The following is a 288,358-nucleotide window of genomic DNA, read 5'->3' as shown; positions in this document are numbered from 1 at the left end:
TTCTTAACGACGGCCGGTACCACTGAAGCCGAGAGCCTTGTCCCACTAACATGATGGTACTGAAACCGTTTCGGAAGGTCAAATAAACGCGTTTCTTTTGCCATATGTCATAGCGTCCAGTACTAACGTGGATTCATCCGCGAAGCTCTCGGCGTTCGTGTATTGGAAAGCAGAAGATGCAAATATGTTCATTTTGTTAATTGTTTGGGTGGGGACACTTGCAGCATAGAGTACTGGTTCCGATGCATGGACATTGACGGCGACGGGTACCTGTCGATGTACGAGCTGGAGTACTTCTACGAGGAGCAGCTCACACGCATGGAAGCTCTGGGCATCGAGACCCTACCTTTCAGCGACTGTCTCTGTCAGGTGAGGCTGTTATAGACTTACCCTTACTGGATACATGCCTCAGCTTTCAAAGTAACAACAGTTTAGCGCTGGCAAACAAGGACAGAAGGGAGCCGTAGACAGCACGAAGCGCATCGGGCTGTACACGTCTTCCCTCTGTTATAGTTGGTCAGCGCCAAAATGTTGGATCCAAGTTCTAATACCGACACAGGTCAGCATGCAGCAGTATTAAGAGGCAGCTTTAGCTCGGGCCCAACTCCGACGCGGCCTATTCAAATACATGTAAAACGCAAACACGTTTTTATGAGATAACTCCTGGACCGATTTTAATGAAATTTGTTGCATTTGAAAGAGAAAGTTAAATTCTAGTGTCTGTTGGAAGCGGAATTTCGATTTAGGGCTTGAATTATCTTAAAAGAATTTTCAAATATTTGACCGTTTCAAAAATATAGAAGCACGAAGTTTATAAATTCATAGCTCTGCGTCAAGAACTGATATCGCGGTTCTGTAAACGGCATCCATTAGATCATTCAATGCGTACAAATTCAATATGTTATTTTACATCTTACGTGAATTTGTTACGTTGGTTACAATGGTTTTGCAAAAGTTGTATTTCCCTATGATTGAATTTTTTTTTATATTCATGCGTAACATATCAATTTTGTCCGCTTTAGATGTACTATTAGATGCAATTCACAGAATTGTATTGTCATTTTTAGTAGTTGAGTTACAGAGTTGTAAACTTGATAGTTTCGTTTTTGAAAATGTTCGATTTTTGCCAATTTTTAATAAAAAGTTGACGACCTAACTCAAAAATTCGAAACCAACAGTCACCAGATTTTAGGTTTGTCTTTTAAATGCAACAAACCTCGTCAAATTTGGTGCAGTGGTTGCCGAGAAAAACGAATTCTCCTTTTACATGTATTTAGATAGGAGCACTCGAGCTAAAGCTTCCTCTTAAAGCGAATAGCTTTCTTCGCCTCTTTCGCCCGTTTTCTTGATTGGACGACGGTCTTATTCGGCAAGAGAAATGTTCGTTCGCTCGCTCGCCGCTCGTTCGTTTGTTCGCTCACTCGTTCGTTCGTTTGTTCGCTCACTCGTTCGTTCGTTCGTTCGTTCGTTCGTTCGTTCGTTCGTTCGTTCGTTCGTTCGTTCGTTCGTTCGTTCGTTCGTTCGTTCGTTCGTTCGTTCGTTCGTTCGTTCGTTCTATTCGCTTACATTGAGAGTCATCGCCAGGGTTATCTGCGCCATCTTTCGCTACGCACTGGCGATTACCTGTTTTGTTCCAGCGCGCCACCTTCATGCATAATATACTGTTATCATCACTGAAAAATTGTGAAAACTGTAGCCAGATACGTGGTCTCCGCATTGGACCTCCCCCCTCCTTCCCAATGACTGCACTGTCGCAGTGACGGAAACCAGTCGGACCAAGCAGAAATAAATGTGGAAATGAGTCTACTTTTGCGCCATGGCTTAAACAGCATCAGAAAGTGGTATTCAAGACTATAACCAAGAGTGGTATGTTTAATAGCAGCTGTCCGACCTCATAACATAGCGACAAAGTTCGGCGCGTGCTGCAATTTCGCGTGACCCCAGAGATCGCAACGTAATGTTTTTTGAGAGCACGGTACGCCATAATCTCGAAGGCCAGTCTTTTGGCGTAGTGCAACGTCATCGCTCATCTACAGACAAGTGTGACGCGTTGCGCAAGAAGCTGGAACGCTAGGAAACCGCGGAGTTCCTTAAATGAAGTGAAGTCGGAGCGCCAGAAGTGCAGATAGCCAAAACGCCCGTCGGTATCGGGATGACAAGGAACGAGACAAGGGGGGGGGGGGGGGGGGGAGGGGAGGGAGGGCTAGAAGCAATGGGAAACGATACATCCGGTATGCTTCGAACATTCCCTATTACCAATAATTGAGACGTTGTTCATTGCGGTGTTCGTGGTATGTCCGTGGTAGTGTTCAACAGATTGATCTGGCATTCTTGAATCTACTAGACTTTTTAAGGCATGTACGATCTCGTCTCACAACAACAATCGTCATCGTTCCTTCGAGTGCACCCTTTCTACGATGCTGAGCGCGCAGAGCTCTCGTGTTAAATTGATCATTGTGCTGAGCGGAAGAAGTTGTTGGAAAAAAAGAGACCAAATGAACAGGACAGACGCTCGTTAACAACTGAGTTTTTTTTTTCACTTCCCTGCGAGCAATAGATTCTTTTCTCTCAGCGCAATCATCAATATGCAACACCACAGCCCAACAATCTGCAGTCATCTCATGTCGGGAGCGCCGTGGACGCGCATAGCGTTGCTAACAGTGAAGCACACGGCACAAAACGTTAGAAATACGAAGGACTAAAAGAAAACAACAAAAAAGACCAACGTTTTTGTTATTGTAAGACAAAATCGCTCGTAGCAGAGTTTTTGGTAAGGTATGAGCTAGGTTATATTTTTGTCTATTCGAGTGCTGCAATACTGAGAAAATGTCTTGTGTACCAGTAATGGTCGTAATGGATGCCGGGAGAACGACTATATCTTTCACCCTTTAAAGTTTGAATAGCAGCGCAAGGACAGCGGAAGGGACAAAATAGAGAACAGAGCGCTGCGAACAGATCCGTTTTAGCGCTCTGTTCTCTCTTCTGTGTCCTCTGCTGTACCTGCGCTGTTATTCAAACATTAAAGCATGCTTAACCGACAAGCCCGATCCTACACCCTTCTTAATTACTTATCTTTCACTGTGGACGTGTTTCTTCCTGAATAACCTTGGAGCTTTTTCTTTCTTCTTTCTTTTTCTGTCCTTTTCCTTTTGTCTGATATGTTTGCTCATGCATCTACTCTTGCTGCTCCCAGATGCTGGACATGGTGCAGCCCAAGCAAAAGGGCAAGGTGTCGCTGGCCGACCTGAAGCGGTGCAAGATGACGCCCATCTTCTTCGACACTTTCTTCAACCTCGAGAAGTACCTAGACCACGAGCAGCGCGACCCCTTCGCCTCGCGGGTAAGCACATTCTTTTTTCTTTTCTTTTTCTTTTTGGCAAACGAGAATTTGTTTGGGTCTACACTGCGTATACTGTAGCAACAGAACATCAATCCTACGACTCTGTTTCGTCTGTGCTTCGGAGGTATACCTGCATACTAGGGACGTACGAAAAAAAATATCGAAACGAATAGAATACAAATATTTGAAAGCTCTGATCCTTCGAGAACACACGGACATAAAGACACGGCAAGAAATTTGGTCATTTTTCTTCAATAAATGCAAAGCTATTAATTGGAAGCCTGTCCCACTATAGTCGGCTTATGTAAAAAAAAAAGAAAGTGAAAGGTCATGGCATTTGCTAGTTCGCAGACAGGCACATTCGCGGTCCATATTCGATCAGATTCGAAATTGAGTACGAAATCCTCTAACCTATTTTTTTCTTAGAAGTAGGTGTACTCGATTTGTATTCCAAGGCCCCGCTAACGTAAACGTATTCCAATCTGCTTTTATTCCAAATTCCTCACGTCAAATTTACGTAACTGCAGACGCAAGCGTCGGGCGGTGACCCGGTGTGTTGTTTGAACAGATCTAACATACGCTCTACTCGTTTAGAGGAGGTAACTTTTGTTTGCCTTCAAAGCGAATAGTATTGCCTACCTCGACGGGCTCTTCTTATCTAATTGGCTGAAAAGAGACGAGAAACATGCAGATATGGAGAGGGTTTCGCTAGCCGAGCTAGCGCAATGAAAGTACGTAACCGGATGAGGAGGGTGTTGCCGGTGTCTGCGATTGGCCCGCTTCTCCTTGCTTAGCTTGCAGTGGCTGGTCAGAAATCGCGGCGGCGCGCAACGGAAGGATAAAAATGCCGCATTAACGGATTATACGGAAGAACAGTTGGCAGAGCAATGTCGTATACGTGTCGAAAGGGCACGATAACGTTATACTGTCACGCAAAATCTTTGATTATATGCAAATAAATCCATTCCCCGGCAGCTCTGAGTAGCCAGTGCCAGAGTGATCGACGGGCAGTCATATTTTATTCCTTTCGCATCGGGACAGTCTTCGGCTATTGCAAAAAAAAAGCTAAGTTTTCTTCGGCATAATAATGCATCTTTAATGTGTACATGTCGCTTTGACGTGGGGAGATTTCGCGGTTTTGTGACGTCGCGTGTCAGATAGGCGAAGTGGGCGCAGCCCAAAAGCTTTTGACCAGTAGCGGAGGGCTAAAGGCGAAAAAAGGCGCAGAATCGGAAATAATTATTTTGTTCTTTTCTTTAGTGTAATCAAGAATAATCAATGCGTACCCGTTACAGCAGATGGAGAGTTCTCGCGGTTTTGTTGACGCCGCGTGACACAGGCGAAGTGGGGTTGACCCGGAAAAATATTTTATGGATCGTGGAGGGCTGACTGCAGATATGGGATAGAAACATTTGGAATAGCTTTACGTTATAGCGCCCCAAATTTCGGATGTTCGCGCACCCCAAATGTGTAACTGAGAGGGTTCGCCGGAGCTGGCTTCTCCGCAGTAACTAATTGTGTGAGGGAAAGCCGGCTTCACTTTTTAATGCGTTAAGATTGAGGAGTGGACTAGTGGGAAGAATTGTGTATGCGTGTGAAGCGCGGGAAGCCGGTCACGTGGCATAGGTGGGAGATGGGATGAGAGAGGTTATAAAAGCGGGTATGTGTGTATAGGTATGCGGGGTGTTCATTTTTCAGGTTTGCGGAATTTTTAAATGTCGCCTGTTTCAGATAACATAATGCTAGTCCTTGAACGGTATTAGTCGCAGAGGCAGACATGCACGAGAAGTGAAAACACATATCCAGCTAATTAAACAATTCACGAATTAACTTTTTAATTAGTTACTTTACAGCACATATTGCAATTTAAGAATTGTAACCGGTGAGTTTGCAAGGCGTCTCCACTTGCAATGAATTTCCAGAATGACACCAGTTTGGAGGTATGCGCCATCAAAACTCGCCGTAAAAATGCATTGTTAGTCCACTTCCTTTATTCACAGAACGCTGTTTTATGCATTGAAGTAACTACAACGCCCTTGCATTTCGTCCCACACATTGGGTAATAATATCGCGAAACTGGTGTCCTCCTGGGAATTCATTTTAAGTGGATACGTCTCGCAAACGCACCGGCTACAAGTCCTAAATTGCAATACGTGCCGTCAAGTAATTAATAGGGAAGGTAATTGGTATTTTTTGCTAATTTGTTGAATATGTGATGCGATTTTTCGAGATAGTAATGTCCGCCTCTTCGAATAGTCCAGCTCAAAGACAAGAATTATGCCAGCAGCCGCAGGCGGTTTTTGAAAATTCCGGAAAAGTAAAAAAGAAAACAAGTTCAAGGCCATTTCGCCCTGCGAGGGTTTATGACAAGCGGTAAGGAAACTTGTGGTAAAGGCTTTATCGCATCACTCATTGTCACTTAGTAACGAAGGTCACAATGGCTTTGGGGTCGCTATCACGTATTGGCGTACTCGGAACTTCAAACACATTCTTTGATAATGTAAAATTGATGCACGTATGCCGCTGGGTGGTCGGTTGGGCCGGATCGATGTAGCATTGTTAGTGGTATGTCTGCAACACGAAACGCATAAACCACTCTCTTTTCAGTTCCAACACATCCACATTGAAATCAGTGACAACGACCACAGGGGTAGTGTCACCGCAACTAACCCACGCAAAGATAGTAACCATGAACCTTACTGGTTTCATTTTTTTTACTTACTTACGGAGTTTCCGGTTGCACTTGTTACGCTGCCGGAAACTCCGTAAGTAAGTGAAAATAAAGAGCCATCCTCGCACTTGACGTGAAAGGGGCTTTCAACAACGTGTCACACGAAGCCATACTGCAACACCTCAACGTATGTAACTGCGGCGAAAAAATATATAATTGCATCAAAGCTTTTCTGAAAAAATGGACAGCCACAGTGGGGATAGGCAACTTACGCTCTGGGAAATTTGACAAAGCGCGAAAAGGAACGCCACTAGGCTCCGTCATTTCGCCGATGCTATTCAATCTGGCGATGAGCTCGCCACCCAAGAAACTGAAGCAAATAGAAGGGATTGGTCACGCAATATATGCTGACGACCTCACCATCTGGACTACGGGAGGGTCGACAGGTAAACAGCAAGACGCTGCGCAAGAAGTGGTTGACACAACGGAAAAGCACCTAGAAGCATGTGGACTGACGTGCGCACCTGAAAAGTCGGAACTCTTGGTGCTAAGAAAGCGCACAAGAGGCCGACAACCGCAGCGGATACCAGACCCGGTAGTAAAGGTAGGAGGCATCATGATTCCGTAGGTTACGACGCTCCGCATCCCCGGACTCCTGATTCAAAAGGACGGGGCCGGGGAAGCAGAGTTGGAAAAAATTCAGAGAACAGTGCAACAAATAACCCACGTTATCAAAAAAGTGACGAGCAAAAGGCACGGACTGATACAAGCGCTGCTCACGAGCACCGTCACGTACGGGAGCCCGTACGTTGACATGAAGAACAGTCAACGAGACAAAGTAAACGCCCTCATCAGAAAATCCTACGAAATTGCCTTGGGCCCGTCCCCCTCCACGTCCACAGCGAAACTACTCAAAATGGGAGTCCGCAACACGTGGGAAGAGCTCGTGGAAGCGCACAACGTCAACCAACTGGAGAGACTAAAACTAAAAAAGACGGGGAGAGCCCTGCTCCAAGATCTGGGCTACCAAGTCCAGGATGAGAAGCGCCTACCTCAGCGTATCCCACATGAGATCAGAGACAAGCTACACCTAAGTACCATTCCCAGATACATGCATCCCAAGTACGACAAGGCGGTTGTACGACCGGCGACACCGAGACGTGCACTTCCCGCCTGGTTCTCTGGTGCTTCTATGGTCTCCGTCGCGTCAGGAAACAGGTCAGAATACAGGCGCTCAAGCACATACTCGAACGCACCAACAGCAAAGAATAAAATGTGAGATACACAGGGACGCAGCTGCGCACAGAACAAACGACCGATTTGCAATCAGCGTTGTCGACGAGAAGGGCGAACAACTTTCAGCCACATCCATACGTGCCAAGGACGCGAGCACAGCGGAAGAGCTGGGCATAGCCCTGGCCATCGCAACGTGCAAGAAGACCCGGGTTACCGTGGTGACAGACTCGCAAGAAGCTTGCAGAAGGTATATGAACGGAAGGATCGGAAAGGCGGCACTTCAGGTCTTGAACAACACCGCGATAGAAGCAGCACAAATCCTCTGGACGCCGGGACACGAGTCTCTCGCGGGGAACCAGGCGGCGCACGCCGCGGCTCGAGAACATGCACGCCGAGCCATCTCCGACACGCAGAGAACACGCACCAACGACCGTGACGAGGATAATGATCGGATATCCAAGAAGTACTCGGATATCTTGGCGCACTACAGGAAGCAGGGGCGTCGCTACCTACCCACGCATAAGACGATGAGTAGGGAACAAGTGCTAACCTGGAGAAGACTCCAGGCTGGAAGCTACCCGCATGGAACACTGCTGCACGCCACGTATCCGTGCACCTACGGGCGAGACTGCAAGTTCTGCCCGCTGGACACGCCCAACACCTTACGCCATAGGGTGCTGGGGTGCAGGAATAATTGAGAAGTATCACCGTCATCATCACCATTAGGAGATAACATGCAGAAAGAAGCAGATTCAGAGGAAGAATCGGAAGACCAGTGGGAGGCTCTACTGGTGACACAAGACCCTGACAACCAGCTACGGTTGGTGAACAGGGCTGGGCGGCGGCAGCGAGCCATGGCTACCTGGACTGAGGAGACCACCTACATTTGGGCTAAAGAAGCCTGGTCTAACAATATCTCTCTCTCTCTCTCTACTTACGGAGGCATGATCCATTGACGATGGTAGTTTTCGGCATGCTCTCTGTGATGTATGCGTTATTAGAGAGAATGTAAGCACTGTTCGCTTCACTTTGCTGAGTGATTGTAGCCTCTGCCTTGCGGAGCTGTGAGCCATTGCATTTTTTGCTTGCTTACGGGAGTATGAGTCATTGATTGTGATGGTCATTGTGCGTGGGGGGAGTGAGTGAGTGAAACAACTTTATTCGGTCCACAATAGACGCGAGTAAACTCAACGTCACCTGGCTAGGCCCACTCGGGGACCATCAGGTGGAACCTGTGCGGACACGAAAATTCTATGGTACCCTAGCCACATACAGTTCCGCTGTAAAACGATCACTCCGCATATACGACGTAGTATAGTCAGCTCCGGACCACCGCCAGTTGCACGTCGCTCCTCGATGAGGCAGAACGCGTGTCGAGTAAGCTCCCGAATAACACTTTGCAATGTGGTGAGCGCGGTTCAGATCGTCGGTGTGCGTCCTCAAAGAGGTGCGACGAAATTTACTTCGATGTGTGTTCGATCTGTATTCAAAATTTGAATATTTGAACACCCAAAATGGCTACGTAACCATGAGCGTACGCCAGAACCGACTTCTCTGCATTGAACATTCTTGTAGGGGAAAGCCTACTTCACAAATTTTCTCCCTGATAGAACACATACATGGAGGATTTACTCTGGGGTTGTCGCGGAGCAGTCTGCTTGCATACTGGCTATAGACATTGTCATTCTACTACAACGTCAGCTGTTCAGCACACTTCCAGCTGAAACCTCGGGACTAATCCAGTCCACTTCAACCACTTTTGTACAACGTTACACGCAGCGCCAGCTGGGTTGTTAAAGAGCTCATCCGCGTATGTGGAGTAGGATCATGGAAGTGGCCCTTAAGCGATTGCCACAAGTAGACGAGAACAAATATCTGGCGGGAACTTTGTGTGAGACCTCGTGTAGGTACTGGTAAGAACTCTAAATCCCGTGTCGTAAAATACTGGGATTCGTAATTAAGTCCAAGACAGCATAACTCTGACATACATAACGCGGCGTCGTGCGGGTGACTTTACCAGAGTTTTTAGCGGTGTTCATATTACGGCACTTTCGAACAGCCATAAGCAGACCATGTTAGAACGCACCTACTGAACAAGTGTAGCTTGTGGAACACACGGTTGCAATGCCGGTTGAGTTACGGAATTAATTATTTTGTTTACTTGCTGACTTTTGGCGGCACAACCCATAAATTAAAGCAAAATAAAACTTCGCCCTTTCCCCTTCTCCTCGAATGGTCAAGTTAAATGACGTCCGCTTCATTTCCCTGACGTTCGCGGCATCCGCGAGTTAATAAGTTTGTGGAAAATGCTTGCTTGGCCAGGTGAAGACACGGACGTTGTTATTTACAGGACCACGACGGAGACGGAATGGAGATTTCCGACTGGGACCGGTACGCCGCCGACGAGTACGAGCTTCTGGTGGCAGAAGAGGGGAACTTTGAGAATCACGAACTGTAAGTACCTTGGCAAGTTGGCCTGGCTGGGCTAGTTGGTGAATTCACATTGAGCGTGAACAGTGCAAAAGACAACGTCTACGAAGAACCGCTAGAACCGCAAAGAATACCGCCAGCAACCATTCTGTCACGCTTTCATTTTATCTCGCCTATACCTGTTGTCTCTTTCGTGTGAAAGAAAAAAAACGAGGTTTACGTTTCCGTTTGCGATGAGACGTATCAGGCTAGTTTTGCCAACAAGGGCATCCAACAGGCTTCCAGTACGTTTCAGAGCAGTTCCAGCAGTCGGAGCAGCCATCTTACAGACATTCCCGCACGTCGTATCATACGCGGCGTCGTATACCATGCGTCATCTTTGGTTAAACATTGCGAAGTGGTATCAAAACGGGGCGTCGTACTGGTGCTGCATTTTTCAACACGTTAGGAGGAAATGTCACAGGATAAATGATCACGAGACAGAGAAATCGCACATATCTTTTGCGCTATGTACTACGTACGTATAGATTGTGATCGTTCGCCTTTCGCCGTTGCTGTTCGCTTAGCGTGAAACAAAACAAGCCCAAGTCAAAACTGTTTTTGTCTGTCTTCTTGTGATCGTAATTACACTTTTTCCGTTGCACTTCAAGTGCATTGCACTAATTATCTGAGTCGCAGCCCCCCCCCCCCCCGCCTTTTTTTTTTTTTCAATCTGCCAAAACTGTTCTTGTCGCTCAAGTTCGGCGCTAACTTCGTTCCTCTCTTCCCGCACGCAGCCTGTACAGTGATTACGACCCGGACGATGACGAGCTGTCTCCAAACCTGGAGAAGCTGGCGGCCCCGCTGCGCTGTCGGACGGGCCGCCCTGGACGCCTGGACGACGACGAGTACGACTACGCAGAGTCGGACACCGACTACCACTACTGAGACTCCGACAACAAGGACGGAGTGGAACGGCGTCCGCGTGCAGCGCACGCGAGCTGCTCGCGTTTTTTTTTTTTTCGGCGAGAGATTCCCGCCGCGTGCTCAGACCAGCGTTCGACGTGCGCAGCAGTTGGAGGCTGCAGACTCTCGTGCGCCTCTTCCCGTATACACGTGCCCCGATGCGTCCACATTGGGAGCTGTTGTTCTCCGAAGCTACCGGAACTATGCATCAACTCGCTGTCTGTGATTGTCTCGCTGCAAGAAAGGTCGTGCTGGTGCGCGCACTGCGGAGACAACTTGAATGCCAAACGCGAATCATTTGACCACACGTAACGCGAAAGCACTTGTCGTACCGCCTGTCTTTGGACGTGAAGTCCAGCCTCCCTTGGTCGTCCTCTGTAGCTGCGTTCTGCTGGACGTCTTCCTTGTACGGCCTTCGATGCACTTTTCATACATCCGTCCAAATCATTTACTCGTTACGTGGAAGGCGCGCACTCTCGAGACTCAAAGTGAAACCGACAGAAGAGGACGCTCTTGCTTGTCGGGAGGCTGACTATTGCGAGATTGACCTGTTTGTCGCTTCGATGCGAGCAAAGAACAATACGCTGCCAAAGAATACTTTCCTTCGGTAAAGGAACCAGCCGAAATCACAGTCGTGCAATACTTTGCCAACTGTCGCCGGTGCCGTGCGCGCAGGGCGCCGAGAATGTCTCGCGCTTCTTGTGATGCCCTCGCGGGGGCCTCGATTTGGTTAACCTGTCGATGGAGGCCCGGCGACCTCCTCTATGAGACGCAGTTCTTCGTGCTCAAAGACACACTTTCTTTCTCGACATTTTACGTGAATCATTTTTTGCTTGTGTGCGAACGGACACCAGGCGAGTAGCCTCGAAGTTGATCTGTTTGTGATGCGTCTAGACCTGGCACCCGCGACACGACTGTGCCTCGTATCTGAATCGAGGTTTTGGTGCGTCATGGTGACTGTGTATGTCAATAGAAACAGCTCCGCAGTCCATCTGATCATGGTGCTTCAAGATCTGACGTTCACGGATGACTGTTGTGCGTGTGGTGCAACGAGGTTTCAGTGCTATATGTGGTGATTGCTTATACCTATAGAATTGCGTGCTGTTCTATATATGTCCTGGTAAAAGCTTAGAGTCAAGGCATCTGACAAGACTGAAGAGCAAGCTGGCAAGCAAAACAAGAGCTAACCGAGTACTATTATTTGCATCATATGTGGGACGAGCGTTCGGTTACATTTTGTCAGTGTAAGGGTATACTGATTAGTCTTGAGTTAAACTATACAGCCACGCAAGTGTTGTAGCGACGGGCGCCGAACGCTTGTTCACGCCTCACTCTTTGACGAGCGGCCTGGAACCGCAGTTGTACCAGAGCAGCTGTAGATAACGCGTGTCGTTTATTGATGCGTCACCTGTGTATAGAGCTTATGTGACGGCTCGTCGAGGAGTTGTTGGGGTCAGATGTCTTGCGAGCATGTCTGGCCGTCATATATATTGTCGAGAAGTCCGTTAGGTTTCCCTTGCTTTGTTTCTTGCCCTCTATCTTTCTCTTTTGTTGTGTGCAAATTCGCGCTATATTTGGGGGCGTGTAAACGGTCACTTATTTCTGGAAAGCTTATATTTGATATATGTCCTTTGTTTTGGGGACTGCGAGAGAGTAGACAAAAGGATTACACTGATAATCTGTTTCGACTATATTTATTGTTATTGTTGTGGTAAATATATAAAAGCTTGTGAAGATATATATACATATAGGGAGAACTAGAAAAATGGGTAATACATTTATTAAAGTAAGCCAGGAAAGAGATATAAATGAATAGTCTGACGCACTCTGATGAAGATGCCAGCTTTATATTTTATGTGGAGGAAAAGGCTCGAAGGCTCGTCACAGTAACATTCGCATTCTGTAAATACATATACGCTCAAGTGCCAAAAGTACGCACCAGTCCAAGCCACGAGCACAACTATTCTTCAAAATGGCGATTTGTCTGAGCCTTGGAAAACGCGACGAACGACGGATGCACTGTTTGTGAGAAGCGAACTTGGGCTCTGGCCTTTCTGAGCTTTATAAGCGTTCCCGCTGCTGGATAGGAGGTCTTGGGATATGAGACAATCGACGACATACTATAGTGCGTGTGCCGCTCGCTCCCAATTTTCGACTGACGAATCTCAAGGCCGACAGGAGCGTTTCGCGACGGTTGCATTAGCTAATCTTTGTGCAGTGCATCACCCACGCTTAACATTTTGCTAGACATCGTATAAGGAAGCACTCTTGTCGCGCATCCAGCGGACATTGCGAAGACGGCTCCCTGCCAAAGAAAGAATGTTGTCTACTTAGCGAATGCAGCACATCGTCGCTGGAAGTTATAATGCCTTGAGAGTATATATGGTTGCTAACTGACCCGAATTGGTGCAAGCGTGCCAGGAATATTTTTAAAGAGGTCTTCCGAGTCCTGAATTCACCCTCTTGCAACAACCACATACCTCTGCCGTAATCAGGCCTTGCGAAGCTCGGAGCTGGAGCTGCCCTCGCAGTGTTGTAAGCTTGCCACATGTTGCAACTGGCAACAAAGTGTGACTCGTAAGTTCTCGAACCTCCTCAGCCCTAGTATACTAATATTTTTCGGTACTTGCCAGAGCCTTTACAGCAACAAAAAGAGTCACAAAAGCCGTGCTGGCAGGCAGCGAAAATCGTTGTGAAACGCGTTACCAAGAGCGGAGAGAGGGGTGGGGATAACGTCAAGGAGGACTTTCGTCTAACGTTTGACTAATAACACAATTACATTGTAAAGAAGGGTCGTTTGTTGTGTAGTTACTCCAGGTATCGCCTGAATTGAAATCGAACCACCAAAGCCAAAAACAAACTAAAGTTATCGATTTCATTCTACCAGCAGTCCTCCTGCCGACCGAACCATTCGCCTCCTTCGCCTCAATTTTCGGAAGAGAGTTGCCAACTCTACGCAGGAGCTATTTAAAGGCGAAGTGTCCGCAGGGTTAGATACGATGGCACGACTTTACTATTGCTCGCATTTGACCGAGCCCGGTAAACGTGGTCTCACTGCCACTGTTTCGAATCGCGTGCTCACGGAGTATCACGTAGACGAGCTCGACGCTACCATCTGCCGCAAAAGTTCATAGGTCAAAACGCTCACTATGTGTACCAGATTGGATATACATCCGCATGGTGGCGCCGCAATGACTGCCGTTTGGGAGCATGCACAGACGTTTGTGGCTCTGTAGACTTGTGCGAGCAGAAAGTAGCTCAAGTTCGGCCTGACTTATGGACAGTCAGGGCGCGAGCGAGGTGGCCTGAGGACTTTTGCGGCGTGTAGCGCGCGTGTAACCGGTTGTTATGTGGAGGCCAAGAAAGTCCAGAGCATGCGTGTCGCAAGCCGTGATGTGCCCAGCTCGCCGTGCTGCATGTTATATTTCCTCTCTAGTCGCTTAGACCAAAGGTTTCGGCATCGGAGAATGCTTAAGCGAGTTCATGCAGACTCGTAATGTAATCGAAAACCGGCACCGTTAGTATAGTTGTGCTTCAGCAGGGAAATTAAGGGCTTTATGACCTCATCAGCATACGCGCGCTGGTTCGGCCCTTTTGTTTCGTTTGTCAATGACGGTCATTAAAGCAAATAACGTAATCCCCTGCTAAAATGACGCTCGATTACCCGGCTCTAGCCAAACTCAAAAGAAGGAAGAAAGGACACTGGGCAAGTGGCAAGTCACACTGAGATTTCCACCAATGGATCGACGCTATAAAGCACTCAGCGAATGGCTTCAACTTCAGCCAGCCAGGTGGTGCAACATCCAGAACTGCCATTTGCAGATCCTAGGAGTTCTTCAATCGTATGCGATTAATGATATCCAAAAACATCTATATCTAGACAGTTGAATATACTGCGTTACGCTCATAGCTTTTATCAGAACTTGTTCTGTCCATCCCATGCGTTCGTAAAAAAAAAAAAAACAGAGTAGAAAATTTGACCAACCATAATGGTATGCGCGCTTTGTAGCAAAATGTTCAGCTCAAGCAAAACATAAAGCAGCGTGGATAGCCGAACTTCACCGACATATTATTCGTGAACTATTATCAGCCGCAGCATGTTGGACGTATCACAGTTCTTGTTTGTCCGTTTTTATATTTCGTTTTGTTACTATAAATGTTTCTTGATTAACGTCTCGCAGCCCGACATGGAGCTTCGTTAACCCTTTCTGGTTCAATAATTCCTGCAGGAATTGCGGATGCGCGCCTCGAGGTACACGTCTAGCCGAGACAAAAAAGTCGAAGTGATAACTAATATGAGAAATCGCAATGCAAATGGCCTTCAAATAATTTGCGACCATAGTTCAGACATTGAGTAACGCGACTTTAGGAATCTGAAATGTTACCAGCCGTCTACAGTATGCAGAGCTCTCGAGAGGAAGTTTCGATATATTACAAAAAAAAAAAATACTGGAAATGTTGCGTTTGTGTGTGTGTGTTCTCCTTTTTTTTTCCTTTTTACACATAATATGCATGTGTGACACCAGAAACAAAAAAAAATCGAACCAGAAAGGGTTAACGATAGCAGAATGCGTTTTTTGTTTTTCCTATATTGTCGTTTATTTATTGTTCGTAGAGGACAAAAAACCTGCATAGCCAAGCAACATGTTACGAGAATAACAGTGCTGTTTCAGACGTCTCTGTCAGTAATCCGCATTTGTTACGAGCTGGCAGCACGCTTGGAATTGTACGCGCCACGCGACAAGCTCAGTGTGCGTGGCGTTTAATTGTACACACACCTCTCCCAAGCGTTCGAGACGCGCGCGCAACAAGTTATTACTATTTATTCGGCAGTTCACGTTTACATTTACAAAGCCCACAAACCGTCATTGTTATATGTGACCACATTGTATACGCGTTTCGACGACGATTTTCAAAGGCGACACACAAATGTGTTCATATACTGTAAATACGCGTTGCCTCTGTAGCGCGCAACAAAGTTTCCGATATAGAAGTCTGCTGGCCGCAATTCTTTCTTCTTCTGTCAATTACACGTCAGTTGTATGATCACAAAAATATTTTCATATATATATATAAAAAGAATCCCGCTCCACTCTTTCGTAGTATTTCTCGATTTCAACTGCTTCTTAGCTCGAGCCTTGATGCGCTCAAGATATATAGCGGTTGATTCGAGCGGGGAGCGTACTTGTTACATCAGCAGTGTGGCTGGGCTTTTTACACGAGTTATGTATACGCTCACTTAGTTAATAGAGTCGTTTACCTGTTGTTTTCCCGGTTCGTTTACTTGTTTTGTAAATAAAAACAAAGAAAGCGCATGTGTGCATACCGAGTGACGTTTATCCACGTATCGCTTGTTTTGTTTGGTTCTTTCTGTTCTTCTTCTTCTCAAGTGCACGTTAAAGCACGCATTTGAACTTGCTTCTGTGTTCCTGCTGCGCATGACGCCCACCGAGTGAGTGACTACCACTTATGTGCGCAACACACGTCGCTTTTGAAGAGCGCTTCTACCGTTACCACGATGATATACTGACCACGAGAGGCCACTTGAATCGGGGTGCGCAAAGCTTTCTATCCTGTGCCTGACTGTCGCGATATTAGTTTTTTTTTCTTTCCCCACACTTTTGGTTTGTCTCCTCTACTTGTTGTTCTGTTAGCGATGTGCGAAAAGAGTTTCTGAAGTGAAATAAATGAGAGAAGACTTCATAGGTGTTGCGAGTTCCGCCTCGTGTTTTTATCTCCCTTGTATTGCGATAGCAATTATATGGACACTCCAGGGTGGGGTATTCTGTAATAGTACACCTGACTGCCTATTTCGGCCGCTGCTGATTGGATGTAGTTGTGCGAGCGAGGAGGAGAGGAGTGGCCCCAGCCAATCAGCAGTGGTTGAAATGGACAGTCCACTAGGTGGACTCTTACAGAATACCCCCCCAGGCGGATTCCAGCCGTCGACGTCGCCGTCGGCGGCGCCTTGAGGTTCCGTATGAGTGAAAGCTTGTGAGGGTGAGTCGGCGAACGCGGTTCAATCTATCGTGCGCGAGCGAGGAACGCGGCCCGGATGCGTGCCCTCTCCTGTGGCGCGCGAGGCAGGTGGGTGAAGCAAGAAAGGAGGGGCGTTCTCCGGTGGCTGCTACGGTGCCTCGATGCCCTCATCTGAGAGACAGTTACTGCGCTGCACTTTACCCCATGTTCCTACTTCCCAAACAAGAATCTCTCTCTCTCTCTCTCTCGATGTCCTCCTCTCCCGCCGCTCCGTACAGAGTGGACACAACCGCGGCGTCTACTACGGCGTTGACACAAAGCCCGCGCGAATCGCGGACGCCGTAGTAGACGCCTTTAGCGGACGCTGTAAGGACGCGTTGCAGGCGCTCGCGTGTCTTGAAAGTGGTCTGTGACGTGGCTAAAGTGCGCGCCCGCGCGGGCCTCATCTGCAAAGTGCTCTGCGATGTTTGCAGAGTGACGCATAGTGCCGGTACCCACCGCGGTTGCTCAGTGGCTATGGTGTTGGGCGGCTGAGCACGAGGTCATGGTATCGAATCCCGGCCACGGCGGCCGAATTTCGATCTGGGCGAAAACACCCGTGTACTTTGATTTAGGTGCACGTTAAAGAACCCCAGGTGGTCGAAATTTCCGGAGTCCTCCACTACGGCGTGCCTCATAATCGGAAAGTTGTTTTGGCACGTAAAACCCCATAATTTATTTTTTATAGTGCCGGCAGCTTCGTATGCACTGTGCTTTCGACGTTTCGTATGCGTTGAAGCGACATATGCATGGTAGTTGTCTCGCGGCTGCTGCCATGATTCCTAACTTCAGCGTTTTCACGAACAGTTTCCGCTGTCATAGAGCGATGTGTGTTCATGTTTACCTTTGTGCACGTGACACCGTGCTGGTTAATTTTAAGCACGCTGACGGGCTAGTTGGTTTGAATCCATTATAGAATGTGTAGGCGCGACTGAACAAGGACGTAGAAAGAAGCAGATACACAATGACAGCGCTATCTCCGTGTGTCGATTTCTTTCTACGTCTTCGTTGAGTCACGCTTACGCATTCTATCACTGTTAATGTAGTTAGTAAGCTATGTTTACAAGTTTATGCGGCCGATAAAGCTACTGTTTTTACTTCATACAGCTTTACTTACTGTTTTACTTCATACACCGAACCACAGGTGTTCCGTCGCTGCGCATCGCTGCGCCTTTCCTTCACCGCCGTTTGGTATGACGTCACACCTAGTTCCTCGTCGTTGCGCTCGCCTCCGCTCGCTTCGCCAGCTGCGTTGAATGCCTGATGACATGTCGGAAAATTGAAAAGGAGAGCTCGCGTGCGCCGCAACCAAAGTTGAGGCGGCAGTATGGACGGCGACACTTCTGATAAGCAGGAGGAGGCCTGGAATAGACATCGGAACGAGATGAAGAGGAAACGAATCGCCCAGGAAACAGTCCAACAGCGCGCCGAACGACTGGCTAAACGCCGCAACATAGCTAGACAACCAGACTAACCTGGACTTGTAATCAAGATTAACCAAGCCTAACCATGCTATGCCTTAGCTTTCGCTACGCATATCCTGGCATAGCCGAGCTAAGCCACTGCCAATTTTTTCGTTAAGCGACCGCTTCCCCGCAGAAGGCGCATGATGCAATTCAGCCTACAGTAGTTTGGCACTGCGGGCGGCGCCCAGTATGGCAGCAGCGAAAGAAATATGAAACAGTGGACCAGTGACGTTGATCCCTCAATCCTCTCCATTGCGAGTGCACACCAACAGTAGTGCAAGCTTTCGCTGGCACGGAGTTCATCGCGGCCCTATCTCTTTTTTTTTTATGGTAACGCCAAGAATCGACGCGAAGCGTGCTCTGTACAGTGTCTAATCTTGTGGTTGAAGCTCGGATAATCACGTTTGTCCGTATAGCAGCAAATAAATACAAGGCTTTATTGATCAGAATGAAGAGAACTCGTAATTGCCATAGCATTGGCGCCCGCGCAGCCGGGAGGCAGGTCCATGGCGTTTTCCATTTTTCTAATATGGTGGGGAGATCAGCGTCGCTGACACACAATTTAATTTTCGTTTTCGTTCAAGGCTGCCCACAGCCAAAATACTACGCGCCATAGTACCTACGACGATTTTTGTGAAGTTGTTGTAGGGCAAGATATGAATTTCGGGCTTCAATTTTGCAAATGCAATATTGGCGCTAAAATTGGTAATTAAAATTTTATAAACATATTTTTTGCTACTTGTGACGTGAGCCAAATTTCCACGATGCCGCATTTGTATTGGCGGCCAAGCCTTGCAGTCTGACAGAAGATGCGCACATGCGCTTATCACAAGTTATCAGTGCAGCACCCTGTGTCATTTGGCGCAGAAAAAAACATTCTTTATAGCTGCTGCATTCGCGATCTCTAGGAAAGAAAGCGAAGGAGAGGGGGACCCGGGGGACGTGTGCGGTATCCAAGGCGGCTGTACTGGTGCTGAAACCTGGAAATTGTCGATATCCTCGCCTTCCTCGACTACATGCGGGGAGGGGGGGGGGGTGAAGACCTATGGGCCCGGGTGCCACACGACCTAGCTACGCCACTCGTTATGATAAATTGTTTGTTTTCTGATTTCGTTTTTCCCTCTGAAGTAGTTACTCATAACCGGTTTCTTTTCCACTGCCGCCAGCCAAAAGATTATCTCAGTCACTCTGACTTTCCGCTTGACGTTCTTTGTTGCCATGTTGCTCACCTTACCAGTCGCACACTTGCTGATAAGCTTCCCAGTTCTTTTCCTCCACTGTGAATCAATGTTCTTCCTGCATAAATATCTGAACACTCTCCCAGCCCATTTACTTTCTGTGAGTGAGTGAGTGAAAAACTTTATCAGCTCTAGATTCGCTGGTCTTCTGCGGTCTTCAGATGGAATCGTGCATCTTCTAGCACAACGGTTGGTTGCCCTTAGTCCAGGGCTCCGCTGGATGCTGCTGCCAGTTGTGCTCGCCGAATCAGACCTTCTTGGTCGACCTGGCGATCGCTGGAGAGCACTCGCTCCCATTGCTCCGCACTCGGGTTTGGTATAACGGGTACCACGTCTATCTTCTGGCATGCCCACGTTATGTGATACAGCGTGGGTGTTTCGTGGCACCAGGGGCATTTGTCATTGTATTGTGTGGGATAAATTTTGCTGAGTACGTTTAGGTTTTTGTCATTGTATTGTGTGGGATAAATTTTGCTGAGTGCGTTTAGGTTTGGGTACCTAAACGTACTCAGCAAAATTTATCCCACACAATACAATGACAAATGCCCCTGGTGCCACGAAAAAATAAAATACCCTGGTAAATGGATAAACGAAGGCCACAGATATATGGAAACACAGGAAAAACAATAACAGCAAAGGGGATGAGAAATGCGGCCATAATGAAACACAGAGCGCTATGGCGATACAATAGGTACGAGGTGCTCCGGGTATGTGGAAAGGTATAATGATTCCAGGGCTTAAATTTGGAAATGCGGTTGTTTGCTTGAAGTCAAGAGTACAACCAGGACTCGATGGCAACCAGAGGTCAGTGGGACGCCTCGTGTTGGGCGCTCACGGGAAGACTACAAATGAAGCTGTGCAGGGTGATATGGTCTGGACAAGTTTTGAACTGAGGGAAGCTCACAGTAAAATTGATTATGAATAAGGACTGAGGAATATTACAGAAAGAAAATTTTGCTGAGTACGTTTTATTTTCTGTAATATTCCTCAGTCCTTATTCATAATCAATTTTACTGTGAGCGTCCCTCAGTTCAAAACTTGTCCGGACCATATCCCCTTGCACAGCTTCATTTGTAGTCTTCCCGTGAGCGCCCAACACGAGGCGTCCCCCTGACCTTTGGTTGCCATCGAGTCCTGGTTGTACTCTTGACTTCAAGCAAACAACCGCATTTCCAAATTTAAGCCCTGGAATCATTATACCTTTCCACATACCCGGAGCACCTCGTACCTATTGTATCGCCATAGCGCTCTGTGTTTCATTATGGCCGCATTTCTCATCCCCTTTGCTGTTATTGTTTTTCCTGTGTTTCCATATATCTATGGCCTTCGTTTATCCATTTACCAAGGTATTTATATCCTTTTACCCGAGATGTTTCCTGGCCCTGTGTTGACATTGTGTGTTGACTGTTTTCATTGAATACCATGACACCTGATTTTTTAACGCTAAATTTCAGACCTAAATTGTCTTCTTCCTGTCCACAGATATTAGTCAGACGTCGCATTTCAATTTGCTTGTTAGCTAGCAATACAATGCCCTCCGCATAAAACAAACCTGGAAGCTGCTGCTCTACTACTGTACCCACCTGTTTGCATGAGAGATTAAACCCGATATTACTTCCCTCTAGCGCCCTTTCCATCCTTGCCATGTGCACATCATAAACGGCAATGGGGATAAATGGCACTCCTGCCTTATTCCCTTGTTGATATCAACTTACTCCTCGCTCCTCATCCCTTCCCACTCAACGCAAATGGCATTTCCTATGTAAATCTCTCTCAAAAGCTGTAGACAATCGTCACCTAAGCCTTCCCCTTCCAGAATATGCCTGCAAACTAACACATACCCACACTTGTCTCGTCTAAACGCAATCTACCCAGACAGTTATACGTCCCGAACATGTCCCTGGTGTTACGTTTCGCCTACGACGCGCGGTTTAGCCGGCGCGACTGCAACAAAGCGGCAGACATTTTGGCCCGTTCGGCGTCGCCGCTACGCTCCCCGCCAAGCGCGTCCAGGCATGTTCCGATGCCACGTGTCTTCATGTGCGTGTGTGAGTGTATGTGCCATTGTGCCCGACCGGAGGCGCTACGAGAGTAGAAGTCACCTTCTCCTCCCAGCCATTGTGCCCGACCGAAGGCGCTACGAGAGTAGAAGTCTCCTTCTCCTCCCAGCCATTGTGCCCGACCGAAGGCGCTACGAGAGTAGAAGTCTCCTTCTCCTCCCAGCCATTGTGCCCGACCGGCGGCGCTACGACAGTATGCGTCACCTTATCTCATTGTACAATCACGTGCTCGTCTATTGAGGTGTTCCTTCTTGCCCTCAACTGCGATAGTATAAAAACAGCTGCCCCCGGACGCCAAAAAGAGGGCTCCGATTTCTTCTGTTGAGTAAAGTGCACTCCCGTCTCTCTTCTTCGGTCAACCTGACCGCCTACTCTTTGCGATGTTAAAATAAACATGTTGTTTTGTTGTTACCAGTCGACTCATGCTTTGCCGGGACCTTCGGATGCTTCCAGTTGTACCCCAGGCCGCCAGGCCAACGCTACCCTTGGGGCTTGCGACCCAGGTACAACCAAGGGCGTCAGCGCCGAGTTCCCAACAGGTCGTACCATCGGTGCGACCACAACAACCGTTGCCATCGGTGGGATTCAAACACTGGTGTAGCAACCACACAGGGACACTCGCGCACATAACACACGAATGTACCGACCGTCCGGGCGACACAATTTCGCCACGAGTCACAACACACACACTCACTACGTGGTCTTGGGAGGCGAGACTCTCCGAACTGGACCTGGGAAGCCAACTGGCGACCCTCGACCAGGCCCGGCGAGCCGCGATCGCCAGTGGAGCCCTGTCAGAGGGAACCACCCAGGAATAAACCGCGCAACGGTTTCTGCAATAATAAAGTTTCTCCTCCTCCTCCTCCAGAATATGCCACAAAATGTTGCGGCCTACGTTGTCATACGCTCCTGTAATGTCTAAAAAACCACATATAACGGTCTTCGTTCTGCTCTGGATATTTCAATACACTGAATAAGAACAAATAAGTTATCATCCAGACGCCTACCGATTCTGAAGCCATTCTGAAATTCTTCCAAAATGCCATTATTCTCCGCCAATGCCTGCAGCTTTAAAATTTAATCGCATGCATTTGCTAACCTGTATATTACCGGTGTAATGGTCAACGATCTATACGAGTGACTTCTATCTTTTTACCCCTCACCTTAATAAATTAAGTTCATTCTACTTTGTCGGCAACTGTCTGCTATTCGTCTATCTTTTAAGGCTCTTTTCTACGGCTTTCAACAGAGCTTCCTGACTTTTTGGTCCTAGTTCATTAATAAGCCTAATGGAAAGCTTGTCTAACCCTGTGGCTATGCGCTTAGGAATTTTCTCCTCGGCTTTCTCCAGCTGAAATTTGCCAGCACCAGCTCCTTTTCCATCTGGTTTTCTTTCATGCTCTCTTTTCCCTCAAGTACAACCTCGTCATTGCCTTGGAAAAATTGAGCTGTTATTTGTCAGATGTAATTTATTGCTGCTTCCCCTTCCAGTTTGTTTCCATCTTCGTCTAAGATATGTTGTTGTATTGTTGTCGACTTCCTACGTACTGATATTATGTGGTTCCAAAATATTCTAGGTGCGGCCTTCGTTTTCTCATCTATTTCTGACAACCAACGTTCACTTCCAGCTTATATATTTGCTTGAACCAGTATTTAAACCATAATTCTTTTCTCCCGGCACATTTGCCATTTTCTGGCTGCTTCTTCCTGCGGCAACAGCGCCTTCTTTGCCTGCCTGTGCTCTCTAGATGCTTTCTGTCGTTCGGCGATGGCTTCTCGTATGTCCCTGTTCCACCAGCTTTTCGGTTTCTTTTTTCCTTTCCAACGAACATGTTGTTTCTCTTTCCGTGTTTCTGTCGTTATTGCACTTAGAAGCTCACTATATTCCCGCTCTTTACTTGGCCATTCGCCAAGTTCTTCCTCGACTCTTTCGACTATATTTGTTATTTCTTCAGCGTTCAAATTTGGACTGGCCATTTTGCACTCCTTGCTCTCTTTCCCAACTACATATCCCATTTTTGAAATGATGCGTTTATGGTCACTCCCTATGCTGCTATACCCTTCCTCGTCAATGACCATTTCTCTCAACTTCTCATAAATTCCTTCTGTCATCAGGGAGTAATGAATTGTCGATTGCCGGTTTCCCATGGGGTCTGCCCATCACACCCAGGCCTTGTATTCACCATAACTAGGTTATGTTGCTCACAAAGATCCAGCATTGACTTGCCGTTGTGGTCGGCATAGCCATCTAAATCCTATATGTGGACATTCATGTCACCTAACAGGATAATTTCGGCGTCATTCCCGAAACCTTCTATATAAGCACTTAGGCATTCCACTGACTCTTGGTTCTTCTCTCTGCAATTATTTCCGGTCCGCAAATACGTTACGCCTAGCCAAGTTTTCTTTCCAATCACTATGCATGGTAATCAAAGATGCCCTTGACATATTCAATTTACTAGTTTCGATTTGTCTCCCTGATGGATGAGCATTCCGACTCCCCCCACCCCTTTCTTTCTGACTTAGTTCTGTTGCTCCCTTCCCAAACATAATTCTCATTCACTGGCGGCTCTTCCGAGTCTCTAAGGTGCGTTTCCGTTAGCCCTCGGTTAACAGCCCCTTTCGTGGTAGTCGGGAGCACGCGCCGAATGACACTTTTTCGTTTTGCTTGGGAGCGCGGTGAAGGGGACGGCTGGAGCAAAACCAGCCGGTGTGCGCCAATCTCGGAGGCCATGGGGCAGCCAGCGCCTTGCGGATCAGGACTCCTCGCTGTCGCAGCGCGCTGGCTGCCGGCTACTGAGTGAAGTGTCGCACGCGCCCATCGTTCAAAAGAGTGGTTGCCGTTAGCGCAAATAACGAAACCGAGAAAGAAGAAGGCTGCGAGAGAAGACAAGAAGACAACAATCCATCACCGTATCCATCCCCAGCCGTAACGACGACACCGTTACGGCTTCACGGTGTCGTCGCTCTCAAACACTGTGCCATGACCAGGATTACGAGACCACTGTGAAACTTCTGAAAGGCTAATTTGATAACGAAGAGTATCTAACCTAAAGCACCACACATGAACGCATTGCTTAAATTAGAAATGGTCAAGACGTTAAAGGTCAACTACGGAGTTTTTTTTAACCATACTAGGATGTTGTCATATTCAAATGGTATTAACAGTCCTGCCCGGTAGGGGGGTTCAATTTGCTTAGAAATTCATCAATAATTTTAAATGGCCAATAAACGAGATACTGGAACTGAAACAGGTAGCTGCTTCGTGTGACGTCACGATGAGCCGATGACGTCATATCCTGCACTACCACAATGTAAAGACGGAGAACGCGCGCCAAACACCAAGTACATGTGGCGCTAACGCCAAAGAATCGAAGCTGATGATGTCTCCTGAATACACAGGGAGCATTTGCACATTTTTCCGAACTAGACAGCGGAGGTTTCAGCGACAGTGGCGGTGTAGTCTCGGACGTCACAAACACAGGGTGGCCAGTAGAAAGCCATGAGTCGGGAATGCAACCAATCTGTAAAATTCATTAAAAAAATTAATACAAACTAAATGACTTGCAGCCATAGTGTTTGGCACAGATAATCAGAGTGCAAAAGAGAACGTATATTCAAAATTTAAGATCAGTGGACATCGAAAAATCGACGGAGTTGCCTTTAAGAGGCTGAAGGAAATGCTGGAGCTTGGTGATGAAGGTGACGCTGAAGCTGAAGCTGATGTTGAAGCGTTAACCCGGTTTCTTGTTGCTATCTCTCGTTCGTTGTTATCTTCGATCGGCTGCTATTCCTACAGACTGACTAACTGCGCGTGTCGTTCCTGTCCCGAAAAAGGCGACACGACTCTAGTGCACATCATATTGACCGCTAATAATGACGACAGACAGGGGAAGAGAACACAAAACTACGACACGCGTGGTAACTTTGAATTGATTTATTCACGGAAACACGCAGCAATATACAGGCAGATATGACTTGCGCAGAACGCAGCAACATGACCACTCATCAGCCTAGTGGTACCAATCACTTATAAAAAAATCTATCGTCGTCATTATTAGCGGTCATTAGGGTATGCAGTAAACGCCAACTAGACCAAACTCAAGTTCTTACGACCCTAGCGACAAGTTATTGCCCAATATTGTTAACTTTATCACGTTGCAAGATAAATTGAAATAACCAAATTCTTTATTGTAACAAAATTAATGACAGCTATTCACAACTTTGCTTTGGCTATTGAAAGGTCAAGCCAAATTGACGTAATATGTCGAAAATCTGGAAACAATTAGCCTTCAGGCTTATAATACTAATTCATCATTAGCAGCAGCAGCCTGGTTACGCATACTGCAGGGCAAAGGCCTCTCCCATACTTCTCCAACTACCCCGGTCATGTACTAACTGTGGCCATGTTGTCCCTGCAAACTTCTTAATCTCATCCGCCCACCTAACTTTCTGCCGGCCCCTGCTATGCTTCCCTTCCCTTAGAATTCATTCCGTAACCCTTAATGACCATCGGTTATCTTCCCTCCTCATTACATGTCCTGCCCATGCCCCCTCCCCCTTTCTTTTTCTTGATTTCAAGTAAGATGTCATTAACTCGCGTTTGTTCCCTCACCCAATCTGCTCTTTTCTTATCCCTTAACGTTGCACCCATCATTCTTCTTTCCATAGCATGTTGCGTCGTCCTCAATTTAAGTAGAACCCTTCTCGTAAGCCTACAGGTTTCTGCCCCGTACGTGAGTACTGGTAAGACACAGCTGTTATACACTTTTCTTTTGAGAGATAATGGCAACCTGCTGTTCATGATCTGAGAATGCCTTCAAAACGCACCCTAGCCCATTCTTATTAACGCGATAGCGTTAAGGAGCTCGTGTCGCAGAAAAGCCGGTGTCGTCGGCGTCGGTGTCGGCGTCGGCGTCCGCGGCGTTGGCCGTGAGCGATAAATCACGGCAGGCACTTCATAAATAAAAAGCAACTTCCAAGATGGCTGGGTGGGAATCGAACCAGGGTCTCCGGAGTGTGAGACGGAGACGCTACCACTCAGCCACGAGTTCTTTTTTTTTTTTTTTTTCTTTATTTCCAGCTTGGCTACAAGCCTCAAAAGTGTTTGTGATCATAGATCACACTCGTTTTATATGTGTCAAAGTATCAAGCATTGACACCACAGCTTCATCACAGTCATTCATCTTGTACACGTCACGTACCTTCACAACCATTTCCACAAAATATTCATACACAGTTCGGCCGTTAACATCGCAATGTCTATATGCCAACAGACTACGCCATACTGCGTGCAGTCCAAGTAAAAAGATCACATCCATCTGTTCAAAATCGCGTTCAGGCGGTAAAAAACGAATGCCATGTGGATTGAGGGGTAGGTCTATCTTTAACGTTCTCTGTAATATATCCCAAAAGAATATGGCATTATTACAATCGATGAAAACATGTTCAATCGTTTCAGCTTTGTTACACAGAAAGCATCTGCTTCCCCATGGCACATAAATCCCTCTTTCCTCTAGCCACGTTTTAACAGGCAAGGTTCCCGTGTGAAGCTTGAAAAAGAATGTTTTAACGTTCGCCGGTATACACATATTTTTAACCCTTTTAAGTACGTCTTGCCCAGGCCCTTGTTGAAAAATTAACCGATATAATGGAACAGGGAACACACTTTCAATGAGATCCTTCATAAGACGCTTTCTTTTTACATTGGAGAGGTACTCAAGGGAAAATCTCGCCCTAAGGAAACGATAGGACGTTACAACTTCACGCAAGAACCTTGAAATTGTGTAATGAGGGCCAATGGCTGAAGAAACAAAAAAATCAGGCATAGAAACTGCTAACATGGTTTGAAAAAAACTGCACAAAAACGGGTCTCTTTCGTCCCTTAGCAATATGAAACGTGATACAACTTGCTGAAGAAACAAGTGGCACACCGACAGACCACCTTTCTTTACTCGACGAAACAAATTCGTCCTTGATGTTCGCTCCCACGTAGAACACCAGATAAACGTGGCAAATATTCGGTGAAATTTTTGAATATGCTTACGTGTACAATACAGTGCCTGCAGAAGATACATAATTTTCGCAACGAGAAAAACGTTACAAACAGTGGCACGTGCAAAAATCGACAACTCACGTCCACCCCATGCTTCGGCCATCGCACGCATTTCATCCGTTTTTTCGAGCCAAAGTGACTCGTTCTCACGATACCCATCCAAAGGTACCCCCAGGTAAGTGCTAGGTGTCGTGAGCCACCGAATATTTTCAAAAACACCGGGCGTGGCATTCCAATGGCCATGCCAGAGACCGATACTCTTTTGCTTATTGATTTCACTGCCACTTTTCTCGCAAAACCTTTCAGTAATTCTTAATAATGACCTAACACTCTCTCTATCTGCAGCAAATAGGGCAACGTCATCGGCATAAGCTAGAACACGTACTTCACAGGACTGTATCTTAAACCCCCTGATTTCTGTACTATTAACTATTTTTCTACAAAGCGGCTCCAAAAATAAAGCAAAAAGTAAAGGACTTAACGGACAACCCTGTCGAACGGAAGAGAGTACTTGTATGCGTTGTGATAGTTCACCATTAACAATTAAATTGGTACATGAGCTTTGATATGCCATTTTGATGCCTTTACACATGACGGAACCAAGCCCTACATAATCAATTAATAACAAGAGAACACTATGTGGTACCATATCAAAAGCCTTAGCTAGATCTATTTGCAGCATCGCTACCTTGAGGAGAGCGCTATCGCAATATTCTAAAATGCTTCTAGCTGTATGAATATTTGTAAATATTTTCCTACCTCTGATGCCGCATGTCTGGTGCGGCCCAACTAACTTCTGTATAACTCCCTGCAGCCTTGCTGCAAGAACTTTCATGAAAACCTTGTAGTCAACATTAGTCAACGTAATTGGCCTGTATCCCGTTACTTTACGTAGCATATATTTTTCTTTGCCTTTTGGGATTAGTACTGTGTGCGCCCGATTGAACGATGGTGGTAAAGTCCCCCGCTCGAGTGCCTCTGAAAATACTTCATGCAATGCTGTTGCCATGTCCGTCTTGAACGCCTTGTAAAATGCCGCGGTAATCCCATCCGGACCAGGAGATTTGCCCGAGCTCAGTTCCTCAATAGCCCTCTCAATCTCTTCCATACTAATATTCATTTCTAATAAATTCGTTTCCTCTTTGTCTAGCTTCGGCATTTCTGCCAGAAAGTCATCCTCGTAGCCCGGCGACTTTGGCTCACGACAAGCTAACAAATCTCTATAGTAACTTTCAAATGCTGTCATGATAATTTTCTGTTCTCTGAATATCCTACCATTATATTCTATTTCCAATATTTCATTTCCTCGAGCATACGCCTTCTCATCTGACAAAGCTCGCTTTGTAGGTACTTCCCCCGCGAGATATTTTTCGGCTCGTGCTCGTATAATTGCACCTCTGTATTTATCCTCTTCTAAGCTTTCTAGTTTTCTCTTAATGACTTGTAGTTCTTGCGTCACCAAACCCGGATTAGCTGTTTCGATTCGGACCAAGTCTTCGAGCTCCTGCCGCAGCATCTGTTCATGTTTTTGAGCCTGATACTTCATATGCCCACCTCTTTCTATTGCGTTCAATTTTACCCTTTGTTTAAATAACTCCCATTTCTCTGCGGCACTGCGTAGTGTGTCATTAAAAAAATGATGTATTTCTTTTTTTGTTTCATCTATGAACACGTCATCCTTGATAAGCTTGGCATTCAATTTCCATCTTTCCCATTCAAGCTTCCTTTTTTGCTTTTGGCCGATCTCGAAGGTCACTAAACAATGATCACTGAAAGAAACAGCATCAACATCGTAGTTCTGACACAAAGGCGCAATCTCCGAACACACATACACTCGATCTAGTCGTGCATGGCTGGTGCCTTGAAAATGTGTGAAATGCTGGCGACTTCCACCTCTTGCGAACTGTGCCACATCATTTAAAGAGAATTTGCTCACGCATTCTTTAAGATACGCAGCACTTTCTTCATTTACACAAGCAGTGGTTGAACGGTCTTCCTGATTAAGGACACAATTGTAGTCACCCAACACAATCAAACACCTCTCACAATCAAAATACATACTCAATTCGCGAAAGAACAAAAATCTTTCATGCGGCTTTGTAGGTGCATAGACACAAATAATTCTAAATTTCGTTTCCCCGTAAGAAAGATCGCACAAAACAAAGCGTCCTTGCAAGCAACTTGTAACCGTTTCAACGACAATGCCAATTGAATTTTTAACAAACAACATACACCCGGCTGATGTTCCCACCGCATGGCTCACGCATACATTGTACCTCAAAGAAAATTTTGCTACCAAGCCTTCGGTCGCCTCCTCTCTGCTAACCTTCGTCTCTTGGACCGCAAGCAAATCTAGGTCTCTTTCTTGCATTATGCGTTTAACTTGATATTGCTTGCGACTAGCCCCTAGACCCCGTACATTGAGCGTACCGACGCGTAATGGTGCAGGTATACTAATCATGGTGATTGTAAGCGCGAACCACCAGTACAACGCTAACCGTGGCTCTACCCTGCAGTGGGAATACCAGGGTATTACTTATCGCGTCCCTGACCCCGAACCGGCGACGATGACGCCGACCGGACTTCAGGGACATATTTTTTACCCTTGGCGCCAGCAACGCGGTGCCACTGACGCTCCAGGCGTTTAACCTTGCGTTCGGTGCTGTCCTCCGTCAACTTCGGAATGCCTGTTCTGGGACGCTTCCCGCGTCCCGCGGTCGCCCCTGCAGCGTCTGCTTGATATTCGGCCGTAGTGATCTCGGTGCTGTCGCTCATGTCTTCCTCTTCACTTGCTTGACTTAAGGGCAGTGACTCTTGCGTGCAGCCTATTTCGGCACGTTCCTCAGTTGCCTTCGTCAAGTCCCGACTGTCAGGTGTCGTCCTCCCAGTTTTCTCGGCGTCAGTCTCCCGGGCCTTGTCTTCGCATTCCTTGGTGTTGCTGTTCGGGGCAGACCTTTCGGCCTCCTCCGCGTCCATTATGTTCTCTTGTACTTCTTCTGTTGGGATAACGGTTTTAGTTACTCTGGCGTAACTCCTTGCACAGTCATTACTTTCGTGTCCGAACGCCCGGCACACACCACAACGTGGCGTCTGGCAGTCCCGTCGAATGTGTCCTTGCCTGCGGCACCTCAAACATAGCGGGGACCGGCCCGGGACCACAAGAAGGACGGTGCCACTTCCCAACTTGAAAAGATGAGGCAGGTCATCAAGCTCAACACCTTCCTTAAGTCTCATTCGCACGACTCTCGTCGTGGATGTCGCATGTTCAAAACCGGCGACGGACCAGTTGTCGTTCGACACGTCAAGGACGTCACCAAAGCTGCTCAACGCTTGCCGAAAGCTCTCACTTTGGACAGCAAAGTCGACCCAGTGCACTTTCACGGTGACGTCTTGTTGGACGGGGTCAATGACAGCGCAGAAGCCGCCCTTGACCTGAAGTCCACCCGTTTTCACCAGAGTGTCCTTGTCCGCCTTGCTGCGCAACTTGACTAGCCAGACGTGATTCATCTGGTAGGCTCCAATACCCGTGATGTTCTTGATGATACCAGCGTCCTCCAATGGCTCGCGAAAATCCTCCAGCCGATATGGTCTTCTTGCCAGGTCCCCGTGCAAAAAAACGCACTGCTGCATGCTCTCGCCTGAAGGCAATGTTGGCAGCAACATCCTATAATCCGAGGGTGCAGAAGAAAACCTGTCACCGCGGCCAAAGGCGGCCGCCAAAGAACCTCGCACGGAGCGAGCCATCACGCGTCCTTCCTCCTCGAAAGCCGAACGCGGAGTGCAGCCACGAGTTCGACACCTGAAAGCGGTACAAACGCGCTTCTAGTGAACGCGGTGTGGCCTTAAAAACGTGCCGTACAAAGTTATACTGCGGTGTATATCGGTAATTATGAGCATGTAACTTACAGAAGTCGTATTTACACGAGTAGCGAAGTAAGTTTCCGCTACATTTCTTCTGCGCTTACCGCACACGCAGAGCCATCTTGCGGCAAACACAGAAGACCCCCTCCTCTCAATGTACGGCGCTGCCCCGACAGGTGGCGCGCCATGCGCGCATTGGGGCTGTGCGCGGACCGGTGCCAGGCGCGTCGCGGCTCCGACTCCCTCTCCCCTGACGACGCTTCGCCGTGCTCCCACGCGGGTTGCAGAATCAAGCGCTGTTCCTTTCTTTAGATCACTATCTATCTATCTCTCTGCCCGTGCCGATCACGACGTTTGGCTGGCGTAGATCGTTTCCCCCTCCGAGACACCGAGTTCTTTGGTTCGTTCCGTTTGCTCAGGCGCACGTTTCGTTGCCGCGCCGAACGCTGCGTTGCTCGACGCTCTCCGTGTGATAGGTGGCCGCAAAGTTCGATGCGGGGCGCCTCGTAAGTGATCCCTGCGCCGTAGCGCATTGTCTTACACCCCTTGGCGGGTGGATGGGAACGCTGTCGCGTTCCACTCTTGAAGGCGAAGCTTAAGCGTCCTCCAATTTTTCTTCTGATTATTTCAGTCTCATGATCCGGATTAGCGGCCACTACCTGTCCTAAGTGGATGTATTCCCTTACCCCTTCCAGTGCCTCGCTACCTATCGTAAACTGCTGTTCTCTTCGAAGACCGTTAAGCATTACTTTAGTTTTCTGCAGATTAATTTTTAGACCTACCCTTCTGCTTTCCCTCTCCAGGTCAGTGAGCATGCATTGCAATTGGTCCCCTGAGCTACTAAGCAAGGCAATACCATCAGCGAATCGCAAGTTAGTAAGGTACTCTTCATTAACCCTTATCCCCAATTCTTCCCAATCAAGGTCTCTGAATGCCTCATGTAAACACGCTGTGAATAGCATTGGAGAGATCGTATCTCCCTGCCTTACGCTTTTCTTTATTGGGATTTTGTTGCTTTCTTTATGGAGGACAACGGTGGCAGTGGAGCCGCTATAGATATCTTTCAGTATTTTTACATACAGCTCGTCTACACCCTGATTTCGTAATGCTTCCATGACTGCTGAGGTTTCGACTGAATCAAACGCTTTCTCGTAATCAATGAAAGCTATATATAAGGGTTGGTTATATTCCACACATTTCTCTATCATCTGATTAATAGTGTGAATATGGTCAATTGTTGAGTAGCCTTTACGGAATCCTGCCTGGTTCTTTGGTTGACAGAAGTCTAAGGTGTTCCTGATTCTATTTGCGATTATCTTAGTAAATACTTTGTAGGCAACGAACAGTAAGCTGATCGGTCTATAATTTTTCAAGTCTTTGGCGTCCCCTTTCTTATGGATTAGGATTATGTTAGCGTCGTTCCAAGATTCCGGTAGGCTCGACGTCATGAGGCATTACGTATACAAGGTGGCCAGTTTTTATAGGACAATCTGCCCACCATCCTTCAACAAATTTGCTGTTACCTGATCCTCCCCAGCGGTCTTCCCCCTTTGCATAGCTCCCAAGGCTTTCTTTACTTTTTCCAGCGTTACTGGTGGGATTTCAAGTTCCTCTAGACTATTCTGTCTTCCATTATCCTCGTGGGTGCCACTGGTATTGTATAAATCTCTATAGAACTCCTCAGCCACTTGAACTATCTCATCCATATTAGTAATGATTTTGCCGGCTTTGTCTCTTAACGCATGCATCTGATTCTTGCCAATTCCTAGTTTCTTCTTCAGTGCTTTTAAGCTTACTCCGTTCCTGAGAGCATGTTCAATTCTATGCACATTATACTTCCTTGTGTCAGCTGTCTTACGCTTGTTAATTAACTTCGAAAGTTCTGCCAGTTCTATTCTAGCTGTAGGGTTAGAGGCTTTCATACATTGGCGTTTCTTGATCAGATCTTTCGTCTCTGGCGATAGCTTACTGGTATCCTGTCTAGCGGAGTTACCAACGACTTCTATTGCACACAATGATGTCCATAAGATTGTCACTCATTGTTTCAACACTAAGGTCCTCTTCCTGAGTTGAAGCCGAATACCTGTTCTGTAGCTTGATCCGGAATTCCTGTATTTTCCCTCTTACCGCTAACTCCTTTATTGGCTTCTTATGTGCCAGTTTCTTCCGTTGCCTCCTCAAGTCTAGGCTAATTCGAGCCTTTACCATCCTATGGTCACTGCAGCGCACCTTGCCGATCACGTCCCCATCTTGTATGATGCCAGGATTAGCGCAGAGTATAAAGTCTATTTCATTTCTAGTCTCGTCATTCGGGATCCTCCACGTCCACTTTCGGCTATCCCGCTTGCGGAAGAAGGTGTTCATTATCCGCATATTATTCTGCTCTGCAAAGTCTACTAATAACTCTCCCCTGCTATTCCTAGTGCCTATGCCATATTCCCCCACTGACTTGTCTCCAGCTTGCTTCTTGTCTACCTTGGCATTGAAGTCGCCCATCAGTATAGTGTATTTTGTTTTGACTTTACCCATCGTCGATTCCATGTATTCATAGAAACTTTCGGATTCCTGTTCATCATGAGTGGATGTAGCCGCGTAGACCTGTTCGACCTTCAATTTGTACCTCTTATTAAGTTTCACAACAATACCTGCCACCCAGACCTGCCACCCAGATTTTAGTAAGCAATCAACCTTATCGCGCCAAAACGCTGAACAAAAGTATAAAGAGCAATTTCCATAGTGCATCCTGGTACATAAATTCCATACTGTATCCTAATGCATGGGCATGGGCTATCATTTTCCTTATGTAAATTGGGTATTAATGCTTTGATAGAGTACAGCAAACACGCTATTTTGCGCAGCCGTTCACGAACGTTCACCAAATGATAGTCCCGTGACATGCTGGAATCAAAATGAACACGTATGGATATTTGACACTTGAAATGTATGAAATAGGAGAGCAGCGCAATTATTATTACACTGAGGAGAATGAAGAAACAAAGGTATTATGACAGTAATACGTTTGAGGGGATTGTGAGAGCATACGAGTTTAGTTTTATTTTGATTGATAGAAATTAAGTTATTACAATACGGATTCATGACATTTATAGCGTCAAATTGGGATTCGGCTACGGCTTGATCATAATTAGCATGACGAGATATTAGAAGCGTATCGTCAGCGTACTAAAAAACTCGGCGATGGAGAATTGAGTGAGATGGTTGACACATAAGCTAAATAAAAGGGATGCTAAAATCAATTTCTATTGAACTCCACTGGACAACTGTGTGGGCCTACTTTTAATATTTCCAATTACTACAACTTGAGATCGACCATGCAAATAATTCTCAAGGAAAGATAATAAAGGCCCTCGGAAGCTATAGCCATGAAGTTTACAAAGTATAAAATCATGGTTCACGGAATCAAAAGCTTTTGATACGTCTAAGAATAATGCACAAGCAAATTCACTGTTTTCAAGAGCATTATTAAGGAAATCAGTTCATCTAACGCTAACCTAGTACAACGTCCGGAGGTAAATCCATATTGGTTGGGCGATAGGAGATTATGTGCGTCAATGAAGCTTTGGATTACATGAAAAATATGATTTTCAAGTATCACAGCAATGCACGAAATTGTCGAAATAGGTCTGTAGTTTGTCACAGAATTAACCTTTCCGCTTTTGAAAAGCGCAACTACAAGAGCCTCCTTGAGGCCAGCTGGGTGGCATTATTTGTGTTTATGTCGTTTATGATTGCTAACAGAACACTCTTCAAGGCCTCAAAGTTTCTGCGAAGAACGTCCGCAGACACGCCATCTAATCCCACTGACTTGCACTGTTTGAAGTTGAAAAGGATGTAACGAATATCGTCTTCAGCGCACTCTGGCAGAAAGGCAGACTCAGCCACCGATAGCGGCACAACATGACTGGTCGTATTAACAGATCAGTTTGTTGCAGCAAACAAGAAAAAAATATTGAATTGATCCGCTAGAATAATAGACGGAGGTCCAAAATTTTATTAGTAGTTTCACACACACCTTTACAGGGACGACCCCTGAATTCGTTAACAACAGACCAAGCCTTAGTTGGAATATTCCTAGATTCAGAAAATTTATTTTGGAAATGTTTTCGTCTTCCAGCTCTAAGCACGGCAGTAGCCTTATTGCGAGCCATCTTATAAGCTTCACGAAGAAAGTTATTTTTAGGGGAAATACGATAACGCGCCCAGGTGGATTCTTTTTCTGCTGTCACGGATAAAACATTTCCATTAATCCATGGGCAACCCGGTTTTCGAATGACTGTAAGAAAACTAACATTAAATCTCTAGAGATGATACAGCGTAAAGCTGTCAGGTTTAGTTTTTATAAATATCGACTGAGTGGCTCTAATACTAGCCTGATGAATCAGCATGTTGACAGCGAAGAGAGCGCGAGAAGGAAAGCTGAGGAGGAGGGTATGGCGAAAGCGTGAGAAGAAAAGCGCAGTGCCGCGGAAGACGGGCTATGCGGTGACGATCGCTATGAGATAGCGCCAGAGTAGCGCGTGTCGTCTGTTCACCGATGACGCGACCGATACCATATATGGAAACAAAGCGCTGCATGAGTGTAGGTCTGTCTGCGGCGGCTACTGTGAATCGCGCCCACGCGTCACCCACGCGCTGCCTCTCGCGATCTCCCGATTGGCGAGGCAGTCGCGCCCCACTTCTCTCCGTTTGCAACGTGCCGCACGAGACAGAAAGTCCGCGCCAGCCAACATCTCGCGAAATGAAAACACGCACAGAGCTGCGCTCAAATTTCGCATTAGGGGGTATCGTAATCGTCGGTGAATTTTATTCGCGCCGTTCAACCTCAGTTCTAAATATGAACCAACTAGCTCTCATATAGATATTACTAAACAATAGAATGCTCAAGGACCACTTTAAATGATTCTAGCAGGAATATTCCTTTTCCACGCCTAAGACGTCCGCGTCCCTACTGTGGATGAGTTTTCTTTTTTCCACGTGAATTTTGTTTCATACATTCGATATTTTCTTTATTTGTTATTATTTTTTATATTCTGCAATGTTCGCTTGTTTACTCGCTTGAATGGCTACAAATGCTCGTTTGCACGTGTTGCCTACATTCTCGCTACCTTGAACTTCGTGTGCTATTGTTTTAATGTATGCAAACCTTTATTCCTTTGGTGTGTCTTCAAAGGATATCATTTAATCGCCTCTGACATTTTTTGCTGATCATTGTATATGTTGTATTGGTTTTGTATTTGTTTTATAAATATATTCATGGTAATTTGCCCCTCCTGGTTCGGGCTGTGATTTAGGTTTGCAGTATTGCATAAATAATAAAGAAATAATAAATTGGAGCTACACAGAAAGTTCAAGTGCGCAAGAGCATTGTATGCAGAATAGGAGTGAAGTTTTAGAGTAATATGCTACGCCAACTCTTAAGATATGCACTTCGCAAGAGTTGTTCATGGAATTCCAGTTTTACAGTATAAACAATGCATGTCACGCCTGAAACCATGACAGCAGAGCGAAGTCGCGAATAGTGACGACTCTATAAAGTCATTAACATAATGTGTGTATGAGCAAGCCAAGTATCGAGAATAGTTGACGCTAGAAGACGATGGAAAAAGCGAACAAAATTGTGAAGCCCCCCCCCCCCCAACTCCCCCTCCCCCAACTCCCCCATCCCCGTCACGCCGTCCCCCCGTCTCCGATTAAATTTCGTAAAGAAGATCAATCAATCAATCAATCAATTTTATTTACCAGAAACAAAAGGAACTGGAGGGACACCTGGGCAAAAAGCTGTCGCAGCAGCTTGATGGAGGCCAGGGTCCCTTACATGGCAGTTGCACTCACATGATATATACACTGAAGTCTTTGTACACAGCAAACATTACACATCGTACGTATGCATAAAAATGACATTTTACACTTGAATGCAATATACTAAAGTGTCACTATAAAGAAAGAAAGTAGTCACGCAAACGATTTTTATTTAGCGTAGCTGTGTGCTTATATTTGTTTAGTACAGTCGGTATATGATGTGTTAAAGACTGTAGGCTGTAATTGTTTCGAAACCATGGTATTTTCCACACCTCAGGGTTTCGTGTAGTATGTTTCGTGTGAGTGCAGAGTTCTAGATGAGCAAGGCATGTAAAATAATTCTTAACATATTCGGATGAGAAGTAAATCGTTTCTAGTAATCTGTGTTCGTATAATTTATCTACGCGGTTTAGTCTGTATTTGAGAAATATGTTATCTCTTGGTGAAAGCCGATTAACGTTCTCTATATACCGAACGATTTTCTTTTGAAGTATTACCAGCTTTTGCAAGTTAGATTTAGATGTTGTAGCCCACACAAGGTAAGAGTAATTTATATACGATAAGAAGAGACCATAGTATATTTGAAGTTTCGCTCTCGTAGGTAGAAATGTGCGGCAACGTGCCATAGCACCAGTAACCGCAGAGAGTTCGCAGCAGAGATGCTTGATAAGGGCATCCCAGCGTAAATTAGAAGAAAAGAGACATTTACATCTCAAAGTTTCATTTCCAAACGCTGTTGTCTTTGCAGTAAGTACAACCATATCGCTGAAGATCATAGAAAATTGATCACATACGACGAAGAGAACCAAAAATCGTTCGATTAAAGACAGTGTTCTGAGTGTACTAGACCAAATCACACTGCAAAATTTTGTAAAGCAAATAACGTATGCAAACGTTACAAGGGCAGACACGCTACATCAATGTGTAAGGCTACAATCGAAGAGTTTCAGAAAACGGTTGACAGATGAGACATCCAGGAGATAAACGCCAGAAAGACAGTGGCTGAAAGGTTCTGCAATCTACTCGCGGCGTATAGATATTAATGTGCATTCCTACAGACGGCTATTGCTTGAACAGAAGATGCCCGTATACAGAGGCAAATACGCACGAGTTTTACTGTACAGTGGGTTTGTCGAAGGATATCAGGTGAAAATTTGCCCGCAAAGAACGACTAACAATTGGAGAGACAAATAGAAAATTTGATGAACATGGCGGAAGTCAGAGCAAGAGAGGAGAGGAAAAGGCAGGGAGGTTAACCATAGGCGAGTTTCCGGTTTGATATCCTGCACTGGGGTGGGAGATATAAGGGCTGCAAAGACGACAAGTCCAAATTAAAGAAAAGCCAAGTGGAGAAGCATCAGTTATAGAAGCCCCATAGAAACGCACCTAATATCCATAGCAAGGCTACCTCGGGCGAATGAGAATTTGGAGTCATACAAGTTGTCGTAATCGCACCGCTGGTACGAGTTGTTGGGAACTCGGCGCTGACGCCCGTTGTTGCACCTGGGTCGCAAGCCCCAAGGGTAGCGTTGGCCTGGCGGCCTGGGGTACAACTGGAAGCATCCGAAGGTCCCGGCAAAGCATGAGTCGACTGGTAACAACAAAACAACTTGTTTATTCTAACATCGCAAAGAGTTGGCGGTCAGGTTGACCGAAGTAGAGAGACGGGAGTGCACTTTACTCAACAGAAGAAATCGGAGCCCTCCTTTGGCGTCCGGGGGCAGCTGCTTTTATACTCTCGCAGTTGAGGGCAAGAAGGAACCCCTCTATAGACGAGCACCTGACTGTGCCGCTCGGACACAATGGGATAAGGTGGCTCATACTGTCGTGTCGGCGCCGGTCGGGCACAATGGGGAGGAGAAGGTGGCTCACACTGTCGTGTCGGCGCCGGTCGGGCACAATGGGGAGGAGAAGGTGGCTCATACTGTCGTGTCGGCGCCTGTCAGACCCCCTCGTTCACAGTTGTTGGGAGCTCCTCTCCCCGGCTGCCGCGCTTCGACAAGCGTGGGCACCAATATGCGCATACACTCACACACGCACATGAAGACACGTGGCATCGGAACATGCCTGGACGCGCTTGGCGGGGAGGCGTAGCGGCGGCGCCGAACGGGCCAAAATGTCTGCCGCTTTGTTGCAGCCGCGCCGGCTAAACCGCGCGTCGTAGGCGAAACGTAACAGACCGCCCCGCCGGGGGAAGGAGATCCCGATGGTCAGGGGACTGCATCCGCTGTCCGGAGGGATGTCGCTCGATGATGCTCATAACCGAAGTCGGGCGGCCCTCGACGTTTCTTGAGCGCAGCGCACAGAGAAGGCCTCGTACTCTCGTTCAGGTTCGCACAGGACACTGCAAAGTGACTTCGGGAGAGTTCACATTTTTGTTCTCGTTCCCGGCAAGCGTTAGAACTACGCTGAAACTCAACCGCTCAGTCAGCAAGCACGGCACAACCCTCACTAAGCCCTGCCAGGCTCTTTCCCCTTCTATACCACTGCCTAGTTCCTTACAGTAGTCTAGCAGCACTTAGAACGCGTCCACAAATTGGAAAATTGCACTAGAAAGCATGTCATCACTTTGAAACACTAAACAAAAGCAATATATTAAAAAATCCTGCCTCAGGAAGAAAAACATCAGTAACAAACAATTTTGAGGCTGATTCATACGTTAGGGGCTTCGACTTAAGCCATCGGCGTTACCGTTGAGACTCCCCTTTTTGTAACGCACCTCAAAGGAATATTGTTGCAAAGCGAGGCTCCAGCGCAGGAGGCGGCCATTTTTGGGAGAGATGGTCTGCAGCCATTGGAGAGGGCAGTGATCCGTCTCAATGATAAACCTTGAGCCGGCTAGATAGCATGACAATTTCTGAACGGCCCGCACGAGACACGCACACTCTTTCTCGGTGGCGCTATACGCCTGCTCACGACTGGTCAGCTTACGACTAGCATACAGGACGGGGTGTTCTACTTCTCCATTTTCCCGTTGGCACAGTACAACGCCCATGCCTCGCTCACTAGCATCGCACTGAACAACGAACCCTTTTGTGTAGTCTGGCGATCGTAGCACAGGCTGGCTTGTTAGGGCACTCTTTAGGGCGCTAAAAGCTCTTTCCTTTGTCTCGTCCCAGACGACTGTTTGGGGCTCTGTTTTTCTTAGAGCATCCGTCAGGGGAGCCGCGATATCAGAGTACCTGGGGATGTACCTCTGATAGTAGCCGGCGACACCTAAGAACGACCGAATATCGGTCTTCGTGCGCGGTTGCGGGAAGTCTCGCACAGCGGCCACCTTTATTTCAGAGGGGCGGCGACGACCCTGACCAATCACGTGACCGAGGTAGACAACCTCGGCCTGTGCTAACTGGCACTTGGGAGCCTTGACTGTCAAGCCCGCTTCGCGCAGGCGGGTTAGCACTGCCCGCAAGTGTGCCATATGCTCAGACCAGGATGCGGAGAATATCGCTACGTCGTCTAAATACGGTAAAGCGAATTCTTGCTGTCCCCGCAACACTTTATCCATGAGGCTTGAAAAACAGTATGGCGCGTTCTTCAAACCAAAACTCAACACTTTAGGACGGAATGTTCCCATTGGTGAAATGAACGCCGCATACCTACTAGCCTCTTCTGTAAGTGGAACCTGCCAATAACCCCTGACAAGATCTAGGGTGGAAATAAACTGAGCGCTACTAACCTTCTCAAGGCGCTCCTCGATGTTAGGGATCGGATAAATTTGATCCTTAGTGATGGAATTAAGCCTGCGGTAGTCGACGCAAGGACGAGGTTCCTTGCCCGGTACCTCAACTAAAATCAAAGGGGAGGTATAATCACTCTCACCTGCCTCAATAACACCGAGCTGTAGCATTTTCTTTACCTCAGCCTCCATAATATCGTTCTGGCGGGGTGACACCCGATACGCCTTGGGTCGTACTGGCTCTGGGGAGGTAAGTTCTATATCATGAGTAAGTACAGAAGTCCTACCAGGCCTCTCAGAGAACAGACCTTGAAACTCTTGTAAGAGCTGGTGTAGTTCGGTTTTCTGCTCAGGCGACAGCGGTGATCCACTGACTAATTCACCAATGACTTGATCGGTGTCTTCCCTGTTCGTCACTGAGCCTAGTCCCGGAAGCTCGACCGCAAGCTCTTCAGGAACGTTTACCATCATGCACACTACTGCTTCCCTTTGTCTATAAGGTTTGAGCAGATTACAGTGGTAAACTTGCTGTGCTTTCCGCTTTCCTGGCAGACTCACCACGTAGTTAACGTCCGACAGTTTCTGAACAATTCGTGCTGGGCCCTCCCACTGCACGTCTAGTTTGTTGTTTAGCGATGTGCGCAATATCATGACCTCATCGCCCACCTCAAAACGACGGGCCCTGGCGGTCCGATCATAATAAACCTTGGCCCTCTGCTGGGCCTTTGCCATTGCTTCACCTGACAACTCCTGTGCCCTTCTTAAGCGTTCGAGGAGCTTAAGCACGTACTCCACCACGACTGGGTCGTCGCCCCTGCCTTCCCACGATTCTCGAAGCATGCGAAGCGGAGATCGCAGCGAGCGACCGTACACCAGCTCAGCTGGCGAAAACCCCGTAGCCGCATGCGGCGCGGTCCGTAATGCAAACATCACCCCAGGCAGACACAGCTCCCAGTCAGTTTGATGTTCAAAACACAATGCTCTCAACACGCGCTTCATGACGGAGTGGAGCTTCTCAACGGAATTCGACTGTGGGTGGTACACTGAGCTGTGTAACAGCTTTACCCCACACCTTTCGAGAAAAGTTGTCGTCAAAGCGCTAGTAAACACTGTGCCCTGATCTGATTGGATTTCCGCAGGAAAACCAACTCGCGCAAATATGGACAGTAGTGCATTGACTATCTCAACTGAGCTGAGTTCGTTAAGCGGCACTGCTTCAGGGAACTTTGTCGCTGGGCAGATCACAGTCAAAATGTGTCTGTACCCCGTGGCTGTTACCGGCAGAGGTCCCACTGTATCAATAACGAGCCGTCTAAAGGGCTCCGTAATGATAGGTACCAATCTCAACGGCGCCCTCGATTTGTCCCCTGGTTTGCCCACCCGCTGACAGGTGTCACATGACCTCACGAAGTGGTCTGCGTCCCGAAAACACCCTGGCCAATAGTGCTCTTGCAAGAGACGGTCCTTAGTTTTCTTAACTCCTAGGTGTCCGGACCACGAACCCCCGTGCGACAAGCGCAACAGATCCTGACGATAGCATTGAGGCACGATCAGCTGATCGAACTCCACTCCTCTGCGGTCTAGATACTTCCGGTACAGGACTCCACCTCTTTCCACAAAACGCGCATTTTTCCTGGCGATACCTTCCTTGACATTGCAGCGTATGTTTTCTAGGCTACCATCCTTCTTTTGCTCGGCTATCAAAGTCGACCGGCTGACTTTTAGCAACCTATCAAGTCCGTCTGACGTAGGCGCGATGAGCAAATCTGCAGATAGCTCTTCTAACTTTCCCGTGTCGGGCATTTCCTCTCCAGTATCTGGCGCCTTCAACGCTACAGGCTCAATTTTATTCAGTTCGGGCGTGCTCTGAATATCGGCTTGCTGCGCCTCTGACCCTGTTTCGTTGTTTGATAACGTCGGCCCCGCAACTACCGCCTTTGCAGCGAGCTCCCGAACCTTCGATCTGGTTAAGGCCTGAACACTAGCCTCACCAAACAAAAGCCCCTTCTCGCGCAGGAGGTGATCGGACCTGTTCGAAAATAGGTACGGGTACTGGGGAGGCAGCATAGATGACACTGCGGCCTTCGTCTCAAGCGCTCCGAAAGGTCCTTCAATAAGCACTTTTGCTACGGGCAGACACACGCTATGAGCTTCCACGGCTTGCTTGATCCATGCGCACTCGCCCGTGAACATATGGGGTTCTACGTAAGACGGGTGAACTACATCCATCGTAGCTGCGGAATCGCGAAGCACTCGGCACTCTTTCCCGTTCACGAGGAGGTCTCGCATGTAAGGCTCGAGAAGCTTCATGTTCTCGTCAGTGCTGCATATTGACAAAAACACAACTTTTGGTTTTGTTTCCGGACACTGCGCCGAAAAGTGACCCGGCTTCTGGCACGTATAACAAACGCGCGCTTGCCTCGTCTCGAGCCGCTTTCTGCGTTCGGCTTCGGCTGCCGCCGTTTCCCTACGTTCTGTCGGACTGCTTTCACTCGCATCCGCACTACGTGTGTCCCCTTTTAACGCGATAGCGTTAAGGAGCTCGTGTCGCAGAAAAGCCGGTGTCGTCGGCGTCGGTGTCGGTGTCGGCGTCGGCGTCCGCGGCGTTGGCCGTGAGCGATAAATCACGGCAGGCACTTAATAAATAAAGAGCAACTTCCAAGATGGGCTGGGTGGGAATCGAACCAGGGTCTCCGGAGTGTGAGACGGAGACGTTACCACTGAGCCACGAGTTCGATGCTTCAAAGCGGTACAAAAGCGCCTCTAGTGAACGCGGTGTTGCCTTAGAAACGAGCTGTTTCTATGGCTCAGGCGTGCGTCGCTTGCTCAGGCGCACATTTCGTTGTCGCGCCGAACGCTGTGTTGCTCGACGCTCACCGCGTCCGATGCGGGGCGCGTAGTCGCTGCGCCGTAGCCCATTGTCTTACACCCCTTGGCGGGTCGATGGGAACGCTGTCGCGTTCCACTCTTGAAGGCGAAGCTTAAGCATCCTCCAGTTTTGCTCTCATGGGTGTGAACTTTGGCCTCTCAAACTTGGAGCCAAATTCACCCTTTTGACCGTCCTTAGCTCCGCGAGCCCGACGCGTCACAAACTCCTCGGCTAGCTCGGCGGCTTTAGCCACTGTACTAACGTCTGGCCTATCCAAGACCCAGTACCGCACGTTCTCCGGTAACCGACTATAAAACTGTTCTAGCCCGAAACACTGCAGAACTTTATCGTGGTCACCGAACGCTTTCTCTTCTTTGAGCCACTCTTGCATGTTTGACATAAGCTTGTAGGCAAACTCTGTATATGACTCATTCTTGCCTTTCTCACTTTCCCGAAACTTCCGACGGAACGCCTCCGCTGACAGCCTGTACTTTTTTAGCAGACTCGATTTCACTTTGTCGAAATCCTCTGTCTCCTCTCTATCCAAGCGAGCGACTACGTCGGCCGCCTCGCCGGGTAACAAAGTGAGCAAGCGCTGTGGCCACGTTTCCCGAGAGAACCCCTGCTTCTCGCACGTCCGCTCAAAGTTAACCAGGAACAAACCAATGTCCTCTCCAAGCTTAAACGGCCGCATCAGGTCAGTCATTTTGAACAATACGCGTTCTCCTGCACCGTGTGCCTGACTTCCATTACGAGCGCGTTCCATCTCTACCTCGAGACGCTTCATTTCCAAAGCGTGTTTGCGCTCTTCTTTTTCTTTCTGCTCTTTAAGTTCGCGCTCCTGTCTCTCTTTTTGCTCTTTAAGTTCGCGCTCATGTCTTTTTGCCCTCTCCTCAATGGTCTCAAGGCATTCCGACAGCTCGTCATCCTCAGCCTCTAACTCAAGAATAGCCTATAGCAGTTCTGGTTTTCTGAGTTTGTCTGAGACATCCAGACCCAACTCTCTTGCAAGCTCCAGCAATTTCGGTTTGCGCAACGACTTCAAATCCATGGCTGCTCTGAATGCTGCTTTCTCTACTGCCTATTATTGTCTTGCCGCAAACTAACCCGGCAGCAACGACAACCACAATTACCAGCTCTGTTTCTGACACTAACAAAAGCCTGGCAAAGCTCAGAAGAAGAAAGTCCCGCACTCACCAAACCTCGCAGCCAAGAATTCAGCGCAGTCGTTCCGCTGCAGGCAACCAGTCATCACACAGGGCTCGTTGCACTGCTCCCGGATGGTCGTTGAGCTGCTCAGCATACAGTCAACTGCATCTCTTCGCTGCTGGCCTCCGTTGTCGCGATCTCACCGCTGGTACGAGTTGTTGGGAACTCGGCGCTGACGCCCGTTGTTGCACCTGGGTCGCAAGCCCCAAGGGTAGCGTTGGCCTGGCGGCCTGGGGTACAACTGGAAGCATCCGAAGGTCCCGGCAAAGCATGAGTCGACTGGTAACAACAAAACAACTTGTTTATTCTAACATCGCAAAGAGTTGGCGGTCAGGTTGACCGAAGTAGAGAGACGGGAGTGCACTTTACTCAACAGAAGAAATCGGAGCCCTCCTTTGGCGTCCGGGGGCAGCTGCTTTTATACTCTCGCAGTTGAGGGCAAGAAGGAACCCCTCTATAGACGAGCACGTGACTGTGCCGCTCGGACACAATGGGATAAGGTGGCTCATACTGTCGTGTCGGCGCCGGTCGGGCACAATGGGGAGGAGAAGGTGGCTCATACTGTCGTGTCGGCGCCTGTCAGACCCCCTCGCTTCACAGTTGTTGGGAGCTCCTCTCCCCGGCTGCCGCGCTTCGACAAGCGTGGGCACCAATATGCACATACACTCACACACGCACATGAAGACACGTGGCATCGGAACATGCCTGGACGCGCTTGGCGGGGAGGCGTAGCGGCGGCGCCGAACGGGCCAAAATGTCTGCCGCTTTGTTGCAGCCGCGCCGGCTAAACCGCGCGTCGTAGGCGAAACGTAACAAAGTGCAGGATAGGAATGAATATCGATCGCTGGTGAGAACGAAGGCAAGGACACCACTCTGGGTACATGTTTATTATTTCGTTCAGTTTTTTGTAGAGAAGCAGTGACTGGCGGCATTAAAAGGGTCAATAATCGAGGGATGCTAGTAGAGAGCATGCTCGGTTGGATTGTACAAACGCATACGAAGTGAAAATTCTGTCATGCTTCTTCACACTTCAGAAAGCACTGCAGACATAACAGACGCCATCAAGGGGCCCTGGGAATCGGATAACTTATGGCCTTCACCACAAGACGAGTTGGTACAGAACACAGAGGAACCCAGTCATGGCATGTTCATGAACTCGGAGAAAGATGCAAATAGGTACAAAGTGAAACTTCCTTGGAAAGGCATCGTCTTCCGGCCACAGCGGCCGAATTTCGATGGGAGTGAAATGCGAAAACATCCGTATACTTAGATTGAGGAGCACGTTAAAGCACCCCAGTTGGTCATAATTTCCGGAGTCCACCACTACGGCGTGCCTTATAATCAGATCGTTGTTTTGACACGTAGAATCCCATAATTTAATCAATTTTTATAAAGGCATCGCCAATTTATAGAGCAACAAAGACGTAGCCGTCAAGAGACTAATGAAGGATTGTTTACCTTCTGCACTGCGTTTTTTTTCTGAGTTTTTGTTGAATTGTATCATACACCTTGTTCGCCCCCCCCCCCCTCCCTTATGTAGTGCCTTCGGGCCTTTAAGGTGAAAATAAATGAAATGAAATGAAATGAAAGCGTCACGCAGAGAGAGAGAGAGAGAGAGAGAGAGAGAGAGAGAGAGAGAGCGCAAGGACGGGAGAGGCAGGGAGGTCAACCAGACGAGCACCCGGCTAGCTACCCTATACTGGGGGTGGGGAAAAGGGGAATATATAGAGAAAAAAAAGCAGAGAGTAAGCCCTTAGTGCATGTGGGAGGATGCACAGGGACACTATAAACGGTCTCTAAAGCCGGTGCGCTTCAAGCATTGTACTAGTGCACGAATCGCTTTTCGTACCAGTGGCGGGTAAAACCACAGTCTGAGTATCTTTGACTCGCAGAACGGTCTTGAGTTCAGTCGGTTTAAGGTTGCCCGTAGAGCGAGGCATTGTACATCGTAGCGAGGGCAGGCACACAATAGGAGCTCGATGGTTCCCTCGCACCCACAGGAATCTCACACCGGGCTCTCGGCCATTCCCATACGATAAGAGTAGACGTCCGTGAACGCCACTCCCAGCCACAAGCGGCACAGCAAGGTTGTTTCGCCGCGGGAAAGGCTAGATGGCAGTTGTAGCCGTAGCGTGATGTCCAGTTTACGTAATCGGCAATTGAATGCACTTGAACTGCAGTAATCTTGTGACTTTTTGCGTGCAAGTAGGTGAAGTTCCCTGGCAGCGTCCAACCTCGCCAAAGGTGTTGGACGCGTCATCGTGCCTTCGTGGACACGCCGACTACCAAAAGGTCCAGTTATGAGAAATAGCTATAAGAAGCTACGCAAGAGTGCTTCAAGTCCGCAGTAGCAGAAAAGAAGAACGTGGGGAAGACCGTGGAATTGTAGAATACCACATGCCACGCCAAGCGAACGCAGATTAATTACCAAAATACTAATAGCATTTCATGCTTCGTCATCGCCATCTTCGGGAGTGTCCATAAATGACAACCTTCACGCTGAAGATAATTTAAAGGCAGATGTATTAACAGTGCTACTAAAATTTTGAATACATCCAGTTCACAGGGCTGCTGATGTTCAACAAGCATTTCTTTTTTTACAAGTCAGTATTCATGAAGACGACCGAGATGGTTTTCGTTTCCTATGGTGCAAATATGTTGAGAACTGTGTTTTTATTGAAGAAAACATTGTCACGCGGATAATGACGCGACTAATGTTTGGCACAACGTGCGGCAGTTTCCTATTCTCGCGGCAACGATACGTCATGCCAACCAAGTAGAGCCAGACCTCCCTGCCACCGTGCTTAAACTTAGGAAGTCAGTTCATGTCGATGACGTCATGCTGGCACCCCGAGATGAAGACGAAGCCAACGTTGTGTACGAAGAAGCAAGGAACGTCTTCCACCGACAGTGCGATGAACCTCACAAAAAGGACATCGAACAATGGAAATACAAAAAAAGGATTTTTGAGTTTAATGAAGATGCCATATACCAACATCGCTGAATGTCAGTAACAGTTCACGAATCAAGTGGGACACATTGGTAGACACTACACTCTGTTCAGTTTTTAAAAAACATTGTGACTGAACGAAGTGCGCGGCTCCTTAAACGTGCTGCATTGCAAGATATCGCCAAGGTGTTTGACCCACTTGGGTTTCGTGGATCACTGACCATTAAAGCTGTAACAGGAACTCAGAAGTTACGGAAGGTAGGAATATCTTGGGATGAAGAGCTAGCGACTGATCATAAAAAGTTGGGGAGAAAAGTACCGACGAAATTAAAGCCATTGGGGTCATAAAGATTTCTCAAACCTACATTTGTAACATGAGGAAAAATGTCGGAGTCAACGTTCACAGATGTTCCGAACGCAAGTGCAGCAGCGTATGGCAGCGTAGCGTTCACGGTTGAGTCGTATGAAAGTGGAGAGAAACACGCAATGCTGTTTCTGGATAAAGGCATGCCCCAGTGAAGAGCATTAGTCTCTCTAGACTATAGAACTGTTGAGGGCAACGATATCTACAAGGATGTGCCACTACGTGAAGAATATCATTTTGAAGGAAAAAAGTTACCAAATGATGTTTTGCACTGATTCCTCAATACTCCTCCAATGAACAAAAAGGGAAAGAAACGCGAGACCAACGTGCAACATACAGTCAACGAAATCCGGGATTCATCCACAGAAGAACAATGGGGCTATACGTAAGCGGAGGAGTAAATCCAGCTTATCTTCTAGCCAAAGGAATCACCGTGAAACAACTCTTAACATCGACATCGTGGTGGAAAGGTCTTGCATAGTTAGAGAGAATCAAATAGCCACATTACGAGAATCCAAACTCCGGTGAAGAAAGGCGATATTATTGTTAGATGTGCTGCTGAAATATGCAGAGACCGATCAAGGCATCGATGTATGCGAATTGAGCAACTGCACAAAGTTAAATGGCCCTATAAGACATACACAATGCACACACGTTACGAGGATGCCAAGTATTTGAAAACAACAGATACTAAGACTACACGAGCGCATACAGCAGACGCATATGAGATATAATGACAAGCACCCGATAATTCTACCTCGAAATAGCGATGTTATTGGTTCGTCACACACATGTGAAAGCCTTCCATGATATTGCTAGCGACAAACTGACACATTCACGAAGTAAATTTTAGATTAGAAAATGCCGTCAAACGGTTAAAATAGATATCCAACACTGCATTGTGCGCAAATGCTACAATTACATAGGCGTACCGCCACTGCCAACGACAGAGTGACTGAAACAGCACCATTTGAAAACGTAGGTGTAGATTTCACTGCCCGCTACAAGCCGAAACAACATCTGGTGACATGGTAAAAATATACGTAATCGTCTTTATATGTGCAGTCCCACGGATTGTACATCTGGAAGCTGTGAAAGTCAATCCTTCTCAGAGCTTCATAAGGCTTTTCGACGCTTCGTTGCTCGAGTAAGGACGCGTTCAGTGATATACAGTGACAACACTGAAGCTTTCAAGAAAGCTGCGAAGGAAATGAAGATTTTCGAAGACATTCACCAAGCTACTCAAGTTTTTCTTGCAAATAACAGCACCAAATGGAAATTCATCCACGAAAGTGCGCTATATATTGGGGAGACTCCTGTGAACGGTTGATCCGCAGTTTTAAATCCTCTTTACGCAAGGTGATTGGACGACGTCTGATAAGTGGTACGTGAATAACGAGGTACGTTAGCAACAGAAGTAGAAGGCACAAGAATAAGCATTCTCTAACTTACGTTTATGGCGGCCCAGGAGAACCTTTACATTCGACGCCTGCTGACATCATCGGAGGAAGCGCGCAAGCTCAGGTGGGACTTAAGCGAGAATTGGTAAAGTCACTTGCAGACAAATTAGCGACTAAGAGAAGAAACCATTGGCAACTGGCGAAGAAGTTGGCACACTGAGTACACGAAAGAACTAAGAGGCGCGTTGATGAGCCCTGCTGTGAAGAGGCACCAGCAAATCCTGAAAAAAAAAGCGACACAGTCTCGCTCGGTGAACGAAATTCGCGTTATTGTGATCCGGCTTTGGGGTTCGTGGTTCGAACTCGTGTTATCATTATGAGGCTCCCTCGCCTACGCCTCCGGGTCGCCTAGAACATGGTAGCGTCGCACTAAGCTGGCTAAGCGGACCCACGCGGTCGTCCGTCTCTAACTAGAGCGCTAAAAACACACAGGACGTAGAAAAAGGAACACACACCACACGCGCTCTGGTATGTTTCTTTTTCTACGTCCTGCGTGTGTTTAGCGCTCTAAGTTTTTGTTATAATGCATTACCAACTAGCCCACCTATCCATCATTTTGCGTCCGTCTCTATTGCCGAGAGCTGCTTGTTGGTGAGGAGATGAGGCTGGAAGGTTGAAGGAAACGAGAAACGGGTTTATTTTACATATTTACTCAACTGGCTCCAGATATGGGAGCCCACTCCATGTAGGAGCACTTTAAACGTCTGACCTGGAGCACACACATGTCTGAGCAGTGAGCACACACATGTAAGCACACACATCCCGACCAAAGGTATCCACTTTTAAAACGGTCCTTTTTCCTAATTAACTAGGTGAGGGAATTTGATGGCTGTGTATCGTTCAATCATAACGGTAGAACTCTTCGCTAAATCCCACCTATGGTCGCCCCACCTAGCTGGACTTCGCCTCTGATGTCCAACCTTGCAACCCGCCTACGAAGCAATGGCGAGACAATCTGGATACTGGGGTGCACGCTGTTTACACGGAAGTCGTCGGCACTGGCTGTTTACTCTCCGTGACGGTCAACTTGTCAGTGTCGTGACACTAGTCTTCACGGCCGTTACCGCTTCCACAGAGTGCAGCGGTTGTTGCCGCCTCGAAGTGAGCGTCTTTGTTTGCCCTTCAAAGTCGGCGTCGGGCCACGTCGCCGCCCCGGCGGGCGCCGGTGAAGGGGCTGCATCGTAGGAAGCACGCAATGAGCGCGCATTGCCGTTTTGGTACGCAACAGCGTGCATTTTGTAAAGTCTGAATATTGCAAAAAGGTTCTCCCTGAACGAGCTGACCAAGTCTCGAGAGCATGCTTGCTGAAGACACCGGACAACAAGTTCCTTCGCATGTCGACTCGGTATGTTTATTCGTTAGAAAGATGTTTTCAGATAGAATTTGCGGCCTGGGAATGTATTAAACCGGGGAAAAGGAAGATGGCCAGAAGCAAAAGGACAACAATGCACCATCGGCCGTCAATTCCATCCCCATAGTCAAAATAAACGGCTTTCACCGTTACGGTTTCACTGTGTGCGGGTGTATGCAATGTCGCATTTTGAGTATAGGCCAGAAGGGAACATTTCGTGTCGTACTTAACGTGTCCTTTCTCGCTCAAATACCTCTATGGTGCGTTTCACACACACACACACACACACACACACACACACACACACACACACACACACACACACACACACACACACACACACACACACACACACACACACACACACACGCACACGCACACGCACACGCACACACACACGCACACACACGCGCACACACGCGCACGCACGCACACGCACGCACACACGCACACGCACGCACGCACGCGCACGCACGCACGCACGCACACACACAGACACACGCACGCGCACACACACACACACACGCGCACACACACACACAGACACACACACACACACCTGTATAAAGACTTATGTGATGCGCTTTTTCCGAATCCCTGGTATAGAAATCCGTACAATGCTGGCCTAGGTCATCATCATAATCATGATCAGCCTGGCTACGCCCACTGCAGGGCAAAGGCCTCTCCCATACTTCTCCAACAACCCCGGTCATGTACTAATTGTGGCCATGCCGTCCCTGCAAACTTCTTAATCTCATCCGCCCACCTGACTTTCTGCCGCCCCCTGCTACGCTTCCCTTCCCTTGGGATCCAGTCCGTAACCCTTAATGACCATCGGTTATCTTCCCTCCTCATTACATGTCCTGCCCATGCCCCCTTTATTTTTCTTGATTTCAACTAAGATGTCATTAACTCGCGTTTGTTCCCTCACCCAATCTGCTCTTTTCTTATCCCTTAACGTTACACCTATCATTCTTCTTTCCATAGCTCGTTGTGTCGTCCTCAATTTGAGTAGAGCCGTTTTCGTAAGCCTCCAGGTTTCTGCCCCGTAGGTGAGTACTGGTAAGACACAGCTATTATATACTTTTCTCTTGAGGGATAACGGCAACCTGCTGTTCATGATTTGTGAATGCCTGCCAAACGCACTCCAGCCCATTCTTATTCTTCTGATTATTTCCGTCTCATGATCCGGATCCGCCGTCACTACCTGCCCTAAGTAGATGTATTCCCTTACGACTTCCAGTGCCTCGCTGCCTATTGTAAATTGCTGTTCTCTCCCGAGACTGTTAAGCATTATTTTAGTTTTCTGCATATTAATCTTTAGACCCACTCTTCTGCTTTGCCTCTCCAGGTCAGTGAGCATGCATTGCAATTGGTCCCCTGAGTTACTAAGCAAGGCAATATCATCAGCGAATCGCAAGTTACTAAGGTATTCTCCATTAACTTTTATCCCCAATTCTTCCCAATCCAGGTCTCTGAATACCTCCTGTAAACACGCTGTGAATAGCATTGGAGATATCGTATCTCCCTGCCTGACGCCTTTCTTTATTGGGATTTTGTTGCTTGCTTTATGGAGGACTACGGTGGCTGTGGAGCCGCTATAGATATCTTCCAGTATTTTTACATATGGCTCATCTACACCCTGATTCCGTAATGCCTCCATGACTGCTGAGGTTTCGACTGAATCAAACGCTTTCTCGTAATCAATGAAAGCTATATACAACGGTTGGTTATATTCCGCACATTTCTCTATCACTTGATTGATAGTGTGAATATGGTCTATTGTTGAGTAGCCTTTACGGAATCCTGCCTGGTCCTTTGGTTGACAGAAGGCTAAGGTGTTCCTGATTCTATTTGCAATTACCTTAGTAAATACTTTGTAGGCAACGGACAGTAAGCTGATCGGTCTATAATTTTTCAAGTCTTTGGCGTCCCCTTTCTTATGGATTAGGATTATGTTAGCGTTCTTCCAAGGTTCCGGTACGCTCGAGGTCATGAGGCATTGCGTATACAGGGTGGCCAGTTTCTCTAGAACAATCTGTCCACCATCCTTCAACAAATCTGCTGTTACCTGATCCTCCCCAGCTGCCTTCCCCCTTTGCATATCTTCTAAGGCTTTCTTTACTTCTTCCGCTGTTACCTTCGGGATTTCGAATTCCTCTAGACTATTTTGTCTTCCATTATCGTCGTGCGTGCCACTGGTACAGTATAAATCTCTATAGAACTCCTCAGCCACTTGAACTATCTCATCCATATTAGTAATGATATTGCCGGCTTTGTCTCTTAACGCATACATCTGATTCTTGCCAATTCCTAGTTTCTTCTTCACTGTTTTTAGGCTTCCTCCGCTCCTGAGAGCATGTTCAATTCTATCCATATTATACTTCCTTATGTCAGCTGTCTTACGCTTGTTGATTAACTTCGAAAGTTCTGCCAGTTCTATTCTAGCTGTAGGGTTAGATGCTTTCATACATTGGCGTTTCTTGATCAGATCTTTCGTCTCCTGCGATAGTTTGCTGGTATCCTGCCTAACGGAGTTACCACCGACTTCCATTGCACACTCTTTAATGATGCCCACAAGATTGTCGTTCATTGCTTCAACACTAAGGTCCTCTTCCTGAGTCAAAGCTGAATACCTGTTCTGTAACTTGATCTGGAATTCCTCTATTTTCCCTCGTACCGCTAACTCATTGATCGGCTTCTTATGTACCAGTTTCTTCCGTTCCCTCCTCAGGTCTAGGCTAATTCAAGTTCTTACCATCCTGTGGTCACTGCAGCGCACCTTGCCGAGCACGTCCACATCTTGTATGATGCCAGGGTTAGCGCAGAGTATGAAGTCTATTTCATTTCTAGTCTCGCCGTTCGGGCTCCTCCACGTCCACTTTCGGCTATCCCGCTTGCGGAAGAAGGTATTCATTATCCTCATATTATTCTGTTCCGCAAACTCTACTAATAACTCTCCCCTGCTATTCCTAGTGCCTATGCCATATTCCCCCACGGCCTTGTCTCCAGCCTGCTTCTTGCCTACCTTGGCATTAAAGTCGCCCATTAGTATAGTGTATTTGGTTTTCACTCTCCCCACCGCCGATTCCACGTCTTCATAGAAGCTTTCGACTTCCTGGTCATCATGACTGGATGTAGGGGCGTAGACCTGTACAATCTTCATTTTGTACCTCTTATTAAGTTTCACAACAAGACCTGCCACCCTCTCGTTAATGCTATAGAATTCCTGTATGTTACCAGCTATATTCTTATTAATCAGGAATCCGACTCCTAGTTCTCTTCTATCCGCTAAGCCCCGGTAGCACAGGACGTGCCCGCTATTTAGCACTGTATATGCTTCTTTCGGCCTCCTAACTTCACTGAGCCCTATTATATCCCATTTACTGCCCTCTAATTCCTCCAATAGCACTGCTAGACTCGCCTCACTAGATAACGTTCTAGCGTTAAACGTTGCCAGGTTCATATTCCAATGGCGGCCTGCCCGGAGCCAGTGATTCTTAGCACCCTCTGCTGCGTCGCAGGTCTGACCGCCGCCGTGGTCAGTTGCTTCGCAGCTGCTGGGGACTGAGGGCCGGGGTTTGATTGTTGTGTTCATAGGAGGTTGTGGCCAAGTGCTGCACCAGGGTGGCCAATCCTGCTCTGGTGAGGGAGTGCGTTACCGGTTCTGGTCACCGGGATCAGGCCACACTCCAGGCCTGTTTGTGCAATTTTATCAACACGCGGATTTTTTTTTCTTTAATCCGGTGGAAAATTGCCGGCACCGGGATTCGAACCACGGACCTCTTGCACGCGAGGCGGGTGTTCTACCTCTACGCCACCGCTGCACCTCTGCCACCGCTGCACCCACCCAAACAAAAAGGCTTAAATGCGTCGGGTGATGTGTCTGCAAAGGTGGTTGAGAATGATAAGACAGAAAATGAAAATGTACGAAGTATGCTGAAGCACCTGATAACTACGATGCGTTCACTTCTCTGCGGATTACAGACGCCGGTTGCTAAGACCGCGCTACATGTTCTAGATGCTTTGGAACCGCTCCTCGCGGCTCTACAATAAGGCATCATGGCGCTCTCTTTTGAAAACCAATTACGAAGATCTGCAATAATGCAGTGGAATGCCAGAGGCCTACGAGGCCGCCTCGCAGACTTTCGGCAATGGATGTTCAAATACCAGTTTCCCGTGGCTGTAATATGTGAACCAAACATGACGTCTTTACTACGTGTATCTGGATATGTGCCACTGTGGTCAAGGAATGATCACAACTTAAGCAAAGTGCTCATGTTTGTTCGTCGGAATTTAACGTGCCTTCGTAAAGACATTCCTGCACACGCTTCCAACGAGTACGTTTGCATAACGCTGAAGTACAAGCGGCGCACACTCTCAGTAATTGGCGGGTATATACCCCCAACATCGAGCATAGACTGTTCATATTTGCAGTCCATACTGAAAGCTTGTCCGGGTCCCCACGTAGTCATCGGTGACTTTAATGCCCACCATCCCATGTGGGGCTCTGCTTCGACGAACGCCCGCGGTAGAGACTTGGCTGACTTCATGCTTAGTCAAGGCTTGATGGTGATCAATGATGGCTCACCGACATATCTTCGAGGCTCTTACTACAGCAGTTGTCTTGACATTGCGTTCGTTTCAAAAAGCCTGCTGTCTGCTACGCGATGGTGTACTGATCTCGACACCCATGGAAGTGACCATCTACCAACATATGTTCAGTTGAAATGGTTACATCCCCCAGCTCCGCACACTGTGCGTTCTATCGATTGGCCAACATTTCGAGAATCTGTCACCACCGCATGTCAAGCCGTCCAAGCACCATCCAATATTGAAGATGTCATCGCGGCAACTTTACGTGACACAACAAAACACCTCAACGCACCTTCACCTAGATCATCTATTGATGACCAGTACGAGCGACTTCGCGCGATACGGCGTCGAGCAGAACGGAAATACAGAAGGACCAAATCACCATTAGACGTCACTGCATCACGCCGGGCTCAGCGTCATGTCCTGCGCCACCTTGACAAGCTTGACAAACAACGCTGGAGATCATTCTGTGGCTCTCTGGATCCGAGAAAACCTCTCTCTAGAATTTGGCAAATTGTACGAAGCCTTCGCTCGCCTCCACAACAGCTTCACCCGTTCAGCGCTGTGGCCATACGGCAAGGCCGGCGTGAAGTCGAGGTCGCCGATGACTTTTGCAAATTACTCGTGAGCTCCTCGAACGATATACCAACCCATTCACGACTGACTTTCCTGTCATCTAGTGATCACCGTCTGGACGCGCCTTTTACTATGCACGAGCTCGACGCTGCGATATCTTCTTCCCGCCGATCAACTTGTCCAGGACCAGACGGAATTACATACTCCGCGATTTGTCATCTTGGAGTAGAAGCTCGAGAAATTCTCCTGGCGCTCTACAATTCTACGTGGGACACAGCAACTGTGCCTAATCACTGGAAGTGCAGTCGTCTTGTGGCTTTGCTAAAACCTGGGAAATGCCCGCATGATCTCTCACATTATCGACCAATAGCCTTGGCAAGCTGTGTCGGTAAAGTGATGGAGCGGATGGTACTGAGCAGACTGGAATGGCTACTCGAGAAAAGTGGTGGACTTCCTGATTTCATCAATGGATTCAGAAGAGGCCGATCATCCATTGACGGTGTGATCGACCTAGTATCTTCTGTTCAACAGGAAAAGAGACGCCGTCGTCTGGTATGCGCAATATTTCTGGACATCAAAAGTGCCTACGACAACGTCTTCCACCATTCGATTCTTCAGGCGCTTGAGGATATTGGTGTTGGTGGCCGGATGTATGCATGGCTGCAGAGTTACCTCAGTGGCCGCACCATTTTCATGTCCACTTCGGATGGCGAGACTGATAGACATGAAGTTCGCACGGGTGTTCCGCAGGGTGGTGTCCTTAGCCCAGTATTGTTCAATATGATACTGGTGGGCCTTGCAGACGAGCTACCTGAAACAGCGCGTATCAGTACGTACGCGGATGATATCTGTATTTGGTCATCCGGGGTCACACGTCCACAAGTACGTGCAAGGCTTCAGCGTGCGGTTACCATAACGGCGAAGTACTTGCGCCGTAGAGGCCTGCAACTCTCAGCAACTAAGTGTGCAGTCATGGCATTTACGCGCAAATCGATGTCAAATTATCCAATCTTTGTCGACGGAACGGCGCTTCCTGTAGTCACCCACCACAGATTTCTTGGCGTGATAATAGACCGCAGTCTTTCTTGGACCAAACATGTTACTGCGCTTAGGGCTAAACTGACTAACTTCATACACGTTCTTCGTGTAATATCAGGACTGAGATGGGGCCCCTCTGAGCGAAGTTTGCTCCAAGTGTACCAGGCACTTTTTGTGGGCTACTTACGTTACAGCATGCCTGTGTTATCTAACATGGGGTCATTTTGTATACGCACGCTGGAGAGCCTTCAGGCTCAAGCACTACGGATATGTCTTGGCTTGCCACGCTGCACGTCAACTAAGGGCACAATAGCGGAAGCACGGGCTTGTCCTATCGACATATACAGGTCTTGTGAACCAGTGCGAACCTATCTTCGCCTGCTAACCAGACACTCACACCATCCACTGTCAACGCTTCCCAGCATCAACCTTGACTGTGCTTTTTCTAAAGCTATTGCATGTCACGCAAGCATTGTACCTGCAAGATTCCAGGCAACCGACATCCCCGCGACACCTCCATGGACATTGCCAAGACCACGAGTGAGGCTTCAGATACCCGGAATTAGGAAGAAATCTCACGTTTCCTCCTTTGGCTTGAAGCAGCTCACCCTGTCCCATATATTTACTTTATATAGTGGGACTGTACAAGTATATACCGATGGTTCGGTCACGCCATCTGCCACAACGGCCGCATTTGTCATCCCACAACTTGGAATTACTCAACTATTTCGATTAGACCACAAATCGACATCTACGGCTGCGGAACTTGCGGGAATACGGGAGGCTGTCCGTTTTATGAGAACGCAGACACCCCATAAATGGACAATATTGTGCGATGCCAAATCAGCGCTACAGGCGCTAAAATACTTTTTAAACAAAGGACCATACTATCTGCTCGTGCTGGAAATCGTCGAACTTTATCACAGTGCCGAGTTAAGTGGCCACGTGATCACCTTTCAATGGGTGCCTAGCCATTGTGGTGTTTTTGGTAATGAACTCGCTGACAGTGAGGCAAGATCGGCCTCCTCTTCCTCTGATGAAGTACGGATTGCCTACTCGCGACCTGACACCAACTCCATGATCAAGGCACTCATGCAGGACCTTACAAAGGCTTACAGAGCCCACTCTGATAACATTCACAGACGTCTACATATGATTGACCCAGACGGTAAATTCTGTTTGCCCCCGAAGCTTACACGGAGCAAAACATCATTGCTACACAGGATTCGGCTCGGCGTTGCTTTCACCCGTCGCTACGCACACCTCATCGGCCAATCGAACAGCCCTGATTGTGTACACTGCCAGATGCCCGAAACACTGCAACACGTACTGTGCGACTGCCCAGCATATATGCTGGAGCGAAGGACGTTAGACAGTTTCTTAGCCAGCGTTGGCAGGCAACTACTGTCGGAGGAAGCTATCCTCGGTCCATGGCCTGACACTGCAATTTCAATGCGTGCAACAAAAGTATTGTTGGAGTTCCTGCAGGACACCAAGCTCGACGAGCGGCTCTAGCGAGGCAACTGTCTCATGTACATAAGCACTCACCACTTCTCTTATCATTATCATCCATTCCAATACTTTCACTCCCCTTCCCTCTTCCCCAGTGCAGAGTAGCAGACTAGAGCGCACTAGCTCAGGTCGACCTCTCTGTCTTTCCTATCAATAAATTCTATTCATTCATATTGTCTTGTTCAATGTTCAACCCCACTTTTATACTCTCTTTGTTAAAGGTAAACTAAAGGCAAATAATAAGCCAAGCTGAAGTGATAGATATAGAATAGAATCTCTAAGGCGTCAATATTATCGCGAACAGAGCATTAATAATCGAGAAATCGATGTAAATGCCGGACATGGTTAGAGACTCCCCAGGCAGATTCAAGTACTTGCCGGATGACGGAAGCACTCCTCAGTTAAATTCTGTCCCTAGTACTCAACTACCCGTTGCAAAAAACATCCTTGTATTGTATTATAGCATGAAATAAAATGCTACTTGCCCAGTTCTATTTCATTTTTAGAAAAAAGAACTCATTGAAGTTACCGTTGACAACTACACGGGCGGTCGAAATGTTTCACTTTCGCTCGACTCTGCCCCGCTCACGCTTTCGCGTTTCAGCATTTTCCTGATCGGCTAGTGCTGCGCTGGCTTTGCTGGCTCGCGAAACTCGCACAAACTGCAAGTTTCCGAGAATCCAACTTCCATGTGATGTCGTTGGATGCCCGAACGGTGTACGCCACTTGACCACAAAGCAGCTGCAGCGGCGAATCCACCGCTCAGTCTTGCCTCGGTACCAGCCGTCTGTCGGGCGCCGTTTTACTCACCGACGGCAGCAGAGGGTGGTGATGACGTGTGCATCGTCACCACTACCCCCGGTTGGGTGGCGGGAAATTTGACTTTCAAAAATAGGTATTCGGACCCTTCAGATGCAATTTCCAGTTCAGTTCAGTTTATTACCTTAAAAGTCACCCGCAAGGGCATTACATAGGGGATGGATTTTTATAAAATAGTAAAAACATCGTGAGAAATAATTATTTAACAACATGGCCGGTTACAAGTTCTGTGAACGAAGATGGACAAGTGGTAGTAGCGATGTTGGTGGGAACGCCGTTCCAGTCTGTGGCGGTACTGAAGATAAAGGAGGCTGTGAAGGTGGTTGTCCGCGCACGTGGGCGCACTAATTGAAGTGGATGCCTGGTGCGATGAGATATGCGTGCTGTTGCTGCGATGTAAGGCACTTGATTAAGGGAAGAAAAGAAGAACTTGTACAGGGAAAGACTGGAAATGCGACGTCTACATGAAAACATTGATGAGCCGGATCCTGATTTCAGAGATGAAACGCTGACGCCGTATGAGCATGAATCTAACAGCACGATTTTGAATTGATTCTAATGCGTCGGTGAGATATGCTTGATGCGGGTTTCAGATGGCTGACGCGTATTCCAGTTCCGGCCTGACAAGTTGCTAGTAATTTTACATCTGGTGTGACGTGCCGTAGATTCCGTTTTAGGAAACCTAAGGTTTTGTTAGCTGACATTGCTAGTGATAATGCTAGCGCGCCAGGACAAATCGTGAGATAGGGCTACACCTAGATATTTATAGGATTGTACTGGCTCTAATGGTGGTGTCAGTAATTGTATATGGGAAGAAGAAAGCGTTGCGACGGCGGGAGATTAAGGACACGAATGTACATTTTTTGGCGTTAAGGGTCATCATCGAATTGCTGCAACCATTCTAAGACACTAGTAAGATCATTTTGGAAATCAGTATGGTCAGAGGAGTTATTGATAGAGTGGTAGATGACGAAGTCGTCTGCAAACATGCGTATATTGCAGGAGACACACTGAGGTAAATCATTAATTATATATTAAAAATAACAGGGGACCAAGAACAGATCCTTGGGGCACGCCAGAGGTGATTGGGAGGGGAATCGATAGGCTATTGTTGACTAAAACCGTTTGTGTGCGATTAGACCAAAATTCCTTTATCCAGATTAGAACGTTAGCGTCCAAGTTCAACAGTTGAAGTTTTAGTATCAAACGTCGGTGGGATACTTTATCGAATGCATTTGCAAAATCCAAAACGATTGCGTCAATTTGTACATTGATGTCAAGGTTAGCATGCAAATCACGAACAAAAAGAGCTAATTGAGTTTCGCAAAAGAAACCTTTGCGAAAACCGTGTTGAGAAGAGGGAAAAAAGTTATTACAGTCCAAAAAGGCAATGATTTGAGAGTAGATGACATGTTCCATGATTTTGCGCGGCACGCTTGTTAGTGAGATGGGTCGATAAGTTAACGGGGAATTCCTTTGCTTTCCCCTTTCCCATTCCCCCGGTGTAGGGTAGCCAACCGGACGTTATTCTGGTTAACCTCCCTGCCTTCTTCTTTTCTCTTTCCTCCCCCTCCTCCTCCCTGCTACCTGTTTTGTAGACAGGAACGACCTTTCCCACTTTTCAATCACCCGGCATGTTTCCTGAAGATAGTGACTGCGAGAACAGTAAGGACGAGTATGATGCAGGCATGTGCCTTGGGTTTCTTAGAAGTTTAGAGTTAATTTTATCATTGCCAAATGAAGATATCTTAGTCTTCTGGATTATGGGTGAAATTACGTCAGCGCAAAATGAGATGCATGGCATGCGACTTTCAATATTGAACAAAGGTAAAGAAAAAATTGTTTAGACTTCTTTCGCGAATACTGTTGCAAATTAGGAATTAAAAGTGTCAGCACATTCAGTATCGGTAGTCACCTCGTGTGAGTCATTGGTGAGCATATAAAAGTGCGAACAGGATGAAAGTTTATTGCTTGCCGAAATTCTCTTTGGTTAGTGCGCAGCAAATTTGGGAGTTTGGTGCCATAAAAGAAACGCCTTGCGTTGCAGATAGCTATCAGACATTCGTTTTCAGCTTTGTACGAGTAGCAGATTTTCCATCCATGTGAGTTCCCGTTATTTTTAGCCACTCAGTAAAGACGTTTTTTTTTAATTATCTAGTTTTTTTTAAGGCATTAGCAAACCATTTTTTTATTACTTTGGCGAATGTGAACTTTAGGAATATACCTTGTTAGCCAAATCTGTTAACTTATACTTAAACATCGACCGGTTATCAAATATTGACTGATTGCGATACGCGGCTTCAAACGTGGGAAAGGAGGTGTCAAGTTCGCGGTTAAGTGCGTCATAGTCCCACTTTTCGTAAAGCCTTATAGTTTTCTTATGTGTCTTATTTGGTGTTACAGGAATGACATTATGGTCACTAATTCCTCGAAGGTGTGTGATAGATGGAAGTGTACTGGGATTATTAGTCAGGATGAGGTCCAGAATGGTTGCGGATTCTGGTGTGACGCGCGTTGGCTTTGAAACTAATTGTGTCAGATTAAAGTTCACACAAATGTCGATAAAATTCCTTGCCTCTGGGTGATATACTATTGAAGAATATGGTAAGTTGCTCCAGTGTATGTTGGGAAATTAAATTCCCCGAAAAGGAGGATGGAGGCATTAGGGTAGGTTGTCGTAAGTTGTATTAAGTTGTTATTGAGTTCCCCACAGAATTCAGGATTGGCATGGGGAGGCCTGTAGCAAACTCCCAGCAGCACTGTAAGTGATGATGCGCGATATAATAGCCGCAGTATTTCGAGTGTCGATGCGTTGTTAATAAATGAACACAAAAGTTGCCGGTGAACTGCTACAAGAATGCCGCCGCCCCTTGTGCCCACGCGGTCAGTTCGATAAACTTTGGAAGTCATGTAGCTCGGCCAAAACTTCGGTATCAGTGATGTCATTGTGCAGCCGTTTTTCTGTTAGAATGAGCAAGTTACTGCCTATTGACGATATGATGTTAGATACAAGCTCGCGCTTCGAAAGATAATTGCGTTCGTTAGTAAAAACTGCGGAAAACGAAAGATCATTTCTTCGTGTAAGTTCTGGTTGACTCTTTTCTATTTTTTTTTTGTAGAGGGCGGGATGATTGCTACACAGTTCCTTTTACAAAGTTACATGATTCGGCAAAAATATATCGTTTAGGACCAATGTACAAGGCTTTATAGCGCAGAGAGTATGCAAGTGATTTAGATTTGGGCGAAATGCAAAAGGGCCTTCCATGTTTTCTGAGTGAGGCGAGAGAAATCTTCACCTACACTATAATTTGTTCCTTTCAGCGTTCGGTCTTTTGACAGAAAGGCGTCTTTCGTTTTCCAATGCGCGAATTTTACCATTACTGAACGATTCCGACCTTTGGTTTGTTTTCCTAAGCGATGTGCCCGTTCTATATCTCTGGGTTTGATGTCGGTTTGTAAATGATCGTGGCAGATCTGAATTATTAATCCTTCAGACTGAGTAAAGGTTTCGTTTGTAGTGGGGCCAGTGATTCTGTAGATCAGATTATTGCGGCGCGATCGGTTTTCGGCGTCGTCGAAACGGGCCTCTAACGCTGTGACTATAGTCATAGCGTTAGAGGGCGATGTTGTCTGTAGTATTTCTATCTCTTGGCGTAGAGGCATGAGGGCCTGATAATGCGCCTCCAAGTCGGTCATGCGCTTATTAAGGTCGTTGATTGTTTTGTCTGTGGTGGTCAGGTGCAGTTTCAGACCATTTAGCTCCTGCACAAGTGTCGTTTGGCCTGCGGTTAGTTTCTGCAATTCGGCCAGTACAGTGTCTAGGCTGGCAGCACCAGGGCTAGTTTAGACGTTGCCGGATATGAGTAGTAGCAGACGGATGGCATAAATGCGCTCAGTGGCAATCACAACGCAGCACCGTGGGCTCGGGAGCTGTAACAGAAGATAATTGCTTGATTTTTTAGCAAAAAGTGCATATGTTTGACTAACCTGCATGGCGAGAGCAAAGTGGTTAGCGAACTGCACCAAGGTATATTCACCGTACCCACAGAGCTGCGTTGGCGGTGGTTGTTTCTTTATAGCTGGTAGGGCTGTCTATGGCTGTCGATTAATGGTAGGGCTGCCGATTTTCTCGTAAAGTAAGTCTTTTCTTGGCATGCAACATGCATTGCGAGGTTTCTGGAATGGTGTTTAGACAGTCCACGTCGACTTAGTATTTACCTTCAGTGTCCCTTTAAGGTCCTCAATCATTTGTTGTAACTTGTCCCCAGTGTTGCTGAACGGGACAATGTCATGTGCAAATCGAAGGTTGCTGAGATATTCGCCGTTGATCCTTACTCGTAAGCCTTCCCAGTTTAAAGCTTAAATACTTTTCCGAGCATGCAGTGAACGGCATTGAAGAGATTGTGCCTCCTTGTCTGACTCCTTCTTTATAAGTATCTTCCTACTTTTCTTGTGGAGAATTAAGGTAGCTGTGGAATCTCTGCAGATACTTTCCAAGATATTTGCGTAGGCGTCCTGTACTCCGTGATTACGCAATGCCTCTACGACTGCTGGTATATCTACTAAATAAAATGCCTTTTCGTAATCTATGAAAGCCATATAGAGAGGCTGATTGTATTCTGCGTATTTCTCGATTGCCCGATTGATGACATGAAGGTGAGCCATTGTAGAGTGTCCCTTCCTGAAACCTATCTGTTCGCTTGGTTGACTAAAGTCCAATGTTGCCCTTATTCTATTGGAGATTACCTTGGTGAACATTTTATACAGTACTGGAAGTAAGCTAATGGGCCTATAATTTCTCAATTCTTTAGCGTCTCTCTTTTTGTGGATAAGTATAATGTTGGCATTCTTCCAGTTCTCTGGGACCCTTGAAGTTGATAGACAGTTCGTATAAAGGGCCGCTAGTCTTTCAAGCATTATGTCTCCTCCATCTTTGATTAACTCGACTGGTAGTCCATCTTAATTCTCCTGCCGCTTTTCCCGTCTTCATGTCTTGCAAGGCCCTTCTAACTTCATCGCTAGTTATCGAAGAAGCTTCTGTAACCTGTTCATTACATTCTTCGAATGAAGGTATCGTGGCTGCTTTGGGTGCTGTACAAGTCAGTACAGAATTATTCCGCTGCGTTTATTATATCTTCGAGATTGTTGATGATATTACGCTGCTTATCTTTCAGTGCATGCATCTTAGTTTGTCCGATGCCAAGTTTCCTTCTCACTGGTTTCAGGCTGCGTCCATTTTTTTTACTGCTTCCTCAGTCTTTCTCACGTTATAATTTCAAATATCCCTTATTTCCTCCTTGTTGATCAGTTTTGACAGTTCCGCGAATCCTATCTGATCTCTTGAGTTGGACACTTTCATTCTTTGTCGTTTCTTTATTAGGTCCTTTGTTACCTTGGAGAACATGCCTAGTGGTTGCCTTGGTGCCTTGCCTCCCACTTCAACTGCTGCCTATTAAGTCAGCCTATAGTTACGGTTTCATTCATTACATCTATGTCACCATCATCTCTCTGTTCTAAGGCTGCATATTTGTTTGCAAGTACCAGCTTGAATTTGTCTGCTTCTACCCTTACTGCCTCTAGGTTGACCTGCTTCTCTTTGACCAATTTTGCTCTTTCTCTCTTCAAATTGAGGTGAATCCTTCTGATTTTTCTTTTTTTTTTTGTAGGACGAACTAGTGCATAAAGAAAGAAAAAAGGAAAAGAAGCACCAGGAAATGTTTAATGCTTTATCTGACTGGTTATAGATAAATACATCATTTTTTTTTTTGCACCGAGACCTGGACTTTAACAAATGCGTTTCCAACATTTCGTTTTCTTTTTCTAGTCATTATGTCTAAAGGTACCTTCGATGTTATAAATGTTACAGGGACAGTACGCACTAAATATCAACGCCTGCAGGCGTCAGGTTACGTGTGCAGGCTCCAACCTGGCGCCGCAGTAGCATGTTAATGGCTGCGCTAAATTTCATTTCACGACCTTATCTATTATGAGGACGACGTAGATTGAAGTAAACTTTAGGCCTCACGTTGCTTCCGGATGTGATATCAGCTTTATTCAGTGCAGATTACTGTTATTCAGGGCATATGTTACCGCTATTTATTGCGAAGACTTTCAGCTCACTTCTAAAGATTGTTAAAAATTATCTTGTTCGGAACGTTCTTTGGTGTTTCTTCAACTATTCCAGCAGCGTGCTCTTACATACTTCATGCTTTTCTCGAATGAGAGCACGCAAGTGAACGCGCCCGAGCATATAATGCCACAAAGAAACTTGGACGCCCGAGCATATAATGCCACAAAGAAACTTGGACGCCCTCTGAAGGAGGAAGACGAAGTGCTTCTCTTGCGGAACACATCTCGCCCGTCTCTGTGCTTTTCTGGACTTCTCACTGCACCTGTGGGGTCTACCGCCCCCTCCATCGCGGTGATGGATGTGCAACACCCCGAGGATCCTCCTGGTTCCCGTTCACCCGCGGACATCGGTTCGAGGAAGCGAGGAAATACATCGAGTGGTAGCGAGGACACAGAGCTGTACTGCGCATCAGGTGACGAGTCCTCGGAAGACGGCTTTCGACTAGTCCAGTACCGCAAGGCCAAACGAAGAATTATCAACTCATCTTCGGCGTCTAGCTCGAACACTGTGAAAACAGCGTCTCAACGATGGCCTCACTCCATCCTGTTTGTGCCACAGAAGGCTACCGACAACCTGCGCCTCCTCAACAGGCAAGCACTCTCCGTGTATCTCGAAAACACTGTGCCAAACGAGATCAAGGATGTCAGGATAAACACTAGGCGAAACATCCTGGCAATCGATATGATGAACCCGAGCGCGCTGACCATACTACAACATGTAACGCAGCTGGGAAACATCAAGGTCCGATCCATCATGCCAACGAATGGTGCCACAATAACAGGAGTCATCTACGACATTAACAATGAAATTCCTAATGCAGACCTCCCAGTTCTTATAAAACCAGCAAGTGAACGCAACGTCATTGTGCATGTTTGTCGCCTCGGCAACACACGTTGTGTGAGACTAACGTTCAAAGGCGACTGCCTTCCACCCTACGTGAAGGTCGGCCACTTTCGCCACCAGGTTCGACCGTTTATTCCAAGACCAATGCAATGCTTCAATTGTCAGAAGATGGGCTGTGTGAAGGGTGTCTGCAGAGATTCGGCCGTGTGCCCTCGATGTGCCGAACCCCACTCAGAAGACAACTGCAGCGCAATCACGTTGAAGTGTCCTAACTGTCAGGGTGATCACTGCGCCTCTTCCAAGGACTGTCCCCAGATCAAGAAAGAGATCACCATTCTTAAACAAATGGTAAGAGACAACTCTACCCACAAAGAGGCTGCTGTGAAAGTACGGTGAAGACGGCGTCACCGTCGAAGGTCTTCACGATGGAAAACATCAAGCTTTCAGGAACAGTCAACTCGTCAATCAGCATCATCAGCGGAAGTTTCCAGCCCTCCGAACACAGATGTTGGAAGGGAGAAAACTGCCACATCTCTCTCCACAGAGGAATGGCCGCCACTTCCACGTACACGACCGCCAGAAGAGCCGCAGAAGAAGCCGCCCCCAGTACAGCAAGGTGCTGTATCCGAGGAGTCGCGGAAAACAGATGAGCAAGTGATAGCACTTATTAGGCCTTTAATGAATGCCATTCGTGTGTTGCTAAGCAACATGCACACACCGTCTGCCAGAAGTGCGCTTCAAGTACTGGACGCTCTGAGTCCGGTGCTTGCAACCCTTGAGTAGATCATGGCTCCACAGCCACGGTCTTTTAGGGAAGAGGTCCCACAAGCAGCCATTTTTTAGTGGAATGCGCGCGGACTCAGAGCGCGCCTTTCAGATTTCCTTCGCTTCGTGTACGCCAATATGTTTCCCATTATCGTGATTTGCGAGCCGAACTTATCGAACACAATCAGGCTTTCTGGCTATGAATTATTTATGTCGTCCACTGTTTATGAAAACAGTAAGGTTTTGGTGTGTATTCGCCGTGACCTCACCTACACTCATCAGCCTGTACCACCTAATGACAATAATCAATATATATGCCTAAACGTAAGGAAAAAGAATTTGGCCTTTACTTTTGTGGGCGCCTACCTATCTCCGTCAAGTCGATTTGATTACAAAAGACTACAAGACATCCTTTCCTCAACCTCCAATCCCTGGGTCATCATTGGAGATTTCAACGCCCATCATACACTCTGGGGAAGTCCGATGATCAACGCACGAGGCAGAGCTCTGGTATCTTTCGCCTCCAGTAATGAACTTTGGCTGCTGAATGATGGAAGTCCTACCTTCTTACGTGGCTCCACCTACAGCAGCTGTCTTGACTTGGCTTTCGTCTCACGAAGCCTTGTCAGACGTGCAGGGTGGTTTGCGGACATAGAGACGCACGGAAGCGACCATATCCCCACGTACATCAAGATCAGAGGATTGTCCCCTTCCAAAATACGGGATACGATCCAAAGAGTGGACTGGCCTAAATTTCAGTCTATTATGGAAGAACACTGCGACGCCAATCCATCTTTCGACTTGGAAGAGGCAATCAAGAGCGCGGTGCAAGTCACTATGCGTACTCTCACATGCTCTTCGAAACTGAATGAATTTGATGTGGAACTAGAACAACTTCGAGCAATCCGACGACGTGCTGAACGAAGATACCGACGTACGAAAACAATGGACGATTTACGGACCGCCAGGCGCACGCAAAAGAAGATACAGCGCCGGTTAGACAAGCTCGAATCGCAACGTTGGACTGCCTTCTGTGAGTCGCTAGATCCACGCAAGCCTTTATCGCAACTATGGAGAACGGTGCGCGGCCTGGGAACAGCGATTCCCATTCAAGGCGCTTGTCCTCTCTCAAAAGAGATCGGACATTGACGTGGCAGAGGATTTCTGCGCCAGATTATCCGGCCAACTCACAGCTACCAACATTCCATCGCCTTCGAGTCGCTGTCCGCCACCACGTGATCACCGGATGGATCTACTATTCTCAATCCACGAACTTAAGGCAGCATTAGCTTTGTGTAGCCGCACATCAGCGCCAGGACCTGACGGAATTTCCTACCGAGCTCTGTGTCACCTGGGGGAGCGAGCGAGAGGAGTTCTCCTTGAGGTGTACAATGAATCTTGGAGAGATGGCACACTACCAACAACCTGGAAGACAAGTCGCCTTGTTCCACTGCTGAAGCCTGGCAAGTCGCCGTTGGAACTCTCATCATATCGCCCGATCGCGTTGGCGAGCTGTGTGGGCAAAATAATGGAGAGGATGGTCCTAGGACGCCTGGAGTGGTACTTGGAGTTCCACAACGCCTACCCAGATGCCATGGCGGGCTTCCGACGCGGTCGATCATCGATCGATAACGTCGTCGACCTGGTCACCTACATTCAACATGAGAAATGCCGTAAGCGACTCTGCGCGTCTTTATTCCTCGACGTTAAAGGGGCGTATGACAACGTTACGCATGAAGCCATCCCCTCTGCTCTCGCAAAGGTTGGAGTGGGTGGTCGGATGTTTAAATGGATACGGAGCTATTTATCCATGCGATCCTTTTTTGTAAGCACCGAAGAAGGCCATACTTGCCTACATTATAGCTACCGCGGCATCCCCCAGGGCGGTGTACTTAGCCCTGTGTTATTTAATCTAACACTATTTGCTCTCCTTGAGCACGTGCCAACTACAGTCAGGCTATCAATGTACGCGGATGACATCTGCGTATGGACGTCTGCAGTAACACGCCTACAGTTGCGAGCGAGAATTCAGCGAGCCGCCACACAAACTGTTCTCTACCTCCGTAATCGAGGCCTGGAAATTTCCTCAGAGAAATGCGCGCTAGTGCCATTTACGCGCAAGCCCATGGCCAACTACAATTTAATAATAAATGGCCAAATAATACGACGGGTCCGATCGTACAAGTTCCTAGGTGTCATAATCGACAGGGACTTGTCATGGAGCCCACACGTCTCATACGTGAAAAAACGGTTGACAGGCCTCTGTCACCTCAAGTTTTTCGCTGGCAAGACCTGGGAAATGTCGCCAAGTGCGATGTTGCAACTGTACAGGGTGCTTTTCCTAGGATTTCTACGATACAGCTTGCCAGCAATAAACAACACAGGTAAAACAAATCTACGCACAATACAAAGTCTTCAGGGTCAGGTGCTCAGGATCTGTCTATGCCTGCCTCAGAGTGCCTCAACAGTGGCTACGATATCAATCGCTGGAGATCACCTTGTCAGGACCCACATTGAAATTGAAGTACTCAGGACCCATATAAGGCATCTGACCAGGACTCCTCGTCACCACTTGGCCTCCCTAACAGCGGACAGACCACACACATCTTTCAGCCGGACGATAACTGCATATGATGAATCATTGCCAGCTTGTTTCACCCCGGCTGCGAGACCTTCGATTCCTCCATGGTGCCTCGCTAGGCCAAAAATCAACCTCACAATACCTGGTATCTCGAAAAAAGCTGATCTATCATCGCCAGCCCTCAGACAGCTCACGCTACTACATTTGTACGAGAACTACCGTGATTCTACGCATATTTACACTGATGGATCTGTCCTTCCAAGTAGCTCCGCGGCGGCAGTCGTCATACCAGCGAAAGCTACAACAATAAAATTTAAGACGACCCACGCGACAACATCGACGGCAGCAGAGCTCGCAGCGCTCTTTACTGCCCTTCATCACATTGGTGATGAACCACCACATAAGTGGACAATATTCTGCGATTCGAAGGCGGCACTGCAGTCTCTACTGTCACCTTTACGACGCGGACCACACGAACAACTAATATTCCATATTACAGAGACATTGCAACATATAAGTGATGCAGGCCATGAGATAACCTTTCAGTGGCTTCCAAGTCACTGCGGGATTATCGGCAATGAACGGGCGGATCACGCTGCCCGCTCAGCCCATACTGAGGAGCGCCACGTCCCAATTCCTCATTCTAGAACTGACGCAGCACGGAAGCTCCGCCTACTTGCTCGGCAGTGCACCGTGTCGCAATGGAATGAGCCACATTTAAGAAACACGCGACTGTACTCACTTGATCCAACACTAAGTCTTCGAGCGCCATCACAGCTTCGCCGTCGAGACGCCACGCTTTTATATCGACTTTGGTTGGGCGTTGCCTTTACTAAAGCCTATGCATTCCGCATAGGGATGACCGACAGCCCAACCTGTGACCACTGCGGCCATGAAGAATCAATTGGCCATATTTTGTGTGCCCGCCCGCAGTACAGTACACAGAGGGCATGCCTTCGCCACGAACTTGACGAACTGGACGACCAAGCGCTATCCGAAAAAAGAATTCTGCAACATCGAAAGGACATACCGTCACAGAAGAAGGCCGTGCAAGCGCTATTGCGCTTTTTGCGATCTACCGGCCTGTGTGAACGACTTTAACTGGAACGCCTTTTGTGTGTGTGCCTCCATGTGTGCGTGTTCTTTTTTTACCTTTATTTTTTTAACGTTATCCTCTCTGTCATCTTTCTAACCCCTATCCCCCATCCCCAGTGTAGGGTAGCAAACCGGAGACTCATATCTGGTTAACCTCCCTGCCTTTCCTCTTCATTCTCTCTCTGGACGTCCTCTACAGGCACGTGATTTAGACTCCCTCACGAGCTCACTTAAATTCAACCGAGGTCCGATTCATCGGAGCTCGCTCTGACTCCGATTCACGCATAGCCTCGGATCAAATCGATCGAGACTTCCTGCAGACTCGGACACACACTCCCGGCTGGCTCCCCACCCTCAGTGGGTCTACTCAAGCGTATAGCTTTGCCGATGCGTGCGGGATTGGTCGCGCGGGCTTGCAACATATGTTTAGCGGAACATGTGCGCGAGCCGAAATGCATCGACAAATAGCAATTTATTTTTTTTTCTTGCGTTGTTTAGTAACAGCGCATGGTCAACAAGAAGACACGACGCAGAAAGGTCTCGTTGTTTAAACATGAGTCGCGACAACTGCATTAGGTAGCGCAAAAAAGAAAAAAAGGAAAGAAAAGAAGAAGTGAGGACAGAGGGATGGCTGTGTAATCATTGTCATCATCAGCCCATTTTATGTCCACTGCAGGACGAAGGCCTCTCCCTGCGATCTCCAATTACCCCTGTCCTGCGCCAACCGATTCCAGCAATGTCGAAAATCAGAAGTTATTGGTTACGAAGATGACATAAACAGAAAAGTTATTTACGAGAAAGCGCATTGAGCACTGTATACACTGATAACTGTGCGCTCGATAGTCCGCTGAACTGTCCGGTGTGTTTCGGTAGGACTGCATAGTTTTGATGAATCTCTGTACGGTACACTTACAATACTTTCAGGGTACTCCGACGATAGCCCCCTTTGCGAGAGAGAGAAAAAAAAAAGTGCAGGTCAGCTTCCTTTCACAGCGGAAATTCTTTCTCCAGCCGCCATGACTGAGAAACTGAAACTGAAATTAGACCGGTGAACTTTCTTGCCTAAGCCACGACACGCTACATACCTCAATACTTGAAGCCCTTCACTCTAGGCAGTTCATAACCGTTTCCAGACATGCATTAGACGCGGCTATAGTTTCTACAGCGGCCAACCAACTCCATCCAGGAAAGCGAAACTGAACTGCCGCAAGTGTCAAGGCCTTGTAGCAAACGCCCGTTAGTATAACGTGACTGTTTACGCTTCACCTTGGGGTTAGTAGGAAGTGAGTGCGCCCTTAATTATCAAGCCATAATCTCGCTCGCTTCATGCTCGCACGACAGCGGGACGCAAACAGTTTGCCTCACTTACGGGCGTCTGCCAAGGGCCTTACAATTTCCTAGCGAAAATTCCACTTGACTTTAAGGGGTAGCGGTTTGGATTAGTTTGTGTAAAACGATTATACTATAGCTGATACCGGTAGCGCGAAGCAAATTAACAAGTTCCAGATCAAGAACGTTGTCATCTCGTAATCATTCCAATATACACTTGCGTTATAGTCTGAAACGTTATTGCGCTTGGTCTATTAGATGTTTATTAGTCTGACAGAAGCCGTTAGTCTAGTAGAACTATTATTTGCTACCACTGCAATAAGAATTTGCATCGGGTACATGTTAGTCTATAGGTAATCTGAATTATTGTCTATACCGGTGGGGTGCAGCTTGCCGATAGACTAGCAGGAATGGGTATAAGGCCCACCGTTAATTAGGACTTTTGTGTAGATGGTGATTTCTGGCCTTGTAAGTTGCAGTAGCAGACTAAGGTCGAGCGTATATGTTTTGCAACTTGTATTGTTATTGAAATTAAATACAATCTAATTGTGATGTGGCTCGATGTATATATATGTGAGCTGGTCGCAACAGGGCCATTCGGAAGTTACTGGTTGAGCAATGCCTCTAAAACAACGAATTAGATAATAAGAGTTGATTAATTATAACGTGAGTTTTCAACAAAGAGATATTCGCAGCTTAGTATGATTATTGGAGTGCCCTGCATTTAGATCTATTCCTAAAGTTAAAAATGAGCTATTTGAGGGATTGCACATACAGTGAAAAGATGCGTAAAAGTAATTGAAAACTAAATCGCCATTGTGTGTTTGTTAAGCTTCAGGAAATGAGCGCCAAAAATATTTTTTGGACCTCGCTATAGGGGCCGATGGGTCCAATTGGAGCCAATCGTAAATCCTAATGCTTTATTAAACTGGGCTACTGCTTTTCTCTATAAGATCGAACTAAATTATTCGGCGAATAAGCTACTAATTTTTTATGTTGAAGGTATCGCTCTGGTTGCGTTCTGCGGCAGTTTAGCTTCGTTCTTTCTTTCTTTTTTGTGGGAAGCCGGGGGGGGGGGGGGGCGAAGTTGTCCGGAAATTATCACCTTGCAGAAATTAGCAGCGTCAATTTTTTTTTCATGTCTAGATATTTAGCCTAATTAACTTTAAGAAATTAGCCTAGAAAAGATATTTACTTGCCTAATTACTACCTCGAGTAATTTTAATAACGTACGCCTCTGTGATAAAAGCAATACGGAGAAAATTTCTCCTACAAATCAATTGAGTTCGACGAAAACTCGTCCGGACGCGATTGCTCAGGGTAAAACGGGTGCCGACCAAAAACATTAAAAGAAAAGAAACCAAGACGTTTCGGCTCCCATACGGCGTCCTTGTAACGGACGCTGAACAAAAACATTAACACAAGAGAAACCAAGACGTACGTACAAGGTCCCCGTATGGGAGACGAAACATCTTGGTTTCTTTTCTTTTAATGTTTTTGGTCGGCGTCCGTTTTATCCCCGACTAAAATTGCTCGTATGTACAAGGTCCCCGTATGGGAGACGAAACATCTTGGTTTCTTTTCTTTTAATGTTTTTGGTCGGCGTCGGTTTTATCCTCGACTAAAATTGCTCCGTGTAGACTGCCTTTTTTTAACGGATTTCGAACGAATTTTCTGAAGCGACCGCTGGACTTCCTTTATAGTGTACTATAATATAGCTACAGTTACGCCAGTTCCTCTCGGCATATCCATCATGAGGTCGAAACCCGCGCCATCGGCTCCGGCGCACTGACCCGCTGTGTGACATGGGTTTCTCTCACCAAGTGATTCATTAATTCGTTTTCGTTTCTTTTGACAAAAAGCCGCACTGCCTTCAGCACAGCCCGTTGGCCCAGCTAGACCAAGCCTCACAAACTGACGTACTGAATATACTGGCAGCAAACTGAGCATGCACACTCACTCGTTGACTGGTCGCCAAAGGCGGAAAAACAAACGTTATGGGAAAAGGCCTGGGCATCAACTCCTTTTCAGCAATAAGCCTAGGTATTGTTACTATATATATATCTTTATACTAAAGCATCACTGCGCGCACAGTTCACTGCTTGGCACGTTGAGAATGACAAGCAATCTTGCGTCCCCAAAAGAAAGAACTGAAAGAACGATGCACAGTATCTACTAAAAATTGGAAAGCCAAGTTCTATATGCCCTGCAGCTGCATCAGAAGTTGAAATCACCGCTCTTGTCGGAGTCCCATCCGGACGTCTCGATCGCGCCTTCGACATCGAAATCTTCCTCAACATCGTACTGAAAGTCCGGGTCGCCGGGTTTCTTACGACTCTTCTCGAAAGATAAGCTCATCAGGTCTTTCTTCCTCTGCAACGTCTCGTCGTCCAGTTTGTTAAGGTCTTCGTCGGGGTTTACCGTGAACTCTTCGTTCACTTTCGCCAGGCACTCTTCCAACGAGTGCCCTTTCATGTTTTCCTGCAGAATGCGCAACATCTTCTCGACTTGTACCAGAGGAGCGCCGCTTAGAACCGCTGAATGCCGGTCGCGCAGCGCTTCGGCCACGCTTTTGACGTCCGAGTTCTCGAACAGGCCCCTCACAGGCATCGTCCTCCTGTGAAGCGTGCCGCTGGTCATTCCGTACACGACTACGATGGCGGGGCTGTTCAGTCGCACGCCGATGCTCTTGATAGCGATTTCAGACGATGTCATTCCTCGCAAATGTAAGGTCCAAAAAGCGCGAGAACTTTCCGGCAGCTTGCACAGAGGGGAAGAAAACTCGTCGCTGAGACCGGGGCACGGAAGACTGATCAGTGCATCACAAAAATATCATATCTTAAAACATTGAAGTCATTAGTTAACTTAAATAAGAAAGAAAGAGTTCCATGCTGCTTCGCGCAGTTTCCTTTTCAGCCTTGTTGCGAAGCAGACGATGGTAGCGTCAACAAACGACGGTGGCGGAACCTGTGAGCGGAAGTGAACAGTCCACAACCACGCGATAAGCACAACTAATATATCAGGATTCCTTTTACAAATACCAGTAACGTGATATGCTAATGTACGAAACTAAGTTTTATATTATAATAAACCGTATGAGCGCACTTTCTGTATGTAGGACACCGGCTGAGCGGTTGCATTTGCCTGGCAACTTCCTTCTATGCATGTCAAACATGGCGCACGTCAAACTAGCCAGAAAGTGAAATGGAGAGTAAATGCGCTTGCGATTAGGAGACAACGAAACATCAGGTGAGCGAGAAATCTCCCTGTAATATTCTCGGATGAAGTGGCTTCTTCTGCGTGCCGAGAGCGCTATTCTGGCGGCTGCCGCGGGTGAACAAAGCTTGCCTTTATCCTGTGACCGTAGGGCTTGTTCAAGTTCGTTCACTGTGTTTTGTCACTTGCATTCTCGTTTTTCGCGCTTTAAAAGGGTCTGCCGCGTGTCTCCGCGCTTTTCGCGCCGTCTTCGCTCGTAGGGCTCTCTGACTGTCCAGGAGCGGAGTGGCTGAGTGGTTCTTTTCCTTTCGAATTTGGCGGAGCTTCGCTGAAGCGGTGCCCCGAGCAGAGTTGACCGCGATAATTACTCCCGTCTTGTTTGCTTCCGAAATGATCGTTCGGCGGTGAGTTGTCGTTGCTGCGAGGCACGGCCGGGGACGTCGACGACCCGAGAACGCGCCTCGAGCGTCAGATTGTGAGCTTCCAGCGGCGTTCGTCCCGGATTTCGTCCGGGCTCGGGGATGACGCTCGCCGACTCCTTGTTCTCGCACAACAGTCGCCAGCGCTTCGCTCCGAATTGAATCCACGCACGGGTGGAATGTGTCGCCCCGCGAGCACTCGGTGCTCTGCTCCAAGCCGCGGTTTTCGCTCTTCAAGAGCTCCGCAGATGGTCGGTTCGTGTTGAGACATCGAAGTGAGACGGGAAGCCGCGAGCGTGACTGTCGCGCGTTGTCTCGGTCGAGCCTCGCTTTTTTTTCCCCCCTTCGGGCAGGAAGGAGCGGAGTAGTCTGGGCGAATTCTGCATGCGGTGTTTTTTTGATAGGTTCGCTCGATTTCGAGTTGCGCAGCATCCGCGTTCGATATACCGTTAAGATGTTCCCGCCAATAGCAGTCAAGGTGCACGAAATTTTAAGGGCTTGTAACGGTTGGCTCTCAGTTTCATGCACGGCCCATTCACGGTTTCGTCTTTTTTTCTTTTTCTCTCTCTCTCTCTTTCCCCTTGGCTAGAATAAAATATATAACTGCCGTTGTATCGTTGCACATTCTCCCCTACATTGCATAGTTTTATGTCTCCAATGAACCTTTTTTTTTTCCTCTTGCGCACCTATCACGCTGCTAATCAAATTATTAAAAGCAATCTACTGCTTTAGTAAGCACTGCAGCTAACAGAACATCCACAGAAATCAGTTGATCTTGTTTTCCACATGTACATAGTTCTAAATGTAAACGTTTCCTCCTAGGTGCTTAAAGGTTATGTAATTTGCCTTAGAGAGATTGCTGCTGCAGTTTATCTTTGAATCCGCATAGCGCCACAATTTGTGTGGCAGCTGCATCGTTTACCATCCTTTCATTCATTGTGTCAGGATGGGTAGCAACTCTGCAACTTGCTAACTGACGAAATCAATGCTGATTTCACAATAGGCGGGTATGTTTCAAGATGCATATTAGTGTCCTCACATTTACCCTGTTGCAACTAATCTTGCAGTCTGCCCGTGAGAATGGAACATCAATTTCTTATCATGTCTTTAATTAGTGAGAACAATGCTATGAGCGTAGATGCAGAGAATATAAAGCAGTGCTGTTATCATTCTAGTAAAATTTTATTTGAAGTTGCTGGTATCAGTTAATCTTGTCTTTGTAGATGAATATGGTTATACTAGTGATGCACTGCATTCTTCATGATGTATAAGAAGTTATATTCAACACATCTGTGTTATAAATAATGATTAGCATACTTAGGTTCAGTGCATGACAAAGGCCTCTCCGAGACATCTCCAATTACTCTTGTGCCATGTCAGCTAAGCCAATGGAAGTGAGGGAAAGTTTCTAGCACAAACAAGACAAGGACAGTAGGAATACACATGAAAGGGGCCACTGATGACTCACAACTGAGCATTTGTTCACTTGAAACCGCACGTACATATGTGTGCACATGATCGCAGTATCACAAGAAACCTGTAAAAAATTCACTTCTTTTGCCATTAGTGATAGTGATGCTGTGCTGATACTGCTTCCTTCCAGCTTGATAAAATACGCCTCTGTGATTTAACTGAAGTGCTATATCTAACCTCTTATTTTATACTGAACCTCCATCATGTTGGACCACCGTCTATTGACGTCAGTTCGCAGTGAAATCTCGTTTGTCAGACTTTCTACTGAGTTAACTTAAAATGGTCAGCAGTGCACACACACGCACACAGACACACATGCGCACACACGCACACACACAAGTACACAAACACACATGCTCATATATGATCAACAAAAAACTTCTGTACTGAAAATCTCGTGGTTCTATGGTAATGACTTGCATTATCAAGTTATGGAATGCTGCCGTCATGGAAAGAATGTCAATGCCACGTCCTTGCTTACCATCACTATAGCAAATATAAAGGCAACTATTATTTCAGGAATATAACCCCATGTTTGTCAATTTGCCGAACTCGAAAGGCTTTTGTTGTATTTAGAACATCTCTGCATAATTTGTGTGCACACCGAGCTTATAGGGACTACTGGCAGATATTTTTGAAGTTGTAGGAGTTCTACCACACGTTTCTCGCACCTAAAAGAATGATAGTTAGCTAGAATGAAGTTTAGGAAACGCTTATGAGATGCATTAATTTTACGCTGAACTTGGTCTTGAAGTGTCTCACCTGGGATCATTGCTGTAGTCATAACATCATGACACAAATGAAAATTCGCTGCTGTTGCGAAGCCATAAGGCTGGGTATCATGTATAATGGTTGACATTTGGGTCACTTGGTGCAGTTCCATGATCAAGTAGAGGTAGTGCGAAGCAACAGCCTATAAAAAAAAAAAAAAAAAAACCCTACCAAGTAGGAAAGAAAGTGGGCCATTTCGACTGATGCATTGACCGCAACAACAAGGGTGTTGCACTGGAACTGCTCATATAGGGTTCTTAGCTAAGAATATGTGAAGGTGACATTGCTATTGGGGAAAAAACAGTTTCTTTTTGTGTATGCGCATGTTTCACGGGCAGTGATGCACAGTCAGTTACCAAAGAGATGTTTCTATACCTAGCATCTCCTACAAACTTGCGGTTTGGTGCGCACTGTGATGCACTCGCATGTGCTCAAAGCAACTCGAGATTTCTGTTAGATACCTTCACTGTGGGTGAATTCCACCTCAAATGCTATCACAGTAAAAGTAAACATGAGTGCTGAATGCATTTTTCTGGCTATTAGCGTGGGTGGCAACAGGAAAAGCAGGAGCGGAGTGTGCCAGTGCATCGTGACATCATAACACGTTCACTCCTGGTTACCTAACCTGAAACTGTCGTTTTCGGAAAATTTCTGTACACTCTCCTATGAGTCTACAATATTTATTTTATGCCAAGTTTAGTGCACAGAGGCTGCTTGTAAGCGCAGGACTGACTATGCCAAAGTCTGCTTGGGCATTTAACACAAAGGATTTGTGTGGATGTTTGAGCTAACAGTGATTATATCACATACGTTCCTTCGGCATGTAAAAAAGTTCAACAGACTGTATGTTGTATGACAACCATCACATCAACTTCTTTCTTCGATCTTGTTTGCACTTATCAATTTGGTATACAACTTGCTAAACTTATGCAGTGCAAGAAACAGAATGAGTAGATGATCCTGGCATTACTTAGAGCAATTAATTTCAGTTTTGGTTTCCATAAGGATGGAGTGCAGTCAGATCTTGTTATAAAGAATGAATAAAAGATGTTTTATTATTATTAGACAAGATACAGTACAAAGAAATATTATACAGCAGGAACTCTCAAGGTCAAAGACTGTAATGTGACCTCCTGTACCGTATATAAACAAATATACAAACAGTTGCAACAGTACAAATGCAAATAATATCAGCTACAATCATGCAAGTACATAGAACTTAGGCATATAAAAATACATAGTCGACTACAAATGAATTATTATAATTATTACATTTGACTAATTAAAACAACTTATCACAACAGCAGTAGAAGTAATGATAATGGCATTATAAAAGTAAATGAAGAATGAACCATAACCAACCGAACTCTTATTCATATAGCGTAAGTATACACATGGAGGGGAAAAAAGGAGAAAAAAGACACAACTATAAGTAGTTTCAGGTGATAAAATATGGTCTTTAAATTTTTGATTAAATTCAAATGATTTACATGACCTAATATTAGGAGGTAGTGTGTCCCAGTAGGAAACGGACAAAACATGGGCACTCTGCTTGCCATAATTGGTGCGTACCTTGGGAATACTGAAATTATCGCTTAATGCAAATCACGTAAGCTTAGTATTCATTAGACAAACTCGAGGTATCTGACTGTTGCGCTGAGAGTTATGTAGTTGTCAATATAAAAACATATCAAGATTAGTTTCTCTACAGGAAGTATGCTTTGGCATTGCAATGGTTAGGACTAAAACTGACTATTCTAATAGCCTGATTTTGCAGGATTTGTAATGATTGTAGGTAGGTAGCATACATATTGCCCCAGCATGCATTGCAATAGTTAATATCTAAATGGATAAATGAGTAGTGAAAAGAGACTAGTGTTTTATGGCTAAATACATGCCGAGCTTTTAAGTGTCCTGTAGTAGTACGCACCATGACAATGCCTTTGTTATGCCATATTTGTTATAATCTCGTTCCATGTTGATATTGCCCAGCATGGGAGCAAGACATGATAAAAGCTTTGTTGTGATAACCCAACAACAGACAAATGACAATGCATAGCAATTTCACTGTTCGTTACATCGAGGTATATAAATTCTTACTGCAGTCGACTTAGGACGCCCGAACACGTGAGAACGAATTCGTTATTGTTCTGCAGACCATGGCTCTTCGTATCCTCTGTGCACATGCAAAAGACTGTGCGGCAGCCTGTGCAGCAACTGATTGCTTTGAAGAGAATCATACATGCAGTGGCCTGACCTTTTATTCTAACAGCATTTAAAAGAACTTGAGCTTACCACTGCTTTGCTTTTGCTCATATTTTACGATAAGGCAGCAGATTTATTGGTCTGCATCCTCTTATAAGCACTTGGGGACCTTGCTAGCCTGCTTTGTTCGAAAAAAGAAAGGGGGGAACATTGTCACGTGGTGCATGTTACCATCGGAGAAGAGAGTTGCTTCGCTGCCTGTCACCAAATTAAAGTCGTTAAGAACATGGCAAACCACGATTACAAGCTCTTTATTGAATACTTTAGTTTAAAAATGCAATGTGAAATTTGAGGGAAAATGAAGTAGCGGTAAGTGCTATAAATTTCTTTAGAATAAAAATGCATGTCACTCTAATTGAACTGACACATGGCTTCCTAAAGGTGCGCATAGAAGGAACACTTTGGACTGGTAGCTTACTCTTGCAATGTCCTGGTCTTCTTTGGCTAAAAGGGTATCGCTTAAAGTAATAAGTAGAGTGGATATGATCAAAGCATTTTGAGAAAGAGATGAATGTTTGATACAATCATGGGAGTTATAAAAGGAATCATCTAAGTCACATTGATTGGAATGTGCTGCACACATCACAGAAAAACCAAAAAATGATGTGGGTAACTTAGGGCAGCTGCAAAAGAAGTGCTGCATGGCCATGTAAAATATCTTGCAAAGAAAGCCTTAAAGTGGTAGGCCACACACACACGCACACACGCAAATTCTTTAAATGGAGCCAAGATTCAGATAACCTTCTTTCCTGAATAACCATGTCTTATTTAGCTTATTCAACTATTTAGAGTGCAGAAAAGGGTTCATTTTATTTTTTGCAGGTAATTTTTCTCATAAAATGTATAGTGGTAATTGCACAAGCAGTGATAAGTAACTAACTAATTGCTGAATTGAGTAAAGCTTTGGCGCTTATGTAGCTAAATGGGAGACCTGTGGAATGAACGAGCATAAGTGTGATGTGATAAATATTAAGAAAAAATGTTCAAAAAACCAAGCAAAGTGAAAAAAAGTGCCAATTTTGGCCAAATTTATTTGCACATAGAGCTGTGAATGCAAAAATATTGCATCAATTTCTTTTATTATAGCTTGTTGCACACATCTCCATGGGAGGAATGAGTGTGCAAAATTTTTTAGTCAGAATGTTCATTAAAGAAAAAGTTATCAAAGTTCGCGTAACAGGAGGTGCAGCAAAATCTTGTGATAAAACGTAATCAAATAATCGAACTATGTGAAAGACGTCAAAACTGCAGAGAGGCTTCAAATGCACCAGCTTGATAGGTGGAGCCCCCATGTGATGAGCTAGAGACTCCTTTTGTTTGTGTGGCTGCTTAGCGACAACATAAAATGAAAAAAAGTATTTAGAATAATATTTATATAAAAGAACTAGTACTGATTTTCGGAATTGCAATACGACAGTATTGGCTGGAAAACTCGCTGTAACTCTCAAACTAATGATGATAGGAACATGATTTTTTGCAGTGTGATGCTGAATGTTTGGGAATATCTAAAATGTAAAAACAAAAAAAATCAATTTTGTGAAAAAAAAAATTTATTTTTGAATGTGGCCTACCACCTTCCCTCTCTCCCTACCGTGGGGAAAACAGGCGTTTTTCATAGGTTACGCCAGATTTTTTTGTCTGGAGAAAGTACTGCACTCAATATTTTATGTAATACATAAACAAAAAGCAGAATGAATGCACTTTTCATGCATATAAGTTTTATTGACGAGATGTATGTAATAAAAAAGATACAAATGACCAGAATCAAGATTGTGGGATAAAATTGAACAATGTTTGTAAAGACACGCTTGTATCCACTAAGAAAAATATGTAACAAAAATCATGCAATATATGAAATGTATGACTGTCTAATAAGCACTATCTACGAAAAAAATATAACATTTTTCATTGAACAGGTATTCCACTACAAAAATTTAATGGCAAGCACTACAGTTGGGCGTGCCAGGCTGCGGCCGTTTATTTTCCGGGCTGGTTTGCGTCGTTGTCTCTCTCAGTCAAAAGTCTGATGAATAGGCAGCATCCTGAGACTCGCTGTTGCTTGATCCATCTATAAAATCAGCCGCAGACACAGCAGAATCCCGACATCTGCGATCTTTCGAAGCGTGTACACCGCTCAGAAGCAGCCATTTTTGCTTTCTACTTTTACGGCCACGAAACTTGGAGCACATTCAAAATTTACTGCCTGGTGTGAAAAAAATCTAACTACTTAGAAAACAAAAATATAATTCTCTTCCTTCATGTCCAATGGCACAGTGTGTCCGTGAGCGGCATGTGAGGTTTCTAAAGCGGCGTTTGAAACAATCGATAGCGTGCGGCCATTTTTGCTTTCTGCTTCGATGATCGCAGAACGTCAAAGTGCATTAAAAAATCACCGCCTGCTCGGAATAAAGCTAACTGCTTAGGTAACAAAAATACAGTTCTTTCTCCTCCCTCATGTCCAGTAGCGCAATGTGTCCGTGAGCAGCGTGGAAGGTCTCGAAAATGGCGTTTCAAGCTATTGTTAGCTGGCTAAGTATGCCCAATGGGCATGGTATGGAAAGAGTTAATTAGTTTAAGTACTACAGAGTTGTAGTTTCAAGTGAAACGTTTACGTGCTTACAGCTGTTAATAGCTTACTGTTGTTAGGTGTTTATGCACATGGTTCTTTGTGAATGCATTTTACTTGGAGTGTTCAGGTGTATCTACTACTTGACATTGCCACTGCTTTTGTTTGGTTGTATATAAATTTTTTTGTCAGCTACCTTACCTTATGTGCTGCTATAATAGTGCCTACGCTCTGTAATGCATCTTGTAAGCTTTGGCTGTAAATAAGATATACATTGGATAACAACCAGTAGAATGTAACGACTGTGAGCATATCGGTGGGATTTTACCCTATTATGCCTGGAGAGGTAGAACACATTGTACTATATTACTTTTGCTTTTTACTTGTCTATGCAGCCAGTCCAAGATTCTGCGTAGCGTTGCTGTTTTTCTTTCTAGAATTTGGTCTCTAATGTCTGAATTGTCAGACACCCACTGTTTTCTTTTTCTTTCTGAATTTATAAAGATTCTTTTTTCTCGACAAGCTTTATTACCTTTCGCATGCCACTTCTATATACATTTTGCCTATCATTTTTCCTTTTTCTTCTTTCTTCTGCAACTTCTGAAGTAAAGGCTGCTTGTGACCAAACTGAAAATTTTGGTCAGGCAAGCTCTATTTATGGAAGAGAAATTCAGGTAGATGGCGCACGACACACAGGAACGTGCAGGTGGTTGGTCGTCAGATTCTGAACTGGTTTTCTATTTTTTAGCTGTGCAGAACAGTGCATATGGAATGTAAGGACAAAGGTAAAAACAAAAGGACAGCGCAGGCTCTGTCAGCACTTGTTGTGTCGTTCTTGTTTCGTGCCTTTGCCGTGGTGTTCAGTTTCATCTGTTTTGCCCCACTAGAATGAGCTCAAACGAACTTGACAACCTTGCAGTTCTGTCTTCGTCACGCTAAGCGAATCTTTGTGGAAAAAGTTTATAGTGTGAACGTTTGTCCATTTGGTGCCTTTGCAGGCATGGAGACTTAGACACGTTGTGTTAGTATTCTGCCATTTCACGGGCTATTAATAGTTTCTCATCACCCTCTTCTCCTTGCAGAAGTCACCAGTCATGTGGCCGATGGTGTTAGACTATACAAAAGATGAATGCCAAAGAATGCTTCGGAAACTGGGTAAGTCTTCGCCACTGGACTAGATTTTTTTGCTTTCGTTATATTATTTGTAGCTGGGACTTGGTTTTGCAGCTGAAGAGTAAAACTTGGTGTCTACATTTCAGTAATATAGCATGAAAATTTCATGCTATCTATTTGAGATATTTTTGTTGTTTTGATGCCTGTAGTGCAGGGGCTTCAAGGGACTAATTCCAGTTTTGGTGAAAAGGTACAGTTGCTCCCACACACAAAGAAATAGTGCACGGCCAGCCCTTTGTAGCCTTGAGCAGCTATCGAAGGGGCCCTGAACCACTTTTTATCAAAGTCGAGAAATGCATATGAATTTCTGTGCCGCTAAGAGTACTTCAATGCATTAAGCAAAAGCCGAGTTATCGGCAATCAAAGGTCACGTATGGTCCTTTTTGCGGTGCTCCTGCTTCATCAGTGCCTTGCATTGCAAGGGCTACCGCGGAGCTCCACCTACTGAACATCACCGTGGCGCACAGATCAAATTTGATTTTGGGTAATGACATAGGTGCCACTACTTCGGGTTTTGGTGCCTATGCGGTTGTCCTCAGCAAGCCACAGTGCACTCAGTCAGCGAACTTGCCACAGCGCCCCGCGGTATTTATGCTACATAGCAAACCGCAGGTACGTGCAACTGTAGTGCGTATATGCAGCGTTTCCTTTGTGAATAACAGGACTTGAGTATGAGCTCGCTCTCCTATGCTCCAATCTGCCCATGCTTTGTGGTGTGGGCCAGCTTTGTCCTGCACCAGCTTGACCGGCCGATAGTAGCCACATCCAACTTGCGCATTTTCAAGCGCTATCAAAGATCAATACAAAGTGAAGTTTGCCAAGGTATCTAATCTCGAGCAGCCAGGAGTGTGCGCTTGCTGGCAAGCATGTGTGTGGTTTTGCATGGCTTGAGGCTACTTGAGTGTTCAAAACTAGCCAAAATTAGCGACACCCGGCAGCTATGACAAAGATTAATTCCTGCGTGGGTGGCACCAGCTGAGCACAAGCAGAAATTGGCTTCTTCCGGAAGTATGTAATTCTTATCGAAATTCAAACGCAGGCTTTGGCTTACTTCAGCCTGTTTATTAAACTGCATCAATAAATATACAATAAATTTGCAAAGTAACAGTAGGAACAAGCGCTCTGATCCAAACGCCCTTATTGATTGATGTCAGCTATTGCCCAATAGCAACCGTGTATGGGAATCTGCTATATTTAGAAATAAAGCGTCCAAAAAAAGGAGGAACGGGCTTCTGTTGAAAAGAGAATGTTTGAGGAAAAGGTGACTTCGCGCTCCACTTGGAGCTCCACTTGCCACGTATGGCTGCAAAATTTGGCTTAGATGTTCACAGCAGCATATGCTATCCGAGGACTGTTCTTTTTCCCCAAGCCTGAGTGCTGATTCAGGACAAGTACTCTATGGGGTGTCAAGGATAGTTAATTCTTTCCTTACCGGGTCAAACAAAAGTCATCAATTTGATTGATGGCCTTTTTCTACAAGTCATGAAACATTTCCTTTGGAATTCTTTTACTACCAATGCCATGCACCATCTGAAATAATGACTGAACCTTAATTATTTGTCAGATTTATCAGTTTTTGGCAAATTGGCGAGTCTGGAAGAATGAAACTTCGACTGTAGGTATCACTGAAACTAGTTTCTAGTGCTAGTGTAGCACTTCCTGAATAAAACCATGCAAAATTTGCACTTTATTTGACTCGGCAATGTAATTTTTAAATTGCACAGGTAGTAAAGACACAGAAGCTTTCTTCCGGTTGCCTGATTTTCTGATCTGACTTGTAGGCTGTGTGAACAATGTATCAAACAACGGTATATGGTCATGAGTGCGTGTTGTTTTCATAACTGTGTTTGACTTGTGGTGACGAGTGACCACGTAGACCGGTAAAGTATTGGGCTCTCGCAGGAGAGGAAAAACCAGCACTCGATCTCTTAGCATAGCATTCTTTTCAATGTGGTTCAGAACGCCAGCCCGTGCCGGAGTGTGCCAGCCACTCGTGCTTCCTGTAGACGCGAGCGTCTACGTAACTCTCATGTGACGCCGATGCTGCAGATGCTACAGAGATCTCCCCCCCAGAGAGGAGGAAAATTTGACGACCGATGGAAAGTCCACATGACGCAGCATGCCTTGGGGTTCGTCTTGGATGTCTCGTTCGGAGGCGGTGTCGAAGGATGCAGCAGGGTTGCATCGCACATTGATGGGGCTGATGGGGTGGGTGCTTCAATGTAGGCGGGTTTGAGACATTCTAGGGCAATTGTGTCTGAGCAGCCATTGACATTCACGACAAAAGTTGTCGGACGACGCTCGAAAACACAATATGGCCCGGAGTAGTGTGGCGGGAAAGGCTTTCGCACGGCACAGTTACGTACGAAAGCATGGGTAGCAGAGGTGAGTGCGGGAGAAACGTACGGAGACCTTGCTTCGTGCGAATGGGTAGGCACGGGACGTATCTGGCTGAAGAAAGCTTCCAGTTCGGCAACGCAGTTGGCAGGTGATTGCATAGGTGTTTTGGTGGTGGCGACAAAGAAATCACACGGAAGGCGTATGTGAGTGCCGTAGACTAGCTCACCACAGGAGCAACCTAGGCCGCTCTTGAGTGTGGCTCTGATGCCAAGTAAAACGAAAGGCAAATGTGGAACCCACTTCTCCGACGATTCATGTGCCATGAGGGAGGCCTTGAGATGCCGGTAAAAATGTTCAACTAGTCCATTGAACTGCAGGTGGTAAGCAGTTGTGCGAAAACGTGCTGTTCCGAGTAGTTTGATTAGTTCGTTGAAGAGTGCTAAGTCAAACTGTCGACTGCGATCAGTGAGTATTGTGGATGGGCAGCCGAACCGTGTGATCCATGTAGACACGAAAGCTGCTGCAACAGTGGGCGCTGAGATGTCAGATATAGTTGTAGCTTCTGGCCACCGTGTATAGCGGTCAATGCATGTCAGTATGTAGCAGTAACCTTTCGAAGGTGGGAGAAGACCGACGAGGTCCAGGTGTATGGTGTCAAAACGAGCATTCGGTGGAAGAAAAGACTTGGCAGGTGGAATATGGTGACGCTGGATCTTATGGCGTTGACACGACAAACAGCAGTGAACCCAATCACGAACTTGCGCGTTTAGCCGGGGCCAAATGAAACGACTGTAGAGAAGCCTCTGTGTCGCGCGTATGCCATGATGCGACAGGTTATGCATGGTTTTGAATAGATGTCTGCGAAGGGATACCAGAATGTATGGTCTAGGTGTGTCAGTAGAAGTGTCGCAGATGACGGACGTACCATGTGGGGTCACAATGACGTCCTCCAATTTCAGGGACGTTGGTGAATTCCGGAGTGTACGAAGTTCAGTGTCACGCTGTTGACTGGCGAGTAAGTCGACCTCGATGATGAAAGGTTCCCACGTCAACATAGAAACGGCATAGACACGACTCAGAACGTTGGCTGGAACGTTGTCAGTGCCCTTGATGTGGCGGAACATTGTTGTAAACTCGGAGATGTAGGAAAAGTGTCGAATCTCGCGGGGCGAGTAACAGGACATCGAACGATTAGTTGCGTGCAAAAGGGGCTTGTGGTCAGTCAAGACAGTGAATGCATGGCCTTCTAATAAATGGCGAAAATGTCTGATAGCCAGGTAAACGGCGAGTAATTCACGGACGAACACGCTGTAGCGAGACTGCGCAGGCTTCAGTTTCTTGGAGAAAAAGGCGAGTAGATACCACGCATTGTTGATGAATTGCTGCAGAACGGCACCAACTGCGGTGTTTGAAGCGTCGGTCATGATGGCAGTGGCTGGCTTTGGATGTCTAAGCAGCGTGGCGTCAGCGAGGGCAGACTTGACTCTTGTGAAAGCGTCTGTGGCCTCTTCAGTCCACTGAAGCACTTGTTTGCGTTTGTTTACGAGCAGAGCACCTAGCGGAGCCATAAGTTGTGCACAATCGGGAATGATTCGGCAGTAAAAATTGACAAATCCAATAAATTGCCGAAGCTTGGTGAGTGTGGTCGGTCGGGAAAGGTTTTCGATGACGCGAATCTTGGACAGCAGTGGTCGAATGCCGTTAGCATTGACGAATTTGCTACTGGCAGCGTTGATGACAATGCCTTCACTGGCAGGGCGGGAAAACAACAATTGCAAGTGGTGAAGATGTTCTTCTGTAGAAGAGCTTGCGATGAGAAGGTCGTCAATGTATGCAAAAACGAAAGGCATGCCTCAGGTGACGGGATCGATGAAACGCTGAAAAGATTGGACGCGTTCCGTAAGCCGAAAGGCATGCAGAGTAATTCAAAAAGACTGAAGGGTGTGGTGATGGCGGTCTTGGGAATGTCTTCTTCAGCAACTGGTAGTTGATGATAGGCGCAAATGAGATCGATCTTAGAAAAGATTGTCACATTGTGCAACGCTACTGTGAAGTCCTGAATGTTCGGTAGAGGGTAGCGATCAGGAGCTGTCACGTTGTTTAGTGCCCGGTAATCGCCGCATGGGCGCCAGTCTCCTGCTTTTTTAGGCACGATGTGAAGTGGTGATGCCTAATTACTGGAGAAAGGGCGGATGATGCCAAGTTGCAACATGTGTGCGAACTCCACGCGAGCGATCTTGAGTTTCTCCGGGGACAAACACCGGGGTCGGAAGTAGACTGGTGGGCCGTAGGTGACGATATTATGGCACACGTCATGTTGCACTGGTTGCGTCCAGTCCGGCAGGCGCGTCAAAGTGGGAAACTTGCATAGGAGCACGGCGAAAGGTTCGTCCAACATGGCAGAAATAGGCACGATCGGCGATGTGCCTGCTGATCATGGGACGCCTGCAACGGATAGCTGAGTCACGGAGTCAATCAGACGGCGTCATTGGACGTCGACAAGGAGTCCGTAGTTGTGCAAGAAGTCTGCTCCAATGACTGCATGATGGACATCAGCAACCAGGAAAATCCAGCAGAAAGCTCGTTGAAGGCCAAGGTTTAGCATGACGGAGCATGACAAGAAAACTGGAATCCTGGTGCCATTGATGGCTTGCAGAAACGACACAGGTGCCGCTTTTCGGTCGGAGTGGTGGGCGGGGAGAATGCTGACGTCAGCTCCTGTGTCGACTAAGGATCGTTGTCTCGTAACTTTGTCCGTCACATAGAAAAGGCAACTTGTATGTTGGGCCGGACCACTCGTCGCCATTAAAGGTCGGCCGGCGTGTTTTCCGTGCCAAGTGCAGGGATGCCGACAGTGACGAGCATCGTTTCCCAAACGTCGGTGGTAGTAGCAAACTCCATACTTGTAGCTGTTTCATTGCGGGTGCCTGTGCATCTTGATCTGCTGGAACTACGGCTGTGTCGGCGACGAGATGACGTGCGGCGATGTTCTGCTCCACAGATGATGCGTCCCAGGCGCTCACACTAGGACTCGAGCGAAGATTGCGCTGCTGAAGAGCAGGGAAGGGTTTGCAGAGTGGTTGTATTGTCACCCAGAAACGATGCCGTGGCAGCAATGGTTGGGGTGGCTACTTCCACGACTTTGTCAGCCAAAGCGGCAAGTCCGGTAAGGTCCATGGTAGAGGCTGTCGCCAGGACCATCTGCACGTTAGCCGGGAGTCGTTGCAAAAACAATTCGCGCAACAGCGCGTCATCGATGGATCTCGCTTTCTTTCCGAGCAGCTGCCTCATTCAGTGAAGAAGTTAACCGGGGCATCGGTCGCCGAGTTCTTCAGCTGACAGAAGCTGCTGGATGCGAGAATGCTGTGAAGCTGCTGTGTGCTTTAGCAGGGCTGCCTTGAGATCGTCATAGGCGGTGGTAGACAATGGGGAGGCAACAAATCTGCTACTTCGTCAATGGCAGCGGGTGAGAGTGCTGCAACGGCGTAATGAAACTTTGAGGCTTGAGAGCGGATGCCAGCGACTGGAAATTGCGATTCGGCCTGAAGAAACCACGCCGAAGGATGCTGGTCCCAGTACTGTGGGAGGCGGACAGCGATGGCCGAACAGGAGAGCTCACCGCATTCCTCGGAAGGGGTCTGGCCTTGGGCTTTCGTAGCGTTCGTCTGGTCCATAATCGTCTCTGCCACAGGAGCGTATGGCAGTATCATGTCCGCGGTCACCAAACTGTGGCGACGAGCGACCACGTAGACCGGTAAAGTCTCGGGCTCTCGCAGGAGAGGAAAAACCGACACTTGATCTCTTAGCGTAGCATTGTTTTTAATGTAGTTCGGGACACTAGCCCGTGCTGGAGCGTGCCAGCTGCTCGTGCCTCCTGTAGACGTGAGCGTCTACGTAACTCTCATGCTCATGAGAGTGCGAACTCTCATGTTGCTGCCGCTACAGACTAATATCAAGTGCAACTTTATTTTTCGTCTGTGGATTGCATTTATCATTGAGCGTTTTGACAGCATATGCACAAATCATTATGAGCAATCCTTCCCCTCTGGTGGGGTTTTCACTCATACAAAAGCACACAGTCGATTTCAGACTGGCCTTTGACCAAAGCTTAACTAAAAGTCTAACCTCTTTCATTTTGAACATTACCTGTGCAGTTGCCGTTAACAAAACAATACATTGTGGGGCTAGTTGGTGATGCATTATATTTCTTTTTTACGAAAGTAATCCAGCGCTACTTTTTAGGACGGGGACACAGAAAGATTTGACAGGATGGGTGCGGACTCCAACTATGTTTATTGAAAGGGACGCTCACTACATTTATGAATAAGGCGCTGAGTGCATGTGCAGTCATGACAGCAGGAAAAACTTACACACACACACTTAAATATGGTCGATTAAGTTGGAACAGACTGCATATTATCTCCCTTTGTTTAATAATCTGAATTCACTGGCATGCAGCGAGATTGATGTGGTGCTGATGCACATGTTGCCTCTCTGCATGATAAAAAAGGCTTCTGAAAGCTCGCGAGCTAATCTGTCCTTACTTCTGGTTAAATTTCTTATTTCCTCAAAAAACAAGAAAAAAATAACCAGAAGTAAGGACAGATTAGCTCGCGAGCTCGCGAGTTGGGAACTAAAAGCCAGGCACGCATTTTTTACATTTCAGATTGTTTATTTTACTCAGTATTTTTACTGTAGATAGAAAATTCGCACTTTCATTCATGTTCTTGAGCTGCTTCTTTTGAGTTTCCCATAAAAAGTCTCAAAAACTCTGTGAGCAGTTATTACTGCTTTACTTTCATTAAAAACACGAGTTATCACACTAAAACTTTGTTTCACAGTATACATTCCATTGCAACTACTAGGTCTTGAAATAAAGCTTTACAACATGAAACCAGCAAAAAGGAGCCCATTTCTAGTAGTAAGGAAAGAGTTACATGGTGGATAACACTCGCTTAATTTTGTTGCCTCCTTTGGTTTTTTACCTAAAATTGGAATAAAGATGAACTGAACTGGAGTGCTTGTAGAAACATTGCAGTTTTCTCAGGAATGTGCAGTTTTTTTTTTTTTTTTTGCTTGCAAGAGCGAACTGTGCATTCAGTGTTTATGTAAAAGGAATAAACAGGAAATTCAGTCCACAGATCAGTAAAAAGTTTGATTGAGAGGTAGTGGCTAGGAATAGCACAGCAACTCAGCAGGTGTTATTGTGTTTTCCTGCACCCTGTGTCACTTATGTGACACTCAAACTGTGACAGCAGCAAGCATGGTCATTGTTCATCAAATCCAATCTCATGGCTCAAGTTGGTCCACTCTTTATAATGCATCATTGTACATTCCAGAGCAATTTCTAATCTAGTGGTTGCATAGATTTGAAATGTGCCACAGTGTTCACATCACATGTACAATCTGATGAATTGGTGCCAACGTTAATAAAACTCCAAATTCAGTAGGCATGTCTTGCACTGAGCGATAACTTTACAACAGTGATAATCCCGTGAAAGCGGCCACCAGCAGAAAGTGAATGGAAACATAACCAAGGACATAGGATGTTTTTTAAAACCTATACACGCAGGTAGGTGTAAAAGTTTGCAGTTAAACTTTTTGAAGCTCTAGCTATCCGCAGTAACCCCGACAATTGTGTGAGCTTTCCATCAGTGGCACTGACCCAAATAGAGTTGCAGTATTTGAATGAAAATGTGGCACATCTGCGGATGTTTAAAAATATTCCATGTGTTTTTGGTTATGTTTTTATTCACTACATCTGCATGGTATTGTCATTCTGGCATTGTTCAACCATTTGCATATTCACTTTCTCTTGTGTCCAACGTCTGTGCCTGCACATGTATCTCCATCTCTATAATAAGCTCAGTTGATGTCCAGTGCTTTTCACATTTGTTTCATTTCTTTCCTTGTTTGTGTGTTCATTTGTGCTTGTGCTGCCAATATTAAATGCAAGCTGCCTTTCCTGCCATTTGTCTAGACAGCTGTGCTTTCATTGAGGTATCTCAAGTATATTAACGAAACTTGTTTCCCCAGGCATTCACCTCGTAATGCTTAGTGCTAGTTGCAAAGAATGGTTTTGACAAAGCACGTGCTGTATACTACCTGCATTCTCTCCACAAGCTGGCTTGAAATAATTTAGCCTTTTGGTCTCGTATATTTTGCTGAATGAATGTTGTTGAGCATAGATCTTCATCATCTCACTCCAGGCCAAGTACGGTTTCTGCATGCCATAAGAAATTGGTGTGTTATAGTTGAACCAAAGGGATTGGCTTCTTATTGACGACGCATCATATCTCTCTTTGCTAGGTGACTTGGAATAACTAGTTTACTCACACTACAGTGCTTTGACTTTCAGCTCATTGAGGTGGTGCTGGTAATCTGCTTGATACATTTCTTGGGTGCAGTGACTGCCCAGGGTATTACATATATAATTCATGAAACAGATGTAGGCAATGTGAATTTGCTATTTATAACTTACTTACTTGTAACTTACTTGTTATTAGCATTTAGATTGTGAATGAGTACCAAAATACAAGGGACACCAAATACTAACACTGGATGAGATTAGGCTGGCAGATTGCTCTTCCAAAACTCTATATACAGTTGAACGCCTTTATAACCAAGTACTTGGAGCTCCCAAAAGCTTTTGTTGTGCAGGTAATTTCGTTGTGAAGGTCGCACTCCGCACAGCTTGCATTAGAACTGGGATAGAATTATTCCTTCATTACACTCGTAATTTCATTGTAGAGGCGTTTGTGGCAGAAGCACTTGACTGTATGCATTTTCTCGCCAGAAAAAAAACAATACACAATTAGTTAAAGAAATGAAGGCCAAACTTTCCTTTTCCCCCATTCATGCCTACACTGTGGCACTGCTGACATTATAATTTCACAGTATCTTTTCACATTGAAGATCCTCCCCACACGAGAAGTCTTGAGAATGAAATGAGAATGAGTAACAGTTCCATAAGCGATGAAACACGAAATTATAGTAGATAGAACGTTAAGGGACAGGAGCACCCGCCATGGTGACTGTGTGGCTATGGTTTCCTGCTGCTGAGCTCGAGATTGTGGGTTCGATTCCCAGCTGTGATGGCAACATTTCAACGAAGGTGGATTGCGAGAACGATTTCTGCACCATTCTTTGGGTGCATATTAAAGAACCCCAGGTGGTTGAAATTAATTGAGTCCTTCCACTGTGGCATCCCTCATAGCCTGGGATCGGCTTTGGGTGGCTAATTTTAATTCAGGAAACCAGAGAATGGTAGCATGGTTCGAGGAGCAAACACGTACGGCATGTGATCCTGGTTGCCTTAGGGAGGAAAACCTGCGGGGACCTCCTTTGCATGAAAAGTCCTGAGAAGTAGCCAGGTTGAGCTTATCATTAATTTTGGATACCTCGTAATATTTTGTAAATAAGCAATAAACTAACCCAGTGCAATTGCTGCTGAGATCTACCGCATTATAATTGAGATGAGAAATTTGAATGCAGCCATGCCACTAGTCTGCCAGTCCTGGTGCCCTGCCCTTCCCGGCATACCTAGCCTGTGCTCGCTTATAGGAGGCATCTATTTGAAATTTCAGAATTGTAATCTAACAATCTATGTTGCTTTAATTTATTTATCCTTAGTGCTTCCAGTATTGTTCAATGTCTTTAGTTACAACATAAATGTAAGACAAAGCACAGGAGAGAGAAACACGCAGCACAAATGCTGACTCACGACGAAAGGTTTATTGCACGTGAGGGTTTCTTTCTTGGGGATATGAAGTAGTTTCCTGCAGTATTCTACTGCATTGAAGAAACATTATATATATATATATATATATATATATATATATATATATATATATATATATATATATATATATATATATATATATATATATATATATATATATATATATATATATATATATATATATATATATATATATATATATATATATATAATGTTTCGTGTATGAGTTGTATAACAACACATACGCAGCTGCGTATGTGTTGTTCTTGCGTTACTGTACTCTGATGAAGGCTGGTCCACCAGCCGAAAACGTTTAGTAAATAGGTCTTCCAAAAAGTTCCTCGTCTCTTTCCTATATATATATTTATATATTGTGATACAATTAAGCCTGCACTTAACAGTTGATGGCACCCAGGAATAAATTTTTATTTAGGACCTTTGTTACATCAAAAAGACTGAAAACATTCACGTGAATAATGGTATAAAATAATTAAAGATGTCTGCTTAGCACTTATAGACAGTGAGCCCATTGGGCTCATTTTATGTTCCGTCATGGGAGCGGCGAAATTTCTTAGCAGGTCAGCGGCATCCATCACCTGAACTGAAGCTCAGTGCACTCATATTTTACCCACATATCTCCCAAAACATTAAACCGGGTGAGACGTTGAATTCACTTCATTGCTTCAAAGTTGACTTTCAACACGTATGCCTCTATGAGTAGGTGTCAGGAAATCACAAACACTTCATTAAATTGCCAATTTAATAAAATCTAGTTTTGTTGCATCTAGATTTTGCTGTACTTTGCAGATTTCCATGGAACTGGTTTGGTTGTTTAGTGTCTCGGTGCTTGAGGTAGCTGCATTTGATGTTAGCAATGCACAACTTGCTTGGTTTTCAGGACGTATATGAGCGACTAGACACTTGCACTTTTTGTTAGCCCCACCTGTGAGGCCTCTTATACCTGTATGTAAAACAGGGTCACAGGTGCCACAAGTGAGCAGTTTTGGAGCTACTTTAACTAATTCATGTCACAGCATGGGCATGAGCCAGGTAAAAAGTTATTAATTTTTGGTTATTTCTGTCCCTCTTTATAGCGTTAGGCAAAGCCAGAAAGCCTTTTTTTTTTCCCCTCCTCATCCAGTTGCGCAATGCACAGAAGCTGTACGGCTTTCAAAGAAATTTGTCGGCTCTAGCTTCTGGGATTTGTTGAAAAGGTGCTTTGAAACTGTGGAATTATGCCTCTTGCATGTCCAAAGCGTCTTCAGAGTTTCCAGGCAATCAACGGCCATTTCCAGGCAGTTTATGTTTGTTTTGTCATTTATAGGCAGTTAGTGCTGGTGTAGTTTGTTGCACATAGCATTCACTGCCTTTATGGCTGATCCTCAATGCTTTTGTTTTTTAATTTCAACATAGTGCTACATGTGTGCAGGTGCTTGTTTCAAAATATGATCAGATACTGAACTTTTTTGGTTAAAACAGTATTGCTGAATATGAATCCAGCATACTTGTCTTGATGTTTTCTTGGTTCAAACTGAAAACACTGAGTCATAGTTACAAGTCCTTTACATTCCAAGTTCATGGTATTGGCAGACACTGTATAACCAGTGTTAGATAATTTGGGTCGAGAATTTACAGGCCTAAGTAAAAATTTAATCTGTAGTGATACTTGTCTACTTGCTGTTAAGGAAAATAGTAACGAATAAGTTTTCTTCACTGTTTCTTTCTCTTTCTTTTCATTTTCTTTTTTTTCCTTGTTTGTGTTTAAGGAAGTCAGTCTTGCTATGGTGCTTTACACTTTTCCAGTACATTTATTGCTTCTTTTTCTGCTCATGAGCTGTGCTCATATTCTTAGGCACTGAGTTCAAAGCTACAGGCAGCAGTGACACACTTATCAGAGCCAAATCGTAGTGGGTGTTCTGAGTGTGAACAGGTGTTAGGGCTGCCACCTTTTGAATACTTACTAACAGTACCTCTTTATTGCCAGTTTGGTCTGAGTGGCTATGCATTTCCCTGTGTCGCACATAACCTTTCACATGATGTTATTTTATAGCTTTCTGCTTGCATGAACTCTACTAAGTTTCCAAGCTGTATAAGATTTGTCACAACTTTGTTGTTTTTGCTTTGTTTATACACATATTTTTGACAGCAACATATACTGCCCCCCTTCCCTCCATTTCTTGGTCGTGTGTCTCTTTTTTGATCAAAGTGGCAAGCCTAGTAGGTATTGTTGTGCCTGTAAGTTCATATTTATGTGTGTGTTTGTCGGACGCCCTGGACCAGAATTGGAGGCATATGCTGCTGTGGTGTCAGCCTTCCGGGCCCAAGGGGAGCTGACCAAGGACAAGAAGAAGACTCTGCAAGAACTGAGCAATATTCTTTGGTAAGGTTGCATTTGTGAATGCAGCGGTAGAAAACAAATTGTAATAGTTATTTGATATGATGGTTGGAGATTAAAACTCTTGCATGGCTCTTTCATGTAATTGCAATAGGCAGCTGATCGCTTTATATATTCCTAGTTATTTGTAGTGCAACAGCCTTCCAATCACTTAAACAAGCTCCACATCAATCAGAGCACAAAAATGTGTTTTATGCTAGCATTCACAGAGCACTCTCTTCTGAACATTTTAATGTAAAAATTCTGAAATGCGCAGAGTAATTGCTGACCTACAACATCTTGAAGCGTCTCATTAGCATTGAAGAAAGTGCACGCACTTTCTTTTTCTTTTGTATTCATATTCATAACATGTGAATAACTCATGCTCTACGCACTACGCTTGTTCATTCACAGTGTTTGGGGCCCCGTTAAGTAAGTCAAAGTGTGTTAAGAATTGCATTTACCTTTTCCCTCATCCTTCACTTGCCTACCTCCTGACACACGAGAAAGAAGAAAATCTGCCAGGGCTAATCAGCTCATCTAATTATTATCATTTATTTGTATAATCACCATACTGTACCTCACCTTTCTTTATTTCCTGGCACATACGTGTGGCACGGAAGATCGGCAGCATGTGCCCCCGAAACAGAACACTGAGGAGAAGGGGTCATATGCGACATGGCCCCTGAGTTTGTGTGCCACTGGGCCTCTTCAATTTGCCATCTGGGACTGTCCGGGACTGCCCTAGATGCTGCATGTGCAATGCTCATTGGCTGAAAGCACCGCCCAGGGCAGTTTGGGGCTGTCAGAGTTGGATAATCGAAGAGGCCCACATTACGCAGATTTGACTAACTGTTTCCGATCTTGGAGGCCAAGATATGAATAACTTTTATTGTGTTCAGTCATGTATGCTGCTCTGCGTTAGGTGCGATGGATATTCCAGGTGGGCGTGGCAGGCGACAGTACGGTGTAACGTTTTCATGGCAAACCAAGGCACACCTTGCAGACTGACAAACTAATCTGGTAATGCTGGCACGAGTGACGGTTGTGTCTTTGTTGTTACAATGGTCTGCATTTGAGGTTTTGATGTGTGATCACACTAGGAGTTAATGGGGAATGGCGCTCCCCTCACCCCCCTTGCTTTTATTGTATCTGTGTGAGTAACAAAGGGGTGTGGAAAAAGTTAACTGATATTTTTTAACGCTATCACCAGTGATGGTCAGCATATGAAGTTAACAAAAAGTTCATATGTATCGTTTAATATTGCTAGCAATAATGTTACGTTTGGTGTACTAGCCAAAGAGCAGAGGCTGGGGTCATTGTGGTATTGACGTCAAATGACATTCCACTGAGTAAACTTGGACACTGAGATGCTGACACATTCAGCATTCCTACAAGAGGGTGCATTTCCATTCTACCCAAGTGACTGGCCCGTGATATCATTGTGAAGCCGTCTTCAGGGGCAAGTGTTATTCAAGGTGAGGGCTGATTGCGGAAGAAGGGGTGTATGCTTGTTCAGCAAGCTGCCCAAGCTGAGTGCGTCCTAGAGGCTGCTAATTACTGACGCCAGTTGTTGTGCAACATGCCAACCTATCAAGCCAGTCAAGAACTGGTTGAAAATTTTGTGGAGCGCCTTTCCTTCTGGGGGCTTTTGGTGTTCACCTCTCCCTGTCATCGCTGGAATAATGAGTATGGTGTGCTAGCTTCCACCCTTTCCATCATCTTAGGGCTGGCACGTGTGGACTGTAGACTCACACCTCCTCAGAGGCGGAGTTTTGTGACGTCTACAATACCACTGCATGGGCCGATTAGGACATAAACTGTTTCCCTAGCAAGTAATCTAGGGGAGACAGAGGTTATTTAAGCAGCCATCTTGCGTGCTAGTGTGTGTGCTCTCCCAGAATGAGTTAGCATGCTCAGTCGTCACGTAGAAGTGCTCCGAGAACGATGTAGCTGTGTGCTGCAGTGGTAACGTGTGGTGCTCATAAGTCCTGCAAGTATTAGTTTGTCTTTCCCTATTACTAAGTTTGCTTCTCCCATGCAAGTAAACCCATTATTTAGTTCCTTCAACCTCCCAACCATGTACTCGTCAGGAAAGTTTGAATGATGTTGTGGGCCAGCTTGGCCTCTGTGAGATGCGCCGCTTCGATAGTGTAAGCCAGCTTACCCAATTCAAGATGCACCAGTGGCATAAGCTAGAGCATGACCATCTGTGACGCCTGACTCTGAGACCTCGACACCCCAAATCTAACAATGCTAAGTTTAACATCTGCTTCTATTGTATGACTCTATGTGTGTCTCCTAGACATTATAGTACTAGTTCAAAACCATCAAGCCTTGTGTACACTTTTAAAGGAACACTAAAGGCATATGTTAAGTCAACATCGACTGTTAAAATTCCATTCTAGAAACCTCGCAGGGCAGTTTTTATGCCAAGAAAAGACTTAGCTTAAGAAAGAATAGCATCTGAAGAGTCCGCCTACTTAGCACAGTTCAAATTGCCTGCCCCCTAGTGCAAAGTTGTGACATTGCATATTATTTGTAAATACTTTGTAACATGGGATTGCAGCATTTACAAATATTTTTGACGTCTATGTAACGAGGTGATGGGCCTCATTCTTTGCTACAAGCAGTTTGTGTGAGCTTCATGAGCCAGCAAAGTGAGCACAATACTGTAAAACATCATTCCTACGTTTTGGAAAAAACTGAGAGAAAAGAAGTACTAACTGGGAAAACACTTGATCTGAAGTAAAGAAAGAAATTTAGCAGACTCAACTATTGTTGACATCTACGTAATGCGAAGCATCACGTGGATAGTTGTGGCACGAGATGCCGGCATGTGTCGAGCTGGTGGTGTGGTGGTGCGTGTTTTGTTGTTTTCCTGTTGCGTGGTGTTTTAAGAGGGCAACAGGAAACCGAAATGAAATCGAACTGGTGTGCAACGCCAGATGCCGCCGAAGTAAAGCATGATGTTCACACACACCGCACCGCCAGCAGCAGGGAACGGCGGCGCATTTGGATTATCGCCTACTAAAACCATGCCGTACACTACCTATGTCACTATGCACCACGCGCTGTAAAACAGATAGGTGAAGGTGCTTGTCGCAATAGATTTGGCGGCGGTATCTGTGAATGCGGCGTGCGACAACTGAAGCGGAGATTTGCTGGTACCGGAATAAGAAACTGTGCGCGCTGTCATTTTCATGTGGGATGGGCGGCTATATACTGTTCTCGATCACGCGGACCTAGCACATTTTCTTGTTTACACGGGATCTGGCAGCCGGGAAACGTATCATACGATCACAGTTTGGCAGTGTAACGAACATTGGTGCTGAAAAATCGTGTTTTCCAGGAGCATATTGACACAAGATGATTTCAAATTACACGCGCCAGCTGCTTCCTACGTCCGTCCAGCTGTTTACTGCTACCTGCGAAAGATAGCGGCAGTGAAGTGGGCAACACGGGCTCGCAAGGCACGTGCAATCGGAGCAACATGCTATGAGCGCGGGACACGAGGGAAGAAGTGCGGGACTGCGGCGAAAGAGACTGTGAATGTTTTAGCGAGGCTCTCGCTTAGCTGTTTGTCGGGCACAAGTTCGCCCAACATAAAGTTATTAAAGTAGCGTCACTCAACTGTGCGTTACAATATTAACCAATCAAAAATGAGCATAAATCTATTGGGGCATCTTTCGTGTTCTCGATGTGAACGTTGGTGCCAGGAAAACATATGTAACGGGAATGTATCAACAAGGTTCTCCTGTACTGCATGATAATGAAACTGCTGAAATGCGAAAGTACGGGCAGCTCAGAGTTGAGCGAAATGAAACCTTTCCACTGCCCATGTCGTCAAAGGCAATGCCAGAAAGTTATTTTTTCTAAGAATCGAATTGAAGTACACAAGTAGCATTTTCTTCCTTCTTATAGTGCACTGCAATGATCTTGTTATTATGAGCCGTGTACTTGGTGACAGTCTTTTAATGAGGAGTCTCTACGTCATCAGGCTAGTACTTGAATGACCCGAACCCGCCGCTGTGGCTTAGTGGCTATGGTGTTGCGCTGCTAAGCACAAGGTCATGGGATTAACTCTCAGCTGCGATGGCCGCATTTTGATAAGGGCGAAATGCACAAACACTTGTGTCCCATGCATTGGGGGCCTGGTGGTGAAAATTAATCCAGAGTCCCCCACTACGGCGGGCCTCACATTCAAATCATTGTTTTGGCACATAAAGCCCCAGAACTTTATTAAAATCAATTGAATGTCTGTGTGGAGTCTCAAATTGCGTCCTGCATTTACCTCAATTTCTCAGTTACTAAAGCTCTGTTCTCAATAATATTGACGCCTTAGATGTTCTCGAGCATTATTCTGTCTCTCTAGCTTCACTTAATATTTGCCTTTAGTGTTCCTTTAAGTGTTAATTCAGAGCATGTATTGCACATCAGATTGCCTAGTTGTGAGCTTGATGATGCAATCACCATCAGTACATGTGCACTTTGCTTGGTATCTGCAGCATATCACTAGAACGGCATCGTGCGGAGATACGGAGGGCTGTAAATGATGAGCGGCTGAACACCATTGCGGAACGGTAAGGGCTTTCCTTTTTCATGTCTCTTTTTTTTTTTCACTCCTTTGGATTCTTTCTTTGAAAGGTACCAAACTGTACCGAGTTACTCCTGTTTTGCTTGAAGTGATCTGTAGTGTTGCATATGCTTTCTATTTGCAGTGCCCAGTGCCTTTTGCTACAGAGCATAGCCATTACTTGGTAAACAGCGTAGTCATGATGTGGTTCCACTGTTCTAGCACTCAGCTTTCACCACAAAGAACCAAATGATACCAACTTTACAAAAAGAGCTCTCTTTCGAAATAAGAACACTGCTAATTCCCCGTGGAAATTGTAGGATATCACAAATGCCATTACTGCAACATCGCCAAATTCGCCTCCCTCTTGTGTGCATGGTCCTGTCCATATTCACCGTAACAATATGAATAATTAGACGAGCACAGCTATGAAATGGGTTTCAATATGGTTGAACTGTCAACCACTAAATTGTGACATTCATCACATTGACATTTAACTCTTTCCCTACCATGGGAAAAATAGGTGTTTTTTGTAGGTTACACCAGATTATTTTTTCTGCAGGAACTACTGCACTTGATATTTTATGTAATACATAAACAAAAAGTAGAATGAATGCACTTTTCATGCATAAAAGTTTTATTAATGAGATTTTTGTCATACAGAAGATATAGATTGCCAGAATCAAGATTAAACGAGAAGTAAAAGGGTTAACCGAGGGGACCGATTTTTATTAGTCATATCATAAGAAGCCAACAAACAATGATGCCAAGGACAACACAGGGGGAATTACTTGTGCTTAATAAATGAAATAAACAATAAATTAATGGAAGTGAAAGTGGATGAAAAAACAACTTGCTGCAGGTGGGGAATGATCCCACAACCTTCGCATGATGCGTGTTAACCCCGTTTCTTCTAGTTTATTACATAACAAGGATGTCGAATCCAGCAACATTCATGCCTTCAGGTAGCATGTATGGGTTTATTGATTGGTTGTCGGTTGACTCAAAAAGGTCACGTTCTTGTGATGCCTGCGGCAGAAAGGATGTTCCACATCCGCCGCCAAGGTTTGTGAGTGGGGGCGCTGGCTAACACTCCCAATGTTCTACTAGGAAAACATAAATACCCAAGAAAGTGGATGGGGAAACGGCGTCGCAGTAGCTTAATTGGTTGAGCATCGCACGCGAAATGCGAAGGTTGTGGGATCGTTCCCCACCTGCGGCAAGTTGTTTTTTCATCCACTTTCATTTCCATTAATTTATAATCTCTTTATTTCATTTATTAAGTACAGGTAACTTCCCCTATGCTGTCCTTGGTGTCAGTGTTTGTTAGCTTCTTATGATATGACAGAATCAAGATGGTGGGATAAAATTGAACAAAGTTTGTAAAGACATGCTTGTGTTTACTAAGAAAAATATCTATTACAAAAATCATGCGATATACAAAATTGATTGCCGTCTAGGACTATCTCCGAAAAAATATATATAATTTTTTCATTAAACAGGTCTTCCACTACAAAAATTTAACTGCAAGCTCTACAGTTGGGCATGCCATGTGGCAAAGCAGTTCCTCGATGTAAAACATAGTGGAATGTTGCATGTCTTGCGGTAAACTCGTTTTCTGCTTGGTTTTCCTATTGTTGTAGCAGCTCTTGCAGTTTCTATAAGTCTCCATCTCGGCAGGCTCTCAAGCAATCCAAATGACAACAAAGACGGGCCGAAGCAAAAAGCGCAACTAATGAGGCTGTGGCCGCCGATGTTCCCGGCTGGTTTGCGTCATCGTCGCTCTCAAAGTCAAAGTGCGACAAAAAGGCAGCATCCTCACACTTGATGCATCAATAAAATCGGCCGCAGATGCAGTGGAATCGCAAGATCTGCTACCTTTCGAAGTGTGCACCGTTTCCGGTGGTGGCCATTTTCGCCTTCTACTTTGACGATTGCAAAACTTCGGAGTATGTTCAAAAATCCTCGCCAAGTGGGAAAAAAGCGAACTGCTTAGGAAACAATGTAATTCTCCTCCTTCACGTCCGATCGGTGCAGTGTATCCGTAAGCAGCGCGGAAGGTCTCGAAAGCGATGTTTCAAACCATCAATAGCGGTCTAAGGATGCCCAATGGGCGAGGTTGGGAAAGAATGAAAAGACCTATGATTTACCTATCATGACCATATATTCACGGATTTCACTCACTGTATGTAATTTATGGGGTGCTTCAGTACTTTGTTTGATTTTATATAAATAAAATTTAAGTGTAGTTTAAGAACACTGGGCTATTGTCTTTGACATTCTGAAAAAGAGAGTAAGATGAATTGCTGTTTTATAGTGGCAGCTCTTATAGGTTCCTTGCAGTGACATTCATGGTTGCTTTGATGTAACATGAAATTATGTTCATAAGAATTCGACATTAAGGTACTTTTTTTTCTATGAGTGAATTCTTGATTGTAACTAGAATTTCTATGAAGTGGTGCTAGCAGTTGGCTTCTTTATTGCGAAAAATAGACCTGCTACAAACCTTTTTCCCAGCCAAAGCTTCTTAGGCGTCACCATGCTGCCATAGAGACTGCTGTTAAACTATGTTGCAGCTGCGTTTGTGCCTTGTTGGTCTCATTATGTTAAAAAAAATAACTGCAATAGTGGCAGCATGTGTGTTTCGTACTCGTGTGCAGCAGTCCGGAGAGGAGGTACTTTCACCCGTCACGGTAGCACAGTGCCTACGACATTGTGCTGCTTAGCACAAGGTCGTAAGTTTGATATTAGCTGCGGCGACTGCATTTCAGTGGGGCTGAAGTGCAAAAACACCTGTGTACTTAGATTTGCAACTGAAAGAAGCCTGGATGGTCAAAATTAATCCAGATTCCCCCACTATGCCGTGCCTCATAATCTGATTGTGGTTTTGGCACATAACACCCCACAATTTAATTAATTTAATTAGAAGGTGCTCCCTCCCTATGGCCTACTTGCAAACTGTCAGCTATGTTGCTTGGCGGCCATTTAAGTGTATTCAAAGGTTTCATTTTCCTAATAACATAATTTTGCAGACATGACAAAATGGGACAGGACATAGACAAATAAGGCATGGGTGCATAGTACTGGGGAGTGGTTGCAAAATGCCCACTAAATAAACCCAGGTGCCTGTGAAGCCAGACCGTTTCAATTCAGATGCTGGTTCTCTAGTCAGCTTGCGGGAGATTGAGCATGTGTGTGTGATAACTGGACCTAATGCTTTGTAAAGCAACCAATGCATTGCAGACTGCAATATGAAGAGGCTGTCCTAAATGAGCAAAGAAGGCAAAGAGGTCAACTGCCACAGCGGGCACTGGGCAAGAGATGGGAAAACTAAAAAGCACAAGTGATGATTCTTTGGAACAGCAATAAATGCGATGCCCCAGGTGAAAGGTTACGCATCTCAGAAGAACTTTGAATTTACATCATGCAAGCATGTTGAGTAATAGCAAATAATAACAGTTCGTCTCCACAAGTTTTTAAATGTGTCGTGTTGAAGCCCATTGTCAGGCATCAGTCGTGCTGCTGCATGCCACACTGCAAGTCGCCACTTCACATTCTTTGCATTGTGTTTTTGAGCATGCATGCTTGGCAGTCATTGACTGCTGTTGATGTTGAACAGCTTGTGTGTGTTTAATGTTATGTCCATATCAAGATGTGAAATAACTTTCTTACTTCAAGGGTAGTTTCCAACTTTGTTCAGCAGGGGTGTTTTTCTTTCTTTTCCTTTCTTTTTTTTGTGTCTTTAAGAATGATCGCAATTATCTCAAAAGCTTTGTATGGCGTATCTGTGACACTAGTATAAGCATCGGGTGTGTGAGATATTTGAGGACATAATCATGACTTCAGGAATACTAACAATATTTCAGACAAGATTCAATATAGTCATTCCAAATATTTTACATTGTTTCTTTTTCTGCTTTTTTATGAGACCTAGGAGACATTTAAAAATATATATTTTCAGCTCTGATTGTTGACTGAATTTTTCTTCGATAAAGGTTGGATACTCAGATCAGTTAGTATGTGTTGATGTTGAGCAGTGCTTCCACAATAGTCGCTCTTAGTGAGTTTTCAGCATTGTGTAACTTTTTGTTAGTCTCCCTCTCAGTGACCCCTCTCAGGGGTGGGTGGTCGTTCATGGGTCGGGCAGGCGCTGTAGATGCAAACTAATCTATTGCTTAGGAGTGGCGCATTATGAAAATGGGCCCAGGAATGTTGCCTCTGCCCCTTGAAGCTGTTCTGAAATGGCCACAATTGTTTTTTGGGGGGGTTCTCACTCATCATGGCCTCCACCTGCTGGAGAAACCATCTGAATGGCACCTGACCACTGGCGGTGCTTGTCTTTGTCACATATGATAATTGGCCACGAACGCTTGTCCAACCCTGAGAGCAAAAAAATTTGCCGAGAATCGAGAAGGTGGTGATCTCCATTTCTCTGTGGTCGGAGTGTCATGCAGCTAGGACAACATATGGCTTCATCTCTCTGTCAGACCGAAAGCTGCCACCTCGAAATGAGTGTGCTAGATAGGTGACGGAGGAGTTGGTGGGGACGAAGTTATACCTTTATAGATGAGACATATAAATACTGGAAGGATATGTTTATTTTTTTTATCTAAATGCGCAAAATACACCAAGAATAGGCACATTGAACAAAAATAAAAATATTCAGGGGAATTTTTTTCAGTGTTAGGGGGCCGCGCCAAGCAGAACCCTGGAAGCAGGCTTCACCACAATTCACGTATGACTTCATTTGGAACTTGTAGAGCATTTCTCATTGGATGTGAAACATAGGCGAACATTGCATGTGCTTTGCATTACTTGTATGATTCCACTGCAGCCAGGGATCTTGCATTTATCTGTCTTCTCTGACTGTGTATCAAAAGAATGCAAATTGTGTGCCAAACTTTGTGTTTCTTATCCAGTGTTTGTGCACTAATCCAGCAGATCATGCAGTGTTGGCCGAAAGCATTTATCAAGAAACTCTGTACTTAATAGTGAAACATGGGAAGAAAAATTTTTGTTCTGGTGTGTTGCCTACTATAAAGGGTTAAGCAGCTAGACAGATAGCACGATGTTAATGTCTGTGGTGATTCAAAGCCCTGTTCTCAAATACTTCTCGTACCCGGTAAAGAGAATGTTTTTCCCATGTTGTACTTTTGTCAAACTGATGGGAGAACTATTGATCATCTAAATGAAGATGAAAGATTGTGCAAGGCAATACTAATTGTTGCTTGTGATGTCAGCATATGCTACATAAAGCACATTATCTTAGTGCACCTGCTGCTTTAAAAAGCCTGCGATGTAGTTGTTCACCGGAATGATGCCTTGCTGGAAAGCTGTGCCAAGATAGAGTTCGTTAAGCTTTTACAGGGAATACAAATGAATAAGTGTCACCCAATTCTGTGCAGCATTGTGGGTCCCAACACATCATCCGACTGGGCCATTGAAGGCCGACGCCTGGTGCCACTGATGCCTCGGCTAGTGCCACAGACGGCCTTCAGTGCACTGGCCAACAACGTGGCCAACAGCTTGGCAAATGCTCAGGCAGCCAAGAGTGCCACTGCTGCTCCCACTACTGCTCCCGCTGCTTCCGGCGTCACTGCTTCCCTTGAAAAGGAGTTGCTTCACAGTGAGTGCCGGCCGTGGGGCAAAGCATCTGGGGCCTGAAATTCTACGCAGCTCTTTGGCTAGCAGATGACTAATTCACCTCATATAATCTTAAACACTAATTTTATCAATAATCAGTAATCAACAGTAATCAACAGTAATCAACAATAATCTTATCAGTGCAGGCCAGCCACTGTGGGCTATGTTCGGGGGGGGGGGGGGGGGGAAATAATGTGTGAGGATGCAAAAGGCATTTGTAATGCTTGGGCAAGAATTGTTATTTAACAAATGATGACAACTCCATAAAGAGTTGTGGGAAGCCATGTCATGCTCACTGTACATGCATGTGTGATGCAACCCAGTCTGCAATCAGACATCTGTGCATATCATTGCGGGATTACCGCCACAATAAGGCTACGAAAGCAGTCTTGGGGGATGGCAGCCGGTACAAATTACAGTAGCCAACCGATCTTCCGGACCTGGAGGGGACCGAAAAATAGTCCGAAAAATCTGTGAGTTGCAAAACTGAACTTTATTTTAGCTAAACTGGACTGAAAAAGTCGTAGATGATCCCTTGTTTGAAATGCCTCCTTTCCGTAACAACACTGGCTTGCATCTGTGCAAGCGTCATGTTCTCGTCATACACATTAGACAACAATATTAGAGCATTAACAATGTCTTGCCTTGGTGGTTGCGGGCGGCCAGAGGTGTTGTTGTCGGAGTCTGAGTCGCTTTGTGCTGGTGCGGTCACCTGGCGAACGATCTTTTCATCCGTAAGCTCCGTGCAAAATTCTATGTTGTTCTCGATCGCCCCAAACTCATGAAAAGTAACAGCAGCGGGAAGGTCCATCCCACTGCTGCCAAGTCGGCAATCAGCTGCTTGCCGGCATCTATGTTTTCAGCGGTGCTGTTCACCTCTTCGGTCACGGGCTCTTCAGAGTTGCAAAATCCAGCATGCCTAAAACAATTTGCAATCGTCGAAGACTGAACAGCCTTCCAGGCATCCGCTCGCACGCCGAGTGCCAAGAACAGGTTAATGGAGTACGTCTTCCCTTTGTCAAAGCACATGAGTACGCGGCCAAGTAAACGGGGCCGGTAGTGCACCATGAGGTTTTTAATGACCCCTTAGTCCGTCGGCTGGAGCACACTTGTATTCAGCGACAAGAATGCAAGACGAATAGCTTGCAGGTTGTTTACGGCACCGTGCGCACCGTAGTCGTCTACGACTGTTACCACTTGCCTCTTCTGGCGCTCAAACATCCGGTCCAGACAGCGGACATGACCTTCGAACAAGCTTTGTGTAATCCATGCCTTTGTATTGCTGCTGTACTAAACAGAGTGGTTCTTCGCAACACGGGTTTTCCGCCTTCCCTATCACTAGAAGGGGCAACTTCTCAGTGCCAACTGCATTTGCCCCGACCATGACAGTTACCCTCTCCTTACTATGCTTCCCACCAGCACAAGCCTCATTAGTAAAGGAAAGTGAACGGTCTGGCAGCATAATGAAAAATAGGCCTGTCTCGTCACAATTAAAAATGTCTGCAGGGGCATGCTCTTGTAGCAGAGCCTTCAACTTACTCGTCCAGCAGCCCGTGACAGTAGATTGATCCATGGCACCACTCTCCCCGCGAACTTTCTTGAGACTCCATGCCTTTTCTTAAACCCACGGATCCACCCATCGGTGAACTTGAAGTCCTGAATGCCCATTTTAAGCGAGCATCTCGGCTTTCTGCTTGAGCATGTTGCCCGAAACAGGGAGGTTCTTTGCTAGAACTCCTTTCAACCACAGCTGCAGGGCCTCTTAAAGCTTTGGATGTCGTCCTTTCCGGTCGTTTTTTGTAGTTTTGCAGTGCGACTGGTAGACTGCAGACAAGATCCCTTCTTTGTTTTTCACGTAATCAGACAAAGTCTGTTTAGAGATATTAAACTCCTTCGCAACGTCGACTTGGATCCATCCTTGCTCGATAAGCCTGATGGTGGCGACCTTCTTGTCCAGCGTCTTGGTTGAATATTTTCCACGCTCCTTTGACACATTCGGTGGAGGCAGGTGAAGAGCAGGGGCCATAGCCTCGTAAACACGTCTGCATTGCGCTGAATGAATGGCCGCAACGCACCGAAATAGCGGTGATATGTTGTACGGCGGCTAGTGATGGCAGGCGAATATTTCAATTGCAATGTGCTGGATAAAAGCCGGCGGATCACTGCTGGACAAAAACATGCGCGACACCGCCTACGACGCTGAGGCGAAACTGATGATGGTGGTTATCGTGAGCATCACCTGGCATTCATAGGTGGTGTCCAAAACTGGCCGTGCATGACGAGTTTCCGGTTCTCAAAATCGCTTCCAGCGCAGGGTACAGGCAAAAGCATGGCCTTTAAGTTCGGTGTTTCTTACAACAGGTGCCACCATTGCCGCATGGATATGTGTGCCTCCTATACTTGCTAATCAAATTACTATACTGATCCAAGCCACTTCACGTCCGATCCGAAGCTTGTCAGGCGGCTCAAGATTCAAAATGGCGTCCTCCCTAACTCATAGCGCTGGTCCATCACGGCAAACTTAGTCCGGAAAATTGAACTTCTGGCTTTATGTTGTCCGAAAAATCGGTCATGAAAATGCATTAGCTCTATAGGAACCCTGATGGTGCATTTATGAAGTCCGCAATGTCCGTCAAATCCAAATTTTTGGAGTCCGAAAAATTCGTCGGCTACTGTATAGTACCTTGTTCTCGTTTGTGAGCTCTGGCTCCTGTTTCACTCATAGGGGGTAGCAGCATACCCACTACATAGTTCTCTGAAGAATAATCCAAGAACCCAACCCGGCACTTAAGAATACAGTTAAACCCTAATGTAAGGCTTTTCGTTACAATGAAATTCTCACTACAACAAATTATTTAACTTTTTATAACCTCTTGCCCGTAGAGCACCATTTATTTTGAACCCGGATATAATGAAATGCATTTATATGTGCTTTGGTTACTGTGGACTTTTGTTAATTCAACTGTGCTCAATTAGATTTTTCGGTTAATTCGATCGCAACCAAAGGTCCCGGCCAGCGCCTATGCATTTCGATACGCCCAAGCTTTTGTTATATTGGTATGAGTTTTGGGCCAAAGTGGTGTCAAAGCTGCTGATGCCAGCTTCCGTGTCATTAATTTTTGTGCATTTGCAAAAGCAACTCCACATATACCGTATTTACACGATTATAAGTCTACCTGTGTTTTACAATTTGAAAATCTTAAGTGGGGAGGTCGACTTACAATAGAAACCAAAACATAGCATCGAAAAAAAAAAAGTGAGACCAACAGGATATCAGGGGAGCTACAATGTAGTTACAATTTTATGTTTGCTCTACGGCCCCACCCATAGCTTTCCGCTATCCCACGCATTTGTTCTCTTTTCAGAAGGGTTTTTCAACATTTTTTAGAGTTTTACAGCGCACAGAGCACTCGTGGGGGGCTGTCAATAGTTCATGAAAGTTCCGCTGGTCCATTTGCGGCGGCACCCTCAGAACAGCGGCATTTCCGGGGGTATCGGTAGTTCAAAGAAGAGCAGACGCCACTCGTGTGTTTCTCTTTTCCTGTCGCTCTTTAGTTTCATGCGTCCGATTTGACTGCCGGCGACGTGCTACTTCCGTGCTTCCTCAGTCGTCATGAGTGCTCCGAGTCCACTAAACATTCGGTGCTCGTTCACAGCAGCATTGAAAAGAGCTGCCATCCTTTACGCTGAAGAAACAAATAACTGTGCAGTGGGCCGCAAGTTTGATGTTTCTTAATGGGTGGTGCGAGAGTAGCGACGGCAGCGAACCAAAATTTTCACCTGTGGTGGCAAGCGAAGAGGTTTCCGCCGGCCGAAATCGGGACGCTTTCCGAAGCTGAAGGCCAAGTACGTCGCCGAAATGCATGATCGGTCCCTGCGTGGACTTTCGGCATGGACTTTTGTATGTATGCAAATGCACTTATGTATGCAAATGCCCGATCTCGCTGGACGACGACGTGCTGTGGGACCGTAGCAGCAATGACCATGCCAGTTACTATAGTGAAACCTCATTAACCCGTAGTTGGCCGGAGCTCAGAAAAAGTATGTACTAAACGGTAGTACTGTTTAACCGAAATAGCATGACATTGCCCACTTACCTGTAGAAAACGAAACACAGAACTCAGAGAGAGTGTGATGAAAGGGAAAAAAAAACATTCAGTATTTATTCACTTCGTGCGACAAAAGTGTTATTTTCGTTTGATGCCGCGGCAGCCTAGCCCGACGACAGCGGCCTCAAACTTACTGAAGCTGCGTGCCAGCTTTTCAGCGAGCCCCCTCTTCTGGGCAAACACTCGCATGGCAGATTCCTCGTTGGCATTACGTATTCTCCGTGCATGCACGCGGTAGTGCTGTAGAAGTCCTGGGACGCCTTTTTCATTGCTGGGGGCTGTTCTCGTTGCGACGATTGCATTCATGAGGCTGACGTAACATGCAGCTTCTGCCACTGTCGGGCCTGAATTGCCCATGTTGCCCATGAATTGCCTTCCGTGTCATCCTCATCACTGTCGCTAGTCGACACTTGGCACGGCACCAACAGAGGCAACGATGGCGAAAAGTCGAACCTCATAGCCGACATCTCTTCGTGGTCGCAGCAGCACTGCCGAACTACTTCTTCGCATTCTAAATGCCACACACAGTAGTCAACAGCAGATCCCTCTCGCATGCCAATGCCTACTTCATGTGACGTTCGACAGCACGGACGATGTCTAATTTTTCTTCTATGCTGAGCGCCTGGCATCTTTTTTATCCGAGCTTCGGCATGACGTGAATCCTCGCTTGCACGACACCACAACGCTCGACGATCTCTATCACAGTCTCGAAATGATGTTGATGTTCATGTGGCTTCACGCGCAAACGCACAGGGCGCTTGGAGGCTTTTGTTCCGATCTCTGAGGCTTATTGTTCTGCCGGGCCGCCTAATAGAGACGACACACTGCCGTGTTTGTGCGACGAAAAGTGGAAACACTACGTGTTAACCGATACGTACGCAATAAGCTGGTAAGGTTTATGCGGATACAAAACACATTATGTTCAATGGTCGCTGAGTCGGGGGTTTGACTTTACTACTTTTAACATGAAACTACTGTTTAAGCGGGTATGGTTTAACGACGCTTTACTGTAATACATTTTTGTTATGGAATGCGCCCGCGGGTATGCTCTCATTTTTTTTTCTTCTGTCACAGGCAATATGGGGGGGGGGTTTGACTTACATTCGACTTACAATCGTGTAAATAAGGTAAGGACTACTGATATAATGACCGATTTTCGCAGAACTATTGAGTTCATTATGAACGGTTTCGGCTGTACTGCCATTAATGAGTCACTTGTTCAGCACAATGTCGTGCTGCTCCACCACCAAAGATGAATCAGGGCCATTAATTGCCTTTGGATTAAATTTTCAACACTAGGGGGAAGTAGAAGCCTGGAAAAAACATGTAAACTAGTATCATTAACCGATTACAGTGAAACCCCCATTATACGACTTTCTCGGGACCGTGAAAAGGCGTAGTAAAACCCGAACAAAAATTATGCCTATAAAAATACTACTTATTTCGCGTGACAGATTTACGAGAAACTTCAGTGTAAACTACTAACATACTCTACAGGGCTTAGAAACCCAAATTCCCAAAAATGTAAATGCGTTAAGAATTAATGCTGCAGTACAGGTACCAATCATGCTTTATTCAAACGAACCTTTAAGGCACTCCACTGTCCACTGCTGCGATTTCTGCCTGCCGGCGCGAACATTTAAAGAAGTCGGTAAGTTTCTTTTGGACCTTGTTTGATCCGTGAACCAAGAGCTTTCGCTCGAGTTGGGCAACGTCCAAAAGGAGGTCCTCTGCGGCGTTGTGTGAACAGATAAAGTTCCGGATGCCGTCTATGTGCCGTAGCACCTCGGCGAACATGGTAGGCACAGGCACGGCATCTGTGGCGCCGTCATTGTCCTCGTCGGATGCCGCAGCGGTGTTGGCACTAGGCAAAGCCTCCTTGATGGTGTCATCCATCGACACCTTGCTGCAGATCGCAACATTGTCGTCGGCCTCCACTTACACGACGAAGGTCGTGGTGAGGTTTAAACGCTCGAAATCGTCGGTGGTGAAGCTTGCATCAGCCTCGAGCGGCATCAAGGTGGTTGCATCCCCAGCAGAGAAGGCAGTCTCTTGCTTAAAGCCATAGTGCTTGAATGAGTTAGCGATTGTGTTTCGCGACACTGCATTCCACTAACTTGCAATAAAATGCATGGCGTCAAGCACAGTGATCTTTCTTTCCGACTCGCTGCGCTCCATAGCCGCCAGCCGACGCTGCACTAACCGCTTCCGGTACCCTTGCTTCATGCACTTAATCATGCCGGCATCCAGCGGCTGCAGCTGGCTTGTGCAGTTGTGTGGAGAAAAAACAACCTTTATGTTCCTCAGGCTGGCCTTATCGGGTGGGTAGCACGGTGTGTTGTCCACGTAAAGCAATATTTTCCTCACCTTAGCACCCATTTTGTTATCCAGCTGCTGGAAAAAATTGCTGAAGAGCGAAGACGTCAGCCACGCCTTTCTGTTGATGTTGTAGCTGCACGGCAGCATCTTCAAGTTCTTAAAGCATCGTGGCTTTGCAAACTTTCCAACAACAAGCATGGGCAGCCTCTTGGAACCGTCATTGTTAGCACAGAATAGTGCCGTTACACGCTCTTTACTATGCTTGCCACCATGACAGCTGTCACCCTTAAACGCAAGGGTTTGCTCGGGCTGCATGTATGAGTTAGCGATTGGTAAATGGTAAAAAGTACTGCTCTCATCGGTGTTGAAAACGTCGCAGGGCTTGTATGCAGCAATCATCTCTAGCAGCGACTCCATCCACTCATTCACCGTCGAAACGTCCATGGAAGTGCTTTCTCCGCAGGAGCGGCTGTGCACAATCCTGTTTCGTTTTTTAAAGCAATCCAGCCACCGGTTCGATGCCTGAAAGTCGTCGATGCCCAAACGCAATGCCACAAGATCTGCCTTTTCTTTTAGAATGAATGGCGCCATCAACGTTCATCACAGAGCTCCGTGCTTGATGCAGCCATTTGAGGAGAACTTTTTCTAACTTGTCATGCTGTCCTTCTTTTGCCGCTATCCGCTTGAGCCTGAACTTGTTGGCATTCTGCAATATCTTCGCTTTGTTTGCTACGATCGTCTTAAGCGAAGATTTGGGTATGTTAAGGTCCCGGGCAATGCTGGCTTTCGTGGCTCCATGCTGCTTTTCTGCTTCCTCGATAACATTCAGCTTATCGCCGAGCAATAGAACTGTCCGCTTTCGGGACATCATGCGTCGCATTGGTCCACACAACTCAATACCTCTGCTGAATGCTGGTCGCTAGAATTACTACAAAGAACACGTACGATAAACCTAGGCCTCTCTGTGCTACCTTGTCGGCGATCTGCTGCTGGGAAACTGAAAGGAGAGAAAAGCTTCCCCAAAGCGTCGAGAGGTGACGCCGTCGAGAAGAGAGGGAGAAAGTGATTGTGGAGAAGAAAAGGCACTATTTCAGCACAGCGAGCATCGCGGGTGGCTGCTGGTGGGGGAGAGAGAAATGAACGATGAGATGAGGCAAGGAAGAAAGCTGTGCCGGAGCGAACCGGTAGAGCGGTGTCAAGCGCTTCGCATACAGAGAGGCAGAGCGAAGGAAGAGACCCGCGGCACTTTTCTTTTGTCCGCCGTTCTGTCCCGCTCTTCGCGAGGGTGGTCGTATAACGCGGGTCAGGCGTAAGATTACGTCGGATAACCAGGGTTTTTAATGCATTGTTTCTATGGGGACTTCGCCGGGACTGCGCTAATCCGTCGTAAAACCCGCGTTGTCACAAAATCAGGGGATGTGTAACCGGGGTTCCACTGTAATTTATTTTCAGAATCAGAATGGCGGGCAAAGAAAAATTCACCGCTACATAAAAAAAATCGGCAAATTTTACATGTTTTCTTGGAATTGTTTTGGGGCTTACAGGGTTAAGCAAGGTGCTGAGAAATCATCTGAATTTCTGTTGAGGCTGGTACTGCTGCAACATCAAACAATAAATGCACATTCTAAGCATTTGTAGGCAAAAGGCAGCATCGAGCACGTTGAAACTTCTAATAAAGCCAGTGCTCAGATGTTTGCACAATAGACCATTGAGTGGTTGTAAGGTAAACCAGTGGAAGCTTTCCCTAAAACATTGCTGGGCCTCTTGTCTCACAGTTACTGGAAACGGTCCCAGCACAGCCATGCCATCATGTTCGGGGCTCAACGGTCCAACGACGTCACCTCGACCACTCCAGGCCACTGCAGTTGTGCCTCCCAGCGCAGCGTGGATGCCACCAACCACCACTGGTACGATGGCAAAAGCACCGAGCCCAGCTGGTGTGAAGACAGAGCCTCTGCCGAGTGAGTACTGTGCTCTTCGGGCTCCCAGCGACGGCCTCGGTAACACCGCATGGCAGATTCTGACATTTGCAGCTGTTGAGTTCAATCCATTTTGTGCATGCAACGTCTCTTAACAGTTGTCTTTTTCCTGCTGTTTAAGTTCCCACTGCTTTACCTTTCTGCTCTCTACCACCACCTTTTGCTAACTTTGTGGTCTAGTTATTTTTGCACTGTTACGTTTTAGTATTGTTTGTTAGTTGCTGCTATTGTTTGGTTGCTAATATGAGCAGTGAGAGAAGTCTCTCTAGACTTTGTAGCATCGCCTGCTATACAGTCGACGACCGATAATTCGGACTCCACGGGGAAGGTAAATAAGTCCGAACTATCCGATTTCTGAAAAAACAAATGTATCAGAAAAATAAAATTTTATTTTTACGTTTTAAGGCCCCTGTGCAAGAAACGGGTCAATTTGTTGCTGCACGCACTTCCGCTTACGTGCAACCAAGTATCGTATTTACTTGCATAACGATCGCACTCTTGTAATGATCGCACCTCTGAATTTTGTTGCCAGGATTCGCTCTTTTTTCTTTCCTGTGTAATGATCGCACCCTGAACTTGCCGCAGTGGTATGTCGTGTGCCTAGTCTAGCTAATGATGATCGCGCTTACCATCTGTCTATTGCTGTCGAATGCTATACGAACGACACTTCAAGACATACCAAGCGGTCTGCACGCACCAAACATTCTTAAGCAGATGCCTCATTTCATTCCTTTCATCGCTTTTCGCACTTCCATGAAAAAAAGAAAGCTACAGCCAAACTTGCCTTAGTTTTAGTATTTGTAGGCTTTTTAATGGTTGTGGTCAACAACAAAAAAGGCGCCTTTTGATTCTTGTCATTTGCACTAGTGGGCACGCAACAAATCGCAAGTGGCGACGATAGTAGCCACGTTTACACTGATACATTAGAAGCGTACCCTATTCATACGCCGACATTTGTAACACAGCTAAGATATTCGCCCACCCTTAGCGGAAATGTGCCGTATTAAAATAGTAGTGGAGACAAATGCCGCAGTTTCCGCAGCATGTCTGCCACGTGTTTCTATGTCACTGGCAGCTAAGCTTGCCCATATCTGTTTCTGTCCCCTCAAAGTGGACATGGCTACATTATTGTCGCAAACTTGCCGATATTAACGACATTATTCATTACTGATAAGGAAGGAACTGTTTCAGTGCACATAATGTACTCACAAGAAAAAAAAAATCGCATTCGGTGCGTTCAGCTTGCTCTGCCAGCCGCCATTTTTGTTTTGATGTCCCGCACTGTTACAGCAGTAGGCACCTGTACCTGTTATCATCCCGCAGCAAATGCGGGAAATCTTTGTTTTATTTCTTTTCGCGGAAAATTTAACATGTGTAATGATCGCACCCCTGAATTTGCGTCAATCTTGTTTCCAAAAAAGTGCGATCAATATGCGAGTAAATACGGTATAGCTGTGTTTCTGCCACTTTTGTGCTGTCACTGTGCACGGATATAAGGACTGCAAAGGCTCGCATCAGATCCGCATATGGACACTCCGGGAGCACACAGCACAGCATCATCACAGTCGCTGTTTTCCGGTGGGAGAACTTGCTCAATTATTTCGTCATTGTTCAGTTCGGCATGCGACAACGCCGCGCTATTGACGTCTGCAAAATCTTCAAACGTAACAGCGGCAGAAATCGGCACACCGCAGCCTATCAGGTCATCAATGATGTCCGTATTTGAGCTCGTTGTAGTAGGCGGCAGCTCAGGCTCATCGGTTGTGGAGTCGGGCTCATTCATACTGCAAGGGCACCGTTGCTGTCGTTTGACACAGCCTGCTGATAAGTTCACGAGAAAGACTTCTTAGAGTCAGTAGGGTGCTGTCTGGAACACAAGCTAAACAAAGAAGCATAGAGTGGTAGGACGCTATCCAAAAGGCAAACTCGTCAAACAGAATGGCGAGAGCAGGCCATACGTAGGGTTACCGGGATAGGATGTGATGACCGTGATCTTGATGCAACCTATGATTGAGACAAAGCCTCCAAGATTGGCATTTGCAGTTAGGTCTCTGAGGCGTAGTGCTGTGACCAAGGCAAAGCCTCAGGAATTACCGTCTAGTATGTAATCTTCTCGTGTCTCTGAGGCCATACTTTGTCTTGTCAAAGTTGCCAGAGCAGATAATGGCGGCAGAGTTGGCGTATGCTACAGCCGCAGACGGAGTCCAGATACTAATCAACTGTAAAGCTGGCGGCTGTCCGAAATATCAGTCGTCATTACACATTAAGTGTATGGGGCCACTGACGTTATCGCAAAGCTGTCTGAATTACTGAGCATGTCCGGATTATTGGTGTCCGGTTTATAGGTCGGCGACTGTATATGGAATGGACTATACACCATCTGTTGATGGACCGGTAGTAATAAAGCATTTAAGTTTAACCCACTGTTGAAATAAGGGATAGGAGTGACCACACTTTCGGTAAAGCTCCTGCTATAGTAAGCTCTGAGGGAGCATTTTGCTTGGTTCTGACAGGATTACTATATGATGGGGTTCTTCTGTGCTTCATTATTTTGCAGCAGTCCCAGATGTTTCTCAAGCAGATGAGGACAACGCCACACGCAAGAGGAAGCGCTCCCTCAGCTTGGACTCCCTGCCATCGCCACTAGCTGGCAACGCAACTGCTTCAATGGCTGTGACTAAGCCTGCTTCTACCACTGCCCCCGCCACCGCTGCCGCTGTGACTACTCCCGTGGCCACCCCTGCTGCGGCTACTCCTGCACCTGCCCCTATCGCTGCGCCACTCACACGAGTTACCAGCAATGGTCCTGTTGTGACAAAGGTGGTGGTCCCAACATCACTTCCTGGTGCCACTGCAGCTGCCTCACCAGGCATAATGACAAAAGTAGTTAACCTTCCATCGGTGTCCACTCCGCAGCTCAGAGTTCCCATGGCGCCAACGCAAAGGACAACCAGTGTGCCAGCAAGCTCTCAAAAGGTGGGCCATAAGTGTCCCTTTACTTCGGAGCTGGTGCCTCTTATCTCAATGAGGCTCTTCAATTTGTAATCCTGGGCTGCCGAGGTAGGGCTTTCAGCCAAAGGGAGTGCAGCACACGCAGCGTCTGGGGCAGTTTGGGATGGCAAATAGAAGAGACTAGCTTCTTTTGTGGTTACTAATGTTTGCTGTAGTATTTGTTGAACGCATTGGGCAGCTGCCTTGCTGCAGTATCGGAGCAAGAACTCTGCAAGAAACTCTCTCAGTTATGCAACCCTTGAGAGGAGTAGCCAGCTTGGGAACTGGCTTTCTTCATCTTCATTGTGCTGGTATCGTTGCAAAACTAATCAAGCTTTTCTGCTCATGGATAAGAAAGCCTGCTTACGGAACTTATGTTACAGCAGAGGGAAGCAATGTACAAGAGCTGTGGGAACTGGATGAGGGGGGAGGAGGGGAAAGCATACATCAATTTGTCGACCCCTGCAGAACACCAGAATGCCATTCTGGAATGTCTGGTTTCTGTAGAAACACATGTGGGAACCTGTGGTGTAGGACTTCAAAGGAAGGTACAGCAAGAACTAAACATGAAGGGATCCGCACTGGTCAAACAACGGATGTCTTAGCAGGCTGGAGCCAATGTTCCGACGAAGGGGCTTGTCTTTGTCGGAGCAATGTGTTGGCTCCAACCACGTGTTCAACCGCTGCTGATCACTTCGTCTCCATTTTCCTTTGAGCCACTGTACATCTAAATGTAAAGGGGTTTCGCACATACGTCATCTTTTCAGATTGATGAAGAAACTATGTATAGTGTTGTTTCCGACAAACCTGCCCTCAATGCACTTGGGAGCAGCAGCCTCACATGCTCTCGTTGAGCAGCTGGAGTTGCCAAGGTTCAGCACCTTATTCTTCTCCAGCCATGGAGTACTTTTTTTTTTCAGCTTATAGACAGACAGTTGCCCTTCTCCATAGGGAATTCCATGAGACCACGATGCATAATGCCACCATCACATATGCGTGATAACAAATGCGCGATTCCATTATTGTGGGGTATTCTCCCCTTGTGCCAAAGAGGTTAATTTCTCCCTCCCATGATGAACACCCCACAATCTTGGGGAGGGCAAAATATGTTTGGCTATCTCTGAGGGAAGGGCTGTCTTATTCGATAATTGGTATCAACCACTGAGTGTATACTCTTAGCCTGTGATCCTTACCTTTCTCTTCCCAGTTATCGAGAGAACAATGTCATAGAAATGTGCTGCGTAAGTGCTAACCTTGCTCGTGCTTACTCTGCAGGTGATCCTGGTGTCCACAACAGCAGCACCTGGCTCCATGTCTTCAAACCTGCTGCAGCCCCCCCTGAGTGTGCCTGTGGTGAAAACGGTGTCGGCACCGGGCACGACACCACTCGTGCACCAGGGCAAGGCACCCATGGTCATGGGCCTACAAGCCTCCTCAGCCAATCATCCCTCCTGCTCTTCGCCCGCTGCTTTCACCAGTGTTGCATCTATTGTCAGCGCTCCAGGTGTGTGGCTTATGATTTTCACGATCACACTTGTGCCATAGTGTAGTCTACGATTGTGCAGTCTATTGCAAAAGAAAGGAAGCCACTGGGAGCATGTGCCTGGAGCCAACTTCTTGACCAGGGGACTTGACATCATCAATGCAAAGTCAAATCTCCATGTTGAAATGTTCGCTCCAGGATTAGATTTCGCTTGTTTGGCCACTGTTGCTCAATTGGAGCATCTGCTCCAATTGCTGCTACCACTTCGTCTTCTTTAGATTAGTTCTCCTTCTTGAACTTCGCAGCAAAACCACCATGCCAGTACGTCAGAGTGCTATGATGAAGTTGAAAGTACTGTCGAACACACTTATAGCAATATTCAAGTGCCACAAAAATTCTGTTGTTATAACCAATAATTGTTATAACTCGGCTGCATGAAAAAAATCATAATACAAGGATCAGAGCTGTTTTGAGAAAACTATAAAGCAGGGAGGCCAGTGCCTCTCCCCACCACCTTCCTCCATCTGGCTGCTGATTCTGTTCACACATTTAATTGTATATCTCTGCTTCCTGCACGCTCCGATCGCGTGTAACAAGCTACGGCTGTCGGCATTTAAGAACGGCACTGTTATAACAACTACACGGAGAGGTTACAGGTGGCAAGCGACATGTGAGCTCTGCTGATGCACCGCTTCGGTGGCCCCAAAAGGGGGCCTTTTAAAAAATGTGAGGAGGTTTTCGGGGCAGCCTGTCAGCTGTATTGGTTACAGAAGGGCCATCAACTAGACATGGAAGTGCCAAAAGCTATGGAAGCAGGAAACACGTCATGGCCACCATGTTTTGACGTCACTATCGGTAGCGACTGCACTCCGTGAAAGGTCCGTGCACCACAAGTTCACTATCTGTGGTCCGCGTGTACAACATTTCAACGAATCCACATTTGCACCCACCGAAAAATCAACTAACTACTACGCACAAACCATTTGGCATGCAGTAAGCGACTACAGCTTAAGCGTGCAGCCAGTATGTTAAGTTCAATAGCGGCAGGCTGGGGGAGTGATCGCGACTATACTTAAACTGAAATTTCTTTTAGGCGGGCACACATTTACGAGGGTTGGCTGTACCTAATTTTGTTCCTATGGCTGGCTCATCAGTGATCGGTCTCAAGATCACACGTATGTATTAGATTGACGGATGTTGAAGCGGTCTTCGGATCTGCGGGCGACCAGCCAGCAACTATCGTGAACATGCATGCTAAGTTAATGCATGTGCGGGCAGAAAGCAGCTCACATGTGGGCAGAAAGCTCGAGCTACGTGAATCTGTGTGCGTGTGAAGCACTTAACATGCGTATCTGATACAACCTGCATGCCTTCCGCTGGCTAATTGACCTGATCTTCACACATGCTTGCATGCTTTCCTGACATGCTGCTTTTGTTGTTCCTTCTGTCGGCATTGCATTTACCATTTCGATAGGTCCCGTTGACCTGGATGACCCTTGTACCGATTGAGACTGTGCGCCGTGGGAACGCTGTGCACATCAGCGTAGAGACCACGGCTGAGACTTTCATCGAGTACTGTCGCCGACTGATTTTTCGGACTCCAAAAATTCGGACATGCTTGCTTATTCGATCTGCTTCGCGGCACTGCCATTCTCCCCATAGACCCATAATGTACAACTGCCGAAAGTTCGGACACCTTGCAACCTCTTGTCTGATTTTTCGGACACTCCTTGAGCCAACTCGATCGAGAGCACCATGCACTGGCTCTGACCGATGCGTGGTTCGACTTGCTGAACGCCATTCTTGTTTTGAACGGCGCCTCCTTGCTGCCCCACAAAGTGGTGCTACTGCAAATCCCCGCTCATCATCATTGTTTCTGCCTGGTTCGTAGTTACAGCAGTTCCGGTTTCAGCTTATTAAGCCATGTCAAGACAATCCAGCAGTTGATTTGTTTCTTTCTTCGTGCACGACGCTGCGAGTAGGTCATGTTTTTTGTTTGTGCGACTGGCGTCAGCGTGACGGCGTGGTGATGTTTGCTTTGAGTGCTGCGTCGAGGTTGCGGTAATTCAATGCGTCATACGGAAACATCATGTCAAGTGTCTAATGGCGCTGACAGTGCCCGCGCAGACTGCGCTGGGGAATGCCGGCAAGCGGGTGCTGGTAGGCCTAGGATTTGTCGCCTTCCGATGTGCTCCCTACTGACGCCGAAAATGTTCTGCCGAGACCTGCGCAGTGGTTGCATTGCGATTCCGGACACAGTCTCATTTGACAGTTTCACAGGTGCTGATACTGCTGTACTAACATGTGCAGAATTCGACAATGGCGAGATCATTCGTCAGGTTTCTGCTGCGCCGCCGGACGATGACGCACCATGTCCTACGCTGCCGTCGCATGCGGAGCGTGTACAAGCAGTGACTGTGCTTTCAGCCGCCTATAGTGACCGTACGACCCTCTCCGAGATTCAGGCTTATCTGAATGCGCGTAAACGGAACAGCTTGCAATGGCGCATTCAGGATTTCTTCAAGCCACTGCTGAGCCCGAATAAGTGCGTGAAAATAAACGATTTCTTTTTTTTTTTTTCTTAGTCTGCTGTTTTGGACACCTGTTTTTTCAGACATTTCCGCAGTCCCCGTGAGGTCAGAATAAACGGTCGGCGACTGTATACCGAATATTCTAAAGATGCAAGACAGTCGAACCCACTTATAACGAAACCGGTTTTGACAATACATCAGTTATAACAATGAGAAGCTGGAGCCCCATCAACTTTTGTATGTTTTCCATGGTGAAATAACCCGCTTACTACAATGCCCCTAAGTGTCTGAGCCGAAAGGTAGTGAAATGCGAAATCATTAAAAAGAAAAAAAAGAAAACGAGAAATTCGAGCCTCTGCATGATGGGCTGTTGCTTCAACAGCCACTGCGCGTTCATTTTCCAGCCATTTCCGCATGCCTCTCTCCCGTCACCCTTCCACCTCTCCGGACATGAATGGGTTGCGCCCATAGCTCTAAGCCGCCCCACCCTCCAAAACAGGAATGGATTGCACCAACTGTGCTGCTCGCATGTTGCTTGCTGGCTTTTTATTCAGCGCAGTTCTGCTAACAGCCTATTCGCTTGCGTTTGTCTTTGTTGGTTGCGTCGAAATTGTTCCTGGCCACGCGGTTGCTCAGCCTCGTTTGACCAACAGTTGGTTTGACTCACCGCCGAAATGGGAGATGGCTGATGCACCCGCTGATCATTGGCAGTGAACGATGTTGCCAGTTAAAAGAAAGCGCACGGCTATAGATTTGGAAACTAAGTGCTTCTAACTGATGAGGTGATCATCGCAAGCGTGCTTGCATCGGATAGAGACAGCGACGACGGCAGCGATGGCGGCAGCGATGACGCAGTAGAGCAAGCTGCCTCAGCGTTGTCTTCACAGGAGGCCCAGCAGATGATTCAGTCCCTCCGGGGCTTCGTTTTCATGACGAACCTTTCGCTGCACTATGTGGAGCACCTGGATGCCTTGAAGAAGGATGTTGGCAAGCTTCGCTTAAAGCATGCTAGGCTGACGGACATAGGGTTTCCTCGTGCAAGCCAGTGAGAAGTACGTGGCGAGGTACTTGTGACGATCTTGCCTCAGCCTTTCTTCTGGATTGCTCAAGCTGACAGGCTGCCGTGGCAGCCTTCTCGCAATTTTGAAAAGGCCCCTTTTGGGGCCACCAAAGCGATGCTTCGGCGGTGCTCGCATATCATTTGCCACCCATGACCCCTCTTTGCAGTTGTTATAGCAGTGCCATTCTTGAACGCCGACAGCCATGGCTTGCTAGACGCAGTCAGAGCACCTAGGAAGCAGCTAAATGAGCGAACACAGTCAGCAGCCTGATGGAGGAAAGTGGTGAGGAGGGGCACTGGCCTCCCCACCATTATAGTTTTTACAGATCAGGTCTGTCATCCCCCTATTTTGATTTTTTCATGCAACCCGGTTATAAGAATTATTGGTTATAACAATGGAATTTTCGTGGCACTTGAATATTGTTATAAGTGGGTTCGACTGTAGTAAATACAGGGTGTCTACCAACTGGGAAAACCGGGAATTCTCAGGGATTTTGAGTAGTCTGGAAAAACTCAGGGAAAACTTGGGGAATTTGTGCCTCTATCAGGAAAAATTAGCTGTAATTTTATTGAAAGCGGTAATGCTGGCTCGAATAACACAGGAATTGTAATGAATCGTCTTTGAGGTCCTGTCGTCGGCTGGAGGAGTTGCCAGTGTACTGTCAATGACCTACTTTCCGGATTCACGATAATTTGGTTGGCTTCGCGGCACCACCACGTACCCCATAGAGTCAATGTATCAGAATGTCTGAAATTTCGGACATGAAAACTCTTTGCCGTCCGATTTTCCAGATGTTTTGCCGTGACCGCAGGTGTGAAACAGCATTAATCAAAGCCACCACTGCTCCCGTTTTAATTACCTCGCTGCCTCGAACCAGCTCTCTCGCACGCAGATCCACAGGCAGCCGTAGCCACCACTGCTGCAATGCAATGCTAGGCCTAGCTGCTTCAACGTTCGCTATGAAGCTTCATGCCGTTGGGTGCCGTGTTTCTTATTGAAAGAATTCGCTGCTGTCAGCAGTGGCACAGACTCTGCCGTTGTGGTCCTCGCGATTGGCTTAGAAGCTTGGAAAGCACAATGCATTGCATAATACTGGTTCCCGAAAGTCAGCTTCACCTCCATACAGAACTGTTACTTGGTGAAGCATACGCAAAAGTATTGCAGTGAAGCATAACAAGCGTGGAAAGGGGCTATTGCCACGAGACACGGTATGTATTCCTTGATTATACACACATGCACCCGGTATTTCCTGTCACAGTACGAGCACCGATATGCCTAATAAGTGCACTGCCTTCAGAGCATTTTCGAATGTGCCTGTGGCGGTTTGAGCCTTTAAGGGCAGTAAATGACATGCATTTATTTTTTCCAACTGGCTGATTTTTCGGATGTTTTCGCAGCTCCTAGGGAGGTCGAAAAATTGGACGTAAACTCTGCAACTGACCAAGAAGATGCTTCAAATGGTCTGTGGGGCAAATGAGTGGCGGAAGGAAGACAAGAACAGAAAGGACCTATGCATTCAGGAATGAACGGGAAAGGAAGCGTGCTGCCGCCGTTTTGAAGGAGCTTGAGCTCAAAAAACAAAGTGTTGGCTGATGCCGAGATGCAGCTGTCCCTCATCCAAACCAATATAAACTCTTTAAAACAGTGAAACACAACACCTGGGTGTCGTGCGCGGCTGAGAGTATGTTTGAACAGTTGAGGTTGGCTTACGAGCTGTTGAAAGATAATCCCAATTGTGACAAAGTTCAGGCCTCATACCACTGAGCTTGCTATCAGTTGATAGAAATAGCTCATATTCGAAAATATTTGCTTCTGTATGTATCTCCTTTTTATTCGTATTTGAGAATGTCCGACTTGATTTGCATTTTTTTTTAGAAGACATTTTATTTGCTGTGCATTTTACTAACCCCTCCTTTCTATTCTCTTTTTGAATAACATAAACACTACTCCTTAGTATTCAAATTGGATTAAGTTGTTCTTTTTTAAAATTTTTTTCATATGCTTACTAGAGAGTGACAGCGTCGGGCATTATGGTTTCATCCCGTCCCGACATAAAACATAGTTCTGCATCACTCAGGGAATTTTACAAAGGCACTCAGGGAAAACCTGGAAAACTCAGGGAATTTGGAAATGTCAACTTGGTAGACACCATGTAGAGTTATTGATTGAGTTGAGTTGAGTATTGATTGAAATTGAGTTATTCAGGTGTTCACTGTTAAGTTTGTAATTTAATATTCTAATATTTGCACACCCCTAGCGGAAAGCGTATAAGAGGAAATTGACTACGTAACTGTATTGTACCACATTGAGTGAAATTGGAAAGAAAAAAATCTTACATTAAAGAGCAAACCACTATCACAGTCAGGGTCTGATTTTTCTGACTGTCTAGGGAATGTGAAAATATAAAAAATATTAGGCAGTCCAAAAAAACGAATGTGTACAGAAAACTCGCCATTTTATAGTATTTCTCTGATTAAGAAGGTCAAGAGTGGAGTATCAGAGCTTTGAAACACTGCCAATGCATCATTAAGGTGGCTCTGAAAAGAGCTGTTGATGCTAAAAAGGGGGAGGGGGACGAAAAATAAATCCTGACAGTGGGTGCCGTTAAAGCAGTGGGTGCTATCATCAACTGGGGTCTTCAGTGCTGCATGTGACTGCCCTAGTGCCTTGCAAAATTTGTTGATTCGCTTCTGTACAGTATTCCACTTACATAGATGAAGTTTGCTTTAATTTTGGCTAGAGTCATGCGAGCAAAGGACACTGATGACACCGTCATCAATGCTTGCGTCAACTCGGAGCTCGTTGACACCGCAGTCGCTGGCTTTTTATTTTAAATGTCAAAGCCGTCCAAATCTGCTATCACTTGATGGCCGACTTCATCGTCAGTCAACTCCGCACAGAGGTCGAGTTTTTTGTCAGCGTCGAAGAAACATTCAAAAGTGATCTTTTTGGGAATTGAAAGTCCAGTGGCGCACAGGTAGTCGATCACAATGTCCACGGAAGAGGATTGATCGAGCGCACTGCCATTGATCGACATCTCAGTGTCGAATGTGAAGCCTGTGTGCCAAAAGCAGTTGCGAAGTCTTGTATTGCCGCCTTCCACACCTCCGCAAGCACGCCGACAGCAGACCTAAGGTCAACACTGTTGTACAGTCAACACTTTACAGTCAACGATGCTATTGGTCATTGTCTGTATTCCTAGCCAGATCTGCTCCTCTGAGAACAAAGTTAATAAATTTGGTGATAACAGTTATTTGTGGCATAGCATGTGGAACCAGTGCAGAAGCCATTGAGCGTGTGTCTTTTTCTTGTTCATTGCCGTGGCAAAATTGTGTGGCCATTGCGCGAGTTGATGGATGGCATTCAATATTGCCATAGGTGGCTAAATAGACATCAAAATAGACAGCGGCCATCTTAAGTCTCATTCAAATTCTGATGAAGCTGGCAAAGAAAGCAGCTTCATGAAGACAGCAGTGAAATTGAGAACAGTGCAGGCTGCCTTGGTGTCCAAACAAGGTGGAAGCTGAGCAGCCTGCTTGGAAACCTAATGGAAAGGTCAGCGAAACACCAGAAAACGTAGCCACTCTTTCTTATGAGCCTAAATTAAACTACATTGTGCTTTTCATAGGTCTGTGCATGCAAAGTGTTAAAATGCAGCAATAGTAATAGTGGTGTGCAAATATTCAAAACTTCGAATATTTGATTCAAATCCCAAAGCATTCCTGTTGTCGTTACTTTAAGTCAGCTTCGCCGCAATACAGCCATGTTATGCGACAAAGCATACAAATTGTATTGTGAAGCATGTTTGCCATACAGTGAAACATATCAAAAGTAACTAGGGGCATTGTCATGGTGCCCCTGCTGGCGCTTATGGCTGCCTGACACTATCAGCTCAAGTAACCACATTGTGCTGCTTCTTCATTCATCTGGACAATACCAGTCGTCAGGTGGAAACCTCTTTGTCTCCTACTAATCTGGCTAAGTGCCAAAAAGCATGTTTTCCAAGCTACAAACCTGACCAAATAGCAAGCTTGGCACTGTTTTTAGTCCTTTGTTCTAAAGTAGTTCTAAAGTTCTTTGTTCTTTGTAGTTATTTGTAGTTCTTTGTTCTAAAGAGTACCACCAGGATGCTTCCTTGAGAAGAAGCAAGGAAAATTTTAACACCAAGGAACCCAGACATGTCCTCAGCAATGAAAGCTTCTTAAGAGGTTCATTCTGCACCAGTACTGTGGAAAAATTTTGATAAGCTCAGCAACCAGCACCAGTTTTCACTGCCACAAGAACAGATTGAGAGATAGGTGCATGGTAAAGTTTTCGGGCCAAAAGAAAGGTCCATATGGGTAGTGGTGTAAGCATTGTGTCAATGTTGGCTCGGCTTGCAAATAGATACCTACCGGTACCAGACACCAGTGTGTCAGTGAGCGGCTCTTTTCTGTGTATGAAGGAATTGTGACATGCAGGAGGGTGGTCGCTACCCCCAAACATGTCGAGCAGCTATCCTTCCTTCATGATAACATTAAAATTATTCCAATTATGATACTGTCAAACGAAAGTGTTGTAGTAGAGAATTTTGTTGATCACAAAGCATAATTTTCCTGCTCAGTATTTGCTGTTAAATAAACTTACCTTCTTTTTTTATATTCGTATTCGTATTAAAAAAATACTCGAAAAATATTCAAAAAGATATTCAATTTGATTTGTAGTTGGTTTTCATTATTTGAATTTACTTTGAAATTGAAAATTTGATTTTTGAATACTCCTTAATAGTAACTTGTTTTTCACAGTTTTCTTGTTAAAGCAAGGTGGCATTCTATCTCAAAGATGTGTTCCCAAATGCATTCCATTCCCTTGGCTCAAAACTGTCTTCTTAGCAGTCATAGTAGATTGGCTTCAATGCTGGCCAGAATTGGAACACATCCATGTGGTAAATTCTACTATAACACTTTCCACTGCTGCTGCAGTGCCATCAGCATCCGTGTCGGTGACGAGCGAGCCTGGTGTGGTGCGCCTGCGGCCACGGGCGGTGACGGTGAACCCCCGGTTGCCTGTCCGGGTGCCTCGCATCCCTACACCAGTGCCTCCTTCAATGGGCGGTGGTCCCCCACAGCTGCCCTGCCCGTCGCCCTCATACGGCAAGGCTACTATCTCGGTGCCCAAGGGGGCCATCATGCAGTATCGCCAGGAAGGCAGTGAGTGGCTGACCTTTTGCCATCCGCCACCTGCTGGTGGCCTGGGGGCAGACGACATCGGTTGGAACAGACGAAAAAGTGTGTTTGTTGTTGAGAACTCGGAAGGGGTCGGTGACACCGTATCTTCACCTTGAAATTCTTTTCACCTCACTGTGTTTTGCAAATGAAATGGCTACTGCAGAAAATCTGAGTCAGTTTAATAACTTGGGCATTTATGAAGCAAATGTTTTTCATTTACTCATGAATGTCTTGGTAGTCAGGCTGCCATATAAGCCAGAGCATAGGTGAAGATTAAAAACTAAAATGGGAAAAATTTCCCTTAAGTATTATATATAGCAGTCTTTGGCACAATTTGAATTCTCGTCTGACCACTGGGGAACATAAAAGAAAGCATGGGATGTCGCCATTTCTGTTGTTTTTGTCGTCGTGCACATATGAATTTCGCAATCTCTTCTGAATGTGCTTTATTTACTGCTGTATCAAGGTGCAATATGAAAGGTCTTGGCTGCACTATAGTGCTGCATTGGAAAACGACGTGAGAGAATATGCGAAAGTAAATAATAGCATAACATCACCGCCATCTTGTAGAGTTCTTTAGTTTACTCATTTTGCTTTGTGCTTTTGATGACTACTGATATGTGCAACCGCAATATAAAGTAGTAATGGGCGACTTCAATGCAAAAGTGGGGAAAAAGCAGGCGGTTGAACAGGCCATTGGCAACTACGGTGTCAATTCTAGAAACGCTAGAGGTGAGATGCTGGTAGAATTTGCAGAAAGGAATAAACTGAGAATAAGGAAATGTAGCAACAGAAAATGGATTTGGAAAATCCCTAATGGTGAAACAACAAATGAAATTGATTTCATACTTTCTGCCGATCTCATCATAGTTCATGATGTAGAAGTACTAGGTAGGGTAAACTGTAGGGATCATAGGTTAATTAGGGCGAGGATCCACCTCAATTTGAACAGAGAAAGAGTAAAATTGGTCAAGAAAGAACAGGTCAACTTAGAGGCAGTAAGGGTAAAGGCAGACAAATTTAGGCTGGTACAGTGAAAGCTCGTTAATTTGAACTTCAATAATTCGAACTTATGGATAATTCAAACTGCACGATTTGGTCTGGCCAAGCTCCACAGAAGTCTATGTATAAAAAGCCCGTTAATTCGGACCTGAGAAGGTTCCGCCACGGATAATTCGAACTACGCGCCACCGTGCCGCCGCTTGGCGCCTGGCACACGGCCAGAGAAACGCGCCTACTGCCTACACACAAGGCTGCATCGCCTCCTGAACGGAGAGAACGGAAAAATCTAACCGGCGCGGGGTCGGCCAGAAGGCAGCGGCGGCTGCTTCATGTGACCTCCGAGACTTCTTGCCCGTCGCGATTCTCGAAGGCTTTGCATATCTTGTGTAGCTGCTAATGTTGTGCGGCACATGGCGCGGCAAGCACCAAAACACAGCAAATCAAGTGCGTCGCAGCTACGTTTGCAATCAAGAAACGACAAATTGGGTCCTTCGCCACCTTCACATGTTTATTGTCTTTGTCTCGGCAGTCTTCATCGGTTGTGTACGTCTGTTTTCAGCTTAGGAGGTACCGGCTGTCACGATGCTTTGTGTTGGTGTTAAGCCTCGGCTTAACGAAGCGCCAGTGAGGCCCTCCGCTGCGGAGGTCATGGCTGGGTTGAGTGCTGTCCGTCTCTTCTTCAGTTTTGAAGAAGGCGAAAAGGAGGCCTTCCGCCACATTCACTCGTTAGGGCAAAAAGTGCTAGCTGTCGCATTCAAGGAAAAAAGGCAGACTACGATCACGGACTTTTTCAAGCATTAAATTTCTGACATGCCCTACTGCGTCAAAATCGCAGTGTTACTGTTGTTCTCCTTCACTTTTGTTAGTTCGAACTTTCCTTAATTTGAACTGAAGCGGCTTCCCCTTGCGGTTCGAATTAACGAGCTTTTACTGTACTTGCAAACAAATATGCAGCCTTAGAACAGAGAGATGATGATGATGACATAGAAGTAACTAATGAAACCGTAACGAGGTTTCATTAACAGGTTCGAAGGCAGCAATTGAAGTGGGAGGCAAGGCACCAAGGCAACCAGTAGGCAAGCTCTCCCAAGTAACAAAGGACCTAATAAAGAAACGACAAAGAATGAAAGTGTCCAACTCAAGAGATAAGGTAGAATTCGCGGAACTGTCAAAACTGATCAACAAGGCGAAAATAAGGGATATTCAAAACTATAACGTGAGAAAGACTGAAGAAGTCATAAAAAATGGATGCAGCCTGAAATCAGTGAGAAAGAAACTTGGCATAGGACAAACCAAGATGTATACACTAAAAGATAAGCAGGGTAATTATCTGTGTCACATAGGCACATTTGGAAGGCCTTCCAGTCAACGGCCTTTGAAACGCCACAACTCTATCGACTCAAAGGAATTGTCACGCTGCTACACGGCACTTTTGAAAGGCCATTGAATGGTTCAAGCGTTTCTCGCAAAATTCTGTGGCGCTGCGGATCTTTATTTTTGTTTTCATGTCACGAAAAGTTAAACAACATTAAAACAATTTAAAAGCACTATAATTTCTTTTATGTTTGTCTATACATTAAAAAAAATGTGTTATACATCGCCATACATATATGTTTAGTTTTTAAGTTGTTGAGTAGCGAAACTGCAGCAACGTTTGCGCCGCTTGATGTGGCTGCCGTTTTGGTGTGTGTTCGCACATGTGAAGGGGCAAAAACACTTTATCGAATAATGAATAACACTCATATATAGTATATTTAGAGCATTTAGTTTGATTTGTTCTTTCTAACCGTGAGTACGAGCACACTGTGAACGAGAGGGCATGTTCACGCTGTTTCCGCTTCCGTTGCTCAAAGGCCATCGAGATTTCAATCGAGTTGTAGGGTGCTCCGTTGACTCGATAGACTATTGACTCGGCAGCCTTCGAAACCGCCTGTGTATCAGCTCGAACTTGACCTTTGAGTCAACTGACTATCGGTTGGAAGGCCATCCAAACGCCCGTGTGACATGGGTATAATATCATCAACAATTTCGAAGATATATTAAAAGCAGCGGAAGAATTCTATACTGACCTTTACAATACCAAGACGACTCAGGAGCACTATATTCAAAACAATTATGAGCCGTATACAGAAACTCCTCCTATAACTAGAGATGAGGTCAGAAAGGCCTTGCAAGGCATGAAACGGGGTAAAGCAGCAGGAGAGGATGGAATAACAGTCGATTTAATCAAAGATGGAGCAGACTTAATGCCAGGAAAACTGGCGGCTCTTAATACGAAGTGTCCATCGACTGCAAGAGTCTCAGAAAACTGGAAGAATGCAAACATTATACTAATCCACAAAAAGGGCGACGTTAGAGAACTAAAAAAATTATAGGCCCATTAGCTTACTCCCAGTATTATATAAAATATTTACCAAAATAATCTCCAATAGAATAACGACAACACTGGACTTTAGTCAACCAAGGGAGCGGGCTGGCTTCAGGAAAGGTTACTCTATAATGGATCACATTCATGTCATTAACCAGGTTATTGAGAAATCAGCAGAGTACAAGTAACTTCTGTGTATGGCTTTCATAGATTATGAAAAAGCAGTTGATTCAGCAGAGATAACAGCAGCCATAGAGGCATTGCGCAATCAAGGAGTACAGACCACTTATGTAAATACCCTGGAAAATATCTACAGAGATTCCACAGCCACCTTAATTCTACACAAGAAAAGTAGGAAGATACCTATAAAGAAAGGGGTCAGACAAGGAGACACAATCTCTCCAAGGCTATTCACTGCGTGCTTAGAAGAAGTATTCAAGCTATTAAACTGGGAAGGCTTAGGAGTAAAGATCGACGGCGAGTACCTCAACAACCTTCGGTTCGCTAATGACATTGTTCTATTCAGCAACAACGCCAGCGAGTTACAATAAATGATTGAGGACCTTAACAGGGAGATTGTAAGAGTGGGGCTGAAGATTAATATGCAGAAGACAAAGATAATGATAAATAACCTGGCAAGGGAACAAGAGTTCAAGATTGCAAGTCAGCCTCGAGAGTCTGTGGAGGAGTACGTTTACCTAGGTCAACTAATCACAGGGAACCTGGACCATGAGAAGGAAATTCAGAGATGAATAAAAATGGGTTGTATTGCATGCGGCAGACATCGTGAGCTCCTGAATGGGAGCTTACCGTTATAATTGAAAAGGAAAGTATACAACCAGTGCACTTTACCGGTGCTGACATATGGGGCAGAGACTTGGAGACTGACAAAGAAGCTTGAGAACAAGTTAAGGACCGCGCAAAGAGCGATGGAACGAAGAATGCTAGGCGTAACCTTAAGAGACAGAAAGAGAGCAATATGGATCAGAGAGCAAACGGGTATAGACGATATCCTAATAGACATTAAGAGAAAAAAATGGTGCTGGGCAGGTCATGTAATGCGCAGACTAGATAACCGTTGGACCATTAGGTTTACAGAATAGGTACCAAGAGAAGGGAAGCGCAGTAGAGGACGGCAGAAGACTAGATGGTGCGACAAAATTAGGAAATTTGCGGGTTGGCGCAGGACAGGGGTAATTGGAGATCGCAGGGAGAGGCCTCCATCCTGCAGTGGACATGAATAGGTTGATGATGATGATGATCGTGATGGTGATGGTGATGGTGATGATGGTATGTACGCGTGGCCTGCCTTGTCCTCATATGGAAAGAGACGAGAGTTGTGCATTTGCCGACTTTTCTTGGCACTACTTCCTCTGCAGAGTAGAGATGTTAGTTTTGCAGCAACAGCTGTCTTCTTTGCATTGAATGCTGACACTGTCCATGTTATGTCTGGGCTTCAAGAACCACTTTTCCTTGCCACTTGCCATGCAGAAGGATGGGATACAGCCCACTTTCTCTACTTAAAAGTAAAAAAAAATGGAGCCGTACAATTCTTGCCTAACAAGTTAAAGGGGCCCTGGGTCACTTTTTCTTGCAACCTGAATAATACACTGATATTCTTGTAGGAATTTTTGTAAAAGACATAATACAGTCCAACCCCAATATATCGAATTTGAAGGGGATCGCGAAATAGTTCGATATATCACTAATTTGAATATACATTCAAGATATTATACAAAAACATTTAAGGGGATTTTACAGCTGTTTGTTATACACAATGCATTATATACGGATTTGATATACAGTGGAATTCCGATTATACGACTTTCTCGGGACCCAGCAGAGGAGGCAGTCTCTCGCTTAAAGCCACAGTGCTTGAACGAGTTAGCAATTGTGCTTCGCGACACTGCATTCCACGAACTGGAAATAAAATGCACGGCATCGATCACAGTGATCTATTTTTAGAACTTGCTGCGCTCCATAGCTGCCAGCCGACACTGCACTAACTGCTTCTGGTACCCTTGCTTGACGCACTTAATGATGCCGGCATCCAGCAGCTGCAGCCGGCTTGTGCAGTTGGGCGGAAAAAAAAACAACCTTTATGTTCCTCAGGCTGGACGTATCGGGTGGGTGGCTTGGTGCGTTGTCCACGAAAAGTAACATTTTCCTCGCCTTAGCACCCATTTTGTTATCCAGCTGCTGGAAAAAATTGCTGAAGAGCGAAGACGTCAGCCACGCCTTTCTGTTGATGTTGTAGCTGCACGGCAGCATCTTCAAGTTCTTAAAGCATCATGGCTTTACAAACTTTCCAACAACGAGCACGGGCAGCCTCTTGGAACCGTCCTTGTTAGCACAGAATAGTGCCGTCACGCGCTCTTTACTACGCTTGCCACCATGACAGCTGTCACCCTTAAACGCAAGGGATTGCTCGGGCTGCATGTGGTAAAAAATACCGCTCTCATCGGCGTTGAAAACATTGCAGGGCTTGTATGCAGCAATCATCTCCGGCAGCGAATCCATCCACTTGTTCACTGTCGTAACGTCCACAGAAGTGCTTTCCCCGCAGGAGTGGCTGTACACAATCCTGTTTCGCTTTTTGAAGCGATCCAGCCACCCGTTCGATGCCTGAAAGTCGTCAATGCCCAGACGCAGTGCCACAAGGTCTGCCTTTTCTTTTAGAATGGTGCTGTCAACGTTGGTTGCAGAGCTCCGTGCTTGATGCAGCCACTTGACGAGAACTTTTTCTAACTTCTCATGCTGTCCCTCTTTTGCCGCTTTCCGCTTGAGCCAGAACTTGTTGGCATTCTGCAATATCACCGCTTTGTTTGCCAGGATCGTCATAAGTGAAAATTCGGGTATCTTAAGGTCCCGGGCAATGCTGGCTTTCGTGGCTCCATGCCGCTTTTCCGCTTCCTCGATAATATTCAGCTTATTGCCGAGCGACAGAACTGTCTGCTTTCGGGACATCGTGCATTGCGTTGCGTTGCTTGTCACTAGGATTACGACGAAGAACACGTGCGATAAACCTAGGCCTCTCGCGCTACCTTGTCGGCGATCTGCTGCTGGGAAACTGGAAGGAGAGAAACGCTTCCCCAAAGCGACGAGAGGCGACGCCGCCGAGAAGAGAGGGAGAAAGTGATTGTGGAGAAGAAAAGGCGCCATTTCAGCACAGCGGGCATTGCGGGTGGGTTCTGGTGGGGGGGAAGAGAAACGAATGATGAGACGAGGCAGGAAAGAAAGCTGTGCTGGAGCGAACTGGTCGAGCGGTGTCAAGCGCTCCGCATGAGAAGAGACAGGGCGAGGAAAGAGACCTGTGGCACTTTTGTTTCGTCCGCTGTTCCGTCCCGCGCTTCGCGAGGGTCGTCATGTAACGCTGGTCAGGCGTAAAATTGCGTTGGATAACCGAGGTTTTTAATGCATTGCTTCTATGGGGACTTTGCCGGTTTGCGCTAATCCCTCATAAAACCCGGGTCGTCGCAAAACCTGGGGACGTATAACCGGAGTTCCACTGTGTCAAGGTTCGACTGTATAAATGGAGACAAAAAGAGTTCGATGATTACCTACCTCATTCCCCCGTCAACTCATCATTTCTTTTCAGCTGGGGTGGCAGCAATAGCAATGCCCTGATTGTTCGTTTCATTTTTTTTTTCTTCTATACACGGTGCTGTTATGGTAATCCTTTGAGGCTGACATGTATCAAAGGTACCCGGAATTGACACAGGAGCATCACAGAATGAGCAGGACACATTAACAACTACCACTTCCCTGTTACCTAGAAAATCTGGAAGGGTGTTCATGCAAATGCCCATAGGCTTGTGTCTATGGCCTTTGTGTTCTACTGACATTGCCTTGTGTTAAAAAAGAAAGAAAAGGAAGAAAGGAGGGGTAGAAAAACCCGCAGCAGTGGTTATAAAAGTGGCAAGAGAGAGCAAGGAGTCTCTTATGTGAGATTTTAGCTTCTTTGCTTGGAATAACATTTGTCTCACTTGTTTATAGCAGCATTGTCTACAAATAAAGAACATTTTTTTTACCATTTTCAGAAAGCTTTCCAGTGCTCCTGTATGTAAAGAATAAAACGAACAGATCAGCCGTTTGCAAAGAAGTTAAGGGATGCTGGCAGTTTCTTTTGCAATCAGTGATGTGTAGCCACTGAGAGCTGCAGAAACTCCTCTGATTTCTCAATGACATGAGTGGCAGCCCCATTTCCTGGTCTTGTCCTGCTGTTGCAGCAGTGAAGATAATTGCTCAAAGCCAGCTGCCCATCTCTGGCACCAAGCTTGTGACCAAGGCGGGCCCTGGCTCCTCCATTGCCACCTCCTCTTCCTCCTCCTCCTCCACCTCCCTCAACGTGGCACCACGGGTTTCCACAGTCTCCATTACAAGTAGGTTGCGTGGTGCTTTGTTTGTTTGTTGATACTGTTAGCCCCCTGAAAGGGACATTATAGGAGTGGCAATACAGAACATAAGACATTATATGCATCCCTTTCATGCAAAAGATAGCATAACAAAGCATGAACATAGCAAGGCAAAGTAGCACACGTGTGTTGCTCATATTAGGCAGTAAAATTCACAGTTAGGAAAATTTTTTTTTCCACATTCATAATCAGGACAAGATAGTGCACAGTGAATAATAGTGCACAATGAACAGTAAATTGCAGTGTTGCTGAGTTGCATCACTGAAATAAATGAATGATTCAAGTAGCATAAAAAATCAATTTGCAGAAGATGTAACCACTGAGTTGGGAAGCATGTTCCATTCTTGAAATACTCTGGGGAAACAGCTGTATTTAAAGGCATTGTTTCATGTAAGTGCTGTTGAGATATGCATACTATGCCGATGTCTTGAACGCTCAATTGGCTGAAATGTCAAAACTTTGGTGCACTGATATTGAGTTCATTGTGAATTATTAGGAAGAGAAATTTCAGTCTCGTGAGACTTGTTCTCACTTCCAACGTAAGTAGATTTGCTTACCTGCAAAGATCTGTAGGAGAGTGTGAGCGGCAATATTTGTTAAAAATAAACAGGGAGGCTAGGCGCTGTGTTCTGTCTAGTTAGTCTTTGGCTGTTTGTTACTATGTGTGGATTCCAAACTATTTTGACATGCTCTAGTAGGCCTTATAAGTGTCCTGTAGGCGAAGCTATTTATTTTGGCTGTCATACTGCACAAATTATGTCTTAGGCTCCATAGGGCTCTATTTGCCTGGTCACATACTGCTTCAAGGTGTATATTCCACCTAAGATTTGAAGTGAAAATTAGGCCTATATACGTGTGTATGTTCAATTACCATTTTAAGTTTACTATCCCCAATATTATACTGAATACCTCGGGTCATCTTTTTTCTCGTAATAGACATAAAAGCTGATTTCATTGGTCCAAGTGCCATTTCCCATTTGTTGCACCATTCCCAAATTTTCAGCAAATTAGTTTGTAATTTTAATTGATCCTGAAGAGGGTCAACTTTGTTAAATAAAATGCAGTCATCTACAAATGATCTGACTGGCGGTGTAATGCGGTTTATGAAAAGATTACTAAATATAACAAAAATAAATGTCACGGCTTTGCTATGCACCTGGCTTGAGCAACGACTTTGTTGGCCCTCAGAAAAAATGTGTTATTAGTATTTAAGTGTTCATTAGAGCTCCAACTTTTAATAAAGGCCTCCAGCATAATCTTCAATTAATAGACACCTGTACTGTGCCAGCAAAAACACACATACGCACGCATGCATGCACACAGAGAGACAGACAGGTGCATCACCTGTTGCACGGACGCAGCACATTAGATTGGATTGGAGACAACTTTATTTATGCCTGCATTTGGGCACTCGCGCTCCCCGACGAGGGCCTACGTCATCCTCGAAGTTGCCATTACTCGGCGCGGGTCTCCGCTCGCCGTTGCCAGCACAGTATTTCTGTGCTGTGCCAGCTATGTCAGATGCCATGTTCTGTGGGTCTGTGGGCCCTGTAGCCCTTAGTGATACAGAAAAAATATGCAGTTCTGCCCAAAAAGCGAAGCACTGATTGCGATAGCAAACTAGTAGATAGCTGTACAAAGTAAGGATAGTAGCTTCATCGGCCTTATAAACTTGTAAAGATTCGTTTACTAACTAAATTAACAATGATAGAATGTGTAAGCGTGACTCAACGAGGATGTGGAAAGAAACAGAAACACAAAGACAGCGCTGTCTTTGTGTGTCTGCGTCTTTCTACGTCCTTGTTCAGTCTCACTTACACATTCTGTCATGGATTCAAACCAACTAGCCCGTCAATGTGCTTTAATTAAATTAACCAGCGAGGTGTCACGTGCACACAGGTAAACATAAACGCATCTCGCTCGATGACATGACAATTGACCTCTGTGCATCTATCACTTCAGTGTGAACGAAATGTCGAAAGCACAGTGCATACGAAGCTACCGGCACTACGCGCACTCTGTAAACATAGCAGATCGCTTTGAAGATGAGGCCCGCATGGGCGCGCACTTAGGCCACGTCACAGATCGCTTTCAGGACACACGAGCACTGGCAACGCGTCTCTACGGCATCCGCCAAAGGTGTCTATTATGGCGTCTGCGATTCGCATGGTCAACGCCGTAGTAGACACTGCAGTTGTCTTCACTCTATAAGGAGTGGCAGGCGAGGAGGACACTGGGGCACCCTAGCAGCCGCCAAAAAAGAACGCCCCTCCTCCCTCTCCTAACCCCCCTGCCTCGCGCGCCGTAGGAGAGGGCACACATCTGGGCAACATTCCTTGCTTGCGCACACGGGATTGAACCGCGTTTACCGGCTCACTCTCACATGCTTTCACTCATACGGAACCTTATGGCAACTGCGATGGCAGAAATGCGCGTGGAGTGTCCGTATAATTGGCTATTGCAATAATAACGCGAAGAGAGTGGCACATTCCCACATTGAGTGTGGGGTGAAGATAGGGCATCATTGAATTCTTCAATAAAATTAGCTAAACTGCCTTTTGTATGTGCAGGCATGTGTGTGTGCTCCACTGCATCATATTTTGCTTTGTGTTATCAGTTGGCTACTTTTGATGCATTGTAGCCAGAACATTTACATCAGTGGGAGCTGGTTCAGCACTTCAGACAATAGAAAGTGGAGGTGCCTCTTCTTGCACTTCCATCGTTTTCTCGTTTACCAAAGCTCCATTGCCGACAAACGGGGCAAATTTGTTATTTCGGAATGTTCATTTGTCAGCTCAGATTGACTTAGCAATTCTTGGCTTTAGTATCACTTCAGAATATTCAAAAGTCTGAATGCCATTGGAAGTAATCTCTCCTGAACCCAACATGAGACATCAGTACTTTCATACAGTTGCTCTCTGAGTTGATGCAGAGCTTTTAGATGTTGCACTTCATTGCGCACTGCTAACCAAGTGGTTTTTTGTTCAACCTACAGGCAATCAGACCCGGGTAGTGAATGTGATCACGACATCGCAGCCTGGTGTAGTTCGAACTCTGAGCCGAACAGTGACCCCCGGTACATCAGGTTTGAGCCAACGCCCAAGTCCTACAGGGCTGCGACCCACACTGGGCTCAGGTGCAAAGCCTAACGTGATTGTCGTGCACAAGGCCCAGGTGTGGCCTCAAGCTCAGCCTGGAATGGCATCATCTTCATCTCATCTCAGCCGGTCTACGGTGTGTTATACCGCCTTTTGTTAGAAGCATTTTACTGTGGCATCTATTTCAGATTTTGCTCTGACATGAGTAAATGTGTGTGTGCACCTGGGCTGTGATAAAGTAACGATTCTATGCACTTGCCATCCCTTGTTGAGCTTCGTCAGTGATCAGAGCGGCACTCCACCCACGTTATCAGATGCATCAGCCGGCTGTAAACAGAGGAGGATAACAGTGGCATAGAATTGAGAGGAAGGAATTGCTATAATGTGCCAGCCCTGCTTGATTTTTCTGGCTTAGCACAGGCCTGTGTGGAAAACAGCAATGTGATATGTTCACCCATGGGGGCAAGCCCCCCATGGGTGAACACTGAAGCACTTTAACCTGACTGATAATAATAATAATAATATTTGGGGTTTTACATGCCAAAACCACTTTTTGATTATGAGGCACGCCGTAGTGGAGGACTCCGGAAATTTTGACCACCTGGGGTTCTTTAACGTGCACCTAAATCTAAGTACACGGGTGTTTTCGCATTTCGCCCCCACCGAAATGCGGCTGCCGTGGCCGGGATTCGATCCCGCGACCTCGTGCTCAGCAGCCCAATACCATAGCCACTGAGCAACCACGGCGGGTAAACCTGACTGAGGCACCTTCACCTGGCAAGCTAAGCTTTAAAGGAGACGTGCAGTCAATACCCTATAAGTAGGCTTTCTGAATGTACAGGTTTGAGTAATTCTTAATATGACAATAGCGCAAGTCAAAATACAGAGCTCCACCACGTGATATCCACACGTAATGGGTGCATGCAGGTCCCTTCATGTTTACAAGCTCATAAAGGCACTGATTTTGCCATGTAGCTACACTTCACAACACAAAAAAGGGCTGTTGGTACTACTTTGGCAAGCATTGTTGCATATTCCTCGTGCTATGGCTGTGATTGCCTCGAGTTCTTTGTGCTGGACCAGCACATGCTACTCATCTGACGTGGCAAACTGGCATAATACACATGCAGCTGGTGACTGCACCAGATAGCCAATTTCTTGCCAAAGTTCACTTGCAAAGTTACAATAGAGTAAGAATGGGGAAGGAGCAAGGCATTACCGATTTTTCATCTAGTGAAAAGCTAAAACACAGGAAGCCAAATCTGGTAGACCAACACACATCTTTCTGCTGAAGTGAACGAAGGTTACAACAGCTTAGCCCAACAAATATCTTACGAGTCTCTGATAGAAAGTGCAGATACCCAACAGGCCTAGTTGCTGATGTTGTTCAAACTGGAATAATGCATTATATGTGCCATTTAGACCCTAGAGAACTCTGTTTTTCTCATTTTCTCATGAACACACCTAACTGCCTAGCAGACTCTGTTTGACCTATTATTGGACAGGGGGGCAAAGCTTGCCCCCATAGCCTGTGGACGCTGCCGTCTTGGCTGATGGTCATATGGCCCTGCTCTCTCATTGGAGAGCTCATCCTCTCTTATGAAGAGTGCTGTGCAGTGTGCCGTTGCTCACGTCTTGTCCTTTTGACTGGCAACTGGGTTAGACGTAGGGGCCCTCGTGTCGCATTTGGCCTGGCTAGGCTAGCCTCGTTAGCCAAGCCTTTCCTGCCATTTTGTGGCATAGTTGTCTTCTGAGGAGCCCACGCTCCTGAGCTGTAGTGACTGCCACAGGAGTGCATTTACCACGTGTATTGCACTATCCTGAAAATAGCATCTTCGTTTTATTTTTTATATTTTGATGAAAAAGCATGATATGCCCCATTACACGAAAATCTGTTGGTGTTGGCGTGACTGAAAGGTAATACCAAAAATGGCCGACAGCACAGAGAGTAAAAAGACAAAAAATGCTCTGATTGACGTCAAATTTCTCAGGGAGGTTCCTGTAAAGAAAGTAAATTAATGGCTTTGAAAAGAAAATTCGGTAAATTGCACTAGGGTGGTTGCTTGGGCTAGTTGGTAATTCATGATAAAAAATAACGTACAGCGCGAAAGACAAGGACAGCGATAGACCACATACACAGCGCTGACTTCCAGCAATATTGTATTGCGTTGCCACATCGTGTGTATATATGCAAGAAGAGGCATGCGCAGAAAATGTACGACAGTCACATGGGGTGTTCTAACAGCAAGTCATTATTGTCATTACTGTCAATCATTGCAGTGTGGGTGGGAATCAAAGCCGGGCCTCCGAGGTGCGAGACGAGCACGCTTCCCTGATGCCAAGGCGGCTCCACGGTTCTGGCTGACTGAATGTGTGCCTAGTGTGTGCGTCACTGGGCACGTGACGGCTCAGCCAATGAGGTCCACGTCATAAGTGTATAACATGAGCGCGTTCATGGCATTCCGAGGTCTACGAACAGTATAATGCTTTCCCATTCCCATACGTAAAGTCTTAAGTGTCTCTACCAATTTTTTTTTTCATCACACAGTTTGTCATACAGCATACTATGGTTAAAGAAATGCCTACCTGCAGCCCTCCTTTGTGAAGAAGCTACATAAGTTGTATGGGGAGCTTATCGTCCATAATTAACTGTTCATAGTCTGGGCTGATCTGTCCATATACCGGCGCCTCTAAGCACTTTCCCTCTTGTGGCTTTTGACCCTGTACGCAGCCACAGCAGGTGGTGAGCATCCGCTGCTGCATACACGGGGGCCGAGCATCTTTGGCACTTGACAGGGTCTTCAGGTGCTGGGCCCCAGGCCCACATTAGGGATGGTTAGGCCCGTCCAGCTAGACCTGCCCCAGTTCGAAGATGGGGTTCACTGACACCTATGCCTAGGTTGTGTGGGATGTCTTTGGTGTGTAGATGTGGGTCGTGCCAACTAGGATATGTTGCTTGCTACAAGATCACCTCCACTTATCAAGGATAGAGCTTGGCAAATAGCTCTCAACATGTACAGGCTAGAGGTGATGTGCAGGGAGGTACTTCAACTTCACCTAGAACAAATGTAGCAAGATTTCTAGGGAGAGTAATGTAACAGTCCGAATTGGTTCAGTGTTTTCTCTTACTGTCCTTGTAATGATTTAAAAGGCTTCAGCAGCAATACTTTAAGGCCGCCATTTTCGCTCAGATGTATTCTCAGCATGTGAAAGAAGTGAGAGCAAAAGAAATTACGAAAGTTAACACACATAAACCGAAGCCATCGGTCGCAGAAACTTCAATATACAAGCAAAGTTGAGTTAACATTGGCTCGAAGTTTCGCGGCTCTGGATATCACATTTCACTTTCCACTGATCTAAAACTGAGGTGCCCAATAGCAGCAGAGCATTGATGTCACATGGCAGAAATTGGTGGGCCATGCTTGCCAAGCCTGCTCTGCTTGTTGATGACATTTCTATGGTAGCTTCCACTAGGCGTAAGTTGGCGCACCATGTGTTTGGCATGTTGATAGTGTTGTTTCCATGGTTAGAACACCTTCCAAAGGGGCTTTCATGATAGTGGTGCTGTAGTTAAAATTGCTGTAAAATGCAATGTCGTAGTTTTTCCGCAGCACTCTCAATATAGTGCAAACATGAATCGCATATTACATTTTTAAACATTGATCGCAGTGCCGCAGACTGACATCACCTCTGTTGCTCAAAGTGCACCAGATCACTGTGTCGCGACAATGCTATCGATGCCACCCAGCAAGCTTTTTCGGTTGTTTTGCGGGCCCTTTTAAAGCTCACAGTTCTTCTTTTCTTCTTTTGGGAGTCATTGTGCAATGTCTGAATACTATTGGGTTTTTCTTGCAGGACTCTGTTACATATCTTCAAAGGCAAGACCGACCCAAGACCAGTGTTGGGGCATGCGGCACTGTGACAGTTGTCAAGACGTCAGTTCCTGTTCCCCAGCCCTGCATCGCACCTGTTGTAAGGGTGTCCAGAGAGACCACTGTGAAAACTGTGCCACGTCTGTCCATGCCCGTGAGAAAGGTGACAGGCGTTTCTTTTTTCTTTTCTTTTTTTTTTACTTGGCGTAACACATTTTCAATTCAAAAGTGAAAGTCCAGAATACCGATGTGAAACTGAATTGTATGATTGTGTGGCTGTGCAAGGCAACCAGAACTGTTGCAGTACAGTAACACAAGTGGTTCAAAATGGGTTGGTACGTGAGGAAATAACAAAAAAAAAAAGCGAAACAATGCTTAGTAGGACAAAGGGCCAAGAAAGAGAATGCACACAAAAACCAACCGTCAATGGCTGCCCATTGGATAAGTGCACAAACCATATATGGCACGATTTTGCTACACAGTGTACATCCAAAACCTTAGAAGCGGGGCGTGTGAATACCAACTAGTAAATGTCGAGCCAACTATCGAATATAATCAAGGAAGAAAGCCCAGTATCGAACAGAATATTGATTATCAGGAAATAATTGCAAAATTTAGTGCATACAAATCTTGTGCAAGAAAAGACAGTGCTGCACAGCTCGGGAGTCTCCTATCATTGGATAACAAAAATGTAACAATTAAGCTGTCAAAAATATTTGTTTATGAATAGAACGTCTGTTGAATAAAAGAATCGAGTGCTTTTCTCCCTCTGTCACTATGTTCTACTGAATACCAATGAAGTTCTCATTTTAATGGTGGACCTGTGTTTTATGACAATCTCTTATTGCATGAAGGTATTGCTTTTCAGTTTTCCTTCAAAATAGAGAAGGGCTTTCCCATAATTGTGGTATGTGGGTTATCGTAAGGCCAATCTGTGCAACAGCCTAAATAAAGCGCAGACTGCACAGTGCCGTATTTACTCGCATAATAGGCGCACTTTCTTTTTTCAGAATATCCGGCTCAAAGTTTGGGGTGCGCCTATTACGCAGGGCAATATTGACTAAATTTTTTCAACTCGCATTCCTGCACTTTAAGTTTGAACAGATGTCAGGAATATGGCTACTCTCACATAATTTACCAATAAAACCAGTATAAAAGGAAAACTAAAAGCTAACCACTTACCTTTTAATGAAAAGGCGAGAAACGTCGGCTGCACACACGTGTAAAATTTAGTAAGCTATGTCATGGATGCTCCTCTCCTTCCCCTATTCGGAGTCCGAGTCGGAGAGAACATACTCATCCCCGCCGAGTGGAAACTCATCTTCTTTGTCCAAACTCCACAACATGTCGTCTTCGCTCGCATCCAGTGTGTTGGAGATCCCGGTCTTCTTGAAACATTTCCTGACGACGTCATCAGAGATCTCTCGCCAGGCTTCCACGATCCATCCACACAACATTTCCATAGGCGGCCTCTTAATTTTGCCACCTGGTGTTAGTTGACGCTGTCCTCCAGCGATCCAGTCAGTGTACAGCCTTCAAACGTTGTTCTTAAAAGGCTTATTTAAGGACACGTCCAAAGGCTGCAGTACCGAAGTGAGGCCTCCCGGAATCATGTTAATATCCGTGCGCAGCTCTAACAACTTCTCTCGTACGCGTTCTACAAGGTGCCTGCGAAAACTGTCCAAAACGAGCATGACCGGATACAACAGGCCGTCGGGCCACCGACCCCAGATGGTCTTGATCCAGTCCACCATCAACTCCGCGAGCACGCAACCTTTCTCCTGGACCCTGATGTAGATGCCTCGAGGGAAATTTCCCTTTGGGAGCATCTTCCTCTTAAAAATAAGATAAGGTGGTAGTTCGCATCCATCTGCAGTCACTGGCAACATCACAGTGCATCTTTCTTTTTCCATGCCAGATGTTCTCATAAGCACACTTCGTGCACCTTTCTCCTCTACAGCAATATTTCTCAGCGTGTCGAAACAGAGGGGGGTCTGATCTGCATTCCCAATCTGGGACAAAATGAAGTTCTTTTGCTGCTGGAGCCATATAACAAAACGGTGAGACTCCAGTACCTTGTCCTCGTATGCCGAGGGCAAGTGCTGGCACAACGTTTGTGCGCCTTCTCAGGGTAAGTCGATGACATCGCATGAAGCGCGTTCTCCATCCGGAGCTTGCCTTGCAATCTTTCACTTCGATGCCCTGCGCTCGGGCAATTCTGCACGCCTCAGTCTACACTATGTCGAGAGACACTGCACAACCGTCCTGTCGAAGGTCCCGTATGTGTTGAACGAGTTGCTCCTCCACTTGCGAATACTTTCCAGACTTTGCACCGCGGAAGGCCCGTCGCGACTTCTTGGTGGCCTGAAATTTTTCTTGCTGACTTCGCCAGTAGCGAATGTTGGTTTCTCCGACACTGAAATGTCTGCTTGTAGCATGGTTCCCATGCTCGAGTGCATACTGTATAGCTCTCAGTTTGAATGCAGCCGTGTAGCTCCTGTACTTCCCCATTATGGAACACGCGACCACACGAACCGCACGCCGCTTGCAAAATGGTGAGATGTGGCGTTTTTTTCTTTTCTTTGCCCGTGTGGAGCATTGATGGCGATGACACTGTCGCTTGTGTCAAGTTGCCTGGCCTCCGAGAGTCACCCAGCTTTCCGAGCTGCCTTGGTCAAGGTAGCGAAAAGCTTACATCTGCACGGTGGTTTGGAGGGGAGGGTGTTATGGATAGTTGATCGAAGTACTAGTTTTTGCTCATTGATGCATTTTTTTTCTGTTTTTTTGTTTTTGCAGTTGCGTTAGGTCGTCGTGCTCGCTGGCTTTGCAGCGGTTCGGGGAGGGGGCTATCACTAGTTAACAATGGTTAATAGAAGAACTGGTTTTCGCAATGTTGTATGTGCCGTGAGTTCTCAGCAGCTGTGATGGCAGCAACACAAATGACGACTAGTAGTCAGTTCAGCAAATTCGTTAATAAGCTTGGGTTGTGGTATGTGCGTACGTTTTTTTTTTTTTCCACCCGAGATGGATTGGGGGGGAGGGCGTCGGCTTGCAATCACGTATATACGGTACTGATCACAGTGCCAACTTTGGGGTGCGCCTATTATGCGCAGAAATAAAAAAATCTGATTTTCCACGACCAAACTGGGGGTGCGCCTATTATGCGAGTGCTCCTATTATGCGAGTAAATATGGTATGTGATTCGATCACTAATCCGCAAATAGTAAAAGTCTGCAAACAGTGATTTTTGGCACTAAATAAAATACGAATCGAATAGTGTCACACAGGAATTTAATCAATATTGAATACTTTTTTGAATAGTCTTCGAATAATGAATATTCGTTATCACAATTAATATAATACTGGGATGTTTACATCCCAGTATTCTTATAGTTAGCAAGTTTGTGTTATTACATAGTACGTTATGATACATTGTTTACTAAAAGCACAAATAGAGCATTAGGAGCGAACAAGTGGTTGCTTCGCATGCACAGGGCCCTTCAGAGAGTGTGAATTGTCGCTGTACAGCCTGTGAAGTATGGCTACCTAAGTGACCTAGCTTGCTCCACTGTGTAAGTTCTCTTGTTTTATGTCTTTACTATGCCCAGTGCGATGAAAACTTACGGAATTTTGCTTCAATGCTTATTTGGCCGCAGTTGAGGCGCAAGTTGGAATCGGTTGGCACAGGACAGGGGTAATTGGAGAGCGCAGTGGACATAAAGAAGGCTGATGATGGTGATGATAATGGTGTTTTCAAATATTCGAAGCGTATTCGAAAAATATTTGCATTTACAAATAGTGACTATTCGATTCTTCATTCGAAGTTTCGAACATTTGCACGCCCCTAGCAGATAGCTATCATTAGTGCTGTGCGGGTCGACCGCAGTCGGTACCGACGATAAAGAGCAGGCAACCTTTTCATTGTTAGGTTTGGCGTGATTTGCCACTTATTTCAAAATCGGGAGGGTTGCGGCAAATTCGCATGACGACAACACCCGCTCCCCCCCCCCCCCCCCCCACGCTGATTCATTTGGTAGTATTTGCCCGATTCTAACACACCCCCTGAATAAATGCACACTCACTTTCTATGTGTCCAAAGTAGAAAACTAATGTGGAACTGACATGAAAGCTTCTAAAAAAACATAGAAATGTAATGCACACCCGAGTTTTTCACAAGAAAAATAGGCGAGGGTCTAATATGTTTTGTACACTGGCATCCAGTTTTCTAAAGTCAGTTTTGCTGCAATTCATTTGTTTTATGTGGCAATGCATACGAACACCACAAATGCTGCTTTTGGTTCAATTTTCTTGAGGGGGTTGGGCGAAGGTGCACTTTAGAATTGGGTAAATATCGTAATCAGACATTGAGAGCTACCATTGTTGCTTGAAAATCCTACAGCAGGCTGAAAATATGTTTTCGACTGGGAAATGACATTTGTTTATCACATTTACTATTCCCTAAGCTATGGCGAGACAGATGCTGCAAGCAAAGGGGTTGCTATTGGGGTCGCCATAGGGATCAGGCATGTGCGTGCTAACTGGTCAAGTTCAAATTACTTTTGCGAAAGCCAATTTTAGGATGGAAATAATGAAAGTTTGGGCTCATAGAAATGCATGTTTGCAAGCGGGGACCTTCAGTCGGAATTGAATTAAACGAAAAATCTATTTAACTGGAGTCGAATTGATGGAAGTCTACTGCTTTATGTTGTGATTCATTGTTTAGTTGTTGTATTATTGTTTTATCAATACATGTGGTTGTCTGTGTTATAAAACTGCTGTTGTGTTAGTGGGTCTATGTGCTTTAAGGATATCTATTAACCAACTATATATGATTGACTACATTGTTGGCTATTTCATACCATTGTTTGGCACCCTTTGGTCATCATGTGCCGTTGTGCCAAAAAACTTCATATATCATCACCATCAACTAGGTATATACAGCAGAACCTCATTGATACTTTCCCATTACATATGTTTTCCCTGCGTTAACATTTGCAATCGAGAACAGAAAAAATGACCCAATTGAGTTACACTCAATTTTTACCAGTTCATACATTCCTGGGAAACAAGATTTTTTGGCACCAATGTTCAGTACATCGCCAAACTGTGATCGTATGATATGTTTTCTGGCCGCTAGATGCCATGTAAACAAAAAATGTGCGAAGCTCACGCGATCCAGAACAGTACATAGCTGCTCACCCTGGCAGCTTCACCGCAACACTCGCCCGCCCGTCTCTCGCGAAGACGCTAGCGCTCCCAGTTTCTCATTTCAGTACCAGGAAATCTCTGGGGTCGTCGCACACATCATTCACTGCTATCACCGCCAATCGTATTGTGATAACCATCTTCGCCTATCCGTTTCACAGCATGTGGTGCCGTCGGAAGTGTAGTGCACGCTTTTAGCCCTTTAAGGGTCACTGACGTAAATATACAGTGCCGCGAACAAGTCCAAAATGGTTGATGCCATATATTTACAGCGCCATCTGTACGTTTAAAAAGCGCACCAATTTTTAATTTTTTTGCTTTCCTGGCATGGTGCTGCCACTATGCGGGAATACGGGGAATTTTTTCCTCGTGCCTCCCTCTCTCGGTTTTCGTTGCATGGTCTGTTTTAGAGCTAGTACTGTATTTACATGATTGTAAGTCAACTCGAATGTAAGTCGACCCCCCCATATTGCGTGACAGGAAAAAAAAACAGAATACTTCCCCCTCCCCCCCCTTTTTTTTTGAGACTCGCGAAAACTAATCGCCTCTGGTTGGCGATAAGATGAAGATTTGTAGAAGTTTGTCACATGTTTCGCTTTTTTGATGGGCACACAACCGCACAGTTTTCTTGAGTGCGCTCACCTACGCAGTTAGATTACGCCATGAACGTAAATATTGGTGTAAGAGCAGGAACATTTGAGACTTACGAAATATTCTCGTGTGTGCATTTTCTAAGCCTTGAACAATGCATACAGTGAAAGCTCGTTAATTCGAACTTCAATAATTCGAATTTATGGATAATTCGAACTGTACGATTTGGTCCGTCCAAGCTCCACAGAAATCTATGTATAAAAAAGTCCGTTAATTCGAACGCGAGAAGGTTCCCTCACGGATAATTCGAACTACGCTCACCTGGCACACGGCCAGAGAAAAGCGCCTACTGCCTACACACAAGGCTATATTGTCTCCGAAACGGAGAGAACGGCGAGAGATGGCAAAATCGGAAAAAAATCTAACCGACGCGGGGTCAGCCAGAAGGCAGTGGCGGCTGCCGCCTCTCCGTTCTACGTAATCTCCAAGACTTCTTGGCCGTTGTGAATCTCAGAGGCTTTGCAAATCTTGTACAGCTGCAAATGTTTTGCCGAGATGGCACGGCAAGCGCCAAAACACAGCGAATCAAGTACGTCGCAGCTGCGCTTGCAATCAAGAACCAACGAATCAGGGCCTTCGCCACCTTCACATGTTCAGCGTCTTTGTCTCGGCAGTCTTCATCGGTTGTGCACCTCTGTTTTCAGCTTAGGAGGTATCGGCCGTCGCGAATCATTGTGATACTGTTAAGCCTCGGCTAACGTTCGTTTCGGTGGACATCGGTGGTCTGGCACAGTCGGACCCAGAGCTTCGACTTGAAGATGGCGTGTGCCCGCGGCACACGCCATCACTTTCTGACACGCCAAATTTCTGACATGCCCTACTGCTTCCAAATCGCAGTGTACTGTTGCTCTCCTTCACTTTCGTTAGTTCGAACTTTCGTTAATTCGAACTGAATCGGCTTCCCCTTGCGGTTCGAATTAACGAGCTTTTACTGTACAACAATGCATCAAATTTTTCATTCTTATAAGTTCATTCACTTTTTTTATTGTTATTCATGAATAAACAGTACATATAAACCAACACAAAATATTTTTTTCTCACTTTACAGTCACCCTAGAAAAATTACGGTACATTTTTTTTCGAAACAGGTCTCTCTGAAGAATTTAAATCTGCAATAAAAAAAATCAAACCTGAGTGGTCGCATATGGTGAAAAAAATCTACCCTGAAAGCGTTAATAGGCGATAACCAAAGCGCGCCACTGTTCCCTGCTGCAGTTTGCGATCGTGTGCTTTTCCCGGCCACTAGATCCTGTGTGAACAAGAAAAGGCGCTATGCGCACGCAGTTGAGAACGATATATAGCCACCCGTCTCACGTGGAAGTGACGGCGCGCACAGTTTCTTATTCTGGTGCCAGCAAATCGCCACCCGGGTCATTGCATGCCGCATTCACAGCTATCGACGCCAAACCTATTGCAATAAGCATCTTCACCTTCACAGCGCTTGGTGCGTAGGCCCATTGGTAACGTACTGCATGCTTTTAGTAGGCGATAATCCAAAGGCGCCACCATTCCTTGCTGCAGGCGGCATGATGTAGGCATCACGTTTCACTTCCGCGGCACCCGGTGTCGCCCACCAGCCCAATTTCGGTTTGGTTTCATATCACCCTCTTAAAACACCACGCAAGGAAACAACAAAACGCGTCTCGGGCCATTGGAACACCACCAGCTCGACACAGGTCGGCGTCTCGTGCCGCAACAATCCGCTCGACGCTTCGCATTACATAGATGTCAACAATAGTTGAGTCTGTAAAATTTGTTTAGTTGCTTCGGATTGTACATTTTCCTGGTTAGTACGTTTTTTTCTCGTGATTTTTTTCGAGGATGTATGACTAAGATTCTACTGTATTATGCAGGTATAATGTTGTGATTCGTGGTTTGCTTGTTGGATTATTGTTTTATCATTACATGTGGCCTTGTGTGATGTCCCTTAAGACGGGTTGAAACAATGCACCAAACAGATAATTCAGTCCATGGATGAAACGGCTTGGCTTAATGGGGCTGAATCGTGCAGCAAACAGCTGAAGGTACAACTTCTGCTCGTAATGATTTGGTGCCAGTGGGCCACGTCATGCTCAGAGTCTGTATCAGTGATTTAGTTCTTTGTGTTTGTTCACCGTTGTTGATTTGCTAAGTAGTCCAAGAATGAGTGGAATGCGTCACTGTTAAACTTTCTGTCACTTAAAATGCCTGCTTTATCATTTCCCGTTTCAGCCACCTGAGCAGTCCTTAGATGCTAACAGCAGCAGCAGCAGTGGCGGCTCTGCTTCCGGAAGCAGCGGGGGCAGTGGGGGCAACAACAGTAGCCTTCTGGCTGAGTTGATGCAGGCCGCAGGCATCCTCCAAGACGAGGGCGACAGTGGGCGGCCACCCCCACTTCTGGTAGTCGGTGAAGACGCTGTGCCACCAGCCGAGGTCGAAGTGGCGATTGACACTGTGCCCTTGGACGACAATGCTGTGATACTAGACGATGGCCACCTGTGTGAGTTGATATCTCCAGCAAAGTTCCTTTCTGCTTAACCCCATCAGCTCTACAAGTCAGATGCCACTATAGCGCTGTTGGCACTCTTGTAAACATCTGCTCTAGTTGCATGGGTTTTTGGTGATCTGGGAGATTCTCAGCCCCACTTTAAGATAATGTCATGAAGCAAGTAGAAGCACATGCATGTCAAAGAGATTGGCTGATAGTTATAATAGCTTCCTACTTTATGCTTGCCACTACTAATACAGAATTCTAGCGGTCTATTTTGTTATTAGACAAACAAGTGTACTTGTTTGTCACTTGTTTGTTACTTGTTTGTGTACTTGTTTGACAAACAAGTGTAGTTATTTCATGTTTGCCGTGGGGCTGCAACCCCGCTCTATGTACTGCGGCACATTGATTTAAGCTTCTTGGTACAGATTCACAGTATGCTAACAGCGCGAGATGCAGGACAAGAAAGTAGACTACGCCCATGCCTGTTAGAATGCTATAATGCTATGTACGAAAGTGACTGCAGCTTCTAAAAAATTTGTGGTGTCGGCTTTTACACCATTAGAAATATATTCAGAGAGGACGTTTACACATAGTTACAGCACATGCTCCACGATGGACTAACTAAGCTAGCACTAAGATTGAAGTTCACAATACAAATTTCATTTCGCCTTCACTAATCGCATTTGAGGCTTCCTTCAGGAGCAGGCTTTTCGAGTTGGTGCTTGCTGCTGTGTTTGGGGCAAGACTATGGCTAGGAGCAGGCACCACTTATGCACGATTACAAGCAATTACATGCATCATTTCTTCAGAAGTTGACATTAAGCACGGGTAGCATGAGGGTCTCACTGCACTAATATGACGACTTCACTGCAGCCGAAATATGAAGACTGCATATGCGATGAGGGTAGCTATATCGGCTTGCTGATAAGTTATCTTGTTATTTGTTGTAGCGCAGTCAGAACGACATGGACATGGAAGGCACGTCAGACGGCACACAGTGCAGAATAGCCAGCTTCAGTGTCTGCTTCTTTGTATGGTTGTGACTGGCAAAAATTTCGGATCCACTTTTCTTCTACCTACTGCATCTAAAAGGTGGCCTGCAAGAACCAAAATTCCATCAAAGCCTTGCAGAAGGGTGTTTTTCAGCATGAGTTACACAGTGTGCTGTTTTTGCTTGTTGTTGCAGTGGTGGACAGTGAGGAAGTGAACTTAGGGGAGACCACCCCGGGTGTAGTTGTGGAGGAGGCCCCGTGCCTGCTTCAGGACCATGTCGTTTGCCACGAAGTGGAACTGGTCGCCCAGCCTGGACTACAGCTTGAGGTGCGAACACAAACAGCATCCTTGCTTGCAACATTCTTTAAGTGGGCAGTTAAGCAGCTGGCACATGCAACGACCTAGATATCCATTCTTACCGGGAACACAGAGTGCGCTCGGAACAAATACACTTGAACCTCACTATAACGAAATAATGGATATAACGAAGTAAAGGGAAATTGGCCATGAAATTCTCATAGAGATCTATGTATTTAAAACCTCGTTTTGATGGAATGAAATTCTCCTGCCAATGGATATAACGAACTAGATTCGTCTCTGAGGCCAAGAAAGGACCCGACCATTGCTCACTAACTACATCACTTTTTCCATAGGGTACGGCACTCATTTGGCCCGGTAGTTCGAAACTTTCGTGCCCCCATGTTGAATATGCATTCGAGCAACGCTAGTCTTTCTCACCGCCGCACGTAGCTGCGCACCTGTGCACAAGCAACGGCTCACTATTGCACTTCTCCACCGACCTCTCTCTAGCGCTTGCCAGGTAGGGTGAGCCATGCCATGCCACACTGCGTGGCTACATGTGGCGGTATGAAAGGTTGGTGCATTCACTTCTACTGCGCGACGTGCCTTGCAGGCAGGCGCAGCTGGGCATGGCCTCCGAGGTCTCCCCAGCATGACCTCGGGGATCACGCCCAGGCTGTGCATTCACTTCTCCCTCTCCCTCCGGTCATGCCCTCCGAGATTGCACTGGCACTGGTGTAATTTCGTAGGCCATGAGCCGAAGTCAGCGAGGAGGAGAGCACAGTGTCTTGCCTGTTACACTCTAAATGGGCCAAGAAATGCGTGGGGACTGTCACAGATACAAGTGCAAATAAGCTGGCTACGCTAACCTGTTTGAGCTGCAACTGTTGTATATGTGTTTGTTTATTAGCTGTTACAGGCAGGAATTTTCTTGGGTGGCAAAGAATGAGAGAGAAAGCAAAAGGGGGACTAGAGACCTTTAATATATAACGGCTGTATACCTTTTGGAGACCCAATGAAATAGAATTGTCACCACTGTAAATGCGCGAGCCGCAAATGGAGTTTGGGGATATTTTACATGCTAAGCCAGCCACATTAGAATTGGGTCACATGTTTTCAGCATTTCGAGTACTTGCATGTGTCACAGGACGAACTGTCATAGGGGTTAGTGGAAGTCTGGGCCACCATCCTGTTTGTGGTTGTTGACGAGCCATTCCAGAAATGAAGAATATCAAATGCAGAGGGCTGTTTTTTTTTTTGCTATAAAATCTGATGCGTGGTAGATTTCGATGCACACTGTTTCCTACTTTCAACTCATTAAAAACTGGTTGTACCTTGAGTTTGGGAATGCATTAGAATCGGATGAGTACTGTCAAGTGAAGTAGAAGTGTTGGGGCATTCCTTCTGCCTCTTCTGTAATTCTACTTACTGGATAATTTGATCGATTTGGCCAGTTTCGTCAGGGTCAAGTTAACAGAAGTCAACAGTATTAATGCTCAGAATTCGTACTGACAGTGAAGGGCAAAATTTCACTTATTGTTTTCATATTTGGACTTTATTGTATGATGGCTTTTTTGGCAGCAGCGGTATTGCATGCGCAACACTCTCTTCCAATTCCAGGACCGTACTCTAAAAGTCTCCATTCCTGTGTATCCAAATCCTTGAAAATCTGACCGACCTCGGCTGTTTCACCAGCCCTGAACTCGTTTACCGTAGACAGCTGCAGGCTGTTGCAGCAGACACTGGAATCTTCTCCAGGACAACAACTTCTTTGCAATGCACGCACTCTCACTGCTGGACTGGTCCTGTGTAGAAGCAGAGTTCCTTCTTGGTTGATTAAATTCTGGGGTTTTACATGCCGAAACTGCTATGTGGCACACTGTAGCGGGGGACTCCAGAGTCATTTTAACCGGCTAGAGTTCTTTAACGGGCACCTGAATTTAAGTAAACGGGCATTTTTGCATTTCGCCCCCATTGAAATGTGGCCGCAGCAGCCGAGATCGAACTCACGATTTTGAGCTCACAGCCCAACGCCATAGCTACTGCGCTACCGTGGTGGGTTTTTGGTCGATCCAGGCATGATTGGGCACGACCAGCCTCCTGTCAGCCATATTGAGTAAACCATTGACATAATAGTTCTGCGGAAACCTGCAAGGTGAAGAGAAGTGATTAATTAAGAGAAAATCAGACATCCACCAGTTCGTAGCAATTGCTGGCCGCCTCGTTAGCTCAGATGGTAGAGCGGCTGCCCTGGAAAGGCGGTGGTCCCAGGTTCAAGTCCCGGACCAAGACGAATTTTTCTTCAACTGTGAGGCTTTTCTTTCGAGGAACCCGTGGGTTTCCTTTGTAGCAATTGCTACGAACTGGTGGATGTCTGATTTTCTCTTAATTAATGAGTAAACCATGAATACAATAGAACGCAGCTGATTCTAAACCCACTAAACACACTTGACATCAGCCTTGGTTGGCCCTGTATGTATATTTACCACCAGAAATTGAAAACGAAGGGCTGCACTTGTTGATGATGATGATGGTGCATCTCGACTTGGTAATGATAGTGGTAGAGAGAGTAGGGTAGCCTTCACATACATGTACATGTGCTACGCGTGCACAAAGGTGCCCTAACCAAGTTAGGTGAGTGATGATCCATGCCAGTGGTGTAGCCAGAGATTTGTTACAGGAGAGGTTCTCCGTTCTGTTCTGTGGGAAGAGAGAGGAGAGGATTCATCAGAAAATTTTGGGGGGGTGGAGTGGGGGGGAGTTTAAAACCCCTGAAACCTCACTATGCCTATGCCACTGATCAGTGCAATACTTAGTGAGGCCCTTTCCATATTTCGCAGTATCTCCCTCAATGTTTAGCCATGTAAGGGCCATACCCTCCAAGAAACCCTCACATATGCCATCACTACTCATGGCCAGCAAGCGCTGCCACCAGGAAATGATAGCTTGACTGAAGGAGGCGCAGTAAAGCACTAGTCCATCTGAAAGGGGGCTTGGGAGAGGAGCCTGCACCTTGCTTGGCCACCTTTATCGTGAATCACGCCGACATGCATGGGCACTGCAGTAGGCGAACCAGTGTTGTACCAATGCTGTGCATTTGTATGATCATTCAGCCATGCTTAAGGAGGTTTGTTGAACCAGTAACATGACAGCATTGAAACAATGTATATTTTGACAATTGGGTCAGCTTTATTCACAACAAAGGAATGCTCACTTTAAGAGTGGGCCATCATAAGTGGCTCAACTGTAGTTAGCACACCTCGCTTTCAGCTACACATTCATACAGGGGCATGTGTTCGATTTTCAATGCATGTGGTAGGCAAAGTTTTGTTTTTCTTCATTACATGTCAAGGGTGAGGTTAAAAAGGTAGAGGAGGTGGCCTGACGAGGATGCAACAACAACAGCATGTTGATAGTGACAACAACGACTGCCTGTGTACTTAGATTTTGGTGCATGTTAAAGAACCCCAGGTGGTCGAAATTTCCAGAGTCCTCCGCTACGATGTGGCTCATAATCAGAAAGTGGTTTTGGCACATAAAACCCCACAATTTCTTTTTAACAACAACTGTGTAACAGACAGGATGGGTGGACAGACAGATCAAACCAGCAAACCAGCATTTAATTGCAGTTTCAGTAAAGCCACAAGCAACAACAAAAGAAAGGTACATGGGTGCACACAGAGCACTTCGTGTGGAGTAAGCACCAGACAAAATCCTCGACGACTGGCTTGAGAAAATGATGACAAAAGGTAATCTATCGACTATAAGTGATACCCGTGCCATACGGGTACAGAAAATGGCATTCAGTCGTTAAGGCCTTAAGTTAAGGCTTAAGGATATAAGTTAAGACATTTTTTTCAACAGAGCTGTCACACATCCAAATTTAATGACATTTGACCTGATGATGTCGATGACAGTGTCTCCTGAAGTGAGCAATGTTAGGGTATGAATTAAAAAATTAATATGCATTTACAAGTTTAAACTGTCGTAATAAACAGTGAAATATAAGACTATGTATACTATGCACGGTTAGCTTGAGTTTCTTGCTGTCTTTTAGAATAGACCATAGCAACTGTGGCCAATGTATGTCAAATCCAAAGCCCAGAAACAAAACGGCGCCTGCTGCAGCGAGACCGTCGCAATGCCGACCTGAGGAAGTTCGTTTTATCACGTGGAATCCGTAAGCACAAAGACTGCATGTGAACAGCCTGTGCATGACGAAAGACTACCGTGCAACAAATAAAACCCATCCCCAAGTGACTTTCGTCTGCTTCACAGGTTGCTAACCTCTTGTGCAGCTTTGCTAGCTGCAAAAATCCTTGTGTTCTCAAAGACTGTTTAGTATAAATGAAAAGGTTTCTTCTCGTAAAAGTGCCGATTGTACTTTAAAGTTGTATATAAATGTTTTCTAACAGGTTTAAACATTTCAAATACCTTACTTACACTGAGAAATGCATATTCTCGACACTGTGGCTTGCAAAGCTACGGCATCGAGAGTATGCATATTTCAATCGAATTAGTGCTGGCGAACGCATTAAATAACGAATGGCATTAAGTCTAATGCCATTTGATTTGCTCGTGTGTCACCACGCAAATCACATTATATAATAAGGTATTAGGAAGTTAATGCCATTTTCTGTACCCCTGTGGCACGGGTATGACTAGACCACGTAGAATGCTTGGTGTGTCCATGTGCCTCTTGTTTTTTATCCTGTGGCATTGGCACTACCTTTCATCTTGATATTATTCACAGCCGAAGAAAATAATTTTGCGCATAATTTGATGTTCTTTTTTTCAGTTAATTCTTTGTGTTGTTGTCTCGCTGTTTGCTACAGTGTCTTACACCACCTGTTGGCTTCATTCCAGGTCGTTTCAACATCACCTTCAACAGAAAGTAATCGTGCTGAAACTTCCCAGAATGGTCAAACTACAACCAAAGAACCAGCAAGCCAGAAAGTTTTGCCAAGTGAGTGTTTACTAGCAAAAAGCCTGTTTTTCCTAATGTGCCTGTAAAATGCTCCCAAGGGGTGCAGAGTTGTGCCTACCTTTCGCCGCTCGTGCTGCTACTAGCCGAGTGACATCATGTGGTCTAAAATGACATCAAAGGTTCTGCCACTCTGCAGAGAAGCCAATCTCATAGACACAACACCGACTTTTCGTTACCGTCAATGCCATCAAGATTTCAATCCGCTGCTTTTGAAACACGCATGACATGACATGATTGACACGTGATGTCATGTACTGTCCAACCCACTTATAATGATACTGATTTTAACAATATATAAGTTAAAACAATGAGAAGCTGCTGCACCGTCATTATCTGTATGCTTTCCATGGTGAAATAACCCGCTTAGTACAGTGCCCCATGCCACAATATCAGTAATAACGATGAAGTCTGGCTGCTGGTTGTCCGTGCCAAAAGGTAATGAAATGTGAAATCCTTGAAAAGACAAAAGAAAAAGAGAAATTAGAGCCGCTGCACGATGGCCCACCACTCCAACGGCCTCCATGCGCTCATTTCCCAACCTTGCACGCATCTCTCCCATCACCCTTCCACCCTTCTGAACACAAATAGGCTGCGCCCATAACTCTATGCCACGCCACCCACTGAAACATGGATTGACCACACCAACTGCACTGCTCCCAGGTTGCTCTCTGGCCTCTCATTCTGCGCAATTAGGCCAACAGATTCAGTCACTTGTGCTCATCTTTGTTGGTTGCATCGAAGTCGATCCTGGCCACATGGTTTCTCAGCCTCGCTTGACATCGCCAAAACGGAAGATGGCTGAACCCCCCGCTGATCATCAGCAGTGCACTACGTTGCCGGTGAAAATAAAGCACATTGCTATAGATTTGGAAATGAAGTGCTTCAAATCAATGAGGCAATCATTGTGAACATACTTGCATCGGATAGCAACGGTGATGACAGCAGTGGCAACGCAGTAGGGCAGGCTGCTTCAACGTTGTCTTCGCAGGAAGCCGTGCAGATAGTTCAATCCCTTTGGAGCTTCGTTTTCACAAGCACCTGGATGCTTTGGAGAAGGAGAAGCTTCGCCCGAAGCAAGCACAGCTGACAAACATGGGGTTTTCTTGTGCAAACCAGTGCGAAGTACGTGGAGAGATGCCTGCAGTGATCTCGCCCTAGCATTTCTTCTGGATCTCTCAAGCTGACAGGCTCCTGCGGCAACCCTCTCGCATTTTATAAAAGGCCCCTTTTGAGGTAACTAAAGCGATGCCTCGGCAGAGCTCGCATATTGCTTGCCGTCCCCGATCCCTCTTTGCAGTTGTTATAGCAGTGCCATTCTTGAATGCCGACAGCCACAGCTTGTTATACGCAATCAGAGCATGCAGGAAGCAGAATTAAGCTGTTAAATGAGATAACACAATTAGCAGCCAGATGGAGGAAGGTGATGGGGAGGGGCACTGGCTGCCCCACCATTACAGTTTTTTTAGGATAGCTCTGCCATCCCCAAATTTTGTTGTTGAATTCATATATTGCCAACGTTTATGAGATGCTTGTTGCATACGGCAGGTACTACCATGATATCCTAACTGGATTCTTATGTGCTAGGCTTCTGCATTTATGGTTTTATTACTCACGTGAGTTACCGCTGCAGAGTGCAGATCTGTGCATGAAAAACCCACAGTGGGCTGCTCTGAGCTCCTTCAGCTGACACTGTAGCGTTACCCTTGAGAAATATATTGTCTAGGAAATGAGCTCTTTGAATAAATTTTCGTGAACGAAGACGCCATAAAAAAAAAATTTCACAGTACCGCCCTAAAGGTGAAGCACCAATTGCGATAGCAAATTAGTAGATAGCTGTACGAAGTAAAGATAGTAGTTTTATCGGCCGCATAAACTATTAAACATTTGCTTACTAACTGAATTAACAATGATAGAATGTGTAAGCATGACTCAACGAGGACGTAGAAAGAAACAGACACACAGAGACAGCTCTTTATGTGTCTGCTTCTTTCTACATCCTTGTTCAGTCATGCTTACACATTCTATTATGGATTCAAACCAACTAGCCAGCAAACATGTTTTAACTAAATTAACTGACACAGTGTCATTTGTGCACAGGTAAACATGAACACATCTCGCTCGATGAGTGCGGAAACTCACCGTAAAAATTCTGGAGGGAAGAATCGTGGCAGCAGCAAGCGAATTGACCTTCATGTATTTTGCGCTTCAACGCGAACGAAACGTCGCAAGCACAGCGCATACGACGCTATCAGCACTACGCGCATTTTGCAAACATTGCAGATCGCTTTCGAGACACACGAGCGCCGGCAACACTTACCTATGGCATCCATTAAAGGCATCTATTACGGCATCCGCGATTCACGTGGCTAACGCCATAGTAAATGCCATGATTGCCTCCACTCTGTAAGGAGCAGCGGGTGAGGACGTCATTGAGGCACCCTAGCAGCCGCCGGAGATGAACGGCCCTCCTCCCTCGCCTATCCCACTGCCTCGTGCGACAGGGGAGGGCACGCATCTGGACTGCGTTTCTCACTTGTGCACACGAGATTGAACCGTGTTTGCCGGCTCACCCTCACACGCTGGAATGTGTGAGGATGACGGCAGAAATGCTCCTGGAGTGTCCGTATGATTGCTGTCACAATAAAATATTTGAGACGACCGTGATAAGTATACAAGCATAGCGAATGAGAGTGCACATATAGAAACACTGCAGAAGGCACCCGGACACCGCCCGAACTGCAGCAGATGACAGGTGCGAGTCCGTGCCCTGACGTCAAGCGAGCAGCGCTCACAGCGTCCCTGTAGGTCGTTCTTGGGGCTAATAAGAATGGAATTTTCATGCCACTTGTGGGGTTCTCCTCCCTGCTCTTGGGACAAAGGAACGACAATACAGTCATACGAACAATCACAAGGGCATTTATTGCACCTTTCATAGATCAATGCCTGCTAGCCGAGTTGCTATCCACAAAACATGCCGATGGGCACGCGACAAATCTAGAAGTCCGACTCACCGCGACCGGATAGCGAGCGAATATGTTCGCCCCATGCTGGATCCCAACGCCTGGTCGTTCGCGCGTACGGTCACGCGAACGGTGGCGTGCTCGAAGGCGGCCACGCGAGACGGTCTCGCAGAAGCATTGACCGGCGCACGCGCGGCACGGCACGTCCGTACCGCTTGCTGTCCCGAATCCAAGAGCAAGCGCCTTGTCTCTCGGCGCCGGAGTAAAGGCACGTTCACACCGAAGGCGGAGCGGACAAGCGGATCCGGCCAAGCGGCCGCGGATTTTCCGCTTTGCGGTAAATACGCGGCCGCTTGGCCGGATCGCGCTCGGACCGATTTTTTCCGCGCGGATAAGTTGGCCGCTCTGGCCGCAGCCAATCAGAACCCGACACTGCGGAAGCACTGGTGAATAAATGTAAACGAATGTCTCTCTCTGGGATTTTCGCTTCTGTTATTCAAAAGCGTCAAAACGGCAAGTTGGGCCAGTTGGTTGGGATTCATAGTAAGGTTTGTTACAATGCAACACAAGACGAGGACAAAAGGAGGTATAAAACGACGACACGGCGCCGTGTCGTCGCTTTATACCTTCTTTTGTCCTTGTCTTGTGTTGCGCTGTAACAAATCTTGAAAATCGACTAGACAAGTGGCGAGTAAAATGCCAACGATCTCGTCTTATTCGTCTGAGCTCATTTTGCAGAAGTAGATAGCGGACGGGAGCGCACCGACCCACGAAGAAAAAAAATATTGAAAGTGCGCGCACAAACCCAAAGTGCCGCGAGATGGCGGCAAGTCCTTGAAATTGCTAAAGAAATTGCGAGATGCCCCGCCTTCCGGCGGCGCGGATAGCCAGACAACGCGGCCGGTCTGAACAGGCGCGGGCACTCGCCACCTCGCCGCTTTGAAAATCCGCTTGTCCGCTTAGACGCTCCGCTTTCGGTGTGAATGTGCCTTAACCCCGCCTGTCGGCGGCGTTAGCAGCGCAACACCCGCGCCATCTCTCGTACTGCGCCTCAACCACTCCGGCCGCAGCGGGCGCCAGGCCACGCGGCGAAGCCGGATTACAGGAGTCGCGCATCCCGACACACTTGAATATCATTGTAAGTGGGTTCGACTGTATTCCATGACGTGACATGTCGTGACATAACCACATATGCCATGACATGCGTCACGTGGCATGAATGACAAGAAATGTAATGAGATCACATGACACATGTGACATGACAAGAATGACATATGTTCCCTGTTTTCCTGAGCGCATGTTTGTTTATGCTTTTCTGATTTTTCACTGTGTTATGCAATATGATCACTTTATTGGGTTCTTTTTAACCCCCTGTGTAATGCCCGTAAAGGACCCTTAGGCTATGTGAATTGAAAAAAAAGTTAAATGTATGACATGCATGCATGACAAAACAATGATAGACATGCATGACCGCGAGCACATACTTAGTGGCCCAAACTAGCAATGCATATCATGATTAAATCCAGTTAACGGTGGTTTAGTTGAAGAAACAGTATCATGAGGGTGTAAGAGGATAAATAGACAGACTTAATGTGCCTAAAGTAGGCAGCAAATGCAGCATGGCAGCTGCGTTTCTAGACTACTACTAGATGGTGTTCCAAGTTCGGCTCCTGCGCGCATGATGAGTTGTTTTACCTGATAGCATTAGAACAAGATGGCAGATGTACATGCAACTCTGCTTCCTTTGGGAGCATATACAGGGACACTATTCTTGCCAAGTTTCTCTTTTTTCATTCAACGTCGTTATTATGTGAAATTTTTGCCTTTGTTATGCACATCAAATCCTTGTGATAATCGATGCAGGGGTCACCAAATGTGCTTTTTAACTGTTTTGGAGGTAACTGGTGCTATGATGCACACTGAAGTGAAAATTAATGCAAGCTATGGTATATAATGACAGGTGATCGCAAGTGATTTTTGTTGACTGCAGACCTTGTAGCTTCTCTCAAGAAGTCATTTTGTTGCTGGCCAAAAAAAGAAGTTAGTCAGGTAGCACTTCAAATTTGCGAATGTAACCACATCCAGAACATGATGGAAGCTAAAGAAGGGTGCATAAAACATTTATGCACAGTTCAGCCTCATTAATGTTTCTGCTTCTTTACAACTGCCTTTTGTGCCATGGTACTACATGAAGGAACAAGGGCTATTCTGCTCTGTTTATAACCATCAGTAAAGAAGGTATTGAGCAAAATAACAAGGGTCTTGTGCAAGGCACCAAGAGTGGTGAATTGAAGCATCAGAGCTTTGAAGCATAAACAGAATGTGGGTGGTATGGACACCAAGTGTGACAAAGACAGGTTTTCGTTGCAGAAATAAAGTAGCATGGATGTTGGACTGAAGGGGTCACTCTTTCAATGCTTTCTTCTGCTGTGTTCAGGTACATCGTCCTCAGCTGAACAACCAAAACTAAAAAGTGCAAACAGTGGCGGCACGTCGCCAACGCCAGCACCTGAAAACAGATTTGACAGGCCTCACAGCCCTCACAGGAAACGGCCGGGCTCTGGTGAGTGGAACAGCGTTGGCGATGGCAACGAAACCAGTATTCTTGAAGCAAGGGACGCGCATGCGCGGACATGACTCAATCATGTTCGGATGCTTGGCTGCCATCTGAAGTGCCACTAACAAGTCTGCGTAGATGGGACAGAGATTATTCTGTTTTTTGCTGCACTTTTCTCACCGAGTCGCACATTATGCACTGCCCTAGATGTGCAAAAACCATCATCACATGTCGCTGCAACATGCATGACATTTCAAATGGTCAAACAAATAAGATGGCAGCCATGACGTGTTTCCGGCACATACATGATCGCTTCTGGGCCTTGTTTAGTTTTGTAAACAAAAATTGTGGTTCCCATGCAAGTATTATGCATGGTATTTTATGCAATTTAAGTGCAAAGCAAAGACATTTGAGCACTTTTTGAAGTTTGGTAGCTTTGTGCGAGTAGGTAATATGCAGGGTTACATTCCAGCAAATTTTGTTGCAAGATTGCAGTTCAGTAACATTTTGTTGTCGAGAGGCATGAAATGCATTGAATCCTTATGGATGTTTGCCGAGAACACGAATACATTTCGTTGCCGTGGAACTTAGTTATCACGGGTTTAGGCTGCACCTCAAACTCGGGTATGATTATGGGCGTGGTATGGTGGGCCTTTTTCTGCATGACTACAGCAGCGTAGCTTTATGTGCTGTTGTCTTTGACCGAGCTTACGGGGGCTCCAGTGTCCAGGAGACACCAACTGGGGCAGCCTTTTACAGAAACTTTATTACACACTCCTTCTCAGGCAAGAGTTGGTGAGCAGCTCTCGAACTAGTGTAGCTGTTGCTGGGTGCTCGGGCGCATGAAATCGGAAGCTTTCTTCATGAGTGTACAGTGGCTAAGCTCTGTGTTCCATGCTTACAGGAGCTGCATGCTGCGATCCCGCAGTATTTCCAATACTCGGTGGTCAAGTCTTGACGCCTGCCACAAGCGCCACTAAGTGAATGCCCCTAGGGGTGCATCGCCACAGTAACACCAGCCGTGCTGCAGCCGTATCTCCATAGCAGTAGTGCAGTAGAAATGATAAAAAATGAAGGGACAACTGCTAGGATGTGGCAGGGTCAAGATTCGGTTGTTGATAACTGTTTGCAAAAGGTGAATTCTAAATGTTTTGTTGAAAAAAAAGTTTGTTAGGGGGTGGTTCTTAGCATCATAGACATCCTACACCTTTCATAATAGCTGCTGTGGGCCCCTTTTAAAGTGAATAGCTTTCTTTGGCTCTTTTCCCCGTTTTCGTGGTGGGAGGCTAAACTTTCTCCTCTGGTAGAATAAGGAGAGGGTAGCACCGTATGGAGAAACAGAGGGGTGCCATAGAGGCTGAGCCAGCAGACAGAAATTAGGTCAGTTGAGGAGAGGGAAAGGTGCCATTTTCTCCGGATCTTGCTGGTTAGTAGGAGAGGTGCCGGCATTGCGCCATAATTTAGTGAACCTTGTAGGTCAGCAAAGCAGTGACCCAGCATGATGCTGCAATGACTGTAGCAGAAAATGAACAGAAATTGGAAAGGCGTGAATGCGTGAGGCTTGGGGTCAATGGGACGCCGCCATTATTGCCAAGGAAGAAGAACAAACATGCCAATACACACAGGGCCTCGGCAATGACATGTAGACGCCATGGTCGTAGACAAATGGGAAGAAACATTGTGCTAACGACTTTCACAGATAATTCAGCACATTAAGAATGATATTCGCTTACTTTGACGGACATCTTTGATGGTTTCTGTATAATATTTTAAGGCTTTTATGTTGTCCTGAAATTGGAAATGTGATGTATCATGTGTAATAACAGAGGTATTGCTGGGTTTGTCTCACTGACATGCAAGTGACTTGGGACTGTTATGCCATGAACATATTATAATTGAAATGCACAGCTTTGGTCAGCAAAGCCATGTTAGTGGGAGAGACCTTGAAATTGCGGAGTACTTGTGGAGTGTGTTGGCTTTGTGAAACCAGTTCAATTTACAGTAGGGATAATGTCTTGTTGATTACACTATGCAAGAAACAGTGCCCAGTTATGATCCAGTTTCTCTCTTTTTACACAAATCTCTTGTGCTCCAGTCAACCTACGTGAATCATGGTAGTTCCGTGAAAATTTCTGACAAGAGAGTTGACAAAGTAATTCCACTTTGTTACTCTTAAAGGGGTCTGAAACACTTTTTAAACATAGTGAGAAAACATTGCTGATCTTTAGAAAAGACTCCTGTGTACATGTAAGCCAGATGTTATTGCACTGCATACAGCTGGGAATTTACAATCTCGTGTCAAAAACTGAAAAATCACTAGCTCTCGCCTTTGCAATATCGTCATCACAAGCAGCGAAGCCTGCCAGAGAGTATTGACTGATTTGAAGATTGTGATAACATTCTCAGTAATACTATTATTGCTAATTTTGAGATAAATAAATGAAAAATGTAGATCTACACTCAAAAAGACAGAAAAAGCTTTTCATCTTTCCACTGCCAGTCTACACATGACAGCTGCACATAGTTGCATGGCCTTCGGGATAGCAGCGGCATGCTGTGTAGAGTAGATGCTGCGGCCTCCATGGGATGCCGCGACAAGCCCTTTCACCGGTGAGGAACTCAGCTTTTGGGCAGAGCCTTGCCCCCTTGCCATGTCCCTGTGTAGATTCCAGCATACTAGTGGAGACGAAAGAAGAGAGAAAGCATCTCATTGGTGCAGTAGCTACGTATAACTTCTATATGATACATGAGGTAACTACCTTTAATAGTGAGGCCATTCTATGATTAGAAAAGTGTTTTAGGACCCCTTTAAGCTTGGTGGAAGCAATGTTTTTTTCTTCGTTTCGCTTCAGTGTATGCTAAAACTATATATATATTGTACTAACCAGCAACCTTCCAGTGCTTTTGCACATCTTTGTCTGCTGTGTTCAGCATGGAAGAGTTAAATGGTTAAGGTTTGTGGCATTTGCTATTGGTTCTGGTGTAAGCAGTTCATTTTCACCATGCTCTTACAGATGATGGGAAGGACGTTCCCGGTGCCAGCAATGGTGTTGTGGCTTGTGGAGTTGCTGAACGGCTGGGTCTGATGGTAGAGTACAGTTCTTGTATTTACATTTGCGTGATCTGTTTCATCACTTCTATCATGCTGCAATTCTTGTACACTACTATGAGTTATCACTTAGACATTCTGCCAAAAACAGCATAACAGCATTATGTGAAGTATTGCTATGTAGTAACGGATTCAGCGCATAGATAGAAGTACAGCAGGAGGTTATTTAAGGGGCCCTAAAACTTGGTAATTGATATGTTTGCGATTCAAGCAATAATTAAAAAGTGCAATAATTAAAAGTAATTAAGTAATACTTCGTGATGAAAGAAATGCTGGCCGTAAGTACATACGACTACGGCTACTATGAAGTCGGTACGATCGGTCTAGAGCTTGTGGGCATTTTTATAACCTTGGTCCAAGTTAGCTGGGACACCCTGTATATAAAATATCTGTGTTGTTGTATTGCCTGCCTGCTTTAGGCTAGTATAGTAGTTGTAATTAAGTTCACAACATTTGTTGTCTCGTATTGTTACAGGTTTCTGGTACCACTGCCATTCCCATATCATCTACCAGCATAGTGCAAGCAACTGACACTGCCCAAGCTCAAAGACCTGCCACCAATTCGCCAGCAATAGTTGCCACACAGCCAGCCCAGCTTGTCTCTTCAGAGCCTCTAAAGAAAGCAAGTAGTCTGTTGCGGCGGACTAATAATTCTGATCTAGCCGTCCCTGGCCCTAGTAAAGTGTCCGCCATAGGTTCAACATGGAAGCCCAGTACGAAGTCGCCGCCTCCTGGACCAAGTTCGACAGGAGGGCAACAGCCTAACGGGCCTCAGCAACCCATTGTTCATGTTCAACCAGTGCCACCTGTCAGCATGAGTGAAGCACCGTCGACGTCTAATGGACCTTCAAGGGTGTTGCCAAGTGCTATTGCAGTTGAAAGTCTTAATGAAAATTCAAATGCAGATATGAGTGACAGTCTAAGTAGCAGACAAGCAAGCAAGAATTTGAGTAACACTTCAAATGGAAATGGCGGCCCGAGCCAGAGCTCTCCGGAGAACATAGCTGAAGATTCAGCAGAGAACTCTGTGGAGAACCTGATGCAGAGCTTGGAGGGAAACTCGGATGACAACACAAACGACAGTTCCCAAGAAAGCTCCAGTGTGGTTGGTGGTGCAATTAACGAGGAGGACTCTGTGGAACCCACGGACCTCCAGGACTCCATATCGAGTTCCTCCTCGGCGGCGCTAGTGTACCCCCGCAACCCCGATGAAGAGCAGTCAGCCATAATCAGCTCATCATCGAATGACCATGGTCGGAGGGACATTCACAAAGCTAAGCGCGCTTGCGATGTGAGCAGTTCGACGTCGGTGTCTGCATCTCCGTGCCCAGTTGCACCAATGCCTTCAACTTCTGCCGTCTTTGATGAGCAGCATCTGCCAGCTGCCAGTTCAACACCATCCGCTCCTGAGCAGAACTCTCCCGATCAGACGAGCGAGGGTAGTTCCACAGGCCACTTTCAACTGCCTTCCTGCTTCGGCGAGGACAATGGCGGCAGCAGTTCCAATGTCACGTCAGCCGAGCCAGAGATTGCTGTGGTCTCCTCGCCAACTCCTGATGCCCAAGAGTTGGCGAACAGTGCGAGCGGCGAGAGCAGTGTCGCCGGTAGTGAAGAGCGAAGAAGCAGTGCCGTTGAGTCGTCCGAGCAGGATGGTCCAGCGGAAGTGAGCTCAGCTGTCACAACACAGCAACCTGGCATTTTGTTGCTGCGTGCTCAGCGTGAAGAGGTGACGTCTGCGCAGAATGGTAATGGTTTGTCATCCGCAGCAAGCAGTGAAGTGACGTCAGCAGTGTCGTGTCCGAATTTTGATAACGATGATGACGACGGTGTTGATGGTAATGAGGCCGGACCGCTAGTGAGTGAGCTTGTTGTCAATAGTGACGAAGAAGAAGTGAGCACTGCTGAGACTGTGTTAGTGCATTCTGAAGGACTGGCGGAAATCACATGCTCAACTATTGATGCTGCAAGTGCTTCGACAGCTTCTGGTAGCTTGTTTCACCTCAACACACGGCCTCTGTCTGTGTCCAGCACAGAGGAGGCGGAATATCTAGGAGGCAAGTTCTCATTCTCAAATTCGGCATCATAAGTTCTGGAGCATGCAGTGTTTCGTATGTAATATTTATTCGAGTGTGTGTTTACTTGCCATTTCAGTAGTACCAAATTTGCACAGATGTAATGGAATTACAGCTCTAGGAAGCACCTCACATTGTTTTTGAATCTTAAATACTGGGTTTCCCAGCTATCATGCACCAATTTTAAAGAAAGATGGAACCCTTCTCTGCAGATGAAACCAGTTGCATGTTGTTAACCGCAACCTTAACAGGCATCGAGCATATTTTGTATTCCCACTTAGTTTGTAATGAGTACTTACCCCTGTTAACTCAAAGCTGTAAAAACCTGAAAAACATTTCAATATAAAAGGAGTTTCGAGATAAGCGAAATCATAAAATATAAGCCATCTTGTTGCACGTAGACCACATGGAGCTTTTCTGAAATTCTGCTGGTAATATTTTTGGTCATTTTCGCGTGCATTGGTACAGGAGACATCAGCGTCTATGGGCAATGACACTATGCCAAGACAGCATGCTTGTCACAGAGTCAAGGCAATTAATTCTATTGATATATTTGAAGCCAGCCATCCAAGCATAACTGCTTTCAGACATCTAAAAAGCTGACGCTACTACTTTTTGCATGGTGATGAATTCCAGAGAATTTAACTGAAACTGCGGAAGAGCGCAATTTTCGTACCTGGGAGCTGAACTTACACCACACAAAATAAGTCAGTTATTGTTGTGATCAAAAGTAGGATGTTTATTTATGCATGGTTCATTCCTTTGTGCACCTATAACCACCAAAGAAGGCTGCTAACAGATACATTCAGTCCTTGCTTTTGCCCTTAATTATGCACTGCAGCTGGTTACTTCAAAGTTAACTGAAATGAGATTAACTACTGAAGGAAGCTTTCTGTTTTGGATTTGTTGTTATTGTGAATTTTTAACCTAAAGGTGCATTCAGTGGTGGTTCAGAGCAGATTAAAAATTGTATTGGTCTCTGAGGTTTTTTAAGGAGGTTCTTGCAAAGCTCACAAAGACTTACTGAAGCTAAGACTTGCTGATGGCTCTATGTAGTTTATTTAATAATAACATACTACTCGGAAACCACTGTGAATCCTACTACGGGATAAAGTTACAGCAGTGTGCTATGTGTCCAGAACAAAATGCCGCACTGCTCCCCCCTGTAATTGCTGCTTATGGTTTGAGGTAGACTGGTTTCATGCTGCCAGTAGTAGTAACCCTTAGTTGGCCAAAGGGCAACTGTGGAAGGAAGCATGTTGTGTTTGTACCATGGCAAATCTGCTTGCCACGTGATCAAAAGGCAAGGGGGTGAGAAGAAATAGGTTCTACAATAAAAGTAGGGTTGAGGAGACCCCCCCCTTCCTCCCCCCCCCTTCATCTTGTCTTCTCCTAGAATTCTTTGGAAAATCCACAGTGGCATTCTCCTAGGCACGCCCTTCAATGTTGCCTGCAACCCAAGAAGTACAGCAGGAAAAAAGCAGGAACCATCGTCAATATGGCACGAGCAGGACTGCTGTACATGCACTCTGAACATGGTGAAATCGTTCTCAGGGAGGTTGTCTAAGCCTTTTCTCAACATTGAGAACAGTCACAAAGCATTAACTGGAGCAGTGAGAAATTCTAGTGTGAGTATATTTTATTTGATATAGTAATGCTATCGCCATTAGCACAAATCCGGGTTCTGTGCTATTCGACACTGTAAGCAGCATCGTAGCAAAAGTGATCTTTTCGCGAACCAAGGAGTTGCAACGGCGTGCCAGACAAGAGGACCAGTGTAGCAGGCTCTTAGAATGGACTAGCATGTGCTGTGCTTACACCACGAGCACACGCCGCCCCACTTTATTTTCGTCATCTTTCCTAGGGCCGACCGAGAGAGCCGACCTTTAATGTCTGCGCGTAGTGGCGTTAGCGGGCATTACAGTAGGTGCACCAGCAAGTGACTCCTAAGCTATGTGGTGGAATGAAATGAAATTTGAAAGCATAGGATGGGTGTTAACTACAGCAAGACAGGGGTAATTGCATCGAGACGTATTGTTGGACTAGTTGGTTCATTATGGCAGCAAACGGCACCAGAGAACACGAGGGACAATCAAGTAAGCCGAGATGATTGCTAGGTGCACTAACAACTGAAAGTTCATTTCTTGATTGCGCAGAATAAATGTGATCGTCTCGGTCTCTTTGTTTGTTCCTCGTGTTCTGTGGTACCGTTTTCTGCGGTAATTAGATACTCTGAGTCAGGCCTTTGTCCTGTTGTGGACATGTAATAGGTTGTCGATGATGATAATGGTGTTACGAAATCCAAGAAGCCATCTTGATTACAGCAAACGTGTGCATTCTCCTTTTAATAAACGCAACTAAACTGCACTGAACTATAATAGATCACACTTATGCCATATACATATACTTTGTTTAAAGCCTGTTGAGATGAAAGGAAAGCTTATAAAGGGCCACGGAGCACAGCCTCAGTGCCACTGTTAACAGAAGAAACCATTTCTCCACCTCGCTTTGAGCTTTGTATTAATTTGTCATAGCAACGAAGTAATCATACAAGTGCTTCAATGAGCGTTAAAGTGGACACTGCAATGCTCTTTGAACATAGTAGTAAGAAAGTGTTCCTGATCTGTAGGCAATGCTGCCTGAACATGCGACGAGCCAAATTTTATTCTACTGCATGCAACAAGAAGCCTACATTCTTACATAATAGTACCTAGATTGCTTGCTTTCTTCTGCAGCTTTAAAGGGCCACTAAAGTAAAACACTGAATCAATTAGATTAGGGCTGGCCATCGAATTAAATATTTAACTACTAGATTGATCGGTACCCTTTAATTTATACCCCTTTTGTGCATGCAAGACAATGAGCCTAGAGTCCAACTTCACAGTTTGCTGTTGCAGTCCATACACCGATTCTTTGAATGTGAAGCATTCTCCAAGTGCAACCACTTCTTTTTTCATCAATTGCCCAGCCCTAGTTTAAATTGATAAACTATTCTTTAGTGGTGTGTCGGAATGGAACGAAAACAAAAACTTAAAACGAAAAGAAACAATATTTTTGACCAATACGAAAATGTAACCAACATGCTGTTATTTATTTTGTTTTGTATTGAAACTGAAATATCTTTTATTGTTTTTCGGTCGAAGGGAAAGTCAGCAATCCAAAACAATCGACGTCAGACAACGCCAGCATTAGTACGTATCTCAGGCAGGGATAATGTGAGCAGTGACCAGTGCAGAGCTCTACTAATCTAAGCCTGTTGCTCGGTGCACTAGCAGGTCGGCATCGTAGCAAAACCCAGGGCCTGGGTGCTGAAGAGCTTATTGTTTCATTTTCAACGAATGCAACACTTTGTTACTGAAGTTTTATTGTTTATCTTCATCAATCGGAGCAGCGTTCTTGAATTTCAGCGAGTACACTCAATGAAAGGCTGCTTCTGAGATCATGCTCGGTGCCTTGACTCAAGGCATTGAGCACAATCTCAGAATTCATAATACACTTTGAGAAAAATTAATGTTTTTATCGTTAATTAGCTTCTAAAATGTTTGCATGCAAACAAAAAATTTTATTAACTGTTACAGAAAATTTTTTTTCCTTCCGGAGCAGAACTGGAATAGAACTCTTTTTCAGTGGATTGAAACTAAAACCAGAACAAAAAACATTTTGTTCTGACACCCTGTTCTTAAATAAATCTACTTCTATTGATTTAACATTAATAGTTTAATTGTTAGAAGAGAAAATGGCAGTCCAAGTATCATTTTTTAATTTCAGGCCAAAACCCCAGGATCAGTATGTCAAGTGTGATGTCCTGGATGGCAAATAATCTTTTTCATATTTGAGCCGTTGTAGTTCCGTGAAAGTTCTTGAAACTTTCCATGTTCCCTCTTTGTCTCTTTCAAAATGCAGTGTAGTCCATGTTTACAGATAAAGGCTTAGCTAGGCTCGAGCAGACGGCACCAAATTCTGTGACGTCACGGCCCTCTGGTGGAAGATTTTCAAGGTGGCGGTGCCACCTATCTTTCGTTTTTGTGTATTTTCTGGCTTGACAAGCATCTTCTCAGTTTAAGTGATGGTTTTGTATTGTGGAAGGGTAATTTACCAACACAGCTCAGATCAGTCTTCTCTTTAGTATCTCTTTAAGGCCCCTCGCTTTTTTCCATCCCATGCAATGTTTGCGATGGTGTCGTAGCAGGCCCGATGGCCCAGTGGCACTTTTCGGGCAAACGATTAACACTGCAATTACTAGCTCGCACACGTCAATTGACACTCTTTAAGATATTCCAGGAAATGGGGAAGCTGTTGTTGGCACCCATCCTAACACCACTTCTTTGTCACTCTCGGGCACTTTTGTCAGATGTTCCAGGAGCTAGAACCATTAGTGCACCACAGAAAGAAATAAAAAAGGAAAAGGGCAATAGGCAGGCCATTGCTGTAAGCGCCACCCCAGCTGAGAGGAGCTAATGAGTGTAAGGGAATGGGGGAAAGTAAATGTTGAAATCTTGATGTTGTCATAAGGTTAGCAAGCAAGGCCTTGACAAAAGGTGTTCTTTTGATAATAGTTGACGCTTGGAGAGCACACATACCACCACGCACTTCGACGTTCTCGTTCAAGTGGCCAGCGGTCACAGGTGCTAGCCCATCTCATATCAGTATCTTCACTCGTTTTAGGCCTTCTTCAAAAATTTCAGGAAGAATATATTTGGTGAAGAGCATCGCATTCATTTCACCATATCGCTCATGTTCTTAAAAAAATGTGCTCCAAGGCTCCTTTGACATCACGAGTGCTGAAGAACTTGGGAATGAAGCAGCCTACACATCATCTTGCCTCACTGCTCAGTGCAGATGTGCGTGGTGGTATTGAAATGAGCACAATACTGCTTTAAACATTTTATGTTATCCTTTTGCTTCTGGAGACAAGGTCTTCTTAGGCGACTTCACACAGATTTGTCGTATGTGGGATCTGGGCTTCTGGTAAAAGAAAACTGCACTTTCGCACCAAAAGAACATTGTAGAGCCAAAGGTGCCAAAATGTAGCTCTTCTTGAGATGAGAAGCGAGGATTAGTTGCAGAGTAGGTTAAAATTAACAGTGCAGCAGTAATTAGCACCAGTACAGTTGAAAATGAACCACATTGCACCATACATAGGCTTCACAATCTCCAGGATTGGCCCACCTGGCGTCTTGGTGAAAAAAAAAGAATGGTTGGGACAACCAAAGTTGATGCAAAAGAAGACAATGTTTACACGTGTGCTTAAGAAAAGAAAATAAAACAGATGAAAAAACTCAACATGAATAAATAGAAATAGAGAGTTCATAAAAAAATTTGAGGTCTGACATTGGAATGAAGAAAATAATGCAAATAAAACAAAAATTTTAAAAAAATTCAGAAATATGATACAATTACGCAAAATTGCATCATTTAATGTCCCAATTTCAGCACATATAGATTCATGTACCATTATGTCGACCTTGTCTTCTGTCGCACTGAATTTGGTTGACACACCTTTTTTTTTTTTTTTTCAAGCATGAAATGCTTTTAGATCCCATTGTCGGTGACCTTCAAGTGACCTTGAGCCAAATGCCAGAGCCATTATTCGGGCACTCAGATGAGAGCATCCAAGCACTCAAACGAGGCCATCTGGGCAAGTTGCAAGAACAAAATGAGGTCGTCCAGGCAACCAGTCAAGACCGCATTATGTACACTAGTTACTTCCCAAACACGTTACAAAAGATATTGCTTCCGAGTTTTTCCTAATGTTCACAATATCACTCATGCTGTAACTTCTAGTAAAATTAAGTTTTATTCGGCATTTCCAGTAGCGACATTCAAAAGGCAGCTACAGGGCTTGATTGTCATCTTTTGGCGCCGAGTGCTCTTTTCAACACCAGTGGTCCCCGAGTTTCGTGGCATGTCGGGTGCGCCGGCAGTGCCAGCAGCGTCTAAGCCGGCAGCATCTGGCATGCCACGAACGGCCGATTGACCAAGATGATACTTGCAGTGAGGTTTTCTGTCTGTGACCGGAAACTATTGCATCCATATGGACCAGTGCAAAATGTGGCGTGGTGCCGTGTGATGTGGTAGGCTGCGCCGTTGAAAGTATGCATTATTCCCATTTTAAGATTGTGGCTAGTAACATCTCCAGCCAATCTGCTTTGCCGGCAGCCATTTCATGCTTACATCTACTCTCGATTACGGGAGAGCCAGCTTTCTTTATTTTTTTGGTTGCCTGGCACTGATTGTGTATACAATTGTTACGTTGTATTTTTTGCTTGTGTTGCATCTAGTTTGTTCCCATAATGTCAGTTTCTACCTAACTATATGTGCATTTTATGCTATACGTTTTTATTACTTTTAGTTGTATAGCTTGTACGAAGCCCCTTACTTGATGCCCATAAAGGGCATTGAGTGAGGTATTTTCTTGCAAGTTATTTTATTGTACGATTTTATGTGTATGTAAAGTAATGTAAGGTATTTTAAATAAATAGATAAACTTTTCAAGAATCAACAAGGTATTAATGTTGCCCTCCCAAACACATTGAAAAATCGCAAGTACTGCAGTCAACCAAAAGGTGTAACACTTGACCTATGTGGTTTTCTATTTGATAGCTGGGAAAACATTTGTGGTGAATTCCACTGGGTTTTCAGAAGAATTCTGCCTAATTAAGTACTAGAATTCTCAAGCGAGCATTTGGAAGAAATAGCTCCCGAGTTGGCCTACACAGCAAGAGTCTTGATTCTTTCTGAGTTTATGGTTCTGTGGTTACGAAATCATCAGGGTCTCTAAGACATTACCGCTGTGGTCTGCTTGCATGAAGTTTGATAGTGCAAGTACTATAGAGCACTGCAGTTGTTGAGCCACCTTGGAAATCTGAGTTGTATGTAGTATGGGGATTTATCTATGATGTGGCACAAATTGGTTAAGATGGCAGCTTCTGTTGTTGTTAATTTGCTTCAGTTGTTTGTTTCAGTTCCAAGATTGTTTTGAATTGAATTTATTGTCCATAAGAATTCATCCAGAAATTGCCACACTAAGCAGAAATGGTGCAGTGCACTTTTTACTTCTGGCCAAATTTAAGCCTTGATAGGGGAGCAAGGTACAGCATATTACCGCGGCGCAAGTTGGCGTGTAGCAATCGGCAAAAAATGTGAACTTACTACAGATTGGTCAATGGAAAAGAGGTTCCTTTCCGCAGAGCAAGAAAAAAAATTAAAGTGTCCTATACTGCACAAGCAATGTATTCATTGTCACATTGTAGTGATGGTGAAGAGCAAAACGCTGCCAGAGCTGTGAGTTAAGAATATAACCCTTTAATTGGCAAACTTGGACCCATAAACACGAGCAACACTCGAATCACAATTATAGTGGCTAGCACAGATATTGGTCATTCATCCTGAACTCACGGGTCCAATTCGTGCACTTTTTATACATTTAACTTGGTACATTATAGAGTAATCATCGGCAGTCGCATACATATAATAACAAACAACACTATTTGAGTCACTGGCACAATTCAAATCCAGTAGTGCTGAAGGATAAATTAGTAACACCGCTAATCCGGTAAGAAATGGTCACTGGAAATAAGTAAAATGATGAAAGCATTGCGTTATTAAGATGATCTAAATATGGAGAGGATTAACTTTTTTAAAGACAATGAATTACAGAGATTGAAATAGTGTTAGCTTAGTTGTGCTGATATCAGGGTTTTGTGGCTGTACGGAATGTACTGTTTTCAAGAGGTTAGGGAAGCACCCTTGCAAGGCTCTCACGTGCATTGCTGTCCAGCTTATAGAGTCAGGTTTTCTCTTTTCTCATGCCATTCACAGGGTCTGTGGAAGTGGACTCCCACGAGGACATTCCTGATGCTCAAGCCTTCAGTGACGTGGGCACAAGCAGCAGCTGTGGTAACAGAGGTGAAGTGATGGGAACAGAGGCCACTGTGGGAACTGTGCCACCAGCACCTGATGAAGCATCATCAGACTCGCACTCAGGCGTTGAGTCGTCGCGCACTGTGTCGACAGCCTGTGACAGTGCTCCTCCAGCTGGCAACCAGGGGAACCTGAATGGCGCATCAGACCAGCCGAGCCAGTCTGAAACTGGGGGCGGCTTTTCAACGGCATCTGCAGCAGAGGAACCTGTTGAATCTGGAAGCATTGGGGAAGAAGTCTATGAATTACTGATCTGCGATTCTGGTAGGTTTGATGGTCAGCTATGTGTGTTTTCCCACCAAAAATCGAAATTACAGTCTCTGCTTTGAGCGAGTCAAATTTCTGCAACAGGACATTGGTAGAATGTTGTGTGTTTGTAAAGAGAACCTCTCAGAATGGTGACGGTCTCACCATTGCCGACTTGCTGATGCTTACTTTGCTCTCTGAGTTGGGTGCATTGAGCAATCTTTTCTGTGTTGTTTTGACTTTGCAGAAGCCAGTGAGGGCATCACATCAGTCATGGTCGACTCGGTGTCCAGCACCGTGTTCGGAGCACAGCGGGTTGCTGGCCCATCTCCGTCCACATATCACTTAGTCTCCCTTCCGTCGTGCTCATCGTCCGGCCCCAGCACATCGCACTCACCTCCTGCAATAGATGTGGCGTCACTCAATCTTGCTTACCACAGAACTGATGACGTGGCACACCTCGACACTTCATCATCTTCCTCATTGTCAAGTAGCAACGGGCAGCCCATTGTGGCTGATTCCTCTGCTGGTCTGCCATTGTGTGATAACACTGCTGCCTTGAATAGTGTGCCTGGCAGCACTTCTAGTGGAAGTCAGCCAGTACAAGTTGACAATGGGCACACCAGCAATAACGGCAGTGGAAGCAGTGGTAGTAGCAGCAGTGGCACCAGCTCGGACCCCGCTACACCGCTGAACATTGATGACTCAGAGACATACGAAAACGGGGCAGCTTCGACATGCTCATCTGCTTGTGATGTCATTCTGGTCGGAGCTCATGCCGCGGGAACCTCATCCGAGATTGTGGTCTTCGCAGAAGAGGAAGCAACAGCCAATGTGACTGTTTCCTCAGACAACTGCGATGATGATAGCAGCAGCAATGCTGCTTTCGAAGATGTCCCAGGCAACTTGCTGACCGTCAGCTCGTCGGCGTCTGTGCACAGCCACTGTGAGCTGGTGAATGGAGTGCCGGATGAACACACATCAACGTCAAGACTCGTTTTGCACCAAGACGAAGACTCAGCGGCGAGTTCAGCCATTTCGGACATTGATGCAGTGGTTGGCAACGTGGTGACTGTTGAGACAGTGAGGGATATTGTGGAACAGGTGGTGACCTCGTCAGCCTCTGGGACCCCTGTGTCACTGTCCCAGCCTAGCACGTCTAGGGGCACAACAGGGCCACAGCTCTTGCTCAAGAGGAAACGTCGTGTTAATGCACTTATTGATGAATCTTTGTGTGCCTCGGGGCATGTGTCTGGTTGGGCGCGAGTGGCATCGGGACTCCTGGACCGAGTGTGTAAATTCAGAGGTGCCAACAGGTCGAAGGGCGTGCCTCCACCAGCGCACTGGTTTTTAGAGCCAGGTGAGCGCCTCTTTATTTCTAACAAATTGTCTTCAATGTGCGATATGTCTAATCATAGTGCATATGTAGGTTTGAGTGCTGCCGTGAGCTGTTATGCTATGAAGGACAGATTGTGCACGTTTTGCTGCATCTCACAAGCTCGTGATGTAGTGTAGGTAAAAGGATCTGTACACTCAGTGCACCAACAGCACGTAGCTGGTACAAGCAAGGCACACATTTTTGTTGTTTTGTATACTGTGAATTTGTGCTGATTGAAACTTCTGTGCTCGCAGATTTTATTTTAAGTTATAAGAAGCCTGATGTAACTAACGTAGTAGCTGTAGAAGAGCAAAATGGGGAAAGAACAGGAGAGTCTGCAGGCATTGTAACTGCCTCTTGTTAATGGACACTTTCGAGTAAAGTTGGTGCTTTCTGAAACAAGATTTTGCACATCTTTATGTGTATAGATGTACAGATGCAGTTGGCTTTGAACAGATGTAGAGCCAGAAGAGATATACTAACCATAATACATAAGACTGGGTCACTTCACAGAGCTTGCTCGTACCATATGAATGTCCTATTATCAGCCATCTTTCAGCACACCCATCTATTTTGGGAAGCCAAAAAGTTTGAATTATACGAAATCCTTGTTTGGGACTTGTCTGCATCAAGGAGCTTGGGTCATAGCGGGAAAGCCAGAATTTTCAAATTTGTCTGTTAGCTGGAATATTTAACTATGCAAGTTTAAGTATTATGAGTCTGCTGCAATATTTTTCAAGTACATTTTGATATTCTGTTTATGTGCATCATTCTCTCAGTGAATTATTGTTTTACATTAACTGCCAGGCCTCATACCTGTTTACTCTACTTTTGCCACAACTAAGGCCTTCAACCTCCCTGGTTGACCTCCCTGCCTTTCTCTGTATTCTTTTCTCTCTCTCTTTACCACGACTTTCGTGCATTTCGTTCATGTGGGAGCCACCTTCGTACATACCGTAATTCTTCAGTGTTTGTTTTTCATTCCTTTCCTTGGAATTGATGAGACATGGTCTGCTTATCCACAAGCTTAAGTAGCAGTTGTGCAAATGGGCCAACAGCCATCAGGCCTATACTGATTGAGGCCCACAGTTGTTCTCAAGCACGGAGTGATTCAAATGCAATAATTGGCCTGCATGATGACTAGCGCTTTTTGCACCACCGGTGAGCGCTTGGGTGCCAAATGCAGTCACAATGTGTCACAAAGGCCCTCGCTTTCATCGTACACCACAGTGTACAAGCTGGGTATCCTCAGTGCCTGCCGGTGGCGCAAAAAATGCCCGCCACCACATGGGGCAATTATTGCATTCATATTGCTGACTGCCATACCTGTTCTTCATTGCCAAGTCCTGTTGTATGCACTGAAAGTTATGTGCTCTGTTGACCATGTTTCCATGAACCATGGTAGTAGTCTATTTAAAATGTATTGATTGCTCATTTTAATTTTGCCACAAGTATATGTACATTTCCAAGTTAGCCTGGCAGTGATAAGTAATCTTAACTTCTCGTAGACATTTTCACCTTAGTTGTGAAGTTAGTGGTACATTTTCACTCTAAAGGAAAAAAAAATTTGCTCAAATCACTCATTAAAGGAAACAAAATTGGTGCTCTAGCACTGCTATACCCAGCCAAGGCCCAAATATTATTGCAACAGCTGTTGCAAGACATTGTTGGCATTAGTTTGTTGTCATAGAAACTCTGCGACATCCTAAAAGACACCTCCTGTGGGTCAAAGTATCATCGAAGTTGTTTGTGCCAGCCAGGGCCAAACTATGCTAAGTGGCATGCCCATAAATTTAATGTGTTTTATTTTTTATTACACACATGTGGACACATTTAAAGAACCGATGCAAGCTGAGCCAAGGCAGTGCCGTTGCATATTGCATTGCAAATTGCATGAACATTGTCAAAAGAGCAGGAGTGCCAATACTTGTTCGTAGTCAGGAACAGTATGTTAGTGCACATGTGAAACTTGCGAGTTTTCTTCAGTCATCTTAAGAGCTTTCTTTCTAGTTACATGACCAACGTCATTGCTGCTTGGCATTTGAATGATAACCAGTGCTCACAGCCTGGTAAGCTGATGAACTCAGCTGTTGGCTATTGCCTTTTCCCTGTATTGTATCATAGCAAGGAGGAGTTGCAGACAATTTAGCTCAAAACAGTTGTTTGCAAGAAAAGGCTAGTTTTGCTGTTTCAGAGTCTAATTATTAAGCATCGTGGGAAAGCACTGTTTAATTATTGCAAGTTCTTGGTTTCAGTACTTGAAGGTACCTCGACAGATTCATTTTGCTTCAGTTCTTATTGACCGTATCTTGAATTTTCTTAAGTTAGTCATACTGTTTCACATTAAAACTGGTAAGAATGTGTTACCAAGTGGCATTCTCTAGAACTGCCCTTTAACTCCTGTTAATGTGCTTAAAGAGTAGACGTAACTGAAGAGGCCAGCAGTCACAGAATCAAATTCTCTCTGCTTTCTTGGTAGCTATTTCTCCTGAATTTCTCGCAAAGCCTATGCTGCTCTTTGCTAGCACGATTGTTCAACTGTTGTCTGTAATGCTTGCTGGAAGTAGCATTATCAGTGAAAACAACACACTTTTGCTATGAACGTTGGACAATCAAGGAAGTTCTGAAGAGCCAAGTTTGTTTCAAGATCATTTCACTTCTAAGCCGTATGCACATAGGTGGCTTGAGAGAACCCTGGACTACAACTGGCACCCAACGTGGGGCACACAATGGCAGAGTGCGAGAAAAGATGGGAACGATCTGTTTACCTAGGTTCCTTCCTTCGTCTTGGCTTGCAGTCTTCTCCCCTTACTGGTATTCAAGAAAAAGGCGTCTGCTCCTTGCTTTTGTGGCGCGCGTAGCAGTGTGGGAGAATATCAACCTTCATAGTTCTCACAGAGTTTGCGTTCAGTTCATTTTATTTCTATACTTTCTTCACTAGGAAATGCGAGTGTTAGGGTTATCTGTATTTCACCATATAGCAACACTGTGTGCAGAGGTCTCATGGCATCTACTGTTACTGACTTCGTTTTCTTGTCTATTTGCATAGTTGATCCTGAAGACGCTCCCGGTTACTACGACATCATTGATCAGCCCATGGACTTCTCGACCATAAAGAAAAAACTGGAGGCAAGTGTTTATTATAGGTCTTGCAGTGAAACAGCCACAAGGTCATCTTAGAGAATGCATGCTCTAGAGCACAAACACACTGCCACCTGCACTTGTGCAAGACCTACTCTTTCGTTCTCATAATCTTCACGGGGCGCAGCCGTTGCATGGAGCAGGCCTTACAACTACCCACTGAAACCTTGTACCATCCTGCAAGTTTCTCGTACCATGTATGTAACCTCTGCAGTCAGCTAGACCTTTAACCATTGGTCTTCATTGGCGCTGCTATCACCGCAGTGGACAGCCCAGCTGCCCATTCGCAGTGTTCTTCAGCATGTGCAGCACCTCGAAGCTAGAAGATTGCAGCGTACACCTTCAGGTGCTTTCCTATTGTCTCTGAGAATAAAGCAGCTACAGCGAGCTGAAAACAAATAAATTTGAGATCTGTGCAACTCTCAATACCGTGCATCACAGTGAACAGCTGCCAGGATTACTTGACTTCTTTTGCCTCATTGCTGATTTATGATTGCCTTGTGCTTCCCGCATCGGCAGTGTTAGTTAAAAGGGATTTCAAGGCATGGTCAGGTTTGTGAATGGCAATGCTATTTTCTGTAAATCAAGAAATGTGAAAAGGAAGTGCCTTGCTTTTGTTCGACCTAGGCATTGTGGAACTGTCTCTGAAAGCACTCACGTAAATGCGTTGCACCGACTTGGGTGACTAAACAATCCTACAGCAGCCAGGCTAATGCTGCGTACACTGTGCGCTCCACATGAAAAAAAATGAAACTGACAAGTCTGTGCAAAAAATTAAGTAAACAGTGCCATCTCAAGCTCCAACTTGCAGAGCCACATGGGTTGTAGGGCAAGTGCAATGTGAAAAAACTTTCTTTTATTAGCCTTTCGGGTAGTGTTCGAGAGTGGTGGGCGGCAAACCTCGTGCTTTCTTTTATAACCGAAGCTCAATGTAACAAAATGGGTTATAAAAATTTAATGAATAAAACAAATAATCGTAATTTCCCTTCAAATTCTCGTAAGAAACACATGCACTGAAAATCTTGTTTTAACAAAGGAAAAAAATTCATGTGGATGGATATAACAAACTTTTTTTTTTTTTAGTTCCCATTAGAGTTAGTGATTGTTTTTGATTACTTAGCCCAAAATCTGGAAGTGCACAACTTTGATAGTAACTCATCTTATGCATAATTTCAAAACTTCTACAAACTGTTGGCCACCTGGTAGTGCGCCAAAGCAGCTGCACTGCCGAGTCAGCGGCCATCAGCACGCCATGGAATGACCACAATGGTGTCACGGTGACAGTATGACAGTGAAGGCATGACGACGACAGTGGCATGACGGCGGCGGCATGATTATGGTTCGTTGACGACATCACTATTACGGCGGCATGGTTAGGATGGATAGAATGGGGAGGTGTTGAAAGCAGCAACCGCGGCTGGCTTCAAAACGCATCTGCCGTGAGGTGCCACTGTTGTTGTAGGCACAGCAAAATCAGGTGTTTGAACCTTCAGGCGCACTGTTCTGTTTGTACAGTGAAACTGTCAGCATGACTGGAAAAGCTCGGAAACATTATATACCAATTTTCACGGTGTACTGAAAAGCAAGGTCATTCACAAAGCTTATATATGAAGGGAATGGCTGGCATGCAAAGGGTGAAGTACGTGGGTCAATTCTCAGCCCGCTGCCCTGAAAGAACAAAAGGTGGTAGCAATTCTACATTTGCAGAGAATAAGGGCGATATTATGGGTGACGTGTACTGAAAGCTTAAAATTGTGAAGGTTAATGACTGCCTTTGCAACAAATCTCTTACACAAGCATTCAGCATTCTGCAGCTGTACAAGCATTTATTACGAACCACGCAGGAAGCTTGCTTAATGTCCTGAGAACTGAATGCACCACAAAGTTAGAAATTTTAGTGAATGGGGAGCACCTGGTGCGTGTTGTGTGCGAAAAGTGTCCTGGCTGTCAGTTAATTACAGCCTTCTTAGAAAATTACTGACGTAAGCATCCCCACCCAGAGTATCATACAGCCGTTATCCAAATGTTCTCAGAGTGCTAAAAGAGCTGCACATGACAGTGACTTCACATTCAGTAGTAATGTGGCTTATTATTAAGTTTAATGAGTAGTAATTTTTTCTGGCTTAATTAAGAACAAGTACAGGGAAACAAACAACTGCGCCGGGTTCTCCCCTAGTGGCTTGCATGCAATGAAGAGACACCTCCTCGTTGTGGAAATGCACTTCGCTCTTGACACTTCTCCATTGTAGCCACCCTAGCGTGATGGTGACAGGAATCTTCAAAGGATTTTTTAATTAAAGAGTGGCATTAAGAGGCTAGATAGGTAGACACAAAGTGACTGAAGTCGGCTAACAATGCTAATCGCTATAAGCCCTACTACCACACAGAACACTGCTGATTTACCAGAAAGCTGGAGTGCAGGAGTGGGGCGTGAAATGTCTTGACATGGCATCATCATGTAGTTTAGCCTTTTGTGCCTTGGTATTTTTCTTTCTTCAGCCTCAAGGCCTAAGCCCATTACACTGTGGCCGCTTGACACATGGTGACTTTTGCCGATGTGTGCGTTTTGCAAGCTGCAGCATGCTTTGTGTTCTGTTGCTTTCTGTAGAAATTGTCAACTCACCCACAAAGCATCACTATACAAGACTGTGCTTTAAACAAGGTTAACACCACTTATGTGCACTTCATGCTTAAAGCTTAGAAGTGTGCCTGATTATGTCTTGAAGCAAGCCTAGAACATCAGGACCTGTATTTAGAAAGCTTTGTTTACCTAATTGTGCTGTTTGTCTAACACAGACGGGCCATCACTTGGGATAATGCACTTAATGCAATGGAGACAGCCATGGCACCATAAAGTCATGAATTGTGCTTACAAAAGAAAAATCTTGTCAATCGAAGTCCAGCAGCTATTCCTTTGTGCGTTATTGCATTTGGTCGTAGCCAAGGAAGTCCTTTAGTTTTTCTTTAATACTTTCCTTGTACTTTTGTTGCGGACTTGCAGTGAAAAGCAGCTACTACACCTGAAAAATCTGCATACTATTTAACAGCGGTGCACTGATTGTGGAAAGAGGGGGATGGGGGGAGAAAGGGGAGGGCATGTAACACACTCCCTTCCTACGAGGTCGTTCAACCTCCTCTTCTTTGGAAAGTTGCTTTTTGTGTTTTGCATGCGGGAAAGCATGTAAACGTCTGTGTTCAGTGTCCTCTCGAATATCATAATTTCTTGCCAAAATCCCCACCTCCCCCTGACAGAAATTCTGGGTGTGCATAATGTTGTCAGATACATTGCTGTCTTTCTTCTACCCTCTGGGGCAATCTTTCCTTTATGTTCTTTTTTCAATTTAGGAAGTTTTCATTGCACCAATGCCTTTCACATAATATTTACCTCTTGAGGTCTTTTGGATTACTGTTTTTATTTTTAAATTCACTCTATGCCTTCTTTGTTTAGCCTTGCGGTGGTTGCATTTTGAACTTGCAGAGTGGCCAGTACCGGGACATAACGGAGTTTCATGAGGACATGATGCTAGTGAAGCGGAACTGCCAGACGTACAACCCTCCCGATCACGAAGCATCACTGGACTGCGAAGAAGTGTTTGCCTTCTACCTGCAGGAGTACAACCGGTTGGTCGAGAAGTGGCAGAAGGTAAGCAACCAGCTGCCTGGGCATCGACGCTCTCCCTTTTTCTGTGTGTACTGTTGTAAGCACTTGGGATAATCCAGCCAGCTCCTGCAGTGGTGGAAGAGCTGCGCCATCCTGCTTCAAAACCGCATTTTAATGAAATGTTGTGCCATGCCTGCACCAGAAAAGCATATAAAAGCTGCCTAAAAAAACTTCAACCAAAATTTACAGTGAGCTTCTATTATCAACATTGAGGTTAACCAATTGGCCATAGCCACAGATATAGCTGATGCCATCGGTCCTCCATTTGCTGCTTTTTCCTCTTTTATTGCACTTATCTCTTGCTGTGTGGTCCTGTTCTATGTGCTGGTTATGGTGCAGTTTTGGTTCCTTGTGCCACTGTGGCTTGGAGCTTGCTCAAGGAGGCTGTCAGATCAAAAAGCAGCTTCAGATAATGTCAGGTAGCACATTGTTTAGCATAGTTGTTGTCAGTGCCACGTTAGAGATACCTTGTAATATGCATGCTCAACTGTTGGCTAGGAAGAGCAGAAGGAAAAAGAGAGTAATTGGCTACTAGTGGGGACTTTTCTTGCAACCCTACACAATCGGAAGAGCAAATCTCGTGGCTGTAATTTAAATGAGTTTCACATGACCCAATGCACAGATATACAGGAGAGACTTTACATGTTAAATGTAAAGAAACCCCTGGATGCTTGAAGCACGGCGAATCCTCGTTGGCGTTGCATGTTCTCCATGCACATGGGCGGTAGCGCTGCAGAAGTCGCGGGGTGCTGTTCTCGTCGCGACGATTGCATTCATGAGGCTGACGTAACGCGCAGCTTCTGCCACTGTCAGGCCTGAATCGCCCGTGCTGTTGCTTTTCGTGTCATTCTCATCACTGTTGCTACATAGTCGGCACATACTACATACTTCGGCACAAGCGATGTCTAGTTTTTCTTCTATGCTGAGCACCCGGCGTCTTTTTAATCCGAGCTTCAGCATGACGCGAGTCCTTGTTTTCACGATGCCACAACACTCTCTGGCACAGCGCCGAAATAATGTTGATGTGGCTTCACGCACAAATGCACAGGACGCTTGGAGTCCGTTGTTCTGATCTCTGAGGCTTGTTCTTTTGCCAAGCCGCCCGACGCAAACGACGAACCGACGTGTTTCCGTGACGAAAAGTGGCAACGCTACGTGTTAACCAATTCGTACGCAATAACCTGGTACGGTTTATGTGGATACAAAACATATTATGTTGAATGGCCGCTGAGTCGGGGATTTGACTTTACTACTTTTAAAACGAAACTACTGTTTAAGCGGGTACAGTTTAACAAGGTTTTACTGTACCCCTGTAACAACTGCCAGAAGAGATCAACACAGCGCGCCTTTGCCTGCGTACCTCGTCTTCGACGCTTCGCCTTGTTTCTCCTTCCCCACGTCGCTCAACATCACCTAGACTCTCCTCTAGGTTGCGTTGCTGAGCCGCGCGCTCAGCACGCTCTTTCATATTTTCTCTAGCTCGGAGCCTGCAGCGATGACCTGTGAGGTGGCAGATGCCTGCTTTAATTCCCTAGTGAACTTTTTCCAGCAGCACGAAGGCACAGGATTTTTAAGGTCATTAGGTGAGGGGACATTGTTTGTGGCTGCTCGCCGATTTGCACAGAAGCACCAAGCATTCATCACCGACTGGATGAAACCAAGCAAGAGTGCCACTTAAAAACAGTTTTCTATTAAGTGCATTTTTCCCCTGTTTTAAGTCTACTTCATTTACCATTTTGAAGTAAGATATTTGGATGCACTTGGTCATGTTGCCAATTATTCTTCTGATAAGACGAACAAATTTTCATGGTCCCTTCGAGTTTTTCTTAAAGAAAGTATGCTGTAGGAACATTTGCCTTGTGACTTAGCATGAGAAGGGATCTGTTATGGCTCTAAAAATAACAGATCACTTCTCATGCTAAGTTGTGGAAATGTTGTGTTCTCGCAATGTTCTCGCAATGTTCTCGCAATGTTCTCTCAATGTTGTGGAAAAGGCTTTACCATTTCGCAGTTGTAGGGGGAAAGAAGAAAGCAGACAATGTAGCAGCTTGGGCATGTGGTCTGTCAACTCGAAGAACATTGCTAGTGTAATGAAAAATGTTAGTATGAGTAGGTGGCACTATGTACCCTCTGCAGACAAATGCAGCAGTGAAGAGGAAGAGTTGATCAGGACTTGAAAGCCGTTACATCAACTTGACAAGAATAAGAGGAATGAAGGAACCTAAGCGCGCGGTTCTAAATAGATTCGAGGGAGTTTCTGAGATATAGGTGATGTGGGTTCCATGTGGCGGATGCATACTCTAGCTTTGGTCTGATTAGTGCTTTGTAAGTCTTATGTAGTGAAGAGTGTGATGAAATCTCCGAGCATTTCATTATGGTAGAAACGTGTGTGCGAAGTTAGGTATAAGATAATGTGATTGCAAAGTGTTTGAATAAATCGCTTTTTTCTATGTGGTCATTAGCTACTTTGTGAGATAAGGGGAGGCCATTACGACTACAGGTGAAAGAAATGGGATTTACACTTGCGCGGGTTTAGTGTCGTTATCCACGTTTACAACATTCCTGCACATGGGTAAGGTCATCCTGAAGGGCTTCTTGGTGGCATGTGTTATTGATAGTTCGACAAATTATGCGATCATCAGCAAACATGAGAGTCTGGAAGAATATGCGAAGGAGTAAGTCATTAATGTATGTTATGAACCACAATTTAGGAGCACTTTTTGAGACAATGAACGACATGGTTGTTAGCACCTTGTCTTGTCCTTTTGATTGTCGTCCTGTTTCAGTGCCGTTGATTTCGGCTGCTATGTGCCAGCCATCCTGGCACGTGCATCGTGCTAAAGCCCAGACATAGCTCTGTAGACATAGCAGGTTGCACAAGTTGTTCAGGAAGGCTTTATGTTTTTTGCAGAGCCACTTGCTGTCTTCGCCAAAGAGATCGAAGCTGAGCTGAAAGTGACTTGGCAGTGCTTAGCGCGGACAATTCTTGTGGCCACTTTCCCGTGCACTGAAGTGTGTTCAACGGTGACAGAGCAGCAGCCCCGTATACTTGGCAGGGTGCGGACAAGGCCGTCAGTTGCTCATCTACGTAGCACACACCAGACCGAGAGCGCTTCCCTGCCTTCTACTTACATGCATGTGCTGTACATATGGGACCCATGTGGAGGGAGTTGCCACAACAATCATCTGTACATATGTTTTTTTGGACATCGTCATCAGTGTCGTCGTGAACGCACCTCCCCGTCTCCATTTTTATCTTTTCTTGCCCCTCGGAGCCAAACAGATGGCCTTCATCCTGAAGCTTTGATCTGGTGTCATGTGTTGTATAATACAAGTCTACAGTTTGTTTTTATTCCCAGCTTATATAGTATGTACATGGCTAATTTGCTCTGTAGTATGTTGTACTTTTCTTTTTTTTTAACTGTCATTTGTTGACCGTTTTTTTTAAATTATTATTATTTTATTATGTTGTTGACACCTCTGCTTATTGCCAAAAGTAAACAGTTGCAAAGCAGCGCTTGGACGGATCGAATTGCTGTGGCATATACTATATGTATACTATATATATATATATACACCTGGTGCTCAGAGCTTCACGTGCTTGTTCTTTTCACATTTTTATTTGTGAGATTTTTTGGAAGCGAAATATTTTTAAATGCATTTTCAAGATCCCATGCAGTGCACTTTGCAAGGCTGGCTGCAGTAGTCGCAACAGTCCGTTGGTCACATGGGCGTAAATGGTGGAGAAATGTTTTGTTGATCACGAAAGGTGGAAAGAGAGAGAAAAGAAATGTAACTTTGGCTTGCGTTTCGTGACAGTTTTTAATTCTTGCACTATTTTAACAACACGCAGAATTGAAGCAAAACGTGATTTGCAGTTTTAGCTCCGGAGTGCAAGTTAATTTGCTTTGTGCTGGATCATTGTGCTGTTCTGCTTCCCGCTTTGTTGGTGTGCGAAAAGAATGGAGTAATGATATCTGCACAACATGAAAGCTTATTTGAGAGATCTTGTAATTAACTGTAATTAATTACTAAGCCATAGCATGTACAGATTGTGGTCCCATGTGTAAATACTGACAGATGTGTGTACATACAATGTACTATATAATGTAATTGTTAAGTTTGTGTCCTTCCCCATCACCCTCATTAGTGTATAGTGTATATATATATATATATTGTAAGAAAAAGGATATTTTTAAGCCCTTGATTTGTACATGAAATTGTGATTCTACCTGGGCACATTTTCTTTCGTTTTTTTTTTTTAAACATTAAACTCTGTGAACGTCAGATGCAGCTGAGTCGGGCACCCATCTTAGCCAAGGTGTCTTTTTAGAAATACTCATCGCAGGTATGGATGATGCGATGGAGGGGCACAGGGCCTATACTGTTTTTTTTTTCTGGCACTGGAGAATCGAGTCTACTGATATCTCATGCTTGAGAAAAAAAATAATAAAGACGTGGCAATGTTGCTTGTGTGTGCTGCCTCATTTTACTAAACATACTCTGTGAGATCGGAATATTCGATAGCAAACAATTTTTCTAAAGGCTCCGATGGACATTTGAGGATCGCACCGTGAAGACTACTTACCAGCCACATTCCTTTAGCCATAAGTGGTGTGGTTTTACATAGCTTCAAATTAGCTGCATATTGCTAGGTAGATTAAACTTTCCTGAAGATTGCAATAAAGTGATTGGCACTGTTGACCTGTGGCGAACATTGTTGCAGTGATCATATTTCTATTTCGCTGGTGTGATGCCTGTGTAACTGTAGTGCAGTGTTTAGACAGTGACATTGTTTAGTTGTTCGTCATTGTTATGGTGCGACCAGCTCTTGGACATTGGCCAAGAATCAGGTGGTAGGTGTTGCGGTGCTAAGTGAAATGGCAAAAAAGATGTGTGCTCAAGAAAGAGGTTGGTGATACCTCCTTACGTTTCTTGCATAATGAATTTGAAACAGGTCGTGTTTCACTCCCCTGGTGTCAATTTTCACTCATTGCAAGGAACAAAAGTTTTAAACTTGGCCTTAGTACAAATGTCTCCTTCCTGCCCTTGCCTTGAAGCATCCAAATTAGCTTACTGCCATCGGAATGTCTGCAGTGCAGTGGTAGAGTTTATTGGAGTACTTCTTGTTCGGCTAGTAGGTGAAACACATCTATTAGAAGGGGGACAATTGTACACAGAGAAGTATAGACTAGACGAGCATCAAGGTTAATCCTGGATTGTCATCTGCCCTCCTGAAAACTTTGTCATTATATTTTCTATTTCGTTATTTTGCAGCAAGGAGCAGTCTTTGCTGAGGTACTTGAAATGATCGGTAGCCGCATGGCTTCACGCAACCACCTTTCCAGCTCTCCACTGCAACCTCCTGGTGGCGCTGCCGCTTACACGACCAGCGATGCTGTGCACAGTTGTGCCTATACCTACGTGATATAGTGCAGCAAAGGCTAGGGCTCATGTTGGCTTATCAGCAACATGAGCCTGCTATGTGTTCCAGAGACGGGAGGGAGGCTCGCACATTGTGTGCCACTAACCCGTTGGTCAAGCTTCCATTCTGTTGGCATCACGTGGAGGGCAGGCGGTTGTACACAAACAGTCGAGGAGTCCTTGTTCTGATTCTTTTTTCTTGCCCAACGGAACCCATAGCTTTCATTGCACTGGAAAGAGTTTGTGAGGTGGAGCGGTTGCAGCAGTGCTCAACTAAATGGTTTATTGGCTTAGGAGTGGTAGAGTTGGAACTGCATGATGGCATATTCGGAAACCCACAGTTGCGCAGCAGATTCCTACAAACAGAACCAGACGTACCTATTTGTGCATGTGTTTTGCTAGTACTTCATGCTTGCGGTTTTCATCCCCTGATCATGCTACCGCAAATTATATGTGGTAGTGCGAGTGCCATAGCACACGGGTTCTTTAAACTCAGAAACGTACCCCCAGACAAGTGCATGCAGACTGAATTTTAAAAAGACACGCTTACCTCATTTGTCAAGTTTGTCTTGAACTGAACGTTAGGAACTTTATTAATCCCAAATAAAGCCGTATTCAACTACGATAGGTTTACTACTGAAATCCCCCAGCCCTACTACTAATGTGTGCTGTGCATTTTCCAAATACGCATCGCAATGCACTGCTTATGGTCCAAGTCATAGACAGGATCATCTGCATACATGTCGCCATTTGCATGGAAGTGCTGCTTCAGCATTCGGTATATAGTAAAGAAGTGGAACTCTATAGTTGGGTCCTCTTCTCTAGCACTTTTTCTCGGGGGACGCCGCTCATGCTGACAGTGCGTGCCTTGTTCTGATGGTCGACACAAACGCTGGTGACTAATAAACACCTTTACAAGTAGTGGACGTTCTGGGTGGAAATGCCCTTCATCACGCGACTGACACATTGCTAGTTCGGCTATAATCTCCGACCAGTCAGCGCTGCTTGCAAAAATGAAAGCGTTCATTTGGGAGGAAGTTGCAAGCCAGCTCTTCTTGATGTCCTTAGTTCAGCTGCCGTATATGCAACAACCTGCTTCGAATGCCTCCGTTCCGTCGCACAATTGAGCTTGAATTCACCCAAGGTCTTAGACCAATTTTCCTTTGGCTGCACCACTAAGCTACGCTGAAGTCATTGCAACACCCCAACAGGTCCCAGTGGCCGCACCTCTCGGCTACGCTGAAGTCGTTGCGAGGACCCAACTACTCTCTCCAAGTATGCCTCTCCATTATGCCGATGTCGTGGCTAGGCCCTGACTGCAGCCCACTATGCACTCATATCAGCAGCCGCCTCGTACTATGCATCCTGTAACATGGATGGGACCTACCCCAGCAAACTGGTGGCGTACTCTTGACAACTGGACCATACGTTTTGTGTGCGGCTGCACCGCTCATGTTGCACATTTTTGTAATCCTGTGCAGCCACCTAGCACCGTACCATCCATCACGAGCCAGCCCAATCGTTCATGTTATGACCCCCTGTCAGCTATGTCGCTGACATTGCACCCAACGCCAACTACATGCCGTTCGCTGTCTCCTCGCTGTCGCTCTCTCTCACTGGTGCAAATATCGCCCCGTAACTTGGGCCGAGGAAAACTACTTGTCACAGTCCGAGGGGCAAGGGCTGCGACACCATCAAAGCGTGAAAGTCGGCAACGCAGTCCCTGGAACGTAATCGAAGTGTTTGTTGACAGTGTTCGCGCGTCTGCACTCGTGGACACAGGAGCCATCGTATGAGTTACGGACACTAAGTTTTGCCGCTTGCTTCAAAAATTCACGACGCCCCTTTCTCGGCTGTCCCTCCGCACAGCCAGTGCTCAGCACGTTCACCCCTTAGCAGCTTGCACTACTCGTGTTGTCATTGACTACGTTCTATATGCCACAGAGTTCGGCATCCTTTCCTCATGCTCTCATGATGTTAACCTCGGCTGGGATTTTCTCTCGCTCCACAGTGCCATTATTAATTGCGCATGGGCCAAAATAGAAACCTCTCCACTGTTAGATTTGCCGCTCACCAACAATTCTTCACTTTCAAGGAAACTATCTGTCCAAGCCGACTCCCACGTTTCTCCAAACACACGAACGGTTGTGCCCATGTACTGCAGTGGAATCTCAGACACTGATGCGCTACTGTCTCCATCGGACTGCTTTCTCTCTCAGAAAGGTCTGCTGCTACCTTTTGCGACAGTGGACATCACACAGGGCTATGGCACCATTTTTGTTTGCACCCATACTCTGTGATCATGGGCAGTCCATGGGCATCCTCTGTCGTCCTTTTTACGAAGAAAGATGGTTCTGTGCGGTTCTTTGTGAACTACCGGTGCCTCAACAAGATCACTTGCAAGGACATCTACCCCCTCCTCGGCATAGAAACGTGATTGACAATATACAAGGCAAGATTCTTTTCATTTCTAGATTTGCACGTAAGAGTATTGGCAAGTACCCATGGCATATGCCGATCGGCCGAAGACAGTTTTTGTCACAGCCAACGGCTTATATAAATTAGACGTAATGCCTTTTGGACTTTGTAATGCACCCGCAACTTTTGAGCTCATTATGGACACAGGTCGACGTGCTTGTGCTATCTTGACAATGTTGTGGTTTTTGCTCCTGACTTCACCACACACCTTCTATGGCTCCGGCATGTTCTGATGTGTTTAACAAATGGTAGCCTGCAACTAAACCTAAGGAACTGCCAATTTGCAGCTCGGCAGCTGACAATACTATGTTACGTCGAATCCAAGAATGGAATTCTCCCCGATCCAGTCAAACTTCGGGCCATCGCCAAATTCCCTAAGCCAACGTCCATCAAAGAATTGTGTAGTTTCATAAGTCTGTGCTCGTACTTCAGATGCTTCATTCGCAATTTCGCCACCATGATTTCACCCCCGACAAAGCTGCTTGGAAGCGAAGCAAGGGGCCCCTCACTTTGTGGTTGTCCGAGTGCAACAAGGCCTTCGCAAAGCTTCGTCGTTTGCTAACATCTCCACCAATTTTTCGCCATTACGAGCCGACATTCCCCTATCGAGGTGGACGCAGATGCCAGCAGTGTAAGCCTCAGCGCTGTTCTTGCCCAGCGCAAACAAGCGTTTCCTGAATATGTTGTGGCTCATGCAAGTCGTACACTTACGAAATCTGAGACAAATTACAATGTGACAGAAAAAGAATGCTTGGCTGTCATCTGGGCTCTTACTAAGTTCCGGTGTTATTTGTATGGCCATTCATTTGATATAGACACAGACCACCATGCACTATGTTGGCTGTCGTCCTTGAAAGATCCCTCAGGCAGTCATGCCCGATGGGCACTTCGCCTGCAGCACTACGACAACCACGTGCTGTACTGCAGTGGATGCCAGCGTTTTGACGCCGATGCCCTCTCGCGCCGTTCCTTACCTGACGACAATGCGTGCTGCTCATTATCCCAGTTTGCCATTTTCCAATCTACCTTACCACCGCTTCTGAGCAGCGTAAGGACCATTGGATTGCATCCCTTTTAGACTTGCTTTCTGGTTCATCAGCACAACCAACCTCTCGCACATTTCGTCGTCAAGCTCACCATTTGGCCATTCGTGACAACCTACTTCACCGACGCAATTATAACCCCAATGGGCATCAATGGTTGTTGGTAGTACCTCACAGTCAGCATTTCAACATAAGCGCAGCTTTCCACGCTGATCCACAGTGTGCACACTCTGGAGTTTGTGGGGAGCACCCGCCTCCATTTCCTCCCGCGTACCCGCGTCGTCCCGTTCGCATGTGGCCGACGGGTCGGGCCGGCGTAGACAAGGGAGAGAGGCACTACGCGCCCCCCCTTTCTCCGTCGCTCTTGTGACGCGCGTACCCCTCTCCCCCCACGTGGCTCACGGGAAAGGGAAACGTGTCCGGCGGGCAAGGAGGACTTCCCCTCGCAAAAAGGTAAAAAGGCATAAAAGCGCGCCACCGGGGGAGACGCGCTCTCTTGGGACGCCGACACCTTGGACCGCCTGCACAACAGCACCTGCCGCCTCCCGTCAGTGACCTCGTGTTTGACCCACCCAGACAACGAGGCAAGCCTATTTACTACTATTACTGAGAGGACGTCCCTCTGCGAGTGTTCGCTATTGCTAATAGCAATAAATGTTGTTACCGTTGACACCGCTGGTTGCCTTATTCGTCCGAACCCGGCGTAGCCGCGATTCCCGCGCTACGGGTTGGGAGTACCATGAAGCGACTGCGTGGGGCTAGATCCGGAGCTCGCCTTCAGCCCTAGCCGCACGCAGGGTGGAACCCCCACAAGTTTTGAAAATGTACCAGTGCCTTTGACAGCGGTACTACTGGCAAGGGATGTAAAGCTACATCCAGAAGTTTGTTCGCTCTGCCCTCAATTGTCAGCACCAGAGGTCTTCACCCCTCTTATCACCAGCTATTTTGCAACCTTTAGATTGCCCTACTCCACCGTCTAGGCATGTTGGCATCGATTTGTATGGGCCCCTTCTCCTGACATCCTGACATCGGCTGGAAACTGCTGGGTCATTGTGGCAGTTGACCACCTCACCAGATATGCTGAAACTGCCACCCTCCTGGCAGCTACAGCACCCAATGTTGCCTCCTTCCTGCTTCGTCAATTCATCCTGCATTATGGGCCATCTCAGGAACTGCTCAGTGATCACAGAGGAGTCTTCCTGTCCGAAGCAGTTGAAGCCATTCTTAAAAGGTGCCACGCTGTTCATCGTACAACTACTGTGTACCATCCTCAAACCAATGGTTTTAAAGAATGCTCCAACCGTACGCTTAGCGACATGCTTGCCATGTGTCGTGTACGTTGCCTCCAACCATACAAATTGGGACATCATTCTGCTTTCCGTAACCTACACATACAATGCCGCTACTCAGAGCAACACCAGCTTTTCGCCCTTTTTCTTACTGTACGGTCAGCACCCGTCGCACTCCATCGACACGATTCTACCATACTGGCCGGATACATCTGAATGTGCGCCCGTTTCTGCCACGGCAGGACATGCTGATGAGTGTTGCGATCTCACAGAGGCCTTTGCCTCCAACGACTAAGAGCACCAGAACTCACTCTCAGGGCCGCCACTTTTGCGTCCACCTTCTTTTCTGGAGTGCTTGTGTGGCTCTCGGCTCCTTCTGCTGTACCTGGTCTCTCTTCACAACTACTGCCCAAGTATGAAGGGCCCTACCATATCATTGAACATGCATTCCCCATCAACTACATGAGCAAACCCATAGAACAGTCTTTGGACATGCGCCGTCATGGACGAGACATAGGCAACGTTGAGTGCCGCAAACCGTACTATGAGCCACTCATAGTGAAGAGCTGTTAGGTCACCGAACGGCCCCCATTTTGTTCCCGGGGGTAATTGTAGTAAAGAAGAGGAACGCTATAGTGGTCCATCCTCTCCAACACTTTCTAGTAGGTCAATTTCTCTAGCACTTTTGCTTGGGCAACGCCGCTCGTGCTGGGAGTCCGTGCCCTGCTCTGACGGTGGGCCCAAATGCTGGGGACTAATAAGCACCTTTACATGAGGCTTGTCATGCCATTCAGCAGAAAAAATATTTAACGGACAGAAACGTACAGATACACTCGGCTCCATGTATTAGAAAGCAGTTTGTACACACATGGGAGTGGTTCAAAAAAAGAGGTGTTGGCCTATTGTGATAGCGAATCTATTATTACATATTTATTACTGAAGCTGGCCAGCCAGCAATGAAGCTTTTACAAATAGAAAGCTTCATGAATTGCGCCTTTGTGCTCAAAGTCAGTAGGATGTTCCTTTCTGTCACAAGTAGATCATGCCCAATGCAGCACTTCTCTCATAAATCTTTTTTATTTAACATTCATTGTCAGTGCAGATGGAATGCGCATTTAATAGTGTGACGTGCGAAGGTAAAGAGTGAGCAATTGTCTTCAATGATGGTGCTCTGCCTAAAAACAACCTTGATTGTATTCTCTATGCCTTCATGTTGTAGCTGTACGAGGCGTGTGCAGGCCACACACGTGAAAGCATAGAGGATGACGACACTTCGCTGCTCGGACAGGGCAGGCAGTTCGATGATGGCGATGGTGCACTCCTGGCCACATCTTTGTGCTCTCGACAAGAGTGCACAAGGCTTGAATGGAAGTTGCTAACTTGCCCAGTGTCGCAGCAACGTTAGGGCCGTGAGAAGCAGCACGTATGGCGAGAAAATTGCCGACAGAACTCCAGCACAGTACATTCCTGCAAACGAGACCATGGTATAAGACCAGTATGGAAATAACATCCACAGTCCTCCATACTCCACATTGTCACATAGGTAGGTGGACAGATGGTTGTATGGATAAAGGTGTTGTCTTGCTTTGAGGGGATGTTCATGTGACCTATGTTTTCGTATGCCTCTGACAAAATCTGTTATCACCTTTCTCTACTAATCCTCCAGCTTGCTGTTATATATGTTGTGCCTAACAGCCTTTCTGTGGCTACTTTTAAATTACCATATCTTCTGAGATTTCTGTGCCTGCTTCTTCTACTATTTTGGACTCGAGGGAATTGCAGTGTTTAAAACTATGGTCAGTGGTTTCTCTGGCTTAAGTGCGGCTGTGGCAAATAACTACATTGTCAAGCTTTTGCCTGTAGCACTTTCTCCTCAAGCACAGAGCACTAACTTCAAAAGTAAAGCAATCGACTTTGTGGCTTTGTTGATGCAACTTCATCTTGAAAAAAAAAAGTGGCTCAAAGGAGGATGACTAGACAGCAGGACAAAGGCCAGAGCGCTCTCCGTGGAATTATGAATGTTATTTTTTTATAGTCTTTAGCTGGCTTGTTAAAATCTAGTATCTGTTTACCTTGCACTTTACATCTCCTGTAGGACTTCCTAGAAACTCTTTTCTTCTAGTTTGGACACAGCTGGTCTCTACCAGAGAATTTCTAAGGACAATTTCAGCTTCAACCAATGAAAATTGCTGCATTTAAAGTACTGGTTCCATTTCGTCTATAAACTGAGTGGAACAACAAATAGCTGATGTACTTATGCAACTACCAGGTATGTATACACTATCCAGAGAATGTGCAGTGTCTGAAAAAACTCTAGAACATTTTACAAACAGCGTAAAATGTTGCCTGACTATTGTCTCTCTCAAATAAATTGGCCACGACATGAATGTAAACATGTAACATGTAATAGGCTAGTCTGGTATGCACACTGTCATGTGCAGCTTTTTTGTCAATCCTCTGGGGATTTCTTTCAAATACTTTTTTAAGGAAGTATGGAAATGTGTAGCACATAATGCACCAATGAAGCATTCACTTGTTCTTGTATGTCTTAACCAAGTCTATTTAATGCATCAAGTTCTGCAAGATGCAATACAGGTTTTGTACCCAGTATTGTAATGTGCAAGTTTAATTCTATAGCTTCTGCTTGTACACATGAAGTGTAGTCTCACTGGAGCTAGTCATGTGACACATTGGTGTTATGAAAGGTCAACCTTTTAAATGACTTGCCAACTTAACGAAATTAGGCACAATCTTTTCTCTTCTTGTTTAAACATGTAGTAAATTTGATTGCCCTATCACAAATACAAAATAAGCTGCGTATGTGTATTTGAAGAAATGAGTGTGCCACTTTAGAAAAACTTACACTTAAAAAATTAATAAAGTATGTAAAATGTTTTATATAAGTGTGTTCACCCCATATTACAGGATAGAACCAGCTGCTTGCAATTTTATGCCTTCTTTTTCGCATCACTTCAAAATGAAGCTTTGTTGTTGTTGTTGTTGTTGTTGTTGTTGTTACAGGGATCCAGAAATCTATATCAACTGATCAAAAAGTGCAAACTGAGAAAAATCTATTCAAGGATTTAAAAACATGGCCAAAATGCATGCGATTGCCGGGTAAAAAAGCTGACTTTCTTCTCTTCTATCGTGCTGATAATAAACCAATTTGGCAACGAGTTTCTTTAAATGCTTAGAAATCCAAAACACAAAATTAGAAAATATGTATTTCTGAATTGTGATTTTAGCCCCACATCCCCCTTTTAAAGGAGACGAAAAAAAGCAAACTAGTAATCGCCTTTGCGATGGGAAGTTACCCATATTTCATTTGCACAATGCTGATGCCTATCTTCCCTGCCACAGGCAACATAATTGTGCAGTGGCTTTAGGCGCTGATCAATGCAGTGCCGAATTTAGAAGAGGTAAAGTTGAAGCTAGGCTGTTGTACATGCTGAATGAAATGTGTTACTAGAGCGATAAAGGGCATGCAGAACAACATGTAGACTCATGCTTTCTTTTTTTTTCAGCCTGCATTTTGTCACACTAGTAGTGAGTTTCAGTCAAAACCAATGATTACTTCATTGCAGAGCAGCACGGTTTTGTGGCAAGGTGCTGACTTGGCACGGTTGACTGAAAAAGTTGAACTAGTTCAAAACACATGGGACAGAAAGAAAGGCATGGACAACATAAAGTTAACTCACAACTGAAATCAAAAGCAAGCTATTCCGCTCCCTCCCCCCCAGCATACCGTTGGGCATACACAAAAAACAACCACAATCACTAAAATTTTAGCGGTAGATGCTGATAAAACACGAGCTTAACATGAGACAAAAAAATAACAAAGAACAAGGTAAAGATGTAAGTTAGTGCTTGCGTTGTCCATGTCTTTCTTTCCTTCCCACGTGTTCCACGCTAGTTTAACCATATTAATTATTTATGAACTGGCCCAAACATATAACCTTTTGGTGTGGTGGGTTTGCCAAAAGACAAGAAGGAACAAGATATGGGATGCATGGAAAGACTTGCAAGAGAAGAAAATAGGCACGCACTTGTTTGCCTTAGTTTTCCCTTTCTACTGTCTTACTTTTGTTATGTAACACTTAGGCACAACAGATAAAATGCGGGAATTCATACGAGATCATAGGTTTGGCTATGGAAGAAAGCCTTTAATAAATATCTTATTTCTTACGCTTATTTCATCCATAAAGGAAAGTTTACCAGTGTTAAATCCGTGATTTGGACCATATGCAGGATATTCCAGTTAACTTATTTCAGGTCTTAAATAATGCAGATGTATGGCATGTGAATGCGGACAAACTCAGTGTTGTTTACTCTAATCTTGAGCAACTCGGAGTATTAATTGACTATTTTTTTATGGCCTTCAGGTGCTGCAAGGTTGCAAGGCAGGCACGAAGACCTTTCTGTCACCAGTCGGGAGTGAGACATGGGCAAACACACACTATGCGAGTGTGCATTGAAGAGAGCAAGAAGGCAACCAAGCTGTGTCTCTGTTTCCACCCTCGCCATCCAGAAACCACAATGGTCCTAGTGACAAACTCACCTTCGTGTTCAACTTCAAATTTGATTTGCTGGGGGTTCCTGCAAAAACCTGCACAAGGAATGGGAAAAATCATGTTCATCATGGATCTATGGATCATAGTACCAGGGAAGCTCTGAAAACTTATATGAGCAATGATGCATTGTAGACAGAAGATAGCTCTCTGTGTTAGTGTACAAAGGTACAGCCACTGGCTGGGCCTCTCATTAGTGATCATGTTTCCATAATCGTAAAAATTAAATTATTTGGTTTTATGTGCCTAGACCACCATATGATTATGAGGCACGCCGTAGTGGAGGGCTCCGGATTAATTTTGACCACCTGAGGCTCTTCAACATCCACCCAACACACAGTAGCAGGCATTTTTGTATTTCACCTCCATCGAAATGCGGCCGCCGCACTGAGGATTGGATCCTGCATTCTTGGGCTGAGCAGTGCAATTGCAAGGCCACTACGCCACCGTGGTGCGTTTTTCATAATCCTCTGGAGCACAAAACCTTTCTTCTGAATGGCCATGACAATGCTGTATTACATTAGTGAAAAAAGATAAGGCAGTAGGCAATTTCTTCAATAGTCAATCAATGAACTGGTTAGCCAGAGTAGACTTCACTTGACAGTGCAATATGACTTACACCATTGCTGGTGCTTACAGAGGGACCACGATGCATGACAATGACTTTACTATTGGCAACGATGCATCGAATATATTTGTTATCCTTTTTTTGTTTATTTACACATTTGTTTTGTTTGCTCACCAGCTTTGCTCAACTTGCACAGGATAGCAAAGCCACATAGTCCTTCCATGCTTTCACATTTCCAGTAAAACTAGGGACTCACGGATACAATTCTGTGGTCTTTTAATACTCATAAACTACACCAGGAGTGAGGCAGAAAATATCAAACACTGCCCACTGCGCAGATTCACCACATTTCGAAGTTTCTTTGCATACCTTCGCAGGTGGATGCATCAAAGTTGATCTGTGGAACATTCTCATCCTTTCCGATCACAGCGTACGTCAATGGAGAGCAGCTCAGAGGTCCTTCTGCAATGTGATATGGGGGCAAAGAAATGCTTAGGTGCAGCGTATGTAGGCTTTTGCACTGCAGTGTGGTAAAAACATACCTTATCTATGCACAGTTTTGCACTACCTAGAAGCTTGCAATTGCTTTCAGCAGCCAACATTCTAAGCCATCGCTGATGCTTGTTGCCTTGAAATGTTGGCTGTTGAATAAATATACAAATAATTTTTGTAGGCAGCTCTCTGCATCTAGCTGATTTGATTGCTCGTTCCTACTGAAGCAAGCTTGTCTACGTGTGTTTCATTTTTGGCAGAGTCTGTTGCCTTCTGTTGACCACAGGTGACACTAAAAGATGCAAGAACCAGTACTGACATCATCGCTATTAGGAGGAAAAGGAGCACTATTCATGGTTGACATCTGCATTTGTTCGCAGTTCTGTAGAGAATCGTATTGGATATGATGTGCTCCCATTATAAAGACAAGCTGTTGCATCCTTGTGGGTTACCTTTCTCCCTAGAGCCTTCTCGATAGGAATGTGTGAACCCTGGCAAATCAATCTGACCAATTTCATGCTATGGAATAGAAAGTATTCATTGCTGTGTACTTGCAAAACCATAGCATGAAATCGATCGGACAGTGTAATATACAACAAAACCCTAAATGTGTGGCCATCACAGTAGGCAAATAAGCACTGTGGGCATGGTACTGACCGGTATCAAAAATGTTTTCATACATTTCTGTCATGAAAGCTGGAGAGAATGCCACTTTCGACATAAATATGCATATTGCATCTATAATTATCTGGCCAGTTCTTCAAGCTGTCACAAGCTTGGTTTGATTTACTTGTTCAACTGTGGGTAACTTTGAGATGCATAAAATTATTGTTATAGCTGTGAGAAGATTTGACGGATCTGTCACAATATCATTGCCACATTACTGATTTGTCTCAACTCATCATGAAAAACACGTAACAGCTTGTAATTGTGTACTCTATACTGTAAAGGCCAGAATTGATGATAGTACTACTAATAGAGAAAGAGTCGGTACTGCCACATTAATCACTGACATAAAAATGTGTGCTGAGCATACACTTACTTTTGCATGGCCTTGTGTAGTTGAACGACAATGTCTTAACTGGGTAGAGAAAAACAAGAAGAAATCGAGTGCATTAGGAAACCAAATGAAACCGAATGGGCACACATTTTTTTTCTCGACTTCGATAAGTAAGTCACCGAGTATATTGTATTACATACAGCAATGATGAATTGCTTCCAGTTCACTCATAAGGTGGCAAATATTGTGTGAAGGAACTTTTTAGAATTTGGGCCACATTATTGTATTGTATTACTGCTATTGTAAGGTCATAAAGCACCATCGGTGTATACATTTGGACATGCAGGAGTCTGTCACCAGATTCGATTTCAGAAACATGTGATCCTGCAACACTGCATAGCTTAACAAATCTACAATGAATGTTGTTACTATGTGAAATGATCAATATAATGAAGTGGAATGAGTTAATTTTAATTTTAACTGCATTTTAATTTTTTATATGTATGGTGCTAACTGCTACAATGAATAATTTCAATGAATAAATGAAACTCATTTGCTTTTGTAATGAATTGATTTACACATTCCCTATCGCAGTTTTTTTCTTTATAACAAGCGCACTAGAAAATATATGCAGCTCTATCTGATGTAATTTTGCTTTGCATGAGTGGCTTGAATGCCAGCAATCTGCATCTGTGTTATATTATACTTTGCTTGACTTTAGCTTACGCCTTGTATTGTCAGATGGATGAACAAGTATTATAGCTTTCTGAAAATATTATGCATAAAAGAATGCACGCACATAACACGTACAACATTGGAACTCTACTAAATTATTCTATTTCATACTTAGTAGACAATGCCATGGAAGCTATGCAATTAGTGTGGTCACATAAGTCTCACTCTGTGTGTTCCACAGTGCGATTAGTTTTGACCTGCAATGCTTTCTACAGAATACCTAAGTACTTCGTATTTTGCAAATATAACCTGTGAATATAAGATCACATCCAATCCAGTATTTCATGTTCAGCTTTGTGCCTCAAGTACGTGACATGCTATGTTTTGGTCGCAAACCCACTGGTCACAGAAACATGCCATTTCATTTGACTGGTAGGAATAGGTTCAGGTCTGCGACACCTTCGATGTAGCAAGCATGTCATATTGAAAGAATGAGACCTAACGATATGTAGAATTACATGATACACATACCTATATCATTCTCACGTACGTGACACACTTTTTTGGGGTTGTGAATGAAAGCAATAAGAAAAGTCTCTCTAGCCTTTTTAGCATTGCCTGCTATATACGAAACTGAATATAGTGAAATGCTTTCAACTAACTTGAAAAGTCTAATAAGGTATAATTTTCTGCAATTTCATATTTTTCAAGAAACTGTTTTAATGCATGCACATCATTGTGCTGTGACCTTTGAGGATAAACAAATGTTTGGAAGCAAGGGAATCTATTTGCTTGAAAACCTTCCAACTTGAAACAGTGGGAGGGCTTACTTACACTGTGCGTTGGTTTCGTAGCATCTCAAACCTGCGAGGCTGTCGCCAATAACACGACCAGTGACGTCGCAGACCTTGAGGTTGCCCCGGTCATTAGTAGTGAACTGAAATAATGGATATTGTTTGGCATGGAACTGCTGGGTTCTTAGCATTGGCATTTATGCATTCCTTGTCTGTTTAGACTATATGCTCTTCTATCCCGATAATTGTGGATTGGTTAAATCTTAGAAAAAGGTATAGTACAACGAATATATATTAGACTGTGTTTACTGTTTGGCTGTGTGCTGGCTTTACTTAATATTTCCATTAAAGCCTGCAGAACACCACTATGAATACAAATAATAGGCTAGTAAATCTTGTTTTTCAGTCATAGTAATTTCCTAAAAGCAGTCGGTGATGGATATTTATTATCTAGCACACAAGCACACTCATGCCAAAAACAACAAAAAGTAATGTGTATGTATCATTGCTTGTCTATAGTAGTTGTGTGTCCTGTAAACCTTGAACATGGCCTTAGCACTGTCATTTGCATGGAAAACTGCTCACATGGGCTACATAATGTGTTGTTTTAAGTGCCCTGTTCAAAATGGTGCTTGTAATTTGTATACCCGAAAAAAACTATCACTTACAAAACAATCATCACTTTCAAATGTAAGCACCTAGAACTCTCCTTCTTTTTTGTGCTGATTTGTTGTTCAGAAATATAAAGAGAGCTTGAGAAGGAGATGGTGCAATGCTCGCATACAAATGCATGATTGTGCCATTGGTAGCTGAAAATTAGTTACATGAACTTCTTTTTATGAGCTTTGTGAACAACATGGCATGCTCATGATGAACATCATAAAAATTGAGGCAGGCAGAGGACTGAAAAAGCTGAAACATCCATCACAGATCACCATTATGTACAGCGCCAAGACAGGTTTTATTAAACTACTTGGAACAGCAAAAGCTGCTTAATGAGGCCCTGAACCACTTTTTATCGATGTGGAGAAAGGCATTTGAAGTGAAGCTAGGCAATTTCAGAAATACCTCGCCGCAAACAGTACTTCACTTCATTCAGCAGAAGGGCAGTTATTGGCAATCAAGCACAGTCTCTGCTGTGCATCCATTCCTTCTTCAATGCCTTGCACTGCGAAGGCTATGGTGGAGTGGGCATGCCCACAAGGCTCCACCTTCTAAATGTCACTGTGGCGCACAGTTCAAATGTCAGTTTGGATGTTAACATAGATGTCACGACTTCCGATTTTGGTGCCTATGACATGCTAAACTTAAGCCGAATACAGTTGTCCTCAGCGAGCTGCAGTGCACTTAGCCAGTGGACTTTGTATGGCACTCCACGGCAGCCGCAGTATCTATGCTACGAGTGGACCGCAGCTACCAATAGCAGCCACATATGGGAATTCGCCTTATTATGAAATAAAGCATCCAGAAGAGAATGAGCAGCAGGCTTCTGTTGAAAAGAGAGCACTTAAGAGAAAGGTGACTTTGCACTCTGGTTGCGAGCTCCATGCACCATGTACAGCAGCAAAACTTGGCTGAGATGTTCACACTGCGTATGTTACCCGTGGATTATGTTATTTCACCAAGCCCGAAGGGTGGTGCAGGGCCCGTCACTTTAAGGTGCCAATGTATATACTCACTGAAATAATAATTAAAAAGAAGTTATATAACAGGACTTTCTGACACAGCACTTATGCATTATAAGTAAAAATTTTCTCAAAATGTCATTAAGGCCTTTCTTTTTTGGCACATAATGCTCATAAAAAAATGAATTATTTGTGTTTTATTTCTTGCATTCATAGAAACTTTGAGCAAGATGTCCAGAATGGAAGTCTGCAATAATATTATTATCTACACTCATGACATCTAAGCAAATGTAAACTACTAGAGTTTCAAAAGCCAGCAGTTATCACTGAAATTGTGCTGGCACACACAACTCGTTACTGCATTGCAAAGCTAAAAGTGTGCCATCGTTGAGTATGATTCACTCTTGGCATATTAGGACAAAGCGGCAACGCAAGTACAGGTCAAGCTTGGAGTTTCAAGGGTTAACATTAATGTCATCGTTATCATTAATGGAGTGCATAATATATGGCGCACCTTGTAGCAAACTTTCCTACACGCACCTTGAGTAAACATCAGCATGAGAACACTGTAAGTGAGGTGTGGGAGGTAATGCTAAGTAATGCTAAGGTAATGGGAGTAATGCTAAGCGTAATGGACTTGGCCAACATGACTAATGTTTGAGTTAATGCTATGAGGTGAGAGAAGCACAAACAGTCGCACCTTGATTTGAAGGTTTTTGCTTGCCGAGAACGTGGCAGTACTGTAGGACCAGTACTGTACTGCTCCAGGGGTCACAGCACCTTGGAACTTGGTCTGTGCAGAGGACTGCCACCGAGACCCCTGAGGCTGGCAGTGTTTGTGTCGCAGACCGGCTGGCACTGTTAGTCCAGACAGAGGACAAAGCTTTTGTGATGTTTATAGAGCTACAAAGCCTGTATTGTCATTTTCATCATTCCCCAGTGAACCACCGTTATCTTATCAACATCCAGGTATGATCCATTCATCCACGTCTCGACATAACATCTAAAGGACGTCCTACTAACATTTAATTTGCAAATATCAAGTAGCTGATGTCTTAGTGAGGTTCATTCTACTTTAGAATTTGACTTTCTATGGATATTACACACTGACGTCATAGAGATGTATGTGCTATGTCATGCTGAGTGGCTGCATTTTAAATTTTCTTGAAGGTTTACTTAAGGTGGTGTATTGGTTGGGGGGTTTAATTAATGTTTTGTAGTTAAATTTTTATTCGACATGACCTCTGAAAATGTTCAATTCCCCAAGCTTTATAGCACATGAAATGCCATTCACATTGAATGTGCTAGCTAAATTTTGCAGAAGTAAAAAGTGGAATCATAGACTGAGGTTATGCAGTCAAGGCTTGTCGAAAATTTTCAGATAATTTTTGTTCCGAAACGTGGTAGCCCCTGGCTATGGTGTATTGTGCTGCCAACCACATATCGTTTAATGTATCTTGTAACAATATGACAAAAAGACTTTTTTGAGACCACACATGAATAATTGCCCCACTACATAGGCCTTTTTTTTCCAGTTTCCCTACGACAGAATTATGTTTCTTCCTTTTTTTCAAATTGTAGTTGGAAAGTCATGTCTGTATCTCATGTGTACCTTTACTCTGCCCATTTTCTGACACAGTTTACTTTTAAAACTTTCGTTAACTTTTATGCTCAGTGTGCCAGACGGGAGGTTCAGGAGAATGAGTTAGCTGCGCTTTCTCATCACGGGCATGTGCACTAATGTGTGTACATGATGTATGTGTCATCCTGCTGTGTGGGTGTTCTGCCAGTGAACATCTACTGTGAACACTCTTTTGAATTTGTCCTTGACAGTACATCTGCTGTGGCACCTGCAAGTATGGCTCACTAGCGTGGACTGGAATATAGTATCCAGTAAATGTTCTATAGACCTCTGCATGCCTAAAGTGAACATCTATCAGAGATCACACGTGTCGAGCTGTGATATCCTTACAACATTATAGCAACGTGATCTGAATGAAACTTAGATTTACCATGGTATGTATATGTAATGTTTGGATAAATCTAGATATCTATAGGATGGTGTGCAATGTCTAAAACGTCATGTTCTATGAACATCTATGGAACATAAATGTTTACCTGGGTCCTTGTCATAAAGTTAGCCAAGACTTGTTTTTTATGGTTACGGGATCGTGTCAATGATGGCAAGATGGGAGGCTTAAATATGTGTATTTTGCTAAGGTCACCACTGGTCTGTTATTGCTCTGTTCTCTCTAGTTTTTCCATCTGGTTAGGGATAGTTATTTACAGCTTTTAGATTTAAGGAATTCGATGAAATATCCATTTTTGGTGTTCATATGAAGATTTAATTTTTATACTTTCTGGCTACTAGGTCTTCCATGACTACCCTTTCTTTTGCTTAACACTGTACTGGCTTTTCAGCAGATTTCAGCATCATGGCTATGCGCCAAGATATGTACCTTTCGAATAATGAAATGTTCTTTCGAATAACAGTACTAAAAAGATTATGCGGATCCCAAACACTGTGGGAATCAATGTAAGCAAAGTTTTTCGTGCTGTTTACTTTGATTGACGATAATTAGTAGTGACGTTCACAGCGAATGTTTAATTTCTTCAAGGTTTACTCTAAAACAAGAGGGGTAAATTGATGTTGATGTTAAGCGTTACCTTGCATGTACCTCTGCTGTTTGTCTTCATAGTACACAGAACACACAGGAGGAAGTGTTTGCTTGAGGTGTTGTGCGCCATACTTCACAACCTCTGAGAGGATCGAGCATATTCATTGCCTCACATGGCACATCGCATCGTGGCAGAAATACGAGGGTCAATCCAGAAATAAGGTTCCCAAAGAGGAGCCTTATTCAGCCACACGGGAAGGTGCGAGGCGAAATCCAGCAACACTGCTGCACGCGGCTGTTCCCCCACTCTTTATTCTCCCCAGCCGTGCTTCGCTGCGCCGCTAATTCTTGGCTCAGCAGCCATCCGATATGGAGGTTCTCATTGTTGATCCCGCCAAGTGCAAGATTCGTTCTGTAATTCGTTTTTTGGATGGTATAGGGACTCCACCCATGGATATTCATCGTCAGTTGACAGAGGTCTATGGTGACAAGTGTATGCCCGTTCAACACATCCGAGAGTGGTGCAGGGAGTTTAGTGCCCATTGGAAGGAATTCCACGATGGAGAACGGATTGGAAGACCACCAGTTTTGGGGGTGGTGTCCAACGCGAAGTGCTTCAAAACAGGAGGATCACCGTCCGTGAACTTGTTGCTCAGATTCTTGGGAGTTCTTACGGTACAGTGGAAAGAGCTTTGACTGAAAAATTGGGGTATCACAAGTGTTGTACTCGATGGGTACTGCGGCTATTGACATCAGACCACAAGGAGAAATGCCTTGACTGTGCTCGCCAGTTCCTTCAAAAGTGTCAAGAAAGTAAGGAAGGATTGTTGGACTCTATTGTTATGGGAGACGAAATGTGGGTGTTTCATTTCACTGCCGAAATGAAAAAAATAAAATCCAAACAGTGGCGTCACCCAGAGTTACCCGTCGCAAAGAAGTTCAAACAAACTCCGTCTGCTGGCAAAGTCATGGCCAGTGTTTTTTGGGATTGTAAGGGGATACTACTGATTGGTTTCATAGACTGTGGGACAACAATCAACACGGACAGTTATGGTGCAACACTAAGAAAACTCAGGCGAGCTATACAGAACCGCCGGTGAGGATGACTGGCAGCCGGTGTAGTGCTGCTTCACGACAATGCCCGACCTCACGTCTCCCATCAAACCCAGGAACTTTTGACAAATTTTGGGTGGACTGTCATGTCCCACCCACCGTACAGTCCAGACCTCACGCCTAGTGATTATCACTTGTTCCTCAAGTTAAAGGAACATTTGAGTGTCCAATGCTTCCAGAGCAATGATGAAGTCAAAGAAGAGGTGAAACGCTTCCTCAATGGGTTGGTGGCGGAGTTCTACAACATCGGGATACAGAAATTGGAGCACCATCTACAAAAATGCATAGAAAAAGATGGCGATTATGTAGAGGAAAGTTTCATCTTTCCAATGATGTAAATTTCTATGATAATAAACAATGTTGTCTATTTCTAAAATTGATGGGAACCTTATTTCTGGATCAACCCTTGTATTAAACTTCTTTGAATGATGGGCTGTACGTGCCAAAACGATAATCTGATTATGAGACACGCTGTAGTGGTGGACTCCAGAATAATTTTGACACTGTGGTGTTCTTTAACATGTCCCTGAATCAAAGTGCCTATGCATTCTTGATTTTGCCCCCATTGAAATATGGCTGCCATGATCGTGATCAAACCTGCAAACTCGAGCAATGCCATAGCCGCAAAGCTACCGCGGCAGGCACAGAAGTGTTGATTTCATGAGTGACTGCTTCCGTAGTGTCGCCTAGACTCTACAGTGCACTTTAATATGGCTCTGCTTCTGCGCGCCCTGTGTAAGTTGTCTGCTTGACAAAGTTGCATGGTATTTATTTTTCAGAAATATCAGAAACATACCGTACCTTGAAATTAAATTTATCCTGTTTTGCATGTAACCGCTGTCATGTCTATAGTAGTAGCATTTCCTTGCCTTCTCACGTCACCTCCGTTCGTAACATGACTGCGTCAGTTCTACCCATTCTCTTCCTCCTCTACCCCCTCATCTCTACCATTTTATCCAGTTTCCCTCTGGACTTGTACACTAGTAGACTATGTAAGCGCTGCAATTTCTCCAGTGCCTTTGCCTGAGGTCACGGATAATTACAGCTGTCAAGAGGCTAACGTGGTGATGCCCAGAGAGCTCCAGGGGGCACTGTGCACATTCGATGCAGCACAAAGGTCCAAACGAGTTTCTCACGTCGCCTTTCTTATTTTCCATGCTCCTGTCACGTATGCATGCACTCTGAACTACCCCCCGATGCACTGTGCCAGACAGCAGCAGCAACAGCAGCAGCAGCAGTTGAAGGAAGAGGCAAAGAAAGCTTCATTTTACTAACTGTCCTACTTGATTTGGTTTTAAAATCAAATAGTCGCTATTCATAAACACAAATGTTTTTCAAATAGTCCTTGAATATTTCAGAAGCGTCAAGTGGTCTCAATCAAACATAATATTGGAGAGAAAGAAAGATAAACTTAATCCACGTGGCCATATTATATAATCATAAAATGTAAGTTACATCGTGAAGAAGGCTGTGCCGCTGAGGCAGCCAGACTTTATCGGCTAAACCACGATCATTCACACTCTTCGCAATATCCAGGGGTATGCAAACAAGCTATCATTCTATTTGTTTTGATGCTACATCTGTGCTTTCAATAAACAAGGTTTTATAATGTGCAATGTAATGACAGAAACTTGCTAACATTATTAATGCTAAGATGTAGACATTGTTTTATAGTAACAGTGAAGACAGTTGTTCAATATTCGGAAATTATTTGAAAAATATTCAATATTCGATTTGTATTTAGTGCAGCTATGCTGGCTAGAGGGGGAGGTGTCAGCATCGGCTGGGCTGCGCCGCGTATGGCGGTGCGGCATTTTTTCATGACAGCGACAGGTGGCGCGCTCATCGTCTCCGAGATGCCTAGCGTGATGTGTTTGAGCAATCTCTCTGGCTCCAAGCACGCATCGTGAAGTCTGTGGTGAAGTTAGCTTCGCCTTCCCCGCTTTTGTTTGCTTGTCATAAGGAGTTCTGAGTAACCTTCTTGACTCACGCCACTAGAAAAATTTGGTCGGTATGCAGAGTAAGCTGGATGATCTCCTGGATGTGGGCCACCTAAATGAAGTTCACGAGATGGTAAAGCATTGTGATGCGATGCCAGATCATTGTGAAATGGTGGGATCAAATAGCGACTCTCGCATACCCTACTACGTTAGCGGGTATGTTACCAGGAAAATGCTAATGAGACCAAAGTGGGAAGAGTGTTCTCTAGCTGTTGCTTCAAGCAAAAGACTTGCGCTTGCTTCGGGAAGAGTCATGCCTTACCAACCACATGGATAGAGGTGGCCTGCTTCACCTATCTCGGGCACTAAAAGACTTGGTTCCTGCGATGGAAGATGCCTTCACGCATGGTTTCAGCATTAACAAGTTGAAGGCTGACAGCATCATGGGCCTTATTTCCTGCCTGTCAATAAATAAGCTGGATATGGTTGGCTGTGCGCAGCATAGCGTAGAAATCACCAACCAAGTGATACGGTTTTTTGTCATCATGAGGTTGCACGTCCTTGTCGCAGGAGATAACGCATCGAAGCAAGGGAAGCGAGAAAAAATGAAGTACCTCAAGTTGAGGTGCACAACATAACTGCAAAGTTTATATCAGCAAGACCAACATAAAGCGTTTGTATATGTAAAACAGGAATTGTTCACATCACATTGTATGCCCAGAAATATCTTCACATCTGAACAGAATTTCCCACCCGACAAATTATTATTTGCACTGCACCTTGTTCACCGTTTCTGGGTATACACCTCCATTATATATTAGATTTGCGCTCCATTTCGTGTCATATCCTTTGTTTGAGAGCTAATAACCATGTATATAGAGTCATGCATATTATTTTATTAACAATAAATATTCTTTTTTTAAGGCATTTTTGGCATTATTTGAGCGGTACTAAATATGCGAACTTAGTTATTTGCAGGTTTCTAATATTGGAAACCAAATTTCCCTTAACGCTCTCATTATGCTGAGTTTTGTCCATTGGTGCCTACAGTTTTACCTTTCATTGCAAAATTAAATAAACTTAAAATAATCATGGTTCACTCGAGCGGCCCGTTTCAACTGAGGCGCGCACTTCAATGAGGCGCGCACCAACCAGTGGACGATTAGGACAAGCGCCTGTAGCTCAAGGCACTAATAAAGTCACGCCAGACAGAACTGCATACGGCACCCCATAATAGTCCCTTAAAATGTTAAAGCGGCACTGGCAAACTGCAAACAACCGCCTACTGCAGAAGCTTTCTGTTTGGTGCAATTATGAGTTTCACAAGTGTTGCACTGAGCGCGAAGCTAAAGCACGGCGACAAAATGACCAAAATTTAGTACATAGTACATTAGGCCAGCTGCAGCGATAAAGTCGCCTAGCCTTTAACATGATTTCCAATGCACGTATTGCGCCCCAAGAAAAAGCACTTCACAGTGGAACCAAATAACCGCAGCGGACATTAGCCAGCGTACGGGAGGCATCTCGGAGCCGACAGCAGCGCCGCCGCATCGTCCTGAAAAAATGCTGCCTCTCCAGCACTCCGATGCCGACACTTCCCCCTCTAGCCACCATAGTGCAGCCTCAAAAATGGCTATATGCACAGCTGTACATTTTGACCATGGATTAAAGTAGGGTCATTGCATGATGTAAAATGATCGTACCTATACACCATGTTGCATGACAGAAACACACTTCATGCAATTGCTGCTTAATTCATCCATGTTTGGCTAACCATAGTCACTGTCACAGTGAGTTAAGACAATGAGTCACAATGTGTAGAGATGAGGAAAGGAAGAGTTTGTCCTGATGACTTGGTCTTAAATGTTCCCGTTGTCTGTATGTCATCTGCACTGTAGATAAACTGTTCAGCTATGTCAAATCTAGAGAAGAGAACTATATTCCTGTATCATAGTTGATGAGCTGCAGGAAGCAGTGGTGCATGTGTAATTTCTAATGCATTTTTGAGTCATGATATGCTTAACTTAGCAGTCACATTGAAAACAACAGCTGAGGTTGTATATTCTTCCTTGCTCTTCAAACAGCAAAGAGTGATTTTGCTGTTCCAATCATTAAAAACAAGTAAAGGTAGCTCACTTACCTCGGCATATTTTCTTTGGAAGATTGAGCAGGTCTGGGGCTGTACGCAGTCTTTCCATGTCAGGATTCTCATCCGAAAGAACATTGGTAATGTCCACCAGTGTCAAGGCTCCAGATCTAGTGTTCAGCGCGTCGATAACGTCCTTGGGGCCGATGGCGAAAATTGGCACGTCTGAAACAAAGCCGGTGAATGGCATCATACTCAAAGATTCACTGGGCATGAGTTTTCATTGGTTAACTGCTTCGTTGAAAGTGAATAAGTTGGAACACTTTTGAACAACACAAGGACAGCTAGGGAATATAACAACAAAACTAACACGGCAACATTCAGTTATTGTAGTAATATTTTTGTGCAGTTGCATTGTATCCTGTGCTTCTGGCATTTAATTAGTGTGTTTAATCTGCCTTTTTCATTTTCCTGAGCTGCCCTTTGCCGCACGCCATTGGAAACGTTTTGGAAGGGTGCCAGGGCTTGTTGATTTGTATACCCAGACCCATGTCGAGTGTGCATTGATTATGCATTGTGTGGATCACGATTACTCATTATTGGCTTCTCCGGGGCACCATGTCGTTCCTTGAAGCCATGTAGCACTCACAAACTACTGGGTAAGAAGGACTGAGTGCATTGTTGTGCTTACAGGGCAGCCGATAAAGGCACGCCGAGTTCCGTCTGCCCAGAGACGGCTGCCTCGTAATTTGTTATCGCTGATTTCTGTATTTGCAGCTCACTTTTTGTATTCCTTTTACAGATTCTTTAGACATTTTGAATATTCACGAAGCCTTTGAGTGCAGCCTTCTGCGTCAGATTTACCAAAGTGTTGCATTTGTTTACATCAACATCTAAAGCCACAGATCGATGTTAGCTTCAGATAGTGTGGAAACGGTGCATGGCTGCTATAAAATAATCTCAAAATATACCGAAACATACATATCTGCGCACATGAGCCATGTTGTTTTACCCTTAGACGAGTCAATATGAGGGTGACACCGTTAAACAATGGTCACTGTGAACCAGACACACATATTATGGGCTATTGTTACTGTGATAAGAGTGTGTAAGCGCTTCACTTTCAACAATAGAATGTAGAAAGAAAGAGATACACAGAGACGGCGCTTCACTTTGAACTATAGAACCTATAGTTGAAAGTGAAGCGCTGCCTGTGTGTATCTGTTTCTTTCTACGTCCTTGTTCAGTCGCGCTTATACACTCTATCATGGATTCTAGCCAACTAGCCCGCCAACGTGTTTTAACCATTATTACCGATTCTCGCTTTTCTTTAGCTTCGTCATACTTACAGTATGTGTGTTACGTGTTCCGTAAAGTATTATTAGAGCAAACTCTGCTCACATAAGCGCTCATTTATAGCCCATTTAAAAAAATTTCTCTCGTGAAAATGCGGGTGGCATTGTTGACAGCATTGTTAAGTGAGTGAGGCTGTTGTTTATGCTGGTGTACCGAATGCACTGTGACTTGTTTCCCATTTGACGTAGAGGTAAACAGTGCATCCCTGGAATAAGAAACGTGTCTGCATAACAACATGTACAGACCCACCCGTCTACGTAGCGAATGCGACTGGCCGTCTTTGGGAATGGTGACCTACAGATGTTGGCACAGCACTGTGTCGCAGCCACCCCTCTATTGTGTGCATGTTGTGCGATGTGTGTACAGCTGATTTCAACCACTAAGGCCAAAACTGAACTATAAAAGCAGTTTCCCTCGTCCTAACCGCTTACTTTTCAGTTCAGGCATGCCGGTAGTAGTTTTGCTATACCTCATTTTTGCTGAACATGATCAACGTCATCTCAAACTTCATGTGCATGGCTTGAGAAGGCTGAAGTTTGTGCATTGCAACTTCAAAAGCATGTTCTGACTCATCTCGAATGTGATTAATTACACATCCAAGAGAAAGTGCTGCGGCTATCATGTCGGTTCGACGGCCGATGACATGGGGATCGGTCGAACAATGGTCGGAACGCTGATTTCGTCAGTGCTGTCAACAAAAAAGCCCATTGCCCTATGACAACTCCTGCTTGTCGTTGCTTCATTGTCGGCCTGGTATGACACAACGGTATCAGCGACATACTGTACAGAATAGGTGGCCAATTGTTGGCGTCAATGTCTTGTCGGTCTCGTATCAACCCAGTGTTAAGCGAGTCACGCATGTGCAGCCACCCCCAGTAAGAGAGGGCCGACGCTGCAAGAAGACTTCGTCAGCAATGTGATATTTCTGAAGGGCCACCCCAGTGTAACACAGGGGTTTTTCGATTAATTTGCTAGCCATCAATCAAATGCGGCTACCATGTGACTTGGGGTGCAGTCCAGACGAAGCCTTGGGTCGCGTTTTATTTTAAACGTGAAGATGCACTTGTCACTATGCATGTTTTCGTCACCACATTATGCGGTACACGGCAGGAGTGTTTGCAGCAGCATGCATCCGAGCCACATCCAAACGCTTTTGTTTTTTCAGGGGACTTGCTTCCAAGGTTAGGTTGTGTGTGCGACCCCTTCAAAATGTTTTGCGACTAATCCGCTAGGGCAGGGTGCATGTGTTGTCCTGACATTAAAAAGTTGGCTTGCTTGTTCACCTTTTTCTTGCAGTTTACCGGTCTCACTGGAACGAGTTTGATGTATTCCATAACTATTTTCACATAATAGTGCTTGCTCATAAGCTGATGTTCGTGCAGTCGCCGTTTCATGACAGTGGTTAGAGCAATAATGAGATGGCCATCGCGGCAATGACCATTTGCGAATGCCTTTTGTGTAAGAGATTAAGTTGTGTGAACAGATGCCAAATTTATTTAACAGTAACAGTTATGCACCACAAGTTTTAGAATAAGTTGTCTGTGCAGCAGCTCCAGTCCCTCAACACAAACTTGTAGTATTGGAATAAGGCTGAAACATTTCCTTCAGTGATGAACAGAACAATCATAACCTCTGTGTGTCCTCTGAAGCACTTGTTATATTCGGATAATGGATAATTGTGCTGCACTTTACCCAATATATTGATTGAAGTGCATTCTTATGACAAAACGAACCAAAATTTCAAGAGAGGTTGACAAGAAGGAACCAGAATGGAAAAAAAAAGAACTTGAGGTTGCTGCAAGGCTTCCATCTCAATAAAACTTAGCTACTCTTATATAAGCAGACTTGGGAGATAATTTTTTTAGACTTACTCATAGGAGACTACAGATGTCACTGCTACAGTTGTTGACACAAAATGAGCATCACGATAATGATTCAGCCCATTGTGTGAGGAAATGCATGCAGAAAAATATAAATAAGTATATAGCAATTTTAGTAAATGTGCCACTTCGTTGGATATATAAATGCTTTATAACAGCTGAGAGAACAAAGTCATGCAACTTCAAAGCATCACCACAGCCAGAAGTTAAAGACGTATCTAAATAACCACTGGGCCTTACTTTATGTTCATTTATTTGCACTTGCACCTCATAAAACAAAGGGGCAATAATTTTCCCAGAAGGCTAGACCAGTATGCCGATAGTATGTGTAAATGTGGTTCAGCCATCATAAAAGCCACAATAAAACCAGCTAAATCATATACATACTAGATCAGACTGCCTCGAAGTTACCTCAAAGCTGGTATGGTGCACAATGCCTACCGTGAAGAAGCATAAGGGCAGGTCATCATCGAGAACAAACAGTACCATGCATATGCAAAACTTTCCTGTATGTGTATTTTTTATGCAGGAGGCACATGATGAAAACAAAATATGAAATTAGAAGCTGAAATTTGAAGAACCAGTGGTAAAAAGCGACTGGAATAAGTAAGTGCCTTCATGAAATTATTAGCAGAGTACTTCGTCAAGAACACACCAAGAAGAAGTGTTCATAGTGTCTACAACTCTTTTAGTAAATCAGGAGCAACTGACAGAGCAATTTCGCTAGAAGGAAGACAGAGAAAGGTCCCATCTGGTGATTAAAATGAATGAATGAATGAATGAATTACAGTAAAGAGGAAGAAGAAGGGAGTCGAAGGTTACAGCAGAAATACATTGAACAAGAGAGGCGGGAATGCACAAATGCTATATATCACACGGATTTTGGGTGCCAAGGAGCCACATTTCTTTTTCCCTTATACAAGGAAACGTCTTAATGGTGCGTTTCGTTTTCAGTTATGTGATGACACATTCTGAGTCAAGAGAAACCAGGAGACAATGTAGCATTCAAGTGCAAGAAATTGGGGACCAAGAGTGTTTAAGATGCATCACAGATAAAGAATTGTGCAGTAGGACTTTCACATTCTTGAACGAAACAATGTTACCGAGTAAAAAAAAAGCATATATAGTTCTATGCTCTCCTGTTCCACACTCCCCAGCTTGGTCCCACATTCCCCAGCATGGTTCCACGCTCCCCAGCACGGTCCCACACTCCCCAGCACAGTCCCGTGCTGTGTAAGAGTGTCATACCTGGATGTGCCACCCGGAACTTGTTGAGAGCCTCTTCGACCTGGCGCCCATTGGAATGTAATCCACCTGCTGCCTTCTTCCTCAGGTTCAGGTACAGCACCACCTGAAGTCCAGTAATCGGGAAAATGCAAGTGTCATGTGACTAATCACCATGTTTACACTTTTCTCAGTTTGATTAGCCATCAGTCATCATTTGTATTTAAAAAGGCCTTGCATGAGAAAGGTAGAGAAATATGATAGATTCAATGTTTAGGCAAGTAACACATACCTATAAAGCCAACAGGCATTGGTGGAAAGAAGTGTGACAGAAATTAACATACTTATTTTGAATTGCATTGTTCAAAAAGATGTAGATAATGTTTATATTTACAAGCATGTTCATGTTTAAAAGGAAAATGAAAGAAAAGCAGGAGAGCAGGGAGCTTCCTGCCAGTTGGATATCAATCTATAACCTCGGCATGTCACACGTGGAGCTTTAACAACTGATCTAAAATTGAGAATTTCTTTCCTACTACATTATAGAATATTTCTGTAGCTCATTCTGTCTGTTTTCCATCCAAAGCTCCCCCCTTTCTTTTTTCTTTTGCTTGTCGATGGATTACATAGTTAAATTATACAGTTTTCTCTGGGTTTGTTGCAAGTATGTAGCTTTGCTAAATGTGCCTCATGAGAAGAGACGCATACATTACAGAGCTGTTTGTCCATAGGACGCTAGTGGTAGGTGCCTTCTTGCCATTGACCACTCAGTGCCAGAAAGTTCAGCTTATTTAAAATTGTGATATTATGCATCAACACTGCCAACACTGCAGAACAAGTCGGCAGAGTTTAATATATCAAGTGATTTCTCATGTGTGTAATTCAGTATATGTACTGCAGCAAGTTCAAATTTTAGTACCACACATTAATTTGGCAAAACAAGCCAACTCTTACATCATAGGTCAGTGCTGTAGGTGCTCTGCCACACATGCCAAATGGCAGCCATGATGATCGGTTTCACAGCTGTTGGCAGCTCCATCCTTTCTACGGCTTGAGAAATGCAAGGTGCTTTGGCAACATTACAGTGGCACTTTTAAAGGGGCGCTAGTTAGTAACAACATTAGGTTAGTTCAGTCTGGTGAAGCATGCCTTAAAATAAGAATATTGGTATGACATCTCAGATTTCAAAGCATTTCTGTGCTGCTGTTTTTTGGCAAAAAGAAGTGCTCAAAAGTCATTAGGCCAAGTCTTTGGTTTCCTTAGAATGCAATGTATTCTTTGTTTCTCAACAAAGTGTTAGCTAGTACGAACCAATCATTGTACAAATCTTGTGATATTACAAGCTAACACAAGAACTTCAAGCTCATCTTACAGCTTCTTTTTTTTATTGCAATGGCAATTATATGGACACTCCAGGCACATGTTTGCCATTGTTGTTGCTGTGAGGTCCCGTATAAAATCCAAGGGCAATAAAATCGTCGCCGTGTGCCGTATGCTGTATGCGTGAGTGAAAACGTGTGAGGGTGAGCCGGCGATCGTGGCTCAATCTTGCGCACGTGATGGCGGAAAGAGGGAAGGAAGCGCATTGTCTTCCTTCGCTCTGAAGGCTCTGGGGGGAGAGTAGGGATGGGGACGCATTCTACTCTGGGTGGCCTGAGCAGCCACATGTGCCAGCCCAGGCCACTGTATCTTGAAAGCCATCTGCGATGGGTATAAAGTCCGTCATGCGCTCTGTTTTTGCAGCTTAGTTTGTGTTGACTCGAGACACTGCACAACGGTCAATGTGCTAGTTGCTGCTGCCACGCTTCCTCACTCCAGCGTTTTGACAGCGAGTTTCCACGGTCTTCGAGTGAGATGTGTCCATGTTTGCTTGTGCGTGCATGACACCATGCTTGTTAATTTAGTTAGCATGTCTATGTTTACAAGTTTGTACGGCCGATAAAACTACTATCCTTACTTTGTATAGCTGCCACTAATTTGCTATCACAATCGATGCTTTGCCTCTCGGGCAAAATTGCGATTTTTGTTTCAACTATTTTGGATCATCAAGACATTGCTTACAGTAAAACAGACATTTATCATTTCCAGTATTGTAATTTGCCAATCCAGCTTAACTTAACAGTCCTCTTTAATGTCTCCTAATTTAGAGGAGTACTATTAATAAAACATGTTAGTCTACATTTTATTTCATTATTGGACAGCTGATGACCCAAGAATTACACTATGGAGCCTGAATTTATTAAGAGCACAGCAGATCACTAATTGCACCACCTTGTGATGCTATACCAGTTAAAAACGTACCCTAAGTGCAGCATGGCTTCAGATATGAAGAAAGAGACTAGTAACACCACTGAAACTTGGTGTGGTAGTCTTGTAGTATCAGATAACACTGACATGTACACACATATCGAGTTGATTCATGCAGTACGCAATAGGACAAGGGGTGTGAAAGGGTCTCCCTGCATTTCCAAGAGAAGTGCACAATTATAAGGGCCAAACCGGCAGCATTCAGTGAGAGAGTCATTGTATGGTATTCAACCACTGCACTGAGACGAGCTGACTGGCGCGTGCTTGGACTGTTTATGGTCCCACATAACTGGCTCTTTCAGTTTTGGTGATGCGAATGGTCTCCTGCTTCATGTCCAAAGCCGCACTGCACTTAGCACTTGTCCAGAACTGGTCATGCAAAAGGTGATGTAATTAATTAGCTGTGGTGCTCTTGAGGAATTCAGTCTTCATACCGTGATTATGGAATCAATGGCTACCTAAAAAGCAAATAAAGCAGCACACAAAATTCTTGTGTCAATACTATGTCTTAGTCAAGGACCCAGGATGTGTAATGAACTGGGTACTACTCAAGAATAAATGTTGTATAATTTACATTGTCAAATTTCTTGGTTTTCAGTTCCCAGCTTTGAAGTGAAGCAATCCTGCTTCGTTCTTCACAGTTTCAGCTGTGAATGCACCTTATAGCCACCAATGAGCCAAAATAGCTTGTCCCAAAAGTGTACTTGCATTCCAATAGCATATGGATGCATATTGGCTTCATGCTAATGAGGCTAGAGTACACTCTAATCGAGACGCAGCTACGAGCAGCATCGGTGATGCTTTCTTGTGTTGCAAGTCTTGCTGTGGTGGATGCTCCGTAGATGCACATGCAAAGAGAGGACATTATAGAGCAAATGCATGCTGATGGTATACAGTTGGCGTCGCCCTTGTGTAGAGCACAGGAACAGGAACGGGGAGCCACTCCGGAGGCAACCAGCGACATCTAATGGTAGCTGCTGGGCTTGAGATAAGAAGTGCCTGGGCACGTGCGGCTGACGCATCTAATCTTGGGCCCAGCCACTACCATTAGACATCAGTGGCTAGCTGTGGAGCACCCCAGTGGCCGCCATTCCGGCACTCCGCACAAGGGCGATGACGATTGTACAGCACAGTGTGCATATATTGCTTATGCAGGATGGGAAGCAGAGAGAGCCACATAGAACTAAGTGTATAATAACCTCAATTATATTTCACTGGTGAATCATGCACCTTATATGTGCACATTGAACAGGAAATGGAACAATCGCATGTGTTTTCCCATTATGAAATATTTTGCTCTAGTTATACTCTTAATTATGCACGAATGCTCAGAACAACCCCAGAGTCATTGCAAACAAACAGGCATTTCACTCAGCCACCATCACTATTGTGCACGTACCCTGCTGGCAGCACCGGGCCGTTCATCCATGAGCGAAATGTGCTTGGTGACAAGAGTATTGAGCATGTTGAACACATCCTGGTCGCTGTCTGCGCCAACGGCATCTGAATAAAAAGGAAAAAAAGAACAAAAAATAGCAAATGAGGTATGACCAGGTTCAAATTCTGTTTCCTAGCTCTTGCAGCCAATTTAATTTTCACTCATGAATAACAACACTTCAAGGAGGCTCTTCAAGTGAACATAGTAGTTTTAGCCCTTTACGGATGATACATATAAATACCAGGAGAAATAGCTCATTTCCTATCTAAATGAGCAACGTACATTGAGAATATTGAAAAAAAATATTTTGTGGAAACTTTTTCAGCAACAGGGAGGAAACACCATGCATAAAACTGGAAGTGGACTTTACCTCAGGCTACATATAGCTTTGTTTGGAATTTATACAGACAGCTCTCGTTAGATATAAACCGTAGGTTTACATTTAACTTACTTTACATCGGGTATATGACAGCACTGCAGAGAGAGATCTTGCATCGATATGTCTCATCTGACTGCGCTTTCAAAAAACCGTGAGGTGCATATCAGACATCCTCTTTCTTGCCCTGTGTTCCTGCTCTAAACCAACAAATGACGCTTTTTGCCTGTTGTTCAGGGCTGGCAAAAGACATTTAGCTGGAAACTTTGTACTCAATAACAAAACCTGGAATGAAAAGAATGTGTTTCTGGTATGTTGCCTGCAGGTAACACTTGTCTGTAAAGGGTTAACTGATACAACGAACTATATTTCAATTACATATTATATATGTTGTGACATGACAAGGCACCTTGTGAATACAATACTCCAGTTGACCTCAAGACTGCGGAATTCTGAAAGGCATGCGATGAGTTGAATTTAGCTTCAGGGATACAGGAACCAAATTTGCCTTTTGTGCTTGGCACAAATCTACTACACCATGTACATACCCTCACCATTGTGCTAAGGCAATAATTAGACTGAGTGATTTCTACGCTTCAGTCCAGCTTGGGTAGTCAGTCAGTCAGTCAAGAACTTTATTGAAGTCCTGAGGAGTTTCAAGCCGTTGAAGATCCCATGCGGGGAACTCCTCCGGCCGAAACCGTAGGCGACGCCCAAGTCGGGACGGGAACGTGGTGATGCTCCGCCAGTTCTTGGGCCCTCTGGACGGCCTTGAGTTGGTATTTAAGATTCGGGCTTTTGAGGGCTTCTTCCCATTCGGGCTCACTGGTGAGAGGGCCCTTTGGTAACGCGGTACATTGCCATAGCATGTGCGAGAGTGGGCAATAAAGTTCTGGGCAGTCTGGGCGATTTGCCGGGATTTCTGAGTTGTAGTGGTTTAGTTGGCCTCGTGACGGATACGAGTCCGTTTGTAGCATTCGAAACGCGGCCGCCTTCGCGCATTCGAATTTGGCGTGTGGGCACGGGAATTTGGTTCTGCGTTTCCGATAGTGGGAGGTGATTTCTTGGTAAGTGAGCAGCGGGTCATTAAACTGAATGTCCAGCCCCTCGGAGGCCGTGGGACCGTCGCGGCAGGAAAGTTCTCACACACGGTCGTGGGCCGTTTCATTGAGGTTAGCTTTTTGCGGGTGAATGTCTTTCCTCATGTGAGCGGGGAACCAGGAGAGGCACCGTTTGCCCTCTTTTTTTATTTCAACCTTATTTGCTTCACTTCTTATTGTACATATGGCACCAAAAGTGTGTATGGATAATATTACCCTTCTGGGCAAGATTCATGCATTCATGCTTACTGATGAGTCCTTTAAAATTCGTTTAAAATGAAATAAAAGTGCGAATAAGCAATGGCTGACTGAAGAAGCATGATTGCAGTGTATGTAGAACAAAATCGGGTCAATTCAATCTAGACTATCAATACTGATAATAAATGTTTTGAAGAATTGCTGATTAAGGATGTTGCATACAGCCAAATTTGCTGGATTTCACAGGTTGGCATGTTATCTACTTCTACAAGTCATATATTGCCACCTACATAATTTTGTGTCAACATATTCACAGGACATTCCAGAGCAGAAACTTGCTCGTGAAAAGTAAGATGTCAAAAGGAATCTCAAACTACAGACGATGACCACCTAAAGATGTCCACCTAAGAACATGCCTGTCATATAGGCATACAGTACTGAATGCGAAACTGTGCCACACTTTACAGCCATGCTTAGATAATGTATAATGTATGTAAAACAACAAGCCCAGCTAAGAACCCTCCTGTAACCTTCCATTCATCTCAGCAAAGTGTGAATGCTTTCTGGTGCCTGATATTTTCTAGCTAAAGATACTCTAGCATGCATCAACGGAGCTCGCACACTTTGCAGACTCTATTTATGAGAATCTGAGCAGCTTTCCCGGTCTTTTTGACACAGGCACTGTTTTGTAATTGTCCCTCATACAGATATGACTATATAGTATAAGGTTGAGCAATCTGGGATGCATACTGGTCACTAGACTCACATTAGTAGTTGAATAATTGACAGCTATATTCTATAAAGAAGTTGCCATGCATGGTTGTTACAGCTCAGACTGACTCACTGATATCACTAAGGTCACGCAAGTACAGGGCGGCACATCCAGGGCATCCCCCAGCACTGCTGTCCTTGATGATGTCACGCAGCACATCACTGTGGCGCTTGCTGGCAAAGAGGCTCACGGTACTGATCCCTGTCTGGAACTTGAGTGACCTGGTGATCATTCTGCAAGAACAAGCATTGGGGTGCAATTTACACTTGCACTCAGGCCGACATGTGTGAATCCTTCTAAGTCATTTTTTCAAGAAAACTGTCGGTTCTTAAGAATGTTTCTTGATTGATTGATTGATTGATTGATTGATTGATTGATTGATTGATTGATTGATTGAAGTTTATTCTTCAATATAAAATAAAGTGGAGCACGAGCTAAAGGCATGAAGCCTGACAAGGGCTGTTACTCCAGTCAGCATTTCAAGTGGAGAAAGTTCACATACATGCAATGCAATTTCATACAATGAAATTGTAAATGTATTCACCAATTATACAACATATACAAAGAGTAATGATAATCAACAGTAATTAGATACACATATTTTATGAATGTAGATAAAACAGTGCATTCACACACACACAATGTAGATGTAATGTAATGCATAGTATTGAGAACAGTATTTGTAACACATATATTATTCAAAGAGTAATTAGATACACATATTTTACAAACATAGAACTAACAGTGCATTCACATGCACAATGCAAGTGCACTCTAAAACATACATATAGCCTCAATAACACAAAGAAAGAAAAAAGTTCCTAAAGTAACACAAAAGAAATCCTAAATCATGTACAATAACATATCTTAAAATCAATATTGTAAGATGCTTTTTATTTAAATGTTCATTCAAATCAATCTTGTTTTAAACATTGTTCTAAAATCAGCTTTAAAATCAATTAAGATCAACTGGTGCAGGCAAGCCATGTGAGCTAACATGACAGATGCATAGGGAAGTGAGAGACAGTCCACATTAATTAAAAGCTTTGTGAAATTATCTGGTCTTAAAAGGCCTGCACCTTGAGAAGACATAAAGGTGAGTCTCTAGGCGTTTTCTTAAAACATTGATGTCTTCGCTGCCTTGGCCTAGCGGGGTTCTGCCCTGTGTTGTACTATGTCTATACACTTTGTATAATCTATTTAGGCTTTGGGGTATGATAAATAAGTATAAATATAGTTGCATTACTGCACCAAGCAGCATGTGAGTGTGGCATCTTTTTCAGCACAAAATGTTTTTAGCTGCTGTTGTGAGCAACCTTTGAGTGACTTTGAGTCAAAAGCCAGAGCCGTCATCCAGGCAAGTTGTGAGAACAAAATGAGATCATCCGGGCATCCAATCAAAACTTTAAAAAATGCAGTCTCTGGCCTCCAACCCTATATACAGGACTGCGTTACATATGCTAGTTACTGCCCAAACAAGTCACAAAAAATATTGCTTCCAGGTTCTTCCTAATATGTTTGTTCACAATATCACTCAAGCTATAACTTGTAATATACTGAAGTTTTATTTGTCGTTTCTGATAGGCAACATTCAAAAGGGCACTATGCACTTTGTTGTCATCTTCTGGCACTGAGTGCCGAACGCCAGTGGCCTTTGAGCTCCGTGGCATGGGTTTTCAATCACCTCGAGAGATGGCACCAAACTGTGTGGTGCCTCCTTCAGGCGCTTCTACACACCATGGCGGCTTAGCGGTTATGGTGTTGCACTGCTAAGCATGAGGTCGCGGGATCAAATGCCACAATGACCCCATTTCGATGGAGGCGAAATGTAAAAGTGTCGGTGTCCCATGCATTGGGGGCATGTTAAAGATCCCCTGGTGGTCAAAATTAATCCAGAGTCTCCCACTACGGCGTGCCTCATAATCAAATCGTGGTTTTGGCACGTAACGCTCCCAGAGCTCAATTCATTCTACTTCTAGCTGGGCAGTGCTATCTGTCTCCCTGGCAGCTTTCGTTGCCTGTTGTGCAGCATTCATACAGTTTTCTCTTCATCTAGCTGTGCAGTGTCCATATGGACCAATGCACAGTATGGCATGGTGCAGTATGGTGTGGCGGGGTGTGCCATTGCGAACATGCGTTCATTTTAAGATTGTGGCTAGTATCATTTCCAACCAATCTGGTTTGTTGATTGCCATTTCATGCTTACATCCACTCTCGATTACGGGAGAGCCAACAATCTTGGCTTTTCTTTTTTGCAAGTGTAACCTTATGCCAGATTTCGTGTCACCAAGTGTACCGCTTTCACATCGGTGGCACTGGCGTCATGAATCACCATGTATCAAACCCTCACTACCATGATTACATAAATATTACATAATCTGTGAAACAGGCAGCCGCATGCCAACTCCATGCTTTTAGCCTCACTGATTCTTGTTCACAATGCGACCTGCAAATAATGTTGCGTATCATTAGGTGCCCAGATATCTAGCCCATATGCATCACTCAAAGGCAGTGGCATTGACAGATACAGTCTATGGAATCAGTTGCATCAAAACAACATAGTTTTGCATTCATACTGGTTTGCATTTGTATCACAGATGACATACGAAATCGTTCATACAACCCACGCTTTCACTACATGTGCAAAGGAGGTATACCCTCAGCAGTTACAGTACTGTGGCATTGCCAACAAAAATGTTACCAAAGTTCTTTTTTATCCTTTGTTTATCTGACACACATTGTACATTTAATAACAAAATCTGTCAATGCATTCTGCATTCTACGTATGTCCAGGATGACCTGAATTGCATAACCAGCTCTTAAAAATACTTTGAACTTTTCAAGACCAGCATACTTTTGGGGCTACTATTTGTGCCTTGCATTTACATAGTACACAAGGGCGAATTTCAGTTGAAAATAAATACTTTTTGTTCGATTATTCACACCTGAACTACAATCGATCAATAGTCAAAATCTGATATTAGTGATTTCAAAAACAAAACTTATACATAGTGCATCACTGTAGAAGCACACACATAAATTCAATATGTATACTTGTATGCTCTGTGAACTGCAATAAAAAAAAATATATAGTGCTATGCTCTATAAAGCTTGTGCCCAACTGAGACCATGAATCTCACGTCAACTGTGCCATATTGTCATTATCTTCCAAACCATATGGCCCATTTCGAATTAGTATTGCTATGGATTGCAAAGCATACCCATGCATACCCACTACTAGGGCATGCCTAGAAACAAGCAGTATAAGAGGAAAATGAATGCAAATGAAAGACAAAAATATGAGTGTCTAGCGGAAAAAATACTGGCACTTGAGCAGTGAGACTTTTATGTGGCAAAAATGTTGATATCCTAATACAATGATAGTAGAGGATTTAGAGAAACAATTACTGCGAGAATATAAGCTACTTGGTGGTCTCCTTTATAAGATGTATAGAAAATTAGAATCGCAATGGAAATAGTAATGCAGCAACTATACACTATACTATACACTATACTATATATTATAACTTATCTTATGGTAACTACAATATATAGTGTAGTACTCAGAGAATTGAAAATACACAAAGGGGAATCGGGTTGACATGGCTCTGGAACACATTGGTGTGCTCAAAAGCATTGTCAAATAAAAGCTTGTTCATTTCCATTGCTTTTTCAAGCTAATGATTGAGAACTCCAAGACAACCTGTTTTCGACTGTCTAAGAAAAATATGCCTTGAGTACCTTGCGTACAACTGTAGTGGAAAGAAATGGTGTCATTTAAAGTAAGGCAACTGGAGAGTGCCACCGCTTGGGTTTGCCACCTCAGTTGCTCAAGAATTAAACTGAACAAGAAGCTGCTGTGCAAAGCTGTTGAAAAGTGCAGTTTTCTTTTTTTAATGCTGAGTTTTTGTTTTACTGATGACTCCACATTGCCTCTGGCCGATGGTCCGTTGGTCCCCATAGCATGACATCAATTTCTACATTGCGACTTAGTTCTTTACAAAAGACAAGCTTATCTGTCAGTGTTTTCACAGTTGTTGCATGAATGCATGTCATGTCATCAAAATCAGTTATGCTGTAACAACATATGAATGCAGGCTTAGTGGCAGGACTTGCTGCTGTTATGACAGTAATTTCATGGTTACAACAGTTGCGTCAAAATTTCTGCTGTCATAGTATGTTCTATAATCTTCTCTTCTGTTTGGGGAAGAACTTGTCGACTCATGTGACCTTTGTAAATATACAAGCAAATCTGCTTAGCGCTTATGTATCCTAATTATCTGCTTATCCTCATTATCCGCTTATGTATCCTCAATGTATCTTCATTTCTTATTAAAAATTTTTTTACATGAGCCTACCAGGAGGCCCGAACGGGGGTCTTAGTTCCTTTGGAAATAATAAATGTTATTTCTCTCTCCACCATCTTTCATGCCAGATTTTATGCTGGCATTTTGTATAGTAACATGACTTCTTGCATAGTGGCACCTTATTTTTAATTTTGGAGGTTTTTCCTGTGGTGAAAATGGTTACAGAAGCATAGCGAGGCAATCTTTTACATGACTACATATATGTGAGAGTCGTCTCGGATAGGCCATTAGGGCATGAATAAAACCACTAGGCAAAAAAAAAAAAGAACATGTGATTCAAGGGTAGTGGCGTTTTGTACGGAGCTTGAGGTCATGGGTTCGACTCCCGATTGCATTGCAATGGAGGTAGAATGAAAAAAAAAAAAGAACACTTGTGTACTGAGCCTTGGGTGCATATTCTAGCTGGTGAAAATTATTCTGGAGACCTGCATAATGATGACCCTCATATGGCCCATCTATTATTTACAGACATTAATCAAGTCAGACTGCCAAAGGCTCGAAAAGTCTAACAGGGGAAGAGCTGAGGGAGCGAGTTGTCTAGAAAAGCATACCATGCTGAGGAGTTAGAGACATTACAGCGAAGCTTGGCTGGTCCACTACCATGTGGGGCACCTTGAGTTTTATTGTTTCAAATTCTCACAAGAAGCAACATTAAGGATCATATGAGACCAATGACTGACCTGAGTCAGGCTGCAGAAAAAGAAAAATGAAAGAATGTTCATTGCATTTGAATCAGTGAACTCACGTTCACCTTAGTAGAGTGAGATTCATTGCCATTCACAAGGGTTTTGGTTTGGGTTTGTTGGTTGTTCACGGTTTATAGGGAAACAACAGTAGACAAAGGCAGAGTGAGGGCATGAAGAAGAGACGCAATGCTGTACTTTGAATGTTGAAAGTACAGCACAGTGGGTCTTCTTTGTGCTTCACTTTCTCTCCGTCTATTCCTATGCTGTTTTATTGTAAGCCATTCATCTAAATTGCTTGCCCCCAGCTTGTCCACTGCTTGAATGAATGCATCGGTTCATGAGCAGGCTCATATAAACAGTTCAAGTCTGTGTTTTATTGCATAATTGTGTTATGAAGACAGCATTATGGAAACAACCTTCTTTTTAAGGTGCAATTAGAGCGGAAGGTCGAGTATAACTGCAGAGTTCCTGGAACATTCCATTTGACACCATAATTTTTTTGCAAATAGTCCTTCTCTGCACAGCAATCATACTTCATACTTCAAATATTCATGCTTCAAACTTCACAGGCATTTTGTCACAGGTTTTCCAGCTCCAAAAAACAATGCAGCTCATAATGTATAACTAGCCATAAGGAATCTACTTCCTCTGAATATTTTTTTAATGATTGTTTCTGTGGTTTGCTATCCACAAAAAATGGTGCATTTCCATAAATAGCACACCTGTGTCCAGCTCGCGGCTGCTAGAGGCACTGTGTAGTTATTGATGTTTCTAATTCTTGGTTTGCATTGCATGCAGCAGTTGCCTGCTTTCCCAAACATCAACTTGTGCAATATAAAAAGAGAAAGTTATGCTCACGCAAGGATTTCACTTTGCAGTTCCCTCTTTCCTTCGTTGTCGATGACATCTGTTGAAGTGTCCAGCACAACTAGCAAATCTGTAGGCGTTTCACATTCGGCTGAATTTGGAGGACAAGAAACATAAAGTCAACAAGTGAAAGCTCTGAGCAGCTCTAATCATAGATAATTATGAAATATTACATCATGTGCACAAAAAGCTCAAGAAATCTGACACCTCTGAGCAGCATAAAGGAGAGCATATATATCATTATACATCATAAAACATAAGGTACACATAAACATAGAGAGCAGTAGATACACAGAACAAAGTATTTCACAGTTACTTGTCTGCATGAGGCACTCACATGCACCCGCTTAAAATTTGCTAAATGCAGGATTTCCTTGTTATGCTGCTATGAGGCCGGGGACGTTTTTTTTCTCAGTCAATATATGTGAGAGGTTACAGCGACAATCAAAATGTGGCTTTGTCATTGTTTTGACAGAGAAGCTATAATGTAGAGAATGGCAGCAATGTGCTTGACCAATATAAAGTGTTTGAGCAGATTGCTGCTACTCTGTTAATTTTGTCTAATTACATGTATGGCTATATTTGGTGCTTGCAAGCCCTTGTGCATGTAATAAGAACAACATATGTATGTCACGCGAACTATGTACATTGAGATACTTACGCTCATTTTCATTTGCACTAGCTGGGCATGCATCAATGTGCTGGGAATCTGTGGAAGGAGGAAAAAGAGAAATGGTGTGACAATCTGAGGTGCACTTTTAACATACATTGTGTGTATGCACCTATTCTCACTTCCAATGTTTGACACATCACGAGAAAGGACCAGCTTGTAGCAAAAGGCTTGTAATATTTTGTATAACGAGCCTAAAAAATGGTGCCTACTACCCAGCATATTGATTTGCTTTGACAGCAGTTAAAGGCTCAGAAATGTGTTTGCTGTTCTTTGCCTTTCTGTGAATAAATTCCTTTGTCTCTGGGTTTGCTGTACCCTAGGCTTCCTCTCTATCACGTTAGTGTCATCATCATCATGTTGTTGTCAGGTCACCATTTTATCTTTGCCACTTTTACCATGTACTGAAGAAAGCTATTGAACTACCACTGAGTTATTGTGTACCAGTTGCATGCCACTTAGTGGGGCACTGACCATTAGTCACTAAACTATTGTGTGCTGGTTGCATGCTTGCCAATTTGTGTGGTCATTTGTGTTCCACACAGACTGTGTGATTGATGGCGTCTGCGTATGTTCAAGGCATGCAAAGATTTGAGGACATGTCTTTGAATTGCCTATGGCAGCAGCATTTTAATTCTACCTGTTGAGGTGCTTAACTTCATGTTCACCGACCTTTCTGAGACCCATCTCTCACATTTATTTTGCAGTAGCAGCTACCAGTCTGACACAGGAGATGAAGTGCCACAGGCAGTCTTAGTTGCCTTACACACAGGTCACAGTGACTTCGAGATCACCACCTTCTCGAACGTGGCAAAATCCCTTGTTTTAGAGTGAGAAAAGAGCCACGATCGATTGTCATCTGTGACATTGAGAAATAACCAGTGCCAGTAGTTAGACGCATTTCAGGTGCTTGAGTTTCTCCAGCAGGTGGAAGTTTCAGGGTTCTCACTCATCAGAGTGAGAACCTTCAAAAGCCAATGATGGTCATGGTAGAGCAACTTCAGGTGGTAGAGTCAACAGTGAGGCATTCAGTGCAATTAGCTCATTAGTCGCACCACTGCTAGTTGTTTTTGAATGGGATAGTGCATTACCATATTGGTTGATGAGCAAACAATGTGGTGTTATTAGCTGTTATAGCCTGATATACTGTTGCAATAAATGAGCACAGAGCTGCAGGAGTCACTTAAGTGTGCTGATTTTTAAGTTACATGCATAGTGACTGTATTCACTTTTGTGTCAGTGTATGTCCTTTAAATACTTACGGGTGACATTATTTGGAACTCCAGATCAAGTTTTGAAGAACTTCACTTAATGTTGAGCTGAAAGGTCCTGAATTTTATTACAGTGGTGCATGATGCATAGTGAGTTACTTCCCATGATGAAATGGTCACTTGTGTTAAACATACATATCACATAGTACTTTCATTACCATGCCATCTGTACTGGTGAATGCAAGCCACAGATGCCAGACCATAGCTAACAATGGCATGGCTTCATGTGGGCAGGCATTATAGCAGCATGGATTTAGACTCACCAATTCCTTTTGATGCAACATTTCCTTTAAGCTCCAATATACATTATGCTCAATATTTTGTGCACAATTTGATTTGAAAAGCAGTTCAGGCTGAGTTGTGACAAGGCACTCTTCACATATTTGTGCCAGATTAAGCAAGATGGCACTGTCTCATGCTTTCTGGTGGCCATTCTCCTTTCTGTCTGCATGGAGTCACAGGAGTCAATAAACGGAGGTGCTGGTGTATTGTTTAACAGCAAGGCACAACTGAGGCTATGATAATTTACTCATAGATATTGTTGCATAAACAAAGATGCCCATGTGTCTTTTGATGCTCGGTGCATCAAAGCGAAGGATTCGGATCGTCACATCCTCATAGCTACAGCTAATGTTGCCATTATTATGTGCAAGCTCAACTGGCCAGCTGTTCAAATCAGTGGTGTTCGTTTTAGACCGTGAAACATTCTATATGACACTAGAGTTGTTCTTCTTTCACTAAAATTGCTCATGCCTTGTCTTACATTCTTTACAAAGTTATTCCTCGGAAATTTTGAGAATGACAGCCCACAAACAAATGTCATGAAACAAAATGCCGACAGTGTATGTCTTTTATGTTAAATCTTTGCAGACTGAAATATTAAAAGTGCGAAACAATAACATAAGATCAGCCCATGCAAGAGGCTGCATTTCTACCAGAAAGCTCGTCTTCATGCATAGCGTTTGCCACCAGCATTTCCTGGTAAAAATTAGAGTTACATAAGCTGTGGTTGCCGGGAGGCGTGAGAAGCAGTTAGGAATCTTTGAATGCTGTCGCATGTCACTCTTAAAGGTGAAGCTTAAGTGTCCTATTCTTGCCTCTATTGACCCTTTTCATGGAGCAGTTTGTTCTAGAGAAATGAGATGGCACTTTCGACGGCGCACCGCACATTGCCTCAGCAACAGCACACAAATACGAAACCATTACTGCTTCCACCTTGCTTCTGTGTGATCAAATGTTGGAACTGCAACTGAGTTTTCGCTAGTAAACTGTGCTCCAATCATGCCGCACTGAATCATATGGATTGAAGACGTGTGCAGTAGTTGGCTGCAAAAATAGTGACTGGCATATTAAGGAATGTAATGAATCTGTGTAGCCAAGTTGGTGGAGCATTGCTGCAACTGTCCATATGTGTTACTGGCACTTCGAGATGTATAAATTTCTTCGAGGATAGAGAAATTTGCTCACCTGCCAGCATTGTATCGCTAACCTTCAACGAAAGTGCTTCAGCCCCGGAACATCGGCAAGAGTGAGTACCACTCATTAAACTATGACACAGGGAGTAGCACTCCTTCCTATCATAGTTCACGTCATGCACAGTACCTACAGACACCTACCCCAAATGTCACGAAATCTTATGCTTGCTCTATCACCAACGTACCAATAAGTGAATAGGTGTGCACTTGAATATATGTGTACCATATATGCACAATAAACACTGGCTACACCGATAGCGCACCGACTACACCGACAGGCTACACCGATAGCACACGAATGGTCGAAGCGGAATGTTTTACGATGGTCCACAAGAGTAAGTGAGTAATTAGCGATAATACATCTTTGCTACAAGGTATTGGAACATACAAAATGGTTATATTTCAAGCCTTGCATGCAGCAAGAACAAATCTATAAGAACTGAGCACACCTCTGAGCGATTAGGCAGAAATAATTAGATAGTGACTGCACCAGGGAAGTTTACCGAGTCAGTAATGTGATAAGCCGCTGCTTCAAAATGTTTGCCGAATAAAGAATGAAGAGCAAAACACACTAATCCTAGCTCAATTCATGAGCGTAAAGTTTGGATAGCTTGGAATACATATTGTGACACACTGACGAAGAAGATGTTGTCAGCTCGGTCGGAAGGAGACGACGCTCTGGACTTCGCGCGCTGTCTACCATCTTGTCAGCCACTACGATTATTGTAAATATCCTGTAAATATACAGGTTAGCAACGATTTTAAAACAAGCACAATATACGCTGCTCATGCCATTAAGACAGCATATTTAGCTTCCAAAGCACTTATGCATGTTCTCTGGAGCTGTGGCCAAAGCTTCGTGTCATCCACCCAGTCACTGTGTACGATATCTCCAGAATCAGAGGTTTGCTAAGTTTCACTGGCGTTATACATGCCCATTGTAAATGCAGAGGCAACAGAAGCAGTTGAGGCAAGCAATGGATGTGTCCCCACATGATTAAACATGGCAGCACCCACGGGATCGCTGAAAAATGGGCCAATATATAACTTCCAGGTAATGGTATCTGTAGACGCAGTCATTTTATGTGCCAGTGTAGTTGACCTGCTCATGAAATCGGCAGTGGCTGTCTGAAGCTGCAAAGCAAGCGACTGAGGAAGGCGCCTGGAGCTGAAGAGAATTGCATGCCGTGGAAAGCACGAAGCAGCGCACTCAGCGCGTGGTAAAGTAACGCCACCTAGAGGAATATGTAGGTAACATTGAACGAAGTGAGGATAGAGAAACGATGTGAAGTGTTGCGGAGAAGGAAGGTAGGTGGAAGCGTGCTGGGTTGACCTGCTCTGGCAGTTGCTGTAGGTTTTCTTTGTGATGACACACACGTACCAGATTTGTTTCGCGACAACATCATCCTCGCACACCGTACGCTGTGCATGCCAGTCGCGGCTCAATCTCGTTTGTGCAAGGAGTGGGGGGCGGGGGGGGGGGAAGCACGCCATATTCCATTGTGCGCATGGCACCGGGACAGGGGAGAGAGGAGTAGCGTTGTACTTTGGACACACGGTCGCGCGGGCTTTATCTTTAAAGTGATCTGCTTTATGGGCACAATCTAGGTGGGCTGACAGCTCGTAGCTTTATGTGTGCTGTGTTCACACAACTCAGTGTGCATTGGAGCGATAAACAGCACGAAGGCCACTACGCTCGCTGCTGCTGCCGCGATTCCTCATGCCAGCCTTTTGACAGCAAGTGTCCATGGTTATCAAATGTGAAGTGTTCATGTTTGCCTGTGCATGCTGACACCATGCTACGTAATTTAAATAGTAAGCGAGTGTTTAGAATGAGGCGTTCTACTCTGGCGGCTGCTGCGTATGGTGCTACTGGGTGAGCCTTGTGTTAAATACAATCTGCGATAGCATCGATAGCGTCGTGTGCGCTATGGCACCCATATGCTGGCGCACCACTTGCATTCACAATGTGAAACGCCGCTGTAACTTTTGCTTTCACTACTATATACAAGGAAACAGTGGCCATTTTTATGAATTTATTTTCACTTCAATTTAATTAATATAGCAAGTGAAGAAATGAAGAAAATAAATGAAAGCATGCTGCTCACCCCTGTCATCCCCAAGCTTGCCCAGGAATATGTTCCAGGTATCTGCCACGCGCTCCTTGGCCTTTGATTCCTTGTTCTCGATGCCCGTGATGAGACCCGAGTGTGCCAGTGTTATGGCAAAGTTGTCAATCTGCTCCCGCAGTTCACGGGTGTTGACTTTGTTGAAGAGCTCGCGGCGTTTGCAGTGAGTCATGATCTGCGAGGCTCCAGTGGCTATGCCCTTGGGCCCGTAGTACAGGCGCAGCACAGTGCTCAGGTTCCAGGTTCGCATTTCTGGGAACTCATCCAGTGCCCTGCCCAAGATGAGGCCTGTGCAGAGTTCAAGGAATGCACACACATTCAGTGTCATCTGGCCCAAATTGGATAGATAAATGAATGTTTTAGTATACATACAGATATAAAATTGTTAGCGAGGAGGAAATGCTACACATGACACACAAGTTCACATAAAGCTTGACCAGTATCCATGTCAGCATTCTGTAGAAAATGTAGTAGTTGGTGCGAAACCTCTTGCAGCAGGCTGTTTGAGCCCTGAGGCAGCAGCAGACTGTGCAGATAACTGTGCTGAATGTTTAAAAACATAAGGGCGATAATGTGTACTTCCCAAACTAACTTTCACCCTGCTCTATCTGTCACACCGGCAGCATCCCTTGCACTAACACGTTTAAGTGAGCACCCGAAAGGTGTGTAGATGTCATAAACGGCATAATCACTTCTGAGATCAAATGTCAAAAACAGAAATCGTACAAAATAAGATTAAATTAAAGGAGCACGAAAACGGCACAGACAATACAATTGGCGATTGCATTTGTGACACATCTGTCAATTTGAGGAAGATTGAAGCTAGGTTGCTGGAAAGGCTACAAGGTTCTTAGTCCTAATTAAGAACAATATTAGTTTTGATTTCTTACTTTCTTTTATTTTGAGTACCCCTCACGACATTCATTTTTGCACATGTGCAGACCGTCAACTCTCCTTTCACTTATTCCTGAAATGCATCACTTGTTACAGAGTGCTTGTGTTGTTCGGTCTTGTCTGTGTCTTTATTTTTAGCACTCTTTTCATTTTATTTTAGATATCATGAACCAACTTGCCGAACTACAAGACTTGTAAAGAAATTGCACAGCATGCTAACTGTTCTAACAAAAATTACAGAAATAGTTGAGTGCATCAGCTTGGCTTGAATATAGTAAAGGTAGTGAAACAATGCATGTGTGTTTGATATTTAACAAAATTTGTAAAAGAAACATAACATACCTTTCAAAAATATGTTTGAACCCTTCTAAGGCTTGCACACAATTTCTCTATATCTGCATGAAATTTCCCGCAGGTTTACTTAATGGACACTAAAGAGGAACATTAGGTTAAGCTGCATTAGTAAATTGCACTTCTGCAATTACGATATGAGCAGTCTTAATTACCAAGTCGAAAGGCTGGCACTGCTGCCCTAACGCACCACTTGGCAAGATCCAGGAACATTTTCTGTGCTAGAACACCCAGTATAACAAAATAGCACTGGCAATTCATGTAACCATGCTGGAAATTCGAAAAAAGTCAAGTTTGACCTTTTTTTTTTTTGGTAATAATCAACCATCTATTTTCTAGCCAAATAAATGAAAATAGGCTTTTAGTAAGATACTTTACCAGCTAGCATACACTAATTTAGCATTTCTCTTTAGTGTTCCTTTAAGACTACGTTTCCTTAATGGTTTTGAAGAAGGCTCTGTTAACAGCTATCACTGTCTATGCTGTGTGGCCAAACGAAGGCATGTGGATGCCTGCTAGTTGGTTTTCTTTTTCCTGCTTAGCTGATGGTCAAGACGAATGCCATCAGCAGAAAGAAGCACTTACCGTCGATGGCGCCAGTGATTTGGGCCAGCGTGCATGATGTGTTTGTGTCTCCATCCAGCTTGTACTCAAGGAAGCAGCCATTCTCGAGCCACTTGCCCTGCAGTCCCATCGACTTCCTCAGCTGTGCCGGTGACAACATAAGCGAGGTGCTGGCCAGTAGTGCTGTGGAAAATGGAGAGGGCATCTTGCCTAATACAGATAAAACTAGTACAGATTGTACAAACTGAAAGGAAACTCAAAGAGCTTCTTATTAACTTATACCCGCAGATGTGAAAACTTTGTTTTGTAGTGACACAAATATTGTCTGCATATAGCATTCAAGAAGACAACAGTGAAATGTCATGAGCTAGGTACAAGCACCAGTGCCAAGTCCGCGGCCTGCCGCCTCAGGATTCGTCCACTGATCTGGCTAGAAGCCGCCATCCTAAACAACGTCTGCTGCCGTGCTCAAATAAGATGAGCAGCAAGTAGTTACCCGGACGTGACTTGAACACGCACCCTTCTGAACCACATAGGAAGGCATGAGGCAAACTGTCCCACATGTTTATTAAATAGCTCTTTGAATAGAACAGACAACCAGCCGATGCACTGCAAGCACTGCTGCCGAGGTGCCCGGATCTTCTTTCACATGCCTTGCTGTTTTGAGCATGTGAAACATACGGATGTGCAACTTTGTTGTTGTCACTGTGATAGTGATGGCTTGCCATGGTTTCATTGCCTTTGACTAGGTGTATTGTCTTTCTATCAACCAATTCCTGTGTAAAATTGGGCACATTTGTCTCCTCATTGTGTACATGTGGCGAACCAGATGAAGACATTTTGCAAATACTGTAAACTCACCCAATTTATGCCCAGCAGAGGTGCGAGCTGTGAACATTCAGAGCACTGGGGAATTGGGTGCTATTTGTTTAGCCATTATTGTGGCCTTCCCCAAACATTGCTGAATGGAACTATGTGCTGTGCAATTTTTTTTTGTTACTTGTGACCTAACTACTAAGTACTGACAGCATGCATGCACTTGATGTTCTTCATTATTTCCTTGTGTTTAAATTTGACATTACATTCTTTGCCAATTCTTTATTTTTCATTCTTTTTTGCCCTTCAGTAGGATATTTTTGATCTTATTTAATGTATCATTCATTTTAATGCCTCATCCTATAGAAGGGAACTGGTGTAGCAGGAAGCGAGGGCTTCCATGCCCTCCACGATTTAATATTTAAGTCTACCCTTTTTTATATCACGGTGGAATGAAATTCAAGCATCAGAAGACAAACTAGAAGGGTTAGAAGGTAAATTTAATTTTCCTTGTTTGCTGCTGTACATTATATTGAGGTGATAGATTCAGTCATAGAGACTTTGTTTTAAGGCCAGAGTTCTCTAAGCACATGGGAGGATCAGAGCATGTGCTGGTGTCATTATTTATGGTGAATTGCTATGGTAAAACTTTATTAATACAATTTTTTTCTGAACCACGGCAAGCATTTGCATAACCTTAAGTTTGCATGATCAGTATAAAATATACCACAAGCACAGCACCAAACTAAATGTAACACAGTATATTGTTCATTTTCGTTCGGTTCTAAAATTACTTGATGACTTTCTGAATGTTAATTCCATACATGTCAAATTTTGTGTTCATTCCTTCACTTAATTAGATTGCCAGTGCTCGATCATATGCACGCCGCAGTAGTGCTTACCATTGTAAGTGTGTAGGTCTCCCTCAGGATTATGGAAATCACACATTGACTTCACAACCGTACGCTGTCTGAGAGCCTTGGCATAACCAGGGGGTGGCACACCGGGAATGCGACCCCTCACCCCCCCCCTCCAACCTGAAAATTCTATTAGTATGCGGCCTGCCCAGCTCCTCAATCATCGCGCCGGCCATCACCATACCCGGCGAAGTGCATATCCGCGACTAAAGAAAATTTCTGGCTACCCCACTGTCTGAGAAGATTTCGGCAGCTCAGAAATACGTATCATCTGTCGTGGCCTGATAGATCAAGTAGATAGCACTGATCAAGCTTCACAAGATGGTGTCTGTGCGGGTTGGTGCCTCGCAGCCGCTATATTCATTCATTCATTCATTCATTCATTCTTTATTTACATCATATTTTACAAAATACAAAAGCCTTACTGGACCCATAGCCATTGGCTAGTCCCGGGTCCGTAGTGAACTTAGGCTATAAAACGCAACAGGCGAGCACACAAAAGCAGCAGACATATTACATAATAGTAATATAAAACATAGATAACTCAGACACGAAAGTAAATATAATTCAGCGTTCTTTTATCCTCAACGCGCGCGAGCAACAAAACGGACATAATACTTAACAATGACATTGACATTCACAACTTGAGCAATTGACATGTACAACTTAGACAGGAATCTAAATTAAAGTAGTTTCTTTTTATCGACTGTATTTTTCAAAAAAGTATTTTCTCACAGCAGACCTAAAGTTACGGGCTTCTTTTATATGTATTGGCAAAGAATTCCAAATAAGTACGCCGTTAAATTCCACGAGTCTTCTCCCGTACAGATTTTGACATGAGGGCAAATTAAAGCACTGGTTACTTGCAGCTCTTGTATTTCGTAACGGGATTTTAAACAAGGTAATCGGAAGTGGATTATTGTTTTCGATAATACTATGAATTACCTCAGCAGTTTTCAATTCATACAATGCCTGCACTGGCAACACATGCAATGAGCTATACAAGTACGTACTGGATTGTGTACACCTAGATGAGGTAATAATTCTTAATGCGCGTTTTTGCAGACGGAATACAGGCTCAAGGTAAGTTGGAAAGGTGTTTCCCCATGAGTCAATACAATACGATATGTGGCTCTGAATGAAGGAGAAGTACAGAATGCGTAGGACAGGATATCCGAAACATTCACGAGCCTTAAGAAGAATATAACATCCGTAAGCAAGCTTAGAACAAAGGTGTTTAATGTGAGTTTTCCAGTGCATGTCTGAATCAAAGAAAATACCTAAATATTTGTAGGAAACAACTTGTTGTAGTTTAATGCCACGTAATGATATGTCCAGTATTTCAGTATTGAGCTTTTTCTTCCTGGAATGAAAAACTGTATACTTAGTCTTAGTAAGATTAAGGGTCAGTTCATTAGACGTGAACCACTTAAAAACATTATCTAATTCTGCATTTATTTTATCCTGTATATCCTGTATTGTCATTTCTTTCATACTTTTTTACATGCTGTAATAACATGTCATTAAATATACATGTTGTAATGATTTTTTCCTTATTACGCATACTAGGTGGCGCTTCCAGGACACCAAAGGTAAAGCTGGGCCCTTTAACCAAAGGGCAACCGGGAAACCAAAGCTGAAGCTTGGACATATTATGTACGTGACTTCAGGGTTAGCCGAGGCCTCCACGTGTCGGAGGTGTATAAGAGTGCGCACTATCACGGACAGGAGTTCTTGTATGCAAGCCCCCCCTGCCTGCACGCTCCAGCCATGGTGGCCCGAACCTACGGCCCGCCGGTTCCAGCTTTGGTTCCTCCACTGCGATTTGGCCGGGTGCTCCAGAGATCCTGCACCACCTGCTTCTTTACAATCTGAGGTACTATCCTGAGTCCTCCGCTTGCCGGTTAGAGATGTGCCCTCCCAGAAAAGTAGTTTTAAAGAATCAAATTCCTCGTGGATGAGTAGCTGTAAAAAACTCAGTGCCCTTCCACTCTGTGAAGAAGGATGACCAATAAAGCCGTGTATGTGGGCCCCTTAATGGCGAACTGCACCTCCGCCGCGGGTAGGCGCGGTGTTGCACTATTTTCGGAATCGGCCCATGTATCATCATCATCATCATCATCATCATCATCATCATCATCATCATCATCATCATCATCATCATCATCATCATCATCAGCCTGGTTACGCCCACTTCAGGGCAAAGGCCTCTCCCATACTTCCCCAACTACCCCGGTCATGTACTAATTGTGGCCATGTTGTCCCGGCAAACTTAATCTCATCCACCCACCTAACTTTCTGCCGCCCCCTGCTACACTTCCCTTCCCTTGGAATCCAGTCCGTAACCCTTAATGACCATCGGTTATCCTCCCTCCTCATTACATGTCCTGCCCATGCCCATTTCTTTTTCTTGATTTCAACTAAGATGTCATTAACACGCATTTGTTCCCTCACCCAATCTGCTCTTTTCTTATCCCTTAACGTTAGACCCATCGTTCTTCTTTCCATAGCTCATTGCGTCGTCCTCTTTAAGTAGAACCCTTTTCATAAGCCTTCAGGTTTCTGCCCTGTAAGTGAGTACTGGTAAGACACAGCTGTTATACACTTTTCTCTTGAGGGATAATGGCAACCTGCTGTTCATGATCTGAAAATGCCTGCCAAACGCACCCCAGCCAATTCTTATTCTTCTAGCTGCGCCGATTACAAAAACAACAAAACATTATCGAAGATGTTAATGAAATCACTAATAAATTAGGCACTCATTGCCGTGAGGGGCTCTTTCACAATAGCATATATACTATTTTGACAGGCGCCCTCACTACTCAAGGCGCCCTCACTACTCAAGGCGCCCTCACTACTCAGGCGCCCTCACTACGTTGGAGCTCGGCCCGCTCCTTACAGAATTTGTCGAGGGATCAAATACATGAATAATAACTGCATTGCCATTGCCAAAAATACTGCAAACGAATTCTTGGACAATATATATATACGCACTGTCAAGACAAGTAAAATATGCATTTTTTCATTAAAGAATATATTCTTATGTCTCAAAAATTGCGCCGTTAACTGATATCAATGCTTCCACATTTTTATTTATTTAATAAGTAAAGAAAATATCACACGAACTTTAGAACTATATCAGTTCAAAATCAGCAAAGCAGTGCATGCCGCTGGTATGACAAATGTAAAGGCCAAGAAATGAATGAGTTAAGGACAAATGTTTTAATGAAGCTTTGTCATTCAAGAACCTTGTTTACATTTCTGTACATATGCAGCAGCCAGGGAAAAATCTCAATGACGCGGTCCTTCATTTCAATGTATTGCGCAGGAGCAGCTGCCACCAGTCGTGTATTGTAATTGCACGGAAATTACAGTCGCAACAGAGATCAAATATAAAAAGCAGGAGTCTTGCAAATCAGAAATACAAAGATACAATGGCATACACAAATGTGAAGCTAAAAGTTGATAAAGGCCAAACAAAGTGCCACTGAAAACAAAGTTGGCTCCATTTATCCACAAAACCTCGCCACAAGATATTTAAATATACGTATAAGTCTCCAATAAATATAGTTATATAAGCAAAAGTCACCGTATACAGGGTGTCTCAGCTAAATTTAGCCAGAGTTTAAATATTGCTGATGCACTCTAAGACGACGCGACCAAATGCATGTTGCTTGCTTTTGTATGTAGTGTGTCACGCCATTTTTTGTATTTTTGCTTAATTAGATATTATTTAGTCAAGATTAATTAACCAACTTATGAAGTAACGAAGCTAGGAAAAAAAATTCAAATTAGAAAGTTGCAGAGCGGTTTGCAAAACGTCCAAATAAACAGTTTCTGTCTTTCTATCCATTAAGAATTAGTGTATTTCAGCTTACTTGATGCCTGCGAAATACCAAACACCACATGACATGTCCTCTTGCACGTCGTGATTGCACTGCTTCCAAACGTTCCACGCACAAACAGCCATGGGCGTGGTGCCATTTGCCCATGCTGCCGCATGGGCTATGGCAGCGCCATAGGCGTTGGCTGTGTCATTTAAGCCAGCGATGTGCTCCCCTCGCAACAGTTCGTTATAGCGATCGCAGCGGTTATCGCTTGTGCTTCCGGAAGCAACAAGTCCGTCATTCCGCGATAGCTTTAAGGAAATTGAACATCCCTAAATTTAAAAAAAGAACTCCCTTTTCAGAAGGCTGAACATTGTAGAATAAGAGTATCTTAAATGTCCAGATGCCGTCTTTCACTGAATTTACATTTATTTTTCGTGCGCTTTCTCAGAAAGTGCTCAAAGAAGTCACCTTCTGCAGCCAATACAACACTGGGATCTTCTTAGAAGGGTTGCTGTCACTGCCTTGAGCACTGTCGGTGAAATGCTGTGGCAGATTTTAATTACCTTCTCCTGCAAGGCTTCTGGATCGAGTCGACATTGCCGTCGTGTATACCTGATCCTTAATATAGCCCCACAAGAAAAAGTCAAGAGGGTTGAGATCGGGTGACCTTACCGCCCACAAGATAGGCCCATTTCTCCCTATCCATTGCACTGGGAAGGTAACATCAAGCCATGCTCGTGCTTGACTGCAGGTGTGGGCTGGGGCCCCATCGCGCTGATACCACATTGCATCAAGCGGGGCTAGTGGCATGTTGCAGCAGAAGTCTTCAACCGGCCTTTTGAGGAACTCACTTACATACCTATTGCCAGTCAGAGCGTTGCTAAAAAACGCTAAGCCAATGACTGCGCTATCATATATTCCGCACTAAGCGTTGAAAGACCACTGATATTGGTGGTGGGATCATCCTAGCCAGTGGGGATTTTGCTTACGCCAACAGTGTGCGTTGTGGATATTTACTTGGCAATTTCGGGAAAACTTCGCCTGATCAGTCCAGAGTACCTTGGTGAGAAAGTCAGAATCCTGCTCCTCCTGGATTAAAATCCAATTCGCAAAGTCGAGTCTCTTTTGGAGATCCCTTGACTCCAGGCATCGATGCAACTGCAGGTGGTAAGGGTGCAGTCCAGCTGTTTGCAAGATCCTCCAGGTACTGAGTTGGACGCACTGAGCTGTGCGCCACGCTGCGCGTGCTTGCGTGTGGATTAGCCACCATGAAAAACAATACGTTGGAGCGAACCTCAATATTTATGACTGAAGCTCTCTGCCTGTTTCTTGTGAAGCTTCTGGTTTGCTTCAGCGACTCGTAGGTGTTGAATATTGCCATCGAGTTTGGTCGCGCACCCAGGTGCCACCTTCAAAATATTCTTGCAGCCTGCCCTCTCTTTCCGCTTGCAGCTCCTAGGACAAGGATCATGTCTGTTTTTATCTTGTTGTAAGAAAGCATCATGAAAACGCTCGCGCTTTAACAGCCAATGCACGATAGTCTGTTTATGGCTGTCTGGAACTGCCACAACCACGTCCGTCAGTCGCTTTACGCAGCGCAAGCGATAACGGTTGCTAGCTTAAATCAAACAGCCAACGCTTGCGTCGCTGCCTTGTCGCTTTTTAAGTGGCAGCGCAGGTATGGATGTTTCTGCGCAGAACGCTCGGGAGCAGTGCAATCACGACGCGCAAGCGGGCATGTCACGTCGTGTGCTTTTTTGTATTTTGAGGGCATCCGCAGTAAGTTGAAAAACAGTAATACTTAATAGAGAGAAAGACAGAAACTGTTTATTCGGACGTTTTGCAAACCGCTCTGCAGCGTCCTAATCGGAATTTTTTTCCGAACTTCGTTGCTTCAGAAGTTGGTTAATCACTCTTGAAAAATGATGTAATTAAACAAAATACAAGAGCTAGTGTGACATAGTGCATACAAAAGGCAGCAACATGCATTTGGTCGCGTCGTCTTGCAGTGCATTGGCATATTTATAAACTCTGGCTAAAGCTCGCTGAAACACCCTGTATAGTACGTGCGTCAAACAAGGCAAATAAACATGAAGCGCAATCACAGATTCACAGATCACAATATCCTAAGGCCCGCCCCACCCCCTCCCTCCCTCCACTCGCTCCGATGCATCACGCGCGACAGAAGGCGGCGCGCTTCCTCCCGGTTTTTCTTCTCCGTTGCGCACACAAGACTGATCCACTATCGTCGGCTCAGCCCATTCCCTCACTCACTCCCCCCCCCCCCCCCTTCCGCTACGCTTCCGCTCGCACATAAAGCATGCAGCGCGTGGTTACGCTGTTATCGCCCTTGGACTTCATACGGAACATGACGGTGACGGCGATGACAGGAATGCGCCTTGAGGGTCCATATAATTGGCTATCGCAATATTACAGTAAGAGTATCCGGCAACTGAAGCGTCCTGTGTCCCATTACTTTCCGCAAAAGAAGAAGTAACAAAATCGAACTTTCACCATGCGACGATTCGCTGCGCCACAGCAACGTCCTTTTTTGTGTGTGGGGCGGGGCATTGAAATGAAAAGACGCAAAGGAAAGCATCTTGGCCACAATCGAATGCCTACTTTGGGCAGTGCCTGATGTGGCTACCGAAGGAATATCGAAGAATACGTGAGACGCGTGGTCTACAGAGAACCATATGCATGCTGCTCATTATCCAACACTGGCGAGACAAAAGATTTTCCGGAGAGGTTGCGATAATATCGAAATGGAAGGTGCTAAAGTGAACGCGTTGCAATGCATCGAGTCCCCGCAGTGGTGGCGGCAACCGACCATTGCTTCTTTTTCTCGTCAGCTAGCCAGAAAGCGTCTAAAACTCTGCGAGGCCAAAATCAACTCGGCCATAGAAAAACGAACGCGCACCGAAGTGCGCCGCGCGGTTGGCAGGGCAACACGTGAAAAACACCTGACCTCTGGCTGGCTCTGGCAGCCCGCGGTTAGTGAGAACAAGAAAATTGAAGAGGCTCAAAGTGTCCTCACGAATAAAAGTAAAAGTAGAAAAAATAAATAAGAACGTAGTTACCTTTGCTGGCTTTATATAGTGTCTCGACATGGACCTTTTGGCGCAGGTGAAAAAAATGTTGACATTCTTTTCTGTGACATGATGGCACAAATGAACCATCACAACGCTTCGTCTCATCGGACCTCGCTGAGTGCTTTGTGAACTTGTCTGATAGTGTGTTAATTTGGCTTGCCTCGTTGTATGGTTCAATGTACGACTTTAGAAATGTCAATGCACCTATGGCGTCAAACGTCTATGAGAACATTAAACCCACAAAGATCTGGAATCGAAAATCTAAAGCACGACTTTGGAAATGTCAATGCACCTTTCGCATCAAAAGCTTGTGATCTTTAAACCCATAAAGTTTCGGAATTGAAATCCATGCTCTCCGTAGATTCCGCGGCACAGCGAGATGCCGCGACGAGCCCGCTCGCCATCAAAAGGCCCTTGAAACATTGTGCTCGGATGGGGCTCTTTGTGTTATGTGACTCCAGACCGGTGCATAGGCGCTGCCACGAAATCCAGCCCGAGTTCACAATCTTCGCGCCGAAATGTCTTTTCGAGCGTGAAAAATACCATTCTAGACAAAATCCAGAATGATTTCCAGCGGCGGGGGTTGTTTTGGTAGGCGTTGCATGACAGCGCGAGAAAATTTCGGGGGGGGGGGGGGGGCTGAAGCCTTTTGTGGCAGATTTCCACGTGTTAAGTGACCCTGCCAGTGCGTGCGGTGCGTGGATTGTCGCACAGACGCAATAGCGGTACGGCGCCTATAGCTGTTTGCCGGTGGCCATGCAGCCGACAGACGGCTGTTTTCCCGTAAAGCGCAAAGCATTTCCCTTCAGAAAGGCGAATAGATACCCGAAAGCTATTGAAACAGGACATTTCGTTCTGTCGCTTCCTTCGCCGTTTCAAGTGCGCCGCACCTTCGAAACTCGACAGGTGACACGGCCCTCAACGCACGCGCACGGCGCATTCGTGCGGGCGTCGCGGGCCACGCCGTCGCACTGGGTACAGCTCGGCTGCAGCAGCGCCTCAAGTGTCCGTATCGCAACCAAATGAGAAGCATTTTTCAAATAATGGATAGGTGGATAAGCACGTGGAGTGGGAGAAGGCTACAACCAGAGAGGAGGAAAAGTTGCTAGCGGGGTTCGTCAATAAAAAGCCTTATTTCTTCCACTTGAGCCATATGTAATTAGGAATATGTGTGTGCATACGAAAGTAGGATTCTTGAGTGTATACAGCTCCACCATAACCACGTACAGCGCCGCACTTTTCGCTATCCTACGAGAACGGTCAAAGGGCAGATTACAAGGCAGCTTTCCCTGTTATGCGGTGATTTAAATGACTTCCCAGTAACGACGCAGGGGAGAGCGCAACATCTTTTTATCATTTGCTGATTTTCTTTGATTGGCTCGCTTCCGAGAAAACTTTCATTCTCTGACGCCTTTGATTATAGGTTAGCGGCCTGAAATCGCAGGCCAGCGTAGATTAGAATAATGAGCATGCACTTCTGATACAAAGGTGGCAGTGCTCACGAAGGGAAACTTGCTTATTGCTGCGTCCCCAGGGGCGTGGACGAAGCGGCCGAATACAAGAGGTCGAGACAAAGGACGGCGCCGGATAAAAGACTTTGCCGAGAATGACAAGAGTGAACGAGGGTTTTACTATAAACATGCCCTAGTGACGCCAGTACATATATGGCGATGATGATATGCAGCTGCACATGCTTGCGATAGAAAGATGACACGGCTCCGACATTAGAACCGCATAAATACGCAGCACTCATGCTCTTCTTAGGTTCTATAGAAAGGTGCGTAAACAAAGCTACACGCATAAAACCCGAGGCACAGAAATGTTCTCCCACCAGTGGGCGATAAGATAAGGAAAGTGAGCGACTCACATCCAAGGGTGGCAGCGTAGACCGGACTGAGAGTTCCGTCGGTGACGCCATCGTCCGCGTTCTGCGAAGACTTGAGCATGTCCTTAATGGTCTTGGCCTGCAGGTCCTTGTGCGCGGCTGCGATGCCCAGCAGTGTCCTGCCCAGGGCCACGACGCTGCCGTCTTTCCGGCCTGTCACGCTCAACACGCCTTCCTCACGCGGTAGCTTAGTTATGTCGTCGTCATCACTGCAAGTAGCGTCGGAAAAGCGACAGAACGAATATATGCTCGGGTGATTGCAAAGCAGGGATTCCTTTAGTGCAAGTACATTAAATTTATTATCCCTAGAACTTGATGTTACAGCCGGAAATGGCCACATCATGCATCTGAATCCGTAGCCGCTGTTTAGTCGCACTCCAATAAAGAAATATCGGCATGCATACGATCAGAGGAATATTAAACAACGCAGCAGTAACACAGGTATGTTTATCTGATAGAATTACCGAAACGCTGACAGCCCAGTATGTACAATTAACATGATTCTGGCTGAAGTTTTGTACTTGACCATAATAATTAATATTACCAGGTAATATGTGGCAGTATGAATGCTTCATTAACAAACAGAAGTGTTCACTCTTCAGCTTCTATGAGCTCCATATTCAGAGCATGTGGACTGTGCTGAAAATTATATTTAATATATTTATATATGGAGTTTCCTATTCAGATTATGTAGACTGTTGTGAATATTAAATTTAATGGAATTATATATTATTGATGGTATTAAGTAGGAGTTTGATCGATAGACTATTGGTTTAGAAGTACGGCGCCGCTTTTTGTGCGCCAATATGACTTTTGTGCATAAAAAATCGCTACCGAAGTTCCCAGTGCTGCTCCTTAATTTGAAACACCCACGCGCCACCAAAACGGGCGAGTTGACGTAATGCGCACGTAACATCCCTGTCTGCCGCTGTCTGTGCATTAGCCAATGCAGACGTCACACGAGAGGTACCGTCGTCCAACACAGGGGACGCCACATCGATTTCCCATTTCCGTCATTTCTTCGCTTACAAAAGCTCACTTCATGCTACGAATGACGGATGCGCTAGCTAATACAAAAGCCTATAACCTTTAAACCTAGCGCTGCTTAGTATTTTCCTTCCTACTACCAGTATCTCCTTTCAAACTACCATGAATGAACGAATCAATCATAGGTAGTTTGAAATTGCGGCATATGTCCTATCAAGCAGCGTCTCAATATCATGCACCAAGATTTAAAAAATATGCAAATGCCACGTAGCTACACAGAACCAAGGTAACGTTGTTTGCCGTCGCTTGGAGATACCCAGAGTATTTTCTGCATTCCGCCTGATTACATAGTTAGTCTTAATTAATTCGTAAATTTTTCAAATATTATAATTAGATGAAAAAGTGTCAATGAGAAAATTGTAGAGCAACATGAGAAACTCAGGATACAGCTTTCTGTTGCTCTATACGTGCTACATAAAAGTGTTTTTCCGAGCGTGAAAGAAGCCTGCGAATACACGCAAAATTGCCGCGCGAGGAGTGGCCAGTCGAGGCCACTCTCGCAATTAAACGCGACATCCGAGATCGGGCCGCGCACGCGCCAGCGGGCCGCTCCATCTCTGAGGCCACGAACGCGAGGCCACCGTGGCCACCGCTCGTACGTGTGCCAACATTGACTCACTCGACAGAGTACGTCTCGAAGCGGTCGTGCCGCACCAACGTCTTGTTGACGTTGTGCGCCAGGCTGAACATAAGAAAGCAGAGGTCGTCGTCCCGGCGGAGCTGGTCCTCCAGGAGTTCCTCGGGTTTGATGCTGGGCCGCCCCAGGTTGGCCATCACGGCTTCCATGACGTTGTGCAGGATGCTGCGCGCGTGGCCAGCGTTGCCGACATCCTTGATGCCTAGGTTTTCCCACTCGTAGTCGTCATGGAAGAACCTGCGTTGATGCGTATTTCATGTTGTTTTTCCGTCACATCTCAGAGAAAATGCGTCTCCGGTGATTTTTCTTTGGAAACGATCTTGCTAAATGTGTCGCTTCATCAGTGCAGGTCAATTTACTAAAATTCAAAGGAGCAGCGGCCGAACTTTTGTAGCGATCCAAGCTACACCGCGGGATGCATACATAGGCAGTTATGCCTTTTGTGTTCTTTGTGCCTGACCACACCCTTCTTGAATACGAATAAAGCATTATTATTATTATTGTTATTATTATTATTATTATTATTATTATTATTATTATTATTATTATTATTCACTCTTATTCTCACTCTTCATCATTTGTGCGACATCGCCGCGCAGCCGTTATCAGCGGGATCAGCCCCGATTGCATAAAAAAAGAAGAAAAAAAAGGAACGACGATTACGTTACTTCCTAATGCGAAATTTGAGCGCAGCAAATAAGCTGTTTCACCTTTTGGATAGATTGAGGCAAAGAAATCGAGCAACACATGTATGCGCTATCACATAATTTTTTTTTATTTTTCACACGTATTCCTTTAACAAAGACTCCACTAACAGTTCTTGACAGTCATGAAGGAAGCTTTGTGGTCGGAGAAATAGACTGATATATGTTCGACTTGGTACACCAATGCTTGATTCTCAAAGACGAGATCTATACAAGTGCCTCGCGAGGTTGTCACAGCCGTGGGGGAAGCAGAGGCTAAGCGCCGCCGCCGAGAAGACCCTGCCGTTCGCGCCGCCGAAGCGGAGGCTCATCGCCGCCGTCGAGAGCAACCAGCAGTAAGCGAGGCTGAAGCAGAAGCTCATCGCCGCCGCCGAGAAGACCCTGCAGTTCGCGCCGCCGAAGCGGAGGCTCATCGCCGCCGTCGAGAGCAACCAGCAGTAAGCGGAAGCGGAGGGGGGCGGCGTGTACACCCAGCGGCAAACGATGGGGGCAGAAGCGCGCGCAGCAAGCGGACAACACGATAAAGGGAGGAGGGAAGAGATAGCAGCGACTGACTGATGCCGCTGACGGCGATAGTGAGTCAACCCCAGCTATCCGCCACACAAGAACGGGGGGGGGGACCCTTTCCTCCTCTTTCTGCATGGCGGCGACGGTGTTCTATGCAGTCACGTTATCTTGACTCTCTAGCGGCGTCAGCGGCATCCAGCGGTATCAGTCGGTCGCTGCTAGCGCTGGGGGGATGAAAGGGGGGCGGAGCTGGTTACGAGGCCGACGACGACGCCGACGACGACGACGACGACGACGACGACGCGAAACCCAGGAACGGACGCCAAAGAGCTGCGCTCTAAAATGAAGTAGATAGTTGTGAAAATGACATCAGCTGGAGCCGTATTTTCTAAAAGATCCATTCAATTTTCGTAATATTCTTGCATGAGATCTAATTGTCTATCCAACCATAAATTTCACTTCCTTATCAAACGCATCCTTACGAAATATGTGGCTACGTCGCAGTTTCTAACAATAATTTCTTTATAATTTATATTTGGGATTTGAAAGCGTTGTTGCCCTTCTTGCAGAAAACTAGTCTTAGAGACAGTCTTTAAGCAGTGCCGTATTCGATCTCCTTTCCTTTTTCCACTTTCTTCTTTGCTCTTTTTTCCTTTTTTGTAATACCTCTTTTCTATTATCTTTTATTCCCCTTACCTCCTTTCCCCAGCACAGGGTAGCCAGTCGGTCTGAGATCTGGCAGACCTCCCTGTCTTTCCGTATATTCCTGCTTCCTCCTCCTCCTCTTTATAATTCATATTAAAACGAAATAGATCGTTGCACTGATCATTAGATTTAATAGGTGGATATCATTTGAAAATCAAACGAAGGGCTCCAGCTGATGGCATTTCACGTTCCACTTAGCTCACCCTTCGCCATTTGAGAGTTTTATACATAACGTGTCATGTATTCCGGGATGCGCAATGGCGTTTGCGTATCCCCCCCCCCCCCCCAAGATATATATATTTTTTCTTTGCTCACGTCCGCAATACGTAGACGGCCATGTCGACAGCCGTGAGCACGTTGCCATTGTTGCGCTCGGCCAACCTCTGCTCAAGTATCTGCAGCTTGTCCAGGAAGCTGGACATTGTGAAACCGGCGGGCAGCTGCTGTCCCATCCTCAGGTGGCGGTTGTCTTTGATAGGCGGGAAGCAGCGCGGCTTGAACACCTCGCTGAACGCCGTCGAGCCCATCAGGCACCAGCCGACGTGGAGGACGCATCCTGCACCAGACCACAGGACACACATGTACATGACAACGTGCGGAGGGTCCATGTGGGTAAAATTGTAACGTATGATAAAGGACGTTCTCGTTCTTTTCCACCACTGAGGTGTTGTCAATGTCCCTTGTGGAGTGTCTAGACAATGAAGCACGTTGCGTAAGTGCAACCGTGCGCCGACAGTCTCTTTGTCTTGCCCCACAAACACCTGCCCACCCACCCACCCATCTCTGTTCACAGGCGCGCGCACGCACGCACACACACACACACACACACACACACACACACACACACACACACACACACACACACACACACACACACACACACACACACGCGCACGCACGCACACGCACGCACACACACGCACGCACACACACGCACACACACACACACACACACACACGCACGCACGCACGCACGCACACACACACACACACACACACACACACACACACACACACACACGCACGCACGCACACGGCCTGCCCAGTGAAAACACTTTGTCATCCGAATCATGACCCAGTGTCAAAGCACTATTTCGGAGACAAACAGGGCATCCGCCGGACGTCCAGTTTCGGATATCTTACCACGGAAGTCCCAAGCATACCGCTATTAAAAGCTCCAATATCGCAAGACTGGCCAACAAAACTCGCTAGGAGAAATCTCAAAACAATGACGAAAACTTCGACGGGAAAGGAAGAACTCCCGCCCACTTGACGTACATGATCCTGTTTCGGATGTCCTACCAAGAATGTCCTAAGGTTATTCCACATGCACATTTTGCAACACACACGTGAATCTTTGTTCTCTAATTAAGGCTTGGTCCTCGAGTTTCCCAGCATGTTCGAATTACAGTGCGAAGCTATCATGTCCGCAGCACGTGTGTACGTCGTACATTACGAATTTTCTGAAGCAATTTACTTTGAAAAATTCGATTCGTTCAATAAGGCACTTGCGCTTGGCCGGAGGGCCTAGAAGAATGAGGATGTATGCTGCACTTCCGCACACGTGCTTGCGCGCGTGACGTACGCGTGCACGAAATGTATCAGTCATTGATGCGTGGGCGCTCTGCCCGTTGCATCTGTCTCACGGCGTGTGCTGCGACAGTAATAGACATTATGGCAAACACCGCAAAACGCCCTGACATATGTCCATAAAATGCACGCAGCACACATCGCCCCAAGATGTCCCTCGCGGACATGCAAGGGACGGCAGCAGGACACGGATAGTGCGGCCGAACGGTCATGTGAGGGACGCCCGTAGGACGTATTTGGCAAATTTCTAGGACGTCGATGTCCTGGCAGTGGACGTCAACAGGATATCCACAGGACGTCATTGTTTTCACTTGGCACTTCCCTAACGCGTGTCTTTCGACAAATGTCGTTTCTTCATTACTTTTTGACATATTTTACATCACACAGGCCTATGGTGCCGTCGTCGTCCTCATCATTCGATTTCACTTCCAACCGTGGCCTCCGAGATTGCACGTGAACCCGCGGATGAAACCCTCCAGGTAACATCCTTCCGTCAGCAGACTCGCTCCTACATATAGGCCTGCACATTTACTAATCTAGCCACATGAATGTTATGTCTTTGACTATCGTAATCTACTACTGTAACACAGACCACCGGCTACCTTCCGCACACATTACATAACCAACCCAACCATATTTTTTCATCTGAACCTCAACTAGCAGATCAGCTGCGGACGGATAACGACTCGCACGCGTCCGCACCGCACTGTCACGTGCCTGCACCACGAAAGCATCTGTCGGCTTTGGTCGCGGAGAGCTTGACGCGCCGGGACGCGGGTATCTAGTTATGATCCTTATGTCTCTAGTTGCTGCACCCGTCACACCAGCAGTCCTTAACTTTTTCTTAAGCGACTGCCTTATCCTACAAGTTTCACCCTCATAGTTTAGTATTGGTAGTGTGCATTACTTGTATACTTTTAACGCAATAGCGTTAAGGGCCACGTGTCGGAGAAAATCTGGCGTCGGCGTCCCGCGCCCAGCGTCGACCACCGTTTCGTCAAAAATTCCGATCCATGCAACACAACCCCGCAGACCCTCCGTTTAGTGTAAAGTTACTGAACTAATTCACTTTCTCAAAGTAAAATATATCGGAAAAATCGTAAAGCGCGTTCGACTTACACACAACCTACAGACATGATAGCGTCGGACTGTAATTTTATTATACGAGGAAACATAATTTTGTTACGCGGAAACTCAAACCCAAACCCCTTTTCCAGCGTTTCTACCATTCAAAGACCGGCCACGGGGCGGCGTGCCCTGTTCCATGCAACAGCTTCAGATGGCGCTCGCCTCCGCCGCATTACGGCCCACGCAAGAGGCCGCGTTTCTGCCAGAAAGTTCGCCTTCGTGCATAGCGTTCGCCGCCAGCGTTTCCCCGTAAACATTACGGGTACATAAGCTGCAGTTGCCGGGAAGCGTGAGAAGCAGTCAGATTTGAATGTATCAGGCATTCCACTCTTAAAGGCGAAGCGTCCCCCTATTTCTAATATGGAGGATGTCCGCCTATGGTGTACTATAGCTCCGAAATACGTTTCGAGTGTCCCTCAAGATGCGATGGCAGCTAGACGAAGGAGCTGACCCAGTCGGCCAAACAAACTTGAAACACGTTAAACCTCGTTGCCTTTCTCCTACCTAGCTACTTCTGATTCAGTGCCGTTTAGGCGACTCACTCGTGTGACACATACGCCATGCTAATTACCTTGAATATATAACAACCGAGTGCGCAAATAATACAAGCAATGTTAACACTGAAAGAGTCGGATAAACATGGCGTTTCAGCTTGCTTGGGCCAATCCTTAAAGAATTCACGTGTGCCCTACGAGAACATTCTTGTTCTCTGTCCTCGTGGGCAAGCCAAAGTATATTTTCCTATATGATTATGTAAATATTACCAACAATAATTAAAAATATTACCAGTATGAATTCAAGCGCGAAACATTTGACGTTGAGCCCCCATTGGGAAGCGTCTAAATAATTTGTTCCCGTGATGATAGCTGCTGTGGCCCTAAATTTTTCCGGGCTGTAAAGAAAGCGCGCGAGTCTTTAAGCCCTTGTTTTACGCTTAGCAATTGTGATGCGTCTCCAGTTGAAAGAAAGTGGCATATGTGTCTGGTGGATATAGTCCGCTCTTCAGGTGAATCTACGCGAAGTCTGGGTAATTTAAATCGAACCTTTTTAGGTGAACCCTCCCGGACTTTACCGACCGTGGCTGCTGCTGCTGTCTTGCCATATAACTCTCACACATGACAGCACTCGTATAAGGAATCGGAATACAGTCAACCGCCTATGCTACGAATGCCTCTGCAACAAACGTCATATATACGTAAAGGTATAACAGCAATCTAGGCATAACAACAAACGTTATAACCAAATATTATCAGGGCTACAAGTTTGGCAGAGTTTGGTCCAGTAATATAGTGAAATAGTAAAATGGGCTGATCTCGGAGATGGCGGGATGAAAAGTGCCCTGATCTTCGCGTGATGGGGTACGCGACCCAGGTGATTCGCTGGGCAGGCACGTTATCGCAATGTTGCAAAATGCGTTGCAGAAGATTATCAGTTTTAAAGCACTTAATTAAACGCTTCACGAAAGTTTCATATAGGTCCTAAAGTGTGCGTTGGAGACATGCATAACCTTTTTCCCATCAGAAGTAATATGTCGACGTAACAACCGTTAGTTTTAATTGAGAGAGAAGAAAATCGTATGTAATTCAAAAGCGCTGCTCTGAGCTCCTCCAACGTATTTTCTACGTGTGTACTGATACGCGGATTTGTTCAAAAAGAATATATCATTTTTTTAAAGCCTCTGTAACCGAACTGGCATTTACACGGAAGCATGGAGTTGGCGTGTGGATTCCAGCGAAAGTTGTCATAGCGACTCTCAAGAGCTGTGAATTCGAGGCGTGTCTTATATGTCTTATGTCTTATATGTCAAAAAGAAAATGATATGTCTTCCCTCCAAAACTGTTGAAGCTACATCACTCACTTAGTCACCTTGATTGGGAAAGAGAGAATGCGTGAACCGACAGTTCGAGCTCTGAGAACACCATTACTACACGAGTACGTTCATTCTTTATTGTTTATAAACTGTGACAGTAGGAGAAATTTGGTTACTGAAGAGCTCTCTATCACAACATCGTAGCTAAACACGCACAGAACACACGTAAATAACACTACCATGCTTGTGTGACAGTCAGAATCCAATTTCCAACGAACCTGTTTCTTTGAAGCTAACAGTCGCAATAAATATTTCAGTTGCCTTTCATTCAATCACAGACTTTAAAAGGTGGCTGCTATATGACTGGTCCGTTTGAAACCTTCCAGCCTATAGCCCATACGGGCTCTTGGTAAAGAAATGTTACAAATGCAGTAATTCATATATACGAACTTTAGGTTGCGAGATTATTGGTCGTATTATTCCCACCATTTTCTCTAGATGTGATTTTGTCGCAGTTTACAGGTTGCCCAGGGCAGCATGCTAAATACTGAACGCTCCGGGTAGCCCGCAAACGAAATTTACTGCTAGGGCCCGTAATTTTTCCAGACAATGTGGATTTTGCTTATTCAATATATATAACCTGCCTCTACTTTTAGGCAAATATCAACAATGTGCCTTTATTAGTTCATCGGGGACCCCGTAGAAGCCTACCACGAACTTCGTTTAATGGAAAAATAGCGAAAAACAAGAAGAGTCTAGTAATTATTTGCAACGCTTCTAATGTGGCCAGGAAAGTTAGTTTCACCGCACATTGCACTGAACATGACCCCCTTTTCCAATAAACATAACCATGGTGTAAAATAGATTTAGCTCGGCGAAGCTATTGGGAAGAATAGCTGATAACGGCAGTATGACACTTTCGAACACTTGCTTAAGTTTTTAGCTAAAACAGTATCTATCTCGCACTTATTTAACATCGCATGAAGGTTTGCCATAGCCTTTCCCGAATTTTCGCTAGATTTAATCTTGGTGGCATTTGTTCTTCTCAATTCAGTTCAGTATGTTTTCCTTAACGATCCCCGACTTCAGGGGTATTACATAGGGGGTGGGCACGACATACGAATTTACACTCGTTCAAGTAACATATGCACGCATATATATACTTACACGTGTTCAAGTATATGCAAACGTGTATGCACACATATTAACGCCTACGTATGTACATATACATACACGCATGTAAGTACAAACAACATATATAAAGAAAAATCAAGTACAATGTAGTTGGAGATGGTCAGTGACCTGTTGTAAAGATACGGATGGGCAGATTATGTCGACAATGGCAGAGGGGAGGCCATTCCATTCTGCCGCCAAGTGAAGAAAAAACGAGGCTAAAAAATGTTGATGTTCGTGAACGTGGTCGCGAAACCTGCTGCGAGTGGCTGGTGCGGTATGATATGCGGGCGAGGGAAACGAGCTAAATTCCGCGCGCCACTAGTAAAATACACTCATCATTCTGCAAAGTGTTTGCGCAAGTAATTTTTTTGCGAAAGCCTAATAAACCTACCCTTTTCGAACTTCGCGTAAACATTACCCACCTGTCCCTAATTACTTTCAAAAAAGAGAAACAGGGTACACCTCCGTCTGTTCACCGAGAACGGCGGGCGAACGCCGTATAACGCATGAAAAAAAAATAATCCACAAAGAACGAAGGTTCATGAATTATTCGTAACTCTCCTAATTAAGCCAGTAACGTTGAAATTGAGGGACACATTGCACTTAAGATGCCGCTCATTTCGGTTAAACGTGAAGATTGTGCAGCGCAGAGTTCTCACAGGACATGGAAATGTATCTGGCTGATAACGGCAGCGTGACACTTGCGAAACTTGCTCAATAAATATTCTGCAAAAGCTGCAATGAATCCAACTGCATTGAACTTCGCCCACATATTTGCTATTGAGGTCTGCCCATTTGAGCCGAGTTTGACCTTGGTGGCATACGTAGCTGCTTCACGACAGCGGGCTAAATTTTGCGCTGCTCCTAAAGCGCGCTCATAAATGCCCGGAGCACCTGCATACTGCATACATAATTTATAGGAAATTCCGCCCCCCCCCCACTTAGCGCATATATATAGTTCAAACTGTGCGTACACATTAGCCATAACCTGTCCCTTGTTTTGAATTACGAATTACAAACAAGGTGCCTTGTCTAATTAACCGAGGACAGCGGAGAGACCAACTGCAAACGTGGGATGACGCGTGAAAACAAGGCAAGAACGAGGTTTCAGTAATTCTTTGAAACGCCACTACTTATACCAGGAAATACAAAGTGTGCCATACATTACACTTAACATTCCCGCTAGTTTCATCTAATTTGAAGTTGGTGTCTTGTGCAGTTGCTTTAGGACTTTCGAAAGTGTAACAAATAACGACAGTGTGACAGAATAGAACCCTTGAATAAGTAACTTTCTACAGAGGCTGTAATTAAGCTATAGAGATGAAACATTTATCGTTCATCGCGTACGACTCGCTTCCTTTTTTAACGAACTATGAGCTCCGGGCTTCGCGTACTTCGTCAATGAGACCTGGGAAAAGTAACTGTATGCTGTGTATAAAATATAATAATTGGGAGAAGATGAGTATTCAGCAATTACTCTTAAAGCTTACAATGGCCCTAAGTGCTTTAAGCTTTCGGCACTCGTCACCCATAAAACGGCCCCAATTTACTCAAAACACAAAACCTCCGCCTTAAACGATCTCACTACAGAGGAGAGAAAAACGTTTTTTAAGCGTTTCACGTAGCACATTTATATATTGGCCAAAAACGTGGGTGAAATAATTTTCATTTAACCTCTAATTAACACCGCAATATTAAAGCTGGCCTGCCTATTGCACTTAACTATTCCCACATTTTCTCAATATACAGACTTCGTGAGTGATATAGCTTTTTTTAATAAAACTATGAAAACAGGTCTATAACGTTTTCTTGAGCGGTTATATAGTGGCAACAATAGCTTCGCGTAAAACACTGGACGAGATAGCAGTACGACCTCAATAAGATAGAAATAATCAAAACCTCTTACGCTCACTTGGATTGAAAGTAACACGCTACATACCCCGTGAAGATAGACAAATAACTTGATATAAAATAGCACATCCGTGGAAGTCATGCGTAATGCAATGTCAGCGTATGACACGTGACAAGCACGAGTAGTCTCTGCATGTTTATTTTGGAACGAGACAGTTGCAGCGGTGTGCGCGCAACGCTGCGCCGAATAAATTAGCAACTTGCATTCTGATGGAGCAAGAAAAAAAAAAAAACCCAACCTCGTAAGTTTCGAGAACCTTTCCTGTGCCGAAACGGCCAAAAATGCGGGAAAGCAATTTTGAATAAGGGACGTAACACGGACGTGCACTGGCGCTGAGACTTCCATCAGCCCGGAGATCAAGAAAGAGAACTTCTCCGCACGACTGGCCGCTCGAGGCGCTTTGCGCGTATTCGCGGTCTTCTTTCACTCTCGGAAAAACGCTCTTATGTAGCGCCTATTGAGCAACAGAAAGCTGTATCGGGAGTTTTTCATGTCGCTCTACAATTTTATCATTGACACTTTTAATCTAACCATATTATCTGAGAATTCCATTAAACAATTAAGACTAATTATGTAATTAGGCGGAATGCAATAAAATAATTTGAGTATCTCCGAGCGACGGCAAACGACGTTATCTTGCTTCTGTTCAGCTACGCGGCATTTGCGTATATTTAAATCTTGGTGCATGATAGTTGGGACTCGTATACATGTCAGCGTGGGCGCGTGCAAACGAAATGAAAAATAAAAGGAAATGTGAACTGCGGACTTACCGGTCACCAGCAGTGAGAGGAAGAATCTCATTTTCTAGAACAGAAAAGAAGAAGCGATATGAGCATCAGTAGGGGCGAGGTGAATAAAATAGGGTAGATTTACTGCGACAAAGGTGTGGCAAGGCATATGGTTGGTAGACCAGTATAGTAGATGCTCGTGGTACTTCACTGGCTCAGTTTACAAAGCGCTTGGTTGTTCGCTTTTATTTAAATTAGACGTGCACCACTTTGTTGAAATATACATCGTGTTTACTCGCGTAAGGTTCGCACTTCTTTTTTTAAATTTTACCTGGCGCGGGCCTTACACGAGGCATGCTTATGGTTCGAAAATTTTCGCACTCCAATGTAGGGGCGCCGGCCCTACAATATGGGAGTAAATACGGTATGTCAATATAGGGCTGTATTGGCCAGCGGCGTAGCCAGAAACATTTTCAGGCACGGGACAGGGCCTGGGCAGGCCGCATACTAATATAAAATGTTCGGGGTTGGGTGCGGATCCGGGACACTCCCTGGCTATATACAGTCCAGCAGTTTCATACAGTTCAGTATGAAATGTTTTTTTTTTCACGCGTAGAAAATTCTCGAATGCCGCGATTCTTACGCTAATCTCTCCATAAATAAATTGGTCGGGAGGCCGAAACGGAGTGTAAAGGCTACTGTCGTTCCTCTGGTGGTCATACCACCTTAGACACCTTGGAGCTACTTTCGTAATCGCAAATTTGTTTATGCACTTGATAAGTCTGGTTTAGCAAACTACTTAATATGACTCTATAATGTTCTCGGGATATTAGGAAGAAGACGAACAGTTTAATAAGCAAAGAATAATTTGCCCTTGGTGTAACTGTTGACGTGAACTTCCAGTTTCCCACCTTGGGTCTTCCACCTATTGCTGGAAAAAAACTCCTCAACATATTTTTTTCTTTTTGTTGATTATGCTTATCCTTGATGTGTTTTGCACATCTGGATAAAAAATAAACATTTTCTTAGTATTTATGTCTCGTTATGAAAGGGTTAAATCCCTTTAAACGTGTCATAGACGTTTCGGCGTCTCAATTTCTTACGCGTAGACGCAGGCGCCGGTGATTGACAACGCGTACTTTATAGACTTTATGTGTAGAAGGTGCCCATGCGTTGCATATTTGGGCAGTACCGACAAACCAAACGAACTTTGTTCACTATAACATGGGAAACACGCTCTCAATCCCGTTAAACGCGCAAGAAACTATTTGATAAACCGAACTTTCATTCCACTCGCCTGCGAACCTTTAACTGCATATAGTTTAGAAGGGTCTGCCCTTCGTCGCTACGGTCACACTATGAGGAATTTGATATATCTGCTCTTTCGATGTCTTTTCTATTGTAAGAGACTGCCCCACACTTGGATACAAACTGCTAAAAAGGTGAAATATTTTACTTCACCTATCATCACCCTTTTCTTTTTAATTGGCATGCTATAATAGGGGAAATTGGCAACGGTGCACTCTTAGACGCTTGAAAAAAAAAAAAGAAAACACGTTATCACACACAGTATGTCGCACAATGTGTCACAGGTGTGTCATAAAATACAGACAGCCAGCTTGGACACAAATTTATGTGCATGAATCTAAGAACCCAGAGAAGATGAAATTGTATACAGATGGGCATATGCAAACACAAGTACTTCGGATTGTTCGAGAACGCACACAAGAGCAGAGCTTTGCGGACGAGTGCACAAAAGGTAATATACAGCGTGTCCCAACTATCATGCACCAATATTGAAACAGATGCAAATGCCACGTAGCTGGACAGAGCCAAGGTAACGTTGTTTACCGTCGCTTGGAGATACTCAGATTATGTTTCTTGCTTTCCGCCGAATTATATAATTAGTCTTAATTATTTATCCAACTTCTCAAACATTACAATTAAATCTGAAAAAAAAAGAAAACTTAAAGCGACAAGCGCTTTATTCTGAGGCCCCGCCGATATTGGCTATATAGGCTGAGTATTTCTTTTCAGACTGAGTGGCCGTCGATCTAATAGCATTAAATACGCTCTCAATGTTCGCCTTGTAGTTTCGTATTTTGAGCACTCGAGAAGGAGTTGGTGCACCTCTTCCTCTGGGTGGCCACAAGAGCACTGCGGACTTAAGGTGTGCGTTATATCCCTCACCGAAAGGTACCACTTATAAGCTGCAACAAGCCGCAGGGTGGTGCAGTAATGTTTCAAATTTTCTGTTAGCGCTCCGATTTGACGGAACTGACAGTTTTACACACGATTCTACGAAGAATAATACGGAACTCTTAGATTGCTTATCAAACCAGGTATTTTTGCTGAGACGTCAGGATACCTGATTCGAGAAGAGAAGGGCTTCGCTGTAAGTGAAAGAGCAAAATTTAATCTATCTTCGTTATTGCGCGCCTTATTCGCAGCTGCGTCCGCTGCAGCGTTTCCAGGAATATTGCAGCGTCATGGTAACCACTGAAACCCAGTAACGTAATTCCTCGCGCTTTCTTTTGTGGGCTGTTTGAGCGCTTCCCACACTGAAGCTGCACTCAACGAATTGTTGTCGGTTCCTTTTAGTGGGGCGACGGCGGTGTGAGGATCGCCAAACATAATCCATTTTTGCGCGTTCTCTACTGATGGTATACGAAACGCAACGCGGATGGATTAGATGTCACCTAGGATAATTTAAACAGTTGCTGTAACACTAAATGTGGAATGACGAATGCTGAAACAGAGGAATTATTATGGCACGATCGCTACGTCTGCATACACACGGGGATATATGAGGATATAAGATGTAAATCTGGTATAGTGTCAGTCGTTGCGTGGCTACTGTGAGCATGTCTGTCTCTCTCAGCTATTATTCGCTCTACTGATTTATTTATTTAATTTATTTACTTAAAAACACTGCAGTCCTCTTCAGGCCTATACAGTTCTACTTTTGGTGTCGTGAGCATCTAAAGTGGGTAACTTATAACCACTTCGGATAATTCAAAGTTCGGAGAATGCTTCATGTTCCTGAATAGCCTTACGCATTCAGCTTATGTCCCTTGCCCTAAGGCCTGCGGTTTTGTGGATGCGTCTCACGTTGCGTAAAATGCGATAATCGTGTCGACAAATTTCAACCGTTCGCAAAACTAGAAAAGGCGGGCAACGAGTTTTAACGCAACTAGAGGACTCGAAGTTGCCGTGGCGGACGTCGAAGCGCACCCTAAGCCCTCTTTGTCAGTAAACGTTGAAGTCGCTCCACAGTAACTTGTAGTAGTGAAGTGACTGATGCTTCAAATATGATGAATCTTTTTTTTCAGCTCTGCCAGCTGCTAGCGTTCAGCGGTTTCAAAAACGAAGCACTCTGCCGCAGCGACGTTTTCTTCGTGTTACGTTCCCGGCAAGAACCTTAGTCGCGAGTCTTTTACTACTCGACTGGCAACAACGCTCCACCGCGCCGATACGCGCGGTTCTTATCGGTGTATGTCTTCGCGCGGCATAGCAGAGCGAACCGCCGTATCTACGCGCTTCGCGAGCCACTGTTTGTACGGACGAATTCTTGACGGCGAGATGTCATAACTTCATACCCCCCCGCTTTCGAGTTCCTCGGTTACGTCTGCCATTATTCACTGTGCCACGTCTGACACAAGCGTCACACTTTATGGCTACGCTGTTGTACAGTGAGCGGTGGTCGGCTCATTATCCCGCTACAAGCGTATCTAAGAGAACATGAATGAGCAGGAGAGAGAAACAAAGGGGTCATTCCACGTGAAACGCCCCAGGCATGAAACGTAACCGTCACCAATTTTCTTGGAAAAAGAAAGAAATGGCTAGTTGGTGATTGTGTAAATAAGATTTCAGCGAATTATTCTTCTCGAAAAAAATTTTTGTGACGTAAGCGCTCTTAGAACTTTTCGCGAACAAGCAAAAGTTGGTCGGCGGTAAATGTTCTTCAATCAAGCGCAAAACTAGGAACAATGACCAATATTATTTTATAAATAGTCTAGTGGTCTGGTTCTTTCCCGTGATGACATAAGGGAACAAATTTATGAAATTTCTGCGTTTAATTGGGTCAGTAAAGAAAGAAACAAAAAGAAAAAGAAGAAATGTGCGTTTTCAGATTTTCTTTTGCGTAAACATCGTTCACATTTCAGCAACAAAATTTTTTTAGTATTCTCTCCCATTGCTATAGTTTATGCTAAAAGGTAATGTTCGACTACGAAATTAACTGCTTTTCCTGGAAATCACTTCCGAAGTTGCCAAAAAGTCGCCTTTTGCATTAGGAATTCAGGACCTCCAGATAAAAATACGAGAGAGAACTTATTGCATGCATCAACCTTTCAGCTTCTGTTCTAAAAAAATTAATTTCACTGCATTTTGTTAGAGGCGAGAAAAAAAAGGATGTTTGAAGTCCCCAGCCAATCTCGCCGGTAGGCACTCCCGAACTGTGTCTTCATTCACTGCAGAACAAGTATGCGCCGCCGGCTATTTTTGTGGAACGCATATGCACTGCGGCTATTTTCCAAGCGAACGCGTCCTGCGTCAATCGACATCAGTATAAATGCACCGTAAACTGCGCATGTTCGGCAGTTTCACCACTTCTAAATTTGGGGGCTTAGTGCGGTCAGGTACGCGAACAGTGCATAAATGTGAACTTTTTGCAGTGGCAGATAGTGGCTAACATACAACCTCATTCTCTGTTACGCTGAGCCAGAATAATCGCATAGTCATTTCTTCTCTGCTGCTTCACACAAGAAGGGAAACGGCGTTTGACCAGGCCCACGGACACAAGACACAGCTGGCTGTAAGCCTGCAAAGTGGAACTTTCTTGACATTTGTTTACTACGCCACAGTTGGCGCGGAGTGTCGATGATTCGGGTTCTTGCGTAACTCGTAGCTTGCTGATCTGTAGCACTTACAAAACAACGACTCAGAGTCGTGCACAATATCTCGTGTTATATGACTATCCGGTTCTGACGGCGACTGAAGCAATCATGGTTAACATTCATCGCACAAATGTATTATCGTAAAACTTAGTTGCGGGGGCATCCAGATTCAAATAGCGTAATCGGATACTTTACAGCCATTTACCAACCCATAAAAAGCATGCGCCAATACTTTATGCATAAAGCGTTCAAAATCATGGCAAGAATTCAATTATGGCCCGCACGTGTTCTGCAGTGAGGACACAGTTCAGTGCTGCTTAAAGGCGATATCGGATGTGAACTTCAATTTCGTTTCTCGCCTGAAACAAGATTTACGTAAATTAAAATGTTTATATCACAAGCTGAAAGGTTGTTGTGTATAATGGGCTACCTTGACTATTTTTAGCTGGAGTGCCTTCATGCTTTATTTAGGTCTCAACATCGTCAAAAAGTGACTTTGGTACCTTCTGGAGTAAACCTCAGTTAGATTACTTAATTGTCTAACATTATTTTCAGCAGAAAACAGAACTACAGGAAAAAAAAACGGTACAGAATTATTGTGGCTGAAACATTAACGACGCTTATGCAAAACGCTTCTAAAGATGCACAATTCTTTTGATGTTTTATTGAACCCATTAAACGCGAAAATCAATAGCTGTGTTCACCTAAGGCGTCACATGAAAGAACTACGCCAGTAGAATATTGTAAAGTAAGATTTGTCCTTGTACTTAGTTTCACATTTGAGCTTAAAAATTTTACCTCCAACCAGCATTTCCTTCTTGGGGACAATTCAAAGAGCGCTATCACCAAATTTTTTTTCGTGAAAAATAGTTCGGTGAAACCTGATTCACACAACTGCCCACTAGCCAAACATTTTTTCCAAAAGAATCGAATGGTCGCTGTGGGGTCTGGGACGTGTCGCGTGGTATTACCTTGGGAATAAACACAGTGTAACTACACATATAGAGTTATCCTGTACGTTTGAATCCTGTCAGAAAAGATTGTGTGCTCTATAAACTTCCGATGCATAGAATTATTCCATGACAACATACATGGTGATTCAGCGAACACTCTCATAGATTCCTAAAGGTTGCCATGGCAGATGGCACAATTGCAGTTCATGAGGTGGTCTACTCGAAGCAGCTGACAGTACTTGCACAAACAATTAAAATGCATAAACGACTAATTAACAAAAAATAACTAATTGCATTTTAAACTAATGGCCCATATTGCAATTTACAAATTCTAGCCGTGGAGTTTGCAAGGCGGATCCACTTGGAACGAATCCTCAAGAGGAGACCAGTTTCGAGATATTAATTCCCAAACTTTTGCAGAGAAATGCACTGGTTTTCTAGTTAATTTTGGGCTTGAATGCATACAACGACGTTTTTTAAGGAAAGTAACTGGAACGCCAATGGATTTCTCTACAACGTTCAGGAATTAATATCTCGAAACTGGTGTCATCCTGAGAATTCGTTCCAAGTGGATCCGCCTTGCCAACTCCACTGCTAGAATTTGTAAATTGCCATATGGGTAATTAGTTGAACACTTAATTAGTGATTTTGTTAATTTTTCATTTCTTCATTTATTATACCCCTCAGGGCCAATGGCATTACAGAGGGGGAGTGGTAAATACAAAAAGACAAAGACAGTTGGTTACATGAGTGTTTAAATGCTACCTGTATATACAATATTAGCTAAGGCTTCACGGAACTGTTCATAATTAATAAGGCCTACAACTTCGGCGGGAAGATGGTTCCAGTCACGCGAGGTTCGCGGCAGGAATGATTGTGAAAAACTTTTGGTGTTGCATGACAAAATACCAACTTTGTACTGATGATCAATGCGACGGGATACATAAATTGGATGGGGGATGAGGTGATCTCGTAGAGTATGGTGATGGTACAACTTGTGGAAGAAGGCAATACGAGACACTTTTCTGCGAGATGCCAGCGATGGGAGGCAAAGATTAGATTTCATGTTAGTTATACTCGTTGTGCGGTTGTAGTTAGCAAGAATAAAGCGTAAAGAGTTATTTTGAACCATCTCCAGGTCAGTGATTAGGTTTTCATGAGCAGGGTCCCATACCGGAGTCGCGTATTCGAGTTTGGGGCGTATTAACCAATTAACCAATTATACATTAAAAATTCTGTGAGTAATGTGCGCCTCTTCGTGTAGACCAGCTCATGAACCAGAATAGTGCCATCTGTCACAGGCAACATTTCAAAAATTTGAGAGTGTTCGCTGAAACACACGCTACGTTGACTCGCAGGTTTCAACGGAGCATCCGATACGACAACATCGGATTATTGGACGGGGAGTCTATCGAGAATAGGTGTTTTATTTATCGAGAATATGCGTTTCTTGACGTGGCAGTCATTTTCAAGGGATATAAAATGTAACTTTTAAACCAGGCTCGACTAGTAGACTCCGCTTTTCGAAGTTTTCCCTGCGGAACAATATGTATTGGCGGAGAAGCTGAAGTGAGAGCTTCGTTCTTGAACTTCAAAACCCAAGCGGAAAGAAACTCTGACATCGATGTTTGGTTTCGTAGACTTCACGATATTTGCTGAAATTTTAACCTTTTCGGCGCAGTTCTGTTTGTTTTAAAAGACTTTTAACTTACACTTATCTTTATTTAACAACTAGAAGCTGTGACAACCCCCGACGTAAAGCGCCATGCTTCGGGAACTGTACTAGAATGTGGTACAACACCATTCGCCTTTAGTTGTTACGTCAGCGCTCCGGAGCACTAAGTTTCTGCGTCAGTTAAAGTAACGTCAGTAAAAATAAACCATTTTACTATTTCTGACATATGAGTCACTGCGCTCGCTGAGAACTTTGCTACACTTGGTGCAGTTTCAGAGCGAGTGCACATATGTGGTGAAAAATATTTACCTCGCATCTAGACTCCTCAATTACATTTTCTTAGTGACGTTCCCCTTAAGTGCTATTATAGTTAATCGCGTCGTCGGAAACTTAGTCGAAGTTTATGTCACTCGCATGAACAAGGATCTATATTTGATTCATGCCTTCAAAAAATTGTCCAGACATAAGTTACCTCAGCCTCTACATTGAGGTCACTGGCTGGATTATTTTAGATTACTCTTCGACCCTAATCCTCGCCACTAAAGATAATTTCTTCACATTTAAGATAAAGGCTAGCCCGTAAAGAAATGTGTGCACACTATAACATAAGCTGGGAACGTAGTAAAGCGTGCAGTTCTTATATGCCACTTCTGTGTGCATTACGCTTGGTGACACGCCTCAACTGCACTATTACCAGGAATTTTTTTTTTCTTTTCTGAAATCACATATATATACACTTGCCTCTTGCGAAGATAATGTCTTAAATGTAGAGCGAAATTTCCTTGTTTTCCTTACTCTCCCCTCCCCCTCACTCTTTTTCTCACAAGTACACAAATTCGCGCAGTTCATAATGTTCGTGTGACAAGCTTTTCTGGAAGCCATACAAAAATGCGCAAACTTACCGACAATAAGAATTCTGAAAACACTGCGTTACATTCGGAATGTTATTCTTTATGGCCACTAAGTTTTGCATTGCCAGAGCGATTACGGTTTAATGCAGTGGTCAAAAAGGATTGACTCCTGCTGCCATGGAAATTACAATCTCTGCTGATTTTGTTTAATAGAACAAAGGTACCATTTTTTCACAAGAGGAGGTATGTCAGGACCGTTGGCGACACTTGACAGCCCCAACTACAAGATAACTTTAAAACTTTTTCCCTCTGAAATATTTGTGACACATAGACTTCTGTCTCATGCGCAACGATCGTTCTGGTCTAACGAGCGTTTCAAGTGAAGGGCAGCGCAGTAGATTCCAAGTGACGTTGAATAAGGATGACTGATAGTGTCAGGTTCAGAGACACTGTCAAGTGTTATAGTCTACAGTGCGATTGTCCTAAGGGCTATCTGCACCATTCTTGAAGTGGCATCGAAAGCAAGATTACGTCAAGCTAAATTGATTGATTGTTGCTCCAAGGTGTTCAGAGCCTCAATTGTACTGTTAACGTAGCTTTTATGAGCAAGAAAATGATATAGATTGTGGCAAGATTTGCGGCGCCGCCGCCAAAATGCGGTACCAGCTCGTAATAGGTACTACTTATAGTTGGGAATTTGTAGCCAACCGACAATAACACGAGAAAATTGTAATACCATTGCATTTCAACCAAAAAGAAAGCTCATTATTTGTGTATGAAATAGCTTTTCAACATAACTTACTGATGCTACCTGTCTTCATGCTAATACGTAAGTGATATTTACAAGAGAGGGTGCCGGCTTCGTACGTTTTTTTTTTTTAAGTCAAAGTAGGCACTAGTGCCAGCCAGAGCATGGCCTCTGAGATCACCAGCGCAGCTTATAGGTTACTTAGGTAAGGGGCCTTAAATTCACCGCACCACCTGTTCGTGGCACGGTGTATTTGAATCGTGAATGAAACGTGCGGCCGTTCCATTGTCTGGTTTCTAAACAACTAAGCCATCTCATGACACAAAACAAATGTTTCGAGGTCACTCGAAACGTAACACAACATTCTAGATTAGTTCAGTGTTCGACTTAACATTAGTCTAATAGCATAAAACAGAGCGAGGCAAATATCGCTGTTCACTCAACGTAACCAGGGCACCCTAATCCTGAGTAGGCCAGTTGTGTTTCACCGCTTTATTTACTCAGGTAAAGTAGCAGCCGCAGCATCAGCTGTTGTAGCACCCCATATACAGCGTGTCCTACGTAACTTGAGCCAAAATTAAAAAAATTGTATGAGGGTCATGTTGCTGGAGAGAACTAAGGTAATGTTGTTTGATGTCGCTTGGAGCAAGTCAGACTATATATTTTTTACTTACATCTCATTATGAGTTATTAATTAATTAACATTTTATATATTATAATCAAATCAAAATTGTCAATCGGAAGATTGTAGGCCATTATGAAAAATTCTCGATCCATCTTTCTATTGCTCTGTGCGTGCTACATCAATGTTATTTTCCAAGCCTGAGAGTTTTTTCCTTGAATTGATTGTAGACCTTCCTGGAAAATTCCCGATCCAGCTTTCTGTTGCTCAATACGTGCTACATGATGTTTTTTTTCCAAGCCTGAAGGAAAACCCCCAAAACACATAAAAAGTGCCGCGCGACAAGTCGCGTGGCTCTATTCGCGAGCTTCTTTCAGGCTTAGAAAAATGTGTTGGTCTGGTAAACACGAGGTTGCGGGATCGGATTCCGGCCACGACGGCCGCGTTTTGATAGGGGCGAAATGCGAAAACACCCGTGTACTTATATTTAGGTGCGAGTTACAGAACCCCAGGTGGCCCAAATTTTCCGGAGTACCCAACTACGGCGTGCCTCAGTATCAGATCGCTGTTTTGGCACATAAAACCCCATAATTAAGTTAATTCAAAATCTCTAATGTAGCACGTATTGAGCAACAGAAAGCTGGCGCGGGAATTTTTCAGAAGGGTCTACAATTTTCTTCTTGACACTTTTGCTGTATATAGAGTATTTAATAAAGTTGACTAAATATAATTATTTGATTAGGCTAAATAAAATATATAATTTGGATTGTTTCAAACATGGCAAACAGCACTACCTTGGTTCTGTCCAGCTACGTGGCATTCGCATATTTAAAAAAAATATTTTGGCACAAGTTACGTGGTGCCCCTGCATATACTGTTAAGAACGGCCCGCTGACATGCAAGTTTTGCCAACCAGTTGCGACCGCGGGCGTCATCTTTTCCTGGAGCGGCGCCGCAAACCTCTAGCCACGGCGTGACTAAGTCGACTGTGTGTCGAGAACAATACGCGCGTCCTCCACTCTCCGTCATTGGAGCCGAGTTCGACGAAGCAGGCTTTGTGCCTGCACTCGCCACCGCCGCCCTGGTCTGCCGCGAGCGGGGACGCGCCGCGGGAACGTCGACGGGGACCCCTTCCCACGCACCGTTCTTGCAGTAAGCCCCGAGTTCTACGAAGTCCGTGAGACGTCGGTTCCGGACCATGAACTTCTGTGTGTGTGTGTGCGTGTGTGTGTAAGTCGTCCCGCGGAGAGGCGGCGTGTTTACGATGACTGGACGAACGTTTCCGCCACCTTGGAATCGGGGGAGGACCGAGTGTTTATAAACCGCTGTTGTGCGGATGCTCAGGACACTCTCTGTTGCAGTCATGTTAGACTGACGTACTTTTCTCTCGCAGTCATGCTAGACTGATGAAGTGCATGTAAATACAGTAAATAAACCCATATTCCTCGTTCTCGATGGGAAGCAGTCCTTCCCTTCATCAACGTCCTCAGCGTGGATAAGTTGGACGACGGCATGGGCCAGCTACCTTCTAATTCATGCCGGACTCCAACCTTGACAACGGGTTACGAGCGATGGGATTCAGCCCCAATCCTGACAATACCCAGTGTTGAAAGCGTTGTATCTGCATTGCCTCAAAGCATACAGCCGTGTGTTTCTCCCCCCTTATTTAAGCATTCCTTGATTTGCATCTTGGTAATAGCAGCATCCGGTGAGGCTTAGAAGGCCGTCTTTATTACTATATTTCTTTCGCGAGGCTGTTCAAGTCCAGTAGCACGATATTTTTTTTTATCCGCGGCATAAAAAAGTGCGCCTTATAATGGGAGCAAAAGCTTGCGCCAGAAGACATTCCCTCTTGTTTTGTCCCACTAAGCTACAAAACCAACCACTTTCTACGCGATACCAAAACCAGCTATACGCGGGAAAGTGACATGGCGAGAATGCATGTGTGATGCTTCACATCTTCCTCACTGCCGCCCCGAACTATTGAGCGCGAATTAGGCGTATTGACTATAGGGGAACTGTCACATTGCTTATTTCCCGTGCCGGAGACGCGGTATTCTTTCTTCGAAGTTTATCGTTTTCCAACGTCATCAAGATAATGCACGGCGTTCATTTCGAAGTTGCACATTGAGAGTTCAACAGTGTCCTTGCAAAGTTCAGCAAACAGTCTTTTGTTCATGTAGCCTTGTTTGCTGTCGATAAGAGCGACCTCCAAATGGCCTGACAAATAATAGGCGTTCTCCAGGCAAAAAGCTTTGCACATGGCCTAGTATTAGCCTTACGCGTGGAACTGAAATTGAAGTATAAGCTTCCCAGCAACAAAGATTGTTGATTGGTCGGAGGGGTGAATGAATGATCGCCTTTTGTGTAGGCGAGTATTCTGTAGTGCCACCTCCTTTATCAAAGGCGCGAACTGTGCAAAACTCGAAGCTAATAACTACGCGAAAAGATGTAAAACAAGCGACAAATGCTGCCTATATAGTGTTCTCTGTTTTGTGTTGTTCTTCTTGCGTCCTTGTTTGCTTCGTGCAGTTAACCTCATTGTAGTGATAAATCAATAGCCCAAAACGAATGCTTTCCTCCAAACCAGTTTTGCAAGAATAAAATTATACGATATTGGAGCAAAATTCGAATTCATCTATTAACCTGCAGCCTGTTCTGTCCATTTTCAGAAGAACTCCGCTTTCAGAAAGCTACAGTTCGCATTAAATCTAAAAAAAAAAAGAAATCTGTGATAGAAGAGTCGCCAACAAAAACTGTTTGTGGATTTATGGACCGGAACCCGTGAAACAGCGTTGTGTCACCACTTGTCGTGTCGATGAGAAGAACCATATATGCAGAACTCGTTTTATTCTGGTGGGCTCGCTATATAGTAATAGACGATACTCTTTGTTGTGATAAAATCGCAATGGTATCAGTATGGTATAATGTAGCGCTCCCGAGCTTCATCCTTGGGTTTAATGAGTTTATGGTGCGTAGCTTTCGCACGCCAGCGTTACCAATATATACTCCCAAACGAACATGCAGCCACTAAACTTTCTTTTTGTGTCTGATGCCACAATTGTCAGCGAACTGCAGTTAAAATCTAAAGCTACCCAGTAACAACGCTATTTTATAGGAGAATCAGCTTCTGAAGAAACAACTCTTGTTTCCTATTAGTAACGCATAGTCTAATGTAGCACCATTCATGAATTTTTAAAGCCAAACGGCGAATAGCAGCAATTCTGGTCGAAGACGAGGCATGATTACAATAAAACAGGTTCTAGCCGAAAGACAAAAAAAAAAACAAGAACAAACGGAGAACAGTCAAGTGTTCAAACGCCGTCAATGTGAGCAAAAGACACGTACGGCCACGCAAAAGTCAACACGAGTCGTGTTTTTTCTTCTGTTGTTGAGTAGACGTTTCGGTTGGAAAGATGAAACCAGCCCGAAAACGTAAATCTTTAGTTCATGCTAACCCACTTAACTGGACGTTGTCAAACGGACAATGCCCCAGCTAACGCCAGCGCCCATGCGGTTTATCGCGGGAAGCCCACACCCATTCCAAAACGACCGGCATGGAGGCGTGTATACGCGCACCCTGCAGCAAACGCTCGTCTAGTTTTCTGGAAGGAATATCCCTGAACATGACGAACTTAAATCGTCTTAACAGAGCGTAACGGAAAACTTCCATAGGGACCAGGTGTATACTGCGAACAGACAGCTCGCGCGACGCGGTAGGGAGAACGACGACCGTTACAGGGACGTTTGAAAAGGCGGCGGCTTCGCGCAATGGCGCTGCCTGTTCCAGCGATATGGCCCGGCGTCTTTCTCACCTATGGGCTCCTGCTCGGTGGCTTCAGTCTTCCAGGAGAGTCGCAGCCTGGCTTAATTTCCCCGGCTCGTTTGGATGCGGTCCGTTGGAACGCCTCGGACGTCGGTGGCAAGTCCTCGCGCTTCGTCGAGTTCGCCGCTCGTGCGGCCTCCTCGTGCAGTGAACGCGGACAGAAAATAGGCGCGGCAAGCAATCCGGCGCCGGGCACGCTTCACGGGAGGGGGCTCAACACTGCAAATGGCGGCGGGCGTAGTCCTCGAACTTTAGACGGTCGCTCGGCGCTCGCCGTTGCCTCGTCGACGCTATCGGAAGAGCGATAACGCCTCAGGTTGCCTCGCCTCCTTTGTGAGCGTGTGCGTACGTGTGTGTGTGTGTGTATGTCAAGAGTCCCGCATGAACATACGCCAAGTCGCAGCTTCGGAGCTCGTTTCTTTATAAGGCGGTGTGAAGGAACGCCTCGATCCTTCTCTGTAGGGGGTGACTCGCGAAGGGGACTTAATCTTTCGTCGGCGTCGGTCTCTGCGCAATGAACCTGTCCGATACGATATCCGGGTCTCCGGCCGAAGCCGATCACACGAGGGTGAGACATCGGAGTAGGCGACACGAAGTGCGATGATGTACGGCCCGGCTGTAAAAAAAAGAAAAAAGAAGAGTGTGATTTGGTAGCGTCGTCTACGCTGAGTCAGATATTTACAGGCCGTAACCCGTAACACATAACGCGGACGTGCGCGCACACTCACACACGCCGTGCTGTTTGTTCTCGCAGGTCCAGGATCCGCGCGCGCCGTGATACAACGTGTCCATCAAACGAAACTCGGCGCAAAGAAGGAAATGGTAGGGGAACCTTGTAACTGGAACCTTGTGCGTGAAATACTGCTAGTCCCGGACTCGGGGTTCTGCATTACTTCATGGCCGCATGCATTCGTAGCATTTGGATGGTTAAGCCCCGAGACGCAAGAAGTTCACCGGTTCCATTAGTCAAGGACGGACCGTTCAACCTGAAAAATATACTCTGCATGTTTCAGTCACCAGGCATCTCTTATTGCAGTGATGATTTATCTCATCGCAGACTTCGGGAATACCGTTTTATTTTATTTCGATAGCAATTATATTGCTCTAAACGCAAACAACAAACATTACAGCTTGCTGAAATACGTTTATGCACTTTAGGTTGCACTTGACGTCAGTATTACTCAACACATTTATTAATCGCGCTTGAAGTGCGCAACGAATCTGCGACTATCATCTAGTTGCGATTGGTTATCCAAATGTAGCTGTAACGTCCAACTTGAAATGTGGCTACAGTTCAGCCATACATTGGCACGCAGTTCGTTTACACCATTACGCATCCATTAGTATGAGGAAATACCTCAGAGTGGGAGTGGAGGCGAGCGTGAAGTTTTACGCGACGCTGTGCGGGCTGTCATCCCTAAGTTGACATGCAAAAACGTGGAAGTTGTCGTCGATTTTTTAGCGGCCTCATTCAAGACCTCAAACATTTTCACGACACAACGGAAGTGTGAGAGGCAGTTCACACTATGGATCATAATACAGACACTTGCGCCAAGGTCAGACTTCTGCACGTAAAAAAAAAAAAAAGAAACCGATTAGAATTACAATTACTTCTTTCAAAAATGTAATTGATTACAGTTACCAGTGACTGCCCCACGAAAGCAATTGAGCAATGACAAAAAGGTAATCGATTAGTTTAACATTATTTTCTACTGTTATTAACATTGCACAAACACAGCAAATAAAACGAGCTTGCATGGCTCTTTCAATACGTTTTCTGCATTCGATGTGCGCTCTGGAGAGGGGCGCTGTATAGTAACGTATACACTAAGAAAAGTTTGCACCCTTTGGAGTGTATCTCTGCCACACAACGATAATCGTCATCTGCCTTGACGCGTTTCCTTTCTTGAAAACACCGCGCCCGCTACTTTCCTGTCGGGAATGCTATGTCGTGCTGATAACGCGCATGCCGTTCCTCACTGAAAAGTACTTGGCGCGCAGCGTTAAAGAAAGCAAACGCGTCAAGGCAGACGACGATTATCGTTGTGTGGCAGATACACACCCCAAAGGGTGCAAACTTTCTTTAGAGTGTACGAACGCTTTGCTCACAACATTGTGCTTACTGAGTACCGCGATGCTCAGCGCGGGCCATGAGAAGGCACTGCAGATAAGGTCAGCGAAAAACTGGTAAATCGTATATAGATCCACGATTCTCTGGCGTCAACACCCGGAGCGGCCATCGCTATCGAGCCATGGGCGCGCCGTTTCAATTTGTCGGCCTAGATCTCGTGGACCTCCTCTCGGCGCCTTCACTCGTTAGCCACTTAGACGTCTAATTGTAACGGACATTAGCAAACGTGCTCACGTCCCCTGAAAAGCAGGTCAAACTTGTGATGTAATGACATCATGACATCATAATGATGTGATGTCTACAGACAAGGACTCACAACTATGGGCCGTCCAGCAGGCCCGGGGTGCGCTCGAAAAGCACAAGCCTCGTGACCCACTACAAATGGGCCCAACGGGGCTAGTGCAGAGTGGAGTATAACCCCGGGTCGACGCTTGGCCAGCGTCACGACTCGTTAAATCGTCGTTTGCCGGCACTTTATTAAAGTTATTCCTATCCTATCCTATCCTATTATTCAGTCATTAAAATACTGTTCGTGTGTTGCACACACAAGAACAGGTGTATGTGAGTCACATAATAAGAAACGGATAGAAGCATATGCGTTTAACGGCCAAAAGTTCCTGTCTCTATCAAAGAAGTCATAGACTGCAATAAGGGAAGAAGAATTGAGCAGCAGCCCTTAGCAACTATTGAGGCCGCCTATAAGCGCTTGCAGAAGAGGGAGAGCAAGAGAGAAATTTATTGTAAGATAAAAGCCCGGAGGTCAGACTTCCCAGAGAAATGCGCAAGTCTGCAAGCCTGCCAGGATCAGGTGATCGAGGTGTAGCTCCACTACGCTGATTGTGGGTAAGAGGTAAACTACCTGCATATTTTCATCCCTTTGACTCGTAGTTCCCGCCAAATTTAAGTGCTAAAAGCTGCGTCGCCTTGTCATAACTTGCTTCGACAAAATTGGAACTGGTTACATGTAGTTGGTTACTGAAAGACGTAGTGGAATTACAGTAAGCGTTACCGAGCGAACAAAACAATCGTTAAATTACAAATAACCAAAAATAGTAATGGATTACAAATAATTGTTTGCACCTAATTCGTTAGGTACAAGTCTGATCAAGATGCATTACGCTAAAAGTCATGCTACGAAGTCTTACAGCAACGATACTCACATGCAAGCGCACAGTCACAACGTATGGGATGCTCCCTCCATCCCCCTTCTCGCCTCAAATATATAATCTCTGATCCACACCCGAGAAAATTCATTAAGAGAGGGCGCACTTATACGTGCTCTTATTCGACTGTTTGTCGTCTCTCTACCACGTCACCTTACTATAGGTCGAAGGAAGCTGTGCTTTCCGAGGAGCGGGGTCCATCTGTTTGCTGTACTTAGGAGTGGCCGCGCGCTTCAATGGACGCAACGTGTTTTGTCTCGTTTTAGTGAGGGAAGCAGATGCTCACCACTTAATACGAACTTTAACAGCCTTGCAACCGGAATGCTCCTGCCTTCTGCAAACTGTCCTCGGCTACCGTGTCACTGCCAGCTATGATCTCAGATCGCACGATAACAGATACTCCAAAACACTCCTTGAATTCATACGCGACAAAACCATTGCAGCATGCATGTAGTAAGACAGTGCCATAGGGCAAGGCTTTATTGAAAAAAAAATCTGACAGAACCCATCCCACGATGAATGTCCACGTTAGTGAGGCTAACGTGGAAGCAATTTAGCAACGCCGAAACGCTATACAGCCGGGCTGCTCTCTCGCGCTTCTTACAGCTCACGCTGCTCCGTCTAGCGACACCACCGTTAAGTACGCTCGTGGAACTGGGTTGTTCCCGCCGAGCATCGGAGAGAGAGAGAGAAAACATTTATTAGGACCATCGAGGTCGTTGCTCTTGAGGTCAAGTGGGTGGTGTCCTCATTTTAGCACTCCACTGGTCATGGCTGCTCGACGTACTTGCTGGACGAGATCTTCTTGTCCCGCCAGGGTATTGCCAGTCAGCTGTACCTCCCACCGCTCAAATGACGTGCTAGGCGTCTTTAAGTGTTAAGGTTTGCCCCCGCACCCCCACAAGATGTGAAACAGTGTGGGGCGTTTGTCGCCGCACCAGGGGCAGATGCCGCGATACGTATGTGGGAACATTTTGCTGTATCTGTGTAGGTTTGGGAATGTGTTGGTCTGAATAATTCTGAGAGCTACTGCCTCTTCAGTTCTGAGCTTTCTGTGAGCGGGAGGATAAATCCTGCGGTTGAGTCGCTGGACCTCGAGTCGGTTGCCGCAATTGGATGGCAGAGGCACGTAGGTAAAGGGTGGGTATTGATGAGACGATTGGTTTTGCCCCGCTCGGTTGATTAGCGCTCGAGCTAAGGCGTTCGCCCTTTCGTTCCCCTCCAGACCCGCGTGGCCCGGCGTCCACGTGATTTGATGGGATTTTTGCAGCCTCGGGCCTAAAATCTGAGATGCCAGCGGCGGTGTTAGTCCGTTGGTAAAGTTACGGCAGGCCTGTTGCGAGTCGGTAACGACATGAACTTCCCTGCCTACCCTGTCCTGTTGCTTTATTAACAGCGCCGCGGCTATGGTCTCCACCGCAGCTGGGGTCTCTGCCCGGACGGAGGCCGCGAGGGTCAAGGAGTTGTCTCTCCCGTTCATGGCGGCTACCGCGAAGAGGCCCTCTACAGGGTACGCCGCCACGTCCACGTACGTTACGTACGGGTCACCCTTGAATTGTCGGCGCTGTCTGTCGACTCGAGCCTTGCGTCGTCCTTCATGGAGTTCATGACTCATGTGCCCTCATGACCTCAGGCGGGAGTGATCGTTGCCCATCGAGGGCACGGAGCTTCGTTGCCGTTCCGGTCCGGTGGAGGATGGCTCTGCCCGCCGCCGTGTTCTGTAGTCAGGCTTTTTGCAAAGTCATAAGCGCACCCGACAGCTCAGCGAACGTGTTGTGAATCTCGAGGGCCGCTAACTTCTCGTTTGATGTGGTGACAGGGAGACCAAGGGCCGTTTTGTACGCGCCTCTGATGATGGCATCGACTTGTTCTTGGTCGCGTTTGTTTAGCGAGTGGCAATAATACGGCATGCAATACGTTACTCTGCTGATCACCAGAGCCTGGACGAGGCGAAGCGTGTCCTCTTCTCGCATGCCCTTGCGGCTTCTTGTAAGTATGGACAGCTGGGCTAGTTGGTTATGATTAGCATTATGAAACATCGTTCCTTGTTCAATTGTGCGCTGGAACGATGTTTCATAAGGCTTCTTGTAATTCGTTTGATAATCCGCGAGATCTGGTTGGTGGCAGACCTTAAGGTTTGGATGGTGTGGGGAGGCTTTCAGGTTGCTCTGGATCCAAAAACCCTGAATCCTAGTCGTATTGCCTTCCGTGATCTTCTGGCCCTATAGATAGAGGTCGATGGGGCCGGGGTACTTGTAAATTCCTCCTACGTGCACCCGGATCATCTCGGACTTCTCGGGCGCGCAACGCATCGCGCTTCCTGCTGCTAATCTCTCCACGGCCGTCGCGGCCTCCTGAAGGGTCACCTCTTCTCGCGCTAGGGAGCCCGTGGCCCAGAGCGTGATGTCGTTTGCGTACAGGACGTAACCTAGGTCCGGGATCTTCCGCAGCTCTTTCGTCAGCGCTAGCATCGCGATGTTGAAGACAATCGGGGAGACTATCGCCCCTTTCTGTGTTCCTTTGTTCGGCACGTCGATCGCATCCGATCGAGTCTGGCCTATTCCGATGGTTTCCGTCCGGCCCATCAGGAACGATTAGACGTAAATAAAGATGCGCTCCCCGTAGCTGATGTCTTTCAGTCCCTTGAGAATGGCCTCGTGAGAGATGTTATCGAAGGCCCCTTTTAGGTCGAGTGCGAGCAGGAGGCGTTCTCCTCCCTTCGGGATGCCCTTGAGAACTTCTTCCCTTAGGATTAGGAAAACATCTTGCGCAGAAAGTCCAGGACTGAAGCCAAGCATGGTGTGCGGGAAGAGGTCACCGTCCTCTATGTAATGTTGGAGGCGGGTTTCGGTGACCCTCTCGTACAGGTTGCCGAGGCACGAAGTCGGCGAGGTGGGACGCAGGGCGTCGATCGCGGGCTTCTTGCCGGGTTTGGGAATGGTCACGATTTCCGCGTGTTTCCACTCGTTTGGTACGTGGCCCTTGCTCCAGAGTTTCTCGTTTAGGTACTCGGTAAAGTCCTGGATGTGCATCGGGCTCAGGTTTCTAATCATGGCATTGGTGATTTTGTCAACTCCGGGAGCTGTGTTGCGCTGTGAGGCTCGTGCCGCGGCATACACCTCTTCCTCCGTGATCGGAGCGTCGAGTTCTGGTCTTGGTTCTCCTTCGTATATTAGGAGGCAGGGTCGTATGGGGTCGCTACCGAGGTATCACGTTTTTAGGGTGTCAATCAGATCCTGGTCGTTTCCGGGGAGCTTGTGAGCGATTTCTAGAAGCGTCCGACTGGTTGTCGATTTCGCCTTGTCGGGCTCGATCAGGCAACGTAGGATGGCCCACGTCTGCGCCGTAGTCAGGGTACCCTTGAGCGAGGTGCAAAACTGTACCCAATTTTGCTGCGTCAGCTCGTTCGCGTAATTTCTGGCTTCGTCTGTTATATGCTCGATTCGTAGACGTAGTTTCCGGTTTAACCGCTGTCGCTTCCACCGTTTTAGGAGGCCCTCACGGTCTTCCCCCAGGTGTAAGAGAAATTCAGGGATCGCTTTTCGCATTGTAGAGCGGGACATACCAAGTGGTATACTTAGTTACCCAAGTTAGCGTCAAAGACACTCATTGAAGAGGGGCAGACACCTGGGGCAGTGACCCAAGTTGGCATCAAAGAGGTTTATTGAAGACCATCACAGACCGAGATGCTATGAGCTCCGTCGGACGCCAGTGCGAGCGCATACGGCTCGAGCCTGCGCGTCACCATCTCTACGACAATGGCGATACCTTGGCTACGGTGCAGCCATGGCTACAAAATCAATGAAATATTGGTGAGATAGCTTGAATAACTGTTTGTATTTTGCGGGGGTACAACGACATTCAATATTCATTGTATTGTTACTGGGAAGTCTTAGTGATTTGAGGAAGCACCGATTCTCACGATCATTTCCTATACAGAGTGAATGTCGAGAAGCTTAGCCTTTTGTTTAGGAAAAGAATATCACTTGGAAGAAATAATCTTTGCGTTGGCAGCCGCACACATCTTTGGCAAAATTTGTTTATGTTATCGGCAATCACTTCGCATTCTGCCTCTTGAAAACAGAAGATGGCTGACGACGGCCGTGTCCAGGGCAGGCATGCCATCATCATTCGGAACTCCAATCCCGCTCTCCTCATTTATAAAGGCTAAGTGACAAAAAGTTATTTTGTTAATGGCTTCTACAACTAACTTGGGAACAGCCGAGTTCATCTGCACGGAACAGGGACAGGTGCCCAATGGAGGGAAGAAATCTTGTCTGGTCTGAATTTTGGCAGCTACGCTTGGCAGACAATGGAAGTTGCAGGAGCGCAGTGATGTGACGGCACGCTTCACGTGTACTTGCTGTGGTCGGCGTAGCTTGACGATGCCTCTGTGCAGCTACGGCTTCCCTGACTGCCTACCACCTCAACTGCACATTGCCGTGGAAACCAGCCTTTTAGCCTGTGTGAAGGTTTCGTAGGAAACCTTGCCCTTTCCAACTTTCCGTAAAGCCAGTGCGTCTGCCACCGACTAACAAGAACATGGTCACCAGGACTGACTACAAGGCGGGGCTCATCGGTGAGCGGTGTGGTCATGCAGACAGAGCAGCCATATGATATTGGAAAATAGGAGCCATGGTATGGGCGCACCACACTGTACAGGCGTGCTCGTAGCCGCTTGTCGCGCTTTTGAAGAATCTGCTCTACAGTGAGCGCGTACTGGTTGCACCCGGTCGCCACGGGCCAGGTAATGCCGTCGCCAAGTGGGTACACAAAGACCTGCTTCAGGTTCTCAGCCACGCCGAGGTTGTATGGATAGACAAAGCGGTCTTCACCCTCACGCTCTCGCCTCCGGGCCTTGGCCACGATCCAATTCTCGATAGTCGTCTCGTTGCGAACAATACTTTTGAGCTGTATAAAAAAGAGACTTCCCACTGCAAAGACGGCGAAAATGGCTAAGAACAGGCTCAGCACAGTGGCCAGAAAAGGGAAGAAACGCAGGTAGACAAGATTGTCCTCTTGACCTTGACTCATGTAATATTTCCTGTGGTAGGCTTTAGTCAGGCCTTTAGTCAACAGCACCGAGGCATGAATGCTACCGCAGAGAGCAAAGAACAAGAAAAGTGTGAAGTTGGCATGGTTCCGGTGCCCGCAACAAGTGTTGATCCACGGACAGTGATGGTCCATCTTGAAGACGCACCTTTCGCACTTGCGGCAGTGATGCGACCTTGGTGCCTTGAGTCCATCACAATTTTCACAGTATTGCAGGAACTGCTCCTCACTTGGCTGGTCCGGCCTCCACTTCAGAGGCACGAAGCCTGGTCCTATAGCGACGGCCACGAAGAAATTGTACAGCAGGGCTACAACCCAACCCATGAGCACCGCGTGGTTGACGGCGCCTAGCAATGAACCATATGGCGAGAGCCACATTGATGTCACGTACAGGCTGGTCCGAAAAATGAATGTGATTATGCAAAGCGCCATCAATGGGCCACAATGTAGCAGGCGGTAGCAGAATTGAGCCAGAATGTCCAGCACTCCGGGCTGTGGCTCCATACCGGCGACTTGTGATATATCCAGGGCAAATACAGCATCCAAAGCCTGGCCGTGGAGAAACACAGATGCTGAAGGGCCGCAAGGGAACACGCTGCTGAAGCATCAGGTCGTGTCCGTTGGCTCCATCACCTCTTACTGACTTCGGCGTGCATGCAGGTCTGTTGGACACCCTGCATAGCCAAATTTTGTTTAGCGTTTCGCCATGAAAACTTTACCAAGAACAATAAATGTTGTTGTTGTCGCCTTGAAACATGTGGGTCATACCCACTATGCAGGATTACCCAAGAAATAGGTGTGGTATTCCAAGTTGTATTCAAAAATACATTTTCAGGTCTGCTGTAAAGTAAGTGCTGTTGAAAGGTACATGTTCAAATGAAAACAATAACAGCAGGAGAATCAATAATCATTATTGAAAAGTACACAAGAATTTCGGCCTGTCTCTATGTCTCTTCTCTTGCGTCGACCTAGGGACCAAGTTGCATGGCCGCTGGATTAAAAAAAAAATAAAGGTGCGGCTTGCCACATGCACCGAAAACTCTGTGATCCGCCCCGGCGCCACCAGTCGGGGACTGTTCTCTGAGATCGGCATAGAAAATGTGTGAGGAACGCGCTTTGAACGCCGTCGACCGTGGAAAACGACGCGTCCCGTCCCCGAGAGCTAGCGCTGTTCAGCCCAGCCAAGCGGCCTAGAATTCAAATACGGCTGAGACATTCGCTCCCATTGAACCTCCCATTGGGACACACCTTTCTATTTTATCCAGCGGCCGTGCAAGTTGCTTACTAGCTTGGACCACTAGGCATGTGCTAGTGGTCTTAATGCTGTCATAGCCGTTTCATCGTCATCATTACAGCTTCGTCACCCAACTCTCGTCACAACGTCATCGTCGCGTCATCGTCTTCCCATTGTCGTCCTGCCATAGATGTCACGCTATCGCCGTACCATTGTAGTCATTTCAAAAACGGGATACCATGGTAACCAGATAGTTTTCTTGGTTCTATGGACGTCATTCCTTCTTCGTCATTTATCGTAATTGCGCTGTCATCATTACATTGTGATTACGCCTTGGTCGTCATTTCGTCGTCGTCATATAGCTGTCGTCGTGCTATCATACTCATGGCCGACCGTGGCGAGTGAGTGTCACACTAAAGTGGGCTGATCAGGGACAGTGTATGTCGCATATAACCGAAGCAATCGAAATCTCAGAATGGCCACTACATATTATAAATAAAGCTGCCTCCAGCAATAATATGTGTCACTACATTGCTTGAATTCTAATCGTATTATCGATGGCAGTCATCGGGAGGTGACTTCTGCCAGAATTATTTCGTGTCTTGCGACTCTAAGTGCTGAATTTGAATAATAAAAGACTACGCGAACGTTAATATGGGGGCAACTTGTGTGGCTTGTGTAACAAAACAGTTGTTTTGTCATTAATATTGTATCTGTAGCATTAAAACCCTTGAGAGGACACTCATCGCGTATTGCCATCAGGAATAGCCGAGTCGAGGCCGTGGTCGACCTATGCTTTTGATAACACTCTCTGACTTTCTGTAATTGTTCTGCCAGGAGTATGGTGCTGACATTACCAACGCAGGCTGGTGACCAATGCTGCCAACCTCTGAAGCCGCTTTTCCCCCAATTCGGGTGAAATAATTTCTTAGATTTCCCCAGATTTTTGTAAAATACAGTTTAGCAGTCCGTGCATGTGATTTCTGTGAAGATAAATTTTTCCTATACAAATAGACTTCAAAGATATAGTTTAAATTTGTTTCTGAGCTTGTTTTAAATGATATTTAAATAAAATATTTAAATGATAAAGTCACCGCACTCAACGTGAAAAGATGTCACAGTGCAAGTTATGCTAATAACAGAGCCTCCTACAGAAGGCGTCAGCACGTTTCTACTTTACATGCGAAGCAAGTTTGGACAACAACCATTGGTTAACCCGGAACCTTATTCGATTTGTAAGGAAAGTGGTCGCCGGACCACCCTTACAGAATGTAGCAGCGTCAAAATACTGTGCCATTTCATGACGTCGATATAAAGTATGTGTAGTAAAATTTTCTTGCTTGCCGTGACTTGCTGACGTAGCACCACCCATCTTACGCGCTTATACACACTTGTACATAATTTGCAGGGAAGCTCGCAGATATGGGGTCAATTTTATTAAAGCGAAGCTTTCTTGGCAAGTTTGAGGCACTTCTTCTTACATATCTGGCCTATAACGCCCAACGCGTTTAACAGCAGTGGCGCCATCTAGGAGCGGTGCAGCGACGAAGTAGTTTACGAGTTTACAGGGTTCATGAACCACTCACACCCAGAATGCTTCGCTTTACGTAGATGTCAACGGGAGCTGAGGCTGCCTCTTTCTTTCTCTTTCCTCCATGTCAAAACTCACCCGAGCACTTGACCACTGCGACCCTACCATGGGACTCTAAGGTTGGACTGCCTATGGCCGATCTTGGGGATTTTTCGTGGAGCGCAACGAGCGCGCTGGGTACTATGCTCGCCGATGCCGAGATTTGCATGTGCTGCTTTCGTCGGTGTTAATCATATTATAAGAAGCCAACTAACAAGGAGACCAAAGCTAACATAGGGGAAATTACTTGTACTGACTGAGTTAAAGAAACGATAAATTAACGGAAATAAAAGTGTATGGAAAAACAACCGGTCGCAGGTGGGATACAAACCCGCGTCTTCGCATCACGCGTGCGATGCTCAGTCTTTTCTCATGGCGTGACGGCGCATGCGCTTTGCCCTAGCGGATTAGTCGCGAAACGCTTTGGAAGGGACGCGCGCGCGGCCGCGCAGCATGATACCGGGGGAAAGTACTCCGAAAAAAAAAAGCGCATGGACGCTCACTGCAGCGAACACTCGTGCCATGTACCGCGTTGGAACTCCACTGGTACACAACTTTACGTCGGCGCGGTGCCGAAACGTGCGTAGGGCGACTGCACCTCCACTTTAAAATTCGTGGCTGAGTGGTAGCGTCTCCGTCTCACACTCCGGAGACCCTGGTTCGATTCCCACCCAGCCCATCTTGCAAGTTGTTTTTTATTCATGAAGTGCCTGCCGGAATTTATCGCTCACGGCCAACGCCGCGGACGCCGACGCCGACGACACCGGCTTTTCTGCGACACGAGCTCCTTAACGCTGTCGCGTTAAAACAGAAAGCGACCAGGTCTTCGTGTGGATTGCACCGTGAACCTCCTAGTTGCCCCCTTGCATTGATAGCTAGCAAATTTAACGGCAAGACCCTGCGTTACACTTACCGTTGCTGATGAAGTCTTCTTGCATGGTCGGCCCTTTCTTGCCGGTGGTGGCAGCGCGTGTCTGACTTCAGGTACTCGTTTAACGCACGGCAACACTGGGTCGATACGAGACCGACAATACGCTGACGCCAACTACTCTGCACATGTGTAGCTGGTACCATTTTATCCTAATAGGCCGACAACGACGCAATCGACGGGTGCGAGTTGTCGTCGCGCGACGGGATTTCTTGTCGGCGGCACCGACAAAATCAGCGTGCGAACCATGATCGCTCGACCGAACCCCGCGCCGAAAACCGCGGCGCCTTGAGTCGGAACATACCTTCGAAGTTGAAATGACCAAGCTTCAGTCCTCTCAACCATTGCGCATGAAGTTTGAGCCAATGTTGATCCTGTTTAGCGAAGGTCGGGCTACAGGCCCGACCCCGTCGAGTTCATGAACCCGCTGCCGATAAACCTGACCTTAAATATGAGCACTTACGATGAAGGAAACTGCTATTATAGTTCAGTTGCGACAATATAGCTATTAGATATCAACTATTGCTCACTTCGCACGGCGCGTCCACAATAAGCGCACAGCGACGACACAGCGCTGTGCCAACATGTGTATGTATGTCACCGTTACCGAAGGCTGCCGGTCGCATTCGCTACGTAGATGGGTGTGTCTGTACACATTATTGACACATTTTTTTTAATTCCAGGAATGAAGTATTTACCTATGAATCAAACGGGAATAAGACGGTGCTTTCGGTACAGCAGCATAAACAACCTCCTTGCTCAGTTATCAACGGTGTCAGCGATGGAATCTGCTTTTTCGCTAGGGAACTACACGGCCTATAAGTGAGCGTTCATGCCGAGCACAGTTTTCTGTAATGATACTTTATGGCACGCGCATACTGTAAACATGAAAAAGTTACAGAAAAACGAGAATCAGTAATAACAACGCGTAATACATGTGTCTGAATCACAGTTGCTGTTGTTTAAGTGACTCGGCCACTCATATTGACGGCCGGGTCCCCGGTGGAACAACGCGGCTCATATGCGCAGGTATCATGTTTTACTATGTTTTGACATTATTTCATATCAGTGGGGCGCCGTTTCCAAGATATCCGAAGCTAACAACCATCTGGCTGTAGATGTCGATGTAAACAAATGCACCGCTTTGGCAAATACGACGCGGAATGCTGCGTTCGACGACTTCTTGAGTATGCGAAGTGTCTAATGATCGCGTAAAAGGAATACGAAAAGCGAGTTATAAGAGCAGACATCAGTGACACCAAACTCCAAGGCAGTCGCGTTGGCAGACGGAACTCAGCATGCGTCAGCTCCATGCTCAGCGCACTCAGGCCTGATCACATGACTTCATTACTTCCTACATGACTACATGACATGCTACATGACTTCCAAGAGTGACATGCTCCTCCGGAGAAGCCATTATTAATCAATCGCGATCCACAAAACGTACAACCGACGCAGACTTAACATAGACGCCGGTGCACAAATCAACCGGCCGAAAGCCCCCGGCACCCTTCCAAAACGTTTCCAGCGGCGCGCGGCAGAGGGCAGCACAGGAACATGAAAAAGGCAGAGCTACCGCGGCGCCGTTTTCCCATCTACTCTCTGGGGTATTTATTTTTTACTTCTAGAACTAAGAAGGTTTAAGTAAAACTACTGGAGAGGACTTCGCCTATACCTACCAATGGGCGGCGGTTAAGCCGCGCCGCATACGCGGCGGCCATTTTGCCATAGGCAATAAACACGAATACTGTGTTAAGCGCAAAAAGACAGACACAAGAAGTGTCTGTCTTTTTGCGCTTAACACAGTATTCATGGATTCGCACCAACTAGCCCGCCAACGCATTGTGCAATAAACACGAGCCGCAGTGCGCCCGCCGCGCTGACTGCCTCTCCCCGCCGTGGTCTATAACGGTTATGCCGATCACTTAAGGGAAGTATTAAACAATAGGAAATCAAATGGCAGATAACAATGCAGTGAACTTTATTTTGCTTCTTTTGGCGTTCTCCTTGCAAGTGTGAACGCCGGTGAATAGTCGGCCTCACTGGTTTTTAAAAACAATCAGCCTTCTAAGAGCAGACCTCACTTTTCCGGCACTAATTTCCCTGTTTCTTTCTTTCGTCATGTGATGGAGTTTGTTGCTTATGTAGAGTTTGGCCACTTTCTTGCACAGAATATAAATGTGGTTGTTTAAAGCATCACAGTCAAGGATATGCCCATCGAGGCTTGAAAGCCATCTCTTTTCTGAAGACAAGCTCAGGACCTTTAAAACCAAGTGTTTTGACTTTGCATGAAAGTACTTCAAATTTGGGCATTCGGCTTGCAGTCGTCGTAACTCCTCAGCAGCAGTGCAAATCCCGATCACGTCCTGCGAAGGAGAGACAAGCCCACGTCGGCTCTTTTGCCTCTCTAGGGGTGGTTGCTGATATGCTTGCAGAGCCACCACGCATTCCTCACAACTGTCTGTCACGGCCACCTTTCTGGCAACAAAGCCAGCGATATAAGGCACTACAATTTCAACAAAATATGTCAGGCTCTCAGGATAGTTTACACGGTGTGCGTGGTCATGGTCCTCTGGCTATAAAACTGGCGACCGCCTTGCTGCATTCGCAGCTGTGCCTACACTTTCTTGCAGAGCTGCTGTGCCACACAGAATGGACACGATGTCTTGCGCGCAGTTTTCAATGCTTGAAGATTTTACTGCAGTTTGCACCATGAAGTCGCTTGCACGAGGCCGCAAACTGCGCTGCTATCGGATTATCGTACCCGCCTCGTCCTCTAATATCCAAAGAACGTTTCTTTGTGGTCTTGACTCATTTCGTGATTCAGGATTTACTTGAAATTGCCTTGACCGACCAGCTTGTCAAATATTTTTTTTCAGTGCTTTCTATGCTCACGAGGAATCCAGCAAATCCATTCTGTGTACTTTCTAAGACAGGTAGCCGTTTCAAGTCTTTCACAGTCATTATGTAGCCTTTGGCTTTGCAAAATAACAGCCTCCAGCAAGCTTCATTTTGCTTACTCAACGGTGCCTTGAACGACTTGGCGAGACGATTTCTGGAGTTGAGCATGTAAAAAAAAATGGACGAAAATTATTATAAACCTTGCAGTATCACTTGCATTTTTGAATTCGAGCAACTTTAGTTCAGTCTCACAAAACTCCAGAGCATCAGCAACTGACGCACTTAAAGCCTGTACTGCGAGCTTCACTCTCATTTTCTGCTTTCCCTGCTTCCCATGGGCATTCGTCAGCTTATTGCCTAGCTGCAGCCCTTCTTTTCGTTGCAGTGCTTCAAGTGCTCTTACGTATGTCCATTTCACATAGTTCTTGTCACGTAGACATCGTCCTCGTTTTCGTCCTCCAGCCGCGACTATTTCCTGCAAGCGAGAGTTGCCGCCGTATTAGACGTGACCACTCGGAAAGCAATGACTCGGTAACTGCAGCTAGCGATAGCTATTAATATGCCTACGCACTGCAACAAGCAGTAAGAACCAGTCGTCGAGGGCGCTTTGGGAATGAAGCATATTCCGGAGCAGGACACAAGGTGGTGTAAAAGTCAGCACAGCATCAGGCTT

The 288,358-nt window shown here is 45.2% G+C and overlaps 4 protein-coding genes and 1 pseudogene across 10 annotated transcripts in view; 2 read left to right on the top strand and 3 right to left on the bottom strand.

The window, feature by feature from the left end:
- The window catches only part of LOC142572844 (uncharacterized), a 135,104-nt gene extending 118,767 nt beyond the window's left edge, over positions 1–16,337 (top strand). For all 4 annotated transcript variants that reach the window (XM_075682240.1, XM_075682239.1, XM_075682242.1 and 1 more), the window contains 4 exons: positions 225–369; positions 3,194–3,340; positions 9,598–9,701; positions 10,454–16,337. In XM_075682240.1, coding sequence (XP_075538355.1) covers positions 225–369; positions 3,194–3,340; positions 9,598–9,701; positions 10,454–10,604 — 547 coding nt within the window. In that variant the 3' untranslated portion in view covers positions 10,605–16,337. The remainder of the gene's footprint in view (positions 1–224; positions 370–3,193; positions 3,341–9,597; positions 9,702–10,453) is intronic.
- A 58,123-nt stretch (positions 16,338–74,460) lies between these two features.
- On the bottom strand, positions 74,461–75,383 carry LOC142572843 (centrosomal protein of 19 kDa-like). The gene has a single exon (XM_075682238.1). It carries the CDS (start codon positions 75,016–75,018, stop codon positions 74,521–74,523), a length of 498 nt encoding a protein of 165 aa, XP_075538353.1. The 5' UTR covers positions 75,019–75,383; the 3' UTR covers positions 74,461–74,520.
- Positions 75,384–75,415: 32 nt separating this feature from the next.
- LOC142572842 (uncharacterized) lies at positions 75,416–189,420 on the top strand. Of its 4 annotated transcripts, none has more exons than XM_075682235.1 (23): positions 75,416–75,552; positions 84,096–84,168; positions 96,548–96,647; positions 101,150–101,224; positions 106,623–106,843; positions 115,064–115,249; positions 117,828–118,243; positions 119,534–119,762; positions 128,295–128,600; positions 136,140–136,292; positions 139,321–139,559; positions 143,279–143,458; positions 151,363–151,630; positions 152,811–152,944; positions 157,784–157,883; positions 163,302–163,427; positions 166,436–166,509; positions 167,006–168,584; positions 176,424–176,789; positions 177,019–178,131; positions 181,199–181,278; positions 181,555–181,636; positions 184,769–184,927. In XM_075682235.1, the coding sequence occupies exons 2-23, from the start codon at positions 84,108–84,110 to the stop codon at positions 184,801–184,803; spliced, it is 6,123 nt and encodes a 2,040-aa protein (XP_075538350.1). In that variant the 5' UTR covers positions 75,416–75,552; positions 84,096–84,107; the 3' UTR covers positions 184,804–184,927. The 4 variants fall into 4 exon arrangements, with proteins under 4 accessions (XP_075538350.1, XP_075538349.1, XP_075538351.1 ...); XM_075682234.1 differs by having other exon boundaries at positions 75,417–75,552; positions 117,825–118,243; XM_075682236.1 differs by having other exon boundaries at positions 75,419–75,552; positions 117,825–118,243; positions 128,295–128,522.
- A 6,818-nt stretch (positions 189,421–196,238) lies between these two features.
- LOC142572841 (uncharacterized) lies at positions 196,239–272,971 on the bottom strand. The gene is made up of 19 exons (XM_075682233.1): positions 272,636–272,971; positions 259,116–259,149; positions 251,045–251,285; positions 248,796–249,050; positions 247,112–247,338; positions 236,611–236,772; positions 234,760–235,068; positions 229,897–229,944; positions 229,227–229,326; positions 223,388–223,548; positions 220,831–220,934; positions 217,149–217,251; positions 212,719–212,889; positions 205,608–205,765; positions 203,323–203,425; positions 201,856–201,894; positions 200,691–200,783; positions 199,744–199,791; positions 196,239–196,652 (listed from the first exon to the last, which is right to left on the bottom strand). The coding sequence occupies exons 2-19, from the start codon at positions 259,144–259,146 to the stop codon at positions 196,561–196,563; spliced, it is 2,445 nt and encodes an 814-aa protein (XP_075538348.1). The 5' UTR covers positions 259,147–259,149; positions 272,636–272,971; the 3' UTR covers positions 196,239–196,560.
- Positions 272,972–280,290: 7,319 nt separating this feature from the next.
- Positions 280,291–281,496, bottom strand: LOC142570489 (palmitoyltransferase ZDHHC6 pseudogene; annotated as a pseudogene).
- Between the last annotated feature and the right edge of the window lie 6,862 nt (positions 281,497–288,358).

Source organism: Dermacentor variabilis, chromosome 2 (genome assembly GCF_050947875.1).
Source record: "Dermacentor variabilis isolate Ectoservices chromosome 2, ASM5094787v1, whole genome shotgun sequence".
Lineage (NCBI taxonomy): Eukaryota > Metazoa > Arthropoda > Arachnida > Ixodida > Ixodidae > Dermacentor > Dermacentor variabilis.
The sequence above is the reverse complement of the archived record's forward strand: the minus strand, read 5'-3'. Positions and strand labels throughout refer to the sequence as shown.

Bases quoted from the DNA above. Each gene is read 5' to 3' on its own strand.
- LOC142572841 (XM_075682233.1), bottom strand. From the start codon at position 259,146: ATGAGATTCTTCCTCTCACTGCTGGTGACCG. The intron at 201,895-203,322 runs GTAAGTAAGCCC...TTCTCTACCCAG, and splicing joins CTACGAAACCAACGCACAGT to TTAAGACATTGTCGTTCAAC. The intron at 200,784-201,855 runs GTAAGTGTATGC...ATCACATTGCAG, and splicing joins CTACACAAGGCCATGCAAAA to AAGGACCTCTGAGCTGCTCT.
- LOC142572842 (XM_075682237.1), top strand. From the start codon at position 84,108: ATGTGGCCGATGGTGTTAGACTATACAAAAGATGAATGCCAAAGAATG. The intron at 106,844-115,063 runs GTGAGTGCCGGC...CTTGTCTCACAG, and splicing joins TGAAAAGGAGTTGCTTCACA to TTACTGGAAACGGTCCCAGC. The intron at 168,585-176,423 runs GCAAGTTCTCAT...TGCCATTCACAG, and splicing joins GGAGGCGGAATATCTAGGAG to GGTCTGTGGAAGTGGACTCC.
- LOC142572843 (XM_075682238.1), bottom strand. From the start codon at position 75,018: ATGACATCGTCTGAAATCGCTATCAAGAGCATCGGCGTGCGACTGAAC.